The sequence below is a fragment of the Mercurialis annua genome, linkage group LG3, assembly GCF_937616625.2.
Source record: "Mercurialis annua linkage group LG3, ddMerAnnu1.2, whole genome shotgun sequence".
Lineage (NCBI taxonomy): Eukaryota > Viridiplantae > Streptophyta > Magnoliopsida > Malpighiales > Euphorbiaceae > Mercurialis > Mercurialis annua.
The window spans coordinates 67931767-68202581 of record NC_065572.1 but is presented as its reverse complement, the minus strand read 5'-3'; the positions used below and the strand labels follow the sequence as shown (position 1 = coordinate 68202581).

Genomic DNA, 270815 nt, shown 5'->3' with positions numbered 1-270815 from the left:
ATATTTCGGAACTGAAATGGTGCCGCTGTCCCACCTTGCTCCACCATAGCTCCCCCACTGATTATTCTTTTGTAATTTTTGGGTGCTGAATTCTGGTATACATATAGCATACTCTCTTTGGCTGATAAGATAATGTTTATGAGGTTGAGCTTTGAAGACAAAGTTTTATCTTACAGCCTAACTCTCACAAGAATTGATTGAATCTCAATTATTTATTTTTGTCTCTTATATTTTCATTTTCCTACTTTGGGCCTATCCTATCAAAAGACAGAAAAATATAGAGGAAATTACACCATTTACCAAAAAAAATGAAAATAATTATAAAACTATATGTTGACTTTTTTCATTTACAAAAATATTAATAATATTTACAAAAGTACAAAAAAATAAAAAATAATATCAAACATACGGTGTATACTGTGAGTATAATGTCAGTATACTAAAAACTAACATTATATCAACATTATATCATTATTATACCAAAATTATACCAACATTATACATACTGAGATTTTATTAATATTAAATAAAAATTTACCAAAATTACATCAAATCGTTTACTAAAAATTAAATTAATAATATACCAAAATTATACCAACAGTATACCAAGAGTGTACACATCAAAATATACTGAAATTTTATTATTACATCAACATTACACCATATCACATGCTAAATATTAACCTAACAATATACTAAAATTATACCAACAATATACAAATTCTCTAGTTCATTATCAACTATAGTGAAAAATACATATAAAAAAAATATACATGTTATCAACTAGAAAATATATATAAAAATTTATAATCGATATACTAAAAATATACTGAAATCATACCAATAATAAAACAAAAATTATTTTAAAATTATCTGATTTATAGTTTTAATATTCCAAAATTATACTATAATTATACCGACATTATACAAATCGTACTTTTGTAATTAATTTTCATTTTTTGGTACTTTTGTAATTAATTGTAAATCAGTCGCATTTTTGTAAATAAAAAAAGTTTACAGATATTTTTGTAAATATTTTTAAAATTTTAGGTACTTTTGTCATCGTCCCAAAAATATATAGGAACACTATAATATATTACAAATCTACAACCATGGCAAGATATTACATCCATTTTTTTCAAACAAATAATATATTAATTACTTATATAGTATTATTCAAACTATTTAGGCTAATCACCTGTAAAACTACCGACCTTTCATTTTTTTTTCAATAACACCCTCATCTTGTAAAAACTTCAATAGCACTCTATTTCGCATTTTTACGTTTCAATAGCACCCTAAATTTAAAAAAATAGATGATTTTATTATTATAAGGATTAAATTTAATAAAATAACTAAATGAAAGGATCATTTTATACCTTTTTCTAATTAAACAAATACAAACACATCCCTTAACTTAAAAAACATCCAAATAAGCCCTCTTCCCCACTAATTTAAATAAAAAAATTAAAAAAATATTAATTTCAACTCTACATTTTTCCGGTCTCCTCCTCACCCCGCCACCCGCCGCTTCTCCACCATCATCCTCCATGGGAGGACGAGCTCGTCCTCCCATGGAGGACAAACAGAGCTCGTCCTCCATGAGAGGACGAGCTGTTCTCGTCCTCCCATGGGAGGACGAACAGATCTCGTCCTCCCATGGGAGGACGAACAGATCTGTTCGTCCTCCCATGGGAGGACGAGATTCGTCCTCCATGGGAGGACGAGAACACCTTGTCCTCCATCCTCCCATGGAGGATGAGTTCTTGAGGAAGAACTTTGTTCTTCCTCAAGAACAAGGAAGAATTTTGTTCTTCCTCTATGGTGTTTTCCAAAAAAAAAAAATAGCGAATTGCGGTGCGAAAGAGTCGGTAACGGATTTGGGAAAATGGCGATTGCTCGGATTTTAATTAAATAATTTTTTTATTATTATTCATCTTTAAATATGGAGAAGATAGTTTTTTTGTAGTATTTATAACATTTAATATTATTTAGAATATGTGGTAAATATAAAGGACTTATTTTGAATTTTATCCAATTGAAAATAGTTCAATTTAATACTTTAGGGTGCTATTGAAACGTAAAAATGCGAAATAGAGTGCTATTGAAGTTTTTACAAGGTGAGGGTGTTATTGAAAAAAAAATGAAAGGTCGGTAGTTTTACAGGTGATTAGCCAACTATTTAAAATGATTTAGATGGAGTTGTTGAATGGAATCTAATAATAAATACACATTAAAAAACAGCCGTGGATGAATAACATGGTCTCTGCTGTAGTTGCACGTGGTCTTGTTTATGAGTAAAATACCAACTGTCAACTGATTTTTCCCTGTCTTCACCATTTCAATTTTATTCACATCTTCATATTTAAGTTTTGCACTTTCTAATCTGCAATCTTATGTACTAAAAATAAGACAATTTTTGTCCACAAACAATGGAATTCCAGTTGGAATTGTTTTTATGGAAAAAGTTAAATAATTTTACTAGTAGCTTAAAGAAAAGATTGATTCTTTTGGAAGATTTTGGTGTAGAATTTAGAACCCATATCACAAAGACCCAATTTAAGTAATACTACCAGACTTGAAAGAAAATCAGACATAGAATCACTTCCCCTACCAAGAATCCAACAAAATTACAGCAACTCTTCAAAACTACACAGAATCACACTCCAACTCTTGTGAATCACCTGTAAAATTAAGTCTACAAATTTGGAAATAAGAACCCTATTGGGTGACAATGGTTGGTGGAATGGGCAATCATGCTTTAACATCTTACTTGATAAATAAATTATTTGAAGAAATTTGTTTGATTAGTTATGGTCCCATGTCATAAAATACACAGAGACTGACCGTTAACTTACATTCCCCGCTTTCGTTCAATTTCATAAATTTATATTCGAGTTTAATTAATTAAAAAGTTAAATTTTAAGTTAAGTTTTGTGCTGGATTATAAATATTCATAACACTTAAGTTCCAACTTTTTGTTGGTGATGTGAGCAAAAAGTTTCAATAGATTCTTCTTATTTACAGATTTTGAGTTGCTGACAAAAATAATATGGCCAAAATGGGAAAATGATGTTTCTTTAATATTACAAGTCTCCATCAAAATTCAAATGCAAAATCATTCTTGGAGAATCTCATCTCATGCCAAACTCTTATCTTCAAAGAACACAACACACTGGTCAATTTCATGTGGCAATATCCTTAAACTCAAACCACTGGCACCAATTAACCAGTCTCTAACCCACTCTCTTTCTTCCATTATCTCTTCTACTCCTTTATCTTTTTTCTTCACCACATTTTAGCTACACTACACTCATTCCCATGCAATGCCATTTTCTTTAGCTTTCTCCATTTTTCCTGCAGAATTTAGGCTCATGGCTTTGACTTCGAGTTAACAGTCTTTACAGATATGGGGCTGCTTAAACTTTCATGGCTACTTTTCTTTTCTTGGGTGTTCACTCTCTGTGATGGTACAGAGGTATCTTTTAAGTTCTTGAAGGCTCCTCGTGCATTCTCTCATTTGAACACGGCCAAATTTGTTTTTGAAGCTTTGGCTGGTGGGGATGAGAGTTCTTGCTCAAACTGTACCATAGGTTGCAAGGTTAGCTTGGATTTCTGTGTGTTTCTTTTTTACATTTTCTTGAAATTTTGATTGATTAATTTGTTCTTGTTTTTATAATTATAAAATGCATGCAGCTGGATGATGGCAATAGAGCTGAATGTGGAGGTAGGGAGGTTATTTATAAGGGCTTGTCGGACGGGAGGCATACATTAGAGGTCTGCATCAATGGGTCTCAAGGAATCAGCTGTGCTGCATATAATTGGACTATTGGTTAAGAAACTTTCCCCCGTCTTGTTATTTTGTCAAATTTGAGCTTAAATTGGTTTCAGTTATCTGTATAATGAAATTGGATTGTTTAGTATTAGGTGTGTGAAGTTACTAATAAGCTTGAACTAATTGAGAATAAAGCTATTAGTCGAAAGTGTGAGCTTAAATCTGCTATTAGATTGGTTCTAAATCTAGACTAATTTAGTTATGTCTTTTCCTGTGCAGATACTGTCCCTCCAACAGCTTATGTAACTGCATTGTCGCCTTTTACAAATGCTCGAAATGTTTCTGTAAATATTTCTTTCACTGAACCCTGCATTGGTAGAGGGGGTTTTGGATGTTCATCCGTCAATGCGTGCAACGTGAGTAGGTGCCAAAGATAATGCATCTATGATCTGAATGATTTATGTGCTCATATGAAGAAATGATCCAATGAGTGTCAATATGTCAACATAAGTTATTTGTTAGTTTGTATGGTATTGATTCAAATTAGTACTTGTTTCTTATAGATTGCTGCATAATCTCTTTACAGCTGCTGGTTTATGGAGCTGGCCAAGTGATCCCGTCTTCCATGACTATTCTGCAACCGAATCTTAAATATTCACTACTTGTAGATTTATCACCAAATGTTCAGTATGGACGAGTGATACTGGTGATGGATAAGAATTTTTGTACAGATGCGGCTGGGAACAGTTTTACAAGGGCAGAAAATTCTAGTTTCTTTGTGCATTTTGGTAAGCATATTGATTCTCAAGTTGCTAGAGTAAATCAACATCCACATTGCTTTTGGAAAGATAAACGCAACGACAATTTGAGAATTGATACAAACAGATAAATTTTCTCTGCACTACCTTTTGAATTTCTGTTGCATTGCAATCTACACAGAAGAATTGGTGATTTAGTTTCCTATTAAGTTCGCTGCAAAATGATTGTAGATTGATAATGCACACTGAAGAGTTATATTACTCTATTTTTTGCAGCTGATTTTTATTTGGATTTAAAAAAAAAACAATGGTTGAAGAAGAGTCTTCTTTCTGAAATTGAGTGTGGCCCTTTAAACTTCTAATGTTTTCTGAGTTTGTGTCCATTTGTTGGTGTAATGCTACAGATAGAAGAAGTGTGTTTGTTGACATGAGAATTCACGTATCTGAAAAGTTACTTTTGCTCGGCAACCAAACTAGAAGCGTACAGGCAACAAATGATTATGATAACTTGAAGGTGTATTTGTATTTTTCAGAACCTGTTGTCAATTCATCTGCTCAAATTCTAGATTGTCTTGATGTCAACGAGGGTACACTTCTTCCAATAAACGGGGAAAACTTAGGAAACCGTAGATTTGGCTTTCAGGTTAGTAGCTTTTCAATTCTTCATGCTCATGCAATTAAGGACTGATTTTTCCTGGTGTCCAATTCATTCATCTCATATCCTTTCAGGTGGTTAATGTATCTAGCATCGCTATCATCACTGTAGGATTTAATTCGAGATCTGTTATAAGTAGATCAGGGACTCCCATTTCTCCGATTGCTCCGGTCACTTTTCTTTATGGTATGACCTACTACATTTGGAAGAGATCGTAAGAATACAAAGAAATGACTGTATCCTGTTATTTTCTTTGTTTTGTTTTCTGTTCCTTCTGAAATTAAGAGCTTCTCTGATTGACAATTAGCTTATGTTCTATTTAAACTATTGCACTACCTGCCTGACACCTATATGATGTTAATTAGATTCGCAAAAGCCTTCTGTGCGACTCAGTACTCTGTCTACTTCAAGGACAAAGGACCACAACATCCCGGTGTCAATAAAATTCATGAAGCCAGTTTTTGGATTTAACGCTTCCTCTCTATCGGTCTCGGGGGGGCATTTGCTGAGGCAAGAATGTGTTAGCAATATCTAATTATGCTAATGAAAATGAATATTTCACATGTGCACTATATACGCACTCTTAAACCAGAATATTTAAACCAGAATACAGTAAAAGCTCGCTTTTATGCTTGGCATCTAGGTAACTTAAGGGGAAGAATATGTTATTATAGCTCTTTGTCATTATTTGACAGATTGATTTTAATGAATTCCAGCTTTCATGAGATAAGTAAGAGCAAATACATTGCGGAGATACACGCTGATGGCGATATTGTATCCGTCAATATTCCTCAAAATGTAACTGGAGATGTCGCTGGAAACAAGAACCTACCTTCTAACATTCTACAAGTGAGACGCTGTAAGCATTATATTTGTACTATTAGCTTATCTCATATTAAATACTCCTTTAATGTTTTTCCTTGGTTTCTAGAGATTTTCTGAACGACATTCTACACTGTCTATTCAGATTCTGTACCGACAATATCTTCTGTAATTTCTGCTATTACAACTGCTATTTTCCTAGCAACATGTTTGGTGGCTGGACTGCTCACTGTGTCAACAGCAAGCCTTCAGTCTATTGGAGCATTTTCACGACCAACTTCTTTGCTGACTTCGGATCCTACAAGGAATCTTTTTGTATGACATTCTAACTCATAAAAATTATTCGACTATTCATGGTATTTTCAATTTCTAATGGTCAAAACATTTGATCTAAAGCATCTTTTGCTTTCCTTGTTCACAGAGAATTGCATGCTACATTCAGGTTTTTGCACTGTCTAGATGGCTGGCTGGTACACTGCCAGTAGAATATTTTGAGTTTGCAAGAGCTTTACAATGGAGCATTCCATATTTCAGTCTCCCATGGGAGACGGGAGGATTTCACCCCATCATGTTGGGCTCAAATTCCACCACTTCTTCACATTCATATGTTTCATATATTCATGGTTTAGAAAATTCCATGAATGGACAACCGGAAGAAAGGAGTTCGAATGTTGCTGTACCAGTATATGGATTACCACTTACTCCAATGGAGTACAGATCATTTTTTGAGGTGGGCTTGCATTCTTTTGATGGCTTATTTTGTTTCTCTTTCAAAATCCCGATAGCTGTAGCAATTATTTTAAATGGTAGAATTCATTGTTCTTTATCTCAGAGCCAAACCATGAAGCCGGAAGCAGAATATATATATGATCTGCAGTATTCAAATGGGTGCGCATTTGTAGTCCTTCTTATTCTTTCAAGTTACTCTTTACTTGCCATAATTCATGACAAATTTCGATGACTACTCGGAAGATAACTTCAGAACCATGCTGTATTATGGTTAACACTTAACCGTGATAGCTAAATGTTCAATGGAAAGTAACTACGTCATTCCGAATTCCACCAGAAATCATACTATCTCGTGTTATTTCGTACCGGTGGGTTGACCAAAAACAGCTAAATGTTGGTGCTCAAGATCTTATTTCGTCGTTTACTCTTGTAGGTGGAAGGCTTTTGAGAGAAGCATGTTCTGGTTAGCTATTGTTGGTGGCAGTTTCTTGCTGCTACATGCTCTACTCTTTTTGATTCTCAAACACAGGAAAAAAAACTCTGAAAAGCAGAGGGGGTCTTACGGAGCCTTAACATTCCCACGATTTGAGATATTCCTCATAATTCTCGCATTGCCTTGTATTTCTCAGGCCTCTGCTGCTGTGATTAGAGGTACCTCGCTATCCATCTTTACTTAATATATCTGAGCATAATAAGAGAGCTTGCAAAATGTACTGTGCAGCTACTTATTATAAAGGGTTGCAATATGCTTGTCACGTATTAACTGGTAATTATTTATGGTATTGGTTGACTGTATGGTTCCTTTTCTGTTGTACCGCCAGTTTGCAACATCTGCTGTTTGCTAAGCAGTCCACCATTTATTACATTTTTCAAATGACAATGATTAATCACAACTAGTACTTTGTGCACTCATTCTAGCATTTGATTTCTGATATATTTTGATCTATAAAACTGGAAAGTTCGCTTCGTTTTACAGTTTAGTGGATTATTTTTGGTTGAAGGTGGAACTACATCGGGGGTGGTTGTCGGCATCCTACTGCTCGGTGTTGTGGGTGTTCTGGTTCTGGCCTTATTCATGTTCCTCTCTGTTGGGATTACATTTGGGAAGCTACTTCAGTACAAAGAAGTCCTCAAGGAAGACGAGACATTTCACTGGTATCAAGAAATCATTCGCGTATCATTGGGTCCGTGTAAAAGAGGCCAGTGGACGTGGAAAAACAAAACTGATTCCGTTTACCTAACAACGTTAGGTCCTTTGTTTGAAGATCTAAGAGGTCCCCCTAAATACATGCTCTCGCAGATATCTATCGGTACTCCCAGCAAGCGAAGGGATCAGATTATTGCATCCGATGATGAAACAGAAGACGCAGAAGCGCCATGCATTCAGAAATTGTTTGGAATACTTAGAATATACTACACTCTGCTCGAAACAGGCAAGCGGGTTTGTCTAGGAATTGTTGCTGGTGCCTACTTAAATAACTGGTCTAGCAAGACTCCATCGGCTATCTTACTATGCATCACCGCCTTTCAGCTCTTTTTTCTTGTTCTCAAGAAGCCTTTTATTAAGAAAAAAGTCCAACTGGTCGAAAACATAGCTGTCGCCATGCAAGTTGGTGTATTTGCTGCTTGTTGTGTACTCCTGGAGAAGGATCTAACAGCCCGGGGGGAAACTAAAGTTGGAATATTTATGATTGTGTTGTTCTTACTTGGATTCTTGGCACAGATTATCAACGAATGGTGTGCACTATTCAAGCACACAATAAGGTTGGACCCTTCCGAGCAGTCTTTCTCAACGGGTTTAAAAACTGCATCAATCGGGTTTCTCTTATTTTTTGCTCCACAGAAAATGAGCAGAAATCTCGAACGTAGGCTACCGTGGAATCAACAGCAGCGTAGAGAAACTGGGGGTGAGACCGGGTCTTCTGCTGAGAGAAACAAAAGCTCAGGAAGCAGGAACTCGAGCACGCCTGATAAACCGTGGACGAAACAGCTACGAGAAATGGCAAAAGAAAGCTTTACTACAGAAAAAAGTTCAGCTGATCCTTCAACCAGCAGGACGACTAAATGGAGTGGATTCTGGCAAACCAAAAGTAGTAGCGAATCGCCTAATAATTCATCAGCAGAATTCAAGTTAAAACCAAGCCGGTTGACTAAAGACTTGGAATCAATTTTTGCGTCAAAATGAACCACTCACATTTCCCATTGTACCGCCACAGCTATTGTATTATGAAATAGACTACTGATTCAGAGTGTTCTGATAAATTCAATTTATAGTAATGTAATTTTAGTGATTGTAAAAGTCACAACTTGCAGGGGATAGCAGATTCTCCTAAATACTTTGTTGGTATAAAGAAACGGAACTACTAGAAATTGTTGCTCGGACACGGATACGAAAAAAAACAAAATACTTGGACATAGACATGGCAAATACAAATGAAGTTTCGTGTCTGAAATGCTACGTTTTCGATATGCTACAACTACTGATTAAAGATTTCCCATTGAGTTGTTGTAAATATGACATTGCGCTAGCGTGAGATCATAAAACACAAGACACCTGTTTTGTTCTCTCCTCACATCTCGGCAACTTCTGTCTTCTCCATATAAATACAGACACGCATACAGAGAATATAAAAATGGGTTCCATCTTCAGTTCTACAAAAAAGACCAAAGAAGAATTGGAGATGGATATTAACAAGGCCAAAGAGCTCTCTACTTCTGCATCCGTTGTCGTTTTCAGGTTTCCCCAATTTCTTAGATCATGAGTTGTGAATTGAAATTCATGATTTTGACACATAATTTTGATTAAAGCAACAATCTTTAAATTGGGGTGCTGGATTTTTAATCTTATTTAAAGAAAGATTCAATCTTTTATGTATATGTGTCCTTAAGTAACTACTTTAATGGCTTTTTTGTGTTTGAATTGGATTGTTGTGTTTATGTGTTTAAATTTGCAGCAAAACCTACTGTGGGTATTGCAAAAGAGTGAAGCAGCTGCTGTCGAAGTTGGGAGCTAGTTTCAAGGTCATTGAACTTGATCAGCAAAGTAAGAAATCCTAAATTTTTTGATGCATTTTCTCTACTCCAATTTGTTATTGTTGTTTTGTTGATACTTTGATCTATTAGTAGTAAGGGTTTGGTTCGGTTCGATTATGAAAATATTATAAGTATTGGTTTGTTTTGATTCGGTTGTTTGTTTGATCAAAATATACTAATAAAATTTTGTAGATGATGGAGATGATATTCAAGCAGCTTTAGCAGAATGGACTGGAATTAGGACAGTTCCTAATGTGTTTATTGGTGGTAAACACATTGGTGGATGTGATAGTGAGTGTTTCTCTTCTTTCTGTTTTTTCTTTTACTGTTTCCATGGAATCACAATGATCTAAAATGCTGTCTTTTGTTGTTGTTGTTGTTGAAGATACAATGGACAAGCACCAGAAAGGGCAGCTTTTGCATCTTCTTACTGATGCTGGTGCTATAGCTAACAGCTCCGCTCAGCTATGAGCAGCCAACAAAGAAATCCGCTCAGCTGTGAGCGGACAATAAAGAAATCTGGACGATGACTGTGTAATGAACTGAGAATAAAATATGTTTCTTGTGTTGTGCAGCACAAACAGTTTGTAAAATCAAGGAACATCTGTTTTCCGACTATGTTTTGATCATAGTTTATAGTTATACTACTGCGTTACTTGTTGCAATTGCATTCCGTGCATTTTAGGTCTTAGGAATTAATTGTTTCTGGAGTACAGGAGTTTCTTGTTGCGACAGGGTCGGATTACTACGAGGAAGGATAAGCGGGACGGGGAAAGGCATCGGTAGGGACGGGGAAAGGCATCGGTAAAGTTGCTCCTTGCTCTCTTCCTTTTAACAACAGCAGGATGGGGAAAACTCTCTCCCTGCTACAAGCATGATGGTCTCGAGAGTCCAAAAAGCATCAGAAATTGACGTAGAGGGTGAACTTCCTTCCTTCCTCAATGGATGAGGCGACCCGGAAGGGCATGGCAAATTAGTACCGACTTCTTACAAACAATAACTTCACATTTCATTACTCTTAAATAGTGGAGTTCACTCATATGATAATGATTAATCATAAGTAAAAAAAAAGTCTGTTGAACGCAAAGAACGGGAATTTTGTGTTTAGAAATAATTATTTTTTGGAGTAAAATAATAATCAATGTATTTTATGAATTTGTTTTTCATGATTAAGGATTCGATGGCTGAAACCGCACAACTAGTAAAAGGATTGGTGTTATGCTACCTGCAGTCTGCATAGATGAATAGATGACTGGAAAAAAATGTATAAAACATCTTTCAAGTTGAAGCACAACTATTTCTTACATTATTGCACCAGTAATTTCCCAAAGATATTATTAATCTGTAGACAAGTAAATTGTCCAAAATTCTCTCTAGAACTTGTACAATAGTGCATAGTTATTCCTTTCCTTTTGTTCTTATCCTTGTACAATTGCCAATTCTGTTTCAAGACTTATTGTATCCGTATGACCAAGGAGAAATTTGTCTTTCTTCTGCTGTTGTCAAACAAATTAGAGAAGATCAACTCCGGCAGCAACGGGTTCAAGATAAAGTTTTACACACATGTGATATGTTTATCAAGGAATCAAGAGTCTTCATAGCTTTTCCTGACAATTGCGTCTCCCGAGCCAAAGCTACTCCTTCAGCAAGAGTTCTTACACGACTGCTTACCAGAAGAGCTGCTGCTGCATTTAGAATCTGATGCAAATTATAGCATTAGGACTCAAGTTCACAAGATTACCAACTACATCGCACAAAAATTTCTCTCGTCATGCCTCTCGGTATCTCATTTTTATTTCAAAAAATGCTTTGATAAGTGATAACTGTTTTGCCTTGTTTCGTTCCAGTGTAGGTTATATGCAAACAAATTGTTGGTAACATTGGTAATATCTATCACACAGAAAAAGTTTTACGAAAACAGTGAAATGAAAAATACTGAAATGATGAATTCTTTTCAACAATAGATTATAAATGTAACATTTTGAAGTTTCACGAGTGTTTCCCAAGTTTCTGAGTAACATGGCATATAACAATGCATATGCACGAGGCTGGAAGATGTACTAACGTTAAAAAGAAAGTGGGTGTAAGAGACTTACTAGCGCATCAGCAATAGCCCCTTTCTCCCCAGATAATACACGTTTGAGCACGTCCGCATTATATTCTGGACCTCCGCCCCTCAAGTCTTCTAAAGTGCAACGATGAATGCCGAATTCCACTGTCCAGTAAACATTCTTTTATTATCAATTATGTAAATAATCATCATCCATAAATCTATAGAGATTAGCATTCTTGGCAAATGATCTGTTTTAACTTTCAATATCTATATTCCATTTGAATGCTTAAAGATATGTGACACAGACAATCATGACTCCAAAGAAGAACTGAAGAAAAAATTTATAAGAAAGAAGATCGTACAAGGATCAAATGAGAATTTCTCAATCTTTTCTGGTGTGACATCAAGAACTGTCCCAGCGCCTGCAAAAAGATAAACGCTATTATTGCATAAATAGTATGAGAATGAAGTATGGAAGCGAAATTGGAAAATCGAATAGGACAGCTAAAGAAAGTTACAGATGAATCTTCCATATAGCAGAGAGATTGAGGTTTTAAAGAGTAAAAAATCATACCAAGGGGACTCATCTCATCTAATCCCTCTGAGTGAACAACTAGTGCTCTCTTCATCCCAAATCTTTGCAATGCTTTCGCCATTTTGTAAACCTATCAAAATTAATATTTCTATGAATAATTGGTCGCTAAGAAAATAACTTCAGCAAAGACCTGCAAATACTTCATAGAAATAACCGCAAGTATATTGAATGTCAAATCGAAACATCTTTTTTGAATTTTTCTGTGCCGGTAGAGGTATAGCCCCTTCTCATACTTTCAATTTGGCCTAGTTAGCCGAATAAACACTTTTTCAAACATTTGACAAGTTATTTAAGAAGCTGATTTCATGTTATATCTACCGTTTCTGAGGTTCAAAGTAAGGCACTTACTAACTCTTCCTTGAATACTCCAACAACTCCAAACGGTACACGTGCCGGATTCAACATAGGGCCCAAGATGTTGAATATTGTCTTAACTTTTAATTTTTTTCTCACAGGACTGACAATCTGCATTGCTGGATGGTACTTGGGAGACATCATAAAACCAATTCCTGCTTCATTCACACACCTTGATACCCCCTGATTTCATTTAAAGAAAGAAGAGACAACAAATGAGTCAATCTGTATACCAACATTAAATTTATTATACTTGAATGAATCTGAAACCTGTAGTTTCAATTTCACCTAAGTTATAATCTCTATGGGCATCCATTTATAAATCCACAGGAAATGGCATTACATTTATATTCGGATACTAATTTTATCCGAAAACTTCGAGCGACCGAGTATATGACTTAAACATTGTTGAAAAATATGGATCCCTAATTATGGCTCTAGTTTGGATTGGATTTCAAGCTGCTCATCAACTAGAACCTCCCAGAAAGTACCCTTTAGAGGTTCAATAACAAAAACGCAATTGCATCCAAACTCAAGAAGTGAAAGATAAAGAATTCAGAAGTGGGAATGAAGAATGATAACAGAGTGTAGCAAGAAATTGACACATTACCTGCAAAGTGTCCTACATATGGACCAGTTATTATTCAAGCAAGTGGTACTAATAAAATTCTGCAGCTCATTTGAGAGTGTAACAGTAAAATAGAGACATGTGGAACTCAGTTAAGATTCAAGAGTAATCAGTCGGGTCAAAAATAGAGCCTTGCATTCCAATGTAGAGCACATAAATTGAAAGTTGAAACACTCAGAACACTGAGATCTCCTCTAAAAAGAAATGCAAAAGCTTTATATTGATAGGCAAATTTTGAGCTTTTGGCATGAGGATGTAATTTGCTATTTTTTAAATAACAGCAGGGATTAATAGCTTAATTGAGTAAAATAATCATAAGCTGTTCTTAGATCAAGGATTTTGGGTCTATAACCCCAAGATCACATTAAACAAGGCTTCACTGCACTAGAATGAGCTGATTTGAAGCCTTGGATTTTAAAGCAAAACAGTGTAACAAAATTAAGAGCAAAATCTGACTACAATTATTAAATGAGTTTCATTTATAACAAACCTACCTCCGGGTCCAGGTCAATAACTACCCCTAATGCTTCCAAAACATCAGCGCTTCCACATGCAGAAGAACTCGAACGATTCCCTTGCTGTGAAGCAAACAAGCAAGTCTCATGACATTGAACTACATCAAACTAATAAATAGCCAATAGTTTAAAATAATCATTATGCTACAAATCCAAAAAAGGTATGACCTTGGCAACTTTTGCACCACAAGCAGCAGCAAGTATAGATGCCCCAGTAGAAATATTAACCGTATTAGCTCCATCACCACCCGTTCCAACTATATCAACTGCATCAACTAACCCCTCAACTTTTCTAGCATGCTTAATCATTGCCCTTGCAAATCCCACTATCTAATAGCCACAAACACAACCAATCACAAAAGTTACATCAACATCATAAATTACATTACCAACGAGCTAAAATGGTATAAGCGTCGGGCAGCATTCTGCCAAGACCGACGGTAAATTACAATAATGTTGTGAACTTACTTCTTCAAAAGTCTCTCCTTTGGCTCTCAACAAGACAAGTAAAGCACTAATTAATGTCTCATTAGCATCATTTAACAAATAATCAAGAGATGCTTCTGCTTCAGATTCTGACAAATCCACCCGATTAATCAAAGACTCGATCAGCTACCAACATAAAAAGTAAAAATCACCCAGAAATCAAAATTAAACATTAAAAAAACCCAAAAACAGAAAAATTAAAATAAAGAGAGAGAGAGACCAGACAGACCTCATTAAATGCAGTAAAAGAAGGTGGAGACGAGTTTTCACAAACAGTAGTAGAAACAAAGGTGGCCACTTTTTTACTGTTTGCATATCTGTAATGAGTTAAATGCTTAGCAGTAACACCATAAATTTCTGTGGCCATTACAGACATTCGAATACTGTAAATTGGCGATATGGGTCTTCGTGGAGCATGAATTACTGGCTGAAATGAAGATAAACAGTGATTTACAGCCATTTCTTCAACAAAAATGAAAAGGATCGAATCTTTAAATTAAACCAAAAAAAAAAAACAGCAGAAATAATTAATTATAATCGGGATTGAAATGGGCCATTTCAAGATGGTTTTATGATTATGGAAATGAAAGGGAGACTTGGGTTGTTGGGTTGTTTTTGAACTGAGGAAGAAGATGAAGAGTAATGCAAGTGGACCAGTAAAAATTGAAGTAGAGAGAATTTCTTGAGTACAAATGAATCAATCAATTTTGGGTTATATGAACAAAGATTTCGAAATATTTGGGAACATTGAATTGTTAATGAGAGAGTGGTGGCCTTGGATTTCTTTCTTATTGTTTTTGAGAATTTACTATTTTTATTACCATCAGAAATTTGTAAATAGTTTATGGAGTTCTTCATGTTATTGACTTTTCAATATTTTTCTAATAGATTTAAAAAAAATTAAAGTGTAATAAGAAATTTATGAACTTATTTGTTTTAATAATTGATTACAAATTAATACATCATTGAAATTATAAAGTGAGTTTTGTATTTATAATGTTTGAATTTTTTTTACCTCACGTCATCCGTTGGCTAAATTTATTATATTATGACAAATTATTAAAATACTAGCACTGTCATAATATCACTATTTAAAAAACTTGAAGTCGCCGTACTTTCGGGATAAGAAGAATACATATGCCGATTTTCCAACGATTCTTATAGTCCCAAAAGTACGGCGACCTCAAAATCGTCCACACGAGTATGCGTCCGATTGAATCCCCGCTTTGAAGTAATCTGCAAGAATTCCTCTACCCGAGCAGCTCTAAGCTCAAACTCTCGCCGTAATTACGTCCTTTCTTGAATATGTATGAAAAACGTCGCCAAATTTTTCTCGTGATTGATGACTACTTAAATTAAATTGAATTTATCAAATATTAAATCTCATAAGAATATATTTTTCATTTGTATTTATAGATGTGGAGAATTCCACAATAGTCAAGGCACTGAACCGTTGGTCAAGAACTCCTGAGAAGAGGTTAAGAGTTAGATCCAGAATGTGGGCTTCAGGTCCACTCCGAGGCAGTAACGGGTTATACTGAAGAACTCTGATAAAGATATTTAGCGAAAGTTATGCATACCGTCTGATAAAATTTTGGACTACCTTATTATAAGAGAGTGTGCACGAATTTTTCTTTCTAGGCGATGTGGAATTTATCATCATATTTCATATACTTGTGTTAAAAAATTAATTATTAATCATTTGATTTAGTTAACTAGTATTATAAACGGAAAGATTAAAACGTTAACAAAAATAAAAATAAAAAATCATATTATATAATTTTCAAATACAAAAAAAAAATTAATTATGACATGAAAAGATGTGAAAGTAATTTGCCCAATAATCATTAAATATAAACTACTTACATATTTTATAAATAACAGTAATAATAGATTTCAACACAACAATAACAACAACAACAACAATATATTGGCAAAAAGTACAACTAAATTTTCGTAGTTTTTACAAAAATACAAATCAGCCTTTTTATTTTTTTCAGATATAATTAAGTCTTCTTTGTTTTCAAATAGAACAAATAACCCCTTTCGTCCAACACCATTAGAAACACTCACTAATGGCCGACATATCCCTAATAATCATATAGCAAAATAGTTCAAAAATAATTTTAATGTTTAAAATATTTACTAAAATTTTAAGGGGGCAAGTGTCGTAAAAGTAAATTAAAAGGATTTATTTGTTCGATTTTAAAATAATAAGGGTTTAATTGTTCAATTATAAAAATATGAGGGCTTAATTATGTCCAAAAATAGAAAAAGGGTTGATCTGTATTTAAAAAAAAAAGTCGAGAATTTTTTTTTTACCTTTTGTCTAATAATAATAATAAAAAAAAAAAGAAATTATCTCTCAATATGTTCCCATTAATCTAATTGACTTCCCATCTGGTTGGCCATTTCGACTTTTGCGTATGGCTACTTTTGGATGATGCTCTACCTAATCAATGCCCCGGAACATATAGATAACACACTCTTTTCGTTCCAATAAAATTGTCTATTTTAAATTTTTTTATTCAAAATCCGTGTTCACATTCAAAAAATAACTAATTTTAATACTCAATTTTTCTATACTACCCCGATCTAAAATCTACTAATGAATAAATTGAAATTAAATTACAAGTGAACCCTATATTAAATAAAGGCCTAATCACTCAAAAACCCCTCACCTTTAAACTTTTTTCCAATTCCACCCCGACGTTGAAAATTTGTCAATTTTACCCACTTTTGAATTTTCCGTTTTCAATTGTACCCCAATATTTTAATTTTTGTTATTTTTTTTACTTAAATGATGAAATCATTCAATTAATTAAGTCTAAACATGAAATTAAATTCTTTTTTATTCAAAAAAGTACAAATAAGTCCTTTATTTTTAAAAACTAACTAAAAACCATAATCAAATTAACACTAATTTAAATTCTTAATTAATTTAACTAAATTTAAATAAATTTTAAAAATATACAATTAATATATGCGAGACATGGAGAATGTTTTAAACAAATTTTCAAACGCAAAAGACGTTAATTTAATTTTTCAGGATACAATTGAAACACAAAAATGCAAAATAGGGTAAAATTGACAAATTTTCAACGTCAGGGTATGATTGAAAAGGGGCTAAAAGGTCGGGGGTTTTTATGACATTAGGCCTTAAATAAATGTATAACAAAAAAAGTAAAGAAAATTTTATAAAATTCATAAACAATAACTGTTTTTCTTAAACTATTTGATAAAGATAAAGGGACAACTCTATTAGAACGGATGGAGTAGAAACTAATAACATTCTCAATAACATAGTGTACGATAATTTGAAATTTAAAATCAAGATCATTTAACAAAAGAAGTATATAATTCTATTAAATTATGCTAAAAAAATATTTCTCTGGTTAAAGAAATTTTTTACACATTAATCTTTAGAAAATAAAGCTGAAAATAGAGTAGCAATTACTTTGTAATATTTAATGAATATTAATGGAGAAAATATAATGGCCGTCCGTGATATAAATTAAATACTCTAAAAAGTATAGTGACTAAGAATAATAAGTTCACTCAATATGAAAAAGAATGATAAATAGAAATGAAATAGAAAGAAAGAGTTGATCCTAGCCGTTGAAGTTGGCTTCTAATATCTGGATTTGGAAGCAATGAATGCTAAGATGGTGATCATGGACCCTGCATTTTGGTATAAACAAATAAAGCTGAATTTAGTGATAGCAATAAGAAATTAGGCAACCAAAATTATCCTCAATTGAATACTGACAAATCAGATTGGTTCAGGAAAATGAAGTATACCTTGTAGTATACCAACTCTATTCCATGTTGAAGCTGAACTAACTGCACATGTTATTATTTTCATTAACACAATGCCAATTTCAGATTATATTTTGTTTGATTATCATAACAAACTATGTTGTGCATTTGTTGCTTGAATATTAAAATCTAGCATGTCTAAATTAAAATAGATTAATCGAAATAAAATAACACGAAAGTTTAGTGACTCCGGAAAATTTAATACCCGAGATTAACCAAAAAGTAAATGCTACACATTACCTGAATCACAATTTGATGTGGAATTGAAATCCTTACACATACACAATTGCTTAATTCCATCACTACTACCATAGCCACAAGTTCCACCAGTAGTCTCACATGCTCTACAAAATTCCTCATTCCCTTTCACAGAATACTTCACTCTTATCCCATAAGACCATTCATTAGCTCCATCAACTCTCAATGGTGCCAAATTATAAGCACTACTATACCCTTCACATTGAAGCTTGCTGAGATTAATTGCTCTAATTGCCTCAAACGCCACCCCACAACACTCGGGCGGGCCGGACCCGTATGTCGAGCCCGTGTTCATTCGGCCCACGAGATTCCATGCCGGGCACCCGTAATACATCTCGCAGCCCATGCCCGAAACGTTTCGACAAGGCAAGTGCTTTTCGGGGAAGCCTTGGAAGAGGGGCGATTGAGGCGAGCAACCGAGTAGCATGAACACGTTATCAGCGGTTGGATTGAAGTAGGGCGACCGCCACGGCTCGATGGAGAAGCCGTTACCCTTGCCGCCGAGCACAATGTTGTCACATGTTGATAAGTGAGGCTCATGGAGAGTTAGTGATTGATAAGCATAGTCTATTTCTAGTACTCTGTATGACCCTGAGCTTATGTGGAACATTAATACATCATTTATGCAAAATAACAGGTCTTTAAAACCAGGGTGACCACAGCCATTTTGGAGTGAAAAGGGGTATTTTATTGTAATATTTCCACAATAAGATCTGCATGGATTTACATGAATATTAGAGGAAGATATTTGGATTATTAATGCTGAAAAATTAATTGCAAGAATGGTTAAAAAGAGTGTACTCATGGCTGTGACTGAACTAGAGAAATCAAGAAATTAATGTTATAGAAAAGAGTATGACATTAAGAAGAAGAGAGTGATGATACTTTGCTTGGAGAGTGGAGAAAATGTTTTAATTATGATTTTATTAGATACTTTATGCACATGTAGTTGTTGTGGAATCTCTTTATATTTATGCTATATTATTTAAGATTTTTTTTCTTTTTTAGAAAGGAATTGATTTGATTTTTTGATGGGTAATAGGCTTTTTTTTATGGTCTGGTGCTGTTATAAATTGCTTTAATTTGCTTTTCTTTAAAATTGTAGAAGGATTAGTGTGGGGATGAAATGATTACGGTAGGGCTGCCTTGTAACTGAGATTCATTTCTTGCAACAACCGGTTTGGGTTGGAGAGGCAACGACCAGTGTTTTAAAAACCGGACCGGATCGGCGGGTCGGACCGGTTGAACCGCGAACCGGCTAATGATCCGGTTTAAAACTGTGAAAAACTGGATCTTTTGATACTGGATTGGACCGGTTGAACCGATAAAAACCCGGATGTTGAACCGGATCAGACCGGATTGAACCGGTAAAAAACCGGTGAATCATTAATTTTTTTAAATTTATTAAACCGGTTGAACCGGAAACCGATGGCCTCACCGGTTCGGCTACCGGTTCAGTTTTTAAAACACCGGCAACGACTCTTTTTCTCTTAATTAGATATCTCGTATATAGAGCAATTTTAAAAGAAAACTACCACCTTAAAGAAAACTACCACCTTAGACAATAAATTTTAGATCAAATGATATAAGCGCTAAGTAAAAAACTGTTAGGTCGTGGTTTGATTGCTCCCACAAGCGCTCCTCCCTTCTCAAATTATCAAAAAAAAAAAAAAAACTAATTCGATCCAAATTAATCAAAACAACAACTCTTAGACATCCAGTGACATCCATAAAAATTCATTTCCTACTTTTATGTGTTAGAGTTATTTAGACCTGTTGATGGGCCAGGTTGAGTGGGTTCGGACAGACTTGAGCGGGCTTGACTTTTTTAAAGACTAACTCAAATTCAGCCCGAGCCTGATTCTGACTTCAAAAAAAAAGGATCATTTCATCTCCTGATGTTGGTACAAAATATAAAAAGGTTTAATCACCAAAAAATGCCAAACCTATACGTTTTGTGTCAATTATAACCAAACCTTTAAAAATCACCAGATTTAGCCAAACCTTATATGTTCTGTTTCTTTTTTAGCCATTTTTGAATCGAACCGGTTTTTCTGACACCGTGTCGTCCACGTCACCGCTAACTAAGCAATTGGCTGACATGTCAGCTGAAATATTTAAATAAGGTTTGGCTATAACTGACACAAAAAAATAGGTTTGGTATTTTTTGTGTGAATAAACCTAATTTTAAATTCAAACCAATTTTTAAATCTAATAATTAGTAAATTAATTATATCATTTATGAAATTTATATATATTTAAAAATAATTAATATTTTCTATTTAATACTAATTTTAATTAATTTTAATTTTTTATTAAACCTAATTAAATTTAATAAATTTATATTATAATATATTTTAATGAATATGTAATTAAAAAAATGAATTAATGTATTACTTAATAATTAATGTTGAATTAAATTTGGTGAAAGGATTTAATGTTCATGATGATTTTGAACTTGATTTATTATTTTTAATGTTGTTGAGATCTTGATATGACTGGATTTAGGTAATAAATAAAATAGTTATGTGTAAATTAAGGTAAGTTTTTGGCTATGCCGAGTAAAATAACATATGCGTTTATACTTATAAACATCATGATATATATTGATTACACCATAATGACCTTTACTTTTTAAAGAAAAAAAAAAGAGAAAATAATTACACTCACCCTTTAAATAAACAGTATATTCAGTGATTATTTTTATATTTATGTGTGTATAGTTGAATTATGAACATTGTCGTATGTTTGTTGTGTATATTACTCTCAGATTGTTCGTTGGAAGACGAACAATTGGGTCTCAAACGGCAGCGGTGTCAAAGAACCGACGACTGGAATTTAAAAAAAAAAATTAAGATGAATATGACATTTTTTGTTTTTAATAGAATTTAAATTAATTATATATCCATCAAATATGTAAAAAACATTTATTAGAATTATTTAAATTTAATAATAAAAAAATAAATTAATTTTAATTAACGTTAAATAAAAATATTATTTTTTAAATATATATGAATTTTATTATAATATAATTAATCATTTAATTATTTAATTTTAAAATTAGTTTTATTCACCAAAAAATACCAAACCTATGCATTTTGTGTCAGTTATAGCCAAACCTTATTTAAATATTTCAGCTGTCATGCCAGCCAATTGCTTAGTTGGCGGTGGCGTGGACGACACGGTGTCATAAAAATCGGTTCGATTCAAAAATGGCTAAAAAAGAAACAGAACATATAAGGTTTGGCTAAATCTGGTGATTTTTAAAGGTTTGGCTATAATTGACACAAAACGTATAGGTTTGGCATTTTTTGGTGATTAAGCCATATAAAAATGCCAAAATTACAAAAAAGGTAAACAAAACCTATAATTATGAAAAAATAGATAAAAAAAATCTACAAATATAAAAAATCGGATCGAAAAATTTCCTATGGCAAAAAAAGAGTGAGTTTCACAATAAATCACAATTTACTCTAATTAATTATTAATTAAATCATAAATAATGATTATTAAATTCTAATAAAATCAAATTAAATTATAGACTTTTTAAAAAAATTTCAATTAAGCATATTTTAAATTCTATTTTTTTCCTTCATCTTCTCCGTTTCAGCCGCCACCATCTCCAATTAAAATAACCTCCCAAACCGTCGCAACTCTTTTGTCTCCGACCATATGGGTTTGTCTCAGAAAGACGAAGACGAAGCTTCTTCGTCTTCTTGAGACGAACCCATATCTGCTCTGATCGGATGAGGTTTCGTCTTACTCCGTCTTCGACGGCGGTGGTTTCCGGCGATGGCGGTTTCTGACAAAAGGGGCAAAAAGGTTATGAAAAATGCAAAACAAATCGTTAATATTTTATTTAAAATTAATATAATTTATATTTTAAAAGTCGTGAGGATTTAATTTTTCGTGCAAATATTAGGGGAATGATCCTTTGTTAAAAAAAGGGAAAAGGGTCAAATATACCTTTCATATTTAGCATGATGATCAAATTGGTCTTCTTTGTTTGAAAAGGTTGCTAAAACACATTTAATATTTTTTAAAAAGCTCAAAAGCTCCTCTATCTAATATAGTTTGAAAATTCGTCAACCTTTACTTAGGTGGAATTTAACGTGACTTTTTAAACTTGAGGTAATTCAAATATGTTATTAATGTTTGACCTGTAGTGCAAGTATTAACTTTCATATATAAAAAGATTCAAATATGCCCTTCATGTATGAAAAGGTTCAAATATACCTTTCATGTATGAACAAATTTAAATATTTCTTACATATATATAAATAAGTTCAAATATGCTCTTCATATATGAATAGGTTCGAATATCATCACTAAAGGTGAGCAGAATTATCGATTGACCAAATTAATCAACCAAACTAAAGATTTTCAGTCGGTTTAATAAAAAATATAGATTTTAAATTATTGGTTCAGTTTGAGATTTGAATTATCCAAATAAAATGATAAGCTAATTTTGTTTTTTAATTTTTTTCTTATATTTTTGTCGGTTTTCCAGAAATAGCCGAATTACCGCTCTATTCAGTCGGTTTGATTTTGTCTTATCTTTTCTTTTTTTTATTCAATTGATTTAGTTCTGATGAGAATTTCTTATTTGTTTGGTCTTAGAACTTATAATTGTTAATTGTGCATGAGATGGCCTATTGAAGTCTATGAAGATTTGTCTCGCATCAAAGAATATTATTATTACTTGATATTAACAATGTAATCGAGTAGATTATAAGAAAAATACAATCTCATTCAAAGTCAACTCAATTTTAAAATTTAGAGTTTGAAACTTAATTCAAATTCGACAAAATATCATTTTAAAAGCTCGAGCTCAAACTCAATAGTATAGTTGAAATTTGAGCGCAGTTCAATTTGATTAGTTGTGTAAATATTTTTTCAAAAATACATTATTGTGTTTAAGTATATAATAATAAAAAATAAAAAATAAAAAAAGTTACTAAAGTTCAACTAGGCTCGCGAGATTATCGAGCAGAGTATTTTAATACTCAAATTCATTTTGAACTTTTTTTTTATACATGAATGGCAAATTTGAACCTTTTTATACATGAACGACATGTTTGAACCACGTGCCAAATATTGCGGGCATATTTGAACCATCTCAAAATTCAATAAGCTACGTCAGATTCCACCTAAGTACTGACCTTTTTTAAAACGGTGTTAGAAGAAAGGGTTTATTTGAGCTGTTTTTTAAACATTAAGTGTGTTTTAGCACCTTTTCAAATATGGAGGGCCAAGTGCTCCTCAGGCCAAACATGAAGGTCTCATTTGACCCTTTGCCCAAAAAATTATAAAGAACACATTCAAATTCAAATTATAACCCCTTCATTTATCTTTTCAAAGCTATCTTACTCAATCACATATTCTTTCTTTATTTTGCCACTACAACATATGGGTCCCACTTTGGAATGACGTGCCAAAATCTGGACCTTAGATCTCTTTCAAGTATGTCAAAATCATAACATTTTCAAATAAAAGCTTCCATTTGTATGAATAACAGAGAAAATTCTCCATCTTTATTTCAAAGAAGATTAAAAATGTCCGATTTCAAGAAACCAACTGCACCTAAACACCACCATAGCTGCAGTGAAGGCGGCGAAGTGTTTGGCAGTAATAATAAAGAAAATTGTAAACCCTTATCGACAAATGGGTCTGCGCCAACGAAGGTATCATCAAATATGAAATCTTTTTCCACCGGCAGAGTCCTGAAACCGTCCTCTTTACAGTCGTGCATGCAGATAAACGAGCCTGATAAGGGCCTGTTTAAGCCTATGTTGTGGGACTCTGACAACTCAGCTTCTAATTCCTTACAAATTTGGGACTTTTCTGATTCCGAAGCTGCTCCTGCTTCTTCTTGGTCCACATTGCCTAACAGGTTTAATACTGTTAACTGTTTTGATTCTGTTTCTTTTATATTGCTAATTCTTTATGTGTTTTGTTTGCAGGGCTTTGTTATATAGAGCTTTGCCATTGGACATAGGGAGATGTACTTGTGTTATTGTCAAAGAAGCATTGCCGGAAGGTTTAAACGGTGGCTCACTCTATTCACTCTATACTAATGTAACAACTTTTCTGCTACTTCATATAGTTGTTATTTTTTGATTATTCGATTAGGTTTTAATTTGATGTTAACATTCGGGTCGGAAAAAGGTTAATATAGCTTGTGATTGTTGCCATGAAACTTGATCTATGAAAACATTAGTACAAAATAAATGTATTGCTTATGCTAGGCTTGTGTTTCACCACTCGTCGTGTTCCATTTGTATAGTGGATCGCGTCGTATGTGACTGGTGTTATGCTGCTAATACCCAGTACAAGCATAGATGAAAAAGAAGCGATGTCAGTCTGATGATTATCGAACTGCACGTCGATCTTAAGCAATTGGTTGGATGTCAACAAGAAATTAGGAAGGGGAATTTGCATAGTATCTCAATATTAACTCTGATGTTATTGGAGAAGTGATGGTTTCTGTTAAAAAGATTCGGGAAGATGGGGACTGAACCAAACTGATAAATCTTTCAATTTGATCTGTCAAAATTATAGGAAGGACATGGAAGGCAGGATCGGAAACTAGCTATAGCACACCATAAGCGCAGAAATGGAAAGTCAGTGTTTACAATAGCTCAGATTTTGAAAGGAGTTTTGTCTAGTTCGGATGATAGTTTCGTCGGGACTATAACAGCTAACTTCACTGGTTCCAAGTATCACATATGGGATCAGGTTTGCTTCCACAACACTTGCAAGTTTATAATCAACTATGTGACACTGTCACTCGTACAATATTGTCACTTTGGAAACTCTCTTGATAGTATGTTTGTTGCAGGGTAGCCGCCTCAATTCGCCTTCTAAGCACCGAAATCCACTCCTGGGTGTTGTTACGTAAGGCAGAACCCCATCTCTTCTTCTTCCTTTTATCCGCTTCTACTCTAGTCTTGGTCACTAATTCCCTTTTCTATTTTCTACAGATTTGTGCCTACAGTAACCACATGCACAGGAAGTTGTAGAAGTATGAGAGTGTACATACCTAAGCACCAATCAATGCAGCTAAAGAACACAACTCAGGTCAGTTCTGAAGATTATGTTATAATTCCTTGCTTTAATTCTCGTGATCTACTGTTGACATTTTTGTTCTCCATCTGAGTAGATGCAACATAGTAACGGTCTACCTAAGGATTGGGATCGAAAAATGGACAAAGTACATAAACTACTTTCAAGAACTCCAACTTACAATAACGTAAGATTGAAAAGAGTCTCATCTTATTATACAAGAAATGAAAATAAGTATACTGGACTTCAATTCCTTCCTTTTTTTCTTATGGAATTAATTTCTTTTGGTTTTACAGACTTCGAAGCAATATGAGTTGGACTATAGAGACAAGGGCAGAGCTGGACTTAGAGTACAAAGATCAGCGAAGAATTTCCAACTGACATCAGAGGTGTGTTGACATCTCTTCACTCTAAAGTTTTATCTGTGTTGCACGGAAACTTATCAATCCCGATGTTTTGGCATTACGTTTCCATTTTTAAACATGCTTTTGAAACTCCAAAACCCTATATTTATGATATATTCTTGTAAAAAATGTCATTTCGCCATTTCCTTTTTCGGCTTTTTTTCTCATTTCAGCGTCTCCGTTTCCGTGCTACATCGAGTTTTACAAATGGACTAATTAATTAGTAGTGCTGACCAATCTATGGTTCTACACAGGAGAATGGCAAACAAACAATTTTGCAGCTAGGAAGGGTGGCAAAATCAAAGTTTGTGATGGATTTCAGGTGCATACTTTTTCTTTTCAAGATTTTCATGTGTTTTTTTATGCAGAACTTTACTAGAAAAATATTTGGAAGATGACGAGTCTGTCTTGTCTTGTCGTTGTTTTGCAGATATCCGTTAACCGGTTATCAAGCTTTTTGCATTTGCTTGGCTTCAATTGATACAAAACTTTGTTGCACAGTTTAGTCACAATCTGCTACCATCTTTTTGAAGTTCAATCTCTGAACACAATTATTTTTTTTGTGCTACCAACATTTAGCTGATGAACATTTTTTCGAACTGTCAAATTTCCATGTAAAGGCTGTGTGATATTATAATTTTATGTATGCATAATTGGTTTACAAGTTCATTGCTTACAAGGATGCCAACTGATCTAGTTTAAACATCGTCAAGACATGACTCTTCTATTTTGAATTATGCTACTTAGGACCTGGCAATTGGGCAAAATCTTTAAACACAGTTTGAATTAAGGAATTTTAAATGAACGCAATCCATGAATTTTTGTAAAATTTATAAATTCAAATGAAATCAATCATTTGTTGCCATATAAGAATTCATGAATTTAAAAATAAAATATTATCTAAAGATCAACTAAAAGACAGTCAAAATTAAAATAAAATAAAATTAAACATATATCCTTCTTTTTATTGTTTTAAATTCTATAAATTAATACTTCTAAATAAAATCTTATTCATAATTTAATAGGACTAAAGATATTAATATCATCAATATAATAAATATAATAATAATTAAATAATATAGATAATTCTTTTAAAATAAATTTTAAAAGGATAAAAAATAGTTAGATATAGAATACAGATGTCTAAATTTAGATGCCACACTTAAATCAAGAGTTTTATTTATGTGTTTTTCGAAAGACCTAATGCTTCAAAAAACCCCAATCTTTTAGCCCTTTTTCAATCCTACCCTGACGTTGAAAACTAGTCAATTTTACCCTATTTTGCATTTTTGTGTTTCAATTGTACCCTGAAATATTAAATTAATGTTTTTTTTCGTTTGAAAAAAATTAAAAAACGTTCTCCATGTCTAGCATATATTAATTGTATATGTTGAAAATTTATTTAGATTTAGTTAAATTAATTAAGAATTTAAATTAGTGTTAATTTGATTATGGTTTTTAGTTAAAAATAAAAGACTTATTTGTACTTTTTTGAATTAAAATAAATTTAATTTTATCTTTAAACTTAGTTAATTAAATAATTTCATCATTTAGATAAAAAAATTATGAAAAATTAGGGTATGAAACGAGAAAATGCAAAATAGGGTATAATTGACCAGTTTTCAACGTTAGGGTAGTTGAAAAGGGGCTAAAAGGTCGAACGTTTTTGAGGTATTATGCCTTTTTGAAAATAAACATAAACCATTATTTACGAAATAGGACAAATCACATTAAGTTCGAATTTTCTTTGAGAAGCAAAAAGTGCTAGCACATAAGCACTCATTTTGGGGAGAAACTGTTTGTATGGATACTCGTAGAAAACGCATTCTTTTAAAGGCGTTTGATCCGATACTAGATATCAACAAAATGAACAATCTCTCTTTCTTCTTATAAAGCTGTAAACTCGTCATTCAGTTAGTTTTATATACAATTATGTCAACAATTGAATTACATGGATTTTATTTTTAAGTTTTGAATAAAAAGTTTAAAAATTTGTTGCGTTATGAACCTAGAAAACCTAATAATGTTATGAGAGCCGCTTGCAATTTTGATTGATACGATTTTGTGTATATATGTGATATATGCTTATTGTATATTCTGTTTTGAAAAATGATGGTTTTTCTAAACTGTTTTGCAAGAAATTTTAATTTGTTTTTATTAAACAGTTTATGTGATTGATATGGTTAATCTGTATATGAAAACAATATGAATAAAGTAATATGATTAATTGTTTAATATGATTGAACACTTTGTGTATTATGATTTAAATATATATTTTGTTTTAAATTTATTTAATAAATTAGCAATATTAATTTTCATACAATTTAATTATAAAGAAAATATTTTTTATGTTTTTAATTCTGTTTTGTAGAAAAACATAATTAGTAAAATTATATTTTCAAAAAGTGTTATCATATGAACCAAACATGACCATAGATGTATTTGTATAAAACGTTACTGAGAGAATAATGAAAAGGAGTCAATTTTAGAGTTAAAATATAATTTAGATAACACTCTCTCTATTCCATTTTAATCAAGGAAATTTCCATTGCACATTGTTTAAGAAATTTTAATAACTTTATTTTTATATCCTCATATAATATTAAATGCTTCACCACTTTTAAAAAAATATTTTTACATTGCATTGATTGATGAGGGTAAAAAAAAATAGTGATGTGAAAAATATTCTATAAATAGAAATTTTCAAATAAAATAAAGCACTCAAAATAGAAAATTTGGTCAATTATTGATGGATTCCGGCATCTCGACGGCATTAATCCTGCAAAACAGTGTAGATGGCTAATCGGACGGTTTGTCCGATTAGCTCTCCGATGCTTAAGTCAGTTTAGGCTTAAGGGAGAATAATTGTATTTGTTATAAGTTGTGTGTTTAGGCATACCTCAAGCTCCTTTTATAGTAGTCGAATGTATGCCTTGCAGAGTTGTAGTAGGAAAGTGATTCCTATTTAGTAGGGTTTGACCCTGATTAGGAGTGTCCTTCCTTATTCAGACAGGAGTCCTATTTAGGAAGATATTCCTAAACAGTCTCGTCTTCCTAAGTTGGAGGCTATCTTTTTAAGTTGGAATTTGTATCCAAATAGGACAGATACTCCGAATATGCGTAGATCTTGGATATCTTATCCGAATCCCGGGGTCGACATGCTTTGTCCGAGTCCTTAGGGATTCGGTCTTTATGATGTCGAATGATGTATTCCAGTCAAGGCGGATCCGGTGGATTCGGCCCTTTGGGCGGGAGTCTGGTGTCGTCTGAGAATAGATATCCTGCGACTCGGCTCCATTATAAGTAGAATAGGATTCGGTATCCATCATTAGCCCCCCCCGCAAGTGAGCTGAAGTCATGGTATTTTATGCCTTGGAGTATTTCAGCTCTATTTGAGGCGAGTCGTTTTATATTTCGGCGTTCTTTTTTGCTTCTCGAGCAAGATTCCAGTTTTTCTCCTTTTTCGCCATGTGTCGTTCATCTATTCGTTATTTTTTGAAGGTAGGACATGTGTCCATTCGTTCTATCTTCCTTTGTTTTAACTGTTGTATTTGTTTCATTTTTCATCTTTTACTTTTGGTTGTTCGAAAGTAGCTTTGCCTCATCTTCAATCTTTAATTTTCGTGTTTGATCTCTTCTTTTGGCGAGACTCATGGCGAATCTCGTTGATTTATTTTGATGCCTTATCTCTAGGTATTCCTTTGTTCATGTTTTGATTGTTTTTATGTTCTTTAAATTTCTTCAATTGTCTTCTAATTTCCAATCAATTTGTGATTCGATCCATCGGCCTTTTGAATTTTATTTGTTTATCCTTTTCCTCTTTGTTGAGATCCTTCTCGGCGATTCTTTAAGGCGAAGCTCATTCTCTTGGCGAGGCTTATTGTCTTCTTTTAAATATTTTTATAGGCAAAATTCATGTGGCGACTCCTCATCATTTGGCAAAGCTTTTATACTATATGAATCTTCGTTAGTGGGCGAAGCCCTTGTATTGGGCGAAACCCTTGTACTGGGCGAACCCTTATCTTTAGGTATTCCCTCAGCTTGGGAGAACCTTCTTTTGTGCGAGAAACCTTATTCTTTTTATTTTAGGGTTTTGAACCTTTTTTGTTTAGTACTCGTCCGATTCTTTTTCGTTTTTCCTATGTATTCTTCTTTACTGCTGCATTACTCCTTATTTTCCATTTGTTTTGCTATGTTTGATCTTCGTTGGTTGTGATTTTAAGTCGTTTATTCCTATTTATTCTTGATGTTCATTCTTCTTTTCTTGGTTTTCGGATTTCAACATTTCTGTGTTCTTTGTGCTTGTCTTTATCTTTATTACTCGAAGTCTTTTATTCCAGCTGATGTTTACTCTTTTAATGAGTAATTGTTTCTTCGAGGTGACTCTTCTTGTTTGCAATTCTTTTTCATTTTGTTCCTTTTGTTTTCTTCATTGGACAGATATGAGTCCTTCAAGCTCCTCCACAAATACACTGATCTCATAGGGTATTTATTCCCGTTTTGAGATCAGGTCATTCAATCTATTTCGTCGATTTTCCTTGATTTTAATTCTTTTCGGGTGGACTGCCTTCCTTACTAAGATTTGTTCCTCTGATTTGGGTGAGTTGTTTGTGATTCGTTGATTTGGACATGTAGCCTTATTTCTTTTGATTTGAGTGAGTCTCTTTATTTTGGCACTTGGCCTTATTTTTACCCGAATCATTTTAGACCCGGTCTTCTGTTTTGAGATCTTTCGCATTCCTTTTGATTGGCATTTTGCCTTTCTTTCGCATTTCTCTTATTTTTCGGCGTTTTTCTTTCTTTCGCATTCCTCTATTTCTTGGCATTTTCGTCTTTCGCTTTATTTTGCTTTATTTAATTGATTCGCCTTTCGCTTTATTTTGCTTTGAGTTGATTTTGATCTTTGATATTTCGCTTTTAGAGTTAATCTAAACTCTGCTTTTGGCGTTTCGCTTTTATTTTTAGAGTAAATCTATACTCTGGTTTTTGGGCGTTTCGCCTTTATTTTAGAGTAAATCTATACTCTTGTTTATTGGGCGTTTCGCCTTTATTTTAGAGTAAATCTATACTCTGGTTTTTCGGCGTTTCGCCTTTATTTATTATGATTCCTGTCTGCTTTGCTGCGTTGTATGAATTAAAGATAGTCCGCACCATTGGGTATGACAAACGTCTATACTTGACAATAGGCGATTGGCACCGTCGGGTATGACAAAAGATCTATACTTGACGACGGGCGATTGACACCATCGGGTATGACCAAAAGTCTATACTTGATGATGGGCCTTTTGACTTCTATCTTATTCATCCTTCTTTCCCTCTTAGGGTTTTCTTCAAGGTTCAGACGAATCTATCTTCTTTGTCCCTTTTGGGGTTTTCCTTTGGATGAGTCTTCTTTGGATGATTCATCTTTGTCAAGCTTTATTTTCTTTTTTGTTGTTTTCTTGGTTTACTCTTTTTGACCGAACCTTAATAAGGCGAGTCTCTTCTTGTTTAAGCTTGGCTTATTCTTCTTTGGCGGAGCCTTCTTTGTTTATTCTTTTTGACCGAGTCTTATTAAGGCGAGTCTCTTCTTGTTTAAGCTTTGGCTTATTCTTCTTTGGCGGAGCCTTCTTTGTTTATTCTGTTTGACCGAGTCTTATTAAGGCGAGTCTCTTCTTGTTTAAGCTTTGGCTTATTCTTCTTTGGCGGAGCCTTTTTGGTTTATTCATTCGTTTTGCCCGAGGTCTTTTCCTTCATTTTTACATCGCTTGGTTCCTCATGATCTCAAGTGGTGTTCTCTTTATTGATTTCTTTCTCCATCTTCATTATTGTTCTGGGTAAAATTCATTTGATTTCTTATTTCTTCTCTTCTTTCGGCCTTTATATTTATTTTTTCTTTTTTTGCCACCGATTTTTGTTATTCTTTCTATATTCTTTTACTTCTTGTAGGAGTTCTATTGCCACCATCTCTCGCTTTATTTCCTTTTTTTTGATTTTTTCTTGTTTTTGTAATCATTAGATCTGAGTTATTTGCTTCCGCTAATTGTTTGTCTTTTTTTTCTTTTCTTGATCGTATTCTTCGTGGAATTTGTATCTCTTCCTTCAAGCTCCCCCACAAATACACCGATTTCAAAGGGTATTTATGCCCGTTTTTTAGATCATGTCTTCGTTTTTCGCCTCTTGGGCCGTTTTCGTTCTTCCTTTTGTTGCGTTGATAGGGGTGAGCACTTCAGTTTCACGTCGTCCAGGTCGAGTTCTTCAGTTTTGATGTTCTTTAGTGTCTTGACTATATTTTTTTCCATAACTTCTTCCGCTATATATGTGGTTTTGCTCCGATGTGCAAATTTAAAGGATTCGCCTTTGTCTTTCTAATTTTTCTTTTTGGATTGACTCTGTGATGCCTTTTTTTTTTTTACTTTTGCTCTTTCCTGTCTTTTGCTTTTTTTTGTTTTTCTCTTCTTGAATTTGGTCCGCTCATGGTTTCGTTTTAGTTTTTACCGCTTCAGATGGTATCTTTGTGACTGTCTCGCTTGCTTCGTTGTTTTTAAGGTATTACACCCTTCTTCTTTATTTTTCCAGTGGTGTTTCCTCTATTGATTTCTGGTTTTTTCTTCTCTTCCTATAACCCGTAGGTTTTTCGCTTCTCTTGCTTTCTTAATTAGGTCTTGTTTGTCTTTATTTTTCTTGGCGGAGGTTTCTTGACTTTGTAATTTTGCTATTTTTTCTCCTCTTTCGCTCCTGATTGGAACTCCCTCTTCATCAATATGTTTGTTTCGCCTTCGGTTTGTCTTTCGAACCATCTCTCTCTTTGCCTCTTGGGCCGCTTCACTTTTCGCCTCTTGATTCATTCCGTTCTTTATTTTTTGCTGGGGATTGTTCGCCTAGTTTTCTGGTATTTAGGACATCTCGTCTCTTCTTTCAGTATATTTTCTAGTATTTCTTCTTTTATTTTCTTCATCTTCTATATCTGTATTTTATAAATTTTGACTAGTCTAATAATGGACTTCACGATATAATATAAATTTATCATATAGAGTTGTGTTCAAGATAGCAAGCGATCTTATATAAATTGTGTAAGATATAGTCCATCCTCACATTATAAATTTTTATTAAACGTTTTTTTTTTTATAAAGATATTGTATATTCAAGTAGTAAATCTATTACTTGATAAAGAAAACTAATGATTCCATATGCTACATTTGATTATTTCCTTCTTAGCTAATTAGTCTTTTATAGTCATGCAATATATTCTTTTTATATGATTTCCTAATTAGCAAAGATCTCATATATATATATATATATATATATATATATAGATATATATATATATATATATATATATATATATATAGATATTTGTACTCATATGTTAAAATATCGTCAAGTTATTCATGTATATATCTTTCCTAAAAAGAAAGAGATCTCATATAGTCATACATATGTGCTTAGTTAAAGCATTGCAAATTTATTTATTTATAAATCTTTCCTAATAAGTAAAGATCTCAAATATTATATTAAGACAAAATATATATTTTAATAGATTTTATATTGTAATTTTGATTAATGCAAAAATAATTGCAAATTATAGACATGATTAATCGATCAATTTAGAAGAAATCATGCGATATGGGCAACATGCTGAAATCATGACACGAGTAATTAATTTCACATGTAATAAAATATTTAATGAGTTTGTGAACTTATCGTGATTCATCGCTTGTCGATAATAAAATAATATTTTTAATTTGTCAATTCCGAACGTGGTCTTGGTGATTCCAGAAAATCTTCTCGTGATTTCCTTTTGAATTTGGACAATAATTATATAACCTGCTTGTTTTGCCATTATCACCAGCTTCTTTGTTTCTTGGCCAAATCAATTTCTGTGACTTTTTTATTCTTTAAATGTGGCCAAATATTGTGACCTTGTTTCTTCTTTTTTTATTTTGGCCGATTATGCTCCATATTCCAGGGACCTGCTTCTAGCCTTAGCTTTAATATTTTGTCACCCGTTTTCTTTTTTCTTGGCCAATCAATTAGAGTTGATCAACAATAATTCTTGATGAATCTGACTCTTTCGAAATTATTATTTTGGATTAGTCCCGTCGGATGCCATCCTTCAATAAGAATTTATTTGAGTTCAGAAAAGCTGCTTTAAGTTCAAAGTTTTCAAGCTTTTCCCACAGACGGCGCCAATTGATGGATTCCGGCATCTCGACGGCATTAATCCTGCAAAACAGTGTAGATGGCTAATCGGACGGTTTGTCCGATTAGCTCTCCGATGCTTAAGTCAGTTTAGGCTTAAGGGAGAATAATTGTATTTGTTATAAGTTGTGTGTTTAGGCATACCTCAAGCTCCTTTTATAGTAGTCGAATGTATGCCTTGCAGAGTTGTAGTAGGAAAGTGATTCCTATTTAGTAGGGTTTGACCCTGATTAGGAGTGTCCTTCCTTATTCAGACAGGAGTCCTATTTAGGAAGATATTCCTAAACAGTCTCGTCTTCCTAAGTTGGAGGCTATCTTTTTAAGTTGGAATTTGTATCCAAATAGGACAGATACTCCGAATATGCGTAGATCTTGGATATCTTATCCGAATCCCGGGGTCGACATGCTTTGTCCGAGTCCTTAGGGATTCGGTCTTTATGATGTCGAATGATGTATTCCAGTCAAGGCGGATCCGGTGGATTCGGCCCTTTGGGCGGGAGTCTGGTGTCGTCTGAGAATAGATATCCTGCGACTCGGCTCCATTATAAGTAGAATAGGATTCGGTATCCATCAATTATAATGGGACGGAGGGAGTATTTAAAGTTTAGTGTAGTTTTTAAATGAACAAAGGACCAATTCACCTCCTTAACTTAAAACGAAATATCAAAAAAAATCATTTTAGAGGATTTTAGGTCAAACAGACCCGTAACTATGTTAAAGTGCATTAAAAAAAGTCCCTCCTCACTCTCATCCCCGCAAGTGAATCACACTTTTCGTATAAAATTTAAAAAAAATTAAAAATCCTTAGTATTTTTTTTATCTCTTTAATTGTTCCTTAATAATTTTTAATAAAATATTGAGAAATTATTTTTCCTTTTCCTTTTTTATTCTTCTTTCTCTGATCACCATTCGTCCTCTACCCACCATCTGCCTCCACCCACCGTCGTACGCCTCCACCCTCACCTCCACCTCGACCCCACTATCGACCTAAACATATCGTTTTAGGGATGAACAACGCAGTCGATAGGGCGGCAGCAGTGGCAGTTTCCGATGGGGTTAGATTTAGGATTTTTTAGTTTAGATTAGGTTTAATTAATGTTAAACATGTTTTTAATTGTATTAAATTAGTATTAAATTAGTATTAATTAAGTTAAATTTTTGTAATTAGTTAATCCACTTTTTTTGTGTTAAAGGGCCTTTTTGATATGAAAATGCAAGTTGCGGGTTTTTGATACGAAAACACAAATTGCGGGTTTTTTTGATATGAAAATGCAAATTGTGGATTAGTTTGACCAAAAACCTTAAAAAATGACTATTTTGATATTTCGGGGTGAATTGATCCTTTGTTCGTTTTTAAATCAACTCCGCCGCCCTGCTTGCCACCGCTACCACTTTTCTTTCTCACCGCTTCTACCTTCTGCCGCTGCTGCTTCCTCGCGTCGCTTTTCCCTCCCCGGACACCGTCGGCCTCTTGTTTTCTTCTGGTGGTCCCGGATCCGCTTCTCACTACACCGGTTAGTAATTTTTGGCCAACCAAAATCTGTAAATTTTTACAATTTATAAATGCTTCTAATTTATGTGATTTTGTTAGACAGTAAATTGGTGAAGTTTTGTAGGGTTTCGTATTTGGTTAAATTTAATTGCTCGCTCGGCAGATTATTATTTTGAGGGGTGAACTTCATTTTGTTAATTTTATAATGAATGTTATTATAAAATCATAATTGATGATGCTGAATTAAAATTTATTTGTGATTCAATTTTGTTTATAATTTCTGGTACAGATAATCAAGTCGAATTCGAATATCTATATTATCCTATGGACCTCGAGTTTAATTTCTGAAAATGGAGCTCAATCTAATTTGGGTACGTATGTCATTTTGTGCTCACTAGCAACCTCACTTCGTAGACTACTACAACAGCCATGGATGTTCTGTCACTAAATCAATTACCTTGTGTTTGGTTACTCAGAAACTGAAGGAAAAGTTCAAAACTTTTTGAGTACACTTTACCTTTTATCGTTTTGATTTCCTTGAGGAAGTGAAATTGCAATGGCAACGGATGAAAAACCTGAAGAAATCGTCTCCAATGTAAGAACAACTGTGCATACTTAAAATCTCTATGAAACTTTATTTAACACAATTCTATTGGATTGGTTGTTAACTTGTTATAGTAACAGTACTTCCCATTTGCTGTTAAGGTTGAGATTAATCATAATCTACTGTTTTGTTACTTTTTCTGCTTTTGAATCAGAATTTCTATTACAGAACTGAGGAACCTTAGATGTTATTTTTCTGATTTTATTTTTACTTTTTTAACTTAGGAAACACTGAAATTGGCGGGAACTGTGAACTGGGGTGCAGCAACAGTAATCGGAATATTTGCAGGCATGTTATATGGAGGTAGCAAGGAGGCAGCTGCTTCTGTCGTAAGTTCATCCTTTTTTTCTCGTTCTTAATCTATTAGACTTTTCTGTTGTGATGGAACTCTGTCATTGTTTATATATGCAAGTTCTTTTAATATTTCAGCAACTGACTTCATCATCACGATGATGATAACTTACAGAGCAAGGATGCAGAAGTAATGTTGAAGCTTGGGAGCACTCCTGACAAGCGTGAACAGCATCGATTGATGAGAGATGCAATGGAGAAGAGATTTCTCAGAGTCACTCGTGGTTCAATTGTTGGTGGAGTGCGCCTTGGGTTGTTTACTGCTGCATTTTATGGTGTACAAAATCTGCTGGCTGAGAAGCGGGGTGTCCATGATGTTTTCAATGTTGTAGGAGCTGGTTCTGCAACGGCTGCTACATTTGGCTTAATTTGTAATACTTCTATGTCCCAATCAAATGGCTTTCTTCGCTTTCCGAGTGTTGAAAATTAGTGTGCTGAACTGATCAGTTAATTAATTTGATATGGAAAAAAGAATTATCAATTTATTTATATTAGCAGCATCATATGATCACTATCAACTGAAATCTGATTTTTGTTTTTGTTTATTTTAAAATTGTGCATTAGTGCCTGGATCTTTCCGATGGCGTGCTAGGAATGTGCTGCTGGGATCAGTTTTGGGTGCAGCATTCTGTTTTCCTCTTGGTAATGGATCTCATCTTCCTTGTATTTTTTATTTGATTTGTTGTTTATGTTTAGAAGTAGGATGAATGTTTGGTCCCTATATGCTCTTCAACCTGCTACTACGGAAGTGAATCCCAAATAGTGGTGGATTGTTCTCTTGGTTTCGAACACCATTGGATGCTTTGAACTGCAAGTTAAATACTATGCTGAAAATTCACTACTAGAAATATTCAAGGACGTTCCAACTTCTAATATAGTTACGGTATATTGTGGTAGGTTGGGTGCAACTGAAGCTTATAGAGAAAGCAAATGAAGGAAATGTTGATTCAAATGCAAGCGGAGAAGCAAGAAGCGGCGTTGGTGCTGCAATTGAGAGGCTTGAGGGGAACTTGAAAGTGAAGTAGTTAATATCTCAACTATTGTAGGCATAATACCTCTCTGATGTCCCATTGACTTGAGAGTTCGTACCAAGAGAAGAAATTTGTGTTAAAAATAGAATCAAACAAAGTAGAAATACATTTGTGACACCTTTGATTTTTTTAGATTTTGACTACTGCGATGCAATACAAAGTGTAGTATTGTAGTTACGGAAGTTAATTTTTTTCAACTCTGAACAGCCAAATAATCTTTAACCGACCCTTTTTTATAAAGTTGAATATACTTTACAGAATTTTTATTACGGGTGTCAAAATGGGTCATGACACGATAACACGATTCGTCTAACCCGTAAATTTGGCGAATCCGGGGTGAGTCTTAGCGGGTTCGTGTTAAAAACGTGTCAACCCGTTTATGACACGAAATAAATGGGTGTGTCACGGGTTGACTCGCGAACCCATCTAACCCACCTAATCCGTTTACAAATTTAATTATTTATAATAATATAAAATAAAATAGTTATAATTATAAAAAATATAAAATAAAATTACTAAATTAATTTATTAATATAAAAATAAAATTAATTATATACAGTTTGAATATTAATTAATAGATTTGAGGTTAAAATTATATTTTATGGTTTATTTTTTTTAAAATGTTAAGTGGGTCGTGTTAGCCGTGTAATTATGTTAATCGTGTTACCAGTTTATCTTAACGTGTTAATCGTGTCGTGTCGTGTCACTCGTTTAAAATTCGTGTCGTGTTAGGGTTGAGAATTTTAACACGACTAGTGTCGCTTTACGTATTTTACACGTGACTCGTAGTGTAGTGTGACTAATCAAATTATCAAATAAAATTTAAATTAATAGTTAATTTGAAATAGTTTATCTTATTAATTACTTAAGATAACAATTTTAATTATTTAAAAAATTTAAATTGGTACTCAAATTTTATATTGTAGATAATTTTAATAGAAGATAAGTAAAGATTAAAATAATAGTTCATTGAAATAGTTACCTTATTTAGAATTCTATACAATAAAACTAATTAAAATAGTAATCATTAAATAGTCAAAGTAGTCTATTTTAATTAGTACTCTATTCAATTATCTCAACATAGTAGTTTATTTTGGTTAGTACTCCAACTTATCTTAACATAGTAGTTTATTTTAGTTAGTACTCTAATTTTAATGATTATCTTTATTGTTTTTAATTAATAATTAAATTTTATAAGTGAAGAAGACATAAATGTGCCTGTACCCCCCTCATCCGTGCTTTTATATATAGTATAGATAGATATAGAATAGTTAAATGGGTCGTGTTCGTGTGACCCTAATTGTCTCAACAGAGTAGGTCGACACGACACGAACACGACCCGCCAACCCATTTTGACACCCCTAATTTTTATAGTCTATTTGCTTTTATTATTGCAAGATAGTTCTATGTATTAATAATTTAATTCACATAATTCACATAATTATTTATTTATTGATTTGTTTATTCAAGTCATTGAATCGTTTAAACACTAGTTATGGGGAGGCATGCACATTTACGTTAATGTCTTTTTTACTTATAAAATTTAATTATTAATTATTAAGATAATCATTAAAATTAGAGTACTAACTAAAATAAACTACTATATTAAGATAAGTTAAAGTAGTAACTAAAATAAACTACTATGTTGAGATAATTGTATAGAGTACTAACTAAAATAAATTACTTTGACTATTTAATGATTACTATTTTAATTATTTTTTAATTGTATAAAATTCCAAATAAGATAAACTATTTAAATTAACAACTATTTTAATTTTAATTTTATATTTTCTATTAACATTATCTATAATTATAAAATTTGAGTACAAATTAAAAAAAATCAATTAAACAGTCATATAAAGTATTTAATAAGATAAACTATTTCAAATTAATTATTATTTTAAATTTTATTTGATAATTTGAAGAGACACTACGAGTCACGTGTGAAACACGTAAAGCGACACTGGTCTAGAAAAAAATGTCTTGCTATTGAAGAACTCCCTTCCTTCCGTTCTAAAAGCCATTTTATTTTTTATACAAATTTTAAGAAATCGAGCTATGTAAACTTTTCCTTATATGTGAGGCTGAATTGGAACATCTCTCCGGCCACATGCATTATTAAAGGCGATATGAAGCTCTAGATATTTCAGTAGCTCGTGAAGTCCGTTGTATCGCAATACCTCTAACGTAGAAATAGGCGAGCTTTCAACAACTCCGGCCCATTGAGGATGAGTCTCGAGATAATTCGTCCGAAATGAAATCCGATGTTTCAATTCATTAATAAATACCGCAAGACCATAATGGACCAACTTCCCATACACCTCATCATATCTAATAAACAAACAACAAAAGATCAATGTGTAAAAATTACAAAAACATACTGAATTTAAAACACTAGTTTAAGTGTTGCTTACTCATAGACATCAGTTTGAATTCCATTTTTAACATACTCCAACACCCTTGGAGGCCGCTGTTGAATTTCAGGAGAATCGTTAGGAATCTCAAAATTACTCACAGCCGCCATCCATCTTTCATAGGATATTCGATCCTTGAGCTCTGCATGGAGAGTGAACATGCCAGTGTATTCCAAAGCTCTCTCCAGCTGAGCATTCACATCAGTGCCCGGAGTGCTCAATAGATGCGTAGCAGCTTGGCCTTGTTGGCACATGCATAAATGAAGATTCTTTTTGAATTTTGGAACATGCTCGGGGAGACCGAAATGAGACAGTCTCTCATACAAATGTTCGAACCTGAAAAAGAGAAGCAAAGACACTTAATTAAAAACACATTTAGTTTGAAACCTAATAAAAAGATCCCATAGTTGTTGATGGGAAACAGTAAAATTAAACTAAAAACAAAATAAACAACATAATATACTATATTTGATATCATTGGAAAAAGACAGTAAATTAAAATTCAAGTGAACAACTTAATATACTCATTTAATTATTTAATAACAATTTTTCCTTAAATGCAACATTTGACAACATATTGTCATAAAATCACTCAATCACAGCTAGTTTAATAAAAGAAATTAGAGAACTACAAAATTCCAAACAGATCTAACCATTTGATAGCAGTCATTATCGGATAAAAACACAAATTATTCCTTAATTGCAGCATTTGACAACATATTATCACAAAATCACTCAATCACTCACAGCTTGTCTAATTACAGAAATTCCAAACTGATAGAATCATTTGATTTTGATAGCAGCCATTATCGGATAAAAGTACAAATTATTCCGTAACTGCAGTATTTGACAACATATTATCACAAAATTGATCACTCACAGCTAGTCTAAATTCCAAACTGATCAAATCATTTGATAGCAGTCATAATTGAATAAAAGTACAAATTAGTCCTCAACTACAGCATTTGACAACATATTATCACAAAATGAAAATCACTTACAGCTAATCAAATTAGAGAACTACAAAATTCCAAACTGATCTAATCATTTTATAGCAGTCATTATTGGATAAAAGCACAGATTATTCCTTAATCGCAACATTTTATTTGGCAACATATAGCACTCACAGAACTAAAATTCCAAACTGATCTAATCATTTGATAGCAGTTATTATCAGATAAAATCACAAATAATTTCTTAACAGCAACATTTGAACATATATCACAAAATCACTCACAGAACTATAAAATTTCAAACTGCAAATGCATGAAATTTTAAGTTTCAGATGATTAGAGGCTAGGGTTATGGATTCAGATTAACACCTATTTTTTTGTATATAATGCCCAAATAACTTGATAAGCACGTCGTATAGGCGCAAATAGCATCTTTGATATAGGTATGGAAGTCGACATACCTACGTCTTTGCATGAGATGAATTTCAGATTTCTCTCACTTGCCGGCGGATACAAACAACACAAAGCAATTGTGATTTTTTTTTGCCTGGAAGCAATTGCGATTTGAAGAACACACTATAACGCATTGCATATACGTTTATAGGCTGGGTTTTCTGTAGCCTTCGCCCCACCCATTTTATTTTATTTTTCAATTCCAAAAAATCTATTCAATTTCTGTTTTGTAATCAAAGACAGAGGGATTTCATATCTTACGAGTTTAATTCGACTTTTCCATAATTAATCAGCAGCAGAGTTTCATTTATTAAATTTACATGTTTAATTTTAACTCAAATATGTTAAGATGCACTGATTTTAAACTTATATTTAGACATAGTCATATTTAACGAATAACAAATCCTATTCGATTATCCCTCATATTGTTGATTAAAACAAACAAATCTAGATGAACAAAACTATTAAACTAATATCATCTATCAGATGAACATTAAATTACTAAAACTTATATATAGATTTGGGATTGAACAGAGTAAATTGAAAGAATTTACCAGCGCAGTTGATGTTCAGCGCAGTGTTGAATGAATTGGGGATCCTTGGTAATCATTAAGTGCCATGCTTTGCAAACGCTTCTTAATTGCATCAAAGAGTCGAGAGGTAATCGCAGAAGTATCTCCACAATTATTTCATGAGGAATTGGCATGTTTTTGGCTGGTTTTTGTGTTTCATAATACTAACCCTAATTCAAACTTTACGTGAATTTATAGTTTGGGAAGTCTTTAGTTTTTTAAAAAAACCTTTTTTTTGTCTAATGCATCAAAAAAATCTGACCGTTTAGCCACTTTTCAATCCTAGCCTGAAGTTAAAAACTAGTCAGTTTTAACCTATTTTGCATTTTATCGTTTAATTGTACCTCTAGTTTTTTAATTTTTGTGAATTTTTGTACTTAAATGATAAAATCATTCAATTAACGAAATCGAAAGATAAAATTAAATTTATTTTCATTTAAAAAAAGTACAAATAAATCCTTTATTTTTAAAAACTAACTAAAAATCATAATCAAATTAAACTAATTTAAATTCTTTAATAAAGTTTAAACACATACAAGTAATATATGTTAGACATGGAGAACGTTTTTAAATTTTTTCCAAATGAAAAAGACGTCAATTTAATATTTCAGGATACAATTGAAACACAAAAATACAAAATAAGGTAAAATTGACAAATTTTCAACGTCAGGGTAGAATCGAAAAGATCGGGGAATTTTGAGGCATTAGGCCTTTTTTTTTTCTCAAAAGCTAAAGGTTAAGTCCATTTAAATTAAAAGCTGAACATAAAAAAATTCCCTCTCTCTATAATTTTTATTCTCTCATTCTCTCTAAAAAAAATCTCATTTTCTTCATGTTTTTAAGGGTGGGAGAAGATGACTTTTTTGGTTAGCCGGAAAAATCATCTTATCTCCGCCCATATTACTAATTATTTTAGTTCAATAAGTCTTAGTTCACAAATTTAGTGTTTGATTTGGATTTTGCTTTTTTCTTATTGGAATAAAGTTTAAAGTTTTATATATCTTCTTTAATTAAGATTTTTTGGATCACACTAGTGTTTGTTTGAGCTTTTAAGAAATGAAAAGAGTATCAACCTATCTTTTTAGAGTTTCACTGAAGATGTAGATTGAAGATCAAAAATAGTAGGTTTCAACGGATCAAGCGGATTGAATTATAAATCGAAAAAAGAAAATTTCAAAACACCCAAATTTGTTTTTTTTTTGGCATTGAGCTTTATTTTGTTATTAAAGGTTAAATGTTATTAAGGAATCATAATTGATGCTGAATAACATTTTATTTGTGACTTTCTTAATTTTTTACACAGATAATCGAGTCGAGTTCGAGTATCTATATTATCGGAGCTCGTGCTCGAGCTCTCAAAATGGAGCTGGATCAAGTTTGGATATGTATGTCATTTTGTGTTGTCTAGCCTCCTCATTGTTAGAATAGAACAGCCATGGCTGTTATTTCACTAAATCAATTTATTTTGTGTTTGGTTACTCAGAAACTGAAGCAAAAGTTCTTGATTTGATTTCTTTGAGGAAGTGAAATAGCAATGGAAACAGTTGAAAAAACTGAAGAAACAGTCTCCAATGTAAGAACAACCGCGCATAATATTTGAAATATCTTTAAAACTTTATGTAACGCGTAATTTCTATAGGATTGGTTGTAGTAATAATAGTATTTCAATTAGAATTTCAATTACATAACTGAGGAACCTTAGATGTTAATATTTCTGATTTTATTTTCCTTCTTTAACTTAGGAAACACTGAAATCGGCCGGAACTGTGAACTGGGGTGCAGCAACAGTAATGTGCTGCTGGGATCAGTTTTGGGTGCAGCATTCTGTTTTCCTCTTGGTAATGGATCTCATCTTCCTTGTATTTTTTATTTGATTTGTTGTTTATGTTTAGAAGTAGGACGAATGTTTGGTCCCTATATGCTCTTCAACCTGCTACTACGGAAGCGAATCCCAAATAGTGGTGGATTGTTCTCTTGGTTTCGAACACCATTGATGCTTTGAACTGCGAGTCAAAGACTATGCTGAAAATTCACTGCTAGAAATATTCAAGGACGTTTCAACTTCTAATATAGTTACGGTATATTGTGGTAGGATGGGTGCAACTGAAGCTTATAGAGAAAGCAAATGAAGCAAATGTTGATTCTAATGCAAGCGGAGAAGCAAGAAGCGGCGTCGGTGCTGCAATTGAGAGGCTTGAGGGTAACTTGAAAGTGAAGTAGTTAATATCTCAAGTAACTATTGTAGGCATAATACCTCACTGATGTCCCATCGACTTGAGAGTTCGTATCAAGAGAAGAAATCTTTGCTAAAAGTAGAATCAAACAAAGTAGAAATACATTTGTTTTTATTATAGCAAGATAGTGCTATGTATTAATAATTTAATACACATAATTTTATAATTATTTTATTTATTTATTCAAGTCGTTGAATCGTTTAAACACTCGTAATCTAGAAATAAATGTCTTGCTATTGAGGAATTCCCTTCCTTCCATTCTAAAACGCATTTTATTTTTTATACAAATTTTAAGAAATCGAGCTATGTAAACTTTTCCTTACCTACCCAAAAGTAATGTTTCCACAAGCAGCAGCCGGTTTCGTCGGAACAGCAGCAAGTTGGATTGGAACTCCACCACCAGCAACATGTTCACCATGGTCTTCATCAGCATCAATATATTCACTGTGGTCTTCACCATATGAATTAATGGATTAGCAATCAAGACAAACAAAACTGGAAAAAAATGCCGATAATTAACTTTTACCTCCAGCAGTATGTGGGGCGACTAAAGCAAGAGCCGATGGACGTGGATTTGATGGATACGGTCCGTGAAAACTTAACAAGTTGAATGCTCCTATCATGCGATTGAGAGGAAGAGGTGACGTCACAGTTCCGATGCCTCTAAACTCCCGCGACGTCTCAAGTCTCCGACATTTGTGAGGCTGAATTGGAACATCTCTCCGGCCACATGTATTACTAAGGGCGATTTGAGACTCTAGACATTTCAGTAGCTCGTGAAGTCCGTTGTATCGCAATACCTTTAACGTAGAAATAGGCGAGCTTTCAACAACTCCGGCCCATTGAGGATGAGTCTCGAGATAATTCGTCCGAAATGAAATCCGATGTTTCAATTCATTAATAAATAGCGAAAGACCATAATGGACCAACATCCCATAAACCTCATCATATCTAATAAACAAACAACAAAAGATCAATGTGTAAAAATTACAAAAACATACTGAATTTAAAACACTAGTTTAAGTGTTGCTTACTCATAGACATCAGTTTGAATTCCATTTTTAATATTCTCCAACACCCTTGGAGGCCGCTGTTGAATTCAGGAGAATCGTTAGGAATCTCAAAATTACTCACAGCCGCCATCCATCTTTCAAAGGATATTCGATCCTTGAGCTCTGCATGGAGAGTGAACATGCCAGTGTATTCCAAAGCTCTCTCCAGCTGAGCATTCACATCAGTGCCCGGGGTGCTCGATAGATGCGTAGCAGCTTGGCCTTGCTGGCACATGCATAAATGAAGATTCTTTTTAAATTTTGGAACATGCTCGGGGAGACCGAAATAAGACAGTCTCTCATACAAATGATCGAACCTGAAAAAGAGAAGCAAAGACACTTAATTAAAAACACATTTAGTTTGAAACCTAATAAAAACTGATCTAATCATTTGATAGCAGCCATTATCGGATAAAAGCACAAATTATTCCTTAACTGCAGCATTTGACAACATAGTATCATCACAAAATCACTCACAGCTAGTCTAATTACAAAATTTCAAACTGAAAATGTAGGAAATTTTAAGTTTCAAAGGAGGATTAGAAGCTAGGGTTTGGGATTCGGATGAATACCTATTTGATATAGGTACGGAATTCGACATATCCACCACGTCCTCGCATGACATGATTTTCCGCTTTCTCTCGCTTGCCGTTGCCGGGGAATACAAACAACACAAAGTAATTGCACACTCTAAGGCAATACATATACCTTTATAGGCTGGGCTTTCTGTCCCACCCACTTTACTTTATTTTAGGAAAAATTACACTCTATATGTTTTTTTAATTTTTTTTTTTACAAGAATACACTTTAATTTGTTGTTATAAAAATATTTTCTAAAAAGCCTTATTTTCAAAAAAAAAAAAAAAATCGTTCTTTTGAAAACATTTAACTGAAAATAGGCATCTTTTTGAAAGCCCTTTTATCTTATTTTAGAGGAAATTATACACAATACTTGCTTTCTGAAACTAATTCCAAAAATATGGAGGCTTTTGTCTTTTTGCAAACAATACTTACTAAAGTTTTAAAATTGCAAAAAATTGTATTGGAACTTAAAGTTTACAAAAATACGTAGCTTTTGAATTGCAGTTCTAATTAAAGAATTTGTTTATATAAAATCCTTTACTTCCGAGACGACGGAGGAAGAAGCGGTGGCTGACTAAATGCTTGTTGATCGCACAAGAATGAATGAAAGAACTGCTTCCCAAAGCAATTAGATTTCGATTCTAATTTAAAGAGCTAATACAAATTTAAAAAACTTTTTCTCCATTAAGTAATCAGGTGATCAAAGCTTCTTTCTAAAATTAGTCTAATTTTTACCTTTTTCATCATCAATTGGTTATATTATTTTGTACTACTAGAAATTGTTTAAAGAAATGGATAAGATGAAAAACATAATACACATATAATTTTATAAGTATATTTATTTTATTCAAGCCGTTCAACTGATGGTTGAAAACTAGTTAGACAACCAATTCAATTTTTAAAACACTGAAAAAATATGTTGAAGAACTTTCTTCCTTCCATTTTAAAAATCATTCTATTTTTTATACACATTTAAAAAAAACAAGCTCTATAAATTTTTCCTTACCTATCCCAATTCAATTTCACCATGATTGATTAAAGTTGGAAAAATTACCATAAGGGTCAAGAAGAGTGTACGTTCATGGCTGACTGAATTAGAGAAATCAATAAATCGATGTTATAAAAAAGGGTATGCAATCAAAAAGAGGTTTCCGACAAAAAAGAATATCAAAAAGAGGTGTGAAAAATACGTTTAAATCAGTAGTAGATACTTTATGCACATGCCATTCAGGAATGTGAAAAACAAACCGAACTAAATTTAAAAACCAAACCAAACCGAATTGTAAGAATGATTCGGTCTGGTTTAATTCAATTGATATTCTTAAAAGGTTAATTATTTAAAACCACCGACGTTGATTTTTTTTTCATTTATACCCTGGCGTTGAAAAACTTTCAATTGTACTCTTATTTGGGTTTTCATGCTTACCCAAATGAAAGAAAAATTATGCATCATATCGTGGAATAGGATCATCGCTACATGTTGATATGGTAGTAAAAACAAAATCGGGCACGACGTGCCCTGTCCAGAAACGCGAAACCGAGTCTCAAAAATGAGAAAAACGAACCTTAACGTAAACGTGTACGTAAAGATGATTCGTAAGGATAACGATATGAAATGTAATGTAATTGGTTTGTTTTAATTAATTTGAGGATGAAAATATTAAAAACAATTTAATAAAAGGGTTATTATCATATTTTTTCTATTTGAAAAAATACAAACAAATCTTTCAGCTTTAAAAATGTTCAAATAAATCCTAACAATTAATTAATTTTTAAACTTATATTAACAAAATTAAAAGATTAAAATACACTTCCGCCCGTGAACTGTACTCCTCCTATTTATAAACCCGCTTCCGTCCACCCAAAAAATCACCACCGCCCATAAAATGAACAGACCCAAATCAGGGTCTGTTCATAAATTACAGGGAGGCAATGGTATGGCCAAGTAAAAAAGAAAAAAAGCTATATCCAGTGAATATACCATTAAACAACGCAATTTGAACCAAGCATGTGAACATTTAACATGACTGACGAACTGAGCTCCACGGAATGTGAGGGACATATTCAGATTGTAATAAAAAAAAGATGAAGAACATATGAAAGTTAATCACCGTCAAATCTCTTTCTCTAAACTGTCAAATCAATTAAGGGGAGCTTATCCAAAGAGGAATAAGAAATTACAAAGTACATAAACTGACAAATTATGGAGAAACATACCATGAGCCCACCAAAAACGCCATCAACTAAAATTCGGGTCCAAGAGTCAAAATTTGGTAAACTCGTTTAACCTGAAGCAGTATGCTGAATGGGGGATTCTGAACCACCACCAGCATGTTGACTTGGGACTCCACCGGCGGCAGCAGTAGCAAGTTGGTTTGGAACTCCACCAGCGGCAGCAGTAGCAAGTTGGATTGGAACTCCACCGGCGGCAGCATGTTCATCATGGTCTTCAGCATCAATATATTCGGGTTTTTGACATTTTTGTGTCTCATAGACACAAAAATTCTAATTTTGTGCCTTCCACCCAGCCCGCTATCTGATATAGCGGGCTGCACATCAGCCCGCCATCTCATATGGCGGGCTGGTGTGTGATTCCCTTTGACTGACCAGCTGCTCGGTCAAACGATTCCATGCTGTTGCAGGGAATCACGTGGACAAAGCAACCCGCTATATGAGATAGCGGGCTGCTTTGTAATAAATAGGTGAGTGCTGAAGCACTCACCTATTCAAATACAGAGATAGCAAAATTGTTAGAAGAGAAAAAAAAATTATTAGAAGACAGGAAAAATTGTTAGAAGAGAAAAAAAAATTAGAATTGTAATTAAATTTTAGTGGTTATCTCGTTAAAAAAAAATAGTGAATTTTAGTAGAGTTTGACAGAGTGATTTTTCCGGAATTAAGCGACGGAGTTTATTTTGTGGAGCTTATCAGATATTTTTCTAAAGCTACATATTATTTTTCGGTATGCTATTTTACGAGGTCTACAAGAGGTTAGTCCGTATTTATTTTTAATTAATTTAGTTTTACTTTATTTTAGAAAATATTGAAATTAAAAAATGTTAGAGTTTATTATAGATTAGAAAATGTTAGAATTAGATTGAAAATATTTTTTAGAAAATATTATAATTTAGTAATTGTTAGAAGTTATAGAAATTTTAAAAATTTACATTATTTTAAATATTTATTTAGTTTAAAAAACTTCATAGGAATCTTGTTAAGTATTATATTTTAGAAATTGATATAATTTTTAATATAGTGTAGAAATTAGAAATTAGTATTTGAAAATATATCATAGCAATGTCGTATACAATTTGTCTAGAATATGTGTTTTGAAATTTAGAGTAAGTTTTTTATAAAGTTATTAATTGTTAAGAAAAAATATGACATAATTGTTACTATATAATGTAGTTATTAATTGTTTGATGAGTAGCCTGTGAATATTAGAATTTTATTTTAAAAATCAGAGTAACATTTATTCATGACACATGCTTATAGTAAATTTTTAAAAAATAAGATAGAATAGTCTTTATAAAAAATAGTATTTTGAAAATATAGTATACACTGTTTAGGAAATGACTAAAATTTGAATATACATGATTATTATAATATTTTGTAATTTAAAATAGTACATAAAAATTAATTTTAGAAATAACAGTTTTATTTTAGAAATTGTTATAATTTTTAATGAGTAACATGTGAATATTAGAAATTAATTTTAGAAAAAAGAGTAACATTTATTCATGACAAATGCTTGTAGCAATGACGACAATCGATTTGTCGTTTGTGATACGGTTTGACGGTAGAATTGTAAACTCTCCCCGTGGAGTAGAATATTTTGGGGGTAGTTATGTGCAAGTGCCGTTGACTGGAAGAATAAATATTCAACAGTTGATTGATATTTGTGGATCGGCAATATCCAGTGTTGTGGGCCCGGTGGAGATCAGCAAGATATATTTTCGGGTACCTTATGTTCAAAGGGAACAATTATATTCCTATTCGTTGCTGGATGTCAAGGGCGACCCACATGTATGTGCTATTCTGACCGAGGCAGGTCGCATGCCAGCACTAAGATTTTTAGAGTTGTACGTGGAGTACCGCAAGGCAATTGTTGAAGATATTTCTATTGATCAACTGCATAAATCTGCTTCTAGTGAGTCGGAGAGGGACAGTGAGGAAGAAGGAGAACACGATCACTACGAGACCGAAGAGGAGAATATGGAAGACATACTCACTGCTGCTGAACATTGTAATGTAGAAGAAAATACAGTGTACCAGTCCCCACTGCCGGCACATGTTAGACGTGTAGATCTCGAAGACTTCGACGTTGACTTGGACTCATGGGAAAAGCCGAAAGTTGAGTGGGAGAGGGGGATGGAGTTTGAAAAAGGGATGACTTTCTCGAGCCGAGATGCTGTTCGGGCTTGTGCTGTTACCTATTCGGTGGACAATGGAAGAGAGTTCAAGAGTTGTCGGACGACGCACACGACAATAGTTCTCGTTTGCAAGCACAAAGAGATATGCCCATCGTGGCTGCGTGCCACACTTCTTCAGAAAACCAACACATGGACGTTGACAAAATATATCGGGCCACACATATGCGATATGCAAGTGTCAGTTCGTCACCACCGGAATTTTGGGATTGCTCAGATCGCCAATTATATTAAGACGCAAGTGCTAGGTCAACGTGACATACGGATCAAGACGTTGATTGCGGGACTACTTGAATTTACTGGAGTAGCTCTTCCGTATAAAAGGGTGTGGTACGGCAAAGAGAGGGCAATCTGCAGCGTTTATGGGGACTGGGAATACAATTACAGTCAACTGACAAAGTTCATGGATAATATGGTGAAAGTGAATCCTGGATCCTTCTGGCATGGCGAAGTTATGAAATCTATTAGTATTGTGGATTTCAATGTGCGTACATTAAGTGGATTTAATTCTAGCAATATCCATTTCCAACAGGCCCAATATCTGAGTGTGGCGGGCTTCAATGTAGAATTTTCCAACGGATATTCTGGACGTTCTTTCCGATGGTGGACGGATTTCCGTTTTGCAAGCCAATTCTATTCATCGACGGCACCCACTTATACGGCAAATATAAGATGCACATGTTGATAGCTTCGGCGATAGATGGCAACAACCATATAATGCCGGTGGCTTTTGCGCTCGTGGAATCAGAATCCATTGCCAGTTTTGAATATTTCCTGGGTCATCTCCGAGATCAAGTCTTACGCAGTCGCAAGGTTGCCATTGTTTCTGATCGCGCTCCCGGATTAATTTCCGTTTTGAAACGTCCGGAGTGGGACGACGTCGATCACTTTTTCTGCATAAGACATTTAATGGCCAATTTCCACTCTTTAATCGGAAATAGGGACTTGAAGGATTTGGTTGAGAAAGCGGGTAATATTTGTGAAACTTATCAAAACCTGTTTTTTTTAAAGAATATACAATTTATCCCACTAACAATTACAATCATACATACGTATAGGTCGGGCCTTTCAAGAGAAGAAGTACGACGCATGCATTGAGAGCATGAGGATAAGATCGGCGGAAGGGCATGCATACTTGACCAACACAGAACATTTGAGACCCGAGCAGTGGACTATGTGTCATGACAAAAAGGGGCAACGAAACGGGGTTATGACAACGAACTACGCCGAGTCCGTTAATGCGATGCTGAAGAATATAAGGGGCCTTCCTATCACAGCAATGATAGAGGCTATCTTTGACAAGCTCAGTGATACGTTTGTCCGGCGTTGGGACATCTATAAAGACCTAATCGCCAAAGGCGTCATGTTTACTCTGATCTGCATCGCGCACATCAAAAAGGAAACGCTAAAGGCCCGCTACCATAGTTGCAAGAAATATAACTCGGACATCATGACTTGCAGGGTGACCACCAGGAAGGACAATCAGCGGAATAAGGGAGGAAATATTCAGAAGGTCAACCTTAAAAAAAGGAGGTGCTCGTGCGGTAAGTTTCAACACCGTAAATTGCCCTGCTCCCATGCCATGGCAGTCATTCACGATCAGAAGTTGAACCCCCACGACTTCATCGGGTGGCGCTATAGAACCGAGAATGCCATTCAAGTCTGGAATACTCCGTTTAAACAGTTACCTGACTGCAAGAAGTGGATTGCTTCTCGGGAGATACCCTTCATCCCAGATGTTAACAGGATAAGAACGAAGGGGCGACCGGTAAACAGACGGATCAGGAATGACATGGACCAGACCTATAGGGAGGACAGCATGTCACGACCCGATTCTCGGCATCGAGACCGGCGCTAGGGAATGGGAGTGGTTGCTCCGAAACCCGTAGCAAGCCTTAAAATAAATTAAAATTCACTTAAAATTTTTCGCGGAATTTAAATCATTTTCGAACATTTTAAAATCGCAGTTTAAAACGTTCTATTATCAATTACCATTTAAAACATGCACATAATTTTTCTCTTTATTTATTGCATTTTAGTTTCAAAACCATTTCTCTATGGTTTATCATGCATCTCAAGTGCATACCATCTTACTATGGTAATTACTGCATTTCACTATGCAGGCCATTTCTCTATGGACTTAACCGCATTTCATTATGCAGACCATTTCATTATGGATTTAACTGCATTTCATTATGCAGATGCGCTCGCCGCATTTTATACTCGTGCAGTCGCTCGGACTTTCGCACAGCATTCACATATTACATTATATCAGAGTTTAAGCGTTATAAAATATAAAGCATAAATAAGTCCAACGACTACTAAGGTATCACCGTTCATTATTCTAGCTACTGCAACTCTAGACACATAAAGGAAAGTCATTCTCACTTATTCAATCCAGGGATTTCCGGAACAAGAAATTGGAAATCCTCACCTCAAACTACTCGCCTGTAAAAATATTAAATTCAACGGGGTCAGTTATAAAAACTGGTGAATGCGTACAACATGTACTAATAAACATTAATATGAAAGCAATGCATTCCAGATTACCGATTCATATGAAACCCTAAACCATGATTCATGTTCCTATATGCTTTCAAAACAGGAAACATAAATATTCCACATCATTTCATCATATTCGGGTTAACCTTTTTATGGCCGTATTTATTCATTTCTTTTTGTACTCTAGCCCGTCAAATCTGATCATTCATATTTTACGTATGTGATGGTCTTTAGACTCTTTTCACCATACAACAGATTTCGGCAGTACATATATACCGTCGCCATTTTCACTTTTTTAAAAGGTTCAACCTCTCAGATCTCGGCAGTTTCTCTTTACTGCCTTTGGTCGTCTATATTCCGTTGCCTCTGAAGATCTGTTCACACAGAGTCTAGGCCGTCGCCTGACTTTCCAGGCCGTCGCCAGGATTCACACAGTATATTCACATGCAACCCATTCTAAATGCAATACCGGTGATCACACAGCACTATTGCCGCCCAATAGTAAGCACGTTTCAATGAATCTAAATCGGTTTCAACACTATGAATAGTTCATGCGATTTAAATTCAAAATAAAATAAAGCATTTGCAAATCATGTAAAGCAGTTCGCAATATTTTTAATACTAATATTTAGCAGTATAAGTTGTAAACACACTCACAGTACTCGCTTATTCCAATTATAAAAATACCACCCGTCGAATATCAAAACCTTTGCTCGCCGGTTTCCGCGACAAAACTCGCTGGATCTAATTTAGAGATTAAGACATTAATAAATGTAATAACTCTAAATTCTAGGATAAACTCTAGACCGACTCAACCATATAACCACATAATCACAAACCAAATTTGATTCCGACTATCTATATCCGCGTCATCGTATTTCTATACGATACACCACGTAGCTTATTTATTTCAATAAATAAACATAGAATTATAATTCCATTATAATTCTAACACACATACAAAAATATCCAAAAATATTTTTCCGTAAAATATTTTTGACCCGGGGCTCGGCCCCCCCTTATTTTCTGCCAAAAACATTTCGGCACTAACTGCTGCCAAATGAGTTTAGGACTGAGCCAACATGCTCTATCCCCTCTACTCATACTCCGGTCACCGTATTCCGGTGGTTTTGGCCGGAAAACTCAAAAACGCTAAAAACGCTTAAAAATCCATTTTAAGCCATTTTAACACCGAAATTCATCAAAATTATTTTCAAATACATTTTTAATTTTTATCTTGTAAAAACAGCAGCCCAATATTTTTAAAATAATATTTTCCATTATTTTAACCATTAAAACCGAAATAATCAATTAATAATCAAGACCGATTATTAATCCTTCAAAACACTACACAAAAATCATTTAAACTCCACACATAATTATCAAACACATTTCATAAATTTTTCATAAATATTTTCTGCCCAGAATTTAAAATGACAGTTTTACCCTTTTTCCATAAATTTTAGCCGAATAGAGTTATTAAAATTTAAACCCGATTATTAAACCGCTAAAAGTTAACCATTAAGCATTTAATTAACATCAACCACAAATATAACTCATCCATGAACAAAGTTATTTCCAGAAATTTAAAATCATTTTATTTACCCTTTTTAAGCTATTTTTAAGCTTTAAAACAATTAAAAACCGAAACCCAATTAATTACATTAACACCCGAATAAATTAACATTTTTAATCCACAAAAATTTAACTTTAAAGCATATATAAATATCATCATTTAGATCAGCCCAGAAATTTAAATAAATAATTTAATTTTCACGGAAAAATTATTTTAAAACCGAAACCCATTAAACTAGTAATTAAAACCAACTAATTATCCATCAAACATCAAATTTAAACCATCCTAAGCATGTTTCTAGACCTCAACCAACATCAGCAAATAAAAACTAAGATTTGAGCTTGAAATTATACCTCAAACGAACATGCAAATATAGATTAATGATCTACGTAAGCTCCTCGTCAATTTCCGTTAAGAAAATTTTGAGAGAAAATCAAAGGATAAATTTTTGTGTTTTGAGCTTGAATGGTTCGGCACCCACACTCAAATGGAGAAGATGAAATAGAGACTTGGGCACCAAGTTTAGCTTAGGAAAATATCTAGATATTTATTTGAAGTTTCAATTATTTACAAGTTTGCCATTATGGCATTCTTGTAAATAATTCGAACTCTAGGGGCAAAATAATTTCAACTTTACCAAATATTCAAAAACATTAAATCATATCATATGGGCTGTTTTTAAAATATTTTTGGGCTTTTAAAAATATTTAAAATAATTATTTTTACGGTTTTTAGTGAAAAATCACAAAATTCACTTTTAATACGTAAAATTGCCAAAAATCACATTTAAGGCAAACACATAGCAAATCACATTTTTACCCTTATAAATTCATCACGTGAATTTATTCACTATTTTCGAGGTCCTAATCAATTAAAATCGGACACACACGAAAATAAACGCTAATAATTCTACGGGGTATTACATTCACCCCTCCTTATAAGAAATTCGTCCTCGAATTTCAAAACAACCTATTACCTTGAGCAAACAAGTGGGGATATCGTTTCCGCATATCCGCCTCCGTTTCCCACGTACATTCCTCAATTGTACGGCTCCTCCAGAGCACTTTTACCATAGGTATCTCCTTACTACGGAGTTTCCTAATCTGGGTATCCACAATTTCTACGGGTTCTTCCTCATAAGATAGTTCCTCGTCTATCTCAACCTCCTGAGGTTGAATAAGTCTATGAGGGTCAGGAATATACTTCCTAAGCATCGACACGTGAAACACTGGATGTACCTGCGACATCTCAGACGGTAATGCTAACTTATAAGCTACCGCTCCTATTCGCTCAACTACCTCGTAAGGTCCTGCATACCTCGGCGCTAGCTTTCCTTTCTTTCCAAATCGGATTACACCTTTCATAGGTGATATTTTAAGAAACACAAAATCTCCGACTTGAAATTCTATATCCTTTCTCCTCACATCAGCATAGCTCTTTTGCCGACTAAATGCAGTTTCTAAACGTTGCTTAATCAACGGCACTTTCTCAGACGTAATCTGAACTATTTCAGCTCCTGCCAACTTTCTTTCTCCAACTTCTTCCCAACAAATTGGAGATCTACACTTACGTCCATACAACGCCTCATACGGTGCCATCTCAATACTGGAATGATAACTATTGTTATATGAAAACTCTACTAACGGTAGATACTCATCCCAATGGCCTCCGAAATCTAAAACACACATTCTTAACATATCCTCCAAAGTCTGGATGGTCCTTTCAGACTGTCCATCTGTTTGGGGATGAAACGCTGTACTAAAATCTAAACGCGTTCCTAAAGCCTCTTGCAGACTTTGCCAAAATCGGGATGTAAAAACTGATCCTCGATCTGACACAATTGACACAGGAACTCCATGTAAACTGACCACTTTGTCAATATAAATCTGTGCCAATTTCGCTGCCGTATAGGTAACCTTGATCGGAATGAAATGAGCCGACTTTGTCATTCGATCAACGATAACCCATATCGAATCAAAACCATGTTGCGACTTAGGCAATCCAACGACAAAATCCATGGTTATTCTTTCCCATTTCCATTCTGGTATTGGTAATTGTTGCAAAAATCCAAATGGTCTCTGATGTTCCAACTTCACCTGTTGGCATATCGGACACTTAGCAACAAATTCTGCTATATCTCTTTTCATACCATTCCACCAATACATCTCCTTAACATCGTGATACATCTTGGTAGAACCAGGATGAACACTATACTTAGATCCATGTGCCTCTATCATAATTCTCTGTTTCAATTCCTCTACATTTGGTACGCACATCCTTGTACCAAATTTCAGAATACCACCTTTCCAATTATACTCAGAGTTCATTCCCTTTTGAACTTCTGCAATAACATGCTTTAGTTGAGGATCCGTTGTCTGAAGTTCCTTAATCTGATCATTCAATGTAGGTTTAATCGTCAATTGAGCTAACAAACTCCCCAAATACGAAACCTCTAATTGAACTCCTTGATCAAACAACGAATGCACTTCTCTAATCATTGGTCTCTTCTCAACTAAAGTAACATGAGCTAAACTTCCTGCTGATTTTCTGCTCAACGCATCAGCCACTACGTTAGCTTTGCCAGGATGATACTGTATCGTACAGTCATAATCCTTTAGCAACTCCATCCACCTTCTCTGCCTGAGATTCAACTCTCTCTGATCAAATATGTATTTCAGACTCTTGTGATCAGTGAATATTTCGCATTTTGCTCCATATAGGTAATGTCTCCAAATCTTTAATGCAAATATCACTGCTGCTAATTCTAGATCATGGGTTGGATAATTAACTTCATGCTTTTTCAACTGGCGAGAAGCATAAGCTATAACTCGTCCATGTTGCATCAGTACACATCCTAACCCGATCCTAGAAGCATCACAATAGACTGTAAGTCCATCACTACCTTCTGGTAATGCCAGAACTGGAGCTGTCGTCAAACACTCCTTCAGCTTCTGGAAACTCACTTCACATTGATCATTCCAAATGAACTTCGCGTTCTTCTGAGTCAGCTTAGTTAATGGTGCAGACAACTTAGAAAAGTTTTGCACAAACCGTCTATAATAACCAGCTAAACCCAAGAAACTACGAATTTCTGTCACTGAACTTGGCCTTTTCCAATCCATCACAGCTTCAATCTTTTTAGGATCCACCTTAATCCCACTTTGAGATACTACATGTCCCAAAAATGCTACCTCTTCTAACCAAAACTCACACTTCGAGAATTTGGCATAAAGCTGATGATCTCTCAAAGTTTGTAACACAATCCTTAAGTGTTGCGCATGCTCCTCCTCTGTGCGCGAATAAATCAAGATATCATCTATGAACACTATCACGAATTGATCTAGAAACGGTTTAAAAATCCGATTCATCAAATCCATGAAAGCCGCTGGTGCATTTGTCAATCCAAATGACATCACCAAAAATTCATAATGACCGTATCTTGTTCTGAATGCAGTCTTTGGAATATCATCATTTCTGATCTTCAACTGATGATAACCAGACCTCAGATCAATCTTCGAAAAGTACCTCGCTCCTTGCAATTGATCGAATAAATCGTCAATTCTGGGTAAAGGATACTTATTCTTGATTGTGACCTTATTGAGTTGTCTGTAATCTATACAGAGTCTCATTGATCCATCCTTCTTCTTAACAAACAACACAGGTGCTCCCCAAGGTGAGACACTTGGTCGTATAAATCCACGATCAATTAATTCTTCTAATTGATCCTTCAACTCCTTTAGTTCTGCTGGTGCCATACGATACGGAGGTATCGATATTGGACTTGTACCAGGAACTAGATCAATACAGAATTCAATCTCTCGATCTGGTGGTAATCCAGGTAACTCTTCTGGAAACACATCAGAATACTCCGAAACTACTGGTACATTATTCACACTTCCTACTTCCTTCTGAATATCTCGTACCAGAGCTAAAAATCCTTGACATCCTTTACTTAACATCTTTCTCGCTTTCAAAGCCGAGACTAAACTCTTTGGGGTTTCCAACTTCTCTCCCCGAATAGAGATAAGTTCAGTTCCAGGTACATGGAACGTCACTATCTTTTCTCTACAATCCACATTTGCATAATGTTGCGACAACCAATCCATTCCTAGGATGACGTCGAATTCTAAAACATTAAGCAACAACAAATCCGCAAGCGATTCTCGCTCTCCAATTAACACAGGACACGACGGATACACTACAGTAACGTCTATGCTTTCGCCTACAGGTGTAGCTACTAACAATGGGTTTTGCAAAATCACAGGTTGAATTCCTAATTTTAATGCAAAACTCGACGATACAAATGAATGCGTAGCACCGGGATCAAATAAAATTGATGCATCATGCGAGGATATTGAAAATATACCTTGCACTACCGCATTCGACGCATTCGCCTCTTGAGGATTGATCGCAAAAACTCTAGCCTGCCCTCCGCTAGCAGTTGCTCCAGATCCTCGTCCGCCTATGGTCCTTCCTCCACCACGATTACCAAAACCATATCCTCTTCCACGTTGTCCATTAAACACATTCTGGTTCTGTGCTTGCCCAGACACTGCAGGATATACAGGTCTAGGTTGTTGAAACATTGGTTGAACAACACTAGCACTTGAACCTTGTGGTCCAGACATAGGACATTCTCTAGAGAAGTGACCTTGCTGTCCACATGTGTAACAACCTCTCGTTGCCCAATAGCATGCTCCAAAATGCTTCTTCCCGCAAGTTGGACATAGTGGCATCGTTCCTCCTGAACTTCGTCCACTAGAACTTGATCCAGACATACTAAACCTCCTATCTTTCTTTCCCTTCTTAAATCCTTTACGATATAGTCCAGTGAACCTGTTCGTATTCGAACTAGCAGTTCCTTCTCTTACGAGCTCACTAGTAACATTGATCTTTCCAAATTGGATCAAAGTACTTTCCATCTGACGTGCACTATCGATGATTTGCACCAAATCCTTACTAACATCAGATAGCAATCCAATATATTCGGGTCCTAGCCCCTTAATAAACCTTGAATTCACCCTATCTCTATCCAACATCAGATCAGGTGTGAATCGACTCAATCTCGTGAACTCCGTCACATACTCCTGCACAGTCTTTCCTATCTTATTCAGACTCAACAGTTTCTCTCGATGATTCTCCGTTACTGGAAACGGCAGAAAGAAATTCTTAAATCGAGTGACAAATTCATTCCAAGTCATCTCTCCCATACTTGGTTGAATATGCCTTTGAAACCAATCCTTCGCAGATCCTTTTACTGACATCTCCACCATCAGTATAGACTGTCTTTCACTAGCATTAAGACGTCTAGCATTCATCTCTACTTCCTCTAAGAAATCTAACGCATCGTTCGATCCATCAAACTTCATGGGCTTGAGCCTCATGTAAGCCATAACGAGATCACGATCAACATTAGCACCAACTCTCTGCTGTTGGTAATCCAACTGCTCTCTGTGCATATTCTGCACTTCCGCTTGATTCGTTTGCATGGCTGCTATGCCAGCTAAAAATTGTTCGAAATCAAAGCCCGGAATATTAAAATTAGGCCCACGGCCTCTACCACGACCTCGACCACGTCCACGACCACGACCTTCGCCTGCTGCGGGTATCGCATCGTTATGAACGGACTCCTCATCATGAACATTCTCCTCTTGAATGTTTTCCTCATGCTGATCAGCCATTCTGATCAAAGCACGTCATCTATTAAAATCTATCTAAGCGTTCTAATCGTATACTATCAGGCTCTACTTACTCCTAACAAGCATACAGACTCGATCCTAGAGCACAGCTGGGAATATTTAAAACAAATGATGACTTAACAAATGACATGACAGAAATTATATGTTGCAGTAGACTCTATACCAATTTCCTAGGTTCACATTCCATACGGTATATAACAATGATACCACCTTTACTATCAACCACTTTTCGACTATCACTCAGTCGGTGGAAATGATACCAACTTTCATTACTCCTTACTCATATTAGTAATGGTTTAAGACTATAAACCATCACTTTGATATCAAACTCGACAATGGCCCGTTTTTCAACCATTGCTCTGATACCACCTTTGTCACGACCCGATTCTCGGCATCGAGACCGGCGCTAGGGAATGGGAGTGGTTGCTCCGAAACCCGTAGCAAGCCTTAAAATAAATTAAAATTCACTTAAAATTTTTCGCGGAATTTAAATCATTTTCGAACATTTTAAAATCGCAGTTTAAAACGTTCTATTATCAATTACCATTTAAAACATGCACATAATTTTTCTCTTTATTTATTGCATTTTAGTTTCAAAACCATTTCTCTATGGTTTATCATGCATCTCAAGTGCATACCATCTTACTATGGTAATTACTGCATTTCACTATGCAGGCCATTTCTCTATGGACTTAACCGCATTTCATTATGCAGACCATTTCATTATGGATTTAACTGCATTTCATTATGCAGATGCGCTCGCCGCATTTTATACTCGTGCAGTCGCTCGGACTTTCGCACAGCATTCACATATTACATTATATCAGAGTTTAAGCGTTATAAAATATAAAGCATAAATAAGTCCAACGACTACTAAGGTATCACCGTTCATTATTCTAGCTACTGCAACTCTAGACACATAAAGGAAAGTCATTCTCACTTATTCAATCCAGGGATTTCCGGAACAAGAAATTGGAAATCCTCACCTCAAACTACTCGCCTGTAAAAATATTAAATTCAACGGGGTCAGTTATAAAAACTGGTGAATGCGTACAACATGTACTAATAAACATTAATATGAAAGCAATGCATTCCAGATTACCGATTCATATGAAACCCTAAACCATGATTCATGTTCCTATATGCTTTCAAAACAGGAAACATAAATATTCCACATCATTTCATCATATTCGGGTTAACCTTTTTATGGCCGTATTTATTCATTTCTTTTTGTACTCTAGCCCGTCAAATCTGATCATTCATATTTTACGTATGTGATGGTCTTTAGACTCTTTTCACCATACAACAGATTTCGGCAGTACATATATACCGTCGCCATTTTCACTTTTTTAAAAGGTTCAACCTCTCAGATCTCGGCAGTTTCTCTTTACTGCCTTTGGTCGTCTATATTCCGTTGCCTCTGAAGATCTGTTCACACAGAGTCTAGGCCGTCGCCTGACTTTCCAGGCCGTCGCCAGGATTCACACAGTATATTCACATGCAACCCATTCTAAATGCAATACCGGTGATCACACAGCACTATTGCCGCCCAATAGTAAGCACGTTTCAATGAATCTAAATCGGTTTCAACACTATGAATAGTTCATGCGATTTAAATTCAAAATAAAATAAAGCATTTGCAAATCATGTAAAGCAGTTCGCAATATTTTTAATACTAATATTTAGCAGTATAAGTTGTAAACACACTCACAGTACTCGCTTATTCCAATTATAAAAATACCACCCGTCGAATATCAAAACCTTTGCTCGCCGGTTTCCGCGACAAAACTCGCTGGATCTAATTTAGAGATTAAGACATTAATAAATGTAATAACTCTAAATTCTAGGATAAACTCTAGACCGACTCAACCATATAACCACATAATCACAAACCAAATTTGATTCCGACTATCTATATCCGCGTCATCGTATTTCTATACGATACACCACGTAGCTTATTTATTTCAATAAATAAACATAGAATTATAATTCCATTATAATTCTAACACACATACAAAAATATCCAAAAATATTTTTCCGTAAAATATTTTTGACCCGGGGCTCGGCCCCCCCTTATTTTCTGCCAAAAACATTTCGGCACTAACTGCTGCCAAATGAGTTTAGGACTGAGCCAACATGCTCTATCCCCTCTACTCATACTCCGGTCACCGTATTCCGGTGGTTTTGGCCGGAAAACTCAAAAACGCTAAAAACGCTTAAAAATCCATTTTAAGCCATTTTAACACCGAAATTCATCAAAATTATTTTCAAATACATTTTTAATTTTTATCTTGTAAAAACAGCAGCCCAATATTTTTAAAATAATATTTTCCATTATTTTAACCATTAAAACCGAAATAATCAATTAATAATCAAGACCGATTATTAATCCTTCAAAACACTACACAAAAATCATTTAAACTCCACACATAATTATCAAACACATTTCATAAATTTTTCATAAATATTTTCTGCCCAGAATTTAAAATGACAGTTTTACCCTTTTTCCATAAATTTTAGCCGAATAGAGTTATTAAAATTTAAACCCGATTATTAAACCGCTAAAAGTTAACCATTAAGCATTTAATTAACATCAACCACAAATATAACTCATCCATGAACAAAGTTATTTCCAGAAATTTAAAATCATTTTATTTACCCTTTTTAAGCTATTTTTAAGCTTTAAAACAATTAAAAACCGAAACCCAATTAATTACATTAACACCCGAATAAATTAACATTTTTAATCCACAAAAATTTAACTTTAAAGCATATATAAATATCATCATTTAGATCAGCCCAGAAATTTAAATAAATAATTTAATTTTCACGGAAAAATTATTTTAAAACCGAAACCCATTAAACTAGTAATTAAAACCAACTAATTATCCATCAAACATCAAATTTAAACCATCCTAAGCATGTTTCTAGACCTCAACCAACATCAGCAAATAAAAACTAAGATTTGAGCTTGAAATTATACCTCAAACGAACATGCAAATATAGATTAATGATCTACGTAAGCTCCTCGTCAATTTCCGTTAAGAAAATTTTGAGAGAAAATCAAAGGATAAATTTTTGTGTTTTGAGCTTGAATGGTTCGGCACCCACACTCAAATGGAGAAGATGAAATAGAGACTTGGGCACCAAGTTTAGCTTAGGAAAATATCTAGATATTTATTTGAAGTTTCAATTATTTACAAGTTTGCCATTATGGCATTCTTGTAAATAATTCGAACTCTAGGGGCAAAATAATTTCAACTTTACCAAATATTCAAAAACATTAAATCATATCATATGGGCTGTTTTTAAAATATTTTTGGGCTTTTAAAAATATTTAAAATAATTATTTTTACGGTTTTTAGTGAAAAATCACAAAATTCACTTTTAATACGTAAAATTGCCAAAAATCACATTTAAGGCAAACACATAGCAAATCACATTTTTACCCTTATAAATTCATCACGTGAATTTATTCACTATTTTCGAGGTCCTAATCAATTAAAATCGGACACACACGAAAATAAACGCTAATAATTCTACGGGGTATTACACAGCAGCCCTAACTTCTGTAGTAGATGTAGTATTGCCGGTCACACTGCTCAAACTTGTACCAATTACAGAGATATGTGATATGTAATTTTCAATTTTCTTGTACCAGACTGATGTTATTTTAATTTTGGAAAAATTGATGTTATTTTAATTAATATTAAATGATGTTATTTTAATTATTGGAGCGTGTTTTTTAATATTCAGGTATGAGTTCTGCAAGACGTCGAAATCCATCAACAATTCAAATTGTCCAAAAATATGAGGATATATATTGTGAAGTTTGGTATGAAAAAAAAAGACCATTTGAAAACACCCCAATCCGTCCTTGCATGGAAAAGACACAAGCCGGGCATATATTTGTCGGTCGGCACTCAAAAAACTTGGCTGATTTTGGAAATGCCGTTGTGTCTCCTGAGCCCGAATGGGGGAGGTTGTGGGAAGTGAGATGCGAGATGGAGGCGTACTGTGATTTTCACGGCATACCTGTACCAAGAGCGATGTCCGCAACAATTGCAAGAAACACGGAATCGTCGGTACAATTTCTGATGGAACGTCTGGAGATTGAAACTCATGTGATGGGTCTACGACTAAGGGCAATTCACCAAGATACTCCTGATTGGTGCGACTTTTTTGTTGACGAAAGAAACCCTACGTCATGGAATATTATGGAGTTGCAGGATTACGACCAAGCCGATTCCGATGATTTTGTGAAATATCTCCCGTGGACTTTGCCAAGATGATGTGGCCAATGTTTTAATTACGTTATTTAAATCAAACTTTTTATGTAATTTATAAATGGTTTTATAATTTCTGAACTCCCATATAATTTGTAAACTCGTATATTATTTATATTGTATTTCGATGTTGTTAATTATGTTGTTGTTTTTATTCGTATATTATTTATATTATATTTCAGTGTGTTAATTATATAGTTGTGCATAATTTGTATATTATTTATATTATATTTCAGTGTTGATAATTAAATAGTTTTGCAGGTATGGCTGACCCTGCCGCGCACGACTACTTCCGTCCTGGACCAGTTCAGGGTGTCCTACTATAGAGCCAGTCTAATCACAGGTCTCAGAATGTTTGGGAGCATCCGGTAAGCAATGTTTTGTTTTTTACATAAAAATGTTTTATCTTGTTGTTTTGGCAAAACTAATTTTTGGAAACATGTTTAATTTCAGGGCACTTCTGCGTTAGGCTCTCGTTCTGCAGGATCGTTTCCCCCGCTACGGAAGCTTCATTAAAGAGGGAGTCATCCGGATAGGGCTTTCGTACCTCATCGAGATGAGGCAGTACCAGGTGGACATGACGCTGGTCACTGCCCTAGTCGAGCGTTGGAGACCGGAGACACATACGTTTATGTTTTCGGAGGGGGAGTGCACCATCACGCTTCAGGACGTAGCGATCCTTACTGGACTTCCCACAGATGGGGCTCCTATCACCGGTCCTACAGTGACTGACTGGAACAGTGTCACCATGCGCCTTCTTGGGAGACGGTACAAGCCGACTCGTACGGATAACGGCGGGTTTGTGAAAGTGTCCTGGTTAAAAACGGAGTTTCAAAAGTTTGAACATGTGCCCGCACCAGGTGGACAGGAGCAGGTCGACTGGGCCGTTAGAGCCTATCTTTTGCTTGTCATATGGTCCTTGTGTTTTCCGGATTTGAACAGCGGCCAGATTGGACTGAGGATCCTCCCGACGAGACTGCAGACCTATAGCTGGGGATCGGCGACTCTCGCACATCTATATCACGAGATGTGCTTGTCCATTTTGATTTCAGAGCGCAGAAAGAACATTGGGGGGGGGGCATTTGGCTACTCCAGCTCTGGCCATTCGAGCGACTTAGGCCGTTGAGGCCGAGGTTGAGAGGCGGTCTCATTCAGCAGCACTTACCGTTGGACGACAGGTATATAATTATTATTAAAAAAATTCTTTTCAGTTAAGTTTATTACACATGTTTACTGTTGTAGCTACTAACAATTTAAAATATTTGACTTACGCAGATGGGCAGGTCACCTCAATTTTCAGGACTTGAGGCCATGAGATTAGCACTTGATGAGCTGCGCTATTCAGATGTGAGTGAATTTTTAAAAATTTAATTTCAGTTTCAAAAGTTATATTTCATAAAAACTAACTTCTATATTGTACTTTGGCAGATCGATTGGCAGCCATACTCCGAGCTGATTATCAGTCAGCTACCGTCATACTGTTTCGAGGGGTCCCATTTTTGGCGTGCACGCGTTCCACTGATCTACTTCCACATTATCGAGTGGCACCAGCCAGACAGGGTGCTTCAGAGGCGCCGGAATGGGATTCCGACAAACCACTCCGATGGTCAAGTTAGTAACTATTTGAAGTGATAGAAAGAAATGAGAAATGAAAAGAGTTATGAGTTGAGAGAAAAAGAGAATTAACCTTTTTACCTACTTTTCCTAAACTTTTTATACTATGTCCTTCTAAGATGTGTTTTGATAGTGATGTGTGTTCGTACGACCGACAACTATAATTCTGTTCTCTTTGTCCGTGTAGGTTTTGCAGGTATCTGTCAGCGTGTCTCCCGTTGGATTGTCTTCTTGTAATCAGGGACGTTCTGCTCGGTTTGGCCGAGCATGTCTTATTTTTGATATATTGTGTTGTCTTATGATTGATGTCTGTATCGGTTGCTTGTGTCAGGTTTTGGACCTCTCGTAGGTCCGGTCGTTTTGGTTCCCTTTTGTTAATCTTGATTCGGTATCTTTATAATATTGCCTCATTTTCAGGTTGTGACATATGACTTGTTATCAGTAACTAAATTAACAACTAATTTAATGAAATCAAACAACTAAATTATCAAAAATTTAAGAGTCTGATATTAAAATTTTATTGTACGGTTTTTAATTTCATGGATATGATTATTCAAGCAATTTTATGGTCCGAGCTATTTTAATCTACCAATCCTGCTCTCCAAGTCTAAAATTGACAAAACTCTAGATTAACAAATCATTGATTGCTTAACTCACTCTCGTATTATTAAGCAAACAAACAATCATCCAACCTATTGTTATGAAGCAAACTTTATAGAACACCTAATTATTCGCTCACTCTCGTTTTATGAATTTTTAGGTTAGTTGATAATAGGCTATTATTATTTAGCTCTCTCAAGTCTAATTAACAACACAAATCAGTGAATTAGGTGATCAATCCAATGAAAGCATTAAGAACAATAATTACGACACAAAATATGTTAAAATCAAATACAATCCAGTAAAAACACATACTAAAATATCAATCCCTGAATTAGGGATGAGTAAGAAAAATGACAACAATGATAAAAAAATCATGAGAATAAGTAAATAAACAACACTATCTCTCGATAATATAGTTGTCGTCTTCGGTCCAAGGGACCGTTTGGTTCGCCACTGAAAAGGGGAATAGCAATGGAAATGATTTTCATTGTTTGTGTTTGTTTTGTCAAATTGTATTAGGGAATGGGAATGTGATTACCCATTCAATAAGAATCACTCATTGCCCCCTTACCCCATGGGAATGAACTTTTGGGAATGGGACTCAAAATTTAACAAAATATTTTAATAATAAATAATAAATATAATTATTAAAAAAATTATTTTTAAATATTTATTTTAAAAAACATACTTAAAATAATAAACTTTCATATTATTTTTTTAATTTTTATTAAAATAATTTTTTTAATAATTTTTTTTTATTTTTTTAAAATAATTGTTTATTTTTTATAATTGTTTATTTTTTAAAAAAATAATTTTCTTATTTTTTTTAAATAATTTAAAATAAATATTTAAAAAAAGTTTTTTTTTTATATAAAAAAGTATTTAAAAAAATAAAAAAAATATTTTTAATAAATAATTTTTTTATTGAACTTTACTCATTTCCATTCTTACTAAAATAAAAACGATCATTCCCATTCCCATTACTTCTCATTCCGATTCTGATTCCCAATCTTCAGCCAAACGGCCCCTAAGATTCTTTTAAACGTCTTGTTGCATGTGTCTATGATGAACAACTAAACTATCAAAATTAACTAAAAAACTGAGAATAACTAAAATTGAAATTGAATTGTGTAAACCTAACTCCGAGTTTAAAATCTCTATTTATCCAATTCCCCCATAGGAATGTTTTCTAACCTTTCCTTACATCAATAGGAGTTTCAACTTGCTCAAACTGCTTCCTATTTAGAAGTGGAGGTGAAAAACGAATAATTGAACAAAATTCTCATATGCAGTTAAATGAGGAGCATGAACGTACACCCTTATGATTTCCATTATGCACGAACGTGCACCAAGGCACAAAACACTCAGTATGAACAAAATAACATGATACAATCGACAAAATGTATAAAAAATATATGAATAAATCTACTCCTATCACCTCCCTCATGAGGTTTTTGTCCTCCTTTATGGAGTTATTATTCTCCCCCGTGAGATTAAACGTCCTTTTTCGTGAAATTATTGTCATTCTTCATGAAAATACTTTTTCTTCTTTATAGGATATGCATGTTCATCAATGAAGGCGCTCATCAACTGATTTGATGAAGATTAATTTTAAAAGCGCTTTCAATTTTAACGACTGTATTTATGTGGTTGGTATTATTTATGTATGTTATTTTGTATTTTATTATTCATTGTAGTATTTATTGTTTTCAGGTATAACAACACCTGAAATTACGGAGACCATAGTGAGATACATGCATCATAAGGAAACATTCGATCGTTAGAGACAATTTGCAATATTATATTAGCTACTATTCGCTTATCATTGTTCACAATTTTTGTAAAGGCCTCTGTTAAAAAAATTCTTATAAAGCGAATGTGTAATTGGATGACCCATGAAATGGCTAAAAGATTCAAGTATTTTTTTTAATTCGTTTACAGACTCGTTGTGTATTTTTTTATAATCTCCAATTCTGTCAAAAAACAATTACTAACATAATTTTACTTGTTTTTGTTTCTTAAAAAAAACTCAGCAATACACATTCTTTCTTAAATAATACATTTCCAAAACAAAAAATCTATGAAGCTATTTTTTACTTTTTTTTCCTATTATAATCACAAAGTAAACAACGACATTTCATAGCTAACCAGGTAGTCTAATTTGTTCAATAAAAAATCCAAATGGTAAAGAATAATCTTCATAGTTTCCCAAAAGGACATATAAACTCTTATATTAATTTTGGATACAATTAAACTCTCGTTATTCCAAAACTGAACAATTAAACTGTCTAAATTTTAAAATCGGACAAATAAACTCTTTCATTAAATATGGTATTTAACGGAGTCAAATTTATTAATAAAAAAAATCAAAAAATGACCGCAATATCTACAGTATATCTCAAATTAATTCTTTGAAAGTCTTTTATTATTAAACAATTTAAATTAGGGACCAGATTACCACTTTTTTCCATTTAATTAAAAAAATAAAATAAAATAAACAACCTCCGGCGAGCGGAAGTCGCTTGAGAACTGGGTTCATCCCAGTTCTCAGTTCTCTGAGAGAGAATAAGCGAACCTTATGTTCTCTTAGAAGAATAGACGAACGAAGGTCTGTTCTCTGAGAATAGACGAACCGTCTAGACAAACGAAAATCTATTCTCTAAGAACAGACAAACCCTTTGTTTTGAGAAAACAGACTTTCGTCTATTTTTAGAACGGACAAACCATCTGTTCTCTGGCGGCAGCAAGGAGGAGGCCAGCAGTGGTTTGTTGTAGAAGGAAGGTCGACTACAGTGGTTTGATTTCTTGAATTAAAATTGACTTATGTTTTAATTAGGTTTCAATTAGCATTAATTTGGTTTAATTATATTTTAATTAGTTTAATTAGGTTTAATTGCATTTCGATTGGTTAAATTAGATTTAATTGAATTTTTATAGGTTTAATTGGATTTTGATTGGTTAAATTAGATTTAATTGAGTTTTGATTGGTTTAATTAAATTTCATTAGATTTTAATAGGAATTTTAATTAAATTAGAGCTAAATAGGAAGGAGGTGAAAAAGTGCTAAAAGATTCATAAATATACAATTGGTAAATATTTTAAACATTAATGTTATTTTACACTTTTTTCCTATAAGGTCATAACAAACACGTCATCAATCAATGTAGTTTATAACGTTGATGGACCGAAAAGTTTAATTCTTCTACTTTAAGATAGAAGGGCTTAATTGTAGGTTTAATTACTTAAAAACCACCTACCTTGAACTTTTTTTTCGTTTATACCCTGACCTAGGAAAAAAATTCATTTATACCCTAACGTATGTGTTTATGTTTCACCTCTTTTCATTTAGAAAAAAGTTTTAAATAATCCTTACTTTTGAACATTTTTAAAGATGAAGTATTTCTTTGTATTTTTTTTAATAGAAGAAAGTATAAAATAATCCTTATATTTAGTTGTTTTCAATAAATCATCTTTTTTTTTAAAATTTGGGGTAGAGGTGAAACATAAACACATACGTCAGGATATAAATGAATTTTTTTCTAGATCAGGGTATAAACGAAAAAAAAATTCAAGGTGGGTGGTTTTTAAGTAATTAAGCCTAATTGTATCCAAAATTAGTTTAAAAGCTTATGTGTACTTTTAGAGAAATGACAAGAGATTTTTATACCTTTTGCAATAAAAAAATACTTCAATTCAATTTTTCGATCCCCAGTTCCAAAATAATCAAACACTTTGTCATTTTTACAAAGTTGAAAAAACATACAACTAATTTTCCAAAATTTTACACCAAAATTGCAAAATAAAAGGCCAAACGCCTAACTATCCTTTTTGGTTTCTTTTTCCTCTCATTGCTTGTAAATTTGATAAGAGTTTGTATTTTAGTGAGCCAAAAAGGACTCTTTTCCTCTGCTCCATTCGTCAGTCATAAACTTGCAAACAGCTGAGGAAGTTCCTTGGTTCATTAATTCTTTTTAGTGAAAATAAACGCTACTCCTCCTTGCCTGCAAATGAGCAAAGAATTCATGGTGAGGACACTTATATTTGGTCAAGATTAAGAAAATAGACCACCATTGAGGACAAATAAGTGGTTACCAATCCCATCATTCTGATCTACCACCGGTGTGGAGTTGTTCCGAGCTCGCTTTGCAGTCTTTTTTAGTTCTTGAGCTATATAATCCACAATAATTGGTTAACGTGAATGCCAACTTTGTCTTAGATGAAATGTAAATTCTTAATTGGTTCACCATTCTTGATAGAGATCAATTAGAATATGATTAATTGCAAATCATGAACTTAGCATGTTTTGCAAGAACTATTCACTCTTTTACAATTCGAAACACCGAGCAATTTTGAGATATAAAATGTTGATGTGGATGCCAGAACAATGTATATTCTGATATAGCACATAATCATTTTCTATCAAAAAAATGTCTGATGTTCCAAATTGTAAAAAAAATTATAGTTTGTGTCTGACAATGCCAAGGTTTAAACGTTAAAATTCATGATTTAATTTGCATTTAATCCATTTTAAAAGGTCTTCAACGACACTAGCATTGTTCCTAGCATTGTTCCTATCAAAGCTCACCCTTGAACTTTCTTTTCTTCTTAGCCCTTCTGTTCTTCCTCTCGGCTTGCGTTAGTTCTGCTTCTTCTTTAATGTCCCCTTTGCCAGAGAAAACTTCCTCAGGAGCTAGCATGGCTGCATCTGAAACTGCCATCGGTGCAATCTATCCATGGAAGGCAACAATTGTATAAGTAAGTCTTAGCTGACAAAATAGTTTAATTTAAAGTAACCAGAATAAGAACGCATTTCTTACCTCTTCCATGGCAAGAGCAGGAACATTTGACTGTATAGTCATTTCTTCTATAACCTATTCAAGTTCATGTATAGTAAATTAACTAGCTGATATGCATGACAATCATAACTAAGTTCTCGAAGATAATAGTATTGATTGAGATGCATACAGGTTTTGGAGCAAAGTGGAAGTGCGATAGAGCATCCAATTTCAAGCACAGTTTCTTAAACAAAATTCTCGCCTGGCAAAGGAATAAATCAAATAGGTCAAAAAATAAGATATCGATATCATTATAGACATTATACGACATAAAAGTCTACCTCCTTTTTTTGTTCATCCGAGAAATAAATTGGAGCGGCAGCTGGATTTATCTTTTGAACATATTCATCCTGTAGAATAATAGCATAAAGTTCAAAATTAAAAAAAAAAAAAAGAAAAGAAAAGATCAAACGTACATAAGAATTCCCAAGAGAATTCAATTAATCGATTTAGACATTCTAATGCCAGACAAACCTCGTAAACTTCAGCAAGTCCCTTCTTGCTCCTATTCTCATCCTATCATACAAAAAAATTGCAGCTTCCATTATTAATTTGCTATGATAACAAAAGGTATAACAGTTCAAAACAACAACAAAATAGTATAACATGAATTCGAGAAACTACCCATTTTCACTAGTATATCACATACCATTTCTTTTACTTCTTTTGGTGCTGTAGACGGTAAACTAGGAAGCTTTATAACATCATCAAATCGTCCCTAGAAGCATCACAGAAAAAACTTGTTGCTAAGGAAGTTCAGAAACAGCGGGAGAAGACATTTTACAAACAGTGAACAGCAGCTGAAGGAACGGATTTCTCAAAGCTAAAAACAAAAAATTAAACTCCATTTCTTCATGTAGTAATCAAGGAAAGAAAAAATCACAGTTTTCCTATCAGTAATTTGACTCGCTTTATCTGCTGAGTGCTGACATTTAAATTTTACATTCTCAGGTTATCTGACAAAACAGTATAACTACAACAGGCAAAATAATTTGGCAAACTGAGTCATAGATTTGACTAGGACGCAGGATTATGATACATGCATATATTTGAAGTATTTGTTCATCTGCAACTCGCGAGTAAACACATGCAACAGTCTTACCATCATATTGTACATTTTTCCTCCACGAAAGTCCTCAAAAGTAAACTGTTGTAAAATGAGTTTCATATACGCGTTGTACTCAGCATCACAACACAATAAATTTTATTAAACCATAATCTAAAGTTTACCTTCAAATTAGATGTTGGTGTTTACTGCCAATTAGTTTTCCACAAAATAAATAAGGCGTCAAAATAAAACAATCATAGACAATCAATCTAAACAGATCAATAGAGTTTTAGATAGTATATTTAATTATTATTTTTCTCAAAGATAATATATTTAAATTAAAAGTTTACAATTTAACTAACATCAACAGTAACTGAGAGATTCATCTGGTAGAGTATGATGGTTACCTCAATGAGTCTACTCTTAATCATATCCTCAAGTGATGCAGTAACCTCCTCTGTAATCACAGGGGCAGGCCTCACATTATGTTCAAAATCCAAATCAACTTCTAATGCACTGTTCTTGGGCCTGCTAGCAGCTGTTACCTATTGTCCATAACAGTGAGAAATAAAACGAATCAACAAACCAAACTACAGAAGTGATCAAACGAGACATAGAATGCAGAAATAACAAAGTCACCTCTCCACGCATTGTCCAAGTTTTTGGCTCCATATTTGCCTTCTCCATCATCTCTATCTCAGATTTAAGCTTCTCAAGTTGTTTTTCATGGGTAGAGAGAGCACCCTTCTTCTGTACCAGAAAACCACTTCATAAGAGTTGCACCTTTTGAGATACATGCTTTTCAGACATGAATATACAGTGTAATCACACTGCTAAATTAGTATAAACAGGTCATTGAAAACTATACCCCCTTAGCCATTTCATCATCATCTGAGCCCGAATCTTTGTCCGATCCATCAAATAAACTAGATTTTCTTTTTGAGGATGTCTTCTTTTTAGAACCAAAAAAGTCTTCATACCTAAGTATAAGAGATGCAAGAGTACCAATGACTTAGAAAGTATCATAACAAACAGCATATCAGTTTTTTATTATAGTTTTTACTTACGAAAATATAGTTACAAAACTAGAGTTTTCTCTCTGTAATCATTACCACGTAACAGAAATTATATTCAAAACAAGAAAGAAACTACAAAAACTCACAATAAAGCAAAAATAGCAAACTGAATAGACTATAATTACTACCTAGCATTATCCAATTGGTCTGCATCGCCGTCTTCATCTTCAAGCTGCATAATTCAAAACTTTATGAGAACTAATTCATAATCAACAATAACAAAAGAAACTACATTTATTCAAAGCACATTGCACCTCATCCTCATCATCTTCGTATTCCTCGTCATCTTCTTCATTTTCCTCATCGTCTTCCTCGTCATCATCATCATCATCATCATCACTATCATGTAATTTATTCTTCTTGCTACTCTTATCTTTCGATTTCTTTGAATCCAAACCATATTCCCTAGCTTCATCATCTTCTAAATACTCCTCCAATTCATTTATCTTCAAGAACTTATCCTCTATCCCTCCTTTCTCCTCCCCCTCCTCCTCCTCCTCTTCCTCCTCCGCTAACTCGTCGTCACCGTCATCATCATCATCCTCAAAATTCTCCATGTCCACGTCATCATCTTCTTCATCAATTCCTTTCATTTCTTCTTTCTTATTGTTTTCAGCTACTTTTTTAATCGCCTGAGGAGGATCCTTCTCCAACTTCCTAACTTGCCGGCGTAAGGTAGAGAGTAAGGACTCCGATAACAGGTCAATTTGCTGCCAAATCTGCTCGGCGTCAAATCCATCAACTAATAGCTTGTCGAACGGCGACTTAGGCGCGTGTGGTTTCAAACAAGAGAATAAGTGCTGTGAAGCTGCACGCGCCGTTTGAGAGAGCTTGTCTGATGGTAACAGCCATTCCGGTGGCTCCGTTGATTTTAGAATGCGCAGAGCCTCCATGCCTTCTGCTGTTCCTTCTTCGTTTTGTTTTGACATTGTTAAGGGCTTAGGGTTTTAGCTTTTGTCTTAATTTTTCTGTCACCAAGGATGAGATTTTATTTAATGGGTTGTAATTGAAAATACAGAAAATTATAGGGGTTTATTAGACACAAAAAAGAATTCAACGTAACAACGAAATGGCGTTTGATGGCTTGAAACGACAAAGAAAATAGCTAAACGACTCAGATTCTTTTTAGTTAGAGCAAATTACTATGAAGCTCTCACAATATACCATAATTCACAATTTAATATCACTAGCCTAAAAATCAAACTAAATAGTCTCTTATTTTTAATTATGTTAACAATTAAAAACTTATGTTATATTTTTTTTCTCGTTTAAATAGACAATCAAAATAAATATTGTTAAAACTAAAATAAAAAATATAAACCTACAAATATTGTAAACCTGCAATTACCCTTGTGTGTTTTCTAACCCTAAAATAAGTCTTAAAATTAAACTATAGGCTCCGCTACACGTTGTCTTTCTACGTTATTGTCACCTTGTTTCTGGTATATTAGACTAAGACGAATAATTGGGTGATTTTTGTTTGATTTATAAAATGACAACATTTAGTGTAATTGGTGTTTTTAGTTTTTCGTTCTTTTTTAGCGGGAAACACAAAAATGTAGCGTAGACTTATAATCGTTTATAGAGTGTTTATCCCATGCAACCGTTGCGCCACGTCATTTTTACATCAAGTCAATGAGCATTTTTTCGATAGAAAATCTTTTTATTATTACTTATTTTTTTTGTCATTCAATTTTCCACATGACTAACGCACAATTGGTTTGTTGCACGAATGACATGGCACAACGGTTGTGTGCAATAATTTTTCTCGTGTATATAATTGAAATTGAAGGACTATTTATATTAAATTTCAAATAAAGAGTATCAAAATGTAAATTATAATATATTTGAGGGCTCATTTTATTACTACTGTTTTTCTTTCTTCTGGTTGTTGTGTGATTGTAAACAAAGAATGGGACGTAATTGCAACTCTGATTAACTTCAATTGAAAAAGTAAAATATTCAATCTTTCACTTAAATATACAATTCTTAAACAAAGTTGCGATTGTTTTTTTTCATTTTTTCCCAATAACAAAAATCAAATAGATGATAAATGGGAAGGGCCCCGCCTCTCCCGACCCGTTCGATCTAAAGAACACCAGCGGAGGCGGTGGGGATCATGCATCGCCGGGATCTTTATCGCGGTACTCCTCTTGCGGCGAGGAATCGGAGTTTGAGAGGTATTGTAGTGCAAATTCAATTATGGGTACGCCCAGCTTTTGCAGTACTTCTTTAGGAGCTTTAAATGATCGTATAGAAACTGAGTTTGGGTCTTTGAAAAGTTTAGATAATTTTACTTTGGGAGGGAAGTTATTAAATTTGGAGAAGAAAATTTCTAGTTATCATGATGAGATTGCTAATGGTAGCTACAGGCAAGAGGGTGTTAGAGACTTAGATGATTCAAATTTGTTTTCGGATTTCGATGGGAGAGAGGATGATGAAATGTCGTCTAGGTATGATAATGATGATGACGAGGAGGAGGATGATTCTATGTACGGCTGTGATTCTGATGATGGGACTAGGAATAGTTTGGATGCTCACAGGACTTTGATATATGGCTTAGAAGAAAAAGTTAGGGCCGTGAATGAGAATCCGTTGCTTGTTAATTCGTCTGTAGCGTTTGGTTTGGATGATTGGGATGATTTTGAGCAGGAAACAGTGGGTGGTACTCTTGCTTCTTTGACTTTGGCTAATGAGCCTGAAACTGAAACGCACCATTTTAATTCCACAGCCACAGCATCTTTAGGTTTACCTGTTGTTGATAACGTCATTTTAGAACCTGCTTGCGTCATGCAGGTTGATGGCAACGATTTGGTGGGAGAATCCAATAATACTTTTCATAGTAGTTCTCAGAATTCTGAAGTGAAGCAAGCAGAAAAAGTGAGAGATCTCCCTGAAGCTGAGAAATGTCCACTTCGAGGAATTCAGCAATTGGCTAATGATAGCGGAAGTATCTCAACCACATCACATCACATGCCAAGTTTATGTAGATTAGAGCAAGAAGATGTAAGAAACATTTCTGTTACCTGCAATATAGTTCAAGAAGCTAATGACACTACTGATCATTCTAAGACTTGTTCTGATAGTGATTTCTTTCAGATGGCGCCAGATCCTTGTGTAGAAAGAAATTTAATGGGTTCAGAATCAAACATCTTAGATTACAGTATGGAAAGGGAGTCTCTCTGTATGAAAACAGAGCAAAGCATTCGTGCTGATGACAGCAAAATTGTTCAAAACCAAGAGACTGGGAATTTAGAAGTAGAACTAAAAGTTAATTCAACTCAGTTGTTGCTTGAACCTCACAGGAGCAAAATGTTAAAAAATAATACCCGTACTTCTAATGCTCTTTTTGAAGACAGGCCTGCACCAATTAAGGTCAGTTTCTTTTAGTAGCTATGTAGTCACTTCTTAGGGTTTGTGCACTTGCTTTCTTCCTTAATTCCTCAAATAACAGTGCTTATTCTACGAGTTCGGGATAATTTGGCATGCAAATACATAGGTTAACTCCAGAAAACTACCCACCAGGAAGACCTGTGAGCCGTGTAGGGTAATGCCTCAAGCCAAGTGTCATTCTATTGATAGACTATAAGAAACTATTGATTTTTTTTCTCTCTAGCATGTTAACTTTTATTTCTTGTTTGAACTAAACTTATCCATCCTGGACATCTGAAATCTCTATGGTAAATTAGGCATAACTAGACACCAAACTGTATTGTAGTCAAATGAATTGTTTCCAAAAGTGGCCAACTGAGCTTTTGAAGTAACAATGTACCAGACCTCAGTGGCGATCTTTTTTCTTTCTGCAAATCTGATTGTGTATCTTTTAGCTTTCTCAAATGGCATTTAATTGTTCTGTGGCTTTTGGTCCCATACTAAGTTTCTGCAATCCACCTCTTTTGTCAGGCAGAGAAAGTTGAGCTCGGTGATTTTTATGATGAGATTGTCAATGAAATGGAAGAAATTTTACTTGATTCAAGTGAATCTCCAGGTGCTAGGTTCCCTCAGGTTAATCGCATGTCTCAAAAACATCTATCATCGCCTTTAAGAGATGGTGGCTCCTCTGCTTCCACTTCTGGTGCAGACGATACTTTCTCATTAATCTCACAGCCGCTAAGAATAGATGGGATTGAAGTAGTGGGTGCCAAGCAGAAGAAAGGAGAGATTTCACTCAGTGAAAGATTGGTTGGAGTAAAGGAATATACCGTGTATAGAATAAGAATTTGGAGTGGCAAGGATCAATGGGAGGTTGAGCGTAGGTATCGTGATTTCTTTACACTCTATCGCCGGCTGAAATTATTGTTCGCTGACCAGGGTTGGACCTTTCCTCATCCATGGTCCTCTGTGGAAAAGGAATCGAGAAAAATATTCGGGAATGCATCTCCAGATGTTGTGTCTGAAAGAAGTGTTCTTATTCAGGACTGCTTGCATTCTATTATCCACTCCGGCTATTTTTCAAGTCCCCCGAGTGCATTGTTTTGGTTTTTATGTCCTCAAGATTCAGTTCCTAGTTCCCCTGCATCCCAAAAACAAGTGCCTTGGTCTGTATTCTCTAATAGAGAACCTGAACCAGCAAATATCTCCTCTATGGGAAAGACAATATCACTTATTGTTGAAAATAGGCCTTACAAATCTATGAAACAATTGCTAGAAGCACAACATTATATCTGTGCTGGATGCCACAAGCATTTTGATGATGGGATGACACTAATGCAAGACTTTGTACAAGCACTAGGATGGGGAAAGCCTCGACTTTGCGAATACACTGGTCAGTTGTTCTGTTCTTCATGCCATACAAATGAAAGTGCAGTTTTGCCAGCAAGAGTTCTGCATTATTGGGATTTTACTCCATATCCAGTCTCTCAATTGGCCAAGTCATACCTAGATTCCATACACGAGCAGGTACATTAGCAACCGACTTCTTTTCTGTTCTTGATCATTCAGATTGCACAAACAAATGAGTACATACAGTAGAGTTATGAAGTAGTTATTCCCGCACTCAGTCTGACTCATAGTTGGTTATTCTACAGTCAATTTAAATAAATTGTTCATTAAATCACTGTTTTAGTTAATCATTCCAATTCATTACACTTGTAGTGACATTTGTGGCGATAGAAGGGTAATGTACGTGGATATTTGTAATATGGCTGTGTACAGGGAAGTTAAATCTCATATATTAATGTGTTTACTTCTGCGATAATGTGATTGGCGTATTCATACGTTTTAGATTGTGTATCTTTTTATACTATAACTGTTATTAAATTTAGGATTCATCTGTGGTTTTTATGAAGTTATGTGACATGTTAATCTTTTCTGTGTTTCCAGCCAATGCTTTGCGTTAGTGCAGTTAATCCTTTCCTATTCTCAAAGGTCCCAGCTCTTCACCACATCATGAGTGTCAGGAAAAAGATAGGAGCTATGCTTTCCTATATCCGCTGCCCATTCCGCAGGACCATCAACAAAGGACTTGGCTCTCGTAGATATCTCCTTCAGAGCAATGACTTTTTTGCACTTAAAGATCTTATTGATCTCTCAAAGGGACCTTTTGCAGGTTAATATCTAATGGCAATCTAAATATTATCCCAGTATATGAAGTTGCATGCATCTGAGTTCGCTATATATGTATATGTAACACCACCTTTCTTTTTTTTATTGTAGCACTGCCTGTGAAGGTGGAGACTGTATCAAGAAAAATTATGGAGCATATAACCGATCAATGCCTGGTATGCTGTGATGTTGGAATTCCCTGCAATGCCCGACAAGCTTGTGATGATCCATCTTCGCTCATTTTCCCCTTTCAGGTTGGCATTCTAATTTATTACAGCTGCATGATCATTTGAAGAGTCCTTAGTAATTGCTATACTCGAGTCTTGACAATGTCAACCTGACATTGGCCAACCGAACTTACAAAATATGAATCCAGCCAACCATCCATTACATATATACATTTATCTTGAAATTTTATTTACTAATCGAAAACAAAACTCAAACAGGAAGGTGAGATTGAAAAGTGTACGTCTTGTGGATCTGTATTCCACAAGTCTTGTTTTAAAAAGCTCACACACTGCTCGTGTGGGTCAGTCATTGGAGAAGACAATACCACGGGAGCCACTAAAACCCTGAGCCGTAAGGCTAGTGAGTTGTTGGGAAGAAGCTCGAGCTCTGTTCTGTCTATGGGATTGATCTCTGGACTATTTTCAAGAGTAAAGTCGGACAAAATAAATGATAATAAGGACGGGGACACTGTTATTTTGATGGGTTCTATGCCAAATACTACACTTTGATCGCCTGTGTTGTAATGTGCCATTTGTATATTATCTTGATGTTTGTACCCGGTCACCTTTAGGTGCCTACGCCATTGTAGCAATGAGTTTTGAGGCTTAGTTAATTATTTTTTTTCTTTTACCACCCCATTTTTTGGTGGTGTATTATTTGTAGATAAATGATTTAATGACATTAATAATCTTTGTTGTTTTAGCTCATTAATGAATTTTACCGTCATGTTTCCTTTACAGAGGTGAGCAAGTGGTCGATTCGGCTAAAGAATTGCTTAATTTAATTAAGCAAATAGGCAACTGTTTTTTCTTTTTGCGGCTGATGGGTCCTGAAGGAACATCAGAACAGTTAACGAACTCAGAATAAAGGAAATAACAATCTGAGAAGATAGAAAAAAAAAAAAGCAGTCGGTGATGATAATTCAAAAGAAGTTAAATGTGATGCTTTTCCTGAATCAGATTTTGTAAAAGTGAAATAATGTTATTATTCGTCGTCTTTAACCTCGTCCTTTTTTTATGGATTAATTAGCCACAAGTATGTAATTGGATGGCTATACTTTCCAAATGTGAATATGCCTTTACATAGTAATGATTAATAATGTTACGCTATTCTTTTTGCCATATCATCCACCATCTTAAAAGTAGCATATTATGTTCTGATTTTCATGTTTCAAGTGGCAATAGAATCTATTTCGAAAAATATTCATTGCTTGTCAATCACTTGGTGCCTGTTGATGTGTAGAAAATCAATTTCTTTCTTTTGAAAAAAGAATGTGCAAAGCGGGAACCACGAATTAGGTCATGGTTCGATTCCCCGTTTCTTTTGCTATAGTCTGTGTTGAAGTGAGAGATTCTGACGGTGAATTGTTGGACGAACGAAGTTTAGTTCACATAGCATCTCGGCCCCATTAATAAGTAGTACCGGTATGAATTTTCATTCACATTTGACTTACATGATATTTGCGAGTTAATTGTTGTAGTCTGTACTTGATGATGATGAGTGGTTGAATTATTCTTTGAAGTTTAGTTCACGTAGTATTTCGGTCTCACCAATTTGTAGTATTATTAATATACTTATTTTATGAAGGTTTTAAATTCGAGTCTCTACATCTAAATATGAGATTTATCATCTTTACGAGGTGAATGTAAAGAAATAAGTTGCTCGTCATCCGTTGGACTTTTAAGGACTCAAAAAACAATCTTGTATCCAAAATTATGCAATAAAAAAGCACCAAATTGGAAGCAATTAAACTTTTCTATAAATTCTTTCCAGTTTATTTTGTTACAATGCTGCTTCCATGACATTTTTAGTATACATTACAACCTAAGATTGCTGCTTCCTGTTTGACCATTTGTGTATCTTCCAAAAACCTGCAAACTGAATGAATTTTTTTGTTTTCATCAGTTTAGCTAAGAAAAGAATGATGTTTATCTCTTGTAAGCTTTTGCCCTTTGTTCTGCTGTATTCTATTTCTGCAACTTCATATGCTGAAAATTCGAGTTTTCTTCGAGAAGTCGAAAAATAGTTTGCTATCTAAGTTCTAAATCTCCAGCTACCTTCGGCACTGGTACGAGTCAGGGAACCATCTTGTGAATAGAGTGTGTTTCAGCTTTATAGAGAAACTGAAAATACCATAACATGCTATATGCATCCCTGCTACAATGAAGTACCTACAAGTTCAAAAGTTCAAAAGAAGTGAGTTAGTATCCCTTTGATATATTGCACGGAAACTTGGCGACTCCTTTTCTCAAAATGCTTCTAAATTCCGAGACTTTATTTTTATCTGAAAAACATTGTTTCGCCATTTTTCTTTTCAGAGTTGATGTTTTCGTGCAATATAGGCTAAGAAATTAATGCTAAATTGAAATGATACTGCAATTTCAATGGTGGTTAAGAGTTTGTACCATAAAGGGGCATATGGAGATGATAAGTCAAGGAATGGATAAGGCCACCTGTTGATGCAGAAACCGAAAATTATGTTGCAGAATAATGATAAATCGGTTTTTTTCTTAATCACAGAAAGAAGAGAAAATTATCTTACCAGATTTTGACACAGACATGGAGAATCCACTGGAACAGGACATATACTATTGTCCATACGAAGAAATATGCAATCCTAAACCAGGGAAAGGACTGGAAAAGAAAACCTGAAAATTAGAAACAAAATTCTGAAAGATATGTAAATGTTTCTGCGACTGAAATTGAAAACAGCTTACCATGCTGTTCAAGGCAGTATCGCCGAATAAGAAAACAGCATTAATCGAATGCATACTTATTACCAACTGTCATGTAAAAGAAATTACACAATGTTAAAGAACAAAGATATAAAGTTTCATAAGAAACTGGTAAACATTGAAACAGGAAAACGAAATATTTTTTGTAAAAATAGGTTAAAAGTATAAAGTTTCATAGAGAATTCCTACAAGACTTACAGCAGTTAGGTGGTAATCTTTGAGTGCAAGAAATGGAACAATCACAAACCAAAATACACAATCTGTCAGCATAACAGCCCCTGCATTCATCTGTTCATACTAATAGTTAGTTATCTAATAAATGATGTATTAACAGTTAAACAAAAAGAGCAAAGCTAGGAAAAAAAGTACCTGAAAGATTATCTGAAAGAGAAAAACCAATTTCCCCGCTGGTTTCCGCATGTCAAGTTGTTCAGTGGAGATTGCATTTCTCTTTCTCATCGAAAAGGCTTCAGGACTTTCTCCGGGGACAGGAATAACACAATTTCCTTGCTCTGAATCTGCATCTACATTATCAACTCTATCTCCACCGATCCTTTTATGATAAATGTAACATCCGCGTATCGAGAACAATGATCCAAGCTGCAAATGGTAATCAAATTATCGGGCATGTAGCTTAAAAACATGAAATGAAACTGAGAGGTCAACTTTGTTGCACGGAAACTTATTGAGTGCTACGTATTGTTTCTGAAAACACTTCGGAAACTCAAAAATGTATGGTTTCCCCATTTCTGTTTCAGCATTTATGGTTTCAGCGTTTCTGTTTTTCGTCCTACATTGAAGATCACTAAGCATTTTGAAAGCATAATAACACTTACCGCAAAGTAAATTATGACTAGAGTGAAAGTCCACCTGTTCAAAACCAAGAAACATTGCGGATAAATCTAATGTTCAAACAAGAAATATATAAAATTGCTGTCTGAAAATCACAGAAACAGGATTAAGGAAATGAAAACTTACTGAGTGTAATAGTAAAAAATGCTGCCTCCATCCACAAGAACAGAGATAATCAACAGCACCATAAGCACTGAGAAAGCAAAAACTCTGAAAACCAGCAACCAGGCAGGATGAATTCCTTTCAGACATGGTCTCCAAGTCTCATCATCATACAAATCCGCTACAGCTTCTAGCTTATTCTCTCCATTATCTCGTTCCGCTTTACGAAAGCTTTCGTTTTTCGATATAAGAAATGATGCAATAATCATTGAGATCATGACCCAAATAGCACAAAGAAAAAATCTCCAGTTGAGCCAGTATCTAGCCATTGTTGTATCAGCAGTCATTGATGGATGCCAAGTATCTGCTGTAGATCCTGTTATAAAACTCATTTTTTAATCCTTTCCACTTCTCTGATTATGCACTTAATTCCTTTGATGATCTAGTGTTCCAATTAACACTAGGAAAGAAGAAAATAAAGATAAATTTGGATCAACTTAAAGCTGAATTTATAAAACCAATGGGCATAAAAATAGTCCAAGAAACAGAATTTGCTTCCAAAAATTTAAACTTTCAATATAAAAACAAATTTAAAATGGAACCCTGAAGTTCAAATCCTCCATTAAACACAAAGCTGCCCTTGAATTCAGACATTTAAGAAAAATATCAGAAGTTTTAAAGAGAATCACTTAAAGAACAATACCAAATACTTATATAGGTACACACATAACCAAAACATCAACATCACAACAAACAGAGACAGGATTTAAGTAAAATTTGACCACATTAATTGCAAGAAATGAAAATTAAAACATATTATATTTGAAAAGAAAAATCTAAATTCCAAGAAAAGGAAAAGAAACTTACAAGGAAAAGCAAAGAAAATGTGGGTGGTGGTGTGCAAAGAGCCTAGTACAAGATGCTTTGCTTGTTTGTATTCTTTGGATGATAAAATATAAAAATCACACACACAAATTAACAAGAAAAGATTAAAGGGTATAGTGTAAGCTTCTTTATTTTTCACTTATAATATCAAGAAACCAAAATAAATCTTGAAAACAGACCAGACAGACACAGTCACACTAAAACTATGGTTCTTTTTTTCTTTATTCTCAAACAATCTTATTATATATGCATGCAAATAAAGAATTCTGTAAAACCTGCAAGTTTTTTTTTCCTTGGAATATTACCAGCTTTTCATTTGTTGTCTTTTTAAGTTTTTTTATATGATTAAGTTTTGGATATTGTGTTGTCTTTTTCCTCATTAGTTTTTGGAATTCAAGAATCATGTGTTGTTGTTTTATGGTGTGCTTCTGCTAAAGAAGGAAGGAATAAAGGTAACAAAAAAAACTGATTAAAATCTTACATTTAATTAATTAGCCTCATTTCACTAACGAAAATGTGGTCTGATCGGTATTCTCATTATTTTACGAGAAGTGTGAAATATTTTCGGTTCGAGTTTCTATACGACCCGCTAATCAATTATAGTTAAATATTTTAAAATGATTATAGGAAAGATTGGTCAGTTAAATCATGAAGAAATTGTGATTTTTGAAATGATGATGTTAGCTTTTTGAGCTTTCAGTTGAAGCATGAAAATGTTGATGCTGCTCTTCATATGGGTCCTACAACAAGACTTTGACTTCTTTTGACTTTTGCCTGTCACCTAACTTGGTCACAGCTCATACATACTTCCACGCCAAGTTAATAGTAACAGACTGGACACGCGGCTTCTACATATTGGTGATGGTGCAATGACATGGCAAGAGAATTTTCCTAAAACGTGAAGCACAGGATTTATTATGTTGGGTGTTTAAAGTTAATTCACCCGGCGGTGACGCGTATCCCCACTGGTATATTTCACCGACGATCATGGGTTTTATATTATTTTAATATTTGTTTGAATTTACTGTTACTGTCGTTTGCAGTATAAAGTGAAGAAAGAAAATGGATAAAGTAATAGACAGCAGAAGAAAAAGAAAAGAAATGAGTCAGCAAAAACTTTTTCTTTTGGGGAAAATCAAATCTAAAATAAAAATTAATATATATTTCTTTTTCTTGCTAGATCCGAGTTTGCATGAATTATAGTTATTAAATTTTCATTTTTATTTTTTGTAAATTGTATAATAAACATATTTGAGTAAATTTTCAGTTTATAAAATGAATATAATGTCGGTCCATATTCTGAATGACAGTAGGGTTACAAATGTATACATCTTTGAGAAATATTTTTCTTCTTGTAGGACAGTTGTGAATGAATATTAATGGTAAAAATAATGGTAGAGATCAAATCTTGATCATCAAGGAAGAAGAAAACTTCACACAAATTTCCATTTTAGAAAAAAATCTAGGGGATACCACTTGCACATAAATACAATTGAAGAGTAATACAAATTTTGTGAGAAGTATTCAAGAAGGATATGATGACAGAAGAAAAAACTCTTCAAAAATAAATTTGCTTGCAAGGCCCTAATTTAAATGAATTAATGTACCTATATTATAGTAAATTGACAAATATATTCTGAAAAAAATAATTGTCAGTTTCATTCAATAATTTTATAATTTATGTCAATTATATCAAAATGACAAATAAAGAAATAAAGAGTCTAATTGATATAAACGATATCGTATAGTTTATCAAATTGTTTTGTTTTTATTTTATTTTATATTATTATAAGAAACTGAATAATTTCTCTAAATATGGACATTTGTTGCTTAGATGTAATTGATTCGAAACTTAAAATTATTGAACCAAAATGTCATTATTTTTTATTCATGATGAAGTTATCGATTTCATCATAGTTGTGGATTTGTTAATTCACCTTGCCTTTAAATAATCAATCAAAATTAGTGATATAATGTCGTAGCAGTCAATTTCAACTGTAAATTTCAGTTTAAGGTAAAATTGGCAAATTTTCAACATCAGGGTATGATCGAAAAGGGACTGCAAGGCCGAAGTTTTTTTAAGATATTAGGCTGTCGGGGACATAAATCATACAATATTATTATTCTATTAGTCACACAATTCACTTTGAGAGCAGTTGTTAGGGTCCATATATCACAGCATAATTTTTCAGTTTAGTGAAAAAATAGTTGATGCGCCATATAAAGAGCATATGGGGTCATCAAATCACATGTTTCTCTGCAGTACATATTCGATTCTATAGCTGTAATAATTCGTACATTCTGCAGAATACTCACTTGGCTGGTCTGTTTATTGTCTGTATCCATGCATGGATTTTTAACAAAAAATTGTAGTAAGAATTTTCAAACTAATTCCGTACTACAGATCAATGGTTCCTAAATCATTAGAATAATAATAATAATAATAATAATAATAATAATAATATGATTAGTTACTTGCATTTTCAAAAATAACAAAAATTATATTAACATTCAAAAATGAAATAACATTTCCTAACTAAACATGGATTAAATAAATATAATTATTTTAATTCGAACTAAGTTGAGAGATATAGAGATACCTTCCATATATATAGCGAGCGGTGAAGAGGATATCTCGAGTCTAATATGGATTCGATTTATTTTATTTTAGGCAATGCACTTAAGAGAATCATAAATAGAATACAAAAGTTTTGACTAATGAAATTGCGTGCTAACTAGTCATTACAATGTTGAGCATCCACCATTTATGCAATGAAATACGCTGAAGCAACATAAAACAGAAAAAAGTTCATGTTAAGCAACATAGGTTTTAGTACAACAAACGTGTATGTCTCTTGTGTGCGTGGAAATTGTGGGGGAGAGATTCAGGCTTCTCCAATTGAATTGTTATTTTAGGCCAAACAATACTTTTAAATCGACATCGAAAAGCTGCATTTTCAACACTCGTTGGATGGAAATTTGCAAAGTTGAAACACTGCAAGCTCAAGCTTGGACTCTAAAATCTAAAGCTCGAAACTCGATTTGAACTCGAATGAGTTTCATTTTAGAAATTCGAGTTTGAACTCGATAGAATAATTGAAATTCAAACTCAACTTGACTTCATTATCTATATAAATATTAAATATTAAATATTAAGATGAAAATAAAGATATTATTATAATACGTATAATTATAAAGGATAAGAAAAGGTAATTAACTAAAATTCAATTAGACTTTAAGGCTTATCGAGCCAAGTATTCTAGTAGTCGAACTCGACTAGCGTAGCTCGAACTTAAGCTCAACTTAATATTAATCAAATGGATTTCGAATATTTTTCTAATCAATCTCGAATAAATAACATTGTAATGCTTCCAACTTTGATTCTAGTAATTATGTCTTTACATGGGAATAATGTAACACCAAAAAAACAAAAAGAATAATTTACATGCCTTTTAATCATCTCTGCTATGTGCTAACTGATTTCTTCCACTACATACAATGTAATTGCTACCCTTCTCAACAAGCATTGTATATGAGAAGACTGAAGACAATATATTCATGCATAAGACTGTTTTACAGTTTTCTAACCATCAATTTGTTAATGGCACAATGCATGAGACAGTTGAAGCTCCTCCGCCCGATGCAAAAGAGTCACCAACATCATATTTCAAAAGTTTCACTATCATCTCCGAGTGTAGACAGAGAAAATGGCGCAATAGCTACGTTGAATGTCGGTGAGCCTATTTTATCAATGTGCTTCATCTCAAAGTCACCTTCCTGCAGAAACCAAGCAGTTATTTCAAACCCTTTCATATGAATAGTAAAGGGGATATAAAAAATTACCCAGCATCACTAATCGAGCATAAAATTAAACATGGTACAAAGAAAAATCCAAAAAGTAACTCTAGCGGAGCAAGTAGCCAATGACATCGAGCATAAAATTGAATGTTTCCTCTCCCATTCTAATGAATAAAAAGGAAAAGAAAACAATACAATGACAACTAATCGAATAGTCTTCAATGGAAAATATAATTGAAAGAAAGGAAGAAGCCACTACTCACCATTCTTCCATTCGAAGTAGGTAAAGGGCAAGCAGATGAGTATTCGAATCCCGTCTTAGGAAGTATAACTGGCTGTTCACCGATAACTCCAATTCCCCTGCAATAAAATGGGACAGAATTTAACTATAAGCTTATACAGTTGGAACAATAAAAATACAAATACAAAAAGAAAAAGAAAATCTTGAATGCCTACAAAATTGCAGGGGATATAATTAAACAAAATAATAACTTACCAAAAGTTTTCAGTTCTTCCATTGGCATCGGTAATAATCCAATGTCTTCGGAGAAGTTGAACAGGACGATCCGAGTTATTAGTGATCCTTATTCTATACGCAAAGAAGTACTGCCCCTTTGAAGGCTGACTTCGGCCCTCAATGTACACACTCCTAACTTGGACCCTAATTCCCTGAAATTCACTCACCACATTTAGCCACTAATCTACCATATCAACTAACACATCCAAATTTATCTATTACACACAACATTCTGAAAAACTTTCGACTCATTCATCAATGCACGGAATTAAGGCCTAATGGGCCGAACGTACACCAAAATTTAGAGTCAAAAAAACCAAACTAAACTAATAGACATCAAGAAGGTAGACATTCATACCAAGGTTGTGGCATCACTTGTGCATTTCAACAGAGAATATGGTGCAATTTCCTTCAACTCATCGCGATATTTAGCTGCATCCTGGCAAATACAACATAATTACCAAACAGACATATAATGAAACGGAAGAAAAAAACTCCAATTTCAATAATGTGTAACAAAATCAAAGAAACACATACAAATAATTACAGTTGTTTATTTATAGTTTTGATCAAAATATACACCTCAAACCGCTCTTCATTGGTCGCCTCTTTGAGCAATCTCCGATACCGAAGAACCGGCTCCTCTTCTTCAAACAATTTCAACGAGTCACGAATTCTTGCAGCCTCTTCATAGTTCTAAAGTAAATTAATAGCACACCGTATCATATAATAATAATTATTATCAGAAAAATACAAATAATGCATTGAAATGTAATAAACAAAGTGTTAAATTAACCTCAGATTGAGCAGCGACATCCATTTGCTGTTTCAATAAAGCATAAGTTTGAGTCCGAGACAACAATGAACTGGCACTGTAATCCGAACCCGTACCCGTATCCGACCCGGGGCTCGAACTCGAACTTGCTCCGCCGCCATTCTCATTTCTCTCAACGGAACACGCTACAATCCGACATTTTCTATAAGAAGAAGATGAATCTCTCAAATTGATGACGCACTGTTGCTGTTTCCGGTCAAAACCGGAGCTCCGAAGCGGGAAATACGGCCTCGTGCCCGTATTGAAATCCGTAAATGCCTTAATACCGGACAAAGAATGCATTTTCTATCCCGATTGAAAAAAAATCAAAATTAAGATTTTTTTAAAGAAATCTAATAAATTTGAAAATTTGTGTAAAATATCTCTGTGACTGCGAGCGAATTTAGGATTTTATATTTTATGGTATTTCAACTGCTAAATGACAAGATTGGCCCTTGTAAATTGGCGGCTAGTGGTTGAGATATTTGAATAAGAAGGGTAAACATGGGATTTCGTAACAATTTATCATATTTTTGAGGCAGGGAAATAAATAAGGATTTTGTTGGTTTTTAAATGGGAAAAATAGGTTACACGTATTGCCATACATTGTCACTCGATTTTGTTTTTGTTTTTGTTTTTCCCTTTTTAATTCACGCCGAAATAAGGTTAAAAAATACATTTGAAATAGTGACATCTTTTATAACCCTTTTTACGTGTATGTAATTTATTTGGAGAAAAAAAAATCATTTGTCTGATTTTCTCTTGAAAGAGTATATCTTAAAAACTAACTTTTAAAATATTTACTTTTTTAATATAGCATCTGTTTATACCAAAATTAAAATAACTCTAATACCCAAACCCAGAAGAACTTCCGAGAAAATTTATCCCAGAGTTAATTGGCCAGAAGCTAGAATTAATTGGTCAGAAATCCAAAAGTCCAAAATCTCATAAGCCTAAGATTTTATGTGCTGATAATTTTTTTGAAAGCGACAATTCAGATGAATGAAGAAAGCCAACATTTTTTTCTTTTAAAAGTGGAGAAATATGAGTGAGAACGTGGACAATTAAGAAGCAGTTATCACCTGCCAGTTTCTACATGCGCTATAAACAGAAATAAATGCAATAATTTGAGGCCCCAACAAATTCAACAAAAAACTCAAACACTCCCATGAGATTTTCATGTCAACAATTAATTTTATTAAATCACTTGTAGTGTACTTTCATACTTCTAGTTTTAAAAAATTATTTTCAATATCAATTTTATTTACGTCATTAGTTCTAGATTTTTTAATTGCAGAGGTTTTCTTTTAATTTTAAAGTTCCTTAGAAGATTTTCTTTATGACCCGTTTAGATTTTTTACGTTCTTTGAAAATCATTCACAATCGCTTGATCAAATTTTAATTTTTAATTTGAGATATAACCCTTTGGCACGCTCACATACTCAAAGACACAAGCTATTTTCTTAAAAAAAAAAAAGAAACAGCATTGAAGAGGTTTAAAAAAATTGATTAAATAAGAGGATTTTATAATATTACTCGCTAAAAATTTCTTTAAAGTTGAAATTATTTACTAAATCCAAAAAAAAATTCATTTTCATTTTCCATTTTAATATTAATCAACCTTATCAAATATCTTCAAAAAAATTAAACTTTAGTTCAACTATTAATTTTTTTTAATATATAAATAAAATTAACATTTAATGAGATTTAATGGTTTAATGATTTCAATTTAGGAACTATCCTCAAATTATCCTATTCATAAAATAATTATAAAAATTTAAACTATGGATTGCTAATTATATTCGACATCCAATTTCACAAAATATCTTCTTTAACCAACGTTTACTCACTATGAAAAAACTATAAATACAACATAAGACCACCAACCAAAAAAAATAAAAAATACCAAAAAAATATATTTTTAAAATTAAAAAGACAATTTAAAAAATTAAAAAGCGTGACATATTGTGAAGCACGCCACATCATCAAAAGCGTGTGCTTGAGGGTTGGATATTATTGAAACGAAAAATCCAACGTTTCAAGCCAAATTAAATACAATTGAAAGATTTGAATTTTTATAAAACTTTCTTTAAAAGAAAGTTTGATTTTTTTAATTATTTGACCATAAAAATATGATTTATCATGCTAATATGCAATTTTAGAATTCATATTTTCAATTGACTATTCGAATTATAGGAAAAAAAATTATATGTTAAATTGTTATAATAAAATATATTATATAGTCTATAATTAATTTTGTTAAGTCTTAATATAAAATAATACAATAAATTTTAGAAAATAAAATATAAATACAAACAAAAAGGCCACAAAATTAATATTTTATTTTTATAATAAGCAAAGCTTTGTTAAACGTGTCATGAGAATGTTAAAAACGTATCAATGTCACATGCAAAAAAATACTAGTAAAATTTAGTGTTGTCCAACTTTGTCCTTGACCATTTGTTTGTCGTTTGGATTCCTTTGCTCAAAATATTGTGTCGTTTCTATTTGATGTTGTTTAACTTTTTTGAGTTCAATTTGTTGGCTGTAATCATCTCTCCCAATTGGAAGCGAATGGAGTCTCCTAAGGTGGCGGACATTGAACACCTTGTCAAAGAAATTCTGGTCCGATTGCCCTCAAAATCACTGCTCAAATTCTAATGTGTATCCAAACACTGGCTCTCCATGCTTTCCTATCCCCAATTTTGCGCCTCTCATGCTCGATTCCACCATAGCCGTAATCCCATAGCGGCTGCACTTTTTGTCGACGATTTAGGTCAGTATCTCACTGAATTTCGAATTATCCCTCTGAAATATTCCCCTTTTGCAAGCGGAGCCTTGGACATCAAGGATCAGCTCAGTGTTCCTCGAGCTAAAATCCTGCAATCTGGTTTGCTTCTTTGCCGTTCTAGTTTCTTGGTACCCCCTGGCCAGTTTTCTCGTGCACATTTTCAAGATTTCAGTACTAATGAACGTGGCCATGTTTATTTTGTGTATAATCCTACTACTGCACAGTTCAAGAGAATACCTTTATCAAATTCACTAAATCAAAAACTGAAAATCAAATTATCAAAAAAAAAAAAAATCATATCTGAAGATGAATGTCTGGGAAATGAATTGCTTAATGTTTGTTTAGTGTTTGATCCCGAAATATCACCATATTACAAAATCTTTTTCCTATCCAATTTATCGGATCGAAAAGATTCCGAGACTTTTATGCTTGAAACCTTCATTTATTCATCAGAAACTGACTCTTGGACTGCACAAAAAGCATGTGTTGCTGATGAATTATTTTCAGATGACTTAAGAATCGACTCTTACAGTCGCGGAGTATATTGCAATGGCGCAGTTAATTTTTTAGAGTCGATCGGGTTTCATCTGTGCTTTACTTTGATGTTACTACTATGATTTTCAAGAAAATGGACTTTCCTGAAGATTGGCTCTTTCACTACTTTGGCGAATCTCAAGGTGATTTGCATTGTATTACACGCAAGTCTAATTATCCGAGATTGGAATATGATATTGTGGAGGTAGCATCAGATTACTCGGGATGGTCTTTCATGTATCGAGTCAATCTTAAATCCGTTGTGAAGACATATATGTGTAGATCTGTTAAAGTATTGCGCATAATCCGTGATAAGAGTGCAGAAGGATGGTTGCTTGTGATATCCGCAGACAAGTGTCCAATTGCTTATGATCTTTCTAATGGAACTCACAGACTCTGTGACTCATGGTTGGTGCTTGACGAATTTAACAGCGTAGATTTTCCATATATTGAGAGCCTTATCTGTGTTTAATTGACTTTGTGCTGCTAAGTGGTAATTTGTTCTCTAGTTCTGTTTCATTTCCTAGCTTTTGGTTTTAGTCTAATGATTATGTTTGTATGCACCTTTTATTAATACTAAATTAGATCTTTAATTTTAATCTGGTTTTCAAGATTTTGTTTCAACTGTATTGGGGTTCATAATTTACTTGTAATTGCAATTTCGCACATGGCATAATTGTGTAGGAGTCTTAGGCAAGAAGTAGGTGTTGTTGTCTAGTTACTTTGGTAGTGTTAGAGACAATGATAACTATAATTGAGGTCTTATATAGCAGCTTGAGTTTTTAGAAGAATTAGTTATTTGATATGATATCAGAGCTTCTGTGATCAAAAGATCTAAATATGATCTAGCAACCCCCATTTGACTAACAAAACTCCACATGAAAATTGAACATTGTTTTTCTCTTACAACTGGCGAAGCTAGTTGATTTAAATACATACTGTATTTTTTTTTCCTGATAGTCAATACTCATGTCAGTGCTTAGGACCAATTCCTCTTGTTTGATATTTGTTTTTGCTTGTTTTCCTTTTGGATTACGATTTCAGAAACATGTTTACACACCTAGACGCGTGAAATGTAAATTTGATGCTTTGGCTATTCTTGATTCTGCTCAAGTGAAAGTTGCTGTTCTGAGGGTGTTTGTTGTTGGTGACACTGTTGCTGTTGCTGCAATTGCAACTGTGACTGTTGATCTGGAAGTCGTTGTAAGCCCAGCTTCTGCTGCTGCTGTTGTGCATAAACTAGATTTTGTTGCTGATAGGATTGCTGATATGGTATTTGCTGCTGTTGCACCACCAATTGTTGTTGCTGCTGCGGTTGCAGCTGTTAGAATTATTCCTTTGATGCCACTTTCTACCACTATTGCCTAGTTTCTGTTGCTCTGGAAATGCATGTTCCATAACAATCTGATTAGTCGCTGAAGGATTCGCATACTCTCGATTAGTTTGGGCAGAAACAGTTGCTTGGGTGTCTCCGGGGCTAGATATACTGCAATTAGTGCTAGTATTTTGACCACGATCCAGCATATTTTCAAGTGGCATGCTGTCTCTCTCGCTCGGATAGTCCACTCTTCGGCAGATCTCCATCTGATGATATAGTATTTTGAGGAAGTCCATACTCATTCGATTTGGGACTAATTGGTTTTGGACTTTTAGCATCCTGGGGATCAAGGGATAGTTTCTCCAGCGAAGGTGTCTCCAGATCCTGTTCGGACTCCAGATCAACCTCTTTCTGAACATCATCTTCTTTAGACAAAGAATTAAACGCCGGAGTACTTTCAGTTTCATTGGCCACTTGACATTCTAAGTCAAGAGAGTGAATTTGTTCACTAACATCCTCAGATGGCTCTGAAACTTTGAGTGACACCGGGCAAACACTCTCACTTACTATGAGTCCATCAAGCTGGAATTCTTACAAGATAGCATACTGTATTGACAACGGACACTTGTATAAATCTGATGGAGAGCATAAAATGACTATTTGATATATTTTTAATTCATTTTTCAACAAAAATTTAGCCATCCAGAATTTAAAATGAAGAAGTGGTAATTTTGGTTTATTTTTATTCATTGATTGTGTTTATTTCCAATGACGGTGTTTTTTTTTCTAAATTTGAAGGTGGTGATAAACAAATGAGATTCGGACTATTTTTTAGTATATTTATCCTTCGTGAAAATGGAAAATTAATGATTAACATACAAAATTAAAAAATTAAATTAAGTTAAAGTACCTCTTCAAGAAAACAAAAATGAATTTTTTAGCGTCTTTTACAATTATTTATTAAATATATTTTCCCTCCATCCAATAAAAATATAAAAAGTTAAAATTACAAACGAATTAAAAAATTAGTGAATTATAATTAATTTGCGATAATATCTTTTATTTTTATTAAATAAGTAAATTAACTATTTTTTATTTTTAATGGAAAGGAAGAAGTATTCAATTTTCTTTTAATATTTTTATAAAAATAAATAAAAATAAAATTATACTTTTTATTAATTAATATAATTTTCATAAATACTCAATTTCATAAAAAGAGTTTTATATTAAAGTTTGTTTAAAGTATTTTATTAATTTTACGGAAAATTATATAAGTTGGATACAATATTAAAAAAATTGATATTCTAGTTAAATTAAAACAAACATGTTAATAAGAAAATAGAGTTATTCTTAAAAAATAAAAATAATCCTAAAACATACAAATTTTTTTTAACGGAGGTATATTAATGAAAAAGATCACATACAAGGAGATAAAAATTAAAAAGCAAAGAACATGAAAATTAAACACAATGTTGTTTAACATGATGAACCCGTTATGAGCTTCGGTATTTTGAGTTTCAATGTTTTCTCACCAAATTGAAATAATATTTGTTCCCTATTAAAAAAACATATTAAAAAATACATTAAAAACCAAGACATGTAAGAATACTAAAAATATTTAAAAATACACAAGAAAACCATTCAAAAATACATTAAAAAGACAAAAACACGCACTTAAAATACACATAAAAATATTTAAAAAATATTCAATCATAAAAGCTAACAAAAATCAACAGTTTATAAGTCAACATTGAACATAGCACGTGTTGATCATGTATTGACCACGTTGATGATCACCATTGGCCTAAAAAAATTCCGATCAAATTCTAGTGACCAGCTATCGGACTCCAGCGATGTTTTATGGTGTTTTTCTCAAATGCAATATTTTTAGAAATGAAATTAAAGTAAAGTAAAAAGTATTAAATGGGTAAAGTATCAGTGTAATTTTTAAAATTTTACAATATTTATATCAATAAATTTAAAAATATAGTAACGGTATACAAATTCCTCTTTTTTTTATATTTTAAATTCAAATAACACAAAATTCAGACTCAATTTATTTATTTATTTATATTAAAAAACGTCTAGATACATTAGCTCATATTTGAATAAAATATTATGAAATTAAAATATATTTATATGAACTAAATATAGTTGTAATTAGATGGATGTTATTGTCTATACACGACAAGTACATGAGATTAGAAAAGGGAAAAACTTCCTAACAAAAAAGAAAAAGTTGATTAAAAAGGAAAAACATAAATAATAAAAAGGAAAAATTGGAGGCTGAAGAAGAAGTAAAACAGGTAAGAAAAGGAAAAGTAATGGGTGTAATAAGAACCTTGAGAGTGATGAAGATTAGATTTACAACAACAATGCCAACAACATTAACCCTCACATTTCCCCGTGCCAATGGACTCTTCCGTTTTCTTCTTTACTTTACCTCCTCTACGCTTCCCTTTTCCCATTCCTCCTCATCCTCCACCATCTTCATTCAACAAATCACCCATATTGCTTCTTTTTCTCCATTTCCCATCTCTTTTTATCTCCACCCAGATCTTTTTTAAGGTAAATTTGCTGTCATTTTGATTCAAAGTTTGTATCTTTATCAACATTTTAAGGGCCCTCTTTGTTAATTTATGTGGGCATCTTTCATTTTGATTGTTATGTTCTTCTTCATAAGAACTGGATTTTTGTATTATTTGGTTATCCAACAATACTTGGTTCTGTTGTTATATGTATGCTATGTGGATGTGTTTGAGATTGTGATTGTAATTCTGATTATAAATTGGACTAATGAGTGTGAGTTTTCCTTTTTGTGTAGAATCATGTTTGGAGGTAATAACAGTAATTCTGTGTTTCCAATCTCATTTGAAGAAACTCACCTCCATGGTGAAGTCAATGCATTTCCTCAACTGCAGTTATTTGGAGAAAGTAAGTCCCTCCGAATGAATCTCAACCTGTTTTGTATTATAGACTGCAGCTTAAATTGTGTAAAAGGGCATTTGTAGATTGTGTCATGCTCGGGTGTTCAATAAGTTATTATCAAAAGTTAATGGATGTTATCTTGTGTTTCTAATATGATTTAATGGGAGGTTTACGGATATGCTTATTGCATTGCGAACTTAGTCATCCGGTACAAATGTTCATGTTTGATTTGTGCATTGTAAGGTGGAGTTAAGGCTTGAAAATGATTTTAACTCTGTTTTGCGTTCACTTGATAGCAAGTTCAATACCAATGATAGAGGGGAATTGTCTTGTACAGTTCTGCTATCGTAATATGGTTCAATCGTCAGAAAATTGTTAGATATCTTGAAATGCATTTCTTGTCAATGTTTACATAGTGATGTTATCTTTTGCAGACGGAGTTGGATGCATCAGAGGTCCCATGAATCACATAGGAAATGAGCACGCTACTATCATGCAGAGGCCTGCTAAAAGAGTAAGGGATTCGCAGATTATTCCCAGTGCGCAAAAACGCCATTCATCATCGAACAATAATAGCAATCAATATGAAGCTGGTCAACTTGGAATTATTGTGAATCCTAATCCCGTATCAATTGGACTAAAACTATCATGTGAGGAAGAAGAATATAACTCTCCCGTTACACATCCAAGTGGAAGTAAGATAAATGTCCAACCTATTATGGCTATACTTGACAATCTTAAGGTTGAGACTGATCGGCAAGAAGACGAGCTTCATCTCCAAATGAAACTTCAGGTATTATTTTAATGTTATAGTTCAACTATATAGTATTGTTCACAAATTTATACCTTATCTAACTTGCATGTGGTTTCTGGTGCACATATAGTAAAATTACTTTCAAATGGGTATTTATTTTGTTAACTCGTGACCTTTGTTGCACGAAAATTTATTGAGTGCTACATTTTGGTGTTTTGTTTTCATATTCAGGGACACTTCTAAAACTTGAAAACTTTATATCTATAGCCTATTCTCGTAAAAGATTGAATGTGCTTCAACTATATAAATTGTTTTCTGTTGGTGACTAACTCTTGTCATAAGAAAGGAACTTTTAACCTTCAAAAGTGGCAGTCCCGCAAACACGTACTCCTGCAATAAATTTAAAGACCTTGATAGTTTTTGAGCTTAGAGAATAAAATTTTCACATTCTAAGTCTTAAAGCTTTTCCTAGCGTTAGGATGTTACAGCAGCTGCATATATTTACCAGGATTCTTTCTTAACAGGAAGACAGCATGAGAAAAAGTATGAGGGAATTGGGAGAAAGACATACAGCTTCTTTCTTACTTGCTGTAGAAACAGGAATCGGTCGGAAGCTACTTGAAAAAGAAGTTGAAATACAAAACATTAACCGCAAGAACAATGAACTGGTTGAAAGAATAAACCAAATCAGTGCACAAGTTCAGTCGTGGCAGTATAGAGCAAAATATAACGAGTCTGTAGTAAATGCTTTGAAGAGTAATCTGAAGCATGTCATGGCGCAGAGTGCTATTCACGGAAAGGAAGGTTGCGGAGACAGCGGGGTAGATACTGCAGCCTCTTATGCTAACCAGAACGATTTTAACGTCCCGGAAGTTAAAATGCAGATAATTTGTCGAGCTTGTAAGACGAAGGAAGCGCTTATTTTGTTATTGCCATGCAGACATTTGTGCCTGTGTAAAGATTGTGCAGGGTTTGTAGATGCTTGCCCAATTTGCCAGGTAACAAAAACTGCTGGCGTTGAAGTATATACATCGTGAATCTACATGGTTTTGTGCGTCAAGATGCTAATGAGCTCGATTCCATAGTTTCTCACTGTAAGACGTGTCTTATTAAATGCAAGACTGCCTTATTTATAGACAGTTCTCATGGGAAGAAGAAGAAGAACACTCTAAAATCCGCATATAGAATTGGAAGTGAAGAGACTTTGGCATGAGTGCATGTTGTCATGTATTGTAGAATCAAATGGTAAGAAAGTTGATCAAACTACACATGTATTTTTTAAAGAAAATACCAGTTCCATTGGTTTTTTTTCTTTCTTGGTATTAGTTTATTTTTTTGAAAGAATATTTAAAAATTTATAGATTGTGGAAATTTATCAATATTTATTTTTTCGGCATTTGAACGTTTCTATTTCCGTGCAACATAGGTAGTAGATTAAGAACCTTAAAACTTACTTTAAGGTACATGAATATATTATAAGAAGGGATTGGAGTGAGAATCTCTGCACATGCCTCACGTGACTAAGAAGCAGAAGATTGTGAACCTAAATTAGGTAAAAATCAAAATCCAATGTCTTGAATTAAAATAAAAATGGGAGTGCTGATGGTTGGTAGAAAGCATATTCCAATTTAGCAAAGCACTTCTTTTCATTTGTTCGCAAGGATCAATCAACTAAATTCTGTGACATTTTCAAGTAATTATAATTAGAATGCTATAATCAAATATAAATATATAGTTATATAATTAATTATAAAATAAATTTTAAACTCTAAATTTTTTATATTTTTAATAAAAAATTCAACTTTGACAATTTAATATATAAATAACTATTTTTTATAATTTAAATACATATAATTTTTTGATAAAAGAATACCAATATAGATGCCATAATATGATAAACTTAAATCATTTCAATCAATGATTTAAAATCGAATTAGACCCACTGATTAAATTGAGAATTGGTATGCTGTCATGCTCGATTTACCTTAAAAACTGAAAATCCGTTGAATGAGTTGATTCGGGCTGAACCCTCGCTTGATCTGGTAGTTAACCTAATTGAATTGAATGTTAACCAAAATCCTAACTCTTGTCGAACTCTATATTTCAGGTGTTATTATTCAATTGGTTGAACCAGCGATCAAACCTGTTGAATCGACAATCAAATTGAAAACCGATGGTCTTATTAGTTCGTCCACTAATTCAATTTTTTTTATAAAGATAGAATCATATTTTTAAATCATTTTTAAAAACTCGAAACCAAAATCTCATAAATACATTTGATGTGTCTTAGCTACTTGAACTAGGCATTGTTAGCCACAAATTCAATTTTTAAATGAACAAAAAGTCAACACAGCTTTCAAATGAGTGTCTCGGGAGAAAATAAGTCATTTTAACTTTTTGGGTCAATTAGACACAAAACTCTCTTAATTTAGGTTCGTACCTCAAATTGTACATCTAAAATGTGGACTTATTTGACCCCGAAATATAAATTTGAGAGGATTTATTAAACTCCAAAAATATAAATTTTGAATCTAACTGACACAAAAAAATAAAAATAAATTTATTTAACTCCGAGACACATATTCGAGAGCCGTGTTTGTTTTTTAAAAGAGAAAATTACACCAAATCACCCAAAATCTCAAAAGTTTGTATAAATCACTCAGCTTTTTCTTTTTTGCAAAAATCCCTCAATTTCTAAAAAAAGTTTTCATGTCTACCTTTTAATAATTTTCATTCCTATTATATCCTTATGGTACTATTTTTCTATTGTGTTTCTATTGCACACAATAATTTCTCTCCTATTTTTATTTGCTCATGCGTGTCATGCTGAGTATTACCTCCGCCATATTTACTGTCATGCTAAGTATTACCTCCACCATATTTACATGTTCATGTATGACCTGCTCATTCAATTACCTGATTATACATCACCATTAAATTGTATATAGGATTAGTAGTCTTTGAAATAATTAGGACAGTAATGATTATGTTAAAGCAAGTGCACGTATAATTTAGAGTCTCAAATAATGGAAGCTTAAGTTGATATTTCAAATTTTAATAAATGACAATATTATTTTACATCAACTGAACATCAAATAATCGAGTTAAAATTATCTTAAAGAGGATGGTTCCATGTTTTAATTAAGCCAGAGGTCAAAACAAAATTCAATACTTCATGTGTGAGTTGGTACATGTCCTCCGAACAGTTTGGAAAGTACGTGAATTAGAGATGTTACATGTACATTAGAAGTGGAATTATATTTTTAATTTGTACTAAAAAAAATTTAATATTAATTTCGTTTAATTATTTAATACCTCTTTGCTAAATTAAACATAAATTTAATATAACTGCATGTCAAATGAAAGTAAACTAATTTAAACTATATTTTATTAAATTAATTATAAAGTTGAAATTAAGTTAGCCAAATTAAATTCAATTACTAAAATTCATATACTATTGAAAATATACTTTTAAAATGACAAATTAATTAATATTTATGGCCATTGAAGATGTTGTTTGTTTTTTATTTTTTTCTTTAGTAAACTTAAGTAAATATGAAGTAAAATAAATTTCTATTAAACTGATTAGAAAATTAAAATTAATTTATTCTAATCAAATTAATTTATTATTAATTTATATATAAAAAATAACTCATTAAGTGACAAATGAACTAACAGTAAACTAAATGTAAATTATCTATGTTCTTATTGAAGTAAAATCTAATTTAAATTTAAAACAAACCACTACTAGAAAACAGTCGATTTGCGACGGATTTTAGCGACGGATTTGAAATCCGTCGCTAAAATCAAAATTTGCGACGGATTTAGCGACGGATTCAAAATCCGTCGCTAAATCCTAAAGAAAATTGGCGGGATGAATCCCGCCAATTTGTTTTTCACTTTTAGCGACGGATTTTGTAATCCGTCGCTAAAAGTAATACATTTAGCGACGGAATACCACGTCCGTCGCTAAATGCTTACTTTTAGCGACGGATTACTAAATCCGTCGCTAAAAGTATTATTTTTATTAAAAAATTATAATTAAAAAATATATTTATTAAAACAAATATTTATTAATAAAAACAATATTAATTATAAAACAATTTATTAAAAAATTATTTATTGTAATTATTTATTAATAAAATCATTATTTATTTAAAAATAATTATTTATTTATTATAATTATTTATTTAAAAATAATTAATTATTTATTATAATTATTTATTAATAAAATAATTATTTATAACAAAATTATTATATTAGAATGTGGGAGTAAAGTGTAATAGTAATAATTTGTTGTTTTTATTTAAAATAATTATTAAAAAATAATTTATTTTATTTAAAAATAATTAGTATGAAAAAATAATTATTTTATATAATATGGGAGTAAATTGCGGGAGTACCTTTTTGTTATATTTAAATATAATATACATAGATATAAAACAAGAATCTGAGCTGGATAAGTTGGAGTCACGCGCGGGGGAACTACAAAGTTAAAGAGGAGTGTATGGGAGTAATGTGAAGGATGGGTGACCTACTGGGAAGTTGGAAAATTTGCGATATTTGCGGGTCAGTGCGGGTGTGTGTTGTATAGCCAGTGGGTGTGTGACGGGGGTTGACCGTTTAAATAATATTTCATTTTACGATTTTAATTAAAAAATAATTTTTTTTTTATTTTTAAAAATTTGCGACGGATTTAAATCCGTCGCAAAATCCGTCGCAAATTTTTTTAAATCCGTCGCAAAAAAAAAAGTATTCGGTCGCTGCAAAATTGGCGACCAGATATTTAGCGACGGACGTTGTCCGTCGCTAATCCGTCGCTAAACGAGTTTAGCGACGGAATTTAGCCATTTAGCGACGGAAAAATCCGTCGCTAAATGGCTGTTTTTTAGTAGTGAACTGTGTAAACTCAATGTAAACTTAATATGAACTTCATGTAAACTCAATGTGAACTTCATGTAAACTCAATGTAAATTTCATATAAATTTTGATAAATTATTATAAATTTAAAATTAATTTGGTCTAATCAAATTGATTTATTTATTTATTTATAGTTTAAAAATAAAGTTCCAAATAGACAACTAAACTAATAATAAATTGAAAATAAACTATCTAAGTTTATTGTAGTGGTCGGTATGAACTCAATATGAACTCAATGTGAACTCAATCTGAACTCAATATGAACTCAATGTGAACTCAATATGAACTCAATGTGAACTTCTGCAAACCCAACGTGAACTTAATGTAAATTCAGCGTGAACTCAAAATAAACTAGTTGAAATTAAATTATTAGTAAACTGATTATAAATACAAAATTAATTTATTCTAATTAAATTAATTTGTAAATAATATACACTATCAATAATAAACCTATAAAGTAACAAATAAACTAATGATAAATTGAAAATAAACTATCTAAGTTTATTGTAGTGGTCGGTATGAACTCAATATGAACTCAATGTAAACTCAATCTGAACTTAATGTGAACTCAATGTGAACTCAAAGTGAACTCAATATGAACTCAATGTGAAATTTATGTAAACCCAATGTGAACTTAATGTGAATTCAGCGTGAACTCAAAATAAACTAGTTGAAATTAAATTATTAGTAAACTGATTATAAATACAAAATTAATTTATTCTAATTAAATTAATTTGTAAATAATATACACTATCAATAATAAACCTATAAAGTAACAAATAAACTAATGATAAAAGTATTAAAGTTTTCAATGAAATTAAATTGGATGTAAGTTTAAAATAAACTTAAAGTAAACCAAATACAAACTTGAAGTAAACTAACCTAAAATAAATTCTTATTAAATTGATTATAAAGTTAAAATTAATCAAATTAGTTTATTAAAAATTTACACCATAAAAATAAATTTACAAAATAATAAATAAACTAATAGTAAATTGAGAAAAATTATATATGATTTTAATAAAACTAAATCGAATTTATATTTAAAGTAAATTTAAAATAAAATGAATGTAAACAAAATATAAATTAAAAATAATTTAATGTAAAATGTAAAAAAAATGTGAACTTAAAGTAAACTAACCTAAAATAAATTATTAGTGCATTAATTATAAATTAATATTTATTTAGTCTAATTAAATAATTTATTAAAATTTAATAAAAACAAAAATAATTTATTATAAAACAAAAATAAACTAACTGACTAATTAAATTTATTAATTTTTAATAAAAGTAAATTAAATGTGAATCGAAAATAAATAAATTAAAATGAAATAATTTATTAAAATAATTAATTTACACAACAACATTATTTGTAAAAAAATATTATTAAACAAATGAATCAGACTAATCCAATTAATGAGAAAGTCAAAAGGTTAAATTAGTCATGCCACATAAGCTTCTTTCTTTCTTAGCATTAGCATTCAACAGCACAAGAATTGGCAACAAGGTCATGCCACCTAAGCTTTCTTATTAATTAGATAACAACATTCAACAAGTATGAGTACTTCGCCGCATTAAGCATGTGTGGGGTCAGGGATAAACTTGTCATGTTTCATGTTAAAACTAACTTATTTTGGGTTATAAGGGATTTATAAAAACTTTTTTATTTTTTTGAGTGATTACTGCAAAAAAGAAAAAACTGAAGTAAAAACATTAGATTGGAGCATTTTTGGGGATTTGTGTAAATTACCCTTTTTAAAACATCGATATCAATACACCTTTTATGGGCTTTTTTTTATGTGTGGGCCGTTTGAAGTAAACACACAAAGAGGAGACTTGAAGAAAAGAAAAGAAGAAGCGCCAAGTTTGACAATTGACATAAAAGAAAAATAAAAAAGAAATTAACATCCGAATTGGGAATTTGTTTGTTAAATTCCCCGCTTGGACTGTTACACACCAAACCTCGAGCAACTCAGTCCTCTCGGCGGACTCTCCAACGCCTCCACCACCTACCCATTAAAACCCAACCCTCCCATCCCATTTCAGATCTTCACCACCAATCCCCAAAATGCAGACCGCAGCTTTCACCCTCTCTTCGCCATCTCCGTCTCTTCCTCTTCTCAACCACCGAAGAATCACTCACCTCACTTCTTCTCCCTCTAGATTCGATTCTATTCGCGCCTCTTCTTCTAGTAATAAACGACAGGATCCTCTTCTCTCTAGCAATGTCGTTTTCCCCCGCCGATCCTGGTCGTTTTCTTCCTCTATCTCGCCTCTCCGCCCTTGGAATCCTCTTGTCTCCGAGGAGAAAACTGACAGTTTTCAGGTTAAGGCTGCTGCTGTTCCTGAAAGCGCCGGTGAGAGTGAGAAGCCTGCTAGTGGCTTGAGTAAGACTCTTGAGCTTGGATCGTTGTTCGGCCTTTGGTATCTTTTCAATATTTACTTCAATATTTACAACAAACAGGTATTAATTCATTCAATATTTATTCCAATGTTAAATGTTAGATCGGTTAGGAAAATTGATTCATTTGCCAAATAGTAATGTTTAATTTTGTATTATTTTTTGATTTGAATCTGTTTCTTGCTACAGTGTTTATTTTTCATTTGTTTGACTATAATAGTAAACTGTATGATTGCTGTTAATTATTCCTATTTATAAAATAATCAGTGTTAGCAATCAAATTAGACTGATGAGTTGACTACGACTATGCAGTTGAATGGACTTTTATAAGGGGTTTTGCTTTTAGTCAAAGTCAATTAATCATTGTATTTTTTTATTTGTTTGTGATTAATATGCATTGATGTAGGTATACAAACTAAATTCTCATTTTCAAAATTGAAAATAATGTCTGTAAAATTTTAAAAATGTCCTACAAGTTGAAAAACCACAGATAAGTACATATTTCATGTATTTAAAAATGGTCATTAATGAAGATGCAATTGGTAAATATTGAATGTTATTCAATTATACGATATTTCGTCAATTAAAAAGGGGGGAGACTAATCCATTGATACTTGTTTAACATACTTGTGTTTCAGTTTAGAGAATGTAAAAAATAGCATTAATTCATTGTACTATGGTTATCCCGAATCTGCTCCACATGAAGAAAATGTGCTTATCATTGTTCTTCATTACAGGTTTTGAAGGTCTTTCCAAACCCAGTAACTATCACCTTAATTCAGTTTGCTGTTGGGACAGTGCTAGTTACTCTCATGTGGACTCTTAATCTTTACAAAAGGCCAAAAATCAGCGGTGCTCAGGTATTGGAAATGTCCCATGACTGCTGTGGATGATTGCGTGGTTGTTAGGTAAAATAAGGTTTGGGCTTATTGTGTCGATTGTTTTGACAGCTTGCTGCAATCCTCCCACTGGCAGTGGTTCACACACTAGGCAACCTTTTCACTAATATGAGTCTTGGGAAAGTGGCTGTTTCATTCACTCACACAATCAAAGCCATGGAACCTTTCTTCTCAGTTCTTCTCTCTGCTATGTTTCTCGGTGAGGTGAGAATTCCTTGCATACTTTCTTTTTGGCTATTGAACATTGCTATCGCTGCATCAGTAAAGCTTGCTGCTGTAGATGCATAACTATTTGATCACATGGGCAAGGGCAATGCTCATTTATGGAAACTAGCTGAAGATTTTGTGGCTTTAATGTTGTCAAACTGATATTTTAGTCATATCAACTTCATTTGTTTTCGTTTGTTTCTACAGATGCCTACTTTATGGGTGGTAGGTTCCATTATACCAATTATGGGTGGTGTGGCTCTTGCTTCAGCCACTGAGGCATCTTTCAATTGGTATGAGTTACAAATGGATGTGTATGATTATTGTAGTTGTTTATAAATGATCTATGATTGCCATTGTCATTTCAATGTTCTAAGTATGCTACTATGTGTTATGTTTCCAAAAAAGGGCTGGGTTCTGGAGTGCAATGGCTTCCAATTTGACAAACCAATCCCGTAATGTCCTTAGCAAAAAGGTCATGGTTAAGAAAGAGGTACTCCCTGCTTGTTCATCTCAGCCATTTCTTGATTGAACTGACCATTTTTTAAAGTCTGTTCGCATGCCCATATATCTTCATGTATCCTGACAATTAAATTCAGTTTAATATTTTCTTGCTGACTAATGATTTTTTCATTTATTCATTAACAGGATTCCATGGACAACATCACTCTGTTCTCAATTATAACAATTATGTCCTTTTTCTTGTTAACCCCTGTGACTCTATTCATGGAGGGGGTGAAGTTCACTCCTGCATACCTCCAGTCTGCTGTGAGTTTTGTCTACAAGTTGACAATTCAAAAAAGTATAGTTAATTAAATTTTGTATTAATGTACATTTGTTATTTGTTGTCAGGGGTTGAATGTGAAACAAGTATACATGAGGTCTCTTATTGCGGCACTCTGCTTCCATGCCTATCAGCAGGTATTACCTGTTTCTCTCTCTTCCTTGTTCTTTTACTAATCTCATAACTGTTTGAAATATTTGATTTCTTCCGTCGTCCTTTTCTCAAGTATACGCTTGTACTACCTTGTAGTATTTCCGTTGGACATATAAAGTAATCATAGTAAGTTAAAATATTTATCTTCAACTTTTGGAAATTCGCCTTTTCTACAGTGGGATCCCGGGGTATCTTTGGATGTGCTTAATTTATGTAACATAGTTGATGTCAGTTCATAATAATCATTACTTAGCCTCTCTGGATTTATTGGAATGGAAAAATTGTTACTTAGACCGAAATCATGGTGTACCATTCTCACACGAGGGAACTCCACCATATAAGGAAAGTAGAACTCTTGTGAGAGGGGTTTAGAGATCCAGTCTAGACAAGAAAATAAGCTTTGCATCTTTTAGCTTGAGTGTAATTTCCTGTTTAGAATATGTTTATTAATGCATCCATGTATATACATACTTTTGTGTATGTCGATATGTGGATGATTATTTGCTCATGTTAGTTTTCATTATCTTTCTCATGCGCAAAGATAAGACTGACAACCATTTCTCTAAGTCTTTCACATCTTTTACTTCCATTTTACATTATGATGATATGTTCCAAACATTTTCCTTCCATCTTATAAACCTTTCTAAGATTATTTTTGTAGATTTGATATTCAGTTGGCCTCTCTTTTAATTCTTGGAGATCAGTCCTTGACTCCACCTATATTTTGAAATTCATGATGAATATTAATAAAATGAAATAAACTTCGGCTTTTCAAAATATTTAGTCATTTTAAAAATATTTACTTTAAAATTAAGTCCAAATCCATGATAAAATGAATTGTAAAGTTTTTAAAACTTCTTTTTTTCTTCATATTGCCATTCTTTGTGGAAACCAGATGGCCTATTATGAAGTATGCCTGATTAAGTATGTGTTGAAATTTTGCAGGTGTCTTACATGATATTGCAAAGAGTATCCCCTGTTACCCACTCTGTCGGTAATTGTGTGAAGCGTGTGGTGGTCATTGTGAGCTCTGTCATCTTCTTCCGAACGCCTGTCTCACCTATAAACTCTCTAGGTATACTTCTTGAAACTTGAAAGTATTCATTTTCTTGCAAGTTAGTGTTATTTATTAGGTGGATTCAATTCGAACTGAACCGAAGTTATATTTTTTTTAAGCTGAACCAAACTGAAGTTACAAGAATTTAAAATATCTCAAACCAAACCAGTCAGTTCGGTGCTTGGTTCAATTAGTATGAAGACTGAACTGAGTTTTTTACCATCAAAATCAAAACCGAATCAAAAGAACTGAATTTTTAATATCAAACAAACCGAATTCAGATTTGTCGGATTGTTTGATATTCAGTTTGTTTAGGTTTTTGCATACCGCTATTATGTACAGCCTCCTTCTACGATCCTTAATTTATACCCCTCGATTGAATGCAGGTACTGGGATTGCCCTTGCTGGAGTTTTTCTTTATTCAAGAGTGAAGCGCATTAAGCCAAAGGCAAAGACAGCTTAAAGATAAGTGGGATTTTTTTGTGATTAAAATGGTTTAATAGATGATGACACACCATGGAGAATTTGTCTGTAGATCAAGCCAGGAACACAATTATGTCTTTTTTTTCTTTGGGTTTGTATTGTTTGATTAGCTTAATTAACTCGGATAATTCGTTCGCTAGTGGCCTTTAGCCATGCTGAGAAATTCTGTCAAGAAAAAAGAAAATTATTTCTCTTTTGATTCCAGACATTAATTTCCCCCCCCTTTATGATCAGTCCTTAAAAAGTAACATTATCTAATAAGATACAAATTTTTAATAATTTTTAAATGAATATTATTAAAATTTAGAGAATTTATTACTAAAATTTATGCAAATGACAAGCTGTTGAGTGGACCCGACCCTGTTAGATTCTGGCAGTGTCAAGAGTTAAAGGGCGGAAAATATGTGGTATGATTTTGGACAATTGGAATTTTATTTTGTGCCTGGCGGCTGGCAGTGTCCTGCAATTTGAAAATTTACTTTCGTTAGTTGCATGTCAAGTCAGAATATACGGATTCTGAATCTTATGCAGTAATTCACTCTGTATTGAGAAAAGAACCGCCTTTGTTGAACCATACAGCCGCTTTCTTTCGTAAATCAGTATTTAAAAAACAAGGATGTTTGATAACGGGGGTACTTAATTTTATTTTTTTAACATTAAGTTATAATTATTAAATTTTTTATTCAATTTGTTTATATCTTTATCATTTTAAATTATTACTCGTGAATTAATAGTATTTTCTTTGCAAGCATATTAAAACTTTATTTATTTTAACTTTTCATAGTCATTATATATGGGTGTATGTGTCTAGTAAGAAAAATTATTACAAGGAACTCTTGTGCCATGTCATTCGTGCACAAACCAATGATGCGTTTACCATATAAAAAAATTGATAGTAAAAAAATTAAATAATAATTAAAAGATTTTCAATTGCAAATGCTCACTGGCTTGTTGTAAACATGACATGACATAATCAATGCATGAGATAAACACTCAGTCTAGTAAGAACAATATCTAATATTGCAAATCAATGTATGTATTTTTAATATGGGGTAAATGTCATAAAAAAATTTACCAATTTTACATGTTTTTTTAATTTAATTACGTATTTTAAAACTTTTTATAAAGATACACCTACTTCTATTTTTTCTTTTTGAGATATACTTCTATTTTTTCTAAATTTATGTATTGTGCTGAGGTGGCATTTATTTATTGATGTAATTTGCTAAGATGGATGTCATTTTAAACCAATAAATGAATGTCACGTAAACCCTATGTATGGATTTGAAAAACAAATATAAATGAGTGTATTATTATGAAAAGTTTTAAAAGGCATGATAGAATTAAAAAAAACGTATGAAGTTGGTAAATTTTTACTATATGAATCCTTCATATATAGTAATTCTTTTTCTTTTTATATTTATCTTAAAGATCCAGGATGTCATGTATGAAGCCATTTAAAATTTGGAGGCAGAGCTTTGCCTCACGCAAAGGACCTACCCGGCTCGAGTGGGGATTAGTCTGAATGTGGAAGGTTTAAAAATGTCGTTTTATAGTTGGAACCCGTTCATGACACCTTATGATCATATAAAAAAAGATTTGGGATGTCATTTATTCAAACTTTTTTGCTTAGTTATATAATTATTAAATTTATTATCCTTAATATAAAAAGTAATGCTCAAACTTATTTAAAATAAAAATAAAAAGAGAGTTTCAATGATAGAACAAATATATTTATAATTGCCTATATCCAAACTTTCATTTACAATCACAAATAGTATTTGTGACTATTTCACTTATTTATGTGCACTCTTAAAAAAAATCAATTATAATATACATTAATTATTTTATTTTGGATAAATATTATTTATGTATGCTATATATTCAAATACTAAGCGATTTATAATGATACCATAACATGCATATTGTTTATCCAATTTCAAAATACATGTTGTCTTACTAAAACAAAATAATTTTTGTATTTATTGTACACATGCTAAATTAAGAAATATCATTGAGCAATCTTTTGGAGCTTTAAAAACTAATTTTCTATTTTGAAGGTAATATTATCGTATCTATTTAATGGGAAACAAATATGATTATTGTTTGTGTTTCTAGATACAATTATTTTTGTTAAAAACAATTATGGACGGAATTTTTAAGCAATTTTCATAGAAAGGGGTAACTTTTAGGGTCTAATTTTTCACTTATGCAATAAAAGTTAACAAACTTTATTTACATTTACATTTATGATCATGTATTATTTATTTATATTTGTAAGGGTTAATATTATTTATAATATGTATTAATAAGTTAAATTTGAAATAGTTAGAGCATTTCCAATGATTTTTTTTTATAATAAAGAGGATTTTCTCTTAAATAAAGAATATCTTAAATTTAAAGATTAGTTTTTTTAATTTTACTCCAATAGACTCTTTATTTTATCCTTTCTCAATAAATATTAATTAAAAAAATTATTTTTATTTTTATATTAAATTAATAAAAAAAATATATAATAAAAAAAATATATTAATTTAATTTAAATATTAAATATAATTGATGAAATATGAAATAGAGAGTGAAAATTGTAGAGAGACAAACTCACTCATTGGACTTGTATTTTATTATTGCACTCTTTAATTTAAAGAGTTTGATTCTTTTAGAGAATTCATTGGAGATGCTCTTAATGTTTAAATATTTAAAATAGATAAAAATAAGTAATTGTTATGATTTTTCAATATTTATAGTTATCAAAAAAATTATTTATTTCACCACTTAAAAAATTAGCAATTATTATATTGACCATTTAAATTCTACATTTAATTTTCATCATTAAATTTTTAATTTTATCAAATATCACTTATTACTCGGCCAAGGTTCTAATAGAAAATTAGAACGACGAGTGAAAAAATTCAAAACTAAAAAATTCGATTAAACTAAAATTTAATTGATTTTTAATTGCTCTGATCAAAATATATTACCAAATTATTTAAACAAATTTTAGCTGTTTTAAAAAAATAATTAGTTTTCTATTTTCAAAAAGTTATACGACCATTCTTTTCTTTTTAATTATGAAATACTACTAATTTATTTTCATAAAGCTTAAAAATGTAAATTGATATGTACACATAAGATAATTTTGTCTGGAACATAACAATTATTTTTCGGATAGGGGTTCCCTCATACTTTATGATATTTCTCTTGCAGGTTGACTTATATGGTCTCATAAATTGTTACAGTGGAGGTTATTAAAATGGTCAAGACCAATTAATTTCCAGAACTTAGGGTGTCTTCACCACATTTACTCCTCAAAAAATACTATGCTTCATTTCAGCATTAACAACTGAAATAATTTAGTTATGATGTTTGAATTTCAAACATGCTTGAATGTTCACCGGCCGGATACTACTTTTTTAAGAAGTTATACAAAAATTTAAAATTTAGTCGTTGATAAACGATGCAAATGTTTGTATTTAAAAAATAAAACCTAAAATTTTGGCCATAGTTGTAAGAAAAAGCTTTTAAATTGAACATAATTATAAAAATTAAAAAACTTGGCAATAAAAGATGTAAAGGTTTGACTTTAAACAAAAATTTTTGCCTAAACTATAATCACTTACGTAATACTAATGTCTATAATTTAAGACTAAAAAAGTTCAAATAGTATCTATTCATTTGGAACGAAAAAATTATAAATTGGTCATGTCCCAAAATATCAAATGTTTAAATATGAAATTAAAACTCCCAACATATTTAATTCCTTTCATTTATTTTATAATAAACTTTGGCTATTTTTTCGTATCATAACCAACCCAGGTGAATTTTTACTTTTTTCTTCAAAATTTTCAAGATTTTTTTTTTATTCTTATATTTATTTTGAAGATAATTCAAACCCTAAAATTATAGTAATATCTAATACCCAAAATGTAAACGATCATATGGTGCATATATGACTATATTATAAACCCTAATTACATATTGGCTTGAGTGATCATCTCCACTAAATCCAGCTCCTTCTTCACCTCAAAATTCGCCATTAACGGAGTCACATCCTCCATCACCGCCGCCACATGATCCATCATCTCAAAGCTTTTCTCATCAAGCAGAGACTCAAAGCTGCACCCTTCTTGAAACATAACTTTCTCATCAAACTCAAAATCCGGCAACCCGAAATTACTCATGGGAACCAACAACTTATCATCATTTTGATTAAACTGATGATTAAATGATGATACCACATGATTCTGATCTTGATTTTTGGGGTGGCTAGTACTGTATGATGATCTTGCTGTAGGGCATGAGTCTAAGTTCAAGCTTTTGATGTAATCTTGAAGAAGTGAACCTCTTGGATACTTAGACCTACATTTTCTCTTTGAATATTGTCTTCTTTTTGTTGCGTTCCAGTGATTTTTGATCGAGTTTTCGGTTCGGCCTGGTAATTTTTTCGCAATTTCTGCCCATTTGTTTCCGATCTCTGCATGAGCTTCGATTAGTACCTTATCTTCTTCCTCACTCCATATCTCCTTCTGCTCAAAAACAAAAAAAAAAGTCCGAAAAATTAGAATAACCCGTGTCAATGGCGGATTTATAATTTTTTATAAATTGTATCAAAAATGTATTTAATTTATTCATAATTTTGAGTTAAATCGATATTTTTCTAAAAAAATTAACAGTTTGGTCCATTAATTCTACTAATTGAAAAAACGATATTTTAATTGTGTCTAATATGTGGTTCGTAAAGAATTTTTTTAGTATAACTTACATTGCATCATACAATTTATACGCAAATGTTTTAATTCGTCAAATTGACAGAACGAATTGTTTAATTTTTAAAAAATATATCCGCTAAAAGAGTTAAAATTATGAATATTTTGTTTATATTTTAATATAATTGTATAAAGACGGACAATTGAATGACAAATGTTGTATATAGGTGTATGTATGAGTGGCATCATTATCATTATCATTATCATTAATTGAGATATCTATTTGTCATGCATGCATGATTCTTGTTAACCCCACTATTCCTTAACAAACAGATTTTGTTTTTTACTTGCTTTTTGCCTAATGTATCACCAAAAAAGGTCCAAAATTGCAGAGAATATGATTGGGGCATAACATCAAACAGGTAACAATCTTTCTTTAGCTATATCTATTGCACCTATACAAAATCACACCCATATGGTTATATATCAATACTATTTGACACATGTTGCAATTATCTATTAAAACCTTTTTTTTTTCTCAATCAAATATAAAATAAAATGAAGAGTTATTTGTTAATAATTTTCCAATTTTTTTATATTTATAACTAATTAAACAATATATTTAAAATTTAGTATAAAAGAATTCGAATTTTCAATATTTTTAACATTTTATAGCCTAAAGGCATTATTTTATGTCGTTTCAGTCATTAAAAGCCACCAAAACGACACTGTTTTGTGAAAAAGAACCATCGGTGATGTGATATGCTAAAAAAATTTGGCTTTTTGTTTTATCAAATTCAAGATACTATGTTTAAATCGTTATAAATATAAAAAATAATTAAGATTTTATATGCAAATATATAACCGTGAAATGAATGATACTAACTTTGATATCAGGTCTAAGATGATTATGCCATCTTTCTCTACATTGTTTCCCAATTCTCCCAGGCAACATCTGAGCTATATGAGACCATTTTCTGATTCCGTACTGTTCCACCAGCTGAGTCAATAGCCTGCATCACGAAAACGAAATCCCGAAATGAGAAACGCGAAAATAAAAAATGGTGAAATAATATTTTTCTATACGAACAAATTATAAATATAAAGTTTCGGAATTTCGGTTTTTTTAGAAACGAAAACAAAACACCGAAACATAGAACTCCAGATTTATTTGCATACCTATCTTCATCCGATGTCCATTGCCCTTTGACTACATTATTCTTCTTCCGAGCTTTCCATGTTCTTCTCGTAGAAGGCAAAACCCTAGCGTTGCTCTTATTAACACCACCGCCACCGCCTCTCTTACGGTGGTACTGATCCTGCTTACTGTTATATTGATTAGCAGTGACAGTACACGACACTTCATCTGGTATAACAAAATTCAAAGGCTTAATCTCCTGAAAATGAGCTTGATGAATATTATTTGATCCCATGATCATATAATGATGATCAAAAAGATTATTATTTCTTTGGAAATTATCCATAACTTGACTATAGTGCCCTCCACCACCGCCGCCGGCTGCAAATGGTTTGCATTCATAATCATGAAATTCCATATCTGTTGAAGAGGACCCAAATGGAAAAACATCAAAAGTTTCAAAATTTGACCCTGTTTGCACCATAGACATTGGATTTAAAGATGACCCATTTGCATGAAACTGATCAAAACTTTGAAAATCTTGAAGAAAATTTGTAGCCTTTGATGATGATGATGATGCAGCTTCAAAGAAAAACCCTGGTTTGTTTAAGTAATCATCTGATAAAAACATTGAGTGGGTTATAATAGATTTTTCAATGAGCTTGTTATGATCAAGCTCCATCAAAAAAAATTAAGGTTTGAGATTTTTGTTGAGAGTTTCAGGATTATGATTTAGAAGATATAGAAACCATTTTTTTTGTTGCTTAATAGGTGAGGTTTGAGAAGGTATTTATTGAAAATAAGTTGATCATGACCCTTGATTAATTATGATCCAATGGTCTATATTGCTTTCCATAGCTCAAACTAGTGACTATTAAGCTTCTCTATAGCTAAGACTTTGGATGCTAATTTTTTTTTTGGGCAATTTTGGTAATTTACAGAAATTAAAATAAAATTAAAATTAAATCAATAAGGTTGATTAAGCTAGTCAAATTATAGGTGGGCAAATAGAGAAGAAAATCCAGTCCTAGCTGTTGCAATGGAGAAAGTAAAATATGCTTACATGGCAGGATAATAATGGCTAAAATTTTAGTTTCTAAGTTGTTGAATATATTTAATTTTCCAATCAATAATTGCCATTTCAAATTGTGCTTGGTTTTTGCAAGAGCAAATATGGTAGACCCTTTTAGACAACAAAGATTTTGCTAGCACAGGCCAAAACATACTACTAATACTATCTGTGAAATGACTATTTGGCCTTCTAATTAACTTCATTTACATTGGAGAGATTAATTGATTTTTTTTTGTAATTACTAATTTTAGAGAGATTCTTAGGTAGACTCAGTTTATCACGTCATCCGTGGACTAACCTATCACATTATGACACGTTATTAAAATAATGGCACTATCGTAATTTTGTTTATTACTTATTTACACTTTTGAATAAGAATATTACGATAATGCCATTATTTTAATGACGTGTCATAATATGATAGGTTTAGTCCACGGATAACGTGATAGACTAAGTCTACCTAAGAATTTCTCCTAATTTCAATACCTATTCAATAATAGAATTTGCAGTTCTGATGTGTGTTTTAAATATATAAATTACATGAAGTGTGTGCATCGGCTGGTTCGATTTGATAAAAAAAATCGATTTATTTTGAAGAAGATAAAAATTGAACTGAATTAAAAGGTAAAATTTAGTTCAATTCAATTTTTTATTTAACAAAATTGTAAGAACGAGTAAGTTTTATTTTCAAAAATTTAAAGACAAAAAATAAAATTACAAACAAATATTAAAAGACACTAGATTTAGAAAAAATTATTTAATTATAAGAAACTTATATATATATATATATATATATATATATATATATATATATGTGTGTGTGTGTGTGTGTGTGTGTGTGTGTGTGTGTGTGTGTGTGTGTGTAATTTCTTCTTTCGGTTTTTAAAAATTAATAATCAAACCAAACTAAAACTTTAAAAATTTAAAAATTTATTATAAATGAACCGGACTGATTTTTGGTTCAGTTTTTCGGTTGGTTCAGTGCACCCTGGTCTAATTACAAATTTTAACCTGTAATACTATTTCAAAACAAGGGCCAGTTTAGTCACTTTAACTTTGTGTTGATAGTGTTGACCGGCTAAGGAACATTTAGACAGGCCAGTTCAAATAGCTAATTTAATTGGACATAACATTTAAGGATTATAACAAATTAAATGAGAATTTGTTGCTTATATTGTAACCGAAATTAATTAAATTACTATGCAAAACAAATTCTTTAGCATTAATAATGTTTCACAGTTCACATTGGCAGAGTCATTAGAAACAAAGTTGGCATAAATTAGCAAAATTAAAGCATGCTTTTAATTTCATTTTTATTAATATTACTAACAAACTCTTAATACAGGTCAAGGTAACGCCAAACACTCCCATTTACTATCAGGTGTGCTTTAATATCATTAACTCAGGACTTAGATGTTCATAATGGCCAAAAACAATTGACAAGTTTTGAATCTAATAGCTTTAAATTGCAAAAAGAAACCCTATTACAATAGCTTGTATGATACGGTAGTATTACCAAGTGTTCCTCATCAAATGCCTGTATGAAGTTCAATTACTACCAAAGCTACAATTCTCAAATGATTTGAGGGAACATCAAGAAATTCAAGACTTTGATCCGATCAAAAGCTTAAGCTATAGGGCATTGCTGTTGAAAAGCTTTTTCGGGGTTCTTTCCGTCAATTTCTGAGTGGTGAGGAAAATCAAATGGCATTTCTGCCGCAGAGACCCATGCTTCGCTGAATACTCTTATAACTTCTCGACTGACCACTGCGTTACCTTCTGATGTCAGGTGCAATCCATCTCTGTTATTGACATGCTAGTTAGTCCTTCCGACTGAGTTAAACACTAAATAACAGTAATTCAGTTATCACAATAATGATAATAAAAGTTGATTCGATGAATTGAATTCTTTTCTTCTCTGATCAATATTCCAGAAAAAAAGTCCTTGATGGATAAAGACGACAGGATACGATTAAGACGATTCCACCCGCAATTGCAATCGAAAATGAGGAACAGCACATGATACATGCAATAATTAAGATTTTTGTTTATTTCTAACTATGGATGGTCAAGATGAACAAATAATATTTCACAAATTATTTGATTGAATCAGGCCGTCAGTAACTAAAAAACAGCTGGGCAAGTATGTTTTGCTTTAAGAATAGAAAAGGAGCACAATTGATGCAGTAAGAATCCACGTAGTGAGTTAAATACAGGGAACCATTTTTTATTACAATTATAGATATTAATCACTAGGAGTTCTATGAAAATGTAACCTAATTCTTATTCAAGTATAGTTGAATTATCTCCTCAAATATCAGAATAGAGATCTTCAATTTTAGATGTTTAGATCATACCTATTACCAATTAGGTTTTCGAAGTACATATATGTTAGACAAACCTCAGAAACTTTTTCTGCCAACTCTCTGTTTCTTGCATCTTAGACCATAAATTAATTGAGCAGACACGTAGTTCCTTTGCTAACTCAACACACTGCCTAGCATAAACTCCTGCCATTTCATTTGTCCTTTCCGGAAGTTCCATAGCTTGCTCACCATATAAAGACCTGCATAACATAGCCATAGGATTATCGCAACACTTGACCAGAACATCAACTTGAATGATAACAAACTCGTGATTCCTGCATTCTTAAATTAAACGAGGTTTTGGTATGACTAGGATTAGGCAACAAATGACAAATCATTAGCGTATAGCTGCAAGACAAAAAGAATGAAAAAAGGCAACTAAAAGATGGAACCATGGATTTTAGTTCTAATTTTTTTGTGTAAATTATATTTTCTAGATATTTGATTCTGATGGCAACAAGGAACTATATTAAATGTCTTCATTTCAGAATTTATCTTAGAATTGAATGAAGAAATGTATGCTAGCATCACATCTTTGGCTGAAATAAGTAAAGTAGAGATGCCAAGTATTGCCAACAAATGACCCACATACACAAGTTGCCATGTTTATCTGTCAGTCTATATATTCTGTATGCCTGTCTGTCAGTCACATGAAGAAGAATACAAATTCATACCTCGCAAATTCAAAACGCCCTTCTTCATCAATTGGAGGTGGAGTGATGAGCACAATTAGCATGGTAGGTGAACACTCCTACAACCAAGTTCCATAGATAGAATAAGAAACGAGTCTATAATTAACAAAATGTCCAGTCATATGTACTGAAGAAATGCATAACTAATTCTACAAGTGACTGGTTCGCCATAAAAACATTAGGAACTAGGAACTTGAAGTGGAAGAAATTGGAATACAAATTCACAAAGACTAGTGCAGGAAACTTGATGAATCATTATTGAGAAAATAAATATTACTAATATTTCTTATTATTCATCTAACTATACCAGCTACATTTCCAATCCAACAATAAAAGGAGTCAAGTGATCTCCTGTAGAAGAGCCTACTATATGATGATAACATTTATGCTACATTGGTTTCAAAAAATCAAGCTGTTTTCAGGATTCTCCCCAATGCAATGCACTGCATTATTACTGGCACGAGTATAGAATACACAATTCCAATCAGATAATAAGCTGAACATCAAATTCTTCTAGCATATAAGCTAAGCAAACATTAAACACGCAACAAAAAAACAGAAACCTTCAAATGTCGAACAATTTTCCGCAAATTATCCGTGTATTCATCAACAAGAACATGCTGCCTATCACTAGTTCTCCCCTTAACAGCAGCATCATTAGCACCAAAGAATATAGTAACAGCAGCTGGAGGTTTACTTAAACCCTACAACAACACATACAACAAACACCAATGCCATAATAAATAACCCACTCGATTACAATTCCGGATCACAGAACCAGTAAAACCCATAAATAAAAAAACAAAAACATAGTCACTCACAATAGGGAAAATGTGATGCAACAAGAACAAGGCCCATCGAGTGTTGTAACCGCCATAGCCACGAACTAACACATCAGCCTGTTACGGCCGGGTACAAATTAAGATTGATAAATTAGGTAAAGTGAGTAAAAGGGTAATTTTATGATGCATTGTGTACCTTGCGGGAATAAGTGTCAGCAAGAGCAGCGCCCCAACCATCTGATCGGAAAGATTGCTCGGTAATTGAATCTCCGAACAGCACTATTTGCGGTCTCATCTCCCTCTCTCAACTTATTCAAATTGATTGGAATGACTTCCCTATTGTTTTATTATTATTTTTTACTTTTAAATGTTTTTTTATAATTTATTAGCGTTTACACTCTCACGGGTTTAGCAGATGCAGACACAGCTAGTTAGCTGGTCAGTTTAGCGGGTGTTAGCCGGTGACTTGTCTTAAACGCACCGTTTCTTTGTTTTTTTTTCTCTGGCCACGGAAACGGAATTGGTTCAAGTGGTAAATGGCTTGATATTGTTTAAGTAAAGTCTCGGATTCGAGTCTTATAAATGCAAAAGATTCCCGCTGGCAGACTCATCTACCATGTCAGGTGCGCGACGCGGGTCATCCGGAGAAGTCACGGCCTAAAAACCGGATGGGCAACCAAGAAAAACGAAAACGACGCCAAACAAATCACACTCTAATTAATGTTGGGTGCTAAAATTGCAGAATTATGCTATGTCGTAATTTAGTTATAATCTGGAATAAGGATTTACAAAAAGAATTGAAACCAAATATGAATAATGTTCAAGAACAAAAGGGACAGATAACTAAACCATTCTCATTACAATGTTGGCAAACAGTTGACAACCCATCCTCTTGAATCACTCTACGGCTCCCATTACACTGAAAACAAACCAAAAACTTAAAACCAGCACAGCCTTGGCAAGATGGTGGCATTGAAGGAATCCCATGGAAGAGCAGCTTCAATTTCCCTTGCTCATGTAATCTCAGAACCTCCTCTGCTCCTCCAATGTCTCTTCCTTTTACGAAAAGCCTCGGAGGAGGAGGCACCGTCCCATTATTATCCCCTCCTAAAACGTTCCGTAACTCGTCTTTATACTCGCTGTGCATCCACACATCTCTCTCGTAGAATCGTACCCCGAAACTCTCTAAAACGAACCGAATAGTTCTGCATTCCTCGAATGTTTTTCGGACTCCTCGAATTGTCGTTGTGTAGAGAATCACACACTCACTGCCTCCTGGCGGACACTTCTCTTCAAACCCGAATAAAAACTCTTCTTCTTCAGCTCTTTTATGTTGTTCAAGAGCTTGTTCAAATGCAGCAAGAAGGTTGGGGTCAAACAGGGTAGCAGAATTCGGATCGGGTGGTCGAAAACATGGAATTTCAGCTGTATACTTAGTCGCTGCCGGTGCTGGCCTAACATTTTCTTTATCTTCTTCATCGAGAGCATCAGCTTCTTTCTTGAATTGTGACTTGAAAATTGGTATTTTTGACAGTGTTTCCACGAACTCATCTGCACCATTTTTCACTATAAGAAATCCATCTTCGCCAATTGGTTTTATTGATTTTAGCTTCTGTAATACCCTCCCTTTCATTCCCTTCATTTTTTCCGTTAATACATAAAAATAGTGGAATTAATGGAACACCATGTTTTTGTTTTCAAATTTTCTCAGCCTCAACGGCTAGAAAGCTGTTATGTTTAATAATTACAAAAAAGGAAATTGTAAACGTGGTGGGACATGAGGGGAATCCTATGAAGGCTGAAGCACAATTCAAAAAAAATAAAAGCCCATTAGAAAGGAAATATTACACTAGTAGTGCCTCAACTTTTTAAATATTTTTATGAATTTATTTTTAATGTTTTTATAAATCATTCATTTAGAGTTAATTTATTTTTAGTGTTACCCGTATGTAATTGTTTTTAGGCTTTGCCTCCTCTCTTGTATCAAAAAAAAATTATCTTAATTTTTAAATCAATTCTTTACTGGTATAAAAAAAGTTAAAAGAAGCTGACATTGACTAGTGTAAATTTTTTCCGTTAATTTTTTTTCCGATGAACCTCTATGTAACAAAATAAACGGCGGCCACCTCGTCAACATACACAAGTAACACAGCCATCCCAATCTGATCCATCAATATGTCACAACCTTACAACCACCATCTCCCCTCATCACCCATGGCCCGAACAAATTTGTTCTCATCGGAGATAACATCTGCAACAATGAAATCCAGCATTAACAGTGTCATCAATAAACCCCAAAAACCTTTCTTTAGGCCAGCCCAAGATGACACTAAACCTCCCCTTCAAGACCCAGTAACTCTCTTTTCTCTCTCTAATTACTTCAGTTTATACGCTAATTCTTGATTGTATTCAACAGTTTTTAGCTAATTCCTTGTATTTGGTTTGTTCTAATTTGTTTAATTGAACTGCAGATTTTGAGGTCGGACCCCATTGAGACAGAGGAAGCTGTTCTGCGATTGCCTCCTTTCCCTTCCCACAAATTCAAACTCCAATCTTAGTTTTTTTTTCCTGTTTTGTCTTAAATGTTTTGTAATTGTGATTTTATAAGTTCTGCCTTTTTTTTCTTTTTCTTCTGTTTTTTTATGAAATTTCCAAGCTTAGAGATGGTTAGACAAGAATATATCCTAAGGTGAGAAAATTATGGATTAGTTATCTGAGTTAATTATTTGATATGATACCTTGTGTTTGACACAAATTCAATAGATTATGTGCACTTTGTCACATTGATTTTAGACTAGGTTGCACGGACAGTTCATTCTAGGGGTAAGCAAAGTTTTGAAAAAACCGACCAAACCGACCGAACCAGTGAATTTCGGTCGGTTTGGTTCGGTGATAAATTTTCATTCGGTCGGTTCAGTTAAAAAAATATAAATTTTCGGTTATCGGTTAACGGTTCGGTTAAAAATTTAAAATTTACACTTTAACCGAACCGACCAAATACTTAAAATTTTGAATGCTTATTATGAAAAGTAGGTTGATATATTTTTTAAATTTAATTCTTGCTATGGTATATTGTTTGGATTTGTGAGAAAATGCTTCATTTTTTTCTAATTTTCATAGAATTTAATTATTTGAATTTGTAAAAAAAAAAATTGATCTTTAAAGCATATGTAATTGAAAAAGCCCATAAAAACCCATAAATACCCAATTTAACCGACACGACCAAAAAAAATTCGGTCGAAACAGATTCGGTTAATGTTCTTTGTTCGGTCGGTTCGGTCAAAAATATTACAACATTCGGCTTAATCGGTTTGGCCACTTTTGGATCGGTTTTGACCGAACCGACCGAATGCTCACCCCTACTTCAGTCACTTTCTAATATATTTCGACACAAAATTTCATTTTTTTACATAATGAACCTTAAAGTAACATTGTTTCACCGTGGTCGTGTCCAAAGATCCGTCTTATCTAGATTTAGGTAAGTGTCCATTAGATGAATCAATTTCAATATCTATCAACAGCATAACTGTAGCAGACATGCAAAATTCTCAAAAATGGGTATCCTAGTTGGAGTAAAGATAGTGGAAACAAATTGTACATTTTAGCACTACCATATGTATCCTGCTGGTTTATTAACAATTGTCGCAGCCAGCCCAAAGGCAATCTCGTTTTGTCTATCTGAAATCTTTGCTGATGTATCCAATACAAAGTCGATTAAATTATCATGTCACTAAAAGAGATACAACTAGTTCAGCTTGTGTTGGCAGAAAGGACATATAAAGCAAATGATTAACAGCGATCTTTACCTAAAGAGATTCCCACCCACTCATCACTCAGTTACTCACCATCCTATAACCATTAGTGCAAACATGACATCAATCTCATCACTGTCCCTTAAGAAAAGAGTGCCTACAAAGAGGTTAGCGATAAGTTATGCTGCACGAAAACTTGTTCAAGTCCTATTTATCCGTGTTTTGTTTTCTTATTTATAAACGCTTGTGAAGCTCTAAAACTTTAAATTTATAACATATTCCTGTAAAATAGGTATATTTTACTGTTTCTCGTTTCAGCATTTTTGTTTCCTGTGTAATAGATGATAAGGCAAGGACCTGTTCAGTTTTGGTGATGCAATGCTAGCTGCAGATTCATGCTCAGCTGCTGGCATAACTTCATTTAGCTTAAATTGTAAAATTAAAGCAAACCAAAAGAACAAGTATGGTTCTGTAGTGCATATACTTGTTCACATTTCAGAATAAGAATACTAAGCAATTCATGCTCTTCAAACTAACATAGATGAGACTATACCAAAGGGGTAAACAAAAAGGAAAAGCAAGAAATAGAAAATTTAGCAGACAAGATAAATTCAAAGCACATATTTTCATTATCAAGAATATTTCCTCTGTTCAGTCTCTCTGTTGCATATATAGCGATAACATTGACAGATTCTAAAGTTATGGCCAGGTAATAAAATGCACAGCTATTACGACTAATGTTTAGTTACACACAAATGACCTCTCGAGCACATTGACAATGACAACTGAACTCACCTGAGTTATATTAGGTTTTAAGTTGAAGATGACCCATGACTGCTTTGACCAAGGTTTGATGCCCCTGGACTGGGCGTCTGTTTTATTTCGGTTCCCCTGCCAGTAAAGCGGGGCCTCTCGCCCGCCCTCAGACCACCAACTCGTGGACTGTATTGCCTTTTGGGTGCACGTGGACTAAATGCAGGTTTTATATCCTGTAATGAAGTTGGTGTTGAGCTTGTCACTTTAGGGCTTTGTGTTCGGCGGAACTCCCCACGGCTTCTCGTCACCATTTCATCAAGAATTTCTCCTCCATCGATATTAGATGACCTTGTTTGAGGGTTCTGATCCTGCCAGATAGACAGAACGTCATTTTTTGAAGCTCCAAAAGCGGAATGTGAAAGAAGCTCGATTAATTGAACATTGAAAAGGTTAAGACCACTTACTTCACATGCAATGTTGTAAGATACAGCAGGAGCTTCCTCATATTCTGCAGCATCCAGGTCTTGAAGAAAAGCTCCTTTGAAAAATATAGGGAGCACATACTGCCTTACAGGAACTAGAAGCATGATTAACAGTGGAAAAAGGACCCCGGCTATTGGAATCCATGTCAAGCCAAAACACAGAAGCAGGTAAGTTGTCTGGAACACGGTGAAGATGGCAATTGTTTTAAAGGGTACTGTCTCGACAAAAGTTAAATGACTCGTCTCCAGCACCCTGAAAGGTTGGAGGAAACTGAGGTATTAGAAGTATTTGAGAAATAATTACAAGTTTCTAACCGCCAGCTTAAAAGATATGAACTGTGCGATAACAGTGCGTATAATAACTACTACTGCAAACATAATAAAACCAACATATAAGTGAAGTTGATACTGACATCAAACTAGCAGAAAGTGACAGATTTCAAATTATAGAAAGAACAAATGCTAAAAGAATGATTTACTTGTATCGTCGACTTGGAGCAGTAAAAAGCAATAATATCCTCTCCCAGCACTGATTTCCTGGTAAACTTTCAATGGCCATAAAAGCAAAGTATCCCCAAAGAACTGAAGTTGGGATCTTCTTCAGGAGAGGCATAGCAGCAACACAGCCACCAACCATCAATGCCTGAAGCAGATTGCTGAGGCGCTGTTCTTTGACTTCAACAGGTAAAAGATCATCTACATCTTTATCAATATCAAATATGGTTTCATCCACAGGGGCATCAATGTAGCCAGTACTTGATGCCTTTTGGATCGTTGATTCTTTTAGCTCTTTCAGTCCCTGCGTGAAGTGAAGGTAAGTAAAAAGAGGAAAAAGAGGAAGCTGTTTTCCATACCAAATGATAAGCAGGATAAACTACCAGGGCAGGTGGCAATTGATAGACTAAAGGAGTCTGCATTTCATTGTAAGCTTCTTGAATGTTTTGGTATAACTGACCCAGATTTGCGTTATCGTGAATGCTTCTTCTGACTGTCGAAACTAGCTTATTTCGCAAAAGCTGCTCAAAGAAGAGAAACAAAGATAAATTAGATCAACATCTTATATTTAACTGGTTTTAGAAAGATGGGCTTAAGAGATGGTGAAAGTGTCAAACAAGAACACAAGGAAACAGAAAAATGCTCATATACAGTAATTTGGCTACAATTCGAACACAAGAAAGTAAAACAAAGCCATGTAGAAGTGTTTCTTGGTGGCAATTTGATTGAATTTGCTTCACTACAATTGGCATTTGATCTTCTAAAATGCAAAAAGCTCAATTGAAACCTTTTCAAATGTCAATTCAGTCAGGAGCCTGAATCTCTTATTCTTCACAGTATCAAACTCTTCCATCAAGGTATGCTGACTTTCAAAGCACTAGGCTTCTGACTTCGATAGCAAAGGAGTAAGAGCAGGCATCAGCTAGGACAGAATCTTGATATTAAAATGTCCAAGTTCTAGCACTGCATTAAAAATCTTAAAACTAAAGGCATGCAGTTTTAGCAATGCATTAAATTATCTTAGCAACGCTAGGACAGAGTCTTAAAACTTTGTCAAATCTTTTTAGAAACGAGGTGGATAACCTTTCTTATTGTTAGAATATAGTTCAAATCTCCGATGGTTGAGCCTTGTCTTGCTTGTTAGTCAGCAATGCAAATAGAAAGGGTATGATATTTTCTTTTCTATCACAGGATTTAGAGCTTAGAAAATCAGCAAAAAATTTAGAAGGAAACAGAACCATAGCCTGAAGGAAGAAAAGAATCAGATTTGTATAGTAGACTTTAGAGCCAGGAAGTCTGGCTATTACCTGATGTTTCAAGGTCGCTAAGCATTTTGTATGCATTGGAGACTGTGGAATCACACCATTTGAAGGAGGAATGCCGATGAGACCGCATAAGATCACCTGGACAGGTAAAGTGCATCGCAATAATTCAAAAAATAATATATTTATTTCTGCTCATAATTTTGACAGTCCTAGTCAAGTTGCTACAAGGTGATTAAATTGTTCATGAAAACATCTTACCAAAACTCCCAAAAGCAGAAGGTCATAATGATAGGAAGATGGCTTCTTCAAATTGAATTCCTTTTGTTGGGCAAGTTGAGATGCAACACTATGATCAAAGTAGTAAAGGACTGCAATCATGGTTGCAGGAACAAATGCTCCAAGAATGTAAAAAGGAGGTACAGCAGTCATTTCCTGCATAAAATATGAATATGATCACCATTATCAGTTCAAAAGTTAAACCAGCACAGATTTAGCCTCTCTTGAAGCTGATGGAAGCTAGTTTATGGGAAATTGCAGTCTAGTGCTTACATTAATAACCGTCCAATTCGAGTATGCACCAGGAGACCATGGGTTTGGACTGAAAAGGCGCCTCGGGATCCCTCTCGGAACATCATTAACTGGGATGTAAGATATTGCAGTCCATGCAAGTACCATTAGAGGAACTCCATAATCTGCAATAAATCCTCGCAACCAACCTTGAAAAAGAAATTAAAAAGACAACTTTGTCAACAAAATATAAAGCTGACAGACAAGGGAGTCCAAACAAAGGTAAATTCTGTGCAATCTCCGATACCTGTCCCATAGCGCCACGACCTAGCTGTACGGCTCTTTAGTGCAGTCCACAGAAGTCCAAACGATAAAACTAGAGCAAACATTCCATTGCCAAATCGCCAAGAAGATTGGAATGCAGTCTGGTTAGGATTCTCTCTTTGGGGTATGCCAAACTCCTCCACGACTCCCTATAGGATATATTAAGTTGAAATGTGATGAGAAGACAATTTTTGGTTGTTCTGTTGATTTTTATTGTAAATCTATAAAACAACCCGAGCCTCTTCTATATAATACGACCCTTTTAATCACTCAAAACTCAAAATTACCCTGACATTGAACTCTCCTCAGAACTTGAACTGATATATGATATAATCAAACGAATACTCACTCTTATGGCCTGCTGCATAAAAAGCATTGCAATCAGTAGACCAAACAGTTCGCCAGCCACTCGTGTAAATCTGTTAATTAAAGAGCAGGCACCCAATATTGCCAGCAAGAAAAGCAACAAGCCAGTCCACACAGAAACCCTGAGAACCAAAGAAATAAGGCACATACTACAAATTGACAAAAAAAAACACTCCAAGTAAATAAGCTAAATAAGATTGGTCATTTAAATACCATCCAGTCCAAGCTAAGAAGAGTTTTGGTCCCAAATCCTTCCTGTCCTTTGCAAAGTTGAACATAAATGTATACATCAACACTGTTGGTTCTGCGACCCCCAGTATGAGCAAGGGCTGTCCTCCAAATATCGAATGGATGATTCCACAAAGTGCTGTCGATGCAAGAGTTTGCACTGCAGTCAAACTTCCATCTGCAGCAAGTAATCAAACAAATATGTATTAGAAGATAAACAGTGTAGTAATAATAATAGAATACTATCTGACTTATGTAAGTGGTCCAACCGGTATCTCTTTCAAGCTGTTCTCCAAAAGATATAACTGGAATTGCTGAAGCAAAGAATATATATGTTGTCGGAGCAAGAATCCTGAATGCAAGAAAGAAAATAGTGACAAAAAAATTTGGTTAGACAAATAAGACAGGAAATTTTAATTATCTGCAAAGTTTTCCTAATAATAGGCAGAACTGTTCAAATATCATTAAAATCAAAATGTCTTACAACAATGGCACACATTTGTAACCAATGATTGCAGACAGGAATCACAACCTGATACCCGCACGGAGACCTCCAGTCCAGTCTTGCTTGTAGCACAAAAGCCTTCCTTTAAGATCATTTTTTATTCCACGGAAGGGAACAAATGTCTCCTCCATTAAACTCAAATTTTAGGTGAATAACTAAGAATTATGTATATTTTTGATGTTCTGGTTCAACAAAAGAACTAAAAGATAACACACACTCCAAAACAGTAACCGAATAGTAAGTACTCGAGAGGCCAATATGATAATTAAACTTGCATAGATGATGGTAATTGTTAGGAATAAGAATCTATAGGCAGAAGGGCCAAAAAGAAGAACAGGTATAATCTCCAAAACTAACCATTTTTTTGGTAGATATTCAGTAGGTAAACTATATACAGTTGAAGAACTTTACATTTCAGGGAATATATGAAGAATGATATTGGTTTTATTTGGTTGTGAATGGAAAAAGAATCAGTTAGCAGCAATGAATCAAATCACTTAAATTCCATGTATCAGTTTAAAAATAAAGTAGTTAGCGAATAGAATCCTTAATCAAGGAAAAATGGTCTCAATTAGCGGAAAGAACAGGTGCTATCCATATTTCTCAAATCTTATTAGCGTTTAACTTCAATGAAATTAAAATCCATTGACACTACTGTTTTCTTACTTCATTCTCAAGAAAACCATTCTACTCATTAAGTAATTAAGTCCCGCCAAAAACCACACCAGCATTAAAAGAAAACGATTCAAATTACATGTTACAGTTTAAAAAATTAAAAGGGCATAAATTTTGCTGGTCAAGCTCAAGAAAAGTGAAGCTTAGTATAAAGACTACAAATTTAAGGAAAGCCCATTGTCACAAGAATCATGTTCTAACAGTTCAACACAAATTTAAAACAATTTAGCTTTACATAGCTCAAAGAAAAACCTTAAAGATGAGTTAAAACACAATTTAACGAGAACCCATGATTGAATCAAACCAAAGATTAATCCTTTAAAACTTTGAAGCAAATGGGCATTTATTAAAGACGAAATAACAGCCAAGAACAGCACTTTAATCAATATTACATTATTAGAAACAGACCCTTTTGAGCAAGAACATGAAACAAAACAAGCTGAAAAAAGTTGGTGGTGGGTATTAAATTACATGACCTGAACTGGGCGCTGAAGTATATAAACAGAGACAAAGGAACAGAACACGTACGGCAGAATGAGCAACAATTAAGAGAAGAAGAATGGTTTTTTTGCAGAGAGAGACAGCAATGGAAGAAGGGATTTTGGCGTGAATGAGAGGAATGTAGTGTGTGGTGACTAAGCATGTGTACATTTATAAGCTTCTTTTTTCAGGCGCGCTATTAAATAAACAAACATCTGACAGATACAAAGAAAGTTTAGCAAGATACTCATTTCATTATTTAATAAACATTGGCCTAATTTTCTAATTATACTATTCATTTTTTTTCTCAAAAGAAAATACTAGTAGTAATCTATTTTCAGACAAGCGTGAATAATATAGGTGAGTCCGTACAATGGCAGACATCTATTGCATTTACAAATATCTAATTTTCATTTAATTTTTAAATTTTAAAGTGAATTAATTTATTAATTACTTTGATTAACATTGAAATACAAAAAGAGAGTGAAATTTAAATTATAAAATTAAATATAAATAAATAATATTACATAATATTTAATAAAAATATTAATAATTATTTTTTATAAAAAGCAATATTTAGTTTAAACATATTTAGCTATTTATTTTGATAAATTTATAAAAAAAATTAAAATATTAAATTATAGTTGTTTTAATATAAATAAAATAATTTTATAAAATTTATACATGATTAGAGCATTTAAAAATAATTTAAATAATTTTATATATTAAAAAAATAATATAGTCTAATAGGGTAATTTTGTCTAAATAAGTAAAAATATTGAAACAGCTATCAGCTGTTGGCAAAAAACTCTATATTAGAGCTTTTCAAATAGCACATGTTGGAGGTTTATAAAGCTCCAAAAAAGCTCTTAAAAGAATCTCACCAAACATTTTTGTGGAGTTTTTTGAAAAGTAAAAGCTAAAATCTTTATCGAAAAGGTGAACCAAACACCCCCTTAGTAAAAGGATCTAAGATAAACATTAATTTTTAAAAAAATAGATAAACATTAAGCAATATGGTTTTGCTTTGCAAAGCTGGCCTCTTTCTAAAATGGCTATTAGTTTCTCATTGATCACCCCTTGCAGGAAGGAAGGACTTAAAAATTGTGAAAGGTCAAAGAAAAACTAAAAAGAGTGATGTAACTGCCACCTTTCTGCTTTTTAACAACAATTTCAACACCACCACCCCTCTCTGGTACACTTGATATGTAACCTATACATGAGTTTTTGTGGGGGATAAAATGAATTATAAATTTTAAACGTATATTGTAAAGTTCAGTTAATAATTTAAATATGAGTTTTTATTCTTTAAATAATTTTCAGTTTTAAAATATTAATTTAGACACCATAACTATATATATTACAAAAGAAAAAGAGGAATAACCAATTTATAATAATATGACTGATGTAATTAGCATTATACTACTATAATATTTATATTTTTCTATCTTTAGATTTTGTATTTTTGTGCGAATTGTATATTGACTAATTATTTTTTTTAATGTCATAGAAAGTGTTTTAAAAACCGGACTGAACCGGCCGGTCAAATCGATTAAAATGAAAACCGGTTAGTTGTCCGGTCTAAAACTACAAAAAATTGGAAATTGCGGTTGAATGAGGCAGTGTTTTAACTATGAGTAGCTAGGTTTGGACAAGCATGTCTTGTTGTGTTTTGGATCCTTTTGTCCGATTAATTTGGTGGAAACGCTTCAAATAACCAAACTATCAAATTTATGTGTTGATCTTTCAACTTGTAAACAATTATCAATTAACTTAAATTGTTATTTTAATAGATAGTTATATTTTTTTTTCTTTTTTAAATAATTTGTTTTATTTTAACACCTGACTCAACATGTGTGGTTCACCCTCGATAATCAGAAAATACTTTTCTTTAAGTATCATTTTACCCCTTAAATTTGTATGTCAGTGATCATTTAAAACTAAACTTGAGTCTTTTTTACCAATTGACCCCTTCAATTTGTCAATTTTATCAATTAGATCATATCATTATAATAAGACTTCACTGATAAAAATAAAGTTCAATTTTGGCCCATAAACCAATTCTTACTATAAGTTAGTATGAAATTAAATGAAAACATTGTAATAATTAAATAGAATAAATTTTAGTATAAAATTAAATATTATAATTAGCATAATATTTTTAATAATAATCATTTATTTATTATTTATCAAATGATATTTTTATAATATATAAAAAAGCAGTTGCAAATAGTTATAAATTATTAATATCTTGTAAAATTAATTATTTTTATGTATAGGTTAGTTCAAAATTAAATAAAAAATTATATTAATTGATTAAAACATTTTTTGTAAGAATTTTAAATTCTAATTTTTCTTAATAATTTAACTTTTTAAAAGATTATATATGAAGTTTGATTAATTAAGAATTATTTATCAATATAAATTAAATCTAAGTTATTTATTTATGTACTTACTCAATTAGATTATGTTTTAGTAAAATTATGAGCTTATCTTTTAAATATACATTATTTTACAAATATACACATTTTATTAGTTTTAAAATTTCAAATTGAACTGAGATGAATTTTTTTTATACTTTAATTATTTTCAACTATTTATCATATTTTTTGACTATTTTTCAAAATTGAACCGAGTTGAAAAATGATATTTTATAATATCAAACCGACTAAATCTAAAAAGCATTTTTTAACCTAACTGAACATAAAAATTTAAGAATTAATTTTTAAAATCAAACTGAACTAGTCAGTTTGTTTGTTTTTTGCTCGATTTACATCATAACTTAATTAATTCTTTTATGTTTAAAATTAAATTAAACCAAAAAAGTAAATATACCATCAAATTTATTTTGTATTTTATATATTAATACTTTTAAAACATCAAGAGTTTATTTAGACTATGTCCCAAAACTGAAGTGCATATTTGGATTTTTTTTTTTTTGCACTTGAACTTGAAAAATTGGTACAATTGAAACTAAAAATAAAAAAGAAAATAAAATTGAACATTTTAATTTTTATAAATATTAACGAAAAAAGTCAAAGATGTTGAATATTTTCAAATGATTAGACCTATTATGAATAGTTGTATCGAACAAAATTGAAAGTTACTTTTTAAAATTAACTTGAATCAAATTTACAATGCTTCAATATACTTCAAACTCAACTGAATCAGTTTTTGATTGTTTATTTAGTTTGATTTGTTTTTTTTTTTATTTGGTTTGTACTGAAAGTGATTTGATTTTTTGTAACTTTGAAATATATAACCGAACATAAATAATAATTTTTTAGTATATTAGACCAAATAAAATCTTTTTTTATCTAGTTTGATTATTCAATTTGATTACATTTATATATTTATTAATGTAGATAAAATTATAATAATAATGCATATTATTTTAAAAAAATATTTTTGAGTCTCTGATAATAACACTGTAATTATTATTATTATTGTTATTATTATTACTATTATTATTATTATTATTATTATTATGTCAAATTTTATTTATATCAGAATTTAGGACTTATTATGCAAAACTTTCATATGAACATCATTTGAAAATAAAATTAATTAACTCTAAAATTGATTAAGCTCATTTTAGCACAAATTGAACTCGTATGCACATTAATTCATATTTTATTAACTACTTTTTTGCTATATGCTTTACAAAAACATTCGTTTCCGAGATTATATATTTAATTACACCGTTTTCAATATTCTTGAAGATATTTTTGTTTTTGTTTTAACCTTTTTTAAAAGATAATTTTTAGGTAAATAATAGGATGATGAGTGCAATATACCTAATATGCTTCATCCATAAATTATGATTGGGTGCATGTTCCCTTTCAAGATAGCCAACTGGTTTTTTAAATAATAAAGTTAAAAAGAAGTGGACATGAAAATTAAAGTTTCTTATCTCTGACCCTAAGTTTAGAAAAGATTAAAAATGAACAAAAAAGTTGCTGACTAACTTTGCATTTCAAGATATCAAGATTACATAGCTAGAGCTAGTTTAATTTTATTATTGAATTTGGAAATTCATGATTTAAATTTTTTGGAAAAGCAGAAATTTACATGTTTTTAAGAAGAAGAATACTTAGATCGAAGATATTATTTTCAATGATTTACTACGGCTTCGAACTACTACAAATACAATAATCCTTTTTATGTTTATTCTAGTTTGGAGTTATTTAAAATTTTAGATTGTATTTTATTAAGATGATTTTGCTTTGTTTTGCCTCTCTCGTCTAGTGGTACCATTACTTGGGGTTTTTGACGGATCTGTGCCTACGGGCTTTTAAAAATTCCATTTTAGTGCCTGTGTGGAAATTAATTCCACATTTGTGCCTGGGTCCACGTCATCCGCGATTTAATATTGCGGATGACGTGGCCATCCGCGATATTAAATCGCGGATGATATTAAGTTAGGTTAATCTGTGGATTAACCTAACTTAAATGCCATCCGCGAATTAATTTCGCGGATGGCATTTACAGATTCCCTGCCATTGGCAGGGAATCTGTTGACCGTTGGAAGCACAGCTTCCAACGGTCAACAATTGAATGCAATCCGCGATATTAAATCGCGGATTGCATTCTATAAAATGGGGGCTCACAGCCCTCATTTTTCTCACACCGAAACAAATTTCTCTCAATTATAATGTCTCAATCGGCGGTTTAGAGCGGATTTTATTTTTATGGCGGTTCGATTAGAAATTTATTTTTGAAGAGTTTTATTATTTTGGCACTATTGGAGGAGGACTACAAGAGGTAAATTTACTTTTCATTTTTTATTGTTATATTAAATTAGAAAAAAATAGATTAATATAACTTAAATGTTAGGTTTTTAATTACTATTTATTAAGTAATTGTACGTTAAAAAAATACGAGGTTTTAGTATAATATGTTATATTTTTCAATTAGTCATTGTTAGCAAAAATGTAGGTGTTATTATAGTTTATTGAGAAATATTAATTTAGTGAAATATTAATTTTTTAAAAAAATAGTAATAATTGTGAAAAATGACAACAAATAGTTTACACTATGAAAAATGAAAAAAAAATATTGCTAAAAAAATAGACTTTATTTAATGAATTTGAAAAAATACTAAAATAAGTTGGATGTATATTTATTTTGATAAAATTTGTAGCAATAACGATTATGAACCTATCGTTTGTGATATGGTGCAATGGTCGTATGGTAAGCTCTCCGGCTGGAGTAGAATACCAGGGCGGCCGTCGGGTGGATATGCCAATTATTGATAGGATGAATTTTGAAGAATTGAGAAATATTTGTATAAGGGCAGTCGCTACTGACTCGGAAGTGGAGATTACAAAAATCTACTTTCGGCTTCCAAAAATTGAAAGTGGTCGTATTGTCTCCTACTCGTTGTACTCAGTAGAAAACAACGAGCATATTTTTGGAATTTTGAGAGAGACGATGCGGTACCGAGGGCTTGATACTTTAGAATTTTACGTCGAGTATCGTACTGTCGTTTGTCACGATGTATCTGTGGGTCAGTTGGTTCTGAGTGAATCGAGTGGGTCGGAGATAGGGAGTGATGAAGATGAAGATGATGAAGAGGATTTTTTTGGTTGCGAGGAAGAGGCAGAAGAGCAAGAGGATTGCAATGATCATGATTCTGGAGAAGACACATTGTACCAATCGCAACTCCCAGAAGATTTTAACCATGTCAATTTGGATGATTTTGATGTGGCACCAGAATCTGATGAGAACTTTTTTTTTTTACAAATTTACAATTACATTTTCTACTTTCTATATATTTACCGATTACTGTTTTCCCTTGTATAGCGTGATCTGGCGGAGATGGTCCACGTCCGGAGATCTAGCCGTGACTCCATAATTGGGTCCGCTGCACGCAGTTCACAAATGGCGTACATGGAGGATCGTCGGGATGTCACTCTTCCACCGCCTGAGCCAGCAGTCCCGGCATTTGTACTGCCTCCTCTCCCTCCTTTGACGGTTGACTTGGATTCCATTCACGGTCGTCGTAGACAACGGCCTACACCACGCCAGCCTCGCCAGCGGCCAGATCAGCCTATACCGCCCCCTGTGTACTATCATTACGATGCAGGAGAGAGTTCGCAGACGCGACAGAACTATTGCGGGCCTACTCAGTTTCAGGGTGACGGTTCACAGTTTCAGCAGCACTCGCAGGTATTGCGTACTTTATTATGTTTTTTTGCATAATAGTTTCACTTTATTTTAAAATACAAGTTAATAAATGTTGATTCTTATATTTTTAATTTTATTCTTTATTACAGGTCCCTCCGACCTCATCGTTTCCGGTACCACCGTCATCCGGGCCGTTCTTTTACTCCTCTGAACAGATGCCGTATACCACTCCTCTGACAGAGCCGGCTCAGTATCGACAGGCTACACCACCCCCATTTCAGGCACCCCAGCATGGTCAACCTTCTACCCCCTCTGATCAGGGTTACCGGCCCGTGTTTTCTTGGCTCGATCAACCGTCAGCGTCACATTCGCGTCCCTCCCCTTCCACCCCGGTCGCGAATCCGTCGCAGATGTTTTTTTCGATATCAGAGGCTTGGTTGAACAGTCCAGGTCTCGGGGAGGGGGGCTCTTTCGAGGCGTTACAGTCCGGTAGTATTCAGTTTTCGGGTCCGTCCTTCAGCCTCCTTCCGCAGTCACAGGAGGCACCGACTACTGCACCGGCTGCAGATGATCAGGAGCTATCCCTAGACGATGATCACGAGAGCGAGGGCGCGCCAGGTGACAGACCGGGTGATAGACAGTATCGCGATCTTACTGAGAGCAGTCTGCGCCGCAGGCAAGATATGGGGTACGATATGAGGACTCAACTGGAGAAGAACACTAGATATCGAGATTATTTATGATTTTGTTGTTTTTAGTAAAACACTATCAACTTTGTAATCCTATTTTATTTTATCGACTTTGTAATTATATTATTTGTGCAATTTATAATTTTTACTTTATTTTATCGACTTTGTAATTATATTATTTGTGCAATTTATAATTTTTGTATAAACTAGTAAAAATATACAAAATAATATATAATGCTAACTAAAAAACAGTTTTTATGTTTTATTAGAATTTTATTAAATTACGGAATTTATTTCATAAATTAAAATACGGAATTTATTTTATAAAAAAAATTTAAAGAAAATGATGGGGTAACCCAATTACTGTCTCTCCCCAATCATTGGGGAGACAGATTACTGTCTCCCCAATGATTGGGGAGAGATGCCATCCGCGATATTAAATCGCGGATGGCATTAATTGGGGTTAATTACCCCAATTAGTGCTGTTAACATCATCCGCGATTTAATATCGCGGATGGCAATGTCATCCGCAATATTAAATCGCGGATGATGTGGGCTCAGGCACAAATTTGGGATTAATTCCCATACAGGCACCAAAATGTAATTTTTAAAAGCCCGTAGGCACAGATCCGTCAAAAACCCCCATTACTTGCGAGTGTAGATTTGCCTTTTCTCAACATTTTTTAAATTTTTCATTCAAAAAAAATATTATTGAAAACAATATTCTTTCTATCTCCTACGTTGTCGTTTTATGTATAATATATATGTGTGTTTATGTTAGTGATATGCATTAGGTCAATCATGTTTGACCATGTTTTGATTTTATCATTTTGTTATTTATTAATTGGCAGTTTTATCATTTTATATTAATGATTAAAGACTTGAATGGTTAATTCTTTCTAAGGTCATCAAGTATGTGACTTGATAGTAGAACCCTTAAGTTTAATAAAAGAATTATATACCATATATGCCTAGTTTTAATATAACATTGAGACTAGTATGATGTTGACTGATGATTATGTTTTACTAATCATGTATATGAGATATTAAGTCAAATCATAGGTGCTATTTGAGAAATAAGGCACTGGATGACCCACTGTGAGAATACTACATAGATCACTGTTACAGTTCTATTAGTATAATCCTTTGACCTTGAAATCATCATGGATTTCTACATAGCTATTTCATATTTTGATACAGTCTTACATTATCTTTAACAGGATAATGGAATAGATTGTTATTGGATATGAAAGTAACTATGTGAGAAATGTGAGTGACTGAGAAGGAATTTGTCCCTCATTTATTTGAGTAAGATATCTATGTGCCCCTTGAAGAAGATAGACTGAAGGAAATGCATGGCCATGCTAATTGATAAGGAGTTATCATTTTCAGTCTACTTAGAGTCAAGAAACTAATGATTGAATATTATAAGGATGACAGGACTATGCCTTATATTCAATCTGGATATCGAGTGATAAAGGGATTAAAATATTATTGTAAATGGTTAAATCGGATTATCGATATTCGTATAATTTGGGTAGTCATAATGTCTCGCTAGAGGCCACTTATGACTTGTGGGCTGAAATAGAGATTTCGAGCTTACTGCCAACGTTATATGAACCTACAGGGTCGCACACTAAGAACAGGCCCAAAACAGTTATGGGTTGTACAAGCCCAATGTGATTAAGTGATTATATATATATATATATATATATATATATATATATATATATATATATATATATATATTAATTTGAAATTTAAGGATAAGTGTTTTTCTTAATTTATTATTTTTGGAAGATAATAAATATAGTAATGAATATATATGGATGATTATCAAAAAGGAGTTTTTGATAAACATAAACTTGTAGAATTGCAATGAGATTGAAATTCCAATTTGTCTCAAACCCTAGTGTTGTTTATCACTATAAATACACATTAAGCAATTGGTTTGAGAATCACGAAATTCATTATTCACTAAATCACTAAAATTCGAAATTGCTTGTGAAGCAATAGTGCTAGCACACAAACACTAGTTTTGGCTAAGGTCTGTTCGTGTGGATACTCGTAGAGGACGCGTTCTTTTGGAGGCGTTTCTGATCCGAGGCCAGGTATCATCAAAGTGAACCACCTCCTTCCTTCATACATTGCTGTTGAATTCGACATACAAGTAAGTACTTATTCTGTTAATTCGAATTACATGGATCTTGATTTGGGTTTTTAGATAAATTTTTGAAATTCCGCTGCGTTATGAACCTACAAAACCCAACAGTTTATATGTAAAGGAATTCATTAGCATAAAATGTATATCCCAAAGTGGAAACTGAAATATAAATAAAGCCCGCAAGTTGAAATATGGAAAAGCTTATAGTATGCAAGAGGGCCATTATCGTTTAATTTATTAGTGTATTAATTTGTTGATATGATATTAAAATCTCAAAAAGTTTAAGTTTAATTTTAATTTATTTATTTAATTAATTTAATATTTGAGTATAAGATAAAGTATGGCTATGGCTACTTACAGTCACACATGAATTTTAATGAATATTTATATATAAAAGTGTGTTAAAAGTAATAAAGTATCAATTTTAATATTATTTAATAGTTTAAATTTTTGGCTTAATTAATTATTTCATAAAATATTGATAATTTTTTGTTGTTATAAGCCATGCTATGTTTGAACGTTGGCCATGTAATATTAAATCATGAGAATTTAGTGCAGAAGATAATGATACTGAAATAAATTTATTAATTTTAGACAAAACAAACAAATATTCGTGAACGATACAATGTATCATGTTTGATTAGACGCTGGTGACAAACAATGATTCCTGAATTCATTAGTTTTAGACAAAACAAACATATATTCTTGAATTTTTAGTTATATCTTCTTAGCATTATTTATGATTATTATAGCAATGGTTTGACTCTAATTTGTTTTCTTGTATAAAAAAACTTCAATAATTATCCCTTCAGTCGCCTAATTAATTTTTTTCAAAAATATCTCACTTTTTAAATTTTCTATGAATTCTTTTTTACACTTTAGTTGATTATTGATAATTCATTAGTAGATTAGATGTAAAAGAGTTATTTTTGCAAAAGTTTCAAAAAATGAGTTATAGAGGATAATTTCCTTAAAATAAATACGTGTTTTTACATATATGATATATTTGTGGGGCTTAGTTTCTTTTTCTTGATTGCCAAAATTTCAACATTTAGGTTTTTAAATCCGCAGATACTGAGAATTTAACATTACTAGTATTTTATTTGATTATTCAAATTGATTAGAATTACTTTCTTCACATTTTTATATGCATTTTATTTTTAAATATAGTTTTGGTAATAATTTTATAATTTATTAATAATAATGTTATTAATATCTTAAAAATATAAAATTAACTATCGTTACTGTCTTATAATTAACGAGAAGCGGAATTGAAGATAAAAATAGGCGGCCAGCCTACCGCGGCGAGATGTCCGCACAAAAACTGTGGAGTAAGCAAAGCGATAGAGAGAGGATGCCGAAAGACATGAAAGTGGTTAGAAATGATGTAGTAAGGTGTCATTATTGAGAAGGATGAAGTGATGGGGCAGTGGACTTTGCATGAAATGAGCTCATTTTGAATCCAAAATCCTATATCATTTCACTTGTCTTTCTTACAAAAATACTACTCATGCCTAGATTCTTGCTTTCTTTTCTGAAAAAGCTACTAAAGGTATATGCTTACTTTCATCCCATATGACCTAAGCTAACTAGTTATTTTCCATGTGTTAATTTGGTATTTTGATTTTAATGTAACATATAATTCACGTCCGTGGTTCTACTTTTAGGTTCATTAATATATTTAGGGTTAATTATATATAAAATCACCACCTTTATACGAAATTGCAAAAATAACACGACCTTTAAAACGTGGCAATTCAGGGCACCACCTTTCATTTCTTTTCAAAAATAACACGGGCACATTTTTAGTGGCATTTTTACTGACATGGCGTGATACGTGGCACTCTCATCGGGTGTCCAAGTCAGCAAAATTTTATCAAAAAACGTGCCTCTATTGTTTTTGAAAAGAAATGAAAGGTGATGCCCTGAATTGACACGTTTTAAAGGTCGTGTTATTTTTGAAAATTCGTGTAAAGGTGGTGATTTTATATGTAAGTAACCCATATATTTATCATGTGTAATCGCTTTTTTATGGTTCAATAATCAAATTAGACTCGGTTAGATTGGACGAAATAATAAAAAAAAATCAAAGAATTGTATCAGTCATCCACATATTAGAATTAGTTCCAGGTGAAGTTGAAGGATCCAATATGAAAAGAAATCATATTTAAAGAGGAGATTATTACATAAGCATTCCCAATAGTATTCTTTAAAATAAAGAGCATCTTTTGTAAAATAAAGAGCATCTTAAAGATAAAGAGTGATATTTAAAATTTTACTCAAATGGACTATTTAATATCAGTTTTTTATTGTATATAATTTTAATAATTAATAATAAAATAAAAGTATTAAATAATAATATTATGAAATTAATTGTCTCTCTAATTTTAAATTTTATTTTATTTTGTTTTCATAAAAAATATTAATAAAATATTAAATATTAATAAAATAATTTTTTTATTTAATTTTTTATTCAGTTTTTTTTACTAAAAGTAAAAATAAAATATTTAAAAATAAAATAACCACCTTATTTTTTAAAATTTAAAATTTTACTATTTGAAAAATAAAGTAGAGAGTGAAAATGACTCTCTACATGTGGAGAGTCATTTTCACTCTCTACTCTAAATATAAAGAATAGAGAGTCCATTGGACTCCTAATTTATTGTCAAACTCTTTAATTTAAAGAGTTTGACAATTTTAAAGATTTCATTGGGGATGCTCTCAGAAATGTGATAAAGATGAAAAATTAGTCCAATATTTTAAAATTTTCCATTTAATGTGGTGTCTTATTTATGGTTGTGATTTTCATTTTAGGTTCATGAATTAATTTTTCATGTACATTATGCTCTTTCTAATTCAACATTTTTTAATATAATATAGAGAGAGCCAAATCTTCAACTTCGATTAATAAAGACTGAGTGCAATATTTAAATGATTTTAACAATATTAAAAAACTAGTTATGAGATAAAAAGAAAATCATCTTCTTTAGTTCTTTTTGACTATCATCAATAATAAAGAAATTGATCAATTTTTGTTATTATAATCGGTGAGCAATCTTAATTTTTTTAATCATTATAAAAATTGATGAATAGTCTATACTCTCTGAAATATTAATTATGGTTGAAAAGTTTTCATAATAAAGAATAAAGGTTAATTCCTAAAAAAAATCACGAACTTTACACGAAATTTCATTTTAATCATGAACTTTAAAAGTTGTCATTTAAAGGCACGAACTTTCATTTTATTTCAAATCTATCGCCAAAGTAAAATCCGGTGTATTTTATCGAACCAAAAATTTCTAATCCTATATACTATAACTAAAAGATAATAAGATTTAATGTCGATTTATAATTTGGGTCTTTCATTAATAGTTTATTGAAGAATTTAGTCAACAAAAATACACTGAAATGATAGATTTGAAACAAAATGAAAGTTCACGCCTTTAAATGACAACTTTTAAAGGTCATGATTAAAATGAAACTTCGTGTAAAGTTCGTGATTTTTTTAGGAATTAACCCAAGAATAAATCACAACATTTTAATAATAAAAATAAAATTATTTGATTAGAAGCAATATTTATATTTAATAGTTTGTTTATTGTTATATTGATCAATTGTAATTTTTTATTTTGTTTTTCATGATAAAAATCCATTAATCATCTTTATAAGTTTGAGTTCGACTCTCTTTATATAAATTAAAAATAGTTTGGTGTTGATATACGTAATATCATATTCGTTTGAAAGCTCGTTAAATGAAAATAAATATTACATCGCTCAACATAGTTATTGAATATAATATTTTGTTCGCTGATTTGCAATTAATAAATTGTATGTTATTATCCCGTCATTAAAATTGATAAAGGTCAAATAATAAACTTATTTTCATAAAAAATAATTTTTTAAAATATAGATGAATTTATTTATCCATTTTAAGTTGTTTTGATTGATCATTATTAACAAACGAATTCGATATTTATTTAGAAATCTATTTTTTTTTTGAAAAAAATACATGTTTCATTTAATGGACTCAAGCTCAATAAAATTGGGCTTTTTATTAAACGAGCCAACTGTTATACAAGTCGCATAAATTTGGGTTAGAAAAGGCCCATCATCTATTTTCCTTTCAATCCAGACCAGGTAAGAGAATTAATTTGACAATACACGTGTCAATTCACGCATTTTTGTTTAATTTTATCCATATCTTCCACGAAAATCTGTAAACCATCTCAACCCTCCACGTGTCGCCACGAAACCGCCATCAAATCCGGAACCCTTAAAAAGGCCCACGAATATATCTTTACCCGCACAGAACTGAGACCTTCCATAAACAAATCAATCCAAAACCCTAACTCGATTATCCACCGCGAAATTCAACACAACGATGTTGAGATTGGCGTCAAAGAAATTATTAGGCCAGGTATCACCGGCGCGGCCAGCGCAGATCCTGCCACGTTTCTACCACGAGAACGTGATAGACCACTTCAATAACCCTAGAAATGTCGGGTCGTTCGATAAAAGCGATCCGGCGGTGGGAACAGGGCTTGTCGGCGCACCTGCTTGTGGAGATGTTATGAAGCTGCAGATTAGGGTTGATGAGAAGACCGGTGAGATTGTTGATGCTAGGTTTAAGACCTTCGGTTGTGGCTCTGCTATTGCGTCGTCTTCTGTCGGTGCGTTTTACTGTTTTGATTGCTAATTCAATTTATTTAGGGTCTTATTATCTTGATAACTAATTCAATTTATTTAGGGTTTTATTATTTCAATTAATTGATCTTTCGGTTTTTGTTTATGCAGCTACTGAATGGGTGAAAGGGAAACAAATGGAGGAAGTGCTTACCATTAAAAACACGTGAGTGTTTTTATTTCTTATGTATTTAATCTTTATATGTTTGTTGTTTATTTTAGTTTCGTAAAACTGATTTCTTTTTCTGTAATCCGTTTGAAGAAGGTTTTTTTTTTTGGGCTTTTTCCCTGGGAGTGAAATATGAGATATTTATCTGAATAAATGGCTGGGAGTGAAATATTTATCTGATTTTTCCATTTGGTGATGACGAATCCGGTTTAAGTTGCAAGAAACTTATTTGGATTCTTGTATGGTTAATAAAGTGGTATAGCTTAGATAAGCCAACCAATCAGTACAATTAGACGAGATATTATATTTGGCTGCTTAAATTAATGACATTATTTGGCTGTTCTTACTCTCTTTGTAAATGCATTAGTCTTTTCTATTTGTTGTAACCATATTGCTGTTGTACAAAGCCTGGGTTTTGTTTCTTTTGAATTCGAAACTTTGTACCCTTCTAGCTTCTTGCATAAACAGTTTGAAGTTTGAATTAATGGATTTTTGTGATACCAATTATTTGGCGCTTAAATTTTGGTTGTTGGTTAGGATGACATGAGGTCTTGATGAACTGTGAAATGTGATCATACCTTTGTTTGCAAGATTGATTACATTTTGGGACATATAAGGTATGCTTACAACTATTTTGAAAGCTAGTAATCATTATAGCTGCATCAACGTCCTGTTCTTGCTGACAAACCAGATGTTTAAGATTGCCATCATACCATAACTGTATTTGTAAGAACAATTATAGACAAGTTGAACTATGTGGAACACAAATAATTTATTTGCTTTGTGATTCATTTTTCACCAGTTCTACTGAGCAATTTGGGATTTTGGAGTGTCTAAGGATGTATATCTGCATGCAAAGTTTGTTGCTCGTTTCCGGTGCTTGTTTCAATGAAATATTTTGAAGTTTAAATTCATTTATGTAATGTGTAAGCCACACCAATAACCATTATGTACTTATAATTTAACCTACTGATTTCTCTGGAACTTGTCATGTGTTTCTGGCATTCTGCTGCGTACTAGTTATAAATCTGAAAATTTTGTTATTTCTCAGGGAGATCGCAAAGCATCTTTCTCTCCCACCAGTGAAGCTACACTGCAGCATGCTTGCTGAGGATGCTATCAAGGCAGCTGTAAAGGATTACCAGACAAAACGCGAAAAATTAAATGGTAGCTCAGATGCTACATCTGCCGAACAAGCTGCTCAAGCTTGAAGTTGGTGTTCATTAGCTTGCTCAAGCTTGGAGTCGGGTTCATTATGCATATGATGATGAAAATGTTAAAATTCAATAGTTTATGATGTATCTAAAATAATGGTTTCATCTGATCTTAAATACCTTGTGAGGCTTGGGTGCATATCCTCAGCATAATGCTATGGTGTTGTATATTATGAATTTAATGTCAGTTTTGTTTTTTGTGAATCAAATTAAGAATTTTGTGTCTCAAGTAGAAGTTGAGTACCTATGTTTTCTTGCGTCTATATCTGCTTGATTTAACTGGATTGAGCAGTGCTTACTCCATGGTGTTGAGCAGATATTGATGTTGTATACAGCAGGCAGATTAGTATGTTTGGATGATTGAATCCTCTAACTTGCTATAAGTTGTCTTTCATATTAATAGTGTGTTGCCTATCTATTTCATCCAGCTCACCATTTAAAGTTAGGTGTTTCAGTTATCAATTGAAAATGAACTATTAGTGTGTTTCAATGAGAGTTGGCAATAGCTTTATTGCCTAGTTAGAAGGTGGTTTTGCCACTATCACGTTTGAGAACTGAATCAATCTCATAAATTCCAATGAAAAGTAATATATAAGCAAATCAAATGTTGATGAATGTTGACTACAATTTTTTTTTTTTTTGGTAAGCCCATCCGGTTTCCAAGGTTTCGCCCTGACTAATCCGGATCCGACCCGCGTCGCGCACCTGGCATGGTGGGTGAATCTGCCAGTGAGAATTTTCTGCATTCACAAGGACTCGAACCCGACACCTTGCTTAAGCGATATCAAGCCGCTTACCACTTGGACCAACTCCCATTGGTGACTACAATTTTTCTTGTACATATATTTTAATCACTTTCTCTATTAAATTATATAAAAGGTAATAATTCCAAATGCACATTAAAGTTAGCAAGGGGGCGCCAAAATTGACCGCAACGGTTCCATACTGTTATCCTCATCGCATTAACTTCCATTAAGATAGTAGAGTGAGCAGAAACAAAAATATTATAATTGCTGCCTCTTCTCACTTAACAGTTCTGCTCCTTGTTCTTACTTCACTCTGAAATTCCAATCAATCCTTCTCATAAACAAACAAAATCTGCTCTTCAAAGGTTCGCATTTTCTTTTTCTCACCAGTCTCTGATTAACCTTTTTTTGTTTCTCTGTTTGTTAAGACCACTTGAATAAAACTAAGACATTTTTTTTGTCCACTTGAAAGTTTGAAACTCTAATCTGGGCGTCGCTTATATTTTTCAATTTTAAATTTTGGATCTTACTTTATATTATACAGTTATCTAAAGTTTTCAACTGTACATATGTGATCTGGGTCACAGATTAGATAGGACTCGCGATCATTGGTTGCGGGAATTTTTTTAGGTTTGAATTCGGATGTAATACTCAACAAATCTTACTTTTTCTTTGGTCAACCTAATTAATTTAACTTACTTTGAGTGGTCTTGCTCAATTTAGTTATTTTCTTGGGTCGTTGAGTATTTATTGAATTATCCGATTTTTTTTTATCTTGGGTCGTTGAGTATATAAGCCAATAATTTTATAAAACAAAAATGGATAAATGTTTTTTTATTACATAAATATAATGTTTGGAGTGTAGGACAAGTGAATCACCAAATCCGAGTGTGACTCAAAACAGTTGGTTGTGTTGGGTTGTGTGTAGGTTAAGGAGCAGGTAGTGAAGTTTAATGATGTCTGGTTTAAAAGAGGACCAACTTCTTGGAATTAACGATATAATAGAAGTGAGTGAAGACAACAAATTGAGAGAGGAGGGTGGGCTAAGTGACAGAGAGATGGCTCATCCTACTGCTAATTCAATCCACAGGTCTGGTTCTAGACCCCAATTAGACCTTAGCAAAGCTGCAATTCAAGGCAATTCTGAAGACAGGGATCCTACTATTCTTTTGCCTAATCAATCTGATGATATTTCTCACTTGGCTCTTGATATTGGAGGTCAGTATATGTAAGACAATGTGCAATTTAAGGAAGTTTTGTTGTTTCTGTTTGTTTCAGCAGTTGTTAATTTGTTTCCTTCATTATGCATTTGCCTATCTGAATCAGTAGTCTTGTGGGAAAATGTAACTTTGAGTTGTGATAGATTGTACTACTGCGGTGTATGTATCGAAATTTGAAATAATTTCGCGGGTCATCTGCAGGATCTCTAATCAAGTTGGTGTATTTTTCAAGACATGAAGATCGATCCATTCATGATAAGGACAAGAAGACAATCAAGGATAGACTGGGGATTCCTAATTTTAATAGGAGAAGTTACCCTGTTCTTGGTGGGAGGCTTCATTTTGTAAAGTTTGAAACTTGCAAGATTAATGAATGCTTGGATTTTATTTCATCAAAACAGCTTCACCGTGGTGGTACAAAAACTTGCTTTTGTTTTCCATCTTTCAGCTCATTTTCCTATATATTCACTAATTCATTGTTTTAGTAACACCTGCTCTTAATTTATTTGACCACATTTGAGTTGCCAGCTTATTGTTGGTAAATTTTTTGTGGATAGGGATCGATTCGCGTGGTTGGCTGTCTGAATCTCCGCCAAATGGAAATGCTGTAATTAAGGTAAACTTTTTATGATGTAACTTATACAGGCATGATATCGGTAGTTTTTTTTCATTTATAAAGTCCCGGTATATGCTTCTATTAACAAGGTGATTTTATGAGAAGGCTACAGGTGGTGGCGCATACAAGTATGCGGACCTTTTCAAAGAAAGGCTAGGGGTTAGTCTTGACAAAGAGGATGAGATGGACTGCCTTGTTGCAGGAGCAAATTTTTTGCTTAAGGTGGACTCCTGACGCCTATATATATATATATATATATATAAATGTTAATTTATTACTCCGTCTTTGCCAGGCTTGATGGAAATTATTACTAACTTGTAATACACATAATTGTTTTTACCCAGTTCTATAATCTTTTTGAACACAATGGTTAGAGTAGTTTAAACTTGGTCATGGTATTTGTAATTTATGGTGCTATTGTATTTTGTCACCGGAGATAAAGATATTAGAATGTGGTTCTTTTTATCATCTTCATCTTCTCTATAAGTGGCAATTATTCCAATGAAATTGTGAATCACTGTTGTTCTTATTTAGGCTATTGAGTTGAGTCTTGACTTGATTGCAGCTAATTAATTTTTAGAAGAAAATAGTTTGTTGATATTCTCATACTCTGTCATGGGGTAACGGAACTCTTCTTGTTAGTTCCCTAGCAGCACTAAAATCACTGTTACCATCATACTGATATTTTAAGTGCTTGATTTGGTAGTCATGCTTGTATAATTCTGTTCAATTAATATTCACCTATGCGAACGTAATATTTGGTGAAACATTTACTTATAAATACTTTATTAAAGCTCCATCGTTTAGCAGCACCTCTTTCTCTTCTAACAAATATTTTGATTAGGCTATTCGCCATGAAGCTTTTACACACATGGAAGGTCAGAAAGAATTTTTTCAGATTGACCAGAATGATTTGTTTCCTTATCTCCTCGTTAACGTTGGATCTGGTGTTAGTATGATCAAGGTACATCAGTCTTTTCTGCTCAGCTTTTCAGTTTCTGAGAGCTTTTGCATACACATGAACTCATGAGACTAAGATTATGGTTTCATATGGAATAGGTTGACGGGGATGGGAAGTTTGAGCGGGTTAGTGGGACAAATGTTGGTGGTGGTACTTACTGGGGATTGGGAAGGCTGTTAACCAAATGCAAGAGGTTACTATCACATCATTGTCTTTTTTTAATTCTGAAGTGAGAAATCATTTTAAGATTTATTTCTATTCATGTCTGTTTTAGTTTTGATGAGTTGCTAGAGCTTAGTCAAAGAGGAGATAATAGGACGATCGACATGCTTGTTGGTGATATTTATGGTGGTCTGGATTACAATAAGGTGTGTTTTAATTCTATTATTCATTTCTTTTATTAAAGCGACATTAATACGGCCCTGGAATATTCTTATGATTTAGTCTCAAGACCTTTATTTAGAGACCGTGTTAGCTTTTTTTACTTTCAAAAATACACAGTTGTAAAACTGATCTACTAAATCATTGTAGATTGGTCTTTCGGCATCGACCATTGCTTCTAGTTTTGGCAAGACTATATCTGAAAACAAGGAACTTGAAGACTGTAAACCAGAAGATATTTCATTGTCCCTCTTGCGAATGATTTCATACAACATCGGGCAGGTGACTTGCGTAAAACATTTTTATTTTGAAATTTTTTGAACTTCATTTATGTTATAAAATTTTAACTATTTAAGAAGACAGTAATATGAATAATGTGAAGCATTTAGTTTTTAATCACTTGGACTGGTTGAAATTGTAAATCGTTGTTTTAAATCTTGGAACATATTATCGATGAGTCTACAACCTACATTCTGATAGAAGTAACAAATGTGAGACTTTTTAATGCATGTAGCGTTTGTGTGCTGGTATTGGTGATGAATGGCAGGCTTGAACTGTTATAAAGAGAACCTGCAGTTTGTTGGAAACTTTTTTTTTTCTATACCATTAGAGCTGAAGATTCTGATGTTTTCTTTGATGTAATTTATTGGTCAAGAGTTGACACACAATTATAGATAGGAATCCTGGTGTAAACTAAATTCTCTTCCTAAGACATTTGCTATTCGAATAAAGTTGCTAGTTTCTGTTGGAACTCCTGTGAAATCAAAAAGTACAGCTGACTACCATAAGATCATAACTTTTCTATGTATGACCTGAGTGCACTACATGTCGCTAATAAATTAATTTTTTTGGCATTTAAAAATTTTTAGAGGGCATTTTGTTCATGTTTGAGCTGATCGGCATTTATGATTTATTGGTTGTTGAATGCTATGTTAAACTTTAATTCCATGAATCACTTGTCTGCGTGATCACGTGAGATACACAGTCATTCATTTGGTATGATATACTGGCGTGTTTTTATTTTTTTGGCTGTTCTGCTTTGCAGATTTCCTACTTGAATGCACTTAGATTTGGGCTTAAACGAATATTTTTTGGAGGGTTTTTCATAAGAGGCCATGCTTATACCATGGACACAATCTCCTTTGCTGTTCATTTCTGGTTAGTGTTATTTTCCCCACTGTTAGACTTTCTTTACTTCAGCTAAGACTGGTAATTTATGTTGTTAATTGAAACTATTTTAGTTTGTAGCCATTCTAGTATATGAAACTTAATCTATCTATATCAATTATGCCGTTATCTTACTAGAATTTGAAGTATTACATTCACTGTATAGGTCAAAAGGAGAGGCGCAAGCAATGTTTCTGCGGCATGAAGGCTTTTTGGGTGCCTTAGGAGCATTTATGAGTTATGAAAAGCATGGTCTGGATGATTTGATGGTGCACCAGTTGGTCGAAAGGTTTCCAATGGGTGCTCCATATACTGGTGGAAAGATTCATGGGCCTCCACTTGGAGACTTAAATGAAAAGGCAAGTTCAGTTACATATGGAAAAAATATGATCTGTACTGCCAGAACTCTTGAATTGATTGTCTCGGTGGGATTGGGTAAAAAACATTGAGAACTGAAAATGTGATTGAAAACTACAAAAATGCTGTTACTATAACCTTTTCCAAAGTCAATCATCAACAAAATTGAAGCAAAATCATTTTGAAAGTCGTTTGTTTAACAAAACTGGAAATAGACTTTAAATTTATTACGAAAGTCCTACTTATTAAACTAACAGGAATACAGGATGAAATATATCTCTAAAATTTTGGGTTATTTGCAAATAAATGCTCAACTTTTTACCTTTTTAGCGATTTAAGCACGACATTCGAAAGTTGGCACCCCGCTGCCTCAACTTTCATATTTTGGCGTTTTACAGCCCAACGTCATGATCAGGTTTGTTTCATACATTATAACTGTCAATAACGGCATCGTTTGGTGAAGAAAAAAATGCTTTAGGGCCAGAAATGCAAAAAAATGAAAGGCGGGACTGTGTGGCAACTTTCAAATGATGTGCTTAAATCACTTAAAGGTGAAAGTTGGATTTTTATTTGCAAATACTCCTAAAACTTTTCATATTAAAAGTAAATTGCTATTATCTGTAATTGGCAAGTCTGTACACTTCATTGTGACAGTGATGGGTATTTAAATAAATTGCTTATAGAACAGTCCTTTACTGAAGGTACTATTGTTTGAATGCACTAATAAGTTTAATGAAACTTGTATCTGTTGTTCGATTATGGAACCAAGAACCTGCAGAATACATAAATTATATCTTATGTTCCTAGTTCTGGAACTTCTCAATGGGTGGGACACAACAGGGCACTCTTTATTGTTTTCTTTTTCTCTGGTAGAGCATAAGTGAAAGTTTGCTAAAGTAAATCCACTATTTTGATTCTCCGGAATCACATACTTTTTCATTCTAAAAAGCTTAGATATCACCATGGAATAGATTCTACAATTACTATGTAACTAGTCAAGGGAAAAGAGACATGTTGGAATTTAAAGGTATTTTTTTTCTAATTTTTGGATGCCTGCCATTAAAAAATCCAAGTCGATTTGGCTAGAGGAAAAAATGGCACACCTAGTTAGCATTGTGGCATACTAATTTATCTCTTCAGTTTTATTACCGAAAGGTCATGTATGCAGGACGTCTTAAAAGAATAACGTATGCAGAGTATACAAGTCTGTTTATTCTTCATTTTTTGGCTTTGAGGGTTTCTGCATTTTTGGTTTTTGATTTTGAGAACTATTTACTACAGCATTATATTCAAATGTCTTGGGCCTCTTGGCTAAAATCCTGAAGCATTTTGTTTTTCCTTTGATTTGTAATACAAATTCGAAGGCAAAAATTATTAACAGTGGCTTTGACGAGTGATAAAGTTTAACATTGCCTTTTGGTTTTTGCATCCAATATCTGTGTTCTTTCAAGGTCATTCTCATATTATGATGTTTGAGTTCCCATGAGAACTCATGTGCAATTTACTCTCCATTTAAATGCAGATTTCGTGGATGCAAAAGTTTGTGCTGAAGGGAACTGAGATTACAGCACCTGTACCTATGGCTCCACCTGGAACCACTGGACTTGGTGGCTTTGAGGTTCCCTCATCCAAAGGTGGTACACTCCGTTCTGATGCGAGTGCACTAAATGTTGGTGTTCTCCATCTTGTACCAACATTAGAGGTGTTTCCTCTGTTGTCAGACCCAAAAGCGTAAGCAAACCTTTCTAGTGGTTTTATTAACCGCTTCATTCAGATTAATCACTGCATCAATCTCGCTTACTCGTGCTTCTGAATGTTTCATTTAGTTTGATTACCGACAAAATATTTATGATTGTACTTGTAGTATTGTATTTCTGGTTAATATGTGGTCACCATGTTCTGGTAGCAAATGCTTGATGTGGAACAGTTGGATATCATCTCACCTTTTTTGGGATTCTCTCAGTCAATATCTGTTCCTTTAGTTTGAAAAGGAAATACTATTATGAGTTTAATTTTTTTTATTTTTTTACCGAAATTTATGAGTTTAATTATGGTCTAATTTGGTGTAGTTTTTTTAGTGAGCGTCTTGTTTGTGTGTCTAATTTATTGAGGATGTATTAACAGGTATGAACCAAACACTATTGACCTCGCAGATCATAATGAATTAGAGTAAGTACATTCTGGAAAATTTCTTCATCTATCTATAACCCCTATCTAAAGTTGGTAGGTTCCTAAGCATGTCTTTTATATATTGATATAGGTATTGGTTCAAGGTGTTGTCTGACCATCTGCCGGATCTTGTTGATAAGGTACGGCATTATTTAAAACATCCTCTCTGCTCGGTGCAGAAAACAAATTTATTCTCCAGGGACCTAAATGTTAATTAAACAAATTGAGTATTTGTGTTATTGTCCTATTTGACATTGCGTGCAGAATATTAGCTTGATGAAATTGAGAAATTTAAGCTGGACTTTGCTACTTTCATTTCGTAAATCTGACATTAATCTGTGGATTTTGTAGGCGGTGGCTAGTGAAGGCGGAACTGATGATGCCAAAAGAAGGGGTGATGCTTTTGCTCGCGCATTTTCTGCTCACCTGGCAAGGTAATTCGACCAGCTGGTATATTCTGTTATACGTTAATGAATCACATGCATCTCTTATTAACTGGTTAAATCAGAATGATAAATTGGAATATTAGGTTTGTGACCCTTATATATTGCAAGATTGAAGTGCTGAGTTCATGTGGTTATGTTCTGCAAATATGGCATGTTAATGCAGAAAGCTCGAGTGATAAAATTGAATATCTATCCTAAACTAATGGACAAATTTTACTTCCTCGAATGTTTGTATATCTGTTTCATTCTTTATGGAATACGAATTGTGTGTTTGAAACCGTCAGCTTGTTAAGAATTTGGAACTGTCACTTTTTGATTGGTTCATCTGTTGTTTCATCGGAATATTCTATAAATGGCGCCTTTTTTAATTAATCACTTCAGTGACTTGCATCGGAGAATCCTAAAAACATCAAACTGTGTTTGCATTTTATTTTTCTCATTTCAATTTTCAATCATTTGTATAGGCTGATGGAAGAACCTGCTGCATATGGGAAACTAGGTTTGGCCAATCTCTTGGAACTGAGAGAAGAGTGTTTGAGAGAGTTCCAGTTTGTTGATGCCTATAGAAGCATAAAACAGAGGTACCCACATTTTTGGGATAACTCCTGTATATCTCAGGAAAGGAAAATGAGTTTCCTTGCTGTATATCTTAACCTATTATGCAATCTACTTGTGCAGAATAGGAATGGTGCATATATGTTTTTTTCTGGTCCCTTTGTCTTAGTTTGGTTCTTTGATTTGACAGGGAAAATGAGGCATCACTAGCTGTCTTTGCTGACTTATTGATGGAGCTTGATGGTATGACAGAGGTATTTGTAACAATAATGTTTCTATTCTTCCTAAAGTTTCAATAGTATGAATATGATTTCTTATAATCATCAACTGCTAGATGTTTCAATGAATAATTTCCATGTAATAAGCAATAATACAGGATCTTCCATGTAATAAGCAATAACTTCCTCTTTCTACAATAATTTTTCTGCTCTACGTGGGAACTGTATTGTTGTATTGATCACCTTAATGTTCTCTGTTTTCTAGGAGACAAGATTGCTCACCTTAATCGAGGGTGTTCTAGCTGCAAATATATTTGACTGGGGTTCCCGTGCTTGTGTGGACCTGTACCACAAAGGAACAATTATTGAAATTTATAGAATGAGTCGTAACAAAATGCAAAGACCCTGGCGGGTAGGTGGATGAAAAATTTGCGTATATTATTTGGAGATTTTCTGCCTTGCTTTATATGGTTGTATAGATTATTTGTCTCAATTTTCACTCAGGTGGACGATTTTGACCTATTCAAAGAGAGGATGCTGGGTTCTGGACCTGAGAAGCCCAGACCACATAAAAGAGCTTTACTCTTTGTGGACAACTCAGGTGCTGACATTGTTCTAGGTATGCTTCCCCTAGCACGGGAACTCCTCCGACGTGGAACTGAGGTGAGTTTGCTTCTCAGCATTGCTCGGCCTTTACTGGTTACTCCAGTGCTCACCATATAACATTTCTGTCTTTTTATGAGGATTTAACGTTCCATCTATCCCTAAATTTTCATTGTGTTCCAAATCTTTCACTGAGTTCAATAGGTGTATAAATTATGATGAATGACTTGATCTTTTCAGGTTGTTCTGGTTGCAAATTCACTTCCAGCACTGAATGATGTGACTGCTATGGAGGTTCCTGATATTGTTGCGGAGGCTGCAAAGGTTTGTCAATATGCACAACAGACTTGATTCTTTTCATCTCGTTCGTTTATGTTTCATTTTAAGTTGGACAATGAAACTGAATTTGGAGTTCATGTGAAGAACTTGGGAAACAAAAATAGTACAATCTTCACTTGTATAAGTATTAGATCTAAAATAACTGGAATACTGGCTGCACAATGGTACTTGTACTATCGTTCATGATATCCTTGCAATATAAAGAAGAAATGAAACTGATTCTCCTATTCCACAGCACTGTGACATTCTCCGCAGAGCTGCTGAAGCAGGAGGTCTACTCGTGGATGCAATGATCACCACTTCAGATAGTTTAAAAGAAAACTCATCTTCCGTTCCCTTGATGGTTGTCGAAAATGGATGTGGAAGTCCGTGCATAGATTTGAGACAGGTCAGCTCTGAGCTTGCTGCTGCAGCAAAGGATGCTGATTTGGTACAATGCTTCTCCTGATTTTCTGTTCCCTTGTTTCACTTTAATTCTTCATATCCAATATTACACATAACAGAGAAGTATGCAACTGTAATCACATCCTGGCGTTTATGTTTGTCAGATTATCTTAGAAGGAATGGGCAGATCTCTCCATACCAACTTCAATGCTCGGTTTAAGTGCGACGCCCTGAAGGTAAAATACTTCGTTTTCAATGTTGATTCTCTTTGATTTCCTTTCATCCAGTCGAAAAGTCTCTCAGGATGCAAAAACTTGACTGATGGCGCTTTTTTTATTTGCAGTTAGCAATGGTGAAAAATCAGAGATTGGCAGAAAAATTGGTTAAAGGAAATATATACGACTGCGTCTGCAGATATGAACCAGCTAGCTGAGAGCTCATTGTCTCATTTTTGCTTTGTATTAGAAAATCAACACACAACTGTTACACACAAATAAAACGAAGTGCAACAAATTTAGTTCATCAGCAATTACTTCGTTATAAAGTTGTACATCATAGAACATAGAAACTGTTGCCTCACTATGAACTACTCATCAAATTACTCACGCTTGCTTTCTTACACAAAGCAATTAACTTCTAAGGTAAACAAAGGCCTTCATAATGAAGCTCTGTCTCTCTTTTATCACATGCAAACTTCACTTGCTCTCACTCTCGACGCGCATGTCTTCCCTCTCGTTCTCAAGTCTTGCTCTGCTAACCGCCGCCCTGAACTGGGAACTTCTGTGCATGCCCAGCTTGTCAAAATGGGGTTCCTATCAAACCCATTTGTTGCCAGTGCTCTCGTCGACATGCATGGGAAATGCGTGTCGGTTTATTGTGCACGTAAACTGTTTGATGAAATTCCTCAGAGAAATGTTGTAGTTTGGAATGCTATGATTTCTCTTTATACACATTCTAATCGTGTTCATGATGCTTTGGATATGTTCAATTTGATGGATTGCGAGCCTAATGTGTCTACTTTTAATGCGTTGTTATCGGGTTTGTCGGGTGTGGAAGACGGGTCGATAAAGGCTATTGCTTTTTACTGGAAAATGAGGGAGTTAGGTTTGGAGCCTAATTTTATTACACTTCTTGCTTTGTTACCTGCTTGTGTAGGTGTTGCAAATTTGAATTTGATTAAAGAAATTCATGGGTATTCGATAAGGAACGACACTGATCCGCATAATCCCCAGCTGAGAAGTGGCCTTGTAGAGGCTTATGGGAGATGTGGGTGTCTTACTAACGCAAGCAATGTGTTTCGTGGGATGAAAGAAAAAGATGTAGTTGCGTGGAGTAGTTTGATATCAGCTTATGCACTTCATGGTGAAGCAAGAAACGCGCTCGAAACATTTCGCCAGATGGAAATGGCGAAAATACTGCCCGACGACATTACTTTTCTAGCAGTTTTGAAGGCTTGTAGTCATGCAGGATTAGCCGATGAGGCATTGAATTACTTCACCAAAATGCGAGAAGGTTACGGTCTGGAAGCGAGCAGTGATCATTATTCTTGTTTAGTAGATGTTTTGAGTAGAGCAGGGAGGCTGTATGAAGCATATAAGGTCATACAAGAAATGCCGGTGAAGGCGACTGCGAAAGCTTGGGGAGCAATTCTTGGCGCTTGCAGAACTTATGGAGAAGTGGAGTTAGCTGAGATTGCAGGACGAGCTTTGTTTGAGATAGAACCGCATAATCCTGCTAACTATGTTTTGTTGGCTAGAATTTATGCTAGTATGGGGAGATATGAGGAAGCTGAGAGAACCAGAAGAGAAATGAAAGAGATGGGAGTGAAGGTGGCTCCTGGTTCTAGTTGGGTGGTATAAGGACCGAGAGAGGGAGGGTCTAAATTATAGTTGTAGAACCACTTGAATGAAAAGAAGATTGGATTTATTTGATTTACAATTATTAATTTTTAATTTATCAGATGAAATTTAATTCAATTAATTTTACATATATATATATATATATATATATATATATATATATATATATATATATATATATATATATATATATATATATATATATATATATATACATATATATATATATAAGTTTGTGAATCGAAATGATCTTTCTAGAAATTATTCTCGAGATGGACAACGAACTTGTAGTGGAGGTTATTTTTAAAGATGATACTCTGATTAATGCCAATACGAATTTGGTGAATGCTATTAAAAGTCTTCTAAAACGGAATTGACGTGTTATTATTCAGCATATTCACAGAGAAGACAATCGGTGAGCTGACAGATGGCCAACCATGGCCTTTATCAGAAAGTAGGCTTTAAAGTTTTTTATACTATGCCTGCTAGCATTTCTAGCTTTGTTGCGGATGATAATGCGGGAGTTTCGCTACCCCGCATTTGTAAATCTCTTTAGTTGTCCTCTGACTTTGGCCATTCTCCTTTGTATGAAAAAAAAAAAGGATAAACAGGCATGTGCTATATTTTGCCTTTAGACATAAACTTCATCTTTAGTTGAGCAAATGGCATAGGAAACACAGATGTTAATCCTTAATTTGGGCTCTTCTAGATACGAAATTTTAGCAATATGTAAGGTGTAACGGAAGATTTTAAAAAATGAGGGCATTTGGTCTAGTGGTATGATTCTCGCTTTGGGTGCGAGAGGTCCGGAGTTCGATTCTCCGAATGCCCCCTTCCTTTTTTCTGTTTTGACTGCATGAATAAAAGAAGAGACGATCCGGCCACCTGTTCTTTTAGGTGGAAAAAGTCAGTCCAAGTCCAACAATTGGAACATTTTCTGACATCAGAGGCAGTATGGTATGGGAGTGAGTTTATCTTGTCTGCTGCATACTTAGACTCATCTCCATTCATCATTCACAAAAAAAAAAAGTTCTCCATTCATTCGATGCCTTTCATTATTTATGCCTTATTCTTGCTTATAACTTTCAATTGTTTCTCCAATAGCAGGGCCAAATACATATTTGGATCCTGCACTATAACTTTTTTTTAAAATGGATCCCTACATTAAAAAAATATAAAATTCTTCCTTACACTTTCTGATAGTTTAAAATTAAATTAAATTAAATTGAGTGATTGATCTATTTAAAAGATTGGAATAACATAATATAATTTAAAGATAAAATTTTAACAGTGCCAATAATATGCTAGACCTTTCATCTCCAATACAATCTATTTCAAACATATTTTAATTGTATAACCTCCTTGATTCATGCAAATTTTGAATTTAAAATTTTAACAAACACAAAACTTGTTTAATAAAACTAAAACTATGATGTTTGTTGTATGAAAAGGGTTACGGTTGTTTGTGAGGTTTATTTCTTGATATTATTCATTTCATTATAAAACTAAATTAATTGTTAATATATATATATGTTTATGGATTTTTTTTATATAGTAATTTATCATGATATTTTAATAAACGGATTATATTGTTGTGCCCGTGTTAATTTGTTCAATAAAATATAATATTTGAATTCAATATTTTAATACGATTATTTAAATTTGTCTGATTCAGATTAGAAAAATATATCTAAATTTAAATGAATATACAAATTGATTGTCATCATACTGATAAGAATTGTTAGTTCTATTTATATAATTGGGCAATATCATTCTTCATTTTAAGAACAAACTGGAAGCTTATAATGTCTCCTCTTTGTAATTTTTTGTCCCATCACCTCGCGTACTTCAAAGAAGAGCTCAATCCAACCAACAAGAAAAATAGGAGATAAATTACAAAATGATTTTCTCCTTTTGTGTTATAAAACCAAAAAACTACAAAGACATTTATTTAAACGGCCAAAAACATTTATTGAGTTGGGTAGTACTACCTACTAAAATTGCTGATTAAATTCTGAAAAACGAAATATTTCCAATAAAACCCATAAAATAATAGTATAATTGGGATCTTGCTTTTTTTATGATTTTATAGAGATGTTAATTAATCGATAAAATTAATATTTTAAATATATTTAAAGCTTAATGAAGTTAAATTTTAAATAGATGAATTTAAAGTGATCATAAGTTAATTTATCACTCCCCTCTCTCTCAAATAGAAAACCCTAGCCGTAAAGCGTCCCTCCTTTTGTTTTTTATTTCGGCTGCCGTCAATGGTTTATTTTTGCCATTAGCGGTAGCCATTTCTTTTTTATTGCTTTAGAATAAAATAAATGACCGACTCCTTTTCATCTTTTTCATTTTGGTTGGTAAATTTATCGACGAGACGCATCAATTTCAATATATATACAAATAAAAAATCAGAGATAAATCAATACCTTTCAAGATTGAAGATGAAATAGTTATAGGTTATATTAGTTTTTTTTTATAACTATTTTACAGCGATTGTCTTTCTTTTTTGAAAGTTTTGTTGTTCTTTCTATATGAAAGATTTGTTGTTTTTTTATGAAGAGTTTGCGAGTCTTCTGTTAGACAGAAAATGATTGGATCTTATTGTGTTAGAGCATCTCCAATAGCCTCTTTAAAATCAACAAACTCTCCAATTTAAAAAATTTTGTCAATAAATTAAAGTCCAATGGACTCTTTAGAATTCATTATTTTTCATTTGAAATGTATTATTTTAAATTTTTGAATTTAAAAACTGAATAAATAAATTAATATTATCAATATATTTTATCTTTTAATATTTTTATAAAAATAAAAATAAAATAAAGAGTTAATATTAGAGAGTTTATTGGAGTAAAACTAAATATATTACTCTTTATATTAAAGATGCTCTTTATTTCAATAAATATGCTCTTTAAAATAAAGAGCACCATTGGAGATGCTCTTAGATTAGTTATATAATTTTGATTTTATTTTGTAAGGCGATCTGCGAATCAAGGTTTATATCTTGTTCTATGTCAGATTATTAGAATCGGTTATACCCTTTCTGAATTCTTACACCTGTAACTGCTCTTTATTATTAATGAAAAATTGTTCGATTGTCAAAAAAAAAAAAAATTTATCAGGATAAAATAATGCATGTTAAGAGATCCATTATTTTGAAGAAATTGTGGATACCATCCTTCACCATAATATTAACAATGAGACTGTACAATGTATTTGGAACCGGTTACTGTTACGTATAAAAAATACTTATTATATTTAGTTCCCATTTTTTTTGGTGCAATTCGAAAACATGTAATAAAAACAAGGGTTAATCCCAAAAAAATATTAAACGTTTGCGGATTTTATCAGCTATGACCAAATCTTTCAAAATTATCAAGTTAATCCCATTTTGAGACATTTGGAATTTTTTCTGGCCATTCGCAAAAAAAATCGAAAAAATTGTAATTCGTGAGTAGGCTAAACTAGCCGATTTTGATTGATTTCGCTAGATTTTTTTTCAAATATTCCATATCAATCAAAATCGGTTAGTTTAACCCATTCACAAATGATAAATTTTTTCGATTTTTTTCAAATGGCTAAAAAAGGTTTCAAATATCCCAAAATGGGCTAAACTAGCCAATTTTGAAAGATTTGGTTATAACTAACAAAACCGCAAACGTTTGGTATTTTATTGAAATTAATCCTAAAAACAAACGAGCTTCAATTAAATTTTAATTTTAAGAAAAATATACTAAATTGTTTTAGTTATATTTGATTTTTTTTAAATGATTAATTAATAACTTAAATCTCAAATGGTATAAACACGCAGAACCATTTAACTAAGGTCGTGAGTTTAATTTTTTCTACATATATTTTTCCTCCATAAAAATAAAAATAAATAAATAATTTATAATATTAGTAAGACCATATATTTATATAAATATTTGTAAAATATATTATTTTACATCTTTATTAAAATTGATGTTTTTTCAACTAGTTTAAATTAGAATTGTAAATAATGTTTTTTAAAAAAACTATAAATTAAAAAGATTCTAATGTATCTTTCATTATATTAACTCAATAAATTTTTTATTTAATATTGAATATTTTTATTTTTACAAGCGCATCTTTCTTTTTAATTATATATAAAAAGGACATATCTTGTTTAAATAGTTCATATTATGTTTTTAGTGGTATTTTATATAGTATTTTTGAAAAAATATAATAATAACTATAATTTTGAACACAATTTACAAGACCTTTATTAATGGAGAAATGCATAAAAAAATATTAATTGTTGTCTATGTAAAAGATATTTCTGCCTTTTTAAACATGACTAGAGGATGGGGTGTAAACGAATTGGATTATTCATGAATTATTCGAGACCAACTCAAAAAATCTGAAATCGGTTTGAAAAATTCGAGTCTAGCTGGAGCTCAAGCTACTCGAACTTCATCTCAAGCCGAACTCATATATCAATACCGAGGCTTTTGAGGCTCACGAGTCTAATCGGGTCTAAACAAGCCTGTTAGAAAATAATAATAATTTTATAGTACCTCTAAATTAGATAGGTATCATATAAATTGGTTAAATTGAATATTATATAATTAGAAAAATTTAAAAATACACAAATTTGCTTATTTTTTAATAATAATTTTTTATTTTAATAAAAATCAAGTCGAATTCGAGTTCGAACTTGAGCAGCTCGAATATTGTTCGAGCTCGAACTCGAGTTTGAGCTCAAGAATTTAAACTCATTCAATCTCGAGCTCGAGCATGTAAAATACACGCGCATATAAACCCAAACTTGACCTAGTCCGGATTTGGTTCGGCTCGTTTATACCTTTTATTTTTTTGTGGAAAGAGGATGAGTAATTAATAGTGTGAGATTTAGTCGCAGGTTCACCATCCGCGACTCACTGACTGAGTGAGTGTTGACCAAAAATAGAATCTAACCAACAAAAACGAACCATATCAAATCAAAGTCCTCGCCCATTACCAAAGACAATGCCTTATGTGTAGCATTGTTGTGCGTTCTAAATCCACCAAAACACATTACATAAGCAGCCGCACTCACTCACACACTGTCTTCAACATAAACATAAACACAACACAACACAACTCTTTTTCAGATCATACCCAGCTGAGCCACAATGTAAATCCCATTTCTTGTTTCTAGCACCAGGTACTTCTCTTTTCAATCTCTTGCCAGTTTTTTTTTGTTTCTTTCTTGTGTTTTTGCTTCAGTCTTTTTATTTTATGTTTTTTTAGTTTTGGTAGGTACCATTTTAGATTAGATCAAGTTTCTTTATTTAAAATTGTTTATTTTACTATTTTCAGTGTATAATCAGCTCTAGGAGTTGGAAAGTTCAGACCTTTAATCACTAAAAGGGGAAAAAGTTCAGACCTTTTATGCACATTTTCGGATCATGGAAATCTATAAAACCCCAGAAACCCTAGAGGTTAAGTACCCTGATGGTATAATCCTGGAAACTCAAAACCCAGATGGCAAGCATCTAGAAGAAGAAGAAATGAATTTGTTTGGTTTAGGTGAGAGTTTTGCTGTGGAAGAAATGAATTTGGAGGTTCCTGTAGAGGAAAATGGAGAACAGGTTGTTACAAATGGTGAGAATCATGAGGCTGCGTGTGTGGAATCCTTGAACGGATTTGATGATGTTGAAGGAGAGAATTTGGGTGCCAGTTTCGATGAATTGGTTGGTGTTGACGCGAGTGAAGTTGGAATCGAGAAGGGTCCTTTGGTGAATGATATAATGAATAAGACAGTTGAGAACAAAAATGATGCCCCAGCTGTGGGGTTTGATGAGAATGTAGTTAATTTGGGTGGTGGTGAGAGTGAGGAAGTTGAAAAAAGTGTGGAAGATGAGGCTTTAAAGGAGTGTGAATCATTGGGAAATAATGGCAGTGTGTGTGGTAGGAAGTTAGAGATCTGTGGAGGCAATATATCACTCTATGTTGATTTTTCGGGTTCTCTAAGCGGGAGTCGCAGCAATATGGACGGTTCTAGGTTGTTGGTAGGTGAAGAGAATCTTAGAGAAATTGGTGATGAGGAAGCGAAAGAGTCTATTCAAAAGTTTTGTGTGGGCGACATTGTGTGGGTTAAAACCAATAATCAGTCTTGGTGGCCAGGAAAGATTTATGATCCACTAGATGCAAGAAAATATGCAGTGGAGGTCGACAAGAAGAACTGTCTGCTTATCGGGTATTTTGGCTTCAGCCACATTACTTGGTATTTTCCATCCCAAATAAAACCTTTCCTTGAAAACTTTGAACAGATGGTTGAGAAAAACAAGGGCAAAAGCTTCCTGGGCGCAGTAGAGAAGGCAGCAAATGAGTTTGGTAAGTATCTGAAATCCGAGATGACTTGCTCCTGTATTCTCAATAAGTATCAGCAATCATCTGGTGACATTGTAATTCAAGGAGATGTTTCTTCACCGAGGTGCAAATTTGGTGATTTTGGTGAATTATCATTTGCTTAGTTTGAACCGTTGAAGTTTCTAGCACAAATTAAAGACCTTGCGCAGGGTGTTTCCAAGCCTAGCATCCTTGAGTTAACTGTAGCAAAGAATCGTCGGTCGGCGTTTTATAATTCCACAGGACATGGCCTAGTGTCTCTGAAACAACTTTCAGAATCAACTGATGACCAAGATGCTGCTGGGGGTGTTTTAATGGTGAAAAGCAACGTTGGTGCTCAAGATAGAGGTCAAAGTTCAGAAGCTGCCAATGGGGAATTGCAAAGCACTAAATTGCAAAAGAAAAATGAAGACCTGCGCAATACGGCAAAGAATTGTGAAGGTGATATTCCTGGAAGAAATGTTATCGTAAATGACCTGGCATCAAATTCTCGGAAGAGAAAGAAAAAGAAGCATTCTGAAGTCGAAGGCTATGATGTCAGTCTTTCAGAATCTTCTCATAAGGAGGAAACCGGCATTTTGGGATCTCCAACGACAGTGGAGAAGCTGTCAGAGTTGAGGGGAAGGAAGAAGAGCAAGTATCTGTCATATCCCTATGTGAACTTGGAGCACAAAAACTTGCCAATTGAAACAGATGACTGTGAGTCTCAAAAAGTTTCTTCAGAGGCAGAACATTTTCGATTAGTTTCTAAATCTGGTGGTACGAGGTTTCAGAAGAAATGGCTAAAAAAGTTCATACACAATAACGATATGTCTAGTCGGCCGGAGATGATAAATGCACCCGTGGCCAATTTCCTTTCGGAACTGCGTTTCACAGCTACAGATTGCATGTATTCAACTGAAAGTAAAAAATTTGATTTGATGGAGTGGTTCTTTGCAAGGTTTAGAATATCGAAATATCATGACGAAAGTATTTATGAGATGCAGTGCAAGAACATGGTTGGTAGAACTGATGAGCCACTTCTGGGAGAGGATACGCCGGAGATAAACCAGACTTTAGCAGATATTGAGGATGAGCAGAAGAAGAAGAAAAACAACAAGAAACAGAAAAATGGAAACTCAACTGGGTCAAAAAACAAATGTCTTCACAGTGTATCAGATGCGAGTATAAATATTGCTGCAGCTGGTACAGTTGTAAAAGTTTCCTGTGAAATGGGCCCTTCTACACCTAATGGAAGACCTGGACCAAAGAAGAAAAAGAAGCAAGTAACAACTCCTACAGGTTTACCAGACTTGAATAGAAATGGAAGTATGACTAGTTTGTCGGCTGAAATTTCTCAGTTTATGGGCCGTACTGGACCTGAGCCGAATGAGATGGAGAAGAAAGCAATCTCTTCTGGTGTAAATTCAAGAGCTGCAGAACCTGGCAATATGGCGGTAGATTTACAGGCAGCAGGTCGAATTTCGATAAATATGATACCCAAAGAAATTACAGGGGAGGATGATACTGCTAGTATACCAACTTCAAATGGAAATAGTACAATTCCGGGCCTCTTTTCAAAAGAATATTCATCTTTTGGACCTGTCAATGCTGAAACCAAGCCCAGGCCGCGAAAAAGAAAAAGAAAGGACAAATCAGCTTCTGTGCAGGCTCCAGTTGCTGCTGGTGAGCCTGGTTTAGATGGTACTCCCACTGAAGCTAGCATGCCGGCCAAATCAGCTTCTGCGCAGGCGACATTTGCTGCTGGTGAACCTGGTTTAGACGGTACTCCGACTGAAACTGGCATGCCGGCCAAATCAGCTTCTGAACAGGCTACAGTTGCTGCTGGTGAACCTGGTTTAGATGGTACTCCGACTGAAATGAAAACAGCTTCTGAGCAGGCTACAGTTGCTGCTGGTGAACCTGGTTTAGATGGTACTCCTCCTGAAACTAAAGCAGCTTCTGAGCAGGCCACAGTTGCTGCTGGGGAACCTGGTTTAGATGGTACTCAGACTGAACCTGGCATGCCGGCCAAATCAGTAAAAAGGAAACCAAGAAAAAAAGAAACTAGGCCACGACGACCGAGAAAGAAACCATTTCCGCAAATACCAGATATAAACATGAATTATGAAAATATGGAGGCAAATGGAGAAGCTCAAGGGACTGCTCTGATGTTGACATTTGCTTCAGGAGTTTCTTTGCCTTCAAAAGAAGTTCTCCTTGCAACATTTTGCAGATTTGGACCCTTAAAGGTATCAGAAATACAGTTGTTCAAAAATTCTGGTACTGCTCAAGTTGTTTTCTTGAGGAGTAGTGATGCTGCAGAAGCAGCGAGAAGTCTAGAGAATTGCAGTCCGTTCGGGGCAACTCTTGTTAATTACCGACTTCGTCTTCTTTCAGCTGCCGCAACCACTCAGTTTACAGAAGGGGTCAAAGCGCCTACGAAGCCTTACAGCTCAATGCCAAACCCGCCTGAGGCGCCTGCAAAGTCTTACAGCTCAATGCCTAACCCGACTGAGGCGCCTGTGAAGTCTTACAGCTCGATGCCAAATCCCGCTGAGGCGCCTCCCATTGACTTCATAAGGCACAATCTAGAGATGATGACATCGATGCTTGAGAAGGCTGGAAATAATCTATCTCCAGAAATGAGAGCCAAACTGGAAAGTGAGATCAAAGGGCTCCTCAAAAAAGTGAGTTCCATGCCTAGTTCCTCCTCGTAATAAGAAGTCGCCGCCGAAGTTGCAGAATAATGTGCTAGGTTGTTTTGTTGTTTTGTTAGATGTTGCTTCTGTAGTCTGCTCTATCTCTTTGTATGTCAACTTTAAGACCAAGAACTTTTGCAGTTAATTGCATTGAGAGGGCATTTGCAATGGCTATAACAAGGGAGCTTCATGTTTATCAGTATACTTAGTTCTTTATCATTTCAACCAGTTTTTGTTCGGTTTTGTGCTTGTTTGCACTTGCACGAGGCTGTGCATACTTGTACTGGTCTTTAGGCTTAAGACTAACTCTAAACCATAAGCATAATAGGGGGGAAACTGGGTTAAAATATAAAAGTATATCTTGGATTAATTTCTTTTGTTGGATCAATTTTTTTTAATCTCAGACGTTTAATTAAATGGTATTGCACTCATATCAAGTTATCACATGTTTCAGTAAATACATATAATAAGTACATATTGAACTACTGGCACCCAAATATTAAATCAATTTCATTTAATCCTAGTCGTTTGATTAATTGATAGTGCAGTTCTATCACTTTATCTCATATCCCAACTAGTACATTTAAGTATATTTTTGATTATTCACACTCAATAGTTGGATCAATTTCTTTCAAAGTTAAATGGTTGATTAAAACTGTACTACAATTTTATTGCTTTATCATATATCAATAAATACATATAAATACCAGAAAAAATACATATAAGTATATATTGGATTAAATGGTATTGAACTTCTATCACTTTATCTCATGTCTTAATAAATACCGACACGTACATCTTGGATTATTCATTCTTGGTCGTTGGACCAATTTCTTTTAATCTCAGCTATCAAACAAGGAGCAATTCTCATTACTTGAAAGAAGAGGATACATCCTCAATAATGAAGGGCCAAATTTGATTTGGAACAGCCTCCGGAATCACATTATCCCAAAGTAAGCCTTGTCCCAATCTGCAAGTGCATCTGCTACTTTGTTACCATCCTTATTAACAAAAATAAAATTTAGAGAGACAAAATCCTAGGCAATCTGAATGATATCATCACATAGGATACCAATGTGAGATAAGTTTGGCGCATCTTTGTTAAGCAGATCAATGGCGGATTTGGAGTCGCTTTAAACAATTACGTGACAGAAGCCACAGTCCCTTGCGAGCTGGATTCCCTGCAAAATCCCCTTAGCTTCGGCCATCTGAACATCTATACTTGGGTCTGTTCTCATACCCTCTGAGACCATGACTTGCCCCAACCAATTTCTAATAAAAATACCAACACCAAATGAACATGAGTCCTTGCCCCCAGCTGCATCTGTGTTAATTTTGTAAAAGTTTTCAGGTGAAGACTTCCATTTCACCACATTTTCATTGCGCAGGCCACTCAAATGAGTCTTGCCAAGACCGAAGCTCCCAAGAAGAATCATACACCGTTGCAGGACTTGGTTAATATTTTCATATTTGTTCTCAAAAACTATAGCATTTCTCGACTTCCAGATTTACCAAAGAATTTAAGACATATGTTAAAATCAGTACCTGTCAGAGTAGCACACATTGTTTCTTGGATTAGCAACAGCCATATCATTCCTTTTGAGGCCAAGGGGAGAAGATAGCCAAAAACCATGAAACCACTCGCAATCCTTAAAAGCATGGAGAGTTTCGCAATCGACATAAAACATTACACTTGATTCCTCTGGATGGGATGACTTGATAATAAGAAATGACTTTGATAACAAGAAATGACATAACGCGCCACCCGCCAGAGAAAATGGGTAATCTCAGCCGAATTATTAAATATTATTACAGTCTAATCACTTTATCGCATGACTCAATAAACACGTAAATATATCTTAAAGTATTCACACCCAACCATTGGACCAATTTCTTAAAATCTAGGCTTCTGATTATATATTATTGCAATCTTCTCACTTTATCAGATATCTCAAATAAGTTAGATAAAATAATCTTTGCAAACCGTTAAATCTGTTTCATTAAAATCTGAACTGTTGAATGAATCAACATCTAAATTATAAAATCTGAATTATGACATTAACCGCTCATCAGATTAAGTCATATTTATTAGATGAAGATGATGCTAAAATCATGAATACATTACACAACGACATGAAGAAAGTAGATGATGCCTCCATATATGTGATAATAACAAAACTATTGCACATTATGAACATCTACGACTATGAACCTAACAGTGCTAAAATCTGTCATTTCAGGAAAAAATTTGCAAGAGAGTGAAGCAACAATTACAAGCTTTAAAGTTATAAACCTAACAATGCCATTAAAATCCAAAATTTTACCGATCTAAGTTTATAACTAATTATTCAAGCATATTTGGACGACAACTGTAAACTATAAATCAGCCAAATAAACAAAAACAATAACAAACCTCAGGACATTACTCCATAACTGCAACTCCCCCGGCAGCTTTGATCTTCTCTATTATACTATTTGCTTCCTCTTTGGTAACCCCCTGTTTAAGCACCGCAGGTACCTTCTCGACCAAGTCTTTAGCCTCCTTCAACCCCAAATTAGTAAAAGCTCTAACCTCTTTAATGACCTTGATTTTAGCAGCAGCATCAAATTTCTCCAACTTCACATCAAATGCTGTTTTCTCCTTCTTCTCCTCAACCTTTGCAGCTCCAGCAGCTGGGCTTCCTTGGCCACTCAAGTCCATACCTTCTGTTGAAATTGTCTGCAGTTTTGGAAGGTTTAACTTGTTATGGAGAGTAGGGCCAATCTGGCGTCGCTCCTCGAGAGGTAAGGCAGCAATGCTTTCAGCTAATTGAACAATTCTATCGGAGGCTGGAGGTCTAGGACCATATGGATCATAAAATGCAGGATATTTGTACTTTTTGGGGTTGGCCTTGGGATCTCTAGGAACAAAATCATGCTGGAAAAAACGAGCCTGTAGCGGACCAGTTACTTGTCTGAGAGCGTAACGGGTACGAATAGGCCTAAGAAGGGTAACAAACTTCATGGTTTCATGTACCAGCAAAACAACTACTCAGGAGATAAATTAGAATGAAGAACACATTATCAGCTTCAATCAAGCGCAACGAAAGGAACACCCTTTTGCTCAGTTTGGCAACAACTTAGACCTGCACAAATCTGTTGCGTTGTAATTAAAAAATTAAATGATAAGTAAAAAGTCTTAGGAAGTGCAAAGCTAACTATGAAAATCACTAGAACTTTACTGAATGATATAAACATAAGATATTCATTGGCAAAATATCATAATACCAATTTCGAAAATCAAAAACAAAATAATGAAATATCTCTCCAAATGCCAAAAACACACAACCAGAAATTACTAATCTACAGCCGAAAGAATGCAGAACGCACACGAAATTACTAATCTACAGCCAACAAAATTGCCCATCGTTTTTTCCTTCAAAATAATCACTTTTTTTTTTAATTCGTAATCCTAGTTTTTGACACAAGAAAAGGAATTTTATATACGTCTAGCATAAATTCGAATCAGAATCGAAAATCAATATAATAAGCAAGCATAATTAAAACAAATTAAAAAATAATCGATTACAAAGAAGACAATTGAAACGAAAACAAACACACATACCTGCTATTATTTTACTGTAACGAATCCTTTTGAACCGGAGATCTCACCGGAAGTTGCTGATTCAGAGATAACACAGCAAAAACCCTCATTCAAATTGCATAATCATAAACCCTAAAATGGGAATGACTAAATGGCCCAATAGGCTTTTACGGCCCATGTAACTTTTATCTATTAAACAGTCAAACGGTTAAATTTACATTTACCCACTAAAAAGTAAAAAGTAAAATGATGAACTTAATTATTTATAACTAGTAAAATTCCCTTACTTCGCTTCGGACAATTATTAATTTAAATGTAAAATCATGACTAAAATTTTTAAAAATAAATATAACCTAACTAATTGATGAATAATACTTATAATCGGTAAATGAAAATTATTCAACGACATATATATTTAATACAATTTAAATTATTTACAAAAAAATACAATTATTTTTATCATATACCCCACCCTCCCATAATTCACTGAAATCTAAAATTTATCAATACTTAATAGTAATTTTTTTTGGCTTAATACATAGTTTGACCCCTGAACTTGTACCCTTTTACCCATCTAACCTCTAAACTTAATGTCTCACCTATCGAACCTCTGAACTTGTAAAATAATCCGATTTAACCCCTAAATTTGATAAATACGTAAATATTGAACCCCTCTGTGCCACCTGTCACTTGAAACATTCTAGAAAAAATTGTGTACGGAGAGGTTCAATGTTTACGTTTTTATCAAGTTCAGGGGTGAAATCGGATTATTTGACAAGTTCAGAGGTTCGATAGAGGAGAGGTTAAGTTTAGGGGTTAGATGGGTAAAAAGGTACAAGTTCAGGGGTCAAACTATGTATTCAGCCTAATTTTTTTCCCCTTCAATCAGACCTATTAATCATATGCAAAAAGATAAATGTAGTACAACCATATTGATTTGTTTGTTTATATAATATTGTAGCCTTAGATATACTTTTTTAAATAACTACAATTTTGTTCTTTTTTAAATTGGGATTGGGAGCGTGCGAGGAATTGAACCCAGAGATAGATTCAACATTCAAGGTAGAGTTAAGGATAGCCCGAGCCCTATCTCAATTTTCTAAAAAAATTGCATTTAAATTTTTTTAAAAAAAATTATATAAAAATGCCGTTCCTTGGATTTTAAAACATTATATTTTTTCAGTGTATGTATTTTGTAGTATTATATTTTATATCTTTTTAATTAAATTATGACTTATTTTAAATAATAGTTTGACTTCGTCATTGACCCACAACTTTAAAAATATATTGTTTAACGTTTATATTATATATTTTATAACACATTGTAATAACGATAAATTAAATTATGCACTATTTGATAAAAAAAATAACCTGATAAATTATTTTAACCATATACGAATATATGTGTGGTTGTTTTAAGTAAGAATAACATTTTATTATATCTTTTTGATGAAATATTGTGTCTATGTTAATTCAAAAATTACATTACCTAAGTATTATGACAAATAAATTAATATAAAAATGTAATCATTAATCATTTTAACCTTAATAGAGAAAGTAAATATGATATTCTGATAAAAAAAAATAACATTGCAGCAAAAGTCTAAATTTAAACCGTTTAATTAGTGAAGTGATGGTAGCCATTTAATGAACCATTCATCACATCCATTCATTATTATACCAAGGGATGCTCTCTACCGTTCAAATAAATTTCATTGAGGCTTTGTTGTATTTTTTTTTGAAAGAAAGGTCTTTATAATAAATTTAAAAGCTAATAGGAAGATAAAACTAATATACTTTTGGGCTTTATGTAAATAAATGAGAAGACTTGTCCTCTTATATCAGAAAGAACAGAAAATTACCTAAATAGTCTAAAAGTGGCACAAATGGTATCATGAGATTGCCTAAAATAATTGATGAAGGATATAATAGTAAGTGAACCCAAAACACTATTCAATGTACATTGTTTTTGGGTTCACTTTTATACTATATATATAGATTTACTTCAGTATTTGATAATTTAAATTAGAAAATAATAGTATAATTATAAGATTAGGTAGATGATATTAATAATTTTAATTTTTATATTTATCAAAAAATCCATTCAATTTAGCCCTTAATTTGTTTATTGCTTGCCAAAAAAAAATTGTTTATTGCTTAGATCTAATACCATATCCCAAATATTCTCCACAATAAAAGAATCATTAATATATTAAATTATTGTATCTAATTTATGACAATCTATCATAAATACATAAAATGTTCATACAAGAAAAATCTCGTAAATTTTAATCAAAAATTAATTGTAACTTTGGTTTCTTTTTCTATACCTTTAATTTTTAGAATATCTGAACATTAAACCTAAGAAAATTTGGCTTAATATATAATTTGACTCCTGAACTTGTACCCTTTTACCCATCTAACCCCCAAATTTAACGTCTCACCTATCGAACCCCTGAACTTGTTAAATAACCCGATTTGACCCCCGAACTTGATAAATACGTAAACATTGAACCCCTCCATACACAATTTCTTCTAGAATGTTTCAAGTGACAGGTGGACACGAAGGGTTCAATATTTACATATTTATCAAGTTCAGGGGTCAAATCGGATTATTTAACAAGTTTAGAGGTTCGATAGGTGAGACGTTAAGTTTAGAAGTTAGATGGGTAAAAAGGTACAAGTTCAAGGGTCAAACTATGTATTAAGCCAAGAAAATTTCGTAGTGTTATTTTAGTAGATTGGTGTGAAATCTCCACCCATGTGAAACCAAACTTTTGCCTTAATCCATTTGGACCACATCAAATTGAATGTCGCATTTTTTTCTCAATTTCTTGCAATAGTATACTCCACTATTAGTTTGAAATTATTTTCTCTAAACGATGACATATATATATATATATATATATATATATATATATAAGGACAAGGCAAATTTAAATGAGAATAAAACAATTTGAATAGATAGAAAAATGTACACCACAAGGAGACAAGCAATAGCGCACGATCAACCAAACTCTTGTGTTTCATATATACAACAGTAGGACCCAAAACATTGATTTTTTTGTGTATAATCATTCGATCATTGTGCATTTATTGTATATAATTGAATTAATCAATCAAACCAAATTAAATAATTTAATTTGATTCAGTTTTCGATTAATCTAACTCAGTTAAAGCTATAGAATTTAACAAATTTGGTTAATTTAGTTCGGTTTTAATCCACATTTGTTAAATTAATTGAACTAATTGAAACATATTTATACTATTTTATAGAACTATGATATCAATGTATCTCCTAAATTTTGTATGTATTTGACAATTAACACATATTAAGAATTAATATGTATTTTCCTAACTAAATAAATTATATCAATTATGATCGAATTAATGCTTGCCCTATAAGAGATTAAAATATGTGTGATGAAGATCATGTCCACCGGCCATAAAGATTGGTGTAATAGAATTTTTTGGTGTTAGAATGAGAATCTGAGGGATTTGATTTGGGTACGTATTATTATATGTAAGCTTAATTCTCTGCAGCCGCAGTCATGTTGGAGGTTTGTCGCGCATGCTATTTGAACCCACGGACTTCCAATTTGGAGGATAGCTAAATAGTCAGTTTTAAGATTGGGATTATCTGAATCTCACCTTCTCACAGACATAATCATTCATGAATTACATTTTTCAACTTCTGCTCTGCTCTTTTCCCTTATATTAGGAAAATAAATCACTGTTACAATGACCAAAAACATATTGTCAAACCTCATACAGTCCTAAATTTGAATATGTCCTTCACCCGCTGCAGCTGTGGAACAACTACTCTAAAAGTTAGGATAAGCTCCGGTCCAGTAACGGTCGAGAATAGATGTGTAAACGGGCCGAGCCGATTCGAGCTCGAGCTTGCGCGAGTGTGTTTTACAGGCTCGAACTCGAACTCAAACGGGCTTAAATTCTTAAGCTCGAGTTCGAACTCGAACAATATTCAACTATTCGAGCTCGACTAAAAATAACAATAATATTCCAGAAATAATTATATTTGATGTATTTCATTATTATTTTTCATAATATATTATGCAATTTATCCAATTTAAATGATACACACCTAAACTTAAAGATATAAAAATTTGATGTAATAATAATAAAGTCATTATTATCTTTTTATAACAAGCTCGTTAAGGTCTATTTATCCTTGCGAATCTCACAAGTCTCAGTAGTTAATACTCGAGCTCGGCTAGAGATGATGTTCGAGTAGCTCGAGCTCGAGCTCTTTTTGAGTCGATTACGAATAACTCACTAGTAGGTCTATTAGTTTACACACCTAGTTGAGACTTCAAAAAAAATGGAGGTAAGTTTTTTATTAATAAAAATAATTTTGTTGTAAATTTAGGGTTAGATTGAGTCCGGGCTGTCAAAAAATAAAAAATTAATTTCAGATTGAAAACAAATCTTAATTTCTATAATCCCTTGTAATAAGAAAAATATACACACACAAAATATAATTAGCATTTTTACCATGTTTATGTCACTATATTTGTTAAGTTATTTCAACAAAAGTATTTTAAAAATTGAATAATCTGTCAAATCTTTCTATAAAAATTTGATGATGTAATTGCAAAATGCAAAAGAGATTATCTAAATAATTAAATATTTTGTAAGCTAAGATACTTATTATGTTTAAATAAAATAAACATATGGTTGGTGAATATGATACACTAATTGATATCGGGATTCGCCTATTAAAAAAAACGATCATAGCACAACAAGATCTACAAGGTCTCTCATTTCCACGTAATCTTTCACATGCAGAGAGCAGAAATTCCGACAATTAGCACAACTTGATCCATAGTTTATTCACCAACTCAACAAAACAAATCAAATTCATACCCATGCAGACATGCTATAGCTATAAGCCTATATCAACCGTCGGATCAATCATAATAATAAATTAGAGAAAAGAATTAATGGTCCTAAAAGAAGAAAAGAAAATCAAAGTTGTGTTACTGTCAATTCAAAGAATAAAAGTAGGGTTGCTGACTTGGCGTTTATTTGCTTGCATCATTACTATACATGTGCCCTAAAAACTTTTGTGGAGGGGATAATAGGAACTTATTGTCGTGGGCCCCATTGGGCTGCTATTGTAGGCCCAAAAGACCCAGTTTGACTGCACTGACTACGAGGTCTATAGTTGTTTGACCATTTTCATCATGACCAAAATTAAAGGACCACCTAGCTATCGAATTCATGATCTTATATAGCATATATTTGATCGATTTCAAACCTTTGATTCTTAGTTTAAAGGCCATGGTTTGAAGTTTGAACATTTGAAATTTGAACCAGACTGAATTATCATATAGAATATTATAAAAGAAGTACATATATAGTGCATCAATATGTACTAATGTGAAGGTCGAAATTTATATTATTATACCTTTTTTACTTGTATATTTTCGTGTTAGTATTGATTGATCAGATTTTAAAGTGATGTTTTAAAAATCCGCCATTGCTCGTTTACCGACAAATTTTGCTGCGACACTTATCCTGAAGTTAAAAATATAATTCATTTTTTTGAAAAATAATAATACTTCTCTAAGATGTTATATCATATAACATCATTGCAATTGTAAATTGTAAAAGAGCCTAAAATAGTAGCCAATTAATCGTTTTTTTTTAATATCAGATCTTTTCGATTGTTTTCAATCTTTTCTTTTGGGTCTAATGGTGTTAAAAAACCCAAACCTTTTCAACTTTTTAAGAATTTATCCAAATTTTTTAAAAGTTGTTGACCGATTCGCTGAAAATGTATCAAAGTTTTTAAAATTGATTTAAGTGTGCTTATATAGCAATTGAATTAATAATCTAAAAAAGAACGAGAAGAAGAAAAATTGCCAATTAAGATGACACATGGTTCAGATAAACTAATTCTAAAAAATATTAAATTGATTTTAGACAATTGAATAAATTTCCAACGATTTGATTCAACTGAAATAGATTTACGACTTTTAATTTGTTTTGATATATTTATATATGTTTTTAGCTTTTTGGCATCAATAGTCTTTCTTCAGAGTTTTATTATAAATGGGAAAAAAAACTGGAAAGATCTGTTTTTTTTAAGAATCAAATAATTAGCTCTAATTAAAATATATTTATCAAAATTAAATTAAAATATATTGAAGTTTTTGAAAGTTTAGAATATAAATAAAAAAAATAAAAAAATTGTATTTTTTAGCTACTTGTTAGAATATAAGTGTTTTTTTTTTGAAAAACAATAATACTTATCTAAGATGTTATATCATATAGCATCATTGCAATAGTACTGTAAAAGCACCTAAAATGGTGCTACATCTGCTTTCTTTTGCTATCTTTGGCTGTATTGGCTTTTGCTCTTTATGTGCATCATAATATATTTTACAACACCAAGAAAAAAAGAAATATAACAGAGATTTTTCAGTTTTGAAAAATTAACTTTTGAATATTGAAAATGGATTGAATAAACTTTATGCTTTTAATTCTTACTGAAAGAGAGGAGAAATTTATAAAAGAAAATAAAGTATACTGATCAAAAATAAGATTTCATTTATTGGGAATATGTATAATTTTTTTCATCCAAGAATATCTTGTAATTCAAGCTATATATCATATCTTTATCATTATTTCATGATCCACAAAAAAGATTTAAAGATTTTGATATGTCTCACTTTAAGAAAAATGAAATACATCTAGCTAGTTTTACTCCATACTCCAAGATTTCTAGCACATATTATATGTAGCAGCTTTTCATATTATATGATCCGATTGAGGGTGAACTCAAAGATGAGTAAAAAAATGTAAAGAGTTGCATAAAATGCAAAAATGAGATTAAAGTTTTGATATTTTCTATAACAGCTAGATCAATTTATTTTTAAATGAAACTATGTATACATTTAATCTTCCACAGAAAATCTGAAAAATTATCCATTTCAGAAAATTGACGCCATTTTGGAGCCGCTTTATCCAATTAAATATTCCGACGAATTCTTAATTCATAGGAAAAGACATAATTTTGTATTTTTTTTGCTATTTTAAGCATTTTAGCTTGTTCCATGGCTTTAAACTTTAAAGCTATATAGACAAAAAATAAAGTGAAAAAAAGAAAATGTACAGGAATAATTTGACAGAGATAGATGGTGATATATATTCCTAGAAGAGTACATGCCAAAATTAAACATCAAAACTGCAAAAATGTTCTGCAAGTGAGTAAAATTCTACTGCCCTTAAATTAAGGGGTTTCGTATGAGTGAAGTAAAATATCTTCTAGGTTTGCGGTAGGCCCTTAACACTGGAAAAAAATGCATTCATTTTGTCATTCTCAGGGGAAATAAATTTGCATCTACTGGAAATTATTTGGACATAATTCCTTAAATAGGTCCACTAGATTTGTAAATATGTGTATGCACACCATATATAGGTTGACAAAATAGACTATATTCCTCTTGCTTATTTAGTTTCAAAAGCAATCTAGCTATAGTTGCATTCACATAATTACTATTGCTTCAACACAAACACCAACAGGAAATGTGAAAAATTAATGTACCATATTCTTAATGTACTTTATATTACATAAAAAATTGCAAATTTAATTTGACAATAAGTTTTACACAAAAATAATTGGCCAGAGCTAAGTTAAACCCCATCAACAAAATTAGGGTAATCAAAGTAGAATGATGAGAGGTGAAAACCTAGTTTTGCATGCATGATGAGAGAATAATGGTTTAAATAAGGTAATGATTGAAGTGATGATAGATTGATTCTGTACCTAAAAAGAAAGAAATAATGATTACTAATGCATAGGAATTTGGTTGCTTTAATGGTGTAGAAATAGTGTCCTTGCAAGTATGGAAGTGTTTTTGTAGCGTGAAACGTGGGCGCAACACAGCTCACTTTATTCACCTCACTCTACTGTTTGCTGCTATGGGCCATGTCCCGTTTTGGAGTGTATTCCTCACGCTTTCTTTCAGCTATATACAAGTGTTTTATTAAAAACCAGATCGGACCGACCGGTTTGACTGCAAATTGGAGACTAAACTCGATGTCGATTAATTCAAATTTTATGATTTTATGTTCTGCCCAAGTTTGTTAAGGTATAACTATTGTCAAAGTCTCGCACAACAACTTGAGTTATTGTGGTTATTTGACGACATAGTTTGACCCATATTCGTTCGTTTAAATGTTAAACAAGTCGAAATCAAATTCATTCATTTAATTACGTGTGAAACGAGCCCATACATTTTTAAATGCCTAATGAGATAAGCTCGAACTTGGATCTTTTAACACTTAAATGAACGAATATGAATCAAACTTATTTAACAGCTTCAGACACCAACCAAACTAGTTTATGTTAGCTAAAACAGCGAATTAACAAAGAAACAGTAGCTCGAGGCGTGAGAATTTTTCACTGGCCTAAAAGTATATTTCGCCGTTAAGCTTATACCCCAGGATACATCGAGTTCTTCAACTTATATGAAGTTGGAACAGAAGTAGCAGTGAACAAAATATTTGATACGATTTTCGTATCCCACTAATCCAGCCATGATCTGATTTGTATTTTAAATTTGTAATTAGCAAGTAAAATGAATGTAGACATAAAAGAGGTTAAGTTAAATAAAACCGAAAATGTTAGTGGAGGTTCTTTAATCAAAACGTGGTTAATTAAATGAAAACGTTTTAATTAAACTCAGATAATAAAACTCAGTCAAAGTTTGTTCCGGATTTTTAGGCTTCAACCAAAATAATTTTACATATGCTAAAATAGGCCCTTCTCATATAAGGCTTTTATTATTATTAAATAAATAATAAAACTGGGTTGCAAAAAGTTTAGTCAAGCCCACTTGACTTTCATCCCGAACCCCAACCCACAAGCCTACTCCGAAGAGGGGGGGGGGGGGGGCGCGAGCCCATTGCTTCCCCTTCAACACAATTATTAGCCTATAATGCCTTAACCATTATAAACACAAAAGAAAGGCTCTACACTTCCCATGTGGGATTTGTGTAGTTTTGAAATAACACAAAAAGCCAAAATAAGAATAAGACAAGTTAAAACAATTTTTACAACAATCCCCCACTTATTTCAAAACATAAAAATACTAGCTGGATTAGTTTCTCTAATAAATATAAATGCCTCAGTTTCGGTGTCTTTTGGACTATGAACCAAAACCTGAATAGAAGAGGTATAACTCACGGTAAGCTTGGTGAAGTTTTAAACTTCTATGAACCAAGAATTCCATTTGTAAGCTATAATTCTCAACCATCACATCATACTTTCCACAAACTGCTACTCAACGCGGTTTTGCGCTATTTAGGCCGTGCGCGTGCCTGGATATTCATGAGTGCTCTAACGACTTAGCCACGAGTCATATAGGAGCGGCCCCACTCCACACTCATATAGGTGATTTCATCAAGTTTATATAGCAACTAAATATAAACTATCCTTAAGGACTATGAAATCATTAAGAGTTACAAACTCAACCTCACAATAGTTGCTTCTAGTACAACACACACCATAGGAATGAACTAAATCAAAATTTAGTACTAGCAGGACTAACACATGACTTGTTATTACCCGTATGAACCAAATTCATGGGATCTCCAATCACAGAGGTCGGGTTACCATCACGGTTAATACTCAAATTGGCACAAGTCCCATTCCCCTCGATGTTTCAAGGATCATTTTCCTTCCCAAAGGTTTAGTCAGAGGATCGGCCAAATTCAGCTCTGACTTCACATAGTCAATGGACATAATTCCATCCTTTTGCAATTGCTTTACCACATCATGTCTTAGACGTAAATGTCTATTCTTTCCATTGTAAGCTTTATTCTTAGCAATGGCTATTGCCGCTTGGCAATCACAATGCATAGACACTGAAGGAGTTGGTTTTATTCCCAGAGGAATACTGACTAAGAAGTTTTTCAACCACTCAGCCTCATTGCCAGCTAATTCCAGAGCTATAAACTCGGACTCCATAGTAGATTTGGCAATTAACGTTTGCATAGATGATCTCCAAGCAATCGCACCTCCTCCAAGTGTAAACACATAACCACTAGTGGATTTTGTCTCATCTGAATCAGAGATCCAGTTAGCATCACTGTACCCTTCTAGTACAGCGGGAAATCCACTGTATAGGATACCATAATTCATGGTTCCTCTCAAATATTTCATTAGTCTGACAATGCCATTCCAATGATCACGGTTGGGATTATGAGTATATCTACTCAATCTGCACACAGCATAAGCTATGTCAGGTCGAGAGAAATTCATTAGATGCATCAGACTCCCAATAACCTGAGCGTACTCAGTTTGAGCTACAGGATCTCCTCTATTTTTCATTAATTGAGTGTTAGCATCATAAGGAGTACTCACAGGTGTGACATCAAAATGTCCAAACTTCTTAAGAAGTTTCTCAACATAATGTTCTTGTGATAGTATAATACTATCACCACTCCTTATGATTTTAACACCCAAAATCACATTTGCTTCACCCATATCTTTCATATCAAATTGAGAAGCAAGAAACGACTTTGTCTCATGTATTATACCAAGGCATGTACCAAAGATAAGCATATCATCCACATACAAACAAATGATGACAGACTCACTTTCAATCACTTTAGTATAAACACATTTATCAACATCAGTAGAGGAAAACCCATCACTAATCAAAACTTGGTCAAATTTCTCATGCCATTGTTTAGGAGCTTGTTTCAAACCATATAATGATTTCAATAGTTTACAAACTTTGTTCTTTTGTTTTGAAACAACACAACCCTCGGGTTGAGTCATATAAATTTCTTCTTCTAGTTCACCATTTAAAAATGCAGTTTTAACATCCATTTGATGAATAAAAAGTTTATGAATCGAAGCTAAGGCAATTAAAACTCTAATTGAAGCAATTCTAGTTACAGGGGCAAAAGTGTCAAAATAATCAATATTTGGTTTTTGAGAAAATCCTTTTGCAACCAATCTAGCCTTATATTTTTCAATTGAACCATCAGGATTCATTTTTCTTTTGAAAATCCATTTACAGCCAATGGGTTTTGCGCCAGGAGGCAATTCAACTAAAACCCAAGTATTATTTTGATTAATTGAATCAATTTCAGTTTTAATAGCTTCTTTCCAGAAAACAGACTCAGAAGAAGAAACAGCTTCATTAAAATTTAAAGGTTCGTCATCAACCAAATACGTATAAAAATCATTTCCAAAAGAATTTTCAATTCTTTGTCTTTTGCTCCGTCTCAACTCCTCAGTAGAGTTCACTGTTATATTTTCAGTTTCATTTTCATTAACAGTGGGCATATGAGAAATTGACTCAGTTTTTAGTGGATACACATTCTCAAAAAATTCAGCATTTTTAGTTTCAACAATTGTATTGCAATCAAGTACATCACTTTTCAATACAAGGAACCTATAAGCAGCACTATGTTCAGCATATCCAATAAACAAGCAATCAGAGGTTTTAGAACCTATTTTCCTTTTCTTAGGGTCAGGTAACATTACTTTAGCTAGACACCCCCACACTTTTAAATATTTCAGGTTAGGTCTATAACCTTTCCATAATTCATAAGGTGTTTTTCCAGTTTTCTTATAAGGTATTCTATTCTGTAAATGACAGGCAGACAATATAGCTTCACCCCATAAGTTATCACTAGCAGAAGAACTAACTAGAAGTGCATTCATCATTTCTTTTAAGGTTCTATTTTTTCTTTCTGCTACGCCATTAGATTCAGGTGAATATGGAGGAGTTATTTCATGTATTATTCCTTCTTTTTCACAATATTCATTAAATGCTATATATTCGCCACCTCTATCTGATCTAATTCTTTTAATCTTTCTATTAAGTTGGTTTTCTACTTCAGCCTTATAAATTAAGAACATATCAAATGCTTCATCTTTATTTCTTAATAAATAAACTCTAGCATATCTAGAACAATCATCTATAAATGTCACATAATATTTTTTACCACCTCTAGTCATGGTTTGTTTTAGGTCTCCTAAATCTGTATGAATTAAACTAAGTAATTCAGATTCTCTAACTACAAAATGGCACGTTTTCTTAGTCGATTTAGTTTCAGCACATATTTGACATTTATCTATGTTCGTTTTATTTAGTCCAGTTATTATACCAAGTGTTTGCATTTTCTTAATATAGCTAGCATTCACATGTCCTAATCTAGCATGCCATAAATCAATAGAGTCAATCAAGTAAGCAGAAGTGGATGCATTTTTCATTATTTCAGCAACATTCAATACAAACAGACCCTGATTACAATAACCCCTGCCTATAAAGACATTATTTTTTGTCATTACAATCTGATCTGATTCAAATGACACCTTAACTCCACCCTTACCCATTAGTGCAACAGACAACAAATTAGCCCTAATATTTGGTACATGAAGTACTTCATTCAGAGCCAGTGTCTTTCCTGATGTGAGCTTGAGAAGAACCTTTCCTTTTCCAAGAACAGGAGCTGTTCGGGAATCACCAAGGAACACACATTCTTCTCCATCCCCTACTGGTGTGTAGGAGGTAAAAGCATCTCTGCTTGCACAGATATGTCTGGTAGCACCAGAGTCTACCACCCAGTTTCTCGCATCAGCAACCAGGTTCACTTCAGAAATGACAGCAGCAATAATATCATCTCCTTCGACCAAATTCGCATTTGGCTTAGGAGGATTGCCATTTCTGAGTCTCTTTCTGCATTGAGCTGCAAAGTGACCTGGTTTTCCACACACAAAACAAGTACTCTTTCTCTTGAAAGCAGTGGAGTTAGCTATCTTGGGTTTGTAATCAGTATTAACAACTACAGGGGGTTTTTGATCATACCTCTTGAAGTTCCCCTTGCTTTGCACCATATTCGCCCTTGCATTCAGCGCCTTATTTCGGGCAGCCTTGATTTCCTTTCGGTTCGTTTCCTCAATTATTATGTGTGTGATCAGTTCCTGCAATGTCAATTGTTTATGTTTGTGTTTAAGATTCTGTTTGTAGTCATTCCATGATTGAGGCAGTTTCTCAATCAGGATTCCAGCAACAAATTCCTCCGGCAGTGTGATTGATTCGCCCTTAAGATCTTCGAGCAGTTTGTGGTACTCGTTAATCTGAGCGATCATGTCCTTGTCCTCAGCCATCTCCCATTTGTAAAATTTACCAATCACGAACTTCTGTTTTCCAGCATCCTCGGCAGTGTACTTACTGATCATCGAATCCCATATCTGTTTTGCTTCCTTGTACGCACAATAAACGTCAAAAAGTTCATTAGATAAAGTACTAATTATTGTGTGTCGGCAAACCTTATTGGCATAAAGCCATGTTTCGGATTCCTTGACAGCAGCTGGAAGAGGCTTCGGATCAGTAAGGGCAGAAGCCACACCGTGCATATCAAGAACAGTAAAGATTCGTTCCTGCCAGCGCCTGAAGTTTTCACCATCAAAGACTTGAATCTTTGAGATGTCTGGGAACGGCTTCGCATAAGGAACAGCAGTTAGCATAGACGGCGTAGCAACGCCTGCGGCAACAGCCACAGTAGGTGGAGCATCGTTTTTGTCACCATCAGCACCCTCAGTAGTTGACATAGTTAAATATACTTTTAGATTGTTAGCTAAAACAGCGAATTAACAAAGAAACAGTAGCTCGAGGCGTGAGAATTTTTCACTGGCCTAAAAGTATATTTCGCCGTTAAGCTTATACCCCAGGATACATCGAGTTCTTCAACTTATATGAAGTTGGAACAGAAGTAGCAGTGAACAAAATATTTGATACGATTTTCGTATCCCACTAATCCAGCCATGATCTGATTTGTATTTTAAATTTGTAATTAGCAAGTAAAATGAATGTAGACATAAAAGAGGTTAAGTTAAATAAAACCGAAAATGTTAGTGGAGGTTCCTTAATCAAAACGTGGTTAATTAAATGAAAACGTTTTAATTAAACTCAGATAATAAAACTCAGTCAAAGTTTGTTCCGGATTTTTAGGCTTCAACCAAAATAATTTTACATATGCTAAAATAGGCCCTTCTCATATAAGGCTTTTATTATTATTAAATAAATAATAAAACCGGGTTGCAAAAAGTTTAGTCAAGCCTCGGACAAGCCCACTTAACTTTCATCCCGAACCCCAACCCACAAGCCTACTCCGAAGAGGGGGGGGGGGGGGGGGGGGGCGCGAGCCCATTGCTTCCCCTTCAACACAATTATTAGCCTATAATGCCTTAACCATTATAAACACAAAAGAAAGGCTCTACACTTCCCATGTGGGATTTGTGTAGTTTTGAAATAACACAAAAAGCCAAAATAAGAATAAGACAAGTTAAAACAATTTTTACAACAGTTTAATCAATTGAAAATTATACAGTTTTAATCAAAATTATGTAATTTTATCTACACACAAGTCAATTCGCGAGTTTTAATCGAGCTCATATTCAAACCAGCTCACGAGCTCGTAATCAATTCTATAGACAAGTTCGTTCGGGATACCATTATTGGGCTTGCTTGCAATTTAATATATTAGCCATTCGTGAACGTAAATGAACCGAATATCACTAAGATCAAACTTAATTAATATAAATAGATGAGCATAATTTTTGCTCTCAAAAAATTAATAGATGAATATACTCAAAATTAAAATTTCTTTCATTTAGATTAACGAATGAGCTTGGTTCGAGCTTTTATCAACTCGAACTCCAACTCGCTCATGAGCGCGTCGCTATGTTTACGATCCTAGAAATGACAACTCAGATTTTAGTTTTGGCTCTTGACATTTTGAATCTGAAAACTATGACCGGGAAATTTTCTCATTGGAATATATTTAAATAAACTTTGTGCAATATTCTGATGATGTAGCTATGATTCTGATTGCCTTCTTAAAGTTAGGAACGATCATCTCCATCCAAAAGAAAAAAAAAAGAATGATAATCGATGGTCATGCTTTTAAGCTATTTATGTTCCAGAGTATCACGATGTTGATTAGAATGTTTAGATTGGGCGGGACAACTAATATTAGCCAGGAAGGAGGTTATTTAAATGTATAATTTACTTATGTGTATTGATTTTCTTTATGGATATGTCTATTGATTAGTTTAAAGTATTGGTAAGAAATTCTTATACGAGTGAAGTTCTTTCATCTAGTAGAATTTATATGACAAAGATACATAAAAAATTTATTTTGGTAAACAAACTCTTATAGAAGATATAGTATATTACTATGTATAATAGAATGTAATATCTAATATGAATAGTAGTAAATATATAAAATGTATTGATTAAGTATCAAATATTTACCAATGAACAATATATTTTTCGAATAGTATAAGCGATGTACAACAAACTGTTAGGTCGTGAGTCCAAATTTTCTCACAAACACTCTCTCTTTCCAATTATAAAAAAAGTATAATATATTTTATAAATCAAATAGTAAAAGCGTTAGATAGTAATTTATTAGATTGTGAGTTCGATTACTCACACAAGCTCTTCCTCCCAGTGATAAAAAAAAATACATTATATACACATAGCTATCCAATAAATTAAAAATAAAGTGAATATTAGGTAAAAAAACAAATTGAAATAATTCTGTACACATTTAAAATATAAATTAATATTAAATTGAAATTATATGCAAAAGCTTTATACAAAATGCAACGAAAATGTATATATCAAAGTATTTTACATTTTTCCTTCCATCTTATTTTAAAAAAAAAATTATAATAAGAAAAAAACATTAATTGTATTGGATCAAAATTTATGCCCTTAAATTGCAATTTCATTTATTTTTTATTTACGCAATATGACGACAAGTTGAACGCAAATACGAATAATATAGTTATTTGTTTATATAAATACTACCAAATCACATGTTAAAATTTTATGGCTTCATATTAATTGATGCTAATTTATTTTTTAAACAATTGAAAAACTATATTTTTCTTTGATGTAAAAATTAATGATTTATGATTATAAAATGAAAGGGTGTTAAAAGAGAGTTTTATTCCATTGTGATCAAAATATGTCGATTAACTAACACTTGGCACATAGTAAGATAGAACTGTTATAAACGTGGCATGATAAATGATTTTAGAGCAATTTTTATTTACAGAAAAAATGAAAATCGGTGATAGGTACGAGCCAAAGTAAAGAAAAGCACGTGAGCGGCGAATGGGAGAGAGGAGAAGGAATCGATCCTTTGCTTGTAAGAAGAGAGAGCGAGTGGGTCCCAATCGAAAGGCCCCGCAAGTGGAGTGCTCTTTCGATATGCTTTCTTTATCGAAAACCCCGTCGTTTCAATCTGTCCCTCTCACTAGAGTGACGACTAAGCCGCGATCTCTGACGTCGTAACTCCCATTTCTCACACATCCAACGGTTGTAATCCCCCAACATAACCCCCATCGTCACCTCTCCACCGTTGATTCTTTTTATCAGGTAGAAGTCTAAGCTAAGGTGGTCAGTGGGCCCGTTGTCACAACACTAGAGAGACAAATAGGGGCCCACTTATGTTTTAAGCCCACCGACTGTTTGTGGATCGTAGCTAGAGGCAGACCGACCCCTCTGAGACAGTAAGAATACTGTAGTAGAAGTAGAAGTAGCAGAACTGACCTTTTTCATGCCTTCTTATTCACAGCCCACTTCACTCCATTTTCCTACATGACAAACTCATTCTCTCATTATTCATCTCTCACTTCTCTCTCTCTCTATTTATCTTCAATTCTTGTCTTGCATGGCTAATTAGTGAACTTATTTACCCTAAAAACAGCTCTTGCTTTGTGTTTCTGTGTTGTGTTGTGTTTTATTTCTTCTTCTGTAGCTCAGTTTTGGTTTCAATGGGTCTTACTTCACTTCAAGTTTGCTTGGATTCTGATTGGCTTCAGGTATGCTTTGTTCATAATTATATAATCTTCATCTTTTTTAAGTATTGGTGTCGTCTTTATAGTTGCTGAATGAATATTTCTATGTCTAAAAGCTTGGAGTGACATTCATTGATATGCTCTTGGTTCTGTGTTCTTGAGTACTGTTCTAATTCTTTTATATGTGATTAAACTGAGAGTCCATGAAAATTATTAACACAAATTTTTGATTTAATCTAACGTTTTTGGAATCCCAAATGTCTCGAAAATTCGACGTTTTAAATACGAAACTTCATTTTTAACATAAAAAGCAAACGTATCAATGTTCAAAGTGTCTTTTTTTGTATCGTATCCGGGCCATGGAGATGAAAATGAACAAAATCTTCTTGTTTAATTTTTTTATGCAGAAATATGGCATGAACTATGATGTGGTTGATGATTACATATCTTTTAGTTTCATAATACATTTTTGAAAGCTTCTTGTCCTTGTCTTTATGCGTCTGGAAAATTTAGCATTTCAATAATTGAGGCAGTTTAGGTAACGGATGTGTGAAAGAACGAGCAAAGAATGTTTTTCATGATTTGCATTATTGATATCTTCAAAAACGACAAACAATTTTTATATAATTATCTTCTTTTTCTCTAAAACCCATGCATTATTGAACTCTATGCTGACATTATGTTCTTGTTCCTTTGTGTCAGGGAACGATTCACGAGGAGACTGGAATGGATTGTTCTTCACCATCAGAAGATATGCTCACATGCTCAAGGCCATTAATAGAGAGAAGACTCCGGCCACCGCAAGACCAAGCTCTTAAGTGTCCGAGGTGTGACTCAACACACACCAAGTTTTGCTACTACAACAACTACAGTCTCTCTCAGCCGAGGTACTTCTGCAAAACTTGCAGAAGGTACTGGACTAAAGGCGGAACTTTAAGGAACATTCCTGTAGGTGGTGGCTGTCGAAAGAACAAAAAAGTTGCTAAAAAATCTAATGATAATCTTAACCATAATCAACCTATTAACCACAATATTATTGGTTCTTCATCGTCTTCTCATCATCATAATATGAACCCTACTGATCTTCACCTTTCATTTCCTGATCATCATAACCTACAATTTTCACACCTTGGTAACTTGCTTAACACTCAAGGTACACTTTCAAATCCCACTTTCTTGGACAGTAAGTATAACATTGGTGAACTAGTTAACGTTGGATCATCATCGTCGAACTCCAGGAGTTATGATTTTATGGGGAATAGTGACGTGGACATGACTCATCATGGGCTCGGTGATAATCAGATCAGTCATCATCATGGATTAGGACCAAATTATCATGGTCTTAACTGCTCTCCATTTGGAATGTCCATTGATGGAAATAATAATGGAAATGGTTTCATGGAAACTTACCAAAGGTTTATGCTACCATATGATCATCATCATGACCAAACCACACTTGATGTTAAACCTAACCCGAAGCTCTTATCTCTCGAATGGCAAGATCAAACTCAAGGATGTTCTCATGATGGTACTGGTAAAGAAACATTTGGGTACTTAGGATCATCATGGAGTGGCATGATCAACGGCTATGGATCCTCAGCAACCAATCCTTTGGTGTAATTATAATGGGAAGTTTTTTTTTGTGTTCCTTTCTATTATAAGGTGGTCATTATAGAACTATATTGACGCGTTAAAGCAGCAGCTAGCATCTGAAGGAAGACTGGGTCACTACTGTGTGAAATGAGAAGTTTAAAGAGTCCAAAAATGACTGCCATTAGTGTATGTTATTTGATTTTATGTTTCTTATCTTGTTTTTATCTTTTCATTTCTTCCTTTCCTAATTTGGTGTCTTTTATATAAGACATTTTAAAGATGTAGGGGTTTATTAATTATATCGAGGGAGATATGGTAATGCTTTTTCTTAGGTTAAGCAAGGTTATTTATGCTATAAGAGTAACTACATTTTCTGTTGAAAATATTTTTGTGTGGATCAGTTTGTTAGGTAACATTAATATTAATCATATTAATATTTAGTATTCTCATAAATTAAATATTTATTTATAAGTGTTGCTAATATATAATACTCCTAAAATTTAGTTTAACAAATTGATGGAGCTGAGCTTCTCATGCCAAACCAGCAAAATAATAGTCAGACTAGTTAATCGGATGGTTGATGAGCACTCTGATGAAAGTCGGTATATGATAAAAGACAATAGCTTGAGAGATTTGTGTAACAATAAACAATCGAATAGAAAAATCTAGTAGAGTTACTTTTTAGAAAATCTGAGTCCTTGGAGGATTTTATTTTGTATTTTGAGATAATCAAAGAATATTTATAATTAGGACATGAGTTCTATTAGAACATGAAATCTTGATCCATGCAGTGTAAAGGTTATTCGAATAAGCTGATCTTTTAGAGTATGAAGGACGGATCCTTAAGAATTCGACATCGAAGGGCAAACTGTTAGGAATTCCATCTTTTAGTCGAGCCTGATCATTAGAAGTCTAAATATTGGGGTCCAGACTTAAAAATCCAATGTCCATCATAAAGAATAAAAAATTAATTTAATATTCAATTTAATAATACTCTGTCTCGTTTTATTTGTCACTCTTTACACTTTTTAATGTCACAAGAAAATGCCTCCTTAGTCATAAACACGTATTCTTTTTTTTTATCCTTAATATTAATGAGTGTGTTTAAAAATTAATGATGCATTTGTCATATCATATTCCCATGATAAAATTAAAGGGCACAACAAAAATATACCTATAATATCTAATGTTACTTAATTGGCTTAATCATTCAAAAATATTCCACTTTCTTCACTGATTATAGTCTTATTTTTTAAAACCTTCAATTTTGACCTATTTTCCACTATTCAATTTTAATAATAGTTATCTATCTAAATTATAGTGAAAAGAGGTTTAAATATACCCTTCAGAATGTTTAATGTTTGGAATTTTTATGATAAGAACAATATAAAAGGTCTATTTTGGATTGTTTTATTCCAATTAAAAAAAATTGAAAATATGTTAAAACTGAAAATTTCAAAAAAAATAAAACTATAAATGGAAATAGTGGAAAATATGGACTACTTTTAAATATGTATGAAAATAAAAGGAATTGATAAATACAATAGGACGGGAATAGTATTAAATATATTGGTACATGACAGAACTGGTTCAAATAAAATTAATGCGTTAATGGGAGCATATGATGAGACAATCAGAATTGAAGTTTCGAGTGAGAAAAGCAGAAAATGTGGTTGAGTTCTGTGTCATTTGCATTAGCATGTGGCCCCATTTTGTACTTTGGTTTTTCTGCTCAGTATTTGATTTAGAAATCATCGTCTTCCCTTCTTTATTTCTTGCTTTCCTCATCGGAAGCTTTTTGGGTTCGACTGTTGACCAAGATCAACGCATCAAGTAACAAAAGGAAGAATAGTTTATATATGTAAGGTGAGATTGAAGATAAAAATGAAGGTGTGTTTTCTTTTTGTCTAAAGTATCAACGGGATGACGCGTGGAAAACATTTAATAAAATTTGTGAATCACGTTTCTACTGATTTATTTTTAATTACTCATTATTATTCTAATTTTATTATTTAATAATAAAATTAATTTCGAAAATACTCTAATTTATCTAATTTCAGAAAAATTAACGCATTGCTGATACAATGCTAACGTGTCATCTTTGGATTAATAACTGTTGACATAAAATGGATTTTAAGATGGTGGGCTGCTGATTAGAATGAAGCATAGCGGGCTGAATTAGGAGTGGATCCATAATAGCCATTTTTTATTATTGCTCTTTTATTAGCTGAGTTAAAGACTTTCAGTTTTATTAGGTTAGAATTTAGTTAAGTCATTGAGTCTTAGTTGTTTTCTTTTCCTATTATTAGGGGATTTGTCTCTACAAAGTAATTTTTTTTTGCAAATTAATAAACTCTACATAAATCAATTAATAAAAATACAACTTTAAAGTCCTGGCTTTTGTATCCCCAATCTCCGCGGTTGGTTAACTTAGGAGTAGATGGACATCAATCCCGCTTAGTTTTCTTAACCTCCGGATTGAAACTGTTAGATTTAGTTTAACTAATTACTTTTGTTCCGTTTGCGGAACACGTTTGCACACCAGGTTCCCTCGCGGAACAGGTTTGTCTCGCGACATACGTTCACCTCGCGGAACATGTTTGTTTGTAAGACTGGTTTGCAAACATCGGAGAAGATCAGCTCATCGAGCCATTTAGCCGATCGGCGAATCATGACAAGTTTGTAAGACCTGTTTTGCAAGATTTAATCGACTTGACCTATTAAACATCAAACCGAAATAGATCCCATTATAAATTCAAAGATTCGAGTGACAGACTATTTCCACGCGAACAGTAACATATAATATGTAAATTGTTGTTTTATACTGCTGTGAATTATAGTGTTATGTACTTTTGTAAAGATATATTCCATCAGTTCCAAATTGATAGCACTATTTTAAATTTCTTTGTCTCAAATTATAGGCAGACATTTATTGCTTAAATGATGAAATGATATGGAGACCCTTATTAATTATACAATATTATATTAAAAAGAGAGCAAACATGTAATATCCCAAATATTTTAGAATAATTAAGTCGTGCCACATGTCGTGAATTCCGATAAATTAAATTAAGAAGGATTTAATTTAATTATATCGGGAATAAAGAATAATAATTATTGCGTGGATTAGCGGGATTAAAAGAAAAGGGTTAGAAAATTAATATAAAATAAATTATAAATCCCGAGATAAGAATTATTTCGCCAAGGTCCGTGAAATATTTTATAATATTTGTGATAAAAGTTTCGGGTCAATCGGAGACCTTTTAAAATTTGGACGCGGATGCGTTTAGGACTAAATTATAAATTTTGAAAAGTTTAAGGGCTAAAGTATAAATTAGCCAATTGAGCCTCGGGAATGGAAATTAGGGATTATTGACGGAAAATAATAATTTTAGAGTCATATTATTTATTTGGATATAAATAATACATGCGTAATTGAATTAAAGTAAATAATTAATCCTTAAGTTAAAATAGAAAGTTTAATAGAGAATTGGTTTAAGTTAAAGAGTTCAAGGATTAAAAGTGACATTTAACCATATATATATAAGAAGCTGATCATTCAAAGGAATGATCCAGAACACCAAAATTCATTTCTCAGCTTCATTCCATTTCTTTCGATGAACATCGCCGTTCCGCCGCTCGATCTCCGTTTCTCGTCCGTTTCCGACGTTCTATAGCTCGAATTGATCGTATTCCAGAGGTGAATCACGGTAAACTTGACGTTTTCTCGTTTAAACGAATATATTTTCAGTTATATCAATTCAAAGTTTTAGGCCACGAAACGATTATATCGTTTTAATCGATATTAGAATTGAATTATAGTGTTTTGAATATAGAATAAGCGTTTTGGATGAGTTTGGAGCGTTTTTACGCTAATAGCACGTCGGAACGCCCGGAAAACGATTCCGGGTGCACGATCGTGCACACGAGGTGCACGATCGTGCACCTATGTGTGGTGCACGAACGTGCACCAGCAGGACGTGCACGATCGTGCACCCCAATGCACGGACGTGCACCCGGACTTTGATACCTCAGTGATTCCGTTTTGATACTCCATTTATATTCGCGTATCGAGACTTAAAAATCAATAGATTATCGATTAATTTAAGACGTTAACCTAACAAGGTTAAAAAGGGAATTGATTTAGAAATGATGTTCGATCTGTAAACGAGTTAGATACCGTTTATCAGAATATACATGAGAAGCACGACGATTAATAAAAGTAGTGTGTCGTGTCTCGAGTCTAGAGTCAATCTTAGAATAGGGTTTTGATGTAAGTCAATTATTTTTTTAAAATAGTTTTAGATCCGGCGAGGCAAGAAGCCGCTGGACCAGGAGCTCGGGAATTTAGACGTTTCTGAGCGCCAGAGTATTTTTGGAATAAGCGGTCACAGTGAGTTTATACGATTTGCTTTTAAAGTATTTATTTCAGCAAATATTTTATATTATTTTATGTTTGTTTTGCATGATTGCGATGCGAATTCTTTTGATGAATTGCATATGCTTGATTTGAAATCAGTATTGATCCGATGGAACGTGCTACCTATTGGGCGACAATAGGACTGTGTGATCACCAGTTATGATGTGACTCATCTGGGAGCTGATGATGATTATGAAATTTACGATTGGGTTTATGATTTTGATACGAGTGAGCACTCGGCTACGGTGTAGTCTGGAGTCCCCGTATCTAGTGGTTGGGCCACCAGTGAGTTGGACTCGCAATTTGATATTAATGATTGAGTTATTCGATTGATTATTAGTATATTTGAGGATTAAGGTTTCAATCGGATCTTCTACTTGGCTGCACGAGGTTTGAATGTTATTGCGTTGTTTTACGCTTTATGTTTTATATGGATACTTATTAGTAAATGTATAAACTCACTCAGTATATTCCCATATACTGACCCCTCACAGTCTTTCTTTCAGGTAAAAACATTTTAAAGAACGGACTTCCTTTCCTTGTTCCGGAAGTCCACATTGGTGAAAGAGTGTGTCAGGGACGTTTTCTTCGTAGAGCTGCAGTAGTCGGTAGATGTCTGTATAAGATATAAGATTTATATTCAAACGGTTTATTTATATGGGCAACTCTTATTTGATATAAAATATATATATTATTTATTTATAAAGATCATATTTTAACCGTTTGATTTCTTTAACCAATTGCCATAAAGTGGAATTGGTCACGATTATGATTAGAGACAGGGTAGAGCTGGACAAGAGGTGTCGCTCGGTAAGACCCTAGTCTATAATAATGGGTCGCAATGGTTTTCGAAAAGTAATTTAAATATGTTGATACGTATAATGAAAATGTCTAAAAGGATTTTCAGAAAACATTTTATATAGAATAATATATTTAATTCGCGAAGAATTTATAGTGGTTTTAGGCTTGCTACGGGTTCCGGAGCTACCACTCCCGTTCCCTAGCGCCGGTCTCGGCTCAATAAATTGGGTCGTGACAAAACACCACTAAAAGATAAAGTCGACACTATTTTAAACAAATACAAATGTGTGTATTTTTATAAAATTTCTCATTTTATATAAATTTACTAAATTCTTTAATACTTATGTTTGTCCTAATCAGATATTTAAGTTTTCACCCATAATCGGATTAGATCATATACTAATTATGATTCCGCTCAGCCCCTTGTCTCTGTGTTTTCACATCGAGAATTCTTTGCAGATGAAGAGATGTCAAAGGGGCTTCTGGGTTCAGGGAAAGGATCTCCTGAATATTGGGTAGTTGTCGTTAAACCTGGTAGAATACTTTATGAAATGCGTTTAACAGGTTGGTCCGATATGTTTTTACATCACTGATTTAATATATGCATTAATACAATTTACATTTATTTTAATTATCTAAAACAAAAAATATTATTATCCTTAATTTAGTTTTTATTATTAATAATTTCAAATAAACAATATAAAAAATATAAAAATAAAATAAAAATAGTGACTAAAATAAATATTAAAAATCAATGATAGCTTTTTTAATTTTTTTTTACGGTATTTCAACTACTTTCTCACTTCAACTTGAAAAACCTGCTATAGTAGGTAAGAAAGACTCGTTCGACATAAATAAACTCGTTTGAATATTTAAATGAATAAAAAATAAGTTTATGTACCAAAATAGATTTTGTTTGAAAGTCTGAACACCATTGATGCAATTTTTCCTAATAAATAATGAAATTTAAATAGTTTTTTAAAAGCTTATCTCCTTAAAATCCCTCACCTTTTACCCCTAATTCGTTTGCACCCTCACGTTGTAAAACCACCAAATATACCCAAATTACGAACTTTCACTTTCAATTGCACTCTCAAGCATTAAGTTGACCTCTTTTCGCTTGAAAAATGTTCAATTCAATACTTTAAATTTTAGCATATATTTTAAAATAGGACTTAATATTTTATTTAAATAAAAGTAAACCTATTTTTTCAAGTGAAAAGAGATCAATTTAATGCTTGAGGGTGCAATTGAAAGTGAAAGGTCGTAATTTGGGTATATTTGGTGGTTTTGCAATGTGAGGGTGCAAACGAATTGGGGGTAAAAGGTGAGGGGTTTTTAAGGGGGTAAGCGTTTTTTAAATAATACTAAAAAATAAAAATAAATGTTGAATGTTACTTATGTCTTTCCTTTTCCCTTTTCTTCTTGTTTTTCTGCTACTAAACCCTCACTCTCACTTAATTTTCCCGCCATTTATTTCTTTGTTTAGCAGTATCACACACTGCAGGAACCTAAGCATCCTATAATCGCCGCCGGCGATGGTCTCGTCTAGAGACGTTCAAGATATCGTCTCTAAACTCTCCTCCGATAAAGCCAAAACTCGCGAAGTAAGATATTTTATTCTTCTCGTTTTTAAGCAAAACTGAAGAAGAAATTGAATAGTAATTTGAAATGTTAACTTTCGTTTTTTGTTTATGCAATTTCAGGATGGTATAAAATTGTTGAACACGTGGTTAGAAGGTGAAAGATCAATAAAATTCTGCAAGTACCTCGCGCAGAGGACGAGTAGCGTTAAGCTTAATGAAATTCCTCACTGTATGTATTTCATATTTTGTATTATGCAGCATCATTGTACGATTATATGATTGAAATATCGTTTAATTGTTTTTGTGTAGCGGAAACTTGGGCATTTCTTATTACATTGCTTATTCAATGTGTGTCATTGGAGATATCAGCAAGCAAACGGCGATTACCTAAGGCGACTTTTGCTAAAACTTTGCGAATTGTTATTCAACGAGCGGAGGATTCCAAGTTAGCAGGTTAGTTTGTATACTCAATTGCAAATGCTGTATTTTAGCTTTGATGATAACTACATGCCTTGTTATATCCGGCTATTTTTCACTGCAGGTAACATGTTTCCACTGTTACCGGTAGCTAAAACACTCTTTAATCACATATTGGATGTCATAAGCAATGTTCCGAGCTATCAGTCAGAGTATGGGGTGATACTCCGTCATCTGTTGGCAGCTAGATACTATTGTTTTCACCTGAGGAATCGCGTTTACTGCAGTGAGTTTTGTTTTATTGATTTTATTCTCATTGTTTTGGTCCTTTATATGTTAATCTGATGGTTAAATGACATCGTTGCTGGAAAAAAATTGTCTAATTTATTCCTCTTTGGCAAAGGCTTAATGCATCTGTATATAGAGAAGGTGGAAAACAGTTTGGCGGAGAAAAATGATAATCAAGGTAATCTGAAGGAGGAGGCTTTTCGTTGTGTCTTGACACTCCATTCTCTTCTTGAAAATCCCCCTGGAGATTTTCCCGGGGAACTTAGGCAAGACATTGTTAAGGGGCTTGTTCAGATTTTCGCCTTCGTAAGGTACATCAGCAACCAACCAGCTTGATTTTTTTTTGTTTCTGGTTCATTTTGGCTTTGTATGTATGCATTTGTTCCTATCTTTTTCAATCATGATTACATAAGCTGGCTACCTTGTTGTAATGTGTTCAGGGAGGAGGGGAAGTTTTCACGTAAACTTATTGAATGTGTTAATACATACTTATTAAAAGATGGTCCAAATTTGGGTTGCCAGTCCTTGGAGATCCACAGTGCTGTGAGGCATTTTGTGTTCCGTTGCTGGCTTTCAACCCATGATCGGGGACTGAAGGTTATTAATCATTCATGTTGATACTATCTCGTTTAATGTTTGAATCTGTTATGCGCTTTAAACATACTTGACCTTGCAGGATGCACTTATCCTTTATGCAAGGCTGCAGCTAAATCTAAATAGACGTGCAGGTGAAGACGGTTCTATGGTCGATCAATTTTTAGATTTAGTATGCAAAGATTTAGATCAAGGCAGCTTATCCAGCATAAGCGTGGCTTGGTTAGTATCTTGATATTTCTATGTTTAAGGTTTTTTCATTGGTTTGATACTTGAAGTTCATTGGTGTGATTATAATCAATTCTATTGCAACATCGTTTCAGGATGGATGCAAACAAAGATGATAAGTTTGGAACTTTGAGTGGGTCACAACGCAGTCTGGTGGAGCTTGCTGCACTGGTGTTTTATCAGGTAAATTTTTCCTTCTTGAAATATTTACTTGTTTCAAATATAATGATGCATGCAGGACTCAGTTTTAGTGTGAAAATATATGCTAGGGATGTTATGATGATGCATCTATTCAGGATGCTACACGATTTGATAATGCCTGATTGAATTATGGTTGCTGTGTGGTTGTTTTCTTGATTTTCAAAAGTATGATTTTCAGTCACATGTTTAATTTTCATAAATAAATAGATTTTGCAATTCAAACTTTTTGTAGGGTTTTGAATGATGATTTCAAAAATTTATTGCTCTAACTTTTGTCTAGGATTCATGTATACTTTGCTTAACATGGTATAAGACTCTTGTAGGCGTGTGTTAGCACACCTAAAGCACAATCTTCTGAAAAGCGGATTAAAAGGGAAGACATTAATGTTCTTTTGAAGGAGGCGCTTAAGAAGGGAAAGTGGTTATGGTAAGTCTGTTCCTGCAAGCATCGTTTAACTCATCTATAAGTGGCGAGCCAAAATGGGAAGTTGGAATCTACTATATGTGGGTTATTTAAAAAGGACAACCGAATTCCAGTGCCTCTTGTCTTAGGCTATATTTGGCAGGAAGAAAAAGTAAATAGTGTATATCTATTTTGCATGATCATTTTAGCACGTCAGTGCTATATGTTTCTTGTCTGCCAGCATGTAAATTTATTGACCTTTTATGGTCCTTTTACTTCAGGAATGCTGCCTTTTGTTACCTCATTCGTAATTACTATTGTCGCTTGAACAAAGACCTTGTCATATACTGGTTTGGTGGAATTTCGACAAGCCTTGAGAGGTAACTATGCATGCTTCATTGGCAACACTGGTGATCATGTCTTATATCTGTTATGATTTGACTGTTTTAATATCCTTGAGATTTTTCACTTTCGTGCATGTATATATTGTGCATTGTCCTTGTAACAGCTATATAACATTAACATTGTATCAGGCAACATTCTTCTTTGCAATCATTTTGCTCCTATTCTTATTATTAGTTATTGGAAATTTACTTCTTTTATAGAATGATCCAGTTTTCTGAAGCTATATCTTGCATAATAACTTAGCCTACTCTATTTTCCCGTTTCCTTTACTTTCGGAATGTAAAAATATGTATTTTGATTTCGTATACAATGTGCCATCTCCATCTTCTTTACTGTGCTTATGTGACTTCTATTAATCACTGAGATGCAGATAGTAATCAGTACATTTAGCTATTTGTTTTGGCAGTAGTAGCAGCACTTCAAGTTCAGTCCTTCATGCATACTATTGATCCTATGCAAAGTTTTAAAATGCTGAAATTCTTTACTACTGTTGGATATTAATTAAGAATTTGTTGCAGGATTTTAAGTGATGCAACTGTGGGGCATGCATATGATAGTTTTCTGTGGACTTTGCGGTATGTTTCTCTTGTTTATATAGACATAACTTACTATGCGACTAAAGCGTTCCTGAGTCTATTGTATTGTGTCTCTGAAACTGTGGGAGAATGGCTGATTGTAATATTCAACAAACAAAATAGTTCATTAAGATGGCATAATATGCTAGTCATATTTGAGTCAGTATGAGTCAATGCACTTTACTTAATTTGGTGACTTATCTTTTTATTCTCAATTCCCCTTCCCCTGCCCTCTTTCTCCATAGTAACTCATTTATGAACTTTTTGGAATGTAAAGGAGTTTGGTGGAATTATCTACTGCTTTGCTACCTTCAGATTCGCGAGTGGATTTGACCATCTCAAATGCGGTAGTGGCATTCTCTTCCTTTCATTTTCTGTTTACTTTGTTATCCTGCATTTTCTGTTTCTATTTACTGTTAAACCTTTTTAACCATCAGCTTTTTCATACATTTTGCCTAGAAAGTATGACAGTAAGTATGAGATCTGCTAGATCTAGAATAGTTGTTTAACAATTACAGTTGATGCCCAGGCTTCAGTGTGACTGGAGAGTTGTACTTAGCTAGTGTTGTTAATAGTTATCTGTTCACATTGCGAGGGCCGTCTTATCTTCCACTCGTGTTCATCTTCTTATTTTTGATGAAATCTTCCTCACTTTACAGGAAAAATATATTCTTCCTTGCAACTGAGGAATCCAGTGTATAAGTTATGCATAATTGTTGTGAAAACACTGGGGTTTTCCTGTCATTCAATTATTGAAATGTTTAGAAAAGTCTGTTAATCTAAATTTTGGTATTAGTTGCTACTTATGCATGGTTAGATATCTGGTTTATTGGAGTTATTACTTATCTGGATTTCGTTTTCAATGAAGAGGCATTGCTGAATAGTTTTGTCATCTCAAAAGCACAGCTTGCTTTGCTGGACACCACTGACTTGTGAACTGGTCTATTTTCAGCTTGACGGTGGTTGGCAATTAATTTGGAGCTGCCTGATACATGGTTTGCCGTTATTCAGTAATCTAACTGCAGTTGTAAGTAACGTTTGCAGGCATTTATTGTAGTAAAGTTGTTGAGCTACAATGTTGTTATACATCTATCATGTTGTTGTAGTTGCGACATACTGTGGTTTTAGCTTTGAAGCGTCTTTCTCATGTCTTTGAATGGCAGTTCTTTGGTTTAGTTCTTGGATACTATTTTGAAAAAGTCACATTGAAAAATCCGATACTCAAACCTTCCACAAAGATTTTATTCAATATTCGCTGTTGTCGTCTAGAATTAACTTGGTTAGGAAAATATTGGCAATTATGGTCGTGTTGAGATTTATAAAAATGAATAACCAATGACATCTTCCTGAAATTGTTTGGGGCTGTGTAGATGAATGAAGTGATTAGGGTAATAGACCAATGAGCTTTTTTTTGGGTGCTAAGCATGAATCTATTGACTGCTGAGATAGCAAGCTTTACACATAACTTCTATTCTAAGTAAATTTTTTGTGCAATCATTGAGATGCAAATGTTTTGGCTGAAAATACCTTTTCATGTTTCTTTTCTGAAAATTTGCAGACAGATTCCACCTTATTGCTTCTTGGACACATCGTAACACGTGTAAGTACAAGAATCTATAGTGATGGACCTTGTTGAGTTATTAGGGTTTTTTAATTATTTAATTTAAATGAACTCGAAAGCCTCTGTCAAAATGAATCAGGATTTATTTTCCATTTGCAGTTTTCTTAACATGTTTTTTATAAATATTCTTTCAGGATTCAATTAATGTATTTGTTGTGCCTCAAGATGTATGGGACCTCAAATTATTTAAAAAAATGCCATCAAGGTAAGAACCAGTATGTTAACACTGTAAATTGAAAGATTCAGCTGTACACGTCCTTTAGAAAAAGTCTTAATTAATCTATTCCAGTGTTGTCTTTGAGCTATATTATGAACATCTTTACGAGGATTAGTTTTGCTCTAAAAGCAACATGCTGATTAAATCCAAGTATGTTATACAGCCATCTATTGGCCGAATGCATCAAAGTTATGGAAATATTTATTTATTGGAAGGGACAATTTCTTGGTGGAGCTTTGCAGAAGTAGAAGCTATTGTATATTGATTGACTATTTTTTGATGATAGGGTTATTTTTGTGATTGTAGGGTTCTTTCATGATATTCATTATTGCATTTTGTGCATACTTGGGTTTTACATTCCTAGCTTCCTTTCAATACAAATTACGTGATCTATTATTGATATCATATCATAGTCCTCATGTTCCTTTTTCTAACATCACCTTTTTTGGTGTCTATCCAGATGTGTTTTGTACTTTGTTGCATGCTATTTTTCTCACAAAGGCTCTCAAGTAAGTGCAGCAGGCTGGCGTATTTTAAACTTTGCTTATTTTAATGTCATGCATCTGTATCTCCATGCAATGTCCCTATTGTCAAGTTCTAACTTGATCCTTTGCTTCCTGTTTCTTGTGATATTCATTGTCTTGTCATCTTATCATTTTTCGGCAGTTTATCATTTTAAGCTTTATGCTCAATGCATGAAAGCCAGATATGTACCCCACTCCGCCAATCATTTAGATTGACTAGACTTGAGTTGCTTGCCTTGCATAGTGGAGCTTGAGCAAATGACAAGACACATTCTAGCTTTATATTTTCGAAATGGGAGGATGACTATTATTTTGTAGCTCATTACCGCTTCTCTTCTATTGCATCTTTGTTAGAGTCTAAATGCCATTTGCGAGTGAATTTGACTGCGCAATTGGGACAGGAGTTCCTTTTTAGAGTTCTCAATTTAATCCCTTACCTTGGTAGCTAGAGCTCTTACATGATGCTTTTAATAAGGTTTATCATCATATAAGTAACCAATTTCTCCATTTCTTTTTTGTGCAGGGTGATCTTCGAGACTCCTTACATCTCAGAAAGAATTTGTTAACAACAATTTTGGGTTGTTTGAATTGGAAGGTTTGTTGGTCATAGAAATGTTATGATTTATTACTGTCCCTTCTATACTGTGTTAGTTTCTTTGGTTCATAGGTGAAAAAGAAGAAATATTTCTGTTGCAGTAACTTTTTTAATCACTCATGCATGTTACTTGGGTTGAAGATCTTTAGGCATTCCGTACATGTGATTTTTTCCTTGGTCTGATTTAAGTGACAAACATAGGTCGTTTGCTCTGCGGTAATTCCTGCTGAAGTAGTTCCTCATTAAAATTTCTATCCATATTTTTAGGATAATGGTAGGACTGATCCCAAGGGTCACAATGGCGCACATGAACTTTCAATATCATTTTCTCCTTGTTTCATGGCAGTCATTGATAGTTTTAGATGAAGACATATCTTTATCAATTAGGAGGTCTAGGTTATCATTTTTTCTTGCTATTAATGTGATAAGAGCAATGCATTTCTTCTGGGTTAGGAGCTTGTTTTTGAAGTAGTGCATTAACAATTGCAACGCCTTGCTTTTATGTTTCTAGGTTTCAAGCATAGGTTTGTGATCCATGTTGCACGATACATTCTGTTTAAATTCTCGTGCTATTATGGATTATTTTGCTGTTATTGTTTGTTAATGAAAGGTATCTTTTATGCAGGACACTTTAATATTGGACGAGCATATGGTCGTGCTGTTTCCTGCAGCTGTTTATGCTCTCTGTGCTGGTTGTGCTCCTTTCACACATTGGTATCAGGGGCTTCTCCCGTCACACTCTTTTGTAGATTGTTTTGAGCCTTCAGGTGATTGGGGCAAGGTAACCGGTGATATTGGATATTTTCTTATGTTTCGTACAAATTGCTTTCTTTTTCTTTCTTCATTTTAGAAGATATTGATATATCACCATTTCCATCAGACAGTTGATGAGGAGCATGAAAGACTTTATGAGCTTTTTGAGTCCTCTGAAGAGGTTCTTGCAAAAATTGATTCAGGCTCTAGAGTTGAGGTGCCAGACCATCTTCAATTTATTTATTCTTGTTCCTTTTCTACTTCTGAGTCGTTCATTTATTTGTACCGAATTTTCAGATTGCTTCATCCCAATGCAATCAAAAAGTACGTCTTCCACAGGAATTAAGAGAGACACTGATGCATGAAATGGAGACTCATATTCTCGAAGCTATAGAGGATCAGCAAATAAAGAAATTACCCCTATCTGATTGCATCTTTGTTTGTGGACTATTATCTAACTTTATACATGGCTCATTGGGAACGAGGTTTGCATATTGTTTAGAAGCTGCAGATACATAATGAATTACTTTTATCTTTCTATCTCTGATTGCGGGGGAGGTTTCTTATAAAGTTGGGTACTTGGGTTACTGGTGGGCTAGACATGACCTATTTGAATAACCGTCATTTATGATTAGCAAAAAATGAATCAAATTAATATGAATACTTTGTTTCTTATGTAAGAAACCTTTTTTTGCCCCCCTCCTTGAAGCAGTTTTTTAGACCTTACTTTGTGAAACCAAGTTGAATATACTGGCAATGCTTATAGTTGTCTTCATCAAATACTCCCTCTGTCCCGTTTTGTCTGTCACTCTTTACACTTTTTGATGTCCCAAAAAGAATGCCACTTTTATATTATTAACACTTATTTTTCTTTTTAACCCTTAATATTTATGAGTTTGCTCGATGGAAATTAATGACGTGTTTGACTATTTTATATTTCCAAGATAAAAATAAAGGGTATAAAAGAAAATTTATTTTTCATATTTAATGTATTCTTAATGTGTGTGAAAATGAAAAAGTGACAAAAATGGGACGGAGGGAGTATTGTTTTTGTCCTGGTTTTCTGATGCATTCATCTTGTATCTTGAGTACCTTGAGAATATAAATTTGAAGTTGCAGATACCATTTATTTACTATGATGTCTTCATCTTCAACATATTTTGAATAGGTTAGAGGGCATTCCTTATGGAAATACTTGTTTAACCTTATTGCACTCTGCTATTCTAGCACAAGATTCCGTATTAGGATTCCTAAGGCTGATACTTATTTGTCAATCTGATATATCCCACTCATCACTTCTAAATCCTTGTGTAATTTGTGCTTTATTTATTGTCCATCAGGAAAAGCGAGGAGACTTTGCCATTTCTGTCCAAAATAGGCCAGTGTTTATTAGAATTATTAGGTTGTGCTGTCAATCTAATCTCCGAAAATGGCAGTGACTTCCAGTCTCTTGGCTTTTTGGGTTCTGGCTCTGACTGCAATGCAAAGAACTCTCTTTTAGCTTCATTTAGAAGCCTTTTTTGCTGTCCTATCTTCGTAAGAAGGGGAGATGAAAATATTCTGTGTGTTGCGCTTAGTTCTGATGTAGTGCAATGCATGGAGAGGCTCTTGAAGGCACTTGCTAAACTTTATGAACAATTTTCTAAATGCACAAGTTCTCATCCTGAAGAGATACAGTCAGACCTACCTGATGCTTCATCACAAATATCTAGCCCTCTGGATACCAGGAGAAGCAGGATAGTTGACATGGAGTTAGATGCGAATGAGGACACAAAGGATGGGGATATACTAACTTTTAGCGGCAAAGTTACTACTGCTATATCCTTTTCTATGGTAAAGTGGAAGTTGGGTATGGTATCACTCATTTCAGTTTTCTTCTCAGTTTTAGAATGTTGTACGTGGGATATTCTCTTTGAAGTGGTGGGAAAAGAAAGTGATGCAAAGGTATATTAAATAATCTTATATTTGCGTATTATGTATTCTGGTCTCCTTGAAATTTACAAACTAATCATTCTTGTTTTTTTTGCCAACTTTAAATCCTCAGGTTTGCGAGAGTGTTCTTTACTATCTATGCCAACATCCGCACTGGTCCTCTGCTGCAAAGCTCAAGGACTTGGTAAGAACTTGTTATAGTTCATGAATTACTGGCTGTTGAAGCATTTATGAGTTCTTAAAGACATGCTCACTTCCTTTCTTTTCTTCCCTCTTTATTGAAAAACATTGTAGGTACAAAATCTGAATAACATGGTCGAGATAAAGGCGGGAGTGAAACTTGATTGTGCTAGTATAGTTGCTGCCACCCAAGCGTTGATGCATACATTATTGTCGCTTGATTCCACTCGAGAACATGCTGGCCTAAATTTGACTGGAAGAGAATTTGAACCGGTATTTATCATTTCGATTGTACTTATTTATAGTTGGGAGGTTGGTATTCATTTGAGAATTTTAATCATGATAATCAGTTTCCCTACAATCATTTGAAATCTTGAGCTTGCATACTATTCATCTGCTCTTGTACCCACCAGGATGACAATTTTGCAAACAATATTTTTAGTAGTTGTGTTTTCTTTTTAACACCTATAGAACAAGTGTTGATGTATGATGTATTTGTTGCAGACGTTTTTCATACTAGGATTTGGTTGGTTAATCATTTGAGGATGCGTGTGGATGCTTAGCTGGCATTTTATTGGCTAACAAAACACAGTATTCATCTGTCAACTAGGTGCTTAAGTTAATTAAACTATGATGGGTTAGAAGTTATCCATGTTTCTATTTCTTTTGCAATTTTCCAACTCACGTTGGATGTCTGTCATATCTAAAGATAACCATGATGAAGCGGTTAAAATTCATCTGGCAGCAAGGGCGTGCAAAACCAAACTGAAACCGATTAACCGAACTGAAACAAAAAAGTTGGTTCGGTTCTGTTTGGAGGTTAAAAAATTTCATTTCAATTTTGGTACAAATAAAACCAAAAAACCGAATCAAACTGAAAAACCAACAAAACCGTTTTGGTTCAGTTCATTTTGGTTTGAAACAAGCGCTTCGGTTTGATTCTGAAAAAAATAAAACTTTTGGTTTGGATTGAACCGAATGTACATCCCTATCTGGTAGGATTGCGTGCATCTATATGATAATTTAGTGCCATATTATATTTCTGTCTGCTTTCATTTAGATGATGGATACCTGGCATGAGTGAAAAAATTGTAGGTAAAGTAATAGTTGCATGACCAGATATAGAGAACTTAAAGTTCAGTTACTTGGAAATTGAGTACCATATCCAATGGGTAATGCTTTACCTTTACCAACATTCTACGGCATGCGACTACTCTGTCAATTACATGCTGTCAGTCTGATGTTAAATTGAAAAATTATTTGTTTATTATGCGCAGAATTTGATACAGATTGGAGATATGGTCAGCAAAGTTGCAGAGTTCGGTTTCCTTGACTGGATGGGACGTGTAAAGCTAATTGGTTGTATTTGCGATTTTATCGCATGCAGTCCTCAAATTGGTCAGGTGATTACTACGGGACTTAAATAAAGATGAGTTGTATTGGATAATGAACTTGTTATCATGGTAAAGAAGAGCAGAATGATTGTTTGAAAATCAAGAAATTTTATTATAGGAACATGGTGGGATCATGGCATACTATAAGTAGGTGCACTTGTAAATAGTACTCATCTCATGCCGTACCTCTGTGGTTCCTGTCCTATAATCTAAGATTCTTTGTTAGTGCATTTCTTTTTTATCTTGTAAGTTTGTCTTCTTCAATTTTGTAACATGATTGCTGTGATGTGTCTTTGTAGACAATGATAGAACGTTTGTTCTTTCTGCTTCGAGATCCTGATTACCGAGTTCGGTTTTCCCTGGCCCAAAAGATTGGTGTTCTATTTGAAACATGGGATGGCCACGAGGAACTCTTCCAAGATATTTGGTGGGTTTTACTTCTGTTGACTATAATAGATCTTCTTATAGTCATAAAATAATTTTTTTAAGGTTAAATGTTATTGATTTTGATACGTACAAGTGCCACTTTTTGGTTTTAATATGAGTTCAGTCATCTAATTTTTTTGTTTTGGCTATTTTCACAGCTCGAATTTTGGTGTCATGCTGGTGCTTCACTCAAATGGAAAACTCGTTACTGCAAAAGAGGTCCTAGCTGCTGGTCCTCAGCCACACACTACTATGGAAACTGTTATTGTTACACTTATGCAGCTTGCTTTCCGCAGTGAGAAAATAGAGTTGGAGGTATTTATATAGTGTGCTTGGTTTAGAGTCCTGTAACACTGAATTACCTGAAACTTTTGTAAGCTGATGCAGAGTTGTATTGTTATTTTCAACATGCAGGCCATTTTCATGATATGTGTGATTGCTGCCATTGACCCTAGCCACAGGTGCAAAATGATCGACTTTTTAAATTCTTAATTCATTTTATTGACTAATAAAGTGCATTGCTTCAGGGTGTTGGCCAGTGCAGTACTTGATAATTTATGTAGTCAGCTCCAGTATGCAAATAGGTTCAAGGTTGTGATCATAATTTTCTCCTTTAAATAACTTTATTTGATCTGTAGAGTCAAAAGTTACATGCGGTATCGATTGTTTCTAAGGCGATATGACTCCTTCAGTTATTTTGCTTGATAGTTCATGAATGTTTGCTTTTGGCTATCATTTAACTTGACCCTTATCATTGGGTGCAGTACTTGGAGGAACTCATTGGAGCTATTCTCTTTTTCTGGGTCAATTGTGGTGTTAGCTTAGTTGCACTTGTGGAAGTAAGTTATTCATTTTATCACTCGTTAGTTCTTTTCGGTTGTCTAATAACATGTGAACTACTGTTTATACTTAAGATGCTTCATAAAATCAACATATCACGATCATCTTTACAACTGGTATTCAACTTTTTTGTTTGTTTAACTCTTTTAATGTGCAGATAAGGCAACTTTTTGTATTAGATGCTGAACCCAGTTACTTTATGCAATACTGTTGCCATTGGCTTCTTCCAGCTTTAGTTTTGCATGGGGACAACTCCAACCTGAACTGGGTGGCTAAGGTATGAATTCACGTATTTGTATTTGGTAACCTTCAAGTAACAAATCATGTTTATGTTCTGTCAGCTTACCCCTTTCTTTGACTGCAGATTTCTTCTCAACCTTTGGCAATGCTAGTTAGATATCATTTTGTGCCAATATTTTCGGTTTGTATGGCATTGCATTGCAGTAAGAGTCCTGGTTGGGATAAGGCAGCTTTGGTGCTTCAGAGCTTGATTCTGCAATTTGCTGAGATATCTGAGAATGAAAGAGATAAGCTTATAAAAAAACACATGGTGAGTGGCATCTTCTCTAATCAGTTATGCTGGTGGTTTCTTTAGCACTTCTCAAAGTTTTTCATTTTTAATATTTAAAGATCTGTTTGCACCTGGTGCTAAGCATGTGTCTGTCTCTGCTGGTTAGCTTGACATGAGATGAGATAAAGTAATTAGCCAGGAACTTATTGCATCTTATATTGACTCCAGCGTTCTTAACTATATTTATTCACTTTGATTTACTTCTCAATTAATCAGTAATACTGAGTCATTTCCATGTATTGAATTTTGGTGTTTTATATCTATCTGTATAAGTATATTTAATATATAGCTGGAATGGTCCCCATTCCTGTTTTTTTCTTTTTTTTTTATTAAAGCTCATGTACTTGAAGCATAGTTGTGGATACTGGATAGGTAACTGTTGTTAGCGTTGGTGAAGTTATTATGATTTATTATTTGCATATAAATCACACTCTATTTATTCCAACGAGATGAAGGATGAGATAAAAGCAGAAACATATAATCTTAAACAATGGTACAACATAAATCAAAATTGTTGTTGTTGCCCTTTCACTATCACCCAACACCACACCACCATCATTTTCTTTCCATTATGAATTTTTGGCTTCTTTACTTCATAGTTATCTCGTTTTTTATATCTTTTTGTGCATTTCAATATCATAAATGATATAGTTTTTGTTTGATTTGATTGCTCTTTCACCTTGTTTGGCTTTCACAATTTTGCATTTAGGAATTAAAAATGAAATTTTGGGATAGAACTTTTCTTAAGAAGTAGGTAAATCAAAGTCTGATGTTTGATATGGCTAGAAATGATGGATGCATATTGGTAAGCATATGGCTGCGCTAGTGTTTGACATGAAGCACCATAGCTATGGCTACTTTCTGTAATTCTCTATTCTACTCGACTCTTGTGCTTCACCATCTCGATTCTGCTTTGCAAACTCTTATCAGCTCTTATTTGATTAATAAAACAGACAAATAAAGTTAATTTCTTGTTTCTCTAGGTGATAAGGTCTTGACATTGTAATGTAAATGATTTGTTTTTTCATTCTCTACATATATACAGGTATCTATAGTGAGCCACATTCTGTCCCTTTCTTCCTGCGCTTCTGATCCTGCAGTCCCTTTCTTTTCCAGAGATATAATAGCTCGTGCAGTTCGAACAGTTGTAGATGGATTTTTGGAAATGTATAGCTCTTTATGTTGCTTTGAATTATTCTATGCAGATTTCTAGATCATATTCTTGATGTGGATATTTTTCTTATTGGAATAGGGAGGATTATCCCACCGGTGTAGCTGTTGTTGACAAAATTAACATTTTTCGTCCAGATAGAGTGTTCATGGTGATTATGTGATTCCTTATACAAATTTTCTTGCAGTCTAAAATTGCTTAATCATTCTTTTTTGCTCATTTGCAATATTTTTGAGATTTTTCAGTTTATAATTGAGATGCACTACAAAACAACATCAGCAGTGCATAACAGGCATAGATGCCATAAGTTGGCTGGAATTGAGGTTCTTATAGAAATACTTGGGCATAAAGCTGCTGTTCCAAGCACTTTAAGGTATGTGCCATCAGAAATTGTAGAATTAGCCTACAAAATATGTGTTTTTTATTAAAGTATAATGACCTGGATTCTATAAATTATTATATATTGTTATCAAATGTATACAATTTTTTGTCAATACATTGTTTGAGTTTTGAGAATCTTGTATTAAAAATTAGGCTTAAATGCACAAAAAATCACCAACTTTCGCGTATTTTTGGTATTTAACACGAACTTTTAATTTTAGCGTAAAAATACATGAACTATCAAATTTTTGCATAGAAGACCAAGTTTGCATTTTTTTCAAAAAACGATGTCGTTTTAAGGCAAAAACGGTGCCGTTTTAGGGGAGAAACGGTGTCGTTTTATGCCCAAAATGATGTTCGTGTTATTATTGCAAAAATCAGATAGTTCGTGTATTTTTATGCCAAAATTAAAAGTTTATGTTAAATACCAAAAACACGCGAAAGTTGGTGATTTTTTATGCATTTAAGCCTAAAAATTAAGTGTGGTAGCATTTTGTTTCTAGAGAACTTGCCTTTTCAGTTTCTTTTGGTCATTAGATTGATTTTAGAAATTTACAACAACGTCTGTTATTCAATCAATATATATTAAGTTCTCTACTTTATGTTGCACAATCTTGTTTAATTGTGGTTGAACTAGGAATATCAGCTTGTATTCTAGTGATAAATGGTTTTTTTTTTTTGGTTTTCTTACATTTAATTTTTTTAAATCAAGCACTTATATTAACAATTGGAAAAATGAGGCTGTTTATTTTTCTTCTACAATATGTGCTTGTACCATCTTTATTTCTTAGCGATGTTATATTTTATGCACTTTCTCCCTGACAAAGGGAAAATAGAGAATCTTTTTGTTGGACTTTAAAAAGAAATTTTGAGTCCCTATAGGAATTGGTGGATATGTGCAATATTCACAAAATTCAGGAAGTTAAATAATAGGGGTGATGTTAAATAAATTCATAAACTATACCTGTTTTCTCAATTTAATCACGAACTTTAAAACTTCTCAAAGGAAGATTCAATTTTTTTTTTCCAATTCGATGCATATGCTAACGTGACACTCATCCATTGGTGTGATTTTGCTGAGGTGGATATCATTTTTGGCAGCCACGTCATCATATTATGACCTCGTGTATCGAATTGATAAAAAAATGAAATACAATTGAGACATTTTAAAGTTCGTGATTAAATTGAGATAGTTTATGAATCTTTATAAAATTACCCCTAAATAATACTAAATTGGAGCTTCACCCATGTGCAATGTTCACAGAATTGAGGAAGTTAGATAATACTATTATATTATTCTAAAAAAAAGAAAGATAATACTATTATTGGAGCCTCACCCAATTGAGCTATTGAGTGAATTATGCTTCAAGCCCAATGGGCATTTTCTTGCTGGTATGTGTTGGAGATAATACTATCATTGAAGTCTCATCTAATATTTTGAGCTTATAGGTGAATTGGCTATTTGACATGAACGATCTTTGTGGTTATGCCGTTAGCTTTTAACAGCCCAAAGCTAATCATGGAGAGGTTCAATGAAATGCTTACACTCACTTGTATATTTTTCTTGTGCTTTTCTGCCTTTCTTGCTATTGGCAGTAATTTATTGAACTTCATTTGATTCATGTTTCAGAAAAACGTTTTTTGTTGTCTCCTTTGTATGTTACAGTAATATACATCTTTTTGTTTGAACAGTTATCTTCTTAATTTGGTTGGACAATTTATTAATTATCAAGCTTTACGAGATCAATGTTGCCGCATTATTTCTGTATTGCTGAAAACATGTAAAAGCAACCCTTCCAAAGAAGTTGTTAGAGTGCTAGGTGAACAACTTCAGGTACTTGTATATTCTCACACAATATCTTAAGTTGTCACTGCACATTTTCACCATTAACTCCCTTACTGTGTCTGTTTTGTGTAGTTTTTGGTATCAAAGTTGGTGGCATGTTGCTCTAAAACTACAGGGGAGCCTTCTGGGACTAGATCTGCTGAAGTCCTGTATTTGCTTCTCCAGCTTACTGTGCATTCTGATCCATATCTTCATGATTATGTTCGAGTAGGTTTTCTAACTTTGTCTATCTTATACTATGAGATATTACTTGACCTGACAGTAAAGGGTGCTTTGGATCTATAGAAAGTCATTATAGTGTGTGGCATCACAATGTGTAATTTTCTTTTTTGGAAACAGATGGATATTTTGCTTTGTTTATTTTTTTGGATCTATAGGAAGTCATTCTCTTTAATTTTACTTATGCTCTTCCATAGGAATTGGAACCCTTCCCAGAGATAGATATCTTTGGTGAGGTACGAGAGTTTCATCAGGAGTTATGCCAAGCCTATTCTCCAAAGGATCATTTATTGAAGGTGGTCTACCTAACATGGCTTGTTTGATTATATATGTAATTAATTTTGTTATTGCATTTCTCACTATGTTTGATCTTTACTCATTATACTTTTTTTTTTTCAGTTTGTCGACAGATCCTGCTACCTTCCACCAAGATTACTTTTATGCAGGTGCTTTCTCTAAAGGCTTTCTGTGCTCCATAATTTACTATGCATATTGATGCCACCTTTAGAGTTGAACTTAGAATTTAGTTCTTAGAGATTGAAAATCATCGTAATACAAGACAACTGGTCAATTTTCTTGCTTTACTAATAGCTGCTTAGATGCTTAACATTCTTGCAGTGTCCAGGCACTACACAAGAAGTTGCTCTTGGATAAAAACTTTTTAAAGGAAAGTAGAAACACCAAAACCCTTGTAGAAGATATGAACTGGCATTGTGACCCAAAAATTGTAAAGGCAGTGTGGACGCTTGTTCGCATGTGCGGGTCAGATGATGCGGAAAGCATTAGATCATTAGTAGCTGACTTTGTATCCAGGGTATGGTTGGTTTGCATGTTCTAGCTTCTAGAATCTTCCAATCCTTAGCAAAAAAATTTTGATCTTCTCAATGTCATCTGCAGGTTGGTATTGGGGACCCACATTGTGTTGTTTTCCATCTACCCGGAGAATCTAGCCATGTTAATGTATGCAGGCCCACAGCTAGTGACAGCCCTTTGGAAATTAACTTTAACATGGACACTATTGTTTCCGAAGAACTTCTGGTTACACTTATAAAACTTATAAAGAAGTATCTGATGGATGACTCTGTTAGAATAGTGGATTTGACATCTCAAGCGCTTCGGGTGAGTTTGTGGGAACCATAATGATTTTCCCTTTTGAGTGTTTTTTTCAGACTCGAATTCTCTTTATGCTTACTTGATTTATAACCTTAAGTATTTTATGTTATTGATGACTTGATCAATGTCGTATATGTTTCTTCTACTAAACAGGGAATTCTTTCAACTGAAAGGGGTCAAAGTGCTATATTAACTTTTGATTCTTACGAAAGATCTCTCATTGAGGTATGCTAATCCTCTATTATACTTCTTTCATGATAACTATAATAATATTACTTTTCTGCTCCAACATGTATCCAAAATTATAGCCTGGGAAAAAATTATTATTAGATTGAAGAAGTTAAAATAGTTTAAAGTTGATGTGGGGCCACTTGCAACTTAGAATTTGTATGGATGAGGTTGTTTCGGAAGCTAAATTAGGCATCAGAATAAAAAAATGCAAGGATGTTTTTATTGTTGGTCTGCGATATGTGTGGATGGTAATGGTAAGAGGCATCAAAATAAAAAAAATGCAAGGATGTTTTTATTGTTGGTCTGCGATATGTGTGGATGGTAATGGTAAGGGTACGTAGGGTTCCTTAGACCTATTTGATAGACAAACTAATTGGGTTTACATTTAATGGAAGGGTTTTCATGTTAATGATTTGGATAATAAAACTGTTCTTGGGATCCTGACCTACAAGATTGAGCATTTTCAGGTTGAGTGGTTTGTTTACATGACACTAGAGCTTCTCCAACTGGAAGGTCTATGCCCAAGATAATCTGAGTTAGCAGTATATTTATGGACCCAAAACAAATCTTAACTTTCATTACTGCACATTTTCTCTATTTGTGGTGCAGACAATCTGCTGGCAGCGATATTCTCTCTCCCTCTTTTAAATGATGCATGCCAGTAAATTTATATAAATCTAGCATACACACCCTTTTACTTGAAAGAACATTAGAAATGACATCTTGTCAAGGAAAAAAGTATAATTATTGCAAAGATTGAGGATAAACTGTAGATAAACCTATCTTGCAGATTCACTCCAAGGGTGTAAATATTGAGCTGGTGGAACAGTACCTGTTGGATCTGGAAAGGAGGTTTAGAGGTAAACTGCTGCTAATGATCAAGAAATCACTGTTTATTTCATTAAAAGATTTTGGCATGTATAGAGTGATGCCGGAATTTTGATTGTCTTCCTACAAACACACATAGGGTACTTGCTATTAGTTGTGGGATTTAAAAAAAATTGTTTATTGTATTTGCCATTTTCTATTACCCCATGAAAAATTTAAAGTCAATATCAGCTGAAGCAATTTCATTGGAGGAGTCTAATTTGTGGGAAACATCAAATAAAACATTCGAGAAGTGGATTTGTCCTCTTGTGTACTCGCTGATAGGTTACAGCAACGATATCATCCTAAGGTACTGTATTCACATGTTTGAATTCCTTGTATCATGAATTTGTAGATTTTTTTTTCGTTTATGCTTACCGTCTCATTGTGCAAATCATGTTTGTTTATTAGACTAACTGTAGTTTATGGGGCCTTGCTGCTTTAGGCTATGCCAAGATATTGTTTTGTTGAAAGCTGAAGCTGCAGAGCTTCTGTTGCCAAGTGTCATTGTGGATCTATCAGGGAGGACGAAAACAGACTTGGATCTTCACAAATTAATCTCTTCACAGGTTTCATTCTGCAGATATTTTGATTAATTTTCCACTTAATTTTCACTTCACCAGTTTTTAAATTTTCTCTCCTATAACTAATTACCCCCTTTGCTAATTATTTTCAAGCTTTAGAATTATCTGGTTAGGTGTTTCCTGTCATTGTATTGATTCATTTTTCTTCCTTATTTTGATTGACAAATTAGCTGGAATGCAAGGTTTATAGAAATAAGGGATCTGTAAATTTAATGACTTGTAAATTTGTTATGCATTACAAGCGAGGAGCATGATACAGACTTGCTATCATGCTTTAGATGCGTATTAACCTACACAACTAGGAATTAATTAGTGATACAAAAAAGAAGAGTTAGGCATGGGAAATTTATGTCTTGAGAGATAATTGCTGGATCTAATTAAGCACTTTATTCACTTGGCCCCACAATGACAGAAATAGGGGTATCAAAATGAGATTAAGTGAATTTTTCACTTGCCAAATACTCATCTTTAGACTATTGATTGATAAGTGATAGTGTTACAGGACTCATGTATACATGAGTGGATATATAGGAATCCATATCTGTTGAATTACTCATATTATGCTCTCCTACATCCTAGGTCTTTGTGCTCCTTCATCTGGCTTATGTTCTTCATGTAGCATTCATACCGAAAGATTCTATGAAATTACATCGATACTTCCATATATTAGGGGTAACAAAGGAGGAGTTTCTATTTTTTCCCCGGGGAATCTAGAATTACCAGTGCTTAACTTTTAATTCACCTCTGACCATCAAATAAAATGTGAATAACCCGTCCTCCTCTCTTTGAAACTAGGGTGCTTCCGGTTCTGGTTCTGTCGTTAGGGTGTACCATTGTGCTGTTTTTTTTGTATCAAGTGGTCCAATGACTCCAAGCTATATGCAGCACTTGACTGAATCTTTCTTTGAAAGCATGAAAAAAAGTTTAATGTTTTCATTTACCCGTTTAGATTTTTTTCCGCGTTATATTCTTAATAACCTGTCAGAAAATAGTAAATGTCGAGTAGAAGTATGGCAAGCCATCTAGATGACAAGTCTTGTAGAGTTTGGCATGTTATTGTTGCTCTGATGTATTGCATGTTGTGTGTGCTTCTGAAACCTTTGATTATGTAATTGCTTTGCAGGTGCAGGAGCATATATTAAGGGATTCTAATAAGTTGATAAAATCCATTCAAGTCTTCTTGAATGCTTTAAACGAACTTCGGTTATGCTATGTCTTGGAAAGATCTTTTGCACCAACAAAGAGAGAGAGTTCCAAGGCAAGTGGTAAATAAGCTTAGTTGCTTGTAATGCGCATTTGGTTTATTTTACTTGCACATTTTTATACTGTTTTTTCTTTTATTCTGAGATTGATTCATGCAGTCTGCACCATTTCTTTTATGCAGCATATTCTTTTACCATGACTGCAACAAATGACTTTTACTGACATTTGTTTTGGGGGAACAAAGGAAGAGAAACTTACTTTTTGAGAAAGTATTTCTTTTCTATTGCTTATTACTAAGGTTTTTTAGCTAATGTTGCTGGATTAAGTTTAAAAGGAAATGGAGAAAGTGATCTTTTCTTACTTGCATAGTTATCGTAAAGATAGGATAAACTTTATGCTAATGGTTGGGATAGGGCTAGTTGATATTATTATCATTATCTGAAACCGAAGCTCAACCTCAAAAAATAGGTATTGAGACGTGAGGTGCTAATAGGTTTCACTGAGGTCTCAATGCTGTAGGATAGATTATGTGGGATGATTAAGATACCACAGAAGCCATATTAGAATTCCCAGCCCAATCTCAAGACTTAGGTGGTGAGGTAAAAAGGGTAACAGCTAATATTGAGGGCCTGAAAGCTATGAGCAGGTCATATGGGATTTGTTTGTGATTGGGCTTAGAAATTATATAGTAAGAATATGGAAGAAACTAAACTAATACTAGAAAAATACTATTTTAACTACAATTCTGTTTGTTGGATACTAACCTTTTTTGTAGTGCTTATTACTGTCCTTTGTTTTTCTGAACAAAGGTGTTTGTAACCTTCATTTGTGTTGGCATATTAGTTATATTTTTCCTATTTAGTTCTTTTCCTATTTAGTATCTTGTATAGCTGTCTTACCATATGTCTCTAGGATTCTGTATATTGTCCTACCATAAATAGGAATATGTAATTGTATAAATACCCTTACAAGATTAATGGAAATTAATTCCGCCTAATTGTTTCTACTTGGTATCAGAGCAAGGTTTATACCTAGCTGCCTAGCCTATCTTTCTTTTTAATCGAAACCCTAGCCGCACCATCCAATATGTCTAAAATTGATGGTGAAAAAACCACCAGCAATAAAATCTCCACAGTCACCATTCAAGATACTCCTTCAACCATTCATGTAAAATTGGATGGATCTAATTATCGGGTTTGGTCTAAAATTTTGGAGATGCATATTGCTGGAAGGAAGAAAAAGGGATACATCAATGGAAAGATCGTTGTACCAGCCATCGATAGTCTTGAATATGATGAATGGGAGGCTGAAAACGCATTAGTCAAGTCTTGGCTCATCAATTCAATGACTGATAATTTGATGTCGCACTTTGTCCAATTTGGGACAGCTAAAGAAGTGTGGGATGCAGTCAAAAGGAGTTATTTAGATGTCTCTGATTCTTCTCAAGTCTATGAATTGATGAAAAAAACTTTTCAATTAAACCAAAGTGGCAAATCTCTTACTGAATACTACAACGAGTTGAATTCAATCTTCATGGAACTCGATTACAGAAGGCCAATTGAGATGACCTGCAACGTCGATATCGAAAAGCAAAGGAAGCGTATTGCTGAAGATAGAGTGTACATCTTTCTTGCAGGACTTGATCACAACCTAGACCAGGTCAGTAGTAGAGTATTGGCTACTTCTCCTTTGCCGAGTGTTGAAGAAGCTTATTCTATGGTTCGACGGGAAGTACAACGACAACTTACTATGGGGGCAGAAATTCAGTCTGAAGGTTCTGCTTTAGCTGTTCATAAATATACACCTAAAGCACAATCATCAAATGCTCAAGACCGTCTCTGCTCCTATTGTCACAAGGGCAACCACACCGAAGACATTTGCTGGAAGAAACATGGTTATCCAGAATGGTACAAACTGAAACAAGCTGAGAGAAAGAATAAGAGACCCACTCAGAATAATGTCACAAGCACTTCATTGTCTTCTGTCTCGCCTCCCTCCGCCTCCCATGTGTCTAGGGTGTCACCTCCGGAAGGTAATTCTTGTTTGTCTTGTGTTTTACCCACCTTGAATGACTGGGTTATTGATTCAGGAGCCTCTGATCACATGACTAATAATTCTTCCATTCTTAGCTCTCTAACATCTCCACCTATTAAGTCTGTTCAGGTTGCTAATGGAAGTGCCATGCCAATTACTAAGGCTGGAACAGTTTCTCTTTCTCCAAATTTTTCTATGTCAACTGTACTATTTGCTCCAAATCTGTCAAATAACCTTCTTTCTATAAGTAAGATTACAAAGGCCCTTAATTGTTCTGTAATCTTTACCTCTACTCATTGTTTATTTCAGGACAATCTCACGAAGATGACGATTGGCAGTGGTAAGGAGAGAGGAGGAATTTACTACTTAGAGGGTAATAAAGTGGAGATGTCTGATGGTACCCATAGTCTTCATGTGGAAAGTAGAAATTTTGAAAGAGATAAAATTATACTTTGGCATTGCCGTTTAGGCCATTCATCTTTTTCCTATTTAGAACGTTTGTTTCCTGATCTGTTTAAAAATATTTCAATTTCAAGTTTGCGTTGTGAACAATGCATTTATGCAAAAAATCATCGTGTTCCTTTCAAAGTCAGCTTTAATAAAAGTACTATTCCTTTTTCTTATATTCATACAGATGTATGGGGACCTTTTTCTACTCCCACTGCTTTGGGTTATAGATATTTTGTGTCTTTTATTGATGACTGCACTAGAGTAACATGGGTATATTTGATGAAATCTAAAAGTGAAGTTATACAACTTATTCCTCAATTTTATAGGATGATTCTTACTCAATTTGGTGTTTCAATCAAAGTGTTTCATTCTGATAATGGTCGTGAATTTGTGAATCAGTCTCTTCTTGCTTTTATGACACAACATGGCATACTTCACCAAACTACATGTTCTTACACACCACAACAGAATGGTATAGCAGAACGTAAGAATAGACACATTCTTGAAGTAGCTAGAGCCTTATGTTTCACTATGCATGTTCCCAAAACTTTTTGGGCTGATGCTGTCATGACTGCAGTTTTCCTTCTTAATCGCATGCCTTCTCGACGTCTTGACTTCCAGACACCTTTGCGGATGCTCTCTAAATTTCACTCTATTCCTGCTTGTTTAAATATTTGTCCTAAAATTTTTGGTTGTGTTTGTTATGTTCATGTTCACTCCACACATCGTGATAAACTTGATCCACGGGCACTCAAATGTGTTTTTCTGGGTTATTCCAATACTCAAAAAGGATATAAATGTTTTCATCCACCTACAAACAAATACTATGTTTCTATGGATGTGGAATTTTCTGAAAAAGAGTCATATTTTTCTGGAAACGTGTCAGTTTTTCCTCTTCAGGGGGAGACTAATACTAAGGAAGAGGAACGATTATGGTTGGCAGAAAGGAATTTCTGAAAGTATGATGAACAAAATGGTGATGATAGGGTGACTGGATGTGAAGAAGAGAGAGTGGATGAAAATGAGGGAGAGAGATCAGCTAGGCTTTTTCAATATAAGTATTCTCGTAGAACTGGAACAGATCCTCCTCTCAATGATAATGCCATGCCATCGGATGACTCTTCAAAGATCAACTCCGAGGTAAATCTCCAGTCCTCTGATAATCAAAACTCTTGTTTGGATCATTCTGTTATTCCTATTTCTTCTAATAATAATGACCAGGTTAGAAGATATCCTACTCGTGAACGGAAAGAACCAGATAGGTTAGGGTTCTCCAACTCTTCTAATATTGCCTACCCTATATCCAATTTTGTATCCTATCATCGTTTGTCTAGAGCAAATCTAACCTTTGCTCTCCAGTTATCTTCGGTGTCAATTCCTAATCATTTTCAGGAAGCTTTAGCAGACCCAAAATGGAAGGCAGCCATGGAAGAAGAAATGGCAGCTCTTGAGAAAAATACTACTTGGGAGATGACGAATCTACCCGAAGGGAAACATACCGTGGGATGTAGGTGGGTACTTACAGTGAAGTATAAGTCAGATGGAACAGTAGAAAGATATAAGGCCAGATTAGTTGCCAAAGGATATACACAAACCTATGGCATCGATTACCAAGAGACCTTTGCTCCGGTGGCAAAAATGAATATTGTTCGAGTTGTTTTATCACTTGCAGTCAATTTAGATTGGTCATTGAGGCAATTTGATGTAAAAAATGCATTTCTCCATGGTGACTTGACTGAGGAAGTTTACATGGATCCTCCTCCAGGATTTGTTTCAGAAGAAGGTAAAGTGTGTAGGCTGAAGAAAGCATTGTATGGGCTGAAACAATCTCCTAGAGCTTGGTTTGGGAGATTAAGTTACGCCATGAAAAAATATGGCTTTAAACAAGCTCTCGGAGATCATACTTTGTTTTACAAGAAACACCATGAGAATATTACCATACTTCTTGTCTATGTTGATGACATGATTGTTACAGGTAATAGTAACAATGAGATTGAGAAGCTTCGGAATTATTTGGCTAAAGAGTTTGATATGAAGGATCTCGGAGCTCTAAAATACTTCTTGGGTATAGAGGTATCTCGATCAAAGCAAGGAATTTTCCTCTCTCAACGGAAGTATGCTTTGGACCTTTTAACTGAAACGGGACACTCTGCGTGCAAGCCAATTGATACACCTATTGAAGTAAATCATGGGCTGTCCATTTATCCAGATCAAGTTCCCGCGAATAAAGAAAGGTACCAGAGAATTGTGGGAAAATTAATTTATTTAACTCACACTAGACCTGATTTGACATATGCCGTTGGTGTTGTAAGTCAGTTTATGCATAATCCGAGTGATTGTCATATGAATGCAGTAAATCGCATTTTAGCCTATCTCAAGTCTTCTCCAGGAAAAGGTGTTTTGTTCACTAAGAATGGGCATCTAGATATTGTGGCATATACAGATTCTGATTTTGCTGGAGACAAAACAGATAGAAAATCTACTTCGGGCTACTTATCGTTTGTGGGAGGTAACTTGGTAACTTGGCGAAGCAAGAAACAGAATGTTGTCGCACTATCAAGTGCTGAAGCTGAGTATCGTGCAATGCATCATGGAACAACTGAGCTAGCTTGGTTGAAAATTATCTTAAGCGAACTTGGGTATGGACCAAAGAAACCTATGGTCCTGTTCTGTGACAATATGGCTGCCATTGAAATTGCAAACAATCCAATTCAACATGATAGAACAAAGCATGTAGAACTTGACAGAAACTACATTAAAGACAACTTGGATTCTGGTACAATTGAAATTCCATACAAGAAGAGTTCAGACCAGCTAGCAGATGTTATGACTCACGCAGTCTCAAGTAGTCGGTTGTATGAAACATTATCCAAGTTGGGCATGTGTAATATCTATGCACCAACTTGAGGGGGAGTGTTGGCATATTAGTTATATTTTTCCTATTTAGTTCTTTTCCTATTTAGTATCTTGTATAGCTGTCTTACCATATGTCTCTAGGATTCTGTATATTGTCCTACCATAAATAGGAATATGTAATTGTATAAATACCCTTACAAGATTAATGGAAATTAATTCCGCCTAATTATTTCTACTATTTGTATCAATGTTCTATTTTGCTGGTGCTAATATTGAATGACAATACTAGTTTCATGATGATTAGAAGGGTCAACAATATCAATCAATCACATAGCATGTTGATTTAATATTTATTATCGGGATTATCTTTGAAACATTGAAACTGATTAATTATGATCATCAAAATATGTTATAGCAGTATGCTAAGCCATATAGCTATGGATCAAAATCACGTTCCACCCCCTTAAAGACCAGAGATGCTATGGCTACATCAAGTGCAATGAAAAATTCATCTTCTTCATGGGACAAGGTATGTTTTTTGGACATTCATATAAAAATGGAATGTAATTAATAAACTCATGGTGATTTCACTGATGTTGGACTTACTAGGGAAAACACGTCATAGGTGGTTTAGGATTCAATTCACATTTGCAATATACTTATGCATGACAATGAGATAAAGATTGAGCAAAGTTGTGCGCCAAACAGGAAAGAAAGTCCAAATGACTGCTTGTTTATAGTTGGTTAGCTATAATTTTAAATCCTTTTTTCTTGCATCTTGATTATTCTTAAATTAATTTATATGAAAACTTACTGGTTGGGTTCCAAAGTTTCCTGTAGGGTTAAAAACATCCCATTAAAGGTCAAAGTCAAATTTGTTGGGAAAAGTACATTCATTTTGGTATGTTATTAGATTCAGTTTGTTGTGAATATATATCCAAGGATCAGGGATAAAGAGGGCCTTGGATGTGGACAAAAGAGTGGATGAAGTATGATTAAAGCTTTACTAAAATTAGCTGCATCAGATCTGTTGTCCCTTTGCGAGTTTTCTCATAGACATAATTTTGGCAGGTTTACTGGCTAACTATTGATTACCTTCTTGTTGCTAAGTCAGCAGTTGTGAGTTCTTTGCTTCCCATATATCTTTTCTCTTATAGATTTTGTGGATTTCATGACCAAAATACACGTTTTGGAAAATTTGTCTTAATATATGTGTATGCTTTGTAGATTTGTGGCTCTTTCTTTACTTCTATGATGTATGTGGAATATTGGTGCGAAGAACATTATAATAGCCTCACACTAGGCAGGCCAGATTTCTTTCATCTTGAGGTGGTAAGTTAGAATTTTTATGCGGTGCTGTTGCTGTTATTCTAATTGGGATTTAATGATGCGTCTTATTGTTACTCCTGGCCGTGGCCCATTTTTAATGCAATTATTGTAAAGAAATTCATTATCTCTGTGGATTAACATGATCCATCCTTGAGTTAATGAAGTGCTAAGTTTATTCTGGTTTACTATGCTCATTGGTTTCTTGAGGAAAATATTAACCATCGCTTTATTTTTTCCATCAGTTACCAGATCACATTGAAGTACTTGTCTCAGCAGTTACTCAAATTAATGAACCTGATAGTTTATATGGGATAATTCAGTCACAAAAGGTCAGTATAATTTTTTATTTGATGACATTTGTTTTCATCCAATTTTTCTATTTTTGTTTTTGTTATTTGTGTGTCTATAGTCCACTACTGTAGTCAATTATACATATTTGCGTCATCCAGAGTCGATTGTGCTATTTAGTTCAAAGCTGTGTGTGAAAATGTGTGTGGAAAGGAGAGAGAATGTAAATCTATACTGTAGGCCATTTTTGAAGCATTTTCTTCGACTGACTGCACCATGTAAGGTGTACATGCTGATCTGTACTCATCTGAGAGAGAGATATAGAGGAGCACAGTAATGCAGTCTTAGAGGCTATTGATCATAATTGTATACCACCCAAAACAATATGTAAATGGGTCCTCTAGGAAAGAGAAAGATTAAGATCCAGACAAGAGATGAAAAAATTTCCTTGAAATATTCATCCAGCAATTTTCCATAATGGCGGGAGGATTACAGGGAGAAAAAAATGTGATCTTTGTTCTTTATCAATTCCAACATGCAGTTTTCACTTTATTTGAGGATTTTTCTATATAATTTTAAATCATATACCTTTATCAGTAAAATCATTTATATACTTTCCAAAAGAAAGCATTTGTTCGGTAACTTTAGCTTCAATCAACCTGACTAACAGACATTAAATGAGTAAAAGCTTTGTTTCAGTTCTCAAATCTGGGTGGCCAGCATTTATTTGGTCCACAGTAGCCATAAAGAGAGGGCAAGCTGTTATAGTCCATGGCATGCATCTCTATGCGGAGCTGAAATCTCTCAGCAGTTATCACTGTAAAATGCATGGATTTATCAAGCTGCAGTCTAACACTTGCTCATTGGTTTTGTGAAATAGTTGACCACTCAAGTTGTTACATTTGAGCATGAGGGGAACTGGAGCAAGGCCCTTGAGTATTATGACTTACAAATACGTTCAAATACATTGTCACAAATGAATGGTGGATTTATATCTTTGCCACTAGACCGCTCACCAGCACATCTTTCCGCGGCTACATCAGAAGAAGAGATAAGGCATAGGAAACCTTACAAAGGTCTGATTAGATCTCTTCAGCAAATAGGATGTACACATGTGCTGGATTTGTATTGCCAGGGATTGGCTTCTCAAAAAAGACAGGTTCAGCATGATGTGGAGTTCACGGAATTGCAGGTTTTGATTTTGTCCAATTAAACTGTTTTTTGGTGATGTAAGTGTCTCTTATTTACTACATCTCCAGCTTTAAGGATGCCATAATATCCTGTAAAAAGTACGGCAGTGTGGCTGAATGATTACAAATGCAGTTATTCCTGTCATGAGGTGTTCTCAGGTTTTCTTCACAACTTTTCTATACGTTGTTACGTATGTTTGCAGTATGAAGCTGCCTGGCGTACAGGAAAATGGGATTTTTCCTTGTTTGTCATTGGAAGCAATTCACCACGTCAAAATGTCAACACTGAATGTTTCAATGAAAAATTGCACAGGTATTGTGAAATTAATATTATATATATATAGTTAATTTCAGAGATGAAAATGGAAAAAATATTTCTAATTTTTTTAGCATTGATAGCATTTTAGATTACAGCATTATGTTGGTTTTTCATGAATGGGGTATAAGGCCTATTAGTATTCTACACCAGTTTATCAGCATTAAGAGATGCTTTAATCTTAAAAGCACTACATTGAGACCTTCCCTTGAAATGTTAGAAGGCATGAACATTTGACTAAGCAATTGATATCCCGGAACAATTTTATGGAATGTACCAATATGGTTTTTTTGTTTCAATGGTAGTATTGTTATTTATATTAATTGGACCTGCTGATGTTAAGAAGCATTTTTACTACGTGTAAAACTTAATGGCTGAAGCCCTTGAAATGTAAATTTTATCATCTATCAATGCTAATGTTCAGATTTTTGAATCTTTGGTACAGCATTATGCTAAATGTTTGGTGTTTGGATGGTATCATGTTTGACACGACATAGCTTTGTTGTCTTTTTACAAATTTTCTTTCTTTGTTTTCCTCTTTTGAAACTTAAACCTCTGTTAAATCTCTTTATCATGAATGTATCTTTCCTTTTTTATGCTTTTTTTTTTTGGTATTATTGCCCTCATTGCCTGCAATGTTAGTTGTTTGAGGGCATTGCAAGAGGGAAATCATGATGAATTTCACAGTAAACTTGAAGTTTCCAAGCAGGTAATTTTTGTGTCTTATTTACTTTCATGGGTTGGGTGCTCATTTTTCATGATGTCCTGATGTTTTATTTATTTTAGGATCTTGTGTGGTTCGTCTCTTGTGCAAGTGAGGAGAGCACTGAATACATCTATTCATCAATAATTAAGCTTCAGGTACCTAGTATTTTCTGTCATGCATTGTTGATCAACTGGTACTCTTATGGAAACACAACTGATGAAGGATATTTGGTATTTGCATTCTAGTTAAACCATCTAGAACTCTCTCCCTCTTCTTTCCTGAGAATGGCTGTCGTCCTTGTTGAGATTATGTTTTGGTACTATCGTCTTGTTTGGATCTCTGCTGCTAATTTTAGCTCTTACTTTTCTTGCTCTGTGCAAGGACCAGTTTTTCTAGTCAATTACATAGCTGTTTTAACATCTGTACTCTGTAGTAATTGTTACTAACTTCTACACTATGTAGTTTTTGACATTTTGTGATATACAACGTCTTGTCATTTTCTTTTTAAATTGCTAATGGAAACGGTAATGGCTGATATGTTTATGCAGATTCTTTATCAGCTTGGTATGGCATGGCATGTACGATGGATGAGATTTCCTTCTGAAATGACAGAATTTCATCCTAAGAATCATCATAGTTATACAGAACCTGTATTGCCTACCATGGATCAGGTACATATCTATTAAATAGCAAGGATCTTATTATTTTGCATTTTTGAAATTCTTAAGTAATTCTCATGTAAGTTTAATCAACATGCCAAAGATATTGACATCATCAACTAATGAAAAACATTATCTCCTTGATAGATGCAAAGCCTGGTAGTATTCTAGCTCAGTTGTGCAGAACTCGTGGTAGTGAGAGCTTTTTTACTAAGTCATGTGAAAACTCAACAATATTCCTAATTTTTTTTTATTTTAATTCCATTTTCTGACCCACGATCTTTATTTTTATAAACATGGGTATTTGTTTGTTTGTTTTTTTAAATCTGGAACAACGCATGCATATATATATGTATAGAAATGTCAGTGCGTATGCATATTGTAAATTACCTTTTCTAGAGGAAACATGATACAAACAGATGTCAGATATTTAAGTGTATAGGATGTGCTATTTTCTATTCGAGCCTAAAAGATACTCCTTTAGAGGAAACTGCAGGGGCACTCATTTAAGTCTAGAGGTAATGTTGATACGACTTTGAGTTTGAGGTCTAAGAAATTTTAAATAGGAAGCTCTTCTTCTGCACCGGACTCTAACAGTGCCACTCACATGACTTCAGTAATCTTCCTCTGAAAATCATAATCTAATCCACTAGAAATTACAATGAAATATGTTGTGCTGTTAAAAACTGCTGCCTCATGATCTATGTTTTCTGTGTGGGACCTGCATGCACCATGTTCTGTGAACAGCTTTTCGTGTCGATTATTCTTAAATGGTCAGATACTTCAGCAATTCTGAGCTTGATACTATCTCTTGACTTCCCTTCTGATCTTAATTTACTGCCACTATCACTAAATAAGGAATCCATGTTACGCTCAACAATGGAATGAACAGGAAGGCAAAAAAATAAAAGAAAGAAACTAATAAATTTAAAATATTAATAAATAAGAAAATGAAAATATTAAAAATTATAATGATCGAGTCCATAAGTGACTGAAAGCTGAAAATATCATGTACAGCTCTGTAGAGTGGCAGTAAGGGCGACTTATCTAGCTGGATTTGTTCTACTACAAGGAGTTCCTGAATGCTGTTCTACTACAAGGAGTTCCTGAATGCAATTTTTTTTCATCATATTTCTTTGCGCCTCAAGTTGTTATCTTGACTTTAAATTCACTCTAGTCCTCGTTTCAGTGCACCACCCTACATGTTATTGGGAATAAATTTCCATCATGCATCCGCGAAAAGTCTCCTTTATATTTACTTTCCAAATTAATAGGGTTAATTCTGGTAGTGTAATCCAATTTTTTGGATTTTAGTTATCGTGGCTGAATATGGACTGGAGCTCCATTTTGGAACGGACTCAGCTGCATATGGAACTATTAGAACCATTCATAGCATTCAGGCGGGTTCTACTTCAGATCTTAGGCTGCAATGAGTGTTCTTTGCAACATCTTTTGCAATCCACATCCACTCTTCGCAAGGTAACTTAACAGTTCTCAATACCCAAAACATTTGTTTCCTGCCATTCTGATATCCTTCTATGATTGACAGGGTTCAAGGTTTTCTCAAGCTGCTGCAGCATTGCACGAGTTTAAGTTTCTTTCTGCTGGCAGTGGTGAACAACATTCCTCTTCCTATTGGATTGGAAGGGTAGGAAATTCCTTCTGTCTTTCTTTCTTTCTTTGCCACTGATGCTCATCTTAGAATGTCTTTTTTATTTTCCCATTTTTCTTCCTTATTTATGAATGGTATGTGTATGGCTTATAATACCTTGGGTTTAATCATAGTGCTCTCTTGTATCAGAAAAATTTGCTAAGAATTGGACAACTGAGCTGTTTTATTTTAACATTTATAAATCCTGCATTATGATCTGCATATCAAGTTATAATGTGCTGGATTCATTTGAGCCACTTTCATCATTCTACATGCATTCTCTTTGAAATTGCTTGTTCAATGTGCATAAATATTCTTTTGGCTTTATTATTTTCTACACCATGAGATGTGTAGGCCCATGATTTCACTTCATGAGAACCCAACATGTGGAATATGATGGCTTTCACAAGGTGTGTTTGAATTTGTGAACTCTTTTAGATGCCATTAAGAGTCACATTAATCCCAATGGTCATGCTTGTTGGAGGGTTATAAATTTACCCATTTATTCAGTTCTCGGAGTATAAGGTTTATTATTCTGAAAGCTAATGTTGCATCCCAGAAACAATATGAACTTTTCATTTTGTACCAAGAAGTGTACTTCCATTTTGATTTTCCTGTATTGGCCGACTGATATGACATTTCTTATGAAGTTTTGTACTTAATTTTCTTACAGCCCATTTTTCACTTTAGTATCTGTTGTGATTTCCTGTATCTTCCATGGTTGCACTGATATTGCCTGGGGTCTTTTTATGCCTGTCTGTGTGTCATCTTTCAGTTATTTTGTTGTTGTGAACATTGATATCCTGTGAATTTCTCCAGCCTCAGATCTGAATATGTTTGGCTGTAAGTAACCATAGATGTTATGTGAAGCTCAATTTTGTTTAAACAATCTCACTATGGCAGCTTGAAGAATCAAAGTTGTTGCATGCCCAAGGCCAGCATGAGATGGCTATTAGCCTTGCAAAGTATATCTCACAACATTGTCACTCAAATGAAGAAGCCTCAGATGTGTATCGCATGGTCGGGAAATGGTTGGCAGAAACCAGAGCTAGCAAGTTTGAACTCTTATCTTGAAAAATAAAAAACATCTGATTGCCATCTTTATGTATTACTGGTGCTAATTTTCTGTGTGTTACGTCTCGTGAAAGTGCAGTTCAAGAACAATTTTAGAGAAGTATCTGAAACCTGCCGTTTCCATGGCAGAAGATCAGAAGGCCACACACAAAAAGTCTATAGAAAGACAAAGCCAAACACATTTTAATCTTGCACATTATGCAGATGCTTTATTTAGGTCTTATGAGGATAGACTATCTTCTAGTGAATGGCAAGCAGCGATGCGTTTGAGGAAACACAAGGTATCAAATTGAGAGGTAGAGAGACATTTTGATTTAGCAGTTTCACATGCATGTTAATTTTGCAGACATTGGAGTTGGAGGCACTTATTAGGCGGCTAAAAAATTCAGCAAAGGTATATACATATCAATATCTTTTTCAACTCCTAATCCTTTTCAAATTGCCACCTTGATTAAACCAGTTCTGATATCTTCAGGGGGACAAAACTGACTATTCAGCAAAAATTCAAGAGCTGCAGAAACAACTTACCCTGGACAAGGAAGAGGCTGAAAAACTGCTGGTATCTTTTTCTGTTTCCTCCATCTCATGAAATTTTAGGTATAATATGAAACCTTCTTTGTTGACATTTTTGGAAGAGACCAGTGTCATGGATAGAAGAGCTACCAAAACCACAGATTGGAAGGAAAGCATTATAAACATGCATTTTAAACATTGATGTTTTACGGAGTTGCTTCATTGGCTGATATATCTTTAAGCGAAATTATCTTGTTGAACTTATGGTCCTCAATCAAATGAAGCATACAATTGGTTAACATAATGTATTAAATCACTTATCTTTATCATCTCAGGACGACAGGGACAATTTTCTCAGCCTAGCGTTGGAGGGATACAAGCGTTGTATGGTCATAGGTGACAAATATGACGTACGAGTGGTATGTACTAGTTCATTACTCTCTTCCACTTGCCCTTTTAAAGTGAGAGTAGTAGTTAAGCTTCGAATAGAACTTATTGAATTAATGAAAAGTAATGTCATTGAATCTGAGATCCTTCCTGTCAGTTTTAAATAAATACAGAACTCACAAAACTAAGTTTAACAAAGATGGTATAAGCTTTTAGCATCAGACAAATGAAATATTCATTTCAATTTCAGATCAATTAGAAATAAAATAAAAAGTGAACTTCCAACTTCATATGTTGCATAAAAATCAACTTTATTGAATATTGTGGCCATTTATGGAATCCAAATACCTTTTGACAATTGAATTTATATGCTTTCAGGTGTTTCGACTTGTTTCATTATGGTTTAGTCTTTCTTCTAGACAAAATGTGGTCAATAATATGCTACACACTATTGCTGAGGTAACACTCAACTGGAGCTCTACTTAGTTTTAAATGGCATTTGAGATGTTCGAGCACTCTTGATTGTTTTTCTTTATTCCGGAATGGGTTTTTAATTTCTTTTCTAAAATGTATGTAGGTCCAGTCATATAAATTTGTCCCATTAGTTTATCAAATTGCTTCAAGAATGGGGAGCTCCAAGGATGTACCAGGACCTCAAAATTTTCAGGTTTACTCTTTTCTGGATTTTTCAAATTTCTCTCCTCGTCCTTTGGTGAAGGAGTGTTTCTTAATCTTTCTTTTTGAGAACTGCAGTTTGCTTTGGCATCCCTTGTGAAGAAAATGGCTATAGACCATCCATACCATACGCTTTTTCAGGTACTAGGTTTGGATTTATGGTGGCCTAAGTTAAGCAAGAACAAAATTGATTGAATTTTTATCTGTTAAAAAATCTACTTCTCTTCATTGCACATTTTACCTCTATTTCTGTTAGCTTCTGGCCCTGGCAAATGGTGACCGTATCAAGGATAAACAGCGGAGTAGAAATTCATTTGTTGTGGACATGGACAAAATAATTTCAGCAAGAAATCTTTTGGACGAGTTATCATCCTATCATGGAGCTGTTATTGGACAAGTATTTCTAATACTTTCATTTTGTTTTCTTTTAAGTTCTTTCTTCTTGCATCATGTTTTTCTTTCCAAATTTTGGATGGTCATTTATGTTCAACATTGTTATACATGTAGATGAGACAAATGGTTGATATCTATATCAAACTTGCAGAGCTTGAAACAAGGAAAGAGGTTTGTCAACGATCTTTGCAGTTAAAGAAATATACGTGATTCTTCCATCATTATTTATAACACTGAGATCTCCAATGATGGAAATGGGGTAAACAAAGAGAGGGGTGAAGAGTGAGCTAATGACAGCTACTTAATCTAATTGTCTTGCAGGATACCAACAAAAGGATGACACTACCAAGGGAAATCCGCAGTGTTCGACAGCTCGAACTTGTAATTGCAACACCTTGACACTGTTATCTGATTCGTTTCTTCTCAAAGATAAAACATGTGTCAGAAAACATGATATTATTATTAGAAAATTACACATTTTCCTTGCTTCTGTTCTTATTCTGGGCTGAATGAGCGACATACTATAAGAAACTCACCAGGGTTCTATTCTTATCTTACTTTTGTATCTGGTGTTCAGGTACCTGTAGTCACAGCTACTTTGCCAGTTAATCGCAATTGTAACTACAGTGATGGTTCCTTCCCATACTTCAAAGGATTAGCAGATTCGGTTATGTGGGTCTTTTCCATCTGAAAAGACCTTTATGATTCTTTATATTTGATTTTTGTACTGTAGCAGTCATACTCGTTGCTGATATGTGATATGCATTCGTGCAATTTGCAGGGTGATGAATGGTATTAATGCCCCAAAAGTGGTTGAAAGCCTTGGCTCCGATGGAAAAAAATATCGACAGCTAGCAAAATCTGGAAATGATGACCTCAGACAAGATGCTGTAAGAATTCAAATTACGGCTGATGTTTTTATTTCAATTTCATCCTGGCATCTGTCAAAGGGCTTCATGGAAGTCAAACTGGGTTTGGAGCATAGAGGTCCTCATGATCGTGCTCCATTCTTTATTTCCTTGTTTCTAATGTCTGCTGAATTTTGTGTTGATATTCACATAGGAGTGATAGGGATATCTGGTGTGAAATTTTCAGTTCAAACAGAAAAAGCAAACCGAAATGTACCAAAAGAACTAGTTCGATTTGGTTCACTTTGGTTGAAAAAAATCAAGCTCAAGATTTTACTTTAACCAAAGCAGACCAAAATACTTTGTTTTTATCAAAAACATGTTCAAAATCATCGCAGTTCCTATTGAGTGCTCATTTTTAACCCAGGAATGGATCATTTAAATTTGATATAAATTTAATTATTTAGAGGATATTTTGTTAAATTTTTAAATGATTTGAACTTAAAATAAAAGGTATTTGTTTTCATAAACATAAAGTTTTATTTTAAATTTTTTTAAAATTATTAATGATTCTAATAATATTATTTAAAAATATGTTTAAACAAATAAATAAATAAAAACCATACTGAATTTATGTTTATTAGTTTGATTTAAACAAATAAATAAACAAAAAACCACACCGGATTTATACTTATTGGTTCAGTTTGAACCAAAGTTTGGTTTGGTGCGAGTCACCTTTTTAGGGAAATAAAGTGATCACTTTTCTGTTTTCTATTTGCTATGGCCTTAAATACTCGTCATTTGGACATATTTAAATTATAAACATTTTCTTTAAGATAAACATGGTCTTATTATATATGGTAGATTGAAGGCTGGCTTAACTAACATTGGGATTGTTTAGTAGTTTATTAAGCTGATTCAGCTTAGTTCCAGTTTGAACATGCAATGGATGTCAATAGTGTGATAAGGATTGTGCTACCTTGCTTGATAATCAATATGATTTTAATTTCATAGCAGCACTATTCCCTATGATCTTCACTAGTTGGTATGCTTGTATGTTTTTAAGACGGTGAATTTATATTAGTGCTGGATAAGCTCATTTTCCACGCCTTCAACGTTATTGCTGAGCCTCGTAATTTTGCAGGTTATGGAACAATTTTTTGGTTTAGTTAACACATTCTTACAGAATAATAGAGACACGCGGAAGAGAAGATTGGGAGTGCGCACGTACAAGGTATATTATATCAGTGGAGTGTTGTTTGTCTTTTATTTTCAATGGGTAGGAATGATTTCTATTGAGCAGGTTTCTATCATGCGCCTCCTTATTAAATTTTTAGTAAAATCCTCCGAATTTTGACTGTTTTACTGCATTAGTATGTATAATGCTTTTTTTTCTCAAAGGATTAATTTCATTCTGATAATCTCAAGAAGTGTCTATTGTATAGTTGATAACAGCCTAATCTAGCGTAGTTACCTGATATGTATGATAACAAACTATTGGGGAAAAAATTCAAAACGAGAGCCAACATTTAAGGTTAAATCAAACTAAAAACTTTGATTTATTGTGTTTATTGAAAATATGGACTAAAATTTTAAAATAGTTAATTTTTGAACTATTTGGTCATTTATTAGAAATTTAGATAGCGAAGTAATCTTTTTTCCGGCTCTCATGTCACTCCATTTCTGACCGAGTGTCACTTTATAAACATTTTAAAGTGTTATGGTTTGTTTTGTTATAAAAAATGGTTAGGGTTCAATTTGTTACAATCCCTAAATTGTTGGGATCTAAAAGAAATCCCTAAACTTTTTTTAGATGAAAATTACTGTTCTGTGTGTTTTTCTCAGCCTTCAGTTTCATGGTCTTTTATCTTACAGTTAATAAACTGTATGATAATACTGCTTTTTTAATGGGTTCTTACTCCTAAAATAATCATAAAAAGAAAGGTGATTATTCATTTGAAAGTACTTCTTGGAAATAGCAATGAAGTAAACTGTTGTTGAAATAGGTAATTCCCTTTACTCCAAGTGCTGGCGTTCTTGAATGGGTTAATGGCACTCTTCCCCTCGGAGAATATCTCATAGGAAGGTCAGTTAAATTGTATTGGTTAAAGGATGTATCACTGTGGGTTTTGTAAGATGACTGAATAAAGCTATTGATATCTTATCTTACAGTACGAGAAATGGTGGTGCCCATGGTCGCTATGGAATTGGAGACTGGTCATTTCTTAAATGCCGAGAACACATGTCAAATGCAAGTATCAAATGGTTTTATTTTATAAAATAATAATTTACCTCTTCTCTCTCCCTCTCTCTCTCTCTCTCTCATGAGGTTCAAGGAACATTATCAGTAGAACATCGAAAAGTACTAAATAAAAATAGTGGTTGCATAGAGATATTGCTTTGAGAAGCGGCATTATCATCTAACTAAAAGTATATCTTATATGTTTTTGCGATGACTTAACAGGAAAAAGACAAGCGTAAAGCATTCCAAGAAGTTTGTGAGAACTTCAGGTTTGTACTTTTTTTTGGATAGATAAACATCTAGATTCCAATAATATAATTGATGATTTTTGACTGAATTTAAAAATCAATACAGACCTGTTATGCATCATTTTTTCCTGGAGCGCTTCTTGGAACCAGCTGACTGGTTTGAGAAGAGACTAGCTTACACACGTAGTGTAGCAGCAAGTTCTATGGTAAGTGACTAAGTATAATTATATATCTTTCTTTTTTGAAGATATAATTATATTTCTCATCTCCCTGGAAAGGAAGTTCTTCCTCTGTAATTTTTCTTCCTTTCCAGAATCTCTCATTCTATTTTTTAACACTGCTCTTTGTGTATCTATAAACCTTAAAGAAATGGAGTAGTTTGCTGATGTTTATTTTGATAGTCAACCTTAAGTAGGATCATCTGATAGTGCTGCAAAGTGGTTTGAACTGTATCTATTCTTAAAGTGAAGTTACTTGGACTTTAGTGTTACGATATTTCAGCTGTTTGTTAACTTTAGTTTACTTTTAGGTGGGCTATATTGTTGGCCTTGGAGACAGACATTCCATGAATATTCTGATTGATCAGACGACTGCAGAAGTAGTCCACATAGATCTTGGTGTTGCTTTTGAACAAGGTTTGATGCTCAAGACACCAGAGCGGGTTTGTCTTAGTCCTCCCATTATCTTTCTCTTCATACTGTCAGCATTATTTGCTTTGTTTTTCAATGTGTACATACATCTCTGATCTTCCTTTGGAATAATGTGGCAGGTTCCTTTCAGACTGACAAAAGACATAATTGATGGCATGGGTGCTACTGGAGTAGAAGGGGTCTTCAGAAGATGTTGTGAGGAAACTCTGGCTGTTATGAGAACAAATAAAGAAGCATTACTGACCATTATTGAAGTATGAATATGTTACTGAATAAATTCTCGAAAGAAATTTGTACTTTTTAATGTTGCATGATGACAAGTGGCAATTTCCTGCAGGTATTTATCCATGACCCCTTGTATAAATGGGCTTTATCCCCTCTGAAAGCCTTGCAGCGCCAGAAGGTATTTCTGGAATTTGATATCCATTATGAGCCATGATAATGAGATTAGTAAAACATGATATTTACTCCTTTAATAGCAGCGGAAAAAATTGTCATTTTAATGATGCATATTATATTTGCTACAACCAAATTCCGCCCAATGGTAATGGTAGCTTTTAGCTAAATATAAAGATATATTTTAGTTAGTGTAAAAGCCTTTGACTAGACAACTGCTCCATAAAATGTACCATCGCAAGACTTTTCAGATTGCTCTAAATTAGTTTCATTAAGGAGCATATGGTGTTTAAGATAATCCTATCTACCTTCACGTTTTTCTTCTTGTCCCCTTGTTTTGTACATTGATCATTGGCAGGAGGTGGATGATGATCTTGAGACAAGTTTGGAGGACTCTGAAGACGAATATGAAGGAAATAAAGATGCAGCACGTGCACTGATGCGTGTGAAGCAAAAACTTGATGGATATGAAGAAGGTGAATTGAGAAGTGTACATGGACAGGTAAGTCTTGCATGTCATTTTCTATATTCGTCGTGGCAAATGACTTTCAGCTATGATGCACCTTTACTAAAGCTTGTTCAAACTTGAATCAAAATAGAACTATATGGATTAATATTTTCCCGACATAACATCTTCGGATTCCTTCTTGCAGGTTCAACAGCTTATACAAGATGCAATAGATTCGGACCGTTTGTGTCAAATGTTTCCTGGATGGGGAGCTTGGATGTAACTGGGGTTATGTTTTTCCAGAAATGCCCAATCATTTTGTACAGGCGTTCTTTTTTTCATTTGATTTATTAATCCTGAGTTAGTAGTGGGTGTTTTTGGTGTATGTATGTATAGCCGCATGTGAAAATGTGTATATAAAACTGCTCCGTTTTTTTTTTTCAATGTGTATGATCTTCGGCTCTTGTATTTTGCAATGGCCGGACTGATCTTTTTCTGGTGGGCGTCTAGGAGGATGGAGCTAAAAAATAGGATTTAAAAGTGAGATTAGACAAACTTAACCATACCAGTTGGAAAGCTGGGATGGGTGGATTTCAGTGGCCTCATAATGCTCAGAATGTTCCGCTTTGGGCATTCTTTTACTGTTTTTAGTCTTTTAATCTGCATAGTAGAAGTAAGCATAATTAAGTAATACCAAATTCTAGGGGTGTGAAAATGGGTTGGCCAATTATATATTTTGTGTCAATCTAATGAGGATTACGGTCAATATAAATATGATCTATTTATTAATTGTACCAAGCAATGATACCAAATATAAAAGAGTTATTTGTGACGTATGCAATTTATTTGATTAAGTAAATAAATATGATTATTTAATTGAACCAAGTGTGCCATATAAATATGATGGATAGGGAGAGGGCCCTCCAACTCAAACATGAAATCAATGTTGAGTCAATAATTTTATTTTGGGTAGAAAAATTCGCCATTTCACATTAACCGGAAAAAGTGCAATAACAGACGGAAAAGCAATTCAATGTTTCGTAAAACTTGGAAAGCACAATAACAAACATGCAATCCATTTCAAAAAAAGAAAAACACGCAATCAGATGATAAACATACAAAAATAAGGGCCAAATCCATGTTTGGATACTTCTACTCTCATCTTTTTTTCAATAAGTCCTCTTTCAATTTGACATTTACGGGTTCTTAAACTTCAATTTTGTTATTATTATATTCTTTTATGGATGAAATTTGGAGAGTGTGCCACATTTTTCGTTATTGAGAGAGTGAAAATAGATATATAACATTTTAACTTTTAAATAAAATAAAAAATACTTTAAAATCTTTCTATTTAGTCTGTAATACATTAAAATCTTTTTACTTAGTCTACAAACCAAAATCAAATCCAATTTTTTTAAATTAATTATATTATTATAAATTTATATATTACAAATAACTAATAGTGTAGCAAGAACTAATTAAAATTAATTTATTTCAAAATTTAATTTTTATTTTGAGATAAAATTTAGTCCGTAATTTTAGTCTTGTTATCTTTTTCTCCCTCCCTCACTCTGACTGGCACCTATATAATTTTATTTAATTAAATTAAATTTCAATTTGTTTCCAAATTTAATTTTAATTTACCAAAATATTATTTTGTATCGAATTCTTTTTTAATGTCGGAGTAAAAAATATATTCAGTGGTGGCCTTTCTCTCTTCCATTAATGGAGGAGAGACTAGCAGGTCTCTCCTCAATTAATGGAGGAAACATGTTCATTTCCTCAATGTAGGAGATGAACTGTTCGTCTCCTCCATTGAGGAAACACATATCTCATTTCCTCCGTGGAGGAAACGAGATTTTCTCGTTTCCTCAATTGTGAGAGGAGACGAGATCTCGTTTCCTCCATTGTGGAGGAAACAAACACGTTTCCTCCACTATGGAGGAAAGGACACTACTGAAAGTGGTGGTGGGCCATAATTTTTTTTCAATATTATGTTTTTATTTTAGAAGAAAGTGTTATTTGGTCTTTCAATTTTAGTCATATAATTTTTTATATTTTGACACGTCATTATTCAACGGAGTTTGTTATTTAACGGGGAGTGTAGCACACTATGGAAATTCCATTTGTCTAGTAATCACAATGAAATTGAAGTTCAAGTGACCCATAAATGTCAAATTAAAGTATGGAGATCTGATAAAAAAAGAGTGAAGAGTAAAGAGAACTGAGGATAGGTTTGGCCACAAATAAATACATTAATTGTTGTAGTCATTGAGAATTCATTCGACCTCAACTTGGAGCCTGGAGGCGCCCATTTCTAATCTTAAAACTGCTGTTATTGATTTAAGTTTTTTCATACATCTTTTATTTTTCTCGATTAGAGCCTTGCATTTTTCTCAATTAGAGCCTTGCATTTTCCTATAGGGCTTTGTATTAGTTGTATCAATTTTGTGTTTTTCGAGTTTAAGCTATTTTTCTTGATTTACAGGATTGTGCATCTCTTCCTAGTTCCTAATAACTGAATTGGTCAAATAACAAGTTTAAACTGGTTATATTAGTTATAATAGGAGTTTTATCTTTTATTCATAACTTAATATTATAAAGGATAGGGATACTGAGGTAAATGTATCCATTTCTTCTCTTTATTTGTGTTTTTATTTATAGCATAGATATAAATGAATTGTATTAGATCGACCCATTTTGACTCCCGACCTAATTCTATGCTTTTATACAGTTTGTGTTCGTTGTTAAATGTGTAATACATCTATTGTTACTAAGTCTCCTCATCTGCATGAATGTTCAATAGAATTTTAATATAAAAGTTTACAAAATAAATCGAAACGATTGTCGATTTCTTTTTACTATTTAGAACTCAGAAGTCTTCATTATCACACCAGTTGATACTACTAAATATAAACAAGGAAGACTTGAAGTCTAATCTCTAATGCAGCCACTCCCAATTGTTTAATAATGTTTGGATTTGATTTTAATTCATGTACATGGATCTTATATGACATTCAACTGTCTTTTCTTTCATAAGAGATGTTCATTTTGCCGTTTGTATTTGACATAAAGCTCAAAAAACTAAAGTTAATTTGGCGATTTTGAATAACATCCTAAAATTTGATTTAATTTCAAATTATCCAATAAATTGCTGTCAACGGTGCCACCATTGTTCCAATTTGTATATTTATAATAGATGAAAACAAGTTAGTATGTCTAATTTAAAAATATATTTTTTTCACAAACGACAAATTTAACCTTATTAAAATGTTTGTACTGTGTTCTAGGGGTAAAATAGATTTTTATTGATTTTTTTCATCTCTCATCCACCATTATTCCATATCAGCTATTTTAATTATTGTTGTTCATCAAAATATTCGTCATGACTCTGATCACTTACCTCAAATTGTGCACGGTTCCGAATCATGACTTTACATCAAATCAGAACACTATAAATGTATGATCAAAATATTCAATGCCAAGATAACATACAATTGATGCTTCGCATGTGAACAACTTATTTCCCAATCCATATATCTCATACCTAACCTATGGCCAATTTTCATCCCACCGTTGTTTTCTACTCATCCATTAAATCCATGAAACATTGAATCTTATTTTACTGTTTTATGTTTAAAATAATATTTTTTTTCGTAAAATGATTACTGTAATTCTTTGTACTTATCATTAGTCCTATACTTAAATTAATGGACAATTTAAAATGAATATACATATTAAAAAATCTAATTTATCAAGACAAGAATTCAATAAATAAAAATGACAGACCTAAATGAAAATGAAATTAAAGATCCGATGATCGTTGATGGTAGTGAGATGACAACTAGGGTGGTAGAGTATGTTGGAAACGTCTCCTTACAAAGATTATATCATTTCTTCCGCAGCATTATCAAAGTCTTCGTAGAAGTCCTTATGAGTTCAACAATACCAATTATTATATTGAAACGTTTCATGCAGACGATGTTCATCGATCGTTTTTCTCAATAGATAATATGATACATTTCTTTGTTGAATAATAAAATTCATAAATTTGATTATGATTTATTTATTTCTTTTATATTAAAAAAACTCACATAAAAACTATTTAAACCGGTTGAATCAATTAAATTATTAATCGATGGTCAAATCGATAGTATTAATTACTTGAAAATTAGACATACACCAGTCCAATTTATTTTACTATTTCTACAGAATTCAGAAAACCCCTCAGTTTAAGTATTTTGGGAATGGGTTATGATGTATGATTGTTTCACATGCCTACTGCAATTCCAAAATTGGCCTGCCTACTTTAATAATTTATTTTATTTTATATTTATAGTTACCATATTTAATTAGGGTTTGTAAATACGCGTATTGCACGCAATTAGGATTGTAATGTTGACGTGTATCATTTTAAGACTATTTACCTTTTGTCTTTGTCTCCAAGGCAATGCCTAAAGTTCCTTAACTAACACATTTTGCCTCCAAGGAAAACAGAATTTGTCAAAAATATCTGCCCATATTGCCCCCACATTCTCTACCACAAACTTGCATTAAGTCGGTCTAAAAATATCTTTTCTTTTTATTTATTATCCGTAATTTATCCAACCCACTACTACTCCTAGAAATGTGAAACTGTTTACACATTTATCCAACCCACTACTACTCCTGCAAAGATTCCCTCATCTTCCACAAAACAAATTGTTTTATTTCCTATGGGTTTTCTACACACTTCCAAGCTAGTCTATAAGTTTTAGGAAAAATCCTTTTTTAAGTCCATGAATTACACCATTTTTAGTTATGTGATCCTTAAACTAATTTTTTTATCTTTGCTGGTCCCTCAACTATACAGAAATACATATTCAAGTTCTTGAATAACAAAAATAATATTGTTTCATTACATTCCAACATGCAATTTTACCCTAAACGACGTCATTTACATTAATAAGAGACTTGAACATATATTTTCGTTAAATTTAAAAACCAAAAAAGAACAAAAATTAATTTAAAGACTAGATAATAAAAACAATATGGTTTAGGAAACTATAGATAGGATATTTTTAAGTTTTAATGTGAAACTTCCTTTAACAAATCTTTAATTAAATCACATTTCTCTAACAAAATTCTAATAAAAAATATTTATTAAAAATAAAAATGAAAAAATAGTTTATGGATTAAATAGCAATTATAATAAACAGAAATAAAATAAAATTATAACAATAATCTAATTATATGTAAAAAATTATGAATATTCTATTTTATTACTAAATAAAAATCTTTATTATTTATCAATATAGTATTGCGTAATGAATGTTTATTTTATAAAAATACCTAAATATACATTCAAAATATGTGTCCTTTACTTATATTGTACTCTGTATACCGACATATTATGTAGGCATGACCCTTAAAAATAGTATAATAGTATATAGTTTTTACACAAAGGAAAAGGAACATCAACTAAGAAAGGAATATTAAATTCCCAACCTTTCCCATCTCTTCTTTAACAAATCCAGATTCAATAAGGATTATACCAAAAAAAGGAATAATTTAATTGCAAAAAATTAATTAAAAAAAAAACTCAAATCTCATTAAATTAAAATAAAGCATCAACCCTTCCGTGATTTATACGTCTCATTAAAAATCATATAGAAAAAAAAAACAAAAGGGCAATTTAGTAATTAAAGAAAAAAAATCAGGGGAGCTAATAGAAGGAACCGCCACATTATAATAAGAAGATGAAACGACGGGCCAAAGTTTTAAAAACAGAGAGCGCCGCACCGCCAAACGGAAACCCAAACTTTTAATTAATTTTAATTAACCAAAAAAAAAAAAAAAACAGGCGGTTGCCGTTAAAATCTCATTCTTTATAAATATACACACAGAACGTGCCTCTTCTCTCCTTCTTCTCCAAGCAAAATCCAATCCTCTATAAATAATACATATACTTTATAATTAGGCAATTAGGATAAGATTAGTGACGACGACGAACAATTAGCGGCCACCGGAATTGCTTTTTCTTCATCTTTCTATAGTTATCTTGAATTAATTCACGGTTAGCTTTTGTTTTGTTTCTAATTTTTTAATCTTTTACTTTTGTAAATCTTGATTTAGCGAAAATGAACTGATTCGGTTCTTTTGGGTAGCGTAGGATTTATTCAGTTTTATTCAATTCCGTATATATTTTTGGTTTCTTTTTAATTTATTGAATTCTGGGTGCTTCTGGAATTCGTCGAATTCTCTTGGGTTTGGGTTTAATTCTGGATTCGATTAACTTTTGTGTTCTTGATTTTTAGGTTTTTTTTTGTTTTTATAAATTATATACAAACGAAAATTGTATTGTATCTGTAAAGATTTGCTTTCTTTCATACCGAGTTTTCGACTTTTTCAAATATGGACTACTCTTCAATTCAAGCTGTACAAAATACTCATGGGGTTTTCATGAATTTGGCAAAACATTCATTGGACACCTCCAATGAACAAACCCTAAGCCAATCCTCTGACTTAGATGCCCTAAGTGATCATGATTCAGTGATTTCGGATTGCGAAAGTGTTAATTCCGATCCCGATCTTGATTTCGATAACGGGTTGGTTCGTCTTTCCAACGGAGACAAAGTGAATGATATTGTTAAGCAGAAATTTCTCTCAGGTTTGGGTTCCCTTGGGAAGCAAGCAAACGTTGTTGCTGTTTATAGGAATAAGTACTCTGGTGTTTTCGGTGAAGCAAAGATGCAATCTTTTCAGATTTTTGCTAAAGCTATGGAGAGAAAAAATGGTGGCAATGCCAATGTTAAGTATGCCTGGTTTGGTGCTTCTTCGAAAGCTGAGATTTCGAGTATTTTGAGTCACGGGTTTGGTCAGCAGATTAGCTCTAACAATGGTTTATATGGAAGTGGAATCTATTTGTCTCCTGATAATTGTCCTCTTGAGAGGTAAGCCTTGATGTTTCTTAGATATATCATTAGTCAATAAATTGTATAATGGTTATGGATTTATTTTTCTGTTTTGCAGTGTGAGAAATTTGAGAGTTGATAGGAGTGGTTTACGCCATTTGTTGCTCTGCCGTGTTATACTAGGCAAGTCGGAGGAGGTGCGCCCTGGTTCCGATCAGTGTCATCCGAGTTATGAGGAGTTTGATTCTGGAATTGATACATTGTTGTCTCCCAAAAAGTATATCATATGGAGTACCCACATGAACACTCACATTTTGCCTGAGTTTGTTATTAGTTTTAAGGCTCCTTGTTGCTTGAAGGGTAAGTAATTGATTTTGCATTTTATTGTATGATTGGCGGTGAATTGGGTTGTGGCAGGTGGTTGATGGTAATCTTTTGGTTATATGTATCCTTTGGTTGATTTTGCAGGGTTCTTTAAGATTCGAGAATCTCCAGGGCTGCCGACATCACCTTGGATGCCATTTCCAGCTCTTATATCTGCACTCGCAGAGTTTTTGCCTTCTGCTACTGTTGGTCGACTTGACAAATACCATGTAGATTATAGAGTAAGTAGTTTTGTTGCATCTGTTGTTTGAAACAAGCACTACATATTTAATGTTTGACATTCATAATCTTTTTTTCTCTATTGGCACCTTCACCCTTTATAATTATATGCCTGCTTAGAATATATATTCCACTCCTAGAAAATTAGGATTTGCGGACGAATAAATTGCAACAGGCATTATTATTATTGCTGCTACAAGCAGAATTCTTATCAAATTGTTAGGTAACTATTCAAGTTTCACTCTCAATTAGTATTAACGGCTAGTTGAATAATCCCCAAACCAAAGGTATGAGACAGACAGTTAAATTCTTATCTGTTAAACAAAGACGGTGGTTTATTGGCTTGAAGATATAAGGCAGTATGCTCTGGAATAATTATTGAGGTTCAACTGAAATAAATTAACTTACACATGCATCATTTTACCGTAGAAGATCTTGTTTAAATTCAACTTTCTCAAATAAAAAAAATGTAGTTTGATTATAAATTTATTAGTATTTTCTAATGTTCTCTATGTTATGCTCTGCAGAACAAGAAAATTTCAAGGCAGGAATTAATACAACGAGTGAGGCGAATTGCTGGGGACAAGTTGTTGATTTCGGTGATTAAATCATTTAGAACAAAGGTATTCAGCATTGCCTTTCGTATTCATGAGCATCCGTATTGATTTCCAAATCATAGACTGCTCCGCCTTCTGTTCAACTTATTATCTAACAAGCAATACAAATTAACATTATATGCTGCAAGCTTACTGCGAAGTTATTTCCACCTTTAAGCAGAGGCTGTATGAGTTTTCTTCTCCAGCTTCCTTTGTTTGCAGTGGCATGTACTTTGCTTAACTCACCTATTTGATTCGCTCAATTTCCTATGAGCCAGTGGACATGTAGTTGAATCTGATCAGTGCTAATAAACTATTTCCTGGAACAAAATTATTAACACCTGATAAAATAATTTGCAGTTGCTAAACTATAGTTTTACATAACAGTTACTATTGTTCAATTTGTTAAATTTTTTTGTAATCGAATGTTCATTTTTATATTAAAGGAGGTTATATACAATTCAGGTCAATAATTGCTTGTGGCAATGGGAAATTGTGTGGTTATCCAATTTTTTCATCACATAAGCAATTATTGGCCTGAATTGCTTGCTACATTAACTTCCCGTTGATGTAATAAAATATCAGATATGAAAATGTGACGAATTAGAAGATGGTAATTGCTATATAAAATATGTGTAGCCCGTCAGACATAAACCCACTAACTAATTCGGTTTTATGAGTTTGTACTTATCAGACTTGTATGTTCATGAATCTTCGGTGTCGGTTAATGTTTATTTATGCAAGCTTTTTTCCTGGTTCAAATGAAAGATAATTGGTTTGAAGATAGGTTTGTGCTTGTTTTGGTCTAATAATCGATACGAGTTTCATTTTGATTCCTATAAATACATGTTCCGATCCTGTATATGAGTAAATCTAATAAATGAAACCTACGTTCTTCTGCAGCAGCTAGGCGGCTCTAGAAAGACCATGGTTGAACATGGAGCAACGGATCGTATGGTGAACCATGATGAGAAGTTAAGAGATATGACTAATTGAAATTAGTAGGTTATTGACAGAAGGATAGGACCAGAAGATGGGGGACTTGTTTTGGGGTTGAATTGGTAGTGTTAGTTTGTCTTCAATATTACTGAAGTACTCTTTTTTTTTCCTTTTCTTTTACTGTATCACACATATTCACTGTATTGTTTGCAAGAGCTTGCAATGTTAATTGTCAGCATCTGTGAATGGAAATCTGATCTTTTGATATATGAAAATGTTCTCTACAACTACAGATTCAGATTGGTATTTATTCAGTAGTTTTAGGCTGTATGCATATTCAGTTCCTACAAAACAAACACAAGCCTTTTCAGAAGTTCTTTTTCTTTTCTAATTCCTCATGTCCTTGTAATAGGAAGGTAGCTTCTCAATTGATCTCATTTAATAATTAAAAGGTTAAAAAAGTTGGGGAAAATGTTTGTTTATGCTCCTAATACGTTTGATTTTGGCTGAAATATACCGTTGCCGTTTTAAAATTGATATAATTATGCCTTAGTTTTTACGGGGTTAAATAATTAAATTTTTTGTCATCGCTTTCTTACGTGGATGATGCCATCGATGACATGGCTGGTACACCTAAGGACAAATTTATTTATATCCCTAATGTTTACCTCAAGGTCTGGACATGCCCTTAAATTAAACACTAACTTAAATTATTTTTTCAATAAAAACTGAAAGATTCTTTTTAGAATTTTTACACTTTGTAACTCCGGCAAACATCAGAATAAAAATTGAGAACTTTCTTTTTAAATTTTTTACGTACTGTATCTACCAAAGGAGCCACCATCGCCGGAAGATGAGGAGCTGATGCTCCTCGTCATCATTCTCAGAGAGGATGAACAGCGTGTTCATACTCTTTGAGAATGAACCTGCCGCTGTTCATCCTCTTTGAGGATGAACAATGGTCGTTCATCCTCTTTGAGGATGAACAATGGTCGTTCATCCAAAGAGAATGAACGGTGCCCGTTCGGTGTTCAGCTGAATAGGTGGCCGGAGTAAGTGGTGATCGGCCGAATTGCGAGAGGAAAGGCGGCGGTGGACGAGTGTGAGAGTACGGTGATGGCGGGACTAAAACTATTTTTTTTTTTGATTAATTAGAAATTCAATCAGGTTATAATTATATATTAAATTAGAATGATTATGATTAATTAAGTTAATTAGAGATAAATTAAAATTACTTGTGATATTTTGTACCAATTACTTATAAAACAAACATGTGCTTAAGTATACCAACCATGTCATCGTCCACGTGGAAAAGAGATGACGGAAAATTAGAATTATTTAACCTCGTCAAACATAAGGCATAAATAGATTAGGGGTGTATATTAGTCGAAATCAAATGTAGGACTCTGTTAGGGCATAAACAAATCTTTTCTTATAAAGTTATGAAGAAAATTAAGTGAGTTGTGTGCAGGCCTTTTTTTTTTTTTTTTAAAAGAAAACATGCACATCCTTTTTTTTCTTTTTCTAACTATGATACGTGGAGTAAATATGGAGTATAAAATCAAAAGTGGTAGGATAAAAAAATTAAGTCGGAAAATAGGAAGTTAAAAAATGCTAGTATTTCCTCTTTTAAGACACTTGTTTAAATATTTCAACTAAAAGAAATTCAAGCATTTTTATTTTAAAAAAATAATTCACCCGTTATTTTTTTTTTACATTTTGTACCTCCACTAAAAAGAGCGACCCATGTCGCTTTTGTGTGGGGACGCATCAGACACGTTAAAATAAAACATTTTCCAATGGGACTTGATACAAGATTTGAGTACCAGGTTACTAATTTTGTGCCTCTTAATTAAGTATAACTATAGGTTGATGTATTGATTATCATTTGAAAAAGAAGCTTGCACTGTCACGCTTTCCAGCATACTCATTAACCAAAATCAACATTTTTGTTTAAGCTCATAAGTTTGATAACATAACACGAAATGAAAAACATGATATCAATCTAACCGGGGTAGCTATCCCTCTTTTGATTATCTTCCTCATTATTTTATGATAGAAATTAAGAACACTAATATATAGGCCTAATTACTAAAATAATTATGAGCTTTCACATATTTAGGAAATACTTACCTAGATCCGGTTCATGAAAAATTCATGGACCTATTCAATGTTCAAATTTATCACCAGTTTTTAAATTTAACAAAAATAGTTCTAAACTTACGTATATCCTTCGATTAGCAATAATTTTTATATTTAACAACTCTTGCAAAATTTAAACGTAAATTAGATAATGCAATCAATTTTTTTATATAAAGAGGTGAGTCAATATATGATTAATAATTCACTAACGAAATCAAAATTATACTACTCCTTTTTTTTTTCAGTAGTTCGTTTCGTTGTATACAAAAATTTCATAGTTAATTTTTATTTTTAATATCTAATAGAAGAATTGGTTCATTGACATTGTCGATTTTTAATTTCAACCACTATCTTAAAAACTGAAACTAAACAGTTAGTTCAATCGGTTCGGATGTATGTGAACCGAATGCCAATTCGGTTTACTTTCTCTGGAAATAAGAAACGTGGTTCAACAATGAGAAAAAAATCGTACGAGTCGGTAAACCATCAATTAATCTTTTTCTAGAACTACAAAAGCCCGTACATAAGTTTTATTATATTTTTATTATTCTAAGAGTGACTTTTATATACTTACTTTTATTCAAGCAACTTAATTAATAATTAAACTGGTTAAACCATAAACCAATGGCTATAATGGTTTGGTTATCGGTTTGATTTCTTAAAAATTTATTCAACAATTCACTCACCATTTTTTTTGAAAAACAAATGGCTTTCCATGCTATTTTGGAAAACATAATTAAACTTTCTTGTTAATTTTTGTTAGATGTGAAATTTGGTGTTAAAATTGAAGACACTCAAAAGTACAGGATTATTTTGGCAATTAGGCCTAATTATTTAATAGAAGATCAAGATATAATTAATCTACAACACAAAAATCATTTAAATTTAGTTATTAGTCATGCATCACGATACCAACTCCATCTAATCATATATAAATTATACTAGTAGGTTTAATAATTATAAGTCTTTGAATTTGGATTAAGGTAAACTTTTGCATTCATCACTAGTAAAAACAGTTTTCTATCAATATCACCACTTGCATCTTTTTATCTTTTCTCTTGCAGAAATGTCATTTTCATCTAGAATTCTATTACTTTTGAGGTTTATTAAGGAACATTACACATAATTCCCATCATGTTGTTTACCTTTCTATTTTCCAATATTTAGTGTCGATAAAAATAAAAATCAGAGAGGCTCCTTTCAATTAAATTACATAAATTTCCTATTACGGATAGCTCCGTTAGCAAACATGTGAATTATAATCTAAGACGGAAAAATAAATCACGAGTTCGAATTTCCATCCTCACAGTAAGCTTTTATAATACTTTCGAGCGAATTGTTACTGTTCATATTAAGATACGGAAATTAATTTAAAAGAAAATTTAAGTTTGAGAACTGCAAAAGGGAAATGACATTAAAAAAAGGGTTAATTCCATATAAAATCACCACCTTTACACGTTTTTTCATTTTAATCATGTTCTTTAAAAAGTGTCAAATAAAATCACCACCTTTCATTTTTTTGTAAATCTATCAGCGATGAGTAAATTTCGATGTCTTTTTCCTCCTAAATAAATATTTAAATATGACTAATGCCCTATTAACACACAAAATACATTCCTCTTACTCTTTTTTTATTGATTCCGGTTGTCAAGTCAACAAAGATACGCCGAATTTTCACATTCGTGATAGATTTGAAAAAAAATGAAAGGTGGTGATTTTATTTGACACTTTTTAAAGGACGTGATTAAAATGAAAAAATGTGTAAAGGTGGTGATTTTAAATGGAATTAACCCTTTAAAAAAAATACATACTTATGTATGGAACGTGATATTTTTCCAAAGAGTGAAGTAATTAAGAAGGTTAAAATTAAAAGGGAAAAATATAGGAAATTGTCAAATTGATTGGATAGCATTGTGTTCAAAGTTTGGTGATTCATGCATATATTATTTAATTAGGGTAGTTAATTTTGAGAGCCCCATTTTCATAATTTCATATTAATTTTAACATTTTAATTTAGAGACTAAACTATTAATTTGTTAAAACATGATGGTTTTATCGGATTTTAGATAGTGTTACATTAGTATGAAAGTGTCATAATTACAATATTATAAAAATCAGTGATTGTAACGTAGTAATATACTATTTGATTGGCAATCAAATAGAATTATTTTTCTGTAAAAGGATAAAATTTAATCACTAAATTTAAGTAAAATAATAGTATTTTTTTATCAAAATATTGTGATATTAAGGATTAGACCATGATTATAACCAAATATCGAAGTACATCATATATCAAAATTACAAAATATGAAACACAAATTAAAATTTTGTGACCGGTCTATGAAAAGAAACGAAATAACGACACAAATTTACAGATGTAAATATTGAAGGTGACAAATTTACAGATGTAAATATTAAACCTTAAACTTTAAAAAATTTAAAAATGAAGTTTGAACAAATGTTAAGAAGTCTTGAACGATCCAAGAATGAAAAATCTACATAAATAAATTTTAAAATCTAACAAAAACATTGTGAAGACACAAAATTTATAAAAACGGAGCAATTTATTCGAAAAACAAAATAAACATATAAATAAACGAGTTAAGAGATGACAATTTTTTGCTAAAAGCTGAAGATAACCGTCTTTTGTGTTCAAAATCGAAAAAAAAAATTACCTCTCTAAAAATATTTTTTCTTTGAAAATGTTGAAGCAGTAAAATAATAGTATATTAAAGATTTTATACAAATAAGTGATTTTTAAAATTACCTGCCATATTTTATTTATTACTTTTTTGTATATTATTTTATTTATAACTTTAATTGGAAGACAAAGTGGAGAATAAAATTAAAACAAAAACTTAACCTATTAAAAAGTTATTTCTTATAAAATTTTTATTTACACGCTATCTTTTTAAAGTTTGTCATCCTGTTATCTTCCGGCTGTTTATTTTCTATTTGATGGGCTTGCTATGGACGGAAGGTGTGAATGTGTGTTTCAGTTGCAGTTAAATGATCAATAAATTTTACATCAAACGTGATTGAACTATTTTTTATATATTTAAATTTCTATTTACCTCGTCTTTTTATGTCTTTTTTTTCAACATACCGATTTACTTTTTTTTTTTGTCATTTGGTCTCTCACTAAGTTTAATGATTTTTTCGTTTTGCCGACATTTTTTTTAACGGTGGATATTAAATTTGATTTCATGTGCGTTATATGGTGATCATAGATACAAGTATTCTCTCCGTTCAATAAAAGAATTTAAAAACTTTAAAATAAATTAAACATACAAATTAAATAAAAACAAAAACTTAAAAGAAACTGCAGCAAATAATATTTAAATATTCAAAGGCCAATTAAAAAATAAAAATCAAAGCCAAGGATCCGATTCGGATGAATCACGTGCATTAAAATAAATATGCGAGAATACGTTATTCGTTTAATATCCTTTCATAGTATGACGTGTCTGCCAGCAAAGGCCTTATATTTGACTTGGTGACACGCGTAAGCCACATAGGAAGATAAAAATAAAATTGTGGGCGATGATGCATGTCTCCAAAATAATAGTAGCAGCCAACCGTCCTTGTTGGTCCAATAACTTTGCATAATAATAATAATTATATATCTAAATAAAAATAAAAAGCAAAAGCATTCAAATTGAAAGATCGATATTCCCTTTTATCTTTGTGTTGCTTTAACTTTTTACCACTTTTATTTTTATTTGCTCTACTTGTAGAGCTTAAGCGATAATTAATTGCTAAATATAGTTTTTCATACTAAAAAAAGGAATTATTTTTCAATATAATAAAACAGGATGGATAATTTCATCAAAATTATAATTTACTGATGGATTCGTAGATCTTAATAAGTAAAGTAAATAAACATATAAAATAACAGTATATATTTTATTATGATTTCGTAAAGTGAACAAAGTGCAATTTTTAAGGTGAGCAAAACAAATTTTAAAGTGGATAAAATTATACTATTAAATTTATATCAATAATTATATATTTAAAAGTATAAATATACAAAGTGAGTAATTATCCACCCTATTAAAAATAGAATGAGCAAAATTATATAAATTCTGTGTATATACTTTTTCTTTTGAATTCTGTTTAGTCACATGCCCCCATTGAATAAATTAGATAAAATTAAGTAAAATTTAATTTATACAGATGGAAATTTAATCCATATGGCAGTCTTCTACTATTCTGATAGAAAATATAATTAATTCAATGTAACATTAAAAAAAATTAGATACAATTAAGTAAAATTTAACTAATACAGATGCTAATGTAGCATTCTTCTACAATTCTGAAGAGGTTGTCACCTCTTATATCACATATTATATTTGTAAAAATATTTTTTTCTCAATATTTAAAAAAAATTAAAAATGTTATTTTATGTAAAGTCATGTAATTTCACTGATTCTACTTCTACATTCAGGAACATTTCACACTATTAAAATAGAGTGATACTTATTGAATTTTTTTGAAAGATAAAGCAAATAAATAATTATGATTTTTTATTAACAAAAAAATTAAAAATAAAACACGAAATATTTTATTTATTGATTCATTGAACTAAATTAGTTAGAAAGGCAGTTTTAATTTCCTAGTCTTATGACTCTTATCTTTGAATTTGAGCTTCAAATTTTATCTTTAAAGCATAACTTCTTTTAAAAATGATTGTTTTAATCGCTGCTGCACTGTTTATAGTTATTATCACTATTAAAGAACAGCTAATTACAACAAAAATTGCAATTTATTTAAACTATCCTGTGTCCATTAATTATCTATTTCCAGGCAAAAACAATGTTAACATCTAAATTTTTAATTTGGCCGGTTGCTAATTTAATGAAAATGATTTACAAATAAAAACATCGGTCCCCTTTTATAGAAATGCCAATTCAATTTCATGTCTTCATCACTCAAAATTAAGACGCATGTTAGTTGTCTTCCCTCTAGTGCACGAAATTAAAATTAAAAACCACCACCACAAATTTATATCATTACAAATCATTTATTTTATATGCATTTTCATTACCCTTCAATTTTATTTTATTTTTTCCCACACTTACTACCCACGAAAATAATATAATTATAAAATATAAAATTGAGAATATAATTACATCAAATCAATATATTATAGTTGAAGAAATATATAGGACCACCACCTTAAAATGATAACAGTTTACAACTATATTACCGACAGAGACAGCAAACTTTATTAATTACAAACCCCCCAAATTAATTACTACATCAATTCAATTAATGATTATGCCCAATTTCTTTAGAAAATTATTCCATCTGCTCCATAATATTTGTCGCATTTGGCCATTTCACATAAATTAAAAAAATAATAAATAAATTTTGATTTGTATATAGTTTTACTAAATTGTCTATATTAATTACCACTTGTTTTATGTTTGACTAGTTCTTTTAACCGTACAAAGTATTTATAGCTAGGAATAATTTTGGAAAAATAGCAATTAGTGCTTTTTTGAAATTCTAATGTGACAAATATTATTGACCAAAAAAAATTTTAAATGCGACAAATATTATGGACCAGAGAGAGTATGAATTTTATTTTTTCCGAATTGTAAAAGACACGTGTGAACCCTCATACTTCTCCACGTGTTATGTTGAGGGGAAATTAGTTTATGTTTACGTGAAACAGAAGGCAAGAAGATTTATTTTATGAGTACAAAACAATAATGGTAGTTATTACAAAGAGAAATGAGAGCTGTTTGAAAATGAGTCACATTTACTAATGTCCAATATCTCTATGGTGAGCAACTTAAGAGATTTTTTTTGGTTTCATTTAGTTGAAGATTTTATTTAATTCAGCCAGTTTAGTAGGTTAAGTTAATAAAAATAATTGACTCAGTTATATATTAAGAATTTAAAGTTTCAGCAAATTAAATTAGCAAATAATTTATGTAGTTTATTTATTTTAATTATCATTTCTAATAATTTAGTCGGTTTAACTTAACTAATCAGATTAATCGGCCAATTCTATTTTATATTTTGATTAAATTTGATTTGTTTAAAATTTTCAATTAAATCAATTCAGTTAAAGAAATGATTTTATTAACTTGGTTTTGATTTAACCAATGATTTGATTCCTCCAAATTATGTGAATCATTTAGATTAAGATTTTTATAAATGTTTATAATAAATTATAGTTAATGAATATAAATCAGCGAGACCAAACTCGAGTTATAAGTACATTTTCAAGGTCTCGGCTCTGAGTCCCAATCCTGTTAATTTAGTAGACTGATCTAAACACTAATTACTACTAATCTAGATTAGATTTTATATCAAGAAAAAATAGTTAATGTATATATAAATTTAGTGTAAAAATAAATTAAAAAAATAAAACTTGTAAATTTCTCGGTTATTGAATAAATAAACGAATAAACAAAATTGTCTAGAAGATAATAAGTTGATTTTAATTGGTCACGACGACTCGCCAAACACCACCTAATTATAGCCTGATTTTCTTTTATAAAAGACCCTATATATTTTCTCTGTTTATACGTTACATTCATATATATCTTCCATTCTTCTTTTTCTTGTCTTCCTCATTTTTTCGCTCAAAGAACATTTCCGCCATTAAAGAACAATTAAACCTCCAAATTCTCCAAATGCAAGCACTGATTACCCAATCTCCTAGCTCACCTAGCTTCAATTCTTACTCCTCAGAGAATCTCACTGAAATTGCAGCCAGAGTTGTTCGAGAATTCACTAACGATCAACCAGATGATTATGACTGTAATATCATCTTTAATTCGCTACCAGAACCAGAAAATTCCACGCCAAAAGTAGAAGAAGATCAAGAAATTATGAAATTAGACGAGGAAGAGACTCCGGAGGAAGAGGCGGAGGAGGAGGAGTTTGAGTTCGCTATTCCAAGCTCAGAGCCGGCGGAGCCACCGATTTCAGCGGGGGATATTTTTTATAACGGTCAAATTAGACCGACTTATCCTCTATTCAACACCTCGTTACTATTAGAAAAAGATGAACAGTTATTACCTAAATCAGCTCCGAAGCCAAATCGATTGCCGTTACGGAAGCTATTCAGCGAAGAAAGGGAAACGTCAACTACGACGTCGTCGTCTTCGTCGGAGGCGGATGAGCTAGAATCCGTACCGGAAGATTCTTATTGCGCGTGGAAACCTAAAAGTGCGGCGAGTATCAGCAAGAAGAGCCGCTCCACAGGAACGTCTTCGAAGAGATGGAAGCTTCGGGATTTGCTTAATAGAAGTAGGAGTGACGGAAAAGAGACGTTTGTGTTCTTGGCTCCGCCGGCTGCGGCGGAGAAGAAGAGTAACGGTGGCGATGTTGTTGAAGTTGAAGAACACTATGTGAAGAATAGAGCGGTTATGAAGGAAGGAGATAAACGACGGTCGTTTTTGCCGTACAGGCAGGACTTGGTTGGGTTTTTCTCTAATGCTAACGGTTTGAGTAGAAATCTGCGTGCTTATTGAGAGTTTGATTTTTATTTGTTTTTATTATTATTTTATACTTGAAATGGAAAATACTGTTATATAGTATTTGTTATTATTTTTAATTATAGCATGTATATATAAATTTTCTTTAAATTTTCAGTGTGTTTATCATAAACAATTTTAAGAAAATATTAATTTATCTTTATCTTTAAAGATTACTTTTAGGTTGTATTAGTAATTTATTATCTGTACATTGTATTTGAGTGAAAAGATAAATAAAGATGAAAAAAGAATAAATTTGGATTAAAAGTTACTTAAAATATCAAGTAAATTTCTAAAGTTCAGTATTAAACATAAAAAAAATCTTAAATGCGATTATGCGAGTAATGGTTTTTTGAGAACTTCAGTTAGCTTGCTATCTGTGAGAGTTTAAATATCATAAAAATTCATATATTGCAGAAATCTTTCATTTAAAATTTCACCTTCTAAATAAAAAAATGAAAATCAATCATTTTTCAAAAAATAAATGATGCATTTTATTAAAATTTAATTATTTTTAATACATCTTTGTGAATTTATAAATTTTACACTCATCCCAAATAACAAAATTTATAAATTCTTGAATTTAGCATTTTATTAATTAAAAGCTATGAGTGAAGTCTGCGAATTTTAAAAATCAACAATTCACAAGGTGTCTTAAAGTAAATAAAATACGATGAATATTTAATATTTATTGTTCAAATAACCAGAAAATCACTGAATGGTAAATTAAAAGATTTTAAAAGTGAGTAATCGTTTTATAAAAATACTATAAAAAAGCAGAAATTATAAAAAATTCCTCGAATTTTTTTAAAGTATATATAAGTCTTTTTATTTTTTTTAGGCACAATTAAACCTTCGTTATATATTTTAGTTTATTTTTAAGACACTTATCCCCTTAAATTTTCGGTAAATATTTTAAACATTAAAATTATTTTTAAACTTTTTTCCAATATGATTATAAGAGCCATGTTAGCCATTAACGAGTGTTTCTAATGATGTTGGACGAAAGGGATTATTTGTTTAATTTAAAACCAAAAAAGGCTTAACTGTAGCAAAAAAATAAAAAAACTGATATGTACGTTTATAAGTACTACGAGAGTTATTTTGCATCTTTTGCCTATAAAAAAATTAACTCAAAATAAATGTAAATATTTCTTCTGCAATATTACATATTAAGAATATATTTATAAATAAATAAATACATTTTGTTTCATGTATGTTCCAAAAAAAAACGAAAATGAATGTAAAAGTTATGTTAAAGAAGAAATTTTCTTTTTTGACTTTTTGTCACAAATTGTGTGAAGGTAGCTACCACAGTTTAGGCGTGACACAAAGTAGTTAATTTACAACTATAATAGCCAATTTGAGTAATTCTTACTTATATATAATGATCCATGTACATCTATGAGTGTGAACCACTAATTAATATTAAATCCACGTAGCATTTACTAGATCAACTATGTAAATTTAATTAACTACTATATACTATTAGAACTGTAACAGATTACATTTTAACTGTAACAATGAAATATTTATTTAACATTTTTAAATAAACATCATCTTAACATTCTCGCAAAACCAAAATTAAAAAAAAGGATAACTGCTATACTAGTATTCTTCTAAAGAAAATTACTCACTTTTCAAACTTTCTAAAATTAAGTAAGAAAAAAAACTACTACTAATATTTATTAAAATAAACTGCAGTATACTGTTTTGTACTGAATTTTAAATTAAATTTAACTATTTTTTATGTTCAACTCATAAATCATTCTAATGGAAGGGAATTTTGGTTATCTAGTGTATTAACCATAATGTCAAGAAAATGACTGTGAATTTAGAAATTTAAGGGGAAAAAAGTAGTGCGTTACATCTAAAACAATATTGTAATTTTTTTATTTTTTGACTATGTAGTTTTACGTATTGATGGATAAGATGAATTGAAGCAGTCCAATCTTGCCGAAATTTGTTTTTTCTTGAACTTAACTATATGTATATAAGATTATTCAAGAAATAATATTTGTATTGTTGGAACTAAAATATAGTTAATTGACACTTTATGACTTTCTAGGAAAATGAAAATGCAAGAAATAATGATACATATTATTATTGTATTATACTAAATAAGGAAAAATGAATTTGAAATTTCACATAAATATAATAAAAGATATTGTTTCTAATACTTATAAATTTTTACCAACTATGCAATGAAATTGCCAAATTCAGCAGCAATTCATGAATAGGTCTTTGGTTTTACATTTCCATGAACGTTATTGGTTTTCCATTTGGTTGCAATAGGTTTTTGTTTATTTTCTTTCCTTTCTAATTTTAAATACACTAGTAGTATTTTTAATAAATAATCTAATGTGAAACACACATTTAAATTTATTACTCATACACTTGACAATTTAAAATATGATACAGTACAACTAAACACGATATCCCACAAAATTAAGTAGATTTGATTTGGATGAGTATAATTATAGAGATTTTTTTTTTTGATAAATAGAAATTTTTAAATGGACTTAGTCCACCAAGTGATCCGTGAACTAAACATATTACATTATGACACATCATTAAAATAATGGTAATCTTATAATAATCATATTTAAAAATATAAATAAATAACAAACAAATTTACAAAATCACCATTATTTTAATGACGTGTCATAATATAATAGGCTTAGTCCATATATGACGTGGTGGACTAAATCCACCTAAGAATTTCTCATAATGATATCATAAATGGATCAATTATTTTATGACATAATTAATTTTTTTGTCCAAACAAACAAAACATGATTACCTCATTTAAATATAATTAAATTCTTAATTTCTTTAAATAACCTAACTATATTTATATAATAATAATAATTATTATTATATTACTTATTTTAATTGGTATTATTTTGCACTATTTATATGTTTTCTCTGTCTTTTTTTGAAAGTCGCATTATATTTTATATAAAGATGAAGAAAGCATATATGTAGTTTCCATATTTATCTTTAACAGCAGTTACGGACTTCTATATAGAATTTCTTTTAAAATTTTCAGAATCAGTAATAAAATTAGTATTTTGACATCGGAAGAGCCAAATTGCTATATGTATTATATAAAGGAGACATATTTTAATAACATAGAGCCAAATTGTAGAATGTAAAAATATTGGTACAAATTTTGACATTTTATAGATTTGGAGGAGGCCATGGCTATCCCATGTTCTCTCCTTCCCGTCACAATTCATAATATAAAAATAAAAATTTAATATAAAATTGTTCTAATAAATGAAAATGAGACTTCTAATATGTCTTTTTTTCAAGACTTTTACAATAGAATTTTCGAAATGAAAAATAAGATTTCTAAAATAGGACATGGTATTATTTATATAATCATATAGATTTGAACTTGTTATTTTAAACATATCAATTGAATAATAATCTAACCAACAAGTTGTAATTCAAATGGTATAAACGTTAGACATCAAATTATCAAAGATGTGAGTTCAAATTTTTCCATAAGCGCTCCCCTTTTCAATTATCAAAAACAAAATTTAAATCTAATTGAATTTAACTATGTGTATCACATCGTATAAGCAATGTTATATATTTATTGTATCAAATATAATGAGTTATTGTATAATTTTTATATGTAAACTAATTGTATTAAAGTAGCTACCATATCCTATATATAGGGATTGTTGGGTGTGTAGTATATTGAGAATTAAAGTGTTTGAATGTGGCTTTAAATGTCTCAAGTATCGAAGGCATGTCTTTAAAAATTGAGTGAAAGTGATATTGTCATCCCAAACGGTTCAAAAGGTCTTAGCTTTGCTTTGGTGTTGGTCTTCTTCAACCGTACCAATAATCTGCAAAAGCTTCAATCATAGCCTCGGAAATTGTGTAAAGTTAAGATGATTAGTAAAGAGATTCTCTTAATTTCTCAATTTCATATCTCATGATCGATAATGGGTAAACGGGCCGAGCCGAATTCGAGTGTCTATCACAGGTTCGAATTCGAGTTCGAACGGGCTTAATCTTTAAGCTTATTCGAGCTACTCGAGTTCGACTTAATTTTAATAAAAATAAAATAATTATTAAAAATAATCATATTTGATATATTGAATTTTTTTCACTATATAGTATGCAATTTAACTAATTTATACGACACAAATTTAAATTTAGAGATATAAAAGTCTAATATAATAATAAAATAATAATAATTATTATTATTTTATAACAAGCTCGTTTAGGCTCGCGAGTTTAGTAATTGATACTCGAATTCGGTAGCTCGAACTCGAATATTTAGAGCCAATCTCGAACTTTTTTCGAGTTGATCTCGAGTTGTCCAACTCATTTTGATCAGCTAAGTGAGATCTGCTAAAATCTGAAAATGGAGATCTCCCCGTACATATTCATTATAGTCTCTGACGTTCTCTCGAGACTCATACATAAGGAAAGAGAGATTGGTAATCTTGAAGGCTACCGTATTACTCCCCGTTGTCCTGCCATCAGTCACTTGCTTTTCGCTGATGATACGGTCCTATATGGTAGAGCTGCTGTTCGTGAGGCTCACAATCTCAAGACAACGCTCAATCACTACTCTAATGCATCGGGTCAGAGCATCAACCTCCATAAGTCAGACCTATACCTTAGCCCTAATACGGATGTCATTCTGAAAGGCCGAATTGCGTCCATTCTTGGCATTGCCGAAGTCTCTTCGTTTGGGAAATATCTAGGTGTTCCTTCTAGCTGGGGAAGGTCTAAGATCCAGGCATGCCAATATCTGTTGGACAAAGCCCTCAAGCAGCTTCAATCTTGGAAGAGCAGACTACTCAATCAAGCTGGGAGAGAAATCATGATTAAATCTATTTTACAAGCGCTCCCTACCTTCCTCATGTCTGTCTTCATTCTCCCTAAGTCTGTTATCACTAAACTTGAAAGCTTAACTGCTAAGTTCTGGTGGAATGTTGATTATAGCCACAAAAGCATACATTGGAGAAGTTGGAATAAAATGACTATGCCAAAATCAGATGGGGGATTGGGTTTCAAACAACTATCGGAATTCAACAAATCTCTAGTTGCTAAACAAAGCTGGAAATTGCTACAAGACCACACTTCTCTATGGGCCAAGGTCCTCAGAGGTATTTATTTCCCACATACTAATTTTCTCGAAGCCAAGCGAGGTGGACATCCCTCATGGGCCTGGACAAGTATTCTTGCAGGGAGAGAGCTCATTACCAAAGGAGCTCACTGGACCATCGGAAATGGTGAGTCTATTGACATTTGGGAAAGTAAATGGCTTCCGGACTCTGAGGACTTCAGATTACAACACCCCACTGTTAGACCTCATGGTGTAAATAAAGTTGCAGATTTAATGAACAAGCAAGAAAGAACCTGGAATTTCCACACCATTCACAAAACATTTACTCCTAAGGAGAGCCAACAAATTTTATCTCTGCCTTTGGGATTGTTGAACAAAGAAGACAGCATAATATGGCATTACACCAAGTCAGGGACTTACACTGTCAAATCTGGTTACAAGCTTTTGAATATGCAGCAACATCACACAGCCAACGCCAAACTTTGGAACTCTATATGGAACCTGAAGGGTCCTCCTAAAATCAGAAACTTTATTTGGAGATGTGCTTCTAATGCTTTAGCAGTGCAGTCCAACCTTTTCAGAAGGAACTTGTCCAGCTCTAACCTGTGTAGAATCTGTCAAGCCTCAGAAGAAGACATAATGCATATGCTTATTCATTGTCATTTTTCTAGACTAACCTGGTTCTCATCCACTCTAGGATTTAACACGCATCATATGCATTTCTCATCATTTTGTGATTGGTGGATTTATATGATTGATTCTCTTTCAGCTGCTGGATCGAAGGATAAGATTCTACTGGTGGCAAATCTTTGTTGGCGTATCTGGTGTGCCAGAAACTCTTTCATCTTCCAGCAAAAAGCAATATTCCCAAGATTGTCAGCTAACGAAGCATGGAAGGACTACTGTCTTCAAATTGATTGCAGGCCGCAGACTCACCTTCATAATTTATCAGTTCGTGCAAGGAGGAAATGGCTGCTTCCTCCCCCAGGCAAGCTCAAGCTCAATAGCGACGCTTCTTTTGACAGTGAGCGTAATATTTGCACGGCAGCCTTTGTTTGTAGGGACCATCAGGGTAACCTAATTTTTGGAAAAGCTACTAAGTATTTCTGCAGGTCAGCACTCTCAGCAGAAGCCTTAGCTCTCAGAGACGCAGTCAGATGCGCAATCCTCTTCAATTGGCACCAAGTAGATTGCGAAGCTGACTCTTCCGTTCTAATTGACTACTGCAATCAGAACAATGAAGATGTCCCTTGGGATGTTAAGCCTGTAATAGATGAGATTACCTCCCTTGCAAAAAAGCTAACTTCTTGCTCTTTTAACCATGTATATAGAGAGCAGAACCAAGTAGCTGACTGGGTTAGTAAAGAACCCAATATTTTGTATAATGAGGGCTGGTTCACGAACCCCCCTGCTAAACTACAAACTCTTTTGTATGGTGATCTCTCTTAAATGAAATCATGATTGGTCAAAAAAAAAAAACCACTTTCATCTCATCTTCCAACTTTCTTTAATTTAATTTCTATTCCTAACAACTCTCAACTTTAGGAACCATACCTTCCATTTTCCAGATTACCATCATTTCTATTGTTACCCTAACCATCTACAGATAATCATCATTATTAGTTCTAAAATAATAATAATTCATACCGAATCGTTACGAAGTTAATCGGAATATTTCATTATTTAAAATAAATATAATATACAAATACTGAAAATATTCACCATTTTTTCACATGAATAGAGGAAATTGTAGGTCGGCTATTTAGTGGTCATTTGATCCCTAAACTTGTTATCCGGAATCAAATAATCATTTTCGATTATTTTGATAAATTAAAAATAATACTCTCTATTTTTAAGTCAATTAAAGATAAAATTTGATTGTCCAACTCTCTTAATCTGCTCATATCGTGTAATTTTATCTTTAGTTAATCTAAAAATAAAAAATATTACTCTTATTTAATTAAAATATCAAGAACCGGCTTGACTTCTTACTCGCTTCTAAATTGTTGAGTTTAGCTGGCCATGTTCACACAGACCCCACTGTTTGATGCTAATTACCTTTTCTTTTCTTTTTCCCTAAATGGCAGACCAAGTTTGTTTGTAGTACCCTTCTCTACCAGTACTAAATTTCTATTTCAATTAACAAGGCAAGTGAAATAAATTAAATAAATAAAAGAGAGTAAGCCTAAAATTTTAATAACAGAGAAGATATTTAAGTATGAAATGAGAAAGATTCATTTGGTTCATACCCAAAGAATAAGATAATTAGTTAGGTATGTGATTGGATAGTATGCATATATGTGAGAGATCCAATCAATATTTTCAGAAAAATGGACCCAAAATCTTGAAATGTATGGTGCCATGTCAATTGATGGCTTTACTACAACATTATGACGGGCTTTTTACTCAAATAACTAATATTCATGTTTGATTTACTTTTATACCAACACATATTTGACATTTTAAAACTACCATGCAACGGAGAAATTATTACTTTTATACCATCCATATAAATAGAACCCTAATAACACAAACCCTCATAATTACAATTATTTTCTCTTTCCTCAAATTTCTCTCTTCTTTCTCTTTCAATTCACCTTCACACAAATCTCAGATTTGTTCTTCGCACCAATCCGCCTCCGCCGTTCCATTTTTTCCGTTTTGCCTCCGCCGTTTCGTCTCTGCCGTTCCGCCATCTTTCTTTTATCATTTTAATTTCAAATCTGAAGTTTTTAATTCTTTTTTTTTTTCATTTTCAGATCTGTAATTTGTTTATTTTTACTGTTGTTTTCACCATTAAACATGTATAAAGATTATCTTTAAAGAATCTAATACTCATTTCATGTAATGTATAGTAATTTTGTGATTTTATGGAATAAAATTATGTTATTTCTGCATTTTTCTTATGTTTCTGCGTTTTTTTTATTCTGCAGAACGATTTGTTGATGATGATTGATTGCTGAATTATTGTAATGTTACAGTATTGTTGATTTTATGTTGACTTTATGTTGATATCAACTGATTTTTTTTATTTTTACATTGACAACTAAGATAATATTGTATGTGAAATAAACTAAAAAAATTAAATTAAATTAAATTGAGACTAGATAATGATATGGTAGGATCGGGGAAGAAGACATATAATGATATTGTATTATTGTAATGTTACAATGTTGATATGGTGTTGATTTTCGGTTGATATTTTGTTGATTTTAGCATCGGTGAAGAAGACAATAATCATGTTAAATTATTGTAATTTTACAATGTTGATTTTATGTTGATATAGTGTTGACATGGTGTTGACATGTTGATTTTGGTATTTGTAAAAAATATAAATAATGATTTTGTATTATTATAATGTTACAAATTTGAATTTATGTTGATATTATGTTGATTTTGTGTTGGTATTTTAGATTGGAAAAATAATTTATTAATCTTTGGTTAATTTAATGTTGATATTATGTTGATTTTGTGTTGGTATTTTAGATTGAAAAAATAATTTATTAATCTTTGGTTAATTTAATGTTGATTTTATATTGATATATATAAAAAATTAAATATATGATAAATAATAAATTTTGATTAATTATTAGAAAAAATAAAGGTAAATAAATATTAAAAATAAAAATTAGTGTTAAAAAATATTTACAAAATGAATACTATCAAATTTATTAAATGTTGTTGATATTATGTTAATATTGTGTTGATATTAAAACTGACAAAAATTTCAACAATAAATAATGTACACATATTGATTTTATATTGATTTTGTGTTGATTTTGAGTTGATATTTGATTAATTTTAATGACAAAGAGTTTAGACATGTTGATTTTATGTTGATTTTATGTTGATTTTGTGTTGATTTTCAATTAATTTTAGGGATATGCGCATGTTAATTTTAGGTTGATTTTAGGTTGACATCGAATTGATTTTGCATTGATTTTGATTAATATAGCTTAAATAATTGTACATCAATAAAAATCAACATTGATTTTATAATAAAGTTTGTACGTAGAACATAATATAAGGAGCAAAAAAACCAACCAAATTTCAAAAATGCCGAAATGAATTTAGTACATTCTAATAAATTAACACTCTAAAAAATGAAAGTTATAAAAAAATGGCTGAATACTAATAGCATATGTTTATGTAGGGAATTTCAGAACGTTTATCGAGAAAAAACCACAAAGAGATCAATCATTCAAACAAATATGTGCACTCCACATTCCATCCTGCTGCTTTTCAAATAAACATCTATTCCGCAAACTTACAAGAGGCATTTATTTCATAGACAATATTATCTTGTTTGTCAATGTTAAAATAAAAAAAATTAGTTGATATCAACATAATATCAACATAAAATCAACAACACTGTAACATTACAATAATTCAGCAATCAATCATCATCTACAAATCGTTCTGCAGAATAAAAAAAACGCAGAAATTGAACAAAACACAAAAAAATGCAGAGTTAACAGAATTTTATTACATAAAATCACAAAATTATTCTACATAACATGAAATAAGTATTAGATTCTTTAAAAATACTCTTTATACATGTTTAATGGTGAATAAACAGTAAAAGATAAACAAATTACAGATCTAAAAATGAAAAAAAAAAGAAAAAAAAATCAAAAAGAAAAAAAAAAGATGGCGTGGCGAGATAAAGGTGGAACGACGGAGGCGAAACGACGGAGATGGAACAGCAAAAACGGAACGGCGGAGGCGGGATGGCGGAAGCGAAGGAATAAGAACGTGGAGAAATTCTGCTGGACTCGTGGAGAAGAAGAAGGAGTCGCCAAAATTCAAGAGAAAAAGAAGAAACAGTAGAAAAGTAAGAATTTAAAGAAATTATGTTACAATTTTAGTTTTGGATGGTATGAAATGTAAACTTTAGTTTTGGACTGTAATAAAGTAAATTTGGACCAATTTTTAGTATATTGGGTAAAAAGCCCCATTATAACTGGGTACGTCCAAAAACCGAATCAAATTAAATAAATAAATTTGTATTTGATTTGAAGCAATAAAAAAATATTTTTTCTATATCTTTGCATATTAAATTTTACTGACTGGAATACCTCTCTTCTATTTTATACTAACATAGTCAGGTTGGATTTAAGTCAATTTTTCTAGTCATATCAATGAAAGTATTTTTTTTATAACTTTTTTTTATGATGCAAATTTCTATAATTTTTAAACTAAATATATATGATCCTGATATGCATAAATCCGACAGGATTGAAATAAGGGCTAAGTTCACGAATATCTGAAAAAGGCAACTGATTTTTATTGATACCTCACAAATTAAAAATATACAAAAATCTCTCAAACAAAAAAAAAGATTTACAAAAATCCCTCAACTTCCCAAATAAGCTGATTTACAATTTTAATAGGACAAGTCTGCCCTTCCTTAATGAAATAACGCACAGGTGAGAGTTTCTTTCCTTCTAAGCTTCCAAAACTCATCTTCAACCTCAATCTCAAACCAAAATCACGCCATTGCAGCATCTAAAAACACGAAATTCTTTTACGATCAACACAACAGCCATTAATCATCAGACGATTACATATAAACCTTCGATTTTGAAAAATTCGAGCTACAAATCATCAAGAACAACAAGGTAAACAAGAAACTGAAATTTTAAGTTTTTATAGTCTAAAATTCGTAGAGATTTATGAAATTTTTCAATAGCTACCTTTCTGTAGATCGCGAATCCTTCAGATAAATAGATTTAAGTGCAAAAATAACAAAATCTAACAATTTTATCAAATCAGAATTGAAAAGGTAAACTTAAAATTATAAACTCAATTGTTGATGTAAATATTTCTCGATTTTGCGTTAATTTCAATTTATATACTAGATATATTCATTTATTATAATTTCAAAATCAATTTTTTCAAAATTTATTTGAGAATTTTAAAATATGCAGAATGAGTTGATTTGGATTAACATTCTAGAAATTAAATTTGAAAATCTGCAGATTGAGTTGATTTGAAGTTAACATTCTAAAAATTTAATTTTCAAATCTGTAGATTAAGTTGATTTAGAGGTTAAAAAATTGACAGTTTTAAAATATTCAATTTATACACAACTATAAATTACAGAGATGGCCATAAAACACCTTATGGAAGAAACTTAATAATTTTCTTAAGTTGATTGCTGGTTAACTTAGAGTTTACTTGATCTTTATCAGTTTTGTTTGAGGTTTAAATACTTAAATTCAGGTTGGAATTGGGTGATGTTCCAAAGGAGATGTTAGGACGTATTGCTGCGATTAAACCCGCACAACATGTCGATGAGAATGACAAAATGAGTTAAATATAAGAATGGAAAGTTCACAGTTAACTTAGCTTATCATGTTGCAGCTGGGGAAGACAGTGTGACGACCAATAATTGTTCCTTAGTTTGGAAATGGCAAGGTCCAGTGCGTATCCATATTTTCTTGTGGCTACTTGCTGAAATTTGGAGAGCTTAGTACATCTTGAGTATGGCTTAGGAAACAAGAATTAGAGTTGTTGTTTTGGAGATCGACAATGAAACAGTTGTGGAACGTTTTCAATCAAGAACTCAAGTAGATAATTGCAGTCTGATTAATAGTTGCAGGATGATGCTTGATAAACCTTGGTACATTGAGGTTATTCATGTTTTTAAAGCAATAAAAGTGCAGATGCTAAGGCTAATTTTGCAAAAAGTTTATCACCATTTTATCATGAGTATAAAGTGTTGATGAGATTGTAATTCAGGATATTATGGGAATTTCATTCCCTGGAATGTGTATCAAATAGCCTTTTGATGTCTTTCCCGCTTTTTATATAAAAATAAATAAACATAAAAAAGCAATTTCTTTTATATTATAACACTTGAATTTTTTTTTATATTTACTTCAAGTTGATTTCAGGTTTACATAAACCATACTTCGATTTTTTTTATTTTAACATATTACATAAACAATCTAACCATAAATATGTCAAATGTATAGTGAAATATAAAAAAACAAAAACAAAATACAAATATAATACTATTTTATTTATGAAATAGTTTACATCATGTTGATTTCAAGTTGATTGTCGGTTGATACAAGTATATTTTGATTTTTTTTTTATTTTAACATATTACTTAAACAATCTAACCATAATATGTCAAATGTATAGTCAAATATAAAAAGCAAAATATAAACATAATACTATTTTATTAGTGAAATAATTAACATCATGTTGATTTCAAGTTGATTGTCAGTTGATACAAATATATTCGATTTTTAAAAAAAAAATTAACATATTACATAAATAATCTAACTATTATATATCAAATGTATAGTCAAATGTATAGTCAAATAAAAAAACAAATAACAAAATATAAATATAATACTATTTTATTTGTGAAATAGTTTACATCATGTTGATTTCAAGTTGATTGTAGGTTGATACAAGTAACAGAAACTAACTTAAAAAATATAAATTCAGAAAAAAAATAAAAAAACTTGATTAAACATAAAGTAAACATTCTTATAAGCATTCATACAAAAAACTTAAATTAAATTTAAAAAAATAAACAATAAATCTATATTAATAGCCTATAAAATAAATGCAAAGTACTTTTTTGAAACATAAAACCGCAAAATAAAAGTCTAAATATAAAAACATCAACTATATATGTGCCGCTTGTATTTGATGGGACGTTCGTCATCAATGATTATGTCCAAGTCTTCCTTCCAACAACCATATGCATACAAAGGAGAAACATAGCAAGCACGATGTTCATTGACATCAAAATTGAATCCCATTTCTTTTCCATCAACAAAAATTTCTGCGGCACAGAACATGTAGACTCCACAATCACTGTAAATAAAAAAACGAGAAAATACTAATCACAACACATAACAAATCATAGTTTAACACATAACAAATCATAGTTTACTTATAGTTGATGTGTAGTTGATTCAAGTAATATTTTGCAAAAAGAATAAATATACACAAACAATTAAACAAAAGAAACACTTACTTATCAATTTTAATAGACGAAGTTTAAACAATTATGATATCAAAGAGATTAGTTTTATTCTTTCTCTCATACGGACCAACAGTAACATCGATTCAAGTAATAAACATTAAATAAACTATGAATCAACCAAAATAAAATCCTAATTTTTTTAAAATAAACTCATTCAAATGAAAATAAAAATTAGTAAACAAATCAACATCAAGTAAACTATGAATCAACCAAAACTAAAGCCTAAACATTAATAAAATAGAAATGATGATTTTTAATCATATTTAAATAATGATAAGAAGAAACAAAATATATAATAACAATAATGAATAAACAATTAAAACTTACCCAAATAAACTAAGTAGGAAAAATGATGATGAAATTGGTGCATCCATGACCAGCAACCATTCGTCATTTACAATGCCATATAAAGAAAAGGCATATTAGAATAATAAAGTTACTCTGTTAGTACTTGAACTCTTTTAAATCCAACCAGAAGACACGAAACTACCATCATTATAATCATTTAGATTATGATAATTTGTGGAATTATATAAGCTCATATACTTTATTAAGTCTCATCCGCAAATTCAATAGTCAACCGTAGCAATCAAATTAAGAAAATCAAAAATAAACCATAACTGTCAAAATTTCAAAAAAAAAAACACTTAGAACATAAAATTAAATAATATAATTGAAAATTGAAATATACATTTAAAGGATATTACAGCAAAACCCGTCGCTCTTCCTCCGGTCGCCGGAGCATAAATGGAGGTTGCCGGAGTATAAATAGTCGCCGTTCTTTGAAAACTGAAAACTCCACTACAATCCCGCCACTTCCAGTTGTTCGTTTTTTAAAAACTGAATCGCTGGTCACTAAATTGATATGATGAAGGCTGTGGTCAAGATGGAGAAGAAAATGTTGATGGAGGAAGTAATTCTTCTAAGTGGTGGTGGTTGTTGACTCTCAGATCTAATTGTAGTTGGTGGGATATAGGTGAGTATAGCTCAGTGTGAGTAAATAGTGAAGGGTAGAAAGGGATTTAAAATATTTTGAGGTATAAGTGAAAACTTTTAAATTTAATTGAGAGATTTCTGCTCATTTTTTATTTCTGAGTCGCTAACGTATAGTTTTATTAAAAATGAGACATAGAGTGTAATTTTCTCTTGAAATAAATAAATAAAATATTGTTCTAAAAGAATAAATTTAGACTAATTTAAAGACAATCCAAACAAAAACTAGTTAACTATAAGTAAATATCAAATGAAATACTTATAAAAAAAAAGATCAAATGAAAGAAGATTTTACATATTGCCATAATCTTCCCAGGTGCAGTGTTGTTAGTCTCAAAAGAAAAAGTGAATGGTTAAATTAGAGAAATAGAGAAGGGGTGGTAGACTCCATTTTTCCACACATCTTGACTGGTTTGCTTATTGAGATGAGATACATTGCATCAAACCCTTTTTAAATAATGGTGCAAGGCATCCATTTATTATTTAGTTAAAAAAATTAATATTATCTTTTATTAAATAACTTTATACCCTTAATTTAGCTATGTAAGCTAGGCAAGTTTGGAGTATAATTTGGTGGCGAAGATTTTCAAAGCAAAGTATTTTCCTAAGAATTCATTCCTAGAGGCGAAGTTAGGCTCGAATCCACACTGTGTATGGAGAAGTATTTTTGAAACTATTACGATTATGTTGAAGGGGTTGAGGGCGAGGATAGGAAATGAGAGAAAAGCTAAGGTGTGGGGTAGTCCTTGATTATATGATATTAATAATGGATGTATCACTACCGCAATGCCAAAGGCCACAACGAGCCTCTCCCTTCTCTCTAAACAACTTCCTCTCTACTTCATCTCTTAAAGGGTGGGAGGAGGTGATTTTCCGATCTCAATCGGAAATCGCCTCCTCTCCGCCCATAAAAGTTTAATCTTTTATAAACTTAAGCCTTATTTCAATAAATTTATCCGTTTAATAGCTTTTTCGGTGTGGATTTTAGTGTTTTTTTGCTTGAAAGTTTATGTTTTTATGTTTTTATGGTGTGTGTTTTTAGATCTATCAAGAATCTCAAGTGATTGTTCAAGCTTCATAGTCAATTTTTTGTAGATCTAAAATTTTTGGATGGGTATTGTTCTAACTTTTTAGAACTTCATTGAAGATGAGGATCGGAAATACTTAGCTTCAACGGATCAAGCGGTTTGCCGGTCAAATCGGAAGGACAAATCGAAGACCCGCTCCAACGGAACTTCACTCTTAAGTTCTTGTTCGGTCCTTTTATGCGGAATCGATGTTTAGATTTGCTTAATTTCGATTTATTTTTTGCTTGTATCTTGGGTTGTTTGTTAGTATTTTGGATCAAAATTGAAAGATCATATATTAACTTTGTTATATGACTTTCCAATGTAATTTACTCTTCATCAATGAATTCTATCTTTGGTAAAAAAAAAAAAAAAAAAAGGCCACAACGAGCAGCTTGCTTGAGGTGAATGGATCAAATTGGGATGTGGATCTTGTGAATGATGTGTTTGATAATAGGTAGGCCCGGCCTTAGGCATAGGCCACTAAGGCCTATGCCTAGGGCCTCCACTTTTGAAGGGCCCATATAAATATGGGGTCCTTCAAAAATTATATTTAAATATTTTTTATTAATTTTTTAAAATGTGTTTTATTAATGTTTTTAGTGATAATGTATTAAAAAATTTATTTTAAAGATTAATTAGATATTTTAATAATTAGAGTTCTAAATTGCAAAGGGCCCCATATTTTTTTGGGTCTTTTAAAAATAAACTTTTTAATATATATATATATATATATATCGGGCGCTTTAATAATTAGTGTTGCAAGTTTAATTTAAAAAAATTAAATAGATTTTTTAGTAATACGTATGTAGATTCCGACTAGTACCATTTAAAATAATATTTAATTTATATACTTTCATCGTCTTGGGCCTAATCTATATGCATTTATCTATGTAATAAAAAAGAGATAAATAAATTTTTTTTTTTACTTTTTATAATTTTTTTTTTACTTTTCTTTGAAATGTTCTTTTTAAGAATTTATCAATGATCTATTAAAAACGTATTTATAAAAATAAAAATAAAAAATGAACGTAATTTTATAAAAAAATTAAAACAAGTTGAAATATTTTGATAAAAATAGATTTTTTATAAATAGTTCAAAAAATCGCCTAGAGCCTCATCTCGTCTAAGGCCGGCCCTGATAATAGGGATGTGGTGAATATTCTCCGAATTAGCAATCAAAACGTAGAAGATAGTTGCAAGTGAATTTTTGATGCAAAAGGTAGATTTTCAGTTAAATTATAGAGTTGCATAAGGAAAGTTGATGGTTAGACCAAATGATTTGTGGAGTAGGATTTGGAAGCGGGAGTTTCTTTGCATGTTCGGAATTTCTTGTGGCGTGTTTGCTCTGGTTATCTTTCGTTGGCTGATGTTCTAGCTTCGAGGAAGGTCTTCATTAATGAGCAATGTCCCATCTGTTCTTCAGAAAATGAAAATGTTGTCCATACTTTCATTAAATGTTCGGTAGCTGCCGCATGTTGGGACGTTGTGTATCTTCCTGGGTACGTAGAGGGCGGGAGTTTCTCTGATTGGGTAAACAGTCAGGCCTTGTTGGATGAAAGTGTTTAATTCCGTTAATAGGAACGACATAGTGTGGAGCAACAAGTCGGGTTCAGTTAAGTCGATCATCTCGACAGCTTGTTCTCAACTAGCAGCAAGGAAGATGGCGAGATCTTTGTCTGGGGAGCTGCGTATGGCGGTCTTTTGAAGGATGATGGCAGAATGCGCTGGAAACTGTCGAAGGTTGGTTGGCTCAAAGCGAATGTTGATGAGGCGGTTTTTTCAGGCAATAAAGGAGTTGGCATCAGTATTGTTGTCAGAAATGAGAAGGGAAGCGTCGTCCAGGCTCGACAAGTTAGATAGGCAGGTGGTTATTCTCCTAGAATGGCTGAAGCTCTGGGAATTTTGGAGGTGTTGAATGTAATCAAGGGTTTCAACAATCGGATAGTTGAATCTGATGCTATGGAACTCGTTTTAGAAATAAGGAATCCGAGTCTGGTAGATTCTAATGTGATTGTTGAAAATAGTGTGATTTTAGCGAGGCAATTAAGTAATGTTTTTTTTTGTGAGACGATCTGCGAATTAGACTGTACATATTATAATGTAAAATACTCCTTCCATTTCAGGTCATCAGGAGTGGTTACATTATTTTTTTGAATTTTTCATTAGTATAACTGCTTTGAATTATAAACAAAATTTCGATTGATTCTAAAAAAAATAAAAAGATTAGTTGCTCTTACCCACAAATCTATGAGAATAGAAGTTAAATACTTTTCCCTATTTACTTTTGGTATATATGGTGTGATTTAAAGAGACAAAATTACTTGTCGTAAACACAAGATAAGAAAACAGGTGGCTGTTTGAAATTGAATGATTTGGTCAATTAATTATTAGCAACATTTATCTCTTTGCGTAAGCATAACATTGTACCGCCCTTCGATTTGGAGTCATGGAGTAGCAGCCAACAGATAGTAACCCAACAGAAAATGACTTTCGTGACCGTAAGGTACAAAACGTACCATTTGCATTTATATCCATCTTCCTAAAGTAAAGTTCATTACTTTTTTTTTTTTGGCTTAATTACTTAAAAACCACTCACTTTGAACTTTTTTTTCGTTTATACCATGACCTAGGAAAAAATTCATTTATACCCTGACGTATGTATTTATATTTCACCTCTATCCCGAGACACTAAATTAACCTCTTTTCATTAAGAAAAAAAGTTTAAAATAGTTCTTTATTTTTAACTTAAAATAATTAGAGATTAATTAAAAATGAATTTTTCACTAAATGAAGGACTATTTTAATTTATTTTTTTAAATGAAAAGAGATTAATTTAGTGCCTCGGGGTAGAGGTGAAACATAAACACATACGTCAGTGTATAAATGAACTTTTTTCTAGGTCAGGGTATAAACGAAAAAAAAGTTCAAGTTGGGTGGTTTTTAAGTAATTAAGCCTTTTTTTTTTTTAAATCCAATGTCAACTCTGCTTTGTATAAAATGTAATGGAATCAAGTCAATTTGTGAATTTTTCAAAATCCATTTTATAAATAATTAAAACTAATAAAATGACCAAACGTTGCTTTGACTTTTTATAATTAATTAAATAAATTATAATGAGCTAAATTATTATTTTGAATAAAATAATTTTAATAAGTATTGCAACTATTTTATTATAGGATATTATTTTAGAAATTATATTATTTTATTAAAATATAATTATGTATTTTGATAAGAGTTGCATTTAAAACAAATAACATCAAAAAAAAGAGACTCAATTGAAGCACAAATAATGAGTGAATTCAGATTTATTACAAATTAATTTAAAATTGTTACGTATAACATTGTTATTTTAAATTAAATATTAAAAAAATTAAAATTTTCTTATCATGAAAATAATTGTAAATTAAATTTGCTAAAATTATATTATGAGGAAAGTACACTATTCATCTTTTAAAAAAGGCCAAATGTCGTAAAAAGGCCAAATCTTTCATAAAAGTTTCACAAAAGTTATGACCTTTCAATTTTGTCGATTTTGGCAAAAACCAGATTATTTGGTTTTAATTGTGGCCAGCTCTCAATTTGATTTCAATTTGCCTATGTGGCGCCTGCGTGGCATGCATATATATTGAAAGGTCATGATTTTTGTGAAACCAAATAATTCATTTTTGGCCAAAATCGACAAAATTGAAAGGTTAGGACTTTTGTGAAACTAAATAATCAGTTTTTGGCCAAAATCGACAAAATTGAAAGATCAGGACTTTTGTGAAAGGTTTGGCCTTTTCACGACATTTGACCTTTAAAAAAAATTATTTAAAAAAATACTATAAGATTTTAAAAATTATATTTCATACTTGACCATATATATACTTTGTATTATTTTAAAAATGTATTTATAAAGATACTGATTAAAAAGAACACCAGAAACATCAAATTTTAAAAATAGCGGAGAAAAACATTTAGCATGAAAGTTCGAAAATAATTACTCATATTTTTTTGGCAAAATAAACTTATCTACCCATAACTATAAGTTTTTTTGCCAATATACCATGACTT

At 32.8% G+C, this 270815-nt stretch overlaps 33 protein-coding genes, 5 long non-coding RNA genes and 1 other non-coding gene across 55 annotated transcripts; 24 read left to right on the top strand and 15 right to left on the bottom strand.

The window, feature by feature from the left end:
• The first annotated feature begins 3112 nt into the window (after positions 1–3112).
• LOC126674595 (uncharacterized) lies at positions 3113–9121 on the top strand. 2 transcript variants are annotated; one of them, XM_050369070.2, is made up of 13 exons: positions 3113–3601; positions 3697–3832; positions 4055–4191; positions 4362–4563; positions 4938–5176; positions 5263–5374; positions 5554–5698; positions 5905–6047; positions 6156–6325; positions 6432–6740; positions 6843–6898; positions 7173–7390; positions 7741–9121. In XM_050369070.2, exons 1-13 carry the CDS (start codon positions 3410–3412, stop codon positions 8922–8924), a joined length of 3243 nt encoding a protein of 1080 aa, XP_050225027.1. In that variant the 5' UTR covers positions 3113–3409; the 3' UTR covers positions 8925–9121. The 2 variants fall into 2 exon arrangements, with proteins under 2 accessions (XP_050225027.1, XP_050225028.1); XM_050369071.2 differs by lacking the exons at positions 3113–3601; positions 3697–3832 and having other exon boundaries at positions 4103–4195.
• A 117-nt stretch (positions 9122–9238) lies between these two features.
• Positions 9239–10437, top strand: LOC126674597 (glutaredoxin). The gene is made up of 4 exons (XM_050369073.2): positions 9239–9476; positions 9694–9782; positions 9965–10063; positions 10158–10437. Exons 1-4 carry the CDS (start codon positions 9373–9375, stop codon positions 10241–10243), a joined length of 378 nt encoding a protein of 125 aa, XP_050225030.1. The 5' UTR covers positions 9239–9372; the 3' UTR covers positions 10244–10437.
• Positions 10438–11021: 584 nt separating this feature from the next.
• Positions 11022–15218, bottom strand: LOC126674596 (anthranilate phosphoribosyltransferase, chloroplastic). Its single transcript, XM_050369072.2, has 9 exons — positions 14633–15218; positions 14386–14529; positions 14086–14247; positions 13897–13980; positions 12769–12957; positions 12400–12490; positions 12188–12247; positions 11869–11987; positions 11022–11470 (listed from the first exon to the last, which is right to left on the bottom strand). The coding sequence occupies exons 1-9, from the start codon at positions 14861–14863 to the stop codon at positions 11315–11317; spliced, it is 1236 nt and encodes a 411-aa protein (XP_050225029.1). The 5' UTR covers positions 14864–15218; the 3' UTR covers positions 11022–11314.
• Positions 15219–17773: 2555 nt separating this feature from the next.
• Positions 17774–19413, bottom strand: LOC126673898 (uncharacterized). Its single transcript, XM_050368208.2, has 3 exons — positions 18463–19413; positions 18205–18246; positions 17774–18084 (listed from the first exon to the last, which is right to left on the bottom strand). Exons 1-3 carry the CDS (start codon positions 19283–19285, stop codon positions 18035–18037), a joined length of 915 nt encoding a protein of 304 aa, XP_050224165.1. The 5' UTR covers positions 19286–19413; the 3' UTR covers positions 17774–18034.
• A 4557-nt stretch (positions 19414–23970) lies between these two features.
• LOC126671392 (tubby-like protein 8) lies at positions 23971–26618 on the top strand. The gene is made up of 9 exons (XM_050365157.2): positions 23971–24373; positions 24444–24558; positions 25042–25218; positions 25322–25377; positions 25464–25560; positions 25643–25732; positions 25842–25934; positions 26204–26271; positions 26380–26618. The coding sequence occupies exons 1-9, from the start codon at positions 23988–23990 to the stop codon at positions 26453–26455; spliced, it is 1158 nt and encodes a 385-aa protein (XP_050221114.1). The 5' UTR covers positions 23971–23987; the 3' UTR covers positions 26456–26618.
• Positions 26619–35452: 8834 nt separating this feature from the next.
• On the top strand, positions 35453–37790 carry LOC126673205 (uncharacterized). Its single transcript, XM_050367231.2, has 7 exons — positions 35453–35644; positions 35912–35993; positions 36099–36217; positions 36451–36555; positions 36693–36948; positions 37142–37219; positions 37475–37790. Exons 3-7 carry the CDS (start codon positions 36179–36181, stop codon positions 37600–37602), a joined length of 606 nt encoding a protein of 201 aa, XP_050223188.1. The 5' UTR covers positions 35453–35644; positions 35912–35993; positions 36099–36178; the 3' UTR covers positions 37603–37790.
• A 1787-nt stretch (positions 37791–39577) lies between these two features.
• LOC126673204 (uncharacterized) lies at positions 39578–42211 on the bottom strand. Its single transcript, XM_050367229.2, has 3 exons — positions 41983–42211; positions 40023–40358; positions 39578–39939 (listed from the first exon to the last, which is right to left on the bottom strand). The coding sequence occupies exons 1-3, from the start codon at positions 42132–42134 to the stop codon at positions 39681–39683; spliced, it is 747 nt and encodes a 248-aa protein (XP_050223186.1). The 5' UTR covers positions 42135–42211; the 3' UTR covers positions 39578–39680.
• A 598-nt stretch (positions 42212–42809) lies between these two features.
• On the top strand, positions 42810–44441 carry LOC130015354 (uncharacterized). Its single transcript, XR_008790478.1, has 4 exons — positions 42810–43385; positions 43484–43573; positions 43743–43838; positions 44093–44441. It is a non-coding gene; the product is annotated as an uncharacterized LOC130015354 (long non-coding RNA).
• On the bottom strand, positions 44372–45997 carry LOC130015353 (uncharacterized). Of its 2 annotated transcripts, none has more exons than XM_056105301.1 (4): positions 45859–45997; positions 45269–45603; positions 44761–45185; positions 44372–44685 (listed from the first exon to the last, which is right to left on the bottom strand). In XM_056105301.1, the coding sequence occupies exons 1-3, from the start codon at positions 45909–45911 to the stop codon at positions 45124–45126; spliced, it is 450 nt and encodes a 149-aa protein (XP_055961276.1). In that variant the 5' UTR covers positions 45912–45997; the 3' UTR covers positions 44372–44685; positions 44761–45123. The 2 variants fall into 2 exon arrangements, with proteins under 2 accessions (XP_055961276.1, XP_055961275.1); XM_056105300.1 differs by having other exon boundaries at positions 44372–44655; positions 45859–45988.
• A 1763-nt stretch (positions 45998–47760) lies between these two features.
• Positions 47761–64498, top strand: LOC126674119 (uncharacterized). Of its 2 annotated transcripts, XM_050368502.2 has the most exons (4): positions 47761–48858; positions 49626–51268; positions 51357–52119; positions 63636–64498. In XM_050368502.2, the coding sequence occupies exon 2, from the start codon at positions 49628–49630 to the stop codon at positions 50981–50983; it is 1356 nt and encodes a 451-aa protein (XP_050224459.1). In that variant the 5' UTR covers positions 47761–48858; positions 49626–49627; the 3' UTR covers positions 50984–51268; positions 51357–52119; positions 63636–64498. The 2 variants fall into 2 exon arrangements, with proteins under 2 accessions (XP_050224459.1, XP_055961164.1); XM_056105189.1 differs by lacking the exon at positions 47761–48858 and having other exon boundaries at positions 49357–51268.
• On the bottom strand, positions 52465–55080 carry LOC126674122 (uncharacterized). Its single transcript, XR_007639440.2, has 3 exons — positions 54730–55080; positions 53458–53544; positions 52465–52746 (listed from the first exon to the last, which is right to left on the bottom strand). It is a non-coding gene; the product is annotated as an uncharacterized LOC126674122 (long non-coding RNA).
• On the bottom strand, positions 60794–63371 carry LOC126674121 (uncharacterized). Its single transcript, XR_007639439.2, has 3 exons — positions 63059–63371; positions 61787–61873; positions 60794–61075 (listed from the first exon to the last, which is right to left on the bottom strand). It is a non-coding gene; the product is annotated as an uncharacterized LOC126674121 (long non-coding RNA).
• A 379-nt stretch (positions 64499–64877) lies between the features above and the next one.
• LOC126674120 (uncharacterized) lies at positions 64878–66401 on the top strand. The gene is made up of 4 exons (XM_050368503.1): positions 64878–65539; positions 65637–65708; positions 65790–65972; positions 66163–66401. Exons 2-4 carry the CDS (start codon positions 65637–65639, stop codon positions 66322–66324), a joined length of 417 nt encoding a protein of 138 aa, XP_050224460.1. The 5' UTR covers positions 64878–65539; the 3' UTR covers positions 66325–66401.
• On the top strand, positions 64918–65487 carry LOC126672904 (protein MAIN-LIKE 2-like). Its single transcript, XM_050366854.1, has one exon. It carries the CDS (start codon positions 64918–64920, stop codon positions 65485–65487), a length of 570 nt encoding a protein of 189 aa, XP_050222811.1.
• Positions 66402–70270: 3869 nt separating the features above from the next.
• Positions 70271–74529, bottom strand: LOC126674263 (M phase phosphoprotein 10). 2 transcript variants are annotated; one of them, XM_050368686.2, is made up of 13 exons: positions 73792–74529; positions 73666–73709; positions 73330–73441; positions 73101–73208; positions 72869–73006; positions 72063–72131; positions 71888–71929; positions 71695–71763; positions 71544–71615; positions 71396–71449; positions 71164–71305; positions 70671–70745; positions 70271–70579 (listed from the first exon to the last, which is right to left on the bottom strand). In XM_050368686.2, the coding sequence occupies exons 1-13, from the start codon at positions 74464–74466 to the stop codon at positions 70566–70568; spliced, it is 1614 nt and encodes a 537-aa protein (XP_050224643.1). In that variant the 5' UTR covers positions 74467–74529; the 3' UTR covers positions 70271–70565. The 2 variants fall into 2 exon arrangements, with proteins under 2 accessions (XP_050224643.1, XP_050224642.1); XM_050368685.2 differs by having other exon boundaries at positions 73101–73211; positions 73792–74528.
• Positions 74530–75416: 887 nt separating this feature from the next.
• Positions 75417–80046, top strand: LOC126673736 (uncharacterized). 3 transcript variants are annotated; one of them, XM_050367983.2, is made up of 6 exons: positions 75421–76543; positions 76637–76912; positions 77441–78436; positions 78860–79085; positions 79193–79335; positions 79528–80046. In XM_050367983.2, exons 1-6 carry the CDS (start codon positions 75584–75586, stop codon positions 79816–79818), a joined length of 2892 nt encoding a protein of 963 aa, XP_050223940.1. In that variant the 5' UTR covers positions 75421–75583; the 3' UTR covers positions 79819–80046. The 3 variants fall into 3 exon arrangements, with proteins under 3 accessions (XP_050223941.1, XP_050223940.1, XP_050223939.1); XM_050367982.2 differs by having other exon boundaries at positions 75421–76912; XM_050367984.2 differs by lacking the exons at positions 78860–79085; positions 79193–79335; positions 79528–80046 and adding an exon at positions 78632–78834 and having other exon boundaries at positions 75417–76912.
• A 999-nt stretch (positions 80047–81045) lies between these two features.
• Positions 81046–86591, bottom strand: LOC126674658 (uncharacterized). 4 transcript variants are annotated; one of them, XM_050369138.1, is made up of 9 exons: positions 86484–86591; positions 83023–83458; positions 82881–82914; positions 82414–82644; positions 82243–82332; positions 82027–82092; positions 81852–81943; positions 81715–81762; positions 81046–81480 (listed from the first exon to the last, which is right to left on the bottom strand). In XM_050369138.1, exons 2-9 carry the CDS (start codon positions 83388–83390, stop codon positions 81363–81365), a joined length of 1047 nt encoding a protein of 348 aa, XP_050225095.1. In that variant the 5' UTR covers positions 83391–83458; positions 86484–86591; the 3' UTR covers positions 81046–81362. The 4 variants fall into 4 exon arrangements, with proteins under 4 accessions (XP_050225095.1, XP_050225097.1, XP_050225098.1 ...); XM_050369140.2 differs by having other exon boundaries at positions 83023–83374; positions 86484–86590; XM_050369141.1 differs by lacking the exon at positions 86484–86591 and adding an exon at positions 83866–83943 and having other exon boundaries at positions 83023–83374.
• Positions 86592–87238: 647 nt separating this feature from the next.
• On the bottom strand, positions 87239–89524 carry LOC126675445 (uncharacterized). The gene is made up of 6 exons (XM_050370087.2): positions 88995–89524; positions 88781–88894; positions 88557–88637; positions 88178–88350; positions 87945–88041; positions 87239–87660 (listed from the first exon to the last, which is right to left on the bottom strand). Exons 1-6 carry the CDS (start codon positions 89313–89315, stop codon positions 87544–87546), a joined length of 903 nt encoding a protein of 300 aa, XP_050226044.1. The 5' UTR covers positions 89316–89524; the 3' UTR covers positions 87239–87543.
• Positions 89525–91473: 1949 nt separating this feature from the next.
• Positions 91474–94321, top strand: LOC126675419 (uncharacterized). The gene is made up of 2 exons (XM_050370057.2): positions 91474–92830; positions 93382–94321. Exon 1 carries the CDS (start codon positions 91698–91700, stop codon positions 92418–92420), a length of 723 nt encoding a protein of 240 aa, XP_050226014.1. The 5' UTR covers positions 91474–91697; the 3' UTR covers positions 92421–92830; positions 93382–94321.
• A 1588-nt stretch (positions 94322–95909) lies between these two features.
• On the top strand, positions 95910–98649 carry LOC126671209 (E3 ubiquitin-protein ligase BOI-like). Its single transcript, XM_050364947.2, has 4 exons — positions 95910–96223; positions 96480–96589; positions 97018–97376; positions 97862–98649. Exons 2-4 carry the CDS (start codon positions 96484–96486, stop codon positions 98372–98374), a joined length of 978 nt encoding a protein of 325 aa, XP_050220904.1. The 5' UTR covers positions 95910–96223; positions 96480–96483; the 3' UTR covers positions 98375–98649.
• Positions 98650–104153: 5504 nt separating this feature from the next.
• On the top strand, positions 104154–108445 carry LOC126673858 (triose phosphate/phosphate translocator, non-green plastid, chloroplastic). The gene is made up of 9 exons (XM_050368171.2): positions 104154–104721; positions 105396–105518; positions 105609–105761; positions 105972–106057; positions 106173–106257; positions 106413–106532; positions 106617–106685; positions 107647–107776; positions 108145–108445. Exons 1-9 carry the CDS (start codon positions 104326–104328, stop codon positions 108219–108221), a joined length of 1239 nt encoding a protein of 412 aa, XP_050224128.1. The 5' UTR covers positions 104154–104325; the 3' UTR covers positions 108222–108445.
• Positions 108446–112212: 3767 nt separating this feature from the next.
• LOC126675163 (transcription factor MYB98-like) lies at positions 112213–114741 on the bottom strand. Its single transcript, XM_050369766.2, has 3 exons — positions 114127–114741; positions 113834–113960; positions 112213–112767 (listed from the first exon to the last, which is right to left on the bottom strand). Exons 1-3 carry the CDS (start codon positions 114714–114716, stop codon positions 112213–112215), a joined length of 1272 nt encoding a protein of 423 aa, XP_050225723.1. The 5' UTR covers positions 114717–114741.
• A 1768-nt stretch (positions 114742–116509) lies between these two features.
• LOC126671229 (GDSL esterase/lipase At5g62930) lies at positions 116510–119366 on the bottom strand. The gene is made up of 6 exons (XM_050364979.2): positions 119194–119366; positions 119037–119114; positions 118779–118919; positions 118198–118274; positions 117559–117723; positions 116510–116959 (listed from the first exon to the last, which is right to left on the bottom strand). The coding sequence occupies exons 1-6, from the start codon at positions 119290–119292 to the stop codon at positions 116785–116787; spliced, it is 735 nt and encodes a 244-aa protein (XP_050220936.1). The 5' UTR covers positions 119293–119366; the 3' UTR covers positions 116510–116784.
• A 375-nt stretch (positions 119367–119741) lies between these two features.
• Positions 119742–121149, bottom strand: LOC126671395 (uncharacterized protein At5g39865-like). The gene is made up of 2 exons (XM_050365161.2): positions 121095–121149; positions 119742–120548 (listed from the first exon to the last, which is right to left on the bottom strand). Exons 1-2 carry the CDS (start codon positions 121132–121134, stop codon positions 119818–119820), a joined length of 771 nt encoding a protein of 256 aa, XP_050221118.1. The 5' UTR covers positions 121135–121149; the 3' UTR covers positions 119742–119817.
• A 23-nt stretch (positions 121150–121172) lies between these two features.
• LOC126671396 (uncharacterized) lies at positions 121173–121778 on the top strand. Its single transcript, XM_050365162.1, has 2 exons — positions 121173–121349; positions 121469–121778. Exons 1-2 carry the CDS (start codon positions 121173–121175, stop codon positions 121553–121555), a joined length of 264 nt encoding a protein of 87 aa, XP_050221119.1. The 3' UTR covers positions 121556–121778.
• A 591-nt stretch (positions 121779–122369) lies between these two features.
• Positions 122370–125792, top strand: LOC130015246 (uncharacterized). The gene is made up of 3 exons (XR_008790315.1): positions 122370–122916; positions 123091–125339; positions 125674–125792. It is a non-coding gene; the product is annotated as an uncharacterized LOC130015246 (long non-coding RNA).
• On the bottom strand, positions 123356–129033 carry LOC126673300 (probable boron transporter 2). The gene is made up of 12 exons (XM_050367388.2): positions 127705–129033; positions 127442–127524; positions 127158–127350; positions 126928–127066; positions 126562–126727; positions 126297–126463; positions 126006–126179; positions 125790–125885; positions 124866–125003; positions 124467–124786; positions 123970–124240; positions 123356–123873 (listed from the first exon to the last, which is right to left on the bottom strand). Exons 1-12 carry the CDS (start codon positions 127806–127808, stop codon positions 123562–123564), a joined length of 2163 nt encoding a protein of 720 aa, XP_050223345.1. The 5' UTR covers positions 127809–129033; the 3' UTR covers positions 123356–123561.
• Positions 129034–134597: 5564 nt separating this feature from the next.
• On the top strand, positions 134598–135808 carry LOC126671698 (uncharacterized). Its single transcript, XM_050365491.1, has 2 exons — positions 134598–135003; positions 135111–135808. The coding sequence occupies exons 1-2, from the start codon at positions 134653–134655 to the stop codon at positions 135702–135704; spliced, it is 945 nt and encodes a 314-aa protein (XP_050221448.1). The 5' UTR covers positions 134598–134652; the 3' UTR covers positions 135705–135808.
• A 6301-nt stretch (positions 135809–142109) lies between these two features.
• Positions 142110–144109, top strand: LOC126674953 (iron-sulfur cluster assembly protein 1-like). Its single transcript, XM_050369505.2, has 3 exons — positions 142110–142484; positions 142609–142663; positions 143718–144109. The coding sequence occupies exons 1-3, from the start codon at positions 142196–142198 to the stop codon at positions 143875–143877; spliced, it is 504 nt and encodes a 167-aa protein (XP_050225462.1). The 5' UTR covers positions 142110–142195; the 3' UTR covers positions 143878–144109.
• Positions 144110–144836: 727 nt separating this feature from the next.
• LOC126673056 (pantothenate kinase 2) lies at positions 144837–154707 on the top strand. 2 transcript variants are annotated; one of them, XM_050367014.2, is made up of 23 exons: positions 144837–144991; positions 145555–145844; positions 146048–146260; positions 146404–146462; positions 146568–146684; positions 147307–147426; positions 147522–147616; positions 147698–147791; positions 147955–148086; positions 148850–148962; positions 149138–149330; positions 150851–151059; positions 151453–151497; positions 151589–151637; positions 151849–151931; positions 152408–152524; positions 152689–152752; positions 152982–153128; positions 153221–153379; positions 153560–153643; positions 153894–154088; positions 154207–154278; positions 154386–154707. In XM_050367014.2, exons 2-23 carry the CDS (start codon positions 145580–145582, stop codon positions 154473–154475), a joined length of 2715 nt encoding a protein of 904 aa, XP_050222971.1. In that variant the 5' UTR covers positions 144837–144991; positions 145555–145579; the 3' UTR covers positions 154476–154707. The 2 variants fall into 2 exon arrangements, with proteins under 2 accessions (XP_050222971.1, XP_050222972.1); XM_050367015.2 differs by lacking the exons at positions 144837–144991; positions 145555–145844 and having other exon boundaries at positions 146123–146260; positions 146375–146462.
• On the top strand, positions 154610–156022 carry LOC126673057 (putative pentatricopeptide repeat-containing protein At1g03510). The gene has a single exon (XM_050367016.2). The coding sequence runs from the start codon at positions 154624–154626 to the stop codon at positions 155899–155901; it is 1278 nt and encodes a 425-aa protein (XP_050222973.1). The 5' UTR covers positions 154610–154623; the 3' UTR covers positions 155902–156022.
• Positions 156023–156661: 639 nt separating this feature from the next.
• TRNAP-UGG (transfer RNA proline (anticodon UGG)) lies at positions 156662–156733 on the top strand. The gene has a single exon. It is a non-coding gene; the product is annotated as a tRNA-Pro (tRNA).
• Positions 156734–160779: 4046 nt separating this feature from the next.
• On the top strand, positions 160780–165144 carry LOC126671908 (serine/threonine-protein kinase ATM). The gene is given in 2 exon segments (XM_050365734.2): positions 160780–161074; positions 161230–165144. A coding segment is annotated over 1 exon segment (3642 nt). The 5' UTR covers positions 160780–161074; positions 161230–161318; the 3' UTR covers positions 164961–165144.
• Positions 165145–165587: 443 nt separating this feature from the next.
• On the bottom strand, positions 165588–168667 carry LOC126671906 (uncharacterized). 4 transcript variants are annotated; one of them, XR_008790348.1, is made up of 4 exons: positions 168547–168667; positions 167356–168077; positions 166015–166487; positions 165588–165912 (listed from the first exon to the last, which is right to left on the bottom strand). XR_008790348.1 is itself a non-coding variant. In XM_050365731.2 (3 exons), the coding sequence occupies exon 2, from the start codon at positions 167944–167946 to the stop codon at positions 167365–167367; it is 582 nt and encodes a 193-aa protein (XP_050221688.1). In that variant the 5' UTR covers positions 167947–168077; positions 168547–168667; the 3' UTR covers positions 165588–166487; positions 167356–167364. The 4 variants fall into 4 exon arrangements, 3 of the variants coding, with proteins under 3 accessions (XP_050221688.1, XP_050221686.1, XP_050221687.1); XM_050365731.2 differs by having other exon boundaries at positions 165588–166487; XM_050365729.2 differs by lacking the exons at positions 165588–165912; positions 166015–166487 and having other exon boundaries at positions 167150–168077.
• Positions 168668–185108: 16441 nt separating this feature from the next.
• LOC126671905 (dof zinc finger protein DOF5.6) lies at positions 185109–187319 on the top strand. The gene is made up of 2 exons (XM_050365728.2): positions 185109–185413; positions 186092–187319. Exons 1-2 carry the CDS (start codon positions 185366–185368, stop codon positions 187007–187009), a joined length of 966 nt encoding a protein of 321 aa, XP_050221685.1. The 5' UTR covers positions 185109–185365; the 3' UTR covers positions 187010–187319.
• Positions 187320–193595: 6276 nt separating this feature from the next.
• LOC126671903 (serine/threonine-protein kinase ATM) lies at positions 193596–233361 on the top strand. 3 transcript variants are annotated; one of them, XM_050365725.1, is made up of 79 exons: positions 193596–193810; positions 193910–194018; positions 194099–194242; positions 194331–194492; positions 194610–194805; positions 194935–195091; positions 195171–195310; positions 195412–195499; positions 195841–195944; positions 196202–196300; positions 196844–196900; positions 197178–197247; positions 197853–197927; positions 198459–198500; positions 198656–198726; positions 199199–199247; positions 199786–199857; positions 200483–200638; positions 200738–200827; positions 200908–201095; positions 201951–202554; positions 202655–202726; positions 202837–202995; positions 204000–204125; positions 204416–204543; positions 204701–204857; positions 204957–205003; positions 205070–205133; positions 205307–205381; positions 205540–205659; positions 205747–205932; positions 206999–207120; positions 207206–207275; positions 207370–207497; positions 209198–209339; positions 209424–209558; positions 209768–209866; positions 209970–210016; positions 210189–210384; positions 210468–210689; positions 210837–210908; positions 211705–211774; positions 211974–212091; positions 212227–212350; positions 213489–213623; positions 219327–219437; positions 219980–220027; positions 220136–220240; positions 220480–220566; positions 221406–221717; positions 221919–222028; positions 222674–222740; positions 222818–222892; positions 223286–223408; positions 224711–224875; positions 224946–225044; positions 225951–226102; positions 226201–226402; positions 226468–226515; positions 226597–226680; positions 226970–227053; positions 227400–227480; positions 227599–227688; positions 227775–227837; positions 227953–228093; positions 228204–228260; positions 228411–228470; positions 228667–228761; positions 228871–228979; positions 230082–230171; positions 230944–231023; positions 231110–231188; positions 231402–231448; positions 231534–231633; positions 231957–232088; positions 232197–232331; positions 232415–232480; positions 232832–232975; positions 233127–233361. In XM_050365725.1, exons 1-79 carry the CDS (start codon positions 193742–193744, stop codon positions 233202–233204), a joined length of 9075 nt encoding a protein of 3024 aa, XP_050221682.1. In that variant the 5' UTR covers positions 193596–193741; the 3' UTR covers positions 233205–233361. The 3 variants fall into 3 exon arrangements, 2 of the variants coding, with proteins under 2 accessions (XP_050221682.1, XP_050221681.1); XM_050365724.1 differs by having other exon boundaries at positions 219324–219437; XR_008790347.1 differs by lacking the exons at positions 230944–231023; positions 231110–231188; positions 231402–231448; ... (4 more) ...; positions 232832–232975; positions 233127–233361 and having other exon boundaries at positions 219324–219437; positions 228667–228756.
• A 5320-nt stretch (positions 233362–238681) lies between these two features.
• On the top strand, positions 238682–242239 carry LOC126673854 (probable inactive poly [ADP-ribose] polymerase SRO5). Of its 2 annotated transcripts, none has more exons than XM_050368165.2 (5): positions 238682–239853; positions 239933–240174; positions 240283–240419; positions 240945–241040; positions 241920–242239. In XM_050368165.2, the coding sequence occupies exons 1-5, from the start codon at positions 239315–239317 to the stop codon at positions 242007–242009; spliced, it is 1104 nt and encodes a 367-aa protein (XP_050224122.1). In that variant the 5' UTR covers positions 238682–239314; the 3' UTR covers positions 242010–242239. The 2 variants fall into 2 exon arrangements, with proteins under 2 accessions (XP_050224122.1, XP_050224121.1); XM_050368164.2 differs by having other exon boundaries at positions 238683–239853; positions 241917–242239.
• An 8380-nt stretch (positions 242240–250619) lies between these two features.
• On the top strand, positions 250620–251707 carry LOC126671116 (uncharacterized). The gene has a single exon (XM_050364827.2). The coding sequence runs from the start codon at positions 250745–250747 to the stop codon at positions 251585–251587; it is 843 nt and encodes a 280-aa protein (XP_050220784.1). The 5' UTR covers positions 250620–250744; the 3' UTR covers positions 251588–251707.
• Positions 251708–264227: 12520 nt separating this feature from the next.
• Positions 264228–265835, bottom strand: LOC126674061 (uncharacterized). Its single transcript, XR_007639432.2, has 2 exons — positions 265027–265835; positions 264228–264527 (listed from the first exon to the last, which is right to left on the bottom strand). It is a non-coding gene; the product is annotated as an uncharacterized LOC126674061 (long non-coding RNA).
• Between the last annotated feature and the right edge of the window lie 4980 nt (positions 265836–270815).

What these genes read in the sequence shown, in the direction of transcription:
- LOC126671209 (XM_050364947.2), top strand. Translation starts at nt 96,484, where the DNA reads ATGTTTGGAGGTAATAACAGTAATTCTGTGTTTCCAATCTCATTTGAA. An exon ending in ACTGCAGTTATTTGGAGAAA is followed by an intron (nt 96,590 to 97,017) that starts GTAAGTCCCTCC and finishes TATCTTTTGCAG; the next exon opens with ACGGAGTTGGATGCATCAGA. An exon ending in ATCTCCAAATGAAACTTCAG is followed by an intron (nt 97,377 to 97,861) that starts GTATTATTTTAA and finishes CTTTCTTAACAG; the next exon opens with GAAGACAGCATGAGAAAAAG.
- LOC126674120 (XM_050368503.1), top strand. Translation starts at nt 65,637, where the DNA reads ATGGGCAGGTCACCTCAATTTTCAGGACTTGAGGCCATGAGATTAGCA. An exon ending in ATGAGCTGCGCTATTCAGAT is followed by an intron (nt 65,709 to 65,789) that starts GTGAGTGAATTT and finishes GTACTTTGGCAG; the next exon opens with ATCGATTGGCAGCCATACTC. An exon ending in CAAACCACTCCGATGGTCAA is followed by an intron (nt 65,973 to 66,162) that starts GTTAGTAACTAT and finishes TTGTCCGTGTAG; the next exon opens with GTTTTGCAGGTATCTGTCAG.
- LOC126673858 (XM_050368171.2), top strand. Translation starts at nt 104,326, where the DNA reads ATGCAGACCGCAGCTTTCACCCTCTCTTCGCCATCTCCGTCTCTTCCT. An exon ending in ACTGAGGCATCTTTCAATTG is followed by an intron (nt 106,058 to 106,172) that starts GTATGAGTTACA and finishes TTTCCAAAAAAG; the next exon opens with GGCTGGGTTCTGGAGTGCAA. An exon ending in AGGTCATGGTTAAGAAAGAG is followed by an intron (nt 106,258 to 106,412) that starts GTACTCCCTGCT and finishes ATTCATTAACAG; the next exon opens with GATTCCATGGACAACATCAC.
- LOC126673057 (XM_050367016.2), top strand. Translation starts at nt 154,624, where the DNA reads ATGAACTACTCATCAAATTACTCACGCTTGCTTTCTTACACAAAGCAA.
- LOC126673736 (XM_050367982.2), top strand. Translation starts at nt 75,584, where the DNA reads ATGATAAATGGGAAGGGCCCCGCCTCTCCCGACCCGTTCGATCTAAAG. An exon ending in ACAGGCCTGCACCAATTAAG is followed by an intron (nt 76,913 to 77,440) that starts GTCAGTTTCTTT and finishes CTCTTTTGTCAG; the next exon opens with GCAGAGAAAGTTGAGCTCGG. An exon ending in TAGATTCCATACACGAGCAG is followed by an intron (nt 78,437 to 78,859) that starts GTACATTAGCAA and finishes CTGTGTTTCCAG; the next exon opens with CCAATGCTTTGCGTTAGTGC.
- LOC126671396 (XM_050365162.1), top strand. Translation starts at nt 121,173, where the DNA reads ATGTCACAACCTTACAACCACCATCTCCCCTCATCACCCATGGCCCGA. An exon ending in AACCTCCCCTTCAAGACCCA is followed by an intron (nt 121,350 to 121,468) that starts GTAACTCTCTTT and finishes ATTGAACTGCAG; the next exon opens with ATTTTGAGGTCGGACCCCAT.
- LOC126674597 (XM_050369073.2), top strand. Translation starts at nt 9,373, where the DNA reads ATGGGTTCCATCTTCAGTTCTACAAAAAAGACCAAAGAAGAATTGGAG. An exon ending in CATTGAACTTGATCAGCAAA is followed by an intron (nt 9,783 to 9,964) that starts GTAAGAAATCCT and finishes AAAATTTTGTAG; the next exon opens with ATGATGGAGATGATATTCAA. An exon ending in ACACATTGGTGGATGTGATA is followed by an intron (nt 10,064 to 10,157) that starts GTGAGTGTTTCT and finishes TTGTTGTTGAAG; the next exon opens with ATACAATGGACAAGCACCAG.
- LOC126675419 (XM_050370057.2), top strand. Translation starts at nt 91,698, where the DNA reads ATGCTTTCCTATCCCCAATTTTGCGCCTCTCATGCTCGATTCCACCAT.
- LOC126674263 (XM_050368685.2), bottom strand. Translation starts at nt 74,466, where the DNA reads ATGTCAAAACAAAACGAAGAAGGAACAGCAGAAGGCATGGAGGCTCTG. An exon ending in ATGATGAAATGGCTAAGGGG is followed by an intron (nt 73,212 to 73,329) that starts GTATAGTTTTCA and finishes TTTCTGGTACAG; the next exon opens with AAGAAGGGTGCTCTCTCTAC. An exon ending in CGGATGAACAAAAAAAGGAG is followed by an intron (nt 71,616 to 71,694) that starts GTAGACTTTTAT and finishes TTCCTTTGCCAG; the next exon opens with GCGAGAATTTTGTTTAAGAA.
- LOC126673056 (XM_050367014.2), top strand. Translation starts at nt 145,580, where the DNA reads ATGATGTCTGGTTTAAAAGAGGACCAACTTCTTGGAATTAACGATATA. An exon ending in TTTTCTGCTCACCTGGCAAG is followed by an intron (nt 151,932 to 152,407) that starts GTAATTCGACCA and finishes TCATTTGTATAG; the next exon opens with GCTGATGGAAGAACCTGCTG. An exon ending in TATAGAAGCATAAAACAGAG is followed by an intron (nt 152,525 to 152,688) that starts GTACCCACATTT and finishes TTGATTTGACAG; the next exon opens with GGAAAATGAGGCATCACTAG.
- LOC126671392 (XM_050365157.2), top strand. Translation starts at nt 23,988, where the DNA reads ATGAATAACAGAGAAAATTCTCCATCTTTATTTCAAAGAAGATTAAAA. An exon ending in TCTATTCACTCTATACTAAT is followed by an intron (nt 24,559 to 25,041) that starts GTAACAACTTTT and finishes TCAAAATTATAG; the next exon opens with GAAGGACATGGAAGGCAGGA. An exon ending in ATTTCCAACTGACATCAGAG is followed by an intron (nt 25,935 to 26,203) that starts GTGTGTTGACAT and finishes GGTTCTACACAG; the next exon opens with GAGAATGGCAAACAAACAAT.
- LOC126671905 (XM_050365728.2), top strand. Translation starts at nt 185,366, where the DNA reads ATGGGTCTTACTTCACTTCAAGTTTGCTTGGATTCTGATTGGCTTCAG. An exon ending in TGGATTCTGATTGGCTTCAG is followed by an intron (nt 185,414 to 186,091) that starts GTATGCTTTGTT and finishes CCTTTGTGTCAG; the next exon opens with GGAACGATTCACGAGGAGAC.
- LOC126673205 (XM_050367231.2), top strand. Translation starts at nt 36,179, where the DNA reads ATGGCAACGGATGAAAAACCTGAAGAAATCGTCTCCAAT. An exon ending in TGCTACATTTGGCTTAATTT is followed by an intron (nt 36,949 to 37,141) that starts GTAATACTTCTA and finishes ATTGTGCATTAG; the next exon opens with TGCCTGGATCTTTCCGATGG. An exon ending in AGCATTCTGTTTTCCTCTTG is followed by an intron (nt 37,220 to 37,474) that starts GTAATGGATCTC and finishes ATATTGTGGTAG; the next exon opens with GTTGGGTGCAACTGAAGCTT.
- LOC126671116 (XM_050364827.2), top strand. Translation starts at nt 250,745, where the DNA reads ATGCAAGCACTGATTACCCAATCTCCTAGCTCACCTAGCTTCAATTCT.
- LOC126673300 (XM_050367388.2), bottom strand. Translation starts at nt 127,808, where the DNA reads ATGGAGGAGACATTTGTTCCCTTCCGTGGAATAAAAAATGATCTTAAA. An exon ending in GGTCTCCGTGCGGGTATCAG is followed by an intron (nt 127,525 to 127,704) that starts GTTGTGATTCCT and finishes TCTTGCATTCAG; the next exon opens with GATTCTTGCTCCGACAACAT. An exon ending in GCTCCAAGTCGACGATACAA is followed by an intron (nt 124,241 to 124,466) that starts GTAAATCATTCT and finishes CCAACCTTTCAG; the next exon opens with GGTGCTGGAGACGAGTCATT.
- LOC126671698 (XM_050365491.1), top strand. Translation starts at nt 134,653, where the DNA reads ATGGTCCACGTCCGGAGATCTAGCCGTGACTCCATAATTGGGTCCGCT. An exon ending in AGTTTCAGCAGCACTCGCAG is followed by an intron (nt 135,004 to 135,110) that starts GTATTGCGTACT and finishes TCTTTATTACAG; the next exon opens with GTCCCTCCGACCTCATCGTT.
- LOC126674596 (XM_050369072.2), bottom strand. Translation starts at nt 14,863, where the DNA reads ATGGCTGTAAATCACTGTTTATCTTCATTTCAGCCAGTAATTCATGCT. An exon ending in GAGTATTCAAGGAAGAGTTA is followed by an intron (nt 12,491 to 12,768) that starts GTAAGTGCCTTA and finishes TAATTTTGATAG; the next exon opens with GTTTACAAAATGGCGAAAGC. An exon ending in GGGCTATTGCTGATGCGCTA is followed by an intron (nt 11,471 to 11,868) that starts GTAAGTCTCTTA and finishes AATTTGCATCAG; the next exon opens with ATTCTAAATGCAGCAGCAGC.
- LOC126675163 (XM_050369766.2), bottom strand. Translation starts at nt 114,716, where the DNA reads ATGTTTTTATCAGATGATTACTTAAACAAACCAGGGTTTTTCTTTGAA. An exon ending in TGGACATCGGATGAAGATAG is followed by an intron (nt 113,961 to 114,126) that starts GTATGCAAATAA and finishes TTCGTGATGCAG; the next exon opens with GCTATTGACTCAGCTGGTGG. An exon ending in ATCTTAGACCTGATATCAAA is followed by an intron (nt 112,768 to 113,833) that starts GTTAGTATCATT and finishes GTTTTTGAGCAG; the next exon opens with AAGGAGATATGGAGTGAGGA.
- LOC126672904 (XM_050366854.1), top strand. Translation starts at nt 64,918, where the DNA reads ATGAGGCAGTACCAGGTGGACATGACGCTGGTCACTGCCCTAGTCGAG.
- LOC126671906 (XM_050365731.2), bottom strand. Translation starts at nt 167,946, where the DNA reads ATGAAGTTTGTTACCCTTCTTAGGCCTATTCGTACCCGTTACGCTCTC.
- LOC126675445 (XM_050370087.2), bottom strand. Translation starts at nt 89,315, where the DNA reads ATGCATTCTTTGTCCGGTATTAAGGCATTTACGGATTTCAATACGGGC. An exon ending in CAAGTGATGCCACAACCTTG is followed by an intron (nt 88,351 to 88,556) that starts GTATGAATGTCT and finishes AGTGAATTTCAG; the next exon opens with GGAATTAGGGTCCAAGTTAG. An exon ending in GGAAGAACTGAAAACTTTTG is followed by an intron (nt 88,042 to 88,177) that starts GTAAGTTATTAT and finishes ATTTTATTGCAG; the next exon opens with GGGAATTGGAGTTATCGGTG.
- LOC126674119 (XM_056105189.1), top strand. Translation starts at nt 49,616, where the DNA reads ATGCTTGTAGCAATGACGACAATCGATTTGTCGTTTGTGATACGGTTT.
- LOC130015353 (XM_056105300.1), bottom strand. Translation starts at nt 45,166, where the DNA reads ATGTTGGTCCATTATGGTCTTTCGCTATTTATTAATGAATTGAAACAT. An exon ending in CGCCCCACATACTGCTGGAG is followed by an intron (nt 44,656 to 44,760) that starts GTAAAAGTTAAT and finishes ATGCTGATGAAG; the next exon opens with ACCATGGTGAACATGTTGCT.
- LOC126674658 (XM_050369138.1), bottom strand. Translation starts at nt 83,390, where the DNA reads ATGAGTTTTATAACAGGATCTACAGCAGATACTTGGCATCCATCAATG. An exon ending in TCTTTCAGATAATCTTTCAG is followed by an intron (nt 82,333 to 82,413) that starts GTACTTTTTTTC and finishes TAGTATGAACAG; the next exon opens with ATGAATGCAGGGGCTGTTAT. An exon ending in ATACTGCCTTGAACAGCATG is followed by an intron (nt 81,944 to 82,026) that starts GTAAGCTGTTTT and finishes TTTCTTTTCCAG; the next exon opens with TCCTTTCCCTGGTTTAGGAT.
- LOC126674595 (XM_050369070.2), top strand. Translation starts at nt 3,410, where the DNA reads ATGGGGCTGCTTAAACTTTCATGGCTACTTTTCTTTTCTTGGGTGTTC. An exon ending in CATCCGTCAATGCGTGCAAC is followed by an intron (nt 4,192 to 4,361) that starts GTGAGTAGGTGC and finishes ATCTCTTTACAG; the next exon opens with CTGCTGGTTTATGGAGCTGG. An exon ending in TAGTTTCTTTGTGCATTTTG is followed by an intron (nt 4,564 to 4,937) that starts GTAAGCATATTG and finishes GTAATGCTACAG; the next exon opens with ATAGAAGAAGTGTGTTTGTT.
- LOC126671903 (XM_050365724.1), top strand. Translation starts at nt 193,742, where the DNA reads ATGGTCTCGTCTAGAGACGTTCAAGATATCGTCTCTAAACTCTCCTCC. An exon ending in GTGAGAAAATAGAGTTGGAG is followed by an intron (nt 204,858 to 204,956) that starts GTATTTATATAG and finishes TTCAACATGCAG; the next exon opens with GCCATTTTCATGATATGTGT. An exon ending in CAGGACCTCAAAATTTTCAG is followed by an intron (nt 227,689 to 227,774) that starts GTTTACTCTTTT and finishes TGAGAACTGCAG; the next exon opens with TTTGCTTTGGCATCCCTTGT.
- LOC126674953 (XM_050369505.2), top strand. Translation starts at nt 142,196, where the DNA reads ATGTTGAGATTGGCGTCAAAGAAATTATTAGGCCAGGTATCACCGGCG. An exon ending in TATTGCGTCGTCTTCTGTCG is followed by an intron (nt 142,485 to 142,608) that starts GTGCGTTTTACT and finishes TTGTTTATGCAG; the next exon opens with CTACTGAATGGGTGAAAGGG. An exon ending in GTGCTTACCATTAAAAACAC is followed by an intron (nt 142,664 to 143,717) that starts GTGAGTGTTTTT and finishes GTTATTTCTCAG; the next exon opens with GGAGATCGCAAAGCATCTTT.
- LOC126673898 (XM_050368208.2), bottom strand. Translation starts at nt 19,285, where the DNA reads ATGAGTACACTCTTTTTAACCATTCTTGCAATTAATTTTTCAGCATTA. An exon ending in CACATCAAATTGTGATTCAG is followed by an intron (nt 18,247 to 18,462) that starts GTAATGTGTAGC and finishes TAACATGTGCAG; the next exon opens with TTAGTTCAGCTTCAACATGG. An exon ending in TAGAGTTGGTATACTACAAG is followed by an intron (nt 18,085 to 18,204) that starts GTATACTTCATT and finishes ACCAAAATGCAG; the next exon opens with GGTCCATGATCACCATCTTA.
- LOC126673204 (XM_050367229.2), bottom strand. Translation starts at nt 42,134, where the DNA reads ATGCCAATTCCTCATGAAATAATTGTGGAGATACTTCTGCGATTACCT. An exon ending in GCTGAACATCAACTGCGCTG is followed by an intron (nt 40,359 to 41,982) that starts GTAAATTCTTTC and finishes TCTCTTTTTCAG; the next exon opens with GTTCGAACATTTGTATGAGA. An exon ending in ATTCAAACTGATGTCTATGA is followed by an intron (nt 39,940 to 40,022) that starts GTAAGCAACACT and finishes TTTGTTTATTAG; the next exon opens with ATATGATGAGGTGTATGGGA.
- LOC126671229 (XM_050364979.2), bottom strand. Translation starts at nt 119,292, where the DNA reads ATGAGACCGCAAATAGTGCTGTTCGGAGATTCAATTACCGAGCAATCT. An exon ending in GGGCGTTTTGAATTTGCGAG is followed by an intron (nt 117,724 to 118,197) that starts GTATGAATTTGT and finishes TATGTTATGCAG; the next exon opens with GTCTTTATATGGTGAGCAAG. An exon ending in TGGCAGAAAAAGTTTCTGAG is followed by an intron (nt 116,960 to 117,558) that starts GTTTGTCTAACA and finishes TGTCAATAACAG; the next exon opens with AGATGGATTGCACCTGACAT.
- LOC126673854 (XM_050368164.2), top strand. Translation starts at nt 239,315, where the DNA reads ATGGACTACTCTTCAATTCAAGCTGTACAAAATACTCATGGGGTTTTC. An exon ending in GATAATTGTCCTCTTGAGAG is followed by an intron (nt 239,854 to 239,932) that starts GTAAGCCTTGAT and finishes TCTGTTTTGCAG; the next exon opens with TGTGAGAAATTTGAGAGTTG. An exon ending in TTAAATCATTTAGAACAAAG is followed by an intron (nt 241,041 to 241,916) that starts GTATTCAGCATT and finishes GTTCTTCTGCAG; the next exon opens with CAGCTAGGCGGCTCTAGAAA.
- LOC126671395 (XM_050365161.2), bottom strand. Translation starts at nt 121,134, where the DNA reads ATGTTGACGAGGTGGCCGCCGTTTATTTTGTTACATAGAG. An exon ending in GTTTATTTTGTTACATAGAG is followed by an intron (nt 120,549 to 121,094) that starts GTTCATCGGAAA and finishes AAAATGGTGCAG; the next exon opens with ATGAGTTCGTGGAAACACTG.